The sequence below is a fragment of the Tachyglossus aculeatus genome, chromosome 22 (assembly GCF_015852505.1).
Source record: "Tachyglossus aculeatus isolate mTacAcu1 chromosome 22, mTacAcu1.pri, whole genome shotgun sequence".
Classification (NCBI taxonomy): domain Eukaryota; kingdom Metazoa; phylum Chordata; class Mammalia; order Monotremata; family Tachyglossidae; genus Tachyglossus; species Tachyglossus aculeatus.
In genome coordinates, this window is record NC_052087.1 from 46,559,630 (window position 1) to 46,847,987 (window position 288,358).

General features: G+C 47.3%; 3 protein-coding genes and 5 non-coding genes across 12 annotated transcripts in view; 3 read left to right on the forward strand and 5 right to left on the reverse strand.

Moving 5' to 3' along the window:
* Positions 1-22,997: 22,997 nt before the first annotated feature.
* MYOD1 (myogenic differentiation 1) lies at positions 22,998-27,369 on the forward strand. Its single transcript, XM_038765355.1, has 3 exons — positions 22,998-23,636; positions 25,774-25,852; positions 27,110-27,369. Exons 1-3 carry the CDS (start codon positions 22,998-23,000, stop codon positions 27,367-27,369), a joined length of 978 nt encoding a protein of 325 aa, XP_038621283.1.
* Positions 27,370-57,527: 30,158 nt separating this feature from the next.
* KCNC1 (potassium voltage-gated channel subfamily C member 1) lies at positions 57,528-195,902 on the forward strand. 2 transcript variants are annotated; one of them, XM_038764144.1, is made up of 4 exons: positions 57,528-58,181; positions 178,030-178,963; positions 192,814-193,002; positions 195,621-195,902. In XM_038764144.1, exons 1-4 carry the CDS (start codon positions 57,609-57,611, stop codon positions 195,683-195,685), a joined length of 1,761 nt encoding a protein of 586 aa, XP_038620072.1. In that variant the 5' UTR covers positions 57,528-57,608; the 3' UTR covers positions 195,686-195,902. The 2 variants fall into 2 exon arrangements, with proteins under 2 accessions (XP_038620072.1, XP_038620071.1); XM_038764143.1 differs by lacking the exon at positions 195,621-195,902 and having other exon boundaries at positions 192,814-193,108.
* Positions 85,514-85,651, reverse strand: LOC119944321. Its single transcript, XR_005455812.1, has one exon. It is a non-coding gene; the product is annotated as a small nucleolar RNA SNORA7 (small nucleolar RNA).
* On the reverse strand, positions 92,850-92,952 carry LOC119944420. The gene has a single exon (XR_005455899.1). It is a non-coding gene; the product is annotated as a U6 spliceosomal RNA (small nuclear RNA).
* LOC119944447 lies at positions 102,305-102,442 on the forward strand. The gene has a single exon (XR_005455920.1). It is a non-coding gene; the product is annotated as a small nucleolar RNA SNORA7 (small nucleolar RNA).
* On the reverse strand, positions 166,766-166,903 carry LOC119944215. The gene has a single exon (XR_005455714.1). It is a non-coding gene; the product is annotated as a small nucleolar RNA SNORA7 (small nucleolar RNA).
* Positions 195,903-204,322: 8,420 nt separating the features above from the next.
* The window catches only part of SERGEF (secretion regulating guanine nucleotide exchange factor), a 316,021-nt gene continuing 231,985 nt past the window's right edge, over positions 204,323-288,358 (reverse strand). For 3 of the 4 annotated variants that reach the window (XM_038764503.1, XM_038764502.1, XM_038764500.1), the window contains one exon: positions 204,323-204,631. In XM_038764503.1, the coding sequence (XP_038620431.1) occupies positions 204,395-204,631 (237 nt within the window). In that variant the 3' untranslated portion in view covers positions 204,323-204,394. The remainder of the gene's footprint in view (positions 204,632-288,358) is intronic. The other variant, XM_038764501.1, reaches the window with a different exon arrangement.
* On the reverse strand, positions 205,070-205,207 carry LOC119944201. The gene has a single exon (XR_005455700.1). It is a non-coding gene; the product is annotated as a small nucleolar RNA SNORA7 (small nucleolar RNA).

Sequence of the window (288,358 nt, forward strand, 5' to 3'; positions counted from 1 at the left end):
TTTCAGAGGATCCACGGTGAGAGAGCTGGAGGTGGGACTCTTGGTGTCACCCCTCAGTCTCGTGGGGTTCCTGGGGATCTGCAAATTTGGGGATTTACTAAGAGCGTTCTGGATTGGTGGCCCTCTCGCGCCTTCCCGGAGAAGCTGTGTAATCTCATCAAATGTGCTGGCCTTTTCAGGCACATATTTTCCACCCGCTCTTCTCTGTGGCCTTTATCCCGAGTATATGTGACTTGTAAACTAATCCCCTCTCCTCCCCCCGTGGTAAATATGTCCTGGACCCGTTCCCGCTCTCCGTTCCAGGCATCTGATCTCTGGTCATCCCTTTGGTTACACTGACTTGTTCTTTCCCCTTCCCCTCCCCACCCTTCCTCCCCCCCACCCCCCGGCTAATCTGAATATAAGTCCTACACGGGGCATTTTTTCTTTTCCCATTAATACCATTTTGTGGAATGGCAGGTTTACCTGGCAACTGATCGTCTGTGCTAGGCCTGAATGTGAACCACAGAATCCTTAGATTGAAAACTTCCTGAGGGCAAGGAGCATGACTACTATAAGAGCAGCATGGGCTAATAAAAAGGGCCTAGGACTGGGAGTCAGAAGACTTGGGTTTGAAACCCAGGTCTGCAATCTGCCTGCTGGGAGACCTCGAACAAGCCACTTGACTGTTCTGGGCTTCAGTTCCCTCATTTATAAAATGGGGATTCTAATACCTGTTCTCTCCCCAACCCCCAAACAGGCTGTGAGCCCCATCTGGGACAGAGAATGTACCTTATCTGATTTTATCTTCCCCAACACTTGGCACAGTGTTTGACACATAGTCAACTCAACAGAAACCAAAACAATAATAATAGTAATTAGAAATAATAAGAATTATACTGTATGTATTATTAGCATCTGCTCTCAAGTGCCTTTTACAGTGCTCTACACACAGAAGGTGTTTAATAAATATGAATGAATGATTGAATGAATGGGCTGTGTCCAGGTTAAGGCCAGGCACACCTGGTGGTGTTGCGGGGGAGAGAGGAGGAGGAGGGCAGTGTTTGAACCACAGAAGCTACCACATGATGGGCAGATTAAACTTGAAGTGAAGGGCAGGTGCCAGCCGGATTGAGTGTCAGAGGCTTCTATATATAAAGCCGAAGCTTCAGCAATCAGAGACAGTGGGACCCTCCCTGGAGCCTGAACTCTCCCCAAACCGAAGGCCGAGAGAGTCCGGCCAAGTGGCCCCATCTCGGTCAGACTGAGCCGTGTGACGGTAGCTCGGCCCAAAACCGGGGGGATACTCTTACCCGGATCAGAGCTATTTCTGCAATGGAAACTGTTCTCCCATTTTAGCAACCTGACAAGATCGGGAATGATGAAGATGGAAAGAACTTGGGAAAAACAGCCCCGCCAGGGGCCCGTTGGGCCTGGGCCCTGGAGAGTGTACTAAGTCAACCCACGTACCTGAGGCCGAATGGACCTGGAGGATGACCATTGACCCATCTTACCCGGGGCAACCTCTCCAGCCTTGGGGCGCTCTGGCTCTCAGAGGGGGTGCCAGAAGGGGTGGCGGGAGGAGTGTAGAATTCATTACTAATCCCTGCCTTGGTCCTCTGCCAACCAGGGACCTCAGCCTAGTCTGGCCACCTTCAAACTTCCTCCCTCGCCCCTACCCCACTTTCCTTATTCCGCCCCTCCCCCCATCCAGCGGGTTCACCTCACCAGCCGTGAAAGAACATCACTTAAATTTGATACCTCCCCTAGGAGGGTTGAGCAATGGAAACAGCATTTTGTTTCGCTGTGGGACATCTTTTATTTCCCTGTTTTTCGATCTGGACCCTACCTCTTGGGTTCAAGATAGACACGTGACCATCTCATCCTTTTAGAAAAAAAGACAAGACTTCTCAGTTGGTCGTGTGGCAGAGACATCTAGGACTCACCAAACTGACCTCTAAACCTGGAAAATGTAGAACGCTTCATTGAGGTGATGGTCCTCCAGCAAGCCGAGCTGAGAGAGAGTGCCCCATGTAGCTCCCAATACAAACCTCTCCTGTCACGCCCCAGGCAACAAACAGCATGTGCTCAGCAGCTGTCAGATACACAAGGACTGGCCTTTTCCCTCAGCAGCTGGCCAGATCATCCCCCTCTTCTTCCCGCAGTTCAGAGTCCAAACACCAGAGTCAAGATGTCATCAGGGTGGCTGGGTGGCAGGACTGGACATTTGGAAAGGTAATCATTATGGTATTTGTTGAGATCTTATTTTGTGCCAATCACATTCTAAACGCTGGGTTAGGTACAAGAAAATCAGGCCCAACGCAGTCTCTGTCCCACGTGTAGGCTAAAGGGGAGGGAGAGAAGGTAACAAAACCCCTTTTTACAGATGAGGAAACTGATGCACAGAGAAGTTAAATGACTTGTCCAAGCAGATAAGTGGCGGATCTGGTACTAAAGCCCCAGTCTCCTGAGAGGTGTGTTGTTTTACTGATGTTTTACCTTGCAAAGAAGAACCTAACCACCGGCCTCACAGACTCTATTTCCCAGGAGCTCGACTGCCTGTCTTTCTGTCTACCTGGGAACTGATCATCTTTATGACCTAGTTGCTTGTCTGCATGAGGGATTATTTCCAAAGCAAAGTTTCATTCTCAGCTCAGGCCTCTCTGGGCTGAGAGGAAGGTCAGTAAGTGGGGAAAGGGGATTCAATTTTCTTGACACAGAGGGTTGGGGGAACAATCCAGGATGGGAAAGGAAGGTAGAGACATAGGAGATGGAAGAGGGGAGAGCTCTGAATGTTGTCCCAGAGAATTAGCCATAAACAGCTTAGCCTGGTAGAAAATGTATGGGCCTGGAAGCCAGAGGACCTAGATTCTAATCCCAGCTCCACCCCGTGCTCTCTGTGTGACCTTGGGCAAACCATTTTACTCCTCTGTGCCTCAGTTTCCTCAACTGCAAAGTGGGGATTCAATATGAGCTGTGAGCTGTGAGCCCCATGGGGGACAGGGAAGGTGTCTGACCTGATTATCTTGTACCTACCCCAAGACTTTGAATAGTGCTTGGCATATAGTAAACCCTTAACAAACACCTAAAAAAAATTTTGAGAATCCTTGGGTTGGAATCCCTGAGAAGTCATCTCAACCATCTCCCTGACCTCACCCAAACCTTAATTACCCAAGGCTGGTAAGTCTTTCCCATACTGTCATTCTCCCCCAGGGAAGAGGACCTCACAATCTTCTTTGGTCAGATGTTTCTGTTGGTGGCCAAGAGGCACCCTGGAAATTCTTTCTGATGTCTAATTAAATCCCTCCTGCTGCAGTTCAAAGCCAATCTTGCTGGATATTCAGAGGAGATGGAGACCAGTTGGTCCCCATGCTCTGGAGAAGCAGCATGGACTAGAAGAAAGAGCACAGGCCTGGGAGTCAGAGGACCAGGGTTCTAATTCTGGTTCTGACACTTGTCTGTAGTCACTTAACTTCTTGGTGCCTCAGTTTTCTAATCTGTAAAATGGGGGTTCTATACCTGTTCTCCCTCTGTTTAGAGCCAAATATGGGACCTGATTATCTTGTATCTACCCCAGCACTTAGTACAGTTCCTGGCACGAGCCCATTGTTGGGTAGGGACCGCCTCTATATGTTGCCAATTTGTACTTTGCAAGTGCTTAGTAGAGTGCTCTGCACACAATAAGTGCTCAATAAATATGATTGAATGAATGAATGAATGGCACACAGTAAGCACTTAACAAATACCACAAATATTATAGTATGTAGTTGCTAATCATTCTCCAGGCATAAACAGACATTTGCCCTGCCCACAATGAGCTTACAGTCTAGAGGTGGGGAGACAGGCATGAATACAAATAACTAGAATTACAGATATGTACGTAAGGGTTATCGGGCTGGGAGGAAGGAAGAGCAAAGGGAAAAAGTCAGGGCCATGCAAAGGGAGTGGGAGATGAGGAAAGGTGAGGCTTAGTCTGGAAAGGCCTGTTGGAGGAGTTCTCTTACAGTCTGTAGACTGTAAGCTCATTGTGGACAGGAAATGTGACTGTTTATTGTTGTATTGTACTCCCCCAATGCTCTACACAAACGAGTTATTTTGAATGAATGAGTAATGCCTCACTTACCTCAACTGTAAAATGGGGATTAAAACTGTGAGCCCAGTGTGGGCAGAGAGTGTGTCCAAACCAATTACCTTATATCTACCCCAGTGTGTAGTATCTGGTGAATAATAATAATAATAATAATAATAATGATGGCATTTGTTAAGTGTTAACTATGTGTGAAGCACTGTTCTAAGCACTGGGAGGATACAAGGTGATCAGGTTGTCCCACGTGGAGCTCTCACAGTCTTAATCCTCATTTTACAGATGAGGGAACTGAGGCACAAAGAAATGAAGTGACTTGCCCAAAGTCACACAGCTGACAAGTGGTGGAGCTTGGATTACAACCTATGACCTCTGACTCCTAAACCCAGGCTCTTTCCACTAAGCCACACTGCTTCAGTGCTTAACAAATACCATAATTATTATTGTTATTATTATAGTGCCATGCACATAGTAAGCACTTAACAAATACCATTAAAAACCACGTTTATCCAATGGCTAATGATCTACAGAAGCAGTATACTGTAGTGGAAAGAGAAAGAGCCTGGGAGTCAAAGGACCTGGGTTCTGCTGGCACATGTCTACTGTGTGACCTTGGAAAAATCACTTAAACCTTAATCACTTAATGCTTCAGTTTCCCCATCTGCAAAATGTGAATAAAAATACCTTCCTTTCTCTCCTTCACAATGATTTGGGAGGACAAAAACTGAGATGAGAAATGTGAAAGTGCTTCGGGAATAATGCTATATAAAAATCCAAGCATTATTATGGTAATTCCACCATCTCTTGCAGTCACCCCATCCTGCGTCTCATACTCTTCAGAGTCAAGATGCCTAACTCCATTCCTCGGTTTTTTCATGTTTGGTTCCAGCTGAAGAGGAAGACAGAGAATAAGAGGGGTCTGGACCCAGTGACCCAGCTGCCCAGAAAAAATAGAGTCTACACTAAATCTCAAATGGCTGGAGGGTGTAAACCAGCCTACAACCAGGCCCAACTGACTGAAGAATTACGGATATAAATAATCAGATCAGTCAAAGTCCGTGTCCCATACAGATCTCACAATCTAAGAAGGAGGGGAAACAGATATTGAATCCCATTTTACAGGCAAGAAAACTGAGGCACAGAGAATAATAATAATGTTCATTAAATGCTTATTATGTTCCAAGCACTGTTCTGAGCCCTGGGTAGATTCAAGGTTATCAGATTGGACGCAGTTCCTGTCCCATGTGGGGCTCACAGTCTTAATCCATATTTTACAGATGAGGAAAAAGAGACATAGAGAAATAATAGTAATCATGATATTTGTTAAGCACTTATTATGTGCCAGGCACTGTACTAAGTGCTGGGCTGGATACAAGGAAATTGGGTTGGACACAGTCCCGATCTGGAATGGGGCTCACAGTCTTAATCCCCATTTTACAGATGAGGTCACTGAGGCACAGAGAAGTGAAGTGACTTGTCCAAGGCCACACAGTAAAGTGGCAGGGCTGGGATTAGAACACATGACCTTCAGAGTCCCAGGCCTGCTTCTTTAAATTAAGTGACTTGTCCGAGGTTACTCAGCAGGTTAGTGGGGGTGTTGGAATTAGAACTCAGGTATAATAATTATAATAATAATGGTATTTTTTAAGTGCTTACTATGTGCCAAAGCACAGTTCTAAGTGCTTGGGTAGAGACAAGGTAATCAGGTTGTCCCGCATGGGGCTCACATTATAATCCTATTTTACAGAAGAAGTAACTGAGGCACAGAGAAGTGAAGTGGCTTGCCCAAGGTCACACAGTAGACAAGTGGTGAAGCCGGGATTAGAACCCAGGTCCTCTCACTCCCAGGACCGGGCCACTAAACCACGCTGCTTCTCATCCCTTGACTCCCTGAACTGTGTATTTTCCATCACAGTGTGCTACTTCTACATGTCATGAGTCATAGGGTAAACCTTTCTGTTTCTCATGCTGCTTCTTATGTATGGATGGAATTTTGACCTTTTAATTTTATATACGTATGTATGTATGTATTTCAATTATAGCCCCTCTCTCCTCTCCCTTCTTCCAGATCTTTAATGTTACATTTTAGGGAATCAGTGTGGGCTACTTGTAAAACTCTAATATCGCCTCCACCACTTGTCCACTCTAGGACCTTGGGTAAATCACTGTGGCTCAGTTTCTTCATTGGCAAAACGGGGATGCGATTCGTGTTCTCCCTTCTACTTAGACTGTGATTCCCACGTGGGGGTCCATGATCTTGTATTAATCAATCAATCAATCAATCGTATGTATTGAGCGCTGTGTGCAGAGCACTGTACTAAGCCCTTGGGAAGTATAATCAATCAATCAATCAATCAATCAATCGTATTTATTGAGCGCTTACTATGTGCAGAGCACTGTACTAAGCGCTTGGGAAGTACAAATTGGCATCACATAGAGAATAGAGACAGTCCCTACCCAACAGTGGGCTCACAGTCTAAAAGGGGGAGACAGAGAACAGAACCAAACATACCAACAAAATAAAATAAGTAGGATAGAAATGTACAAGTAAAATAAATAAATAAATAAATAAATAGAGTAATAAATATGTACAACCATATATACATATATACAGGTGCTGTGGGGAAGGGAAGGAGGTAAGACGGGGGGATGGAGAGGGGGACGAGGGGGAGAGGAAAGAAGGGGCTCAGTCTGGGAAGGCCTCCTGGAGGAGGTGAGCTCTCAGCAGGGCCTTGAAGGGAGGAAGAGAGCTAGCTTGGCGGATGGGCAGAGGGAGGGCATTCCAGGCCCGGGGGATGACGTGGGCCGAGGGTCGATGGCGGGACAGGCGAGAGCGAGGTACAGTGAGGAGATTAGTGGTGGAGGAGCGGAGGGTGCGGGCTGGGCAGTAGAAGGAGAGAAGGGAGGTGAGGTAGGAGGGGGGCGAGGTGATGGAGAGCCTTGAAGCCCAGGGTGAGGAGTTTCTGCCTGATGCGCAGATTGATCGGCAACATATAGAGACAGTCCCTACCCAACAGTGGGCTCACAGTCTAGAAATCTAATATCTACCCCCAGGGTTTAGTACAGCGTTTGGCACATAGTAAGCGCTCAACAAATAACACAATTGTCGTTCCGAAATTCCCCTCGCGGTGCTGTGCTACGCTGTGCACCCCCTGCTGGTCACTCGATGAAATGTCCTCGGATTGACCCCCCAGAGCCACTTAGGAGCCGGGGCCCTTGGCTGGTGGGCACTTGGTGGGATTCTTTCCCTCCCCTCTCTTCCTTGCCTATTCCTCCTTGTCCTGATTCCCGTTGCCGCCACGGATCCAAAATTTGCGGGGAGCAAGCGGCAGCCAGCGAAGGGATCGGTGAATCTAGGGCACGGCTTCTAATCTCAGCTCTACCACTTGTCTGCTGTGTGATCTTGGGCAAGACATTTCACTCCTCTGTGCCTCAGTTATCTAATACTAATAATGGCATTTGTTAAGCTCTTACTACGTGCAAAGCACTGTTCTAAGAGCCAGAGTGGATACAAGGTGATCAGGTTGTCCCATGTGGGGACTCACAATCCTAATCCTCATTTTACAGATGAGGTAACTGAGGCACAGAGAAGTTAAGTGACTTGTCCAAAGTCATACAGCTGACAAGTGGTGGAGCTGGGATTAGAATCCTAATAATAATAATGGCATTTGTTAAGCACTTACTATGCGCAAAGCACGGTTCTAAGCCCCAGGTTGGATACAAGGTGATCACGTTGTCCCATGTCGGGCTCAGAGTCTTAATCCCCATTTTACAGATGAGGGAACTGAGGCACAGGGAAGTTAAGTGACTTGCCCAAAGTCATACAGCTGACAAGCGGCGGAGCCTGGGATTCGAACCCATGACCTCTGACTCCCAAGCCCGTGCTCTTTCCACTGAGCCATGCTGCTTCTCTAACGGAAATGGGAAAATGGGGATTACGATTGTGAGCCCCAGATGGGACAGGGACCGTGTCCAACTCAATTTGCTTGTATCCATCCCAATGCTTAGTACAGTTCCTGGCACACAGTAAGCACCTAAAAAAACCATTATTAATATTATTATTATTCTGAAAATCAAGGCATTCATTCATTCATTCATTCTTTCAGTCGTATTTATTGAGCGCTTACTGTGTGCAGAGCACTGTACTAAGCACTTGGGAAGTACAAGTTGGCAACATATAGAGACGGTCCCTACCCAACAGTGGGCTCACATCTCAAGCCCGAACATGTGCTCGCCACCCAGCCACCCCCCAACTCTGTCACAGACTCCTTTCCCCCCGGGGGTCACCCAGGAGCTCCCCACTGGGCTTCCCTTGTTCTTTCAGGGCTCCAGATGGGTTGGAGCTAAATGTCACTGTGGAAGCCAGCAAAGCAGCGAGGCTTAGTGGGCAGAGCATGGGCCTGGGAATCAGAAGGACCCCGGTTTTTAATCCTGACTCTGCCATATGCCTGCTTTGTGTGACCTTGGGTAAGTCAATTCGCTTCTCTGGGCCTCAGTTACCACATCTGTAAAGTGGGGATTAAGAGTGTGAGCCCTGTGTGGGACGGGGAATGTGTCCAACCAGATTAGCTTGTATCCACCCCAGAGTTTAGTTCAGTGCCTGGTACATAGTGAGAGTTTAACAAATACCACAATAATAATTATTATTATTATCTGGGCCTCAGTTACCACATCTGTAAAATGGGGATTAAGAGTGTGAGACCCATGTGGGGCAGAGATTGCGTCCGATTTGATTAATTTGTGTTTACCCCAGTGCTACAAAAAGTGCTTGGCACATAGTAAGTGCTTAATAATAATGATAATGATAATAATGATGGGATTTGTTAAGTGCTTACTATGTGCAAAGCACTGTTCTAAGCACTGGGGAGGTAACAAGGTGATCAGGTTGTCCCACAGGGGGCTCACAGTCTTAATTCCCATTTTACAGATGAGGTAACTGAGGCCCAGAGAAGTGAAGTGACTTGCCCAAAGTCACACAGCTGACAATTGGCAGAGCTGGGATTTGAACCCATAACCTCTGACTCCAAAGCCCGGGCTCTTTCCACTGAGCCACGCTGCTTCTCGCTGCTTAACAAGTACCATAATTACTATTATTGTTATTAAAGGTGGGAAGGGAGACCCCAGGGTCGACCGTGGCTCCCCTTTCCTCGATTATACGTGTTGAGCATTTACAGTGTGCAGAGCATTATCTCATCTGTAAAATGGGGATTAAGATTGTGAGCCCCACGTGGGACAACCTGATTACCTTGTATGTACCCCAGCGCCTAGAATTGTGCTCAAGACATAGTAAGCGCTTGAGAAATACCATCCTCATTATAATCAGTGCTTGGGAGAGGGTGATCCAACAGTCCTAAGACGGTGGCAGGCATTGGGGGGGGTAGGAGAGCATGTTGGCCCAGGGCGAGGGGCAGGCATGGGGCCTCTGGGCAAGGCCAGGTGTGACCAGCCCAGGTGTGGTCAGCCCAGGTATGCCCTGAAGTGGCCACTGTGCTGGGAGATAAAAGAAAAGGTGGTGAGAGCAGGAGGCACGGCGGCTCTCCAGTCCCCCCGTGGCCGATCCCACTGAGCCCCCCACATTGGCTATAGTGCGGTAGCCCGGGCCTTGCCAGTTGCGAGAGATGAGGCATGAGTGACAACCTGCTGGACCTCTCCTACAGCCTGCAGGCACCGGTGAGGGCAAGCACTCCGGGCTGTGGGCCACAGGGCCAGCATGGCCTAGTGGATCAAGATGGGTCTGGCTGTCAGATGGTCATGGTTTCTAATCCTGGCTCTGCCACATGTCCGTTGGGTGACCTTGGGTTAGCCACTTCATTTCTCTGGGCCTCAGATCCCTCATCTGTAAAATGGTGATTAAGACTATGAGCCCAATGTGGGACAGGGACTCTGTCCAACCCTGACTGACTTGAATCCACTCCAGCGCTTAGAACAGTGTTTGGCACATAATAAGTGCTTAACAGGTATCGTAATTATTATTATTATCCTGTCAGGTGGGCCCTGCTGGAGAGGTGCACGCCCTCTATGTGGGTATGGATTTGGGTGTGTGTGTTTGCACCAAATAATAATCATCATAAATAATAATAATAATAATAGCATTTGTTAAGCACTGCTATGTGCCAAGCACTGTTCTAAGCACTGGGGTATCCATTTATTCATTCATTCAGTTGTATTTATTGACTGCTTGCTGCACTAAGCACTTGAAAGATAAAATACAGCAATAAAGACAGCCAATCCCTGCCCACAATGGCCTCACAGTCTAGAGGGTAGATATAAGCTAATCAGGTTGTCCCACATAGGGCTCACAGTCTTAAATCCCCATTTTACAGATGAGGGAACTGAGGCACAGAGAAGTTAAATAGCTTGCCCAAGGTCACACAGCAGACAAGTGGCGGAGCTGGGATTAGAACTGACATCCTCTGACTCCCAAGCCCATGCTTTTTCCACTAGGCCATGCTGTGTATTTGTTACTATGTGCCTGGCTCTGTACTAAGTGCTGGGACGGATCCAAACAAAACTGCTTGGACATGATCCCTGTCCCACGTGGCGCTCACAGCCTCAATCCCCATTTCACAAATGGGGTAACTGAGGCCAAGGGAAGTAAAATGACTTGTCCAAGTTCACACAACAAACAAGTGGCAGAGCCAGGTTTAGATCCCACGACCTACTGATTTCTAGACTGTGAGCCCACTGTTGGCTAGGGACCGTCTCTATATGTTGCCAACTTGTACTTCCCAAGCGCTTAGTACAGTGCTCTGCACACAGTAAGCACTCAATAAATACGATTGAATGAATGAATGAATGAATTCCCAGGCTCGTGTTTTAGCCACTACGTCATGCTGCTTCCATATTCATATTCATTCCTATTCCTATTCATTCATTTTGTATTTATTGAGTTCTTACTTTGGGCAAAGCACTGTTCTAAGCGCTCGGGAGAGCACACTATAACAATAAATAGACACATTCCCTGCCCACAGCGAGCTTGCAGTTTAGAGGGGGAGACAATAATGTAGTTTTTGTTAGGCACTTACAATGTGCCAAGCACTGTACTAAGCCCCGGGGTAGATATAAGATAATAAAAATATTCATTCATTCATTCAATCAATCATATTTATTGAGCATTAACAGTGTGCAGAGAACTGTACTAAGCGCTTGGAGAGTACAATCTGGCAACAGATAGAGACAATCCCTACCCAACAATGAGCTCAGAGTCAAGAAGGGGGAGACCGACAACAAAACAAAACATGTAGAAAAAATGATAATATTTGTTAGTAAGCACTTACTATGTGCCAAGCACCGGATTGGACACAGTCCTCACAGTCTTAATCCCCATTTTACAGATGAGGTACCTGAGACACAGAGAAAGTAAGTGACTTGCCCAGGGTCACACAGCAGACATGTGTCGGAGCTCAGATTAAAACCTACATCCTCTGACTCCCAAGCCCATGCTCTTTCCACTATCTCACCCTGCTCCTCGCACTCCCTTCGCCATCGCCCTTGCCCTTGGATTTGCTCCCTTTATTCACCCCTACCTCAGCCCCGTAGCAATCAATCAATCAATCAATCAATCAATCGTATTTATTTAGTGCTTACTGTGTGCAGAGCACTGTACTAAGCGCTTGAGAAGTACAAGTTGGCAAAATATAGAGACAGTCCCTACCCAACAGTGGGCTCACTTATGTACATATCCATAATTTATTTATTTATTTATATTAATGCCTGTCTCCCCCTCTAGACTCATTGTGGGCAGGGAACGTGTCTGCCAACTCTGTTATATTTACTCTTAGTACATTCATTCATTCAGTCGTATTCATTGAGCGCTTACCATGTGCAGAGCACTGTACTAAGCCCTTGACAATGATGGTATTTGCTAAACGCATACTATGTGCCGAGCACTGTTTTAAGCCCTGGGGTAGGTACAAGGTAACCAGGGTGCCCCACGGGAGGCTCACAGTCTTAATCCCCATTTTACAGATGAGGTAACTGAGGCACAGAGAAGTTAAGTGACTTGCCCAAAGTCACACAGCTGACAAATGGAGCAGGGATTAGAACCCATGACCTCTGACTCCCAAGCCCGTGCTCTTTCCACTAAACCATGCTGCTTCTCCAGTACTCTGCACACAATGACTGTGAGCCCGTTGTTGGGTAGTGACCATCTCTATATGTTGCTGACTTGTACTTCCCAAGTGCTTAGTACAGTGTTCTGCACACAGTAAGCACTCAACCAATACAATTGAATGAATGAATAAATGCTCAATAAATACAATTGGTTGATTATAATAATAATAATAATAATGATGGCATTTATTAAGCACTTACTAGGTGCAAAACACTGGGGAGGATACAAGGTGATCAGGTTGTCCCTCGTGGGGCTCACAATCTTAGTCCCCATTTTACAGGTGAGGTAACTGAGGCCCAGAGAAGTGAAATGACTTGCCCAAAGTCACCCAGCTGACAATTGGCAGAGCCAGGATTTGAACCCATGACCTCTGACTCCACAGCCCGGGCTCTTTCCTACTGAGCCATGCTGCTTCTCCATTGATTGATGGAAGTGTGAGTGTATGTGAGCGGGTGGGTGGGTATGAGCCCGGGTGGATTCCTGAAGGGTTGGGGGTGGCTGACGTGATTTTAGCCCACTTCGCCCCCTTCCCATTGAAATAATTACCATTTATTTTTAATAGCATCTGTTAAGTGCTTTCAAAGCATAAAACTCCGTGGTAAATGCTGAGGTACATTAAAGTTAATTAGGCTGGATACAGTCCCTGTCCCACATGGGGCTCACAGTCTAAGTAGGAGGGAGAACAGGTATTGAATCCCCACTTTACAGATGAGATAACTGAGGCCCAGAGAAGTGAAATGACTTGCCTAAGATCACACAGCAGGTAAGTGGCAGAACCAAAATTAGAACCCAGGCAGGTCCTCTGGCTCCCAGACCCATATTATATCCAGTAGACCAGGCTGCCTTCCTTCCTCTTCCCTTGGGGTACAGATGAAGCAAAGGCAGGTCAGGTCCACTTCCCCAGCGTGACATGGGAGGGGCGAGGCTGGCTCTCTCGGAGACCTGCTGGTTATGGGTTTTAATCCCGACCCTGCCACTTGTCTGCTGTGTGACCTTGAGCAAGTCACTTCACTTCTCTGTGCTTCAGTTACCTCATCTATAAAATGGGGATTGAGATTGTGAGCCTCATGTGGGATGGGACTGTGTCCAATTCAATTTGCTTGTACCCACCCCAGCTCTTAGTACAGTGCCTGGCACATAGTAAGCGTTTAACATACACCATCATCAAAATCATCATCATCAACAGCTACTCTGAGCTGCGGGGCCCCAGAACCTGTGTTGTAGCTGCCGCTCCTTGCGGGAAAGAAACGTGTCTACCAACTCTGTTCTATTGTACTCTCCCAAGCTCTTCATGAAGTGCTCTGCACACAGTAAAGTGCTCCATAAATAGGATTGATCTTCCAAATTCTTAGTACAGTGCTCTTAATACCGTAGGTGCCTGATAAATACCATCATTTGGTAGACTGTACATTCATTGTAGACAAGGAGTGTGTCAACCAACTCTGTTAGGGTGTTCTCTCCCAAGCGCTTAGTACAGTGCATTGCACACAGTAAGTGCTCAATAAATAGGATTGATTGATCTTCCAAGTGCTTAGTACTGTGCTCTCAAAGCAGTAGGCATTTAATAAATAGTATCAGTTGATAGACTGTAAATTCGTTGTCATCAGGGAACGTGTCTACCAACTCTGTACATTGTACTTGCATTCCTACATTCATTCAATTGCATTTATTGAGCGCTTACTGTGTGTAAAGCACTGTACTAGCACTTGGGAGAGTACACTATAACAATAAATGCAGTGTTTTGTACTGTTTCCTGCGCACAGTAAGCGCTCAATAAATACCATTGATTGATTGATCGATTGATTGATTGAGGCAGAGTTTTTCTTTGGCGTATTTATGGCATCGGCCCTAGCCTGTCCGTCCTACCTGGGCTCCGGGCCCGGCTCTACCCTCGATGCTCTGGACGGCCTGAGGTAGATGACCTTTGCTTTCTGATCCACTCTCCACTTCATGACTAGACTGTAAGCCCGTCTTTCTAGACTGCAAGTTCATTGTAGACAGGGAACGTGTCCATTATTATATTGTACTCTCCCAAGCACTCACTACAGTGTTTTACATACAGAAAGTGCTCAATAAATACTACTGAATGAATGAATGATCCTGTTTCCTCAACTGGGAAATGGGGGGAAAAGCCCTAGTAAGGAGGGTGGGCGTGGTGCTGGAGGAGGTGTCTACAGTGTGTGCAGGTAGACGCCTCTTTTCATGGGTCGGGACGGTGCAGGCACCTTGCTCAGCCTTGGGAGAACTCTGCAATGGGACCAGGGGCGGCAGAATATTATTATTATTAGTATTATTATTAGTATTATTATTATTATTATTATTATTATGGCATTTGTTAAGTGTTTAACTATGTGCCAGGCACTGCACTAAGCGCTGGGGTGGATACAAACAAATTGGGTTGGACACAGTGCTGTCCCATGTGGGGCTCACAGTCTCAATCCCCATTTTCCAGAAGAGGTCACTGAGGCCCAGAGAAGTGGAGTAACTTGCCCAAATTCACACAGCAGGCATGTGGCAGAGCTGAGATTAAAGCAGCATGGCGTAGTGGCTAGGGCACGGGCCTGGGACTCAGAAGGTCTTGGGTTCTAATCCCAGCTCTGTCACTGGTCTACTGTGTGACTTTGGGCAAATCACTTCACTTCTCTGGGCCTCAGTTACCTCATCTGGAAAATGGGGATTGAGACTGTGAGCCCCACATGATACAGGGACTGTGTACAACCCAATTTACCTGTATCTACCCCAGGGCTTAGTACAGTGCCTGGCATATAGTAAGTGCTTAACAAAACCTATTATTATTGTTATTACTATTATTATATGACCTTCTGACTCCAAAACCCATGCTTTATCATTCATTCAGTCATATTTACTGAGCACTTACTGTGTGCAGAGCACTGTACTAAGCACTTGGAAAGTACAATTCAGCAACAAAAACAATCCCTACCCAACAACAGGCTCACAGTCTAGAAGGGGGGGGAGATGAACAACAAAACAAAACAAAACAAAACAAAACAAGTAGACCAGCATCCATAGCAACAGTATAAATAAATAGTATTCATTCATTCATTCAATCATATTTATTGAGCACTTACTGTGTGCAGAACACTGTACTAAGTGTTTAATCGGCAACATGTAGAGACAGTCCTTACCCAACAGTGGGCTCACAGTCTAGAAGGGGGAGACAGACAACAAAACAAAACAAGTAGACAGGCTTCAATGCCATCAGAATAAATAGAATTATAGCTATATACACATCATTAATAAAATAAATAGAGTAATAAATATGTACAAATATATACAAGTGCTGTGGGGGGGGGAAGGGCGTAGGGCAGAGGGGGTGCGATGGGGAGGGGAGAAGGAGGAGAGGAAAAGGGGGGCTCATATTAATAAAATAAATAGAATAATAAATATGTACGTATATACACAAGAGCTGTGGGGCAGAGAGGGGGGTAGAGCAGAGGGAGGGAGTCGGGGTGATGGGGAGGGGAGGAGAAGCAGAGGAAAAGGGGGGCTCAGTCTAGGAAGGCCTCCTGGAGGAGGTGAGCTTTCAGTAGGGCTTTGTTGCTGCTTCCCAAGTGTGGACGCGCTCAGACCACGCGCTCCGGTCCCCGAACTCCGTGATCCTGCTCTGGGCCCACTCTCATTCTTTCATTCAATCGTATTTATTGAGCGCTTACTGTGTGCAGAGCACTGGACAAAGCACTTGAAAAGTACAATTCGACAACAAAACTCCTCTGTAATAATAATAATGATAGCATTTATTAAGCGCTTACTATGAGCAAAGCACTGTTCTAAGCGCTGGGGAGGTTACAAGGTGATGAGGCTGTCCCACGGGGGGCTCACAGTCTTAATCCCCATTTTACAGGTGAGGGAACTGAGGCCCAGAGAAGTTGTGACTTGCCCAAAGTCGCACAGCTGACAATTGGCGGAGCCGGGATTTGAACCCAAACCCGGGCTCTTTTCACTGAGCCACGCTGTAGACCCCGGTGCTGTGGCTTCAGCTCCCTCCCCAGGAGCATCCCTTTTAGGCGGTAAACGTAATACCTGCCCCTCAATGGGCTCGGGGCCTGGGAGTGGGTGAGGGGCATCTTCAATCATTCATTCAGTGAAAAGCAGCAGCATGCCTCAGTGGAAAGAGCACGGGTTTGGGAGTTAGAGGTCATGAGTTCTAATCCCGGCTCTGCCACTTGTCGGCTGTGTGACTTTGGGCAAGCCACTCCACTTCTCTATACCTCAGTTCCCTCATCTGTAAAATGGGGGTTAAGACTGTGAGCCCCACGTAGGACAACCTGATTTCCTCAGCGTGGCTTACTGGCAAGAGCACGGGCTTGGGAGTCAGAGGACATGGGTTCTAATCCCAGCTCCGCCATTTGTCTGCTGTGTGACCTTGGGCGAGTCATTTAACTTCTCTGTGCCTCAGTTACCTCATCTGTGAAATGGGGATTGAGATTGTGAGCCCCACGTGAGACCACCTGATTACCCTATGTCTATCCCAGCTCTTAGAACAGTGCTTGGCAGATAGTAAGCGCTTAACAAATACCATTATTATTATTATCATTAATTGAATGCTTACTGTGTACAGAGCACTGTACAAAGTGCTTGGAAAAGGACAATACAGCAATAAAAGAGGGACAATCCCTGCCAACAACGAGTTTGTAGTCTGGGGGTGGGTTTGGGGAGATAGACATCAGTACAAGTAAACAGGTATCAATAGAAATAAATAAAATGGCAGATCTATAAATAAGTGCTGTGGGGCAAGGAGAGGAAGGAAAGAGCAAAGGGAGCGAGTTAGGGTGACATGGAATGGAGTGGGAGATGAGGAAAGTGGGGCTGAGTCTGGGAAGGCCTCCTGGAGGAGATGCACCTTCAACAGGGCTTTGAAACGGAGGAGTATCATTGTCTGGCGGATTTTAGAGGGAGGAAGGCATCCTCTGGAGCGAATTGTTTCTATCCTCCGGACCACTTGGTCAGGCGACGGGAGCAGGGGGCAGGTAGCAATGTCACGGGGACAGAGGTCCCCCTAGGTCTGAGGCTGTTCTGGCCCCCGTCGGACTGACAATTTTACTATACCCATCCAAGCACTCATTACAGCGCTCTGCCCCCAGTAAGTGCTCGATGATAATAATAATAATGGCATCTGTTAAGTGCTTACTATGTGCCAGGTACTGTACTAAGCCCTGGAGTGGATACAAGCATATCGGTTGGACACAATCCCTGTCCCATGCGGGGCTCACAGTCTCAATTCCCATTTTACAGATGAAGTCACTGAGGCCCAGAGAAGCTAAGTGACTTGCCCAAGGTCCTTTAGCAGATAAGTGGTGGATCTGGGATTCAAACCCATGACCTTCTTACCCCATACCCATGCTCTATCACTACGCCATGCTGCCTCTCATGTTAAGCACTTACTATGTGCCAGACACTGTACTAAACGCTGGGGTGGATACAAGCAAATTGGGTTGGACACAGTCCCTGTCCCTTGTCCCATTTTCCAGATAAGGTCACTGAGGCCCAAAGAGCTCTACTCCATTCCCTGCCCCACAGCACTGGTGTATATTTGTACATATTTATTATTCTATTTATTTTATTAATGATGTGTATACACCTATAATTCTATTTATCTATTTTGATGCTGTTGATGTCTATCTACTTGTTTTGTTGTCTGTCTCCCCCTCCTAGACTGTGAGCCCGTTGTTGGGTAGGGATTGTCTCTATCTGTTGCCGAATTGTTCTTTCCAAGCACTTATTACAGTGCTCTGCATACAGTAAGCACTTAATAAATACTTCACTTCTCTGTGCCTCAGTCACCTCATCTGTAAAATGGGGATTAAGACCGTGAACCCCCCGTGGGACAACCTGATCCCCTTGTAACCTCCCCAGCGCTTAGAAGAGTGCTTTGCACATAGTAAGCACTTAATAAATGCCATCATTTTTATTGTTATTATGGGTTCTAATCCGTGCTACGCCACTTTCATTCATTCATGCATTCAATCGTATTTATTGAGCACTTACTGTGTGCAGAGCACTATTCTAAGCACTTGGAAAGTACAATTAGGCAACAGAGACAATCCCTACCCAACAACTGGCTCACAGTCTAGAAGGGGGAGACAGACAACAAAACAAAACAAGTAGACAGGCATCAATAGCATTAAAATAGATAAATAGAATTATAGATATCTACACATCATTGTTAGTAAAATAGAGTAATAAATAAGTACAAATATATACACAAGTGTTGTGGGGCAGAGAAGGGGTAGAGCAGAGAGAGGGAGTAGGGGCGATGGGGAGGGGAGGAGGAGCAGAGGAAGAGGAGGGCTCAGTCTGGGCTCACTCTTTTCAGCTGTGTGACCTTGGGCAAATCACAACTTCTCTGTGCCTCAGTTACCTCATCTGTAAAACGGGGGTAAGACTGTGAGCCTCATGTGGGACAACCTGATTACCCTGTATCTACCCCCCAGCGCTTAGAACAGTGCTCGGCACATAGTAAGTGCTTAATAAATATTATCATTATTATTATTTGCCAAGCACTATTCTAAGCACTAGGGTAGATACCAGCTAATCAGGTTGTCCCATGTGGAGCTCACCGTCTTAATCCCCATTTGACAGATGAGATAACTGAGGCACGGAGAAGTTAAGTGACTTGCCCAAGGTCACACAGCAGATTCGGGGGTGCCCCCTTCCCATTTCAATGGAATTTGCTAAGTGCTTCCTATGTGCCAGACACTGAGGTAGATACGAGATAATCAGGTTGGACATGGTCCCTGTCCCACACGGGGCTCACAGTCTTAATCCCCATTTGACAGATGAGGTAGCTGAGGCATGGAGAACTGAAAGGACTCACCCAAGGTCACACAGCAGACAGTGGCAAAGAATCTTTCTGCCTCCCAGGGTCGTGCTCTATCCACTAGGCCACGCTGCTTCCCCCTGCCCTCTGACCCTCCACAGATGTAGATTGGTGCCCGTGGCTACTGTCTCGGTGGGCAGGAGATAATAATAATAATAATAGTGGTATTTGTTAAGCGCTTCCTATGTTCCAAGCATTCCCCCTTCTAGACTATGAGCCCACTGTTGGGTAGGGACCGTCTCGATATGTTGCCAACTTCTACTTCCCAAGCGCTTAGTACAGTGCTCTGCACAAAGTAAGCGCTCAATAAATACGATTGAATGAATGAATGTTCTAAACGCTGGGGGACACAAGGTAATCAGATTGCCCCACGTGGGGCTCACAGTCTTCATCCCCATTTTACAGATGAGGTAACTGAGGCACAGAGAAGGTAAGAGACTCACCCTAAGTCACACAGCAGACAAGTGGCGGAGGCGGGATTAGAACCCACGACCTCTGACTCTCAAGCCCGGGCTCTTTCCACTGAACCACGCTGCTGTTAGTCTAAAAGGCCCCGCACGTTTCTAACGGATGAACTGCGATTCGGGCTTCTCAACCAGGAGGTGAAACCCATACCGGGAGGTTTTTTTGTATGCGCAGCTCTTTCACCGCAGACACTTTTGCAGACACCTCAAAACCGCTGTCTCAGCAATCGCTCTATACAGAGGGCAACGCCGCCACCTGCTTTCTTCTAAAGTAAGTCTGGTTTCGCCTCGCTCCCTCATGTTATTATTATTATTATTGCGGTATTTGTTAAACGTTTACTATGTTCCAGGCACTGTATTAAGCGACGTGGTGGATACAAGTAAACTGGGTTGGACACAGTCCCTGTCCCATGTAGGGCTCAGGGTCTCAGTCCCCCTTTTACAGATGAGGGAACTGAGGCCCAGAGAGGTGAAGTGACTTGCCTGAGGTCACAGAGCAGACAGGTGGCGGAGACAGGATTAGAACCCACGACCTCTGATTCCCAAGCTTTTGATCTTGCTACTAGGCCATGCTGCTTCCATTGACTGATGGATTGATTGATTGATGATTGACTGATTGATGGAAAGGCCGAAGAGGAGGGGCGAAAGGCCTTTCATGGCCACTAGCAAAGGACCGGTCAGAGATCGCGGCGGGAGGAAAGACCGGGATGGGGTGGGATGCTCGTGTCCCCTTCCTTCCTCTGGGAGGGATCAGAATCAGGCTGACAACTCCCCCTCCCTCCCACCCCATTCCGGGGCCGGGCAGCCACCCGGAGCCTAAAATGCCCCCCACCCCAATACCGAAATTTCAGGAGTCGCCTGAACTCCGTTTGGAAAGGGGTTCGGAGAATCTTCCTTCAACCCCTCCTCGACAGATACCGCTCAATAAATTCCACCTCGAAGCAGCGTGGCTTAGTGGAAAGAGTCCGGGCTTGGGAGTCAGAGGTCGTGGGTTCTAATCTCCCCTCCGCCACTTGTCTGCTGTGTGACTTTGAGCGAGTCCCCTTACCTTCTCTGTGCCTCAGTTACCTCAGCTGTAAAATGGGGATGAAGACTGTGAGCCCAAAATGGGACAACCTGCTTACCTTGTATCTACCCCAGCGCTTAGAACAGTGCTTGGCACATAGTAAGCGCTTAGCAAATGCCATCATTATTATTATAGTGAGCGCTTAACAAATACCATAATAATGATAATTATTAGTATTATTAAATACCGCTCAAATAATACCTTTGATTGTTTGATTGATTAAGGAGAATTCAGCCTTCCTCCACTTCCCTCTCGCCCCCCTCCCCTCTTCTCCCGACTTCCTAGCTCCGTCCTGGGTCCGCTCCGGGGAGCTCTGTCTTTTTTCCTCCTCCTTCCTCCAACCCCCAACAACTCCCTCCCCTAACCCCCCTCCCCAGCTCGGGATGGGGAGGAGCCGGGGAGGGGGTCGAGGGAAGGGCGCGGGAAAAGGTCCCGGCTGGGAAAACCAACTGACACGCCCTTCCCCTCCCCACGCCTCTCAGAGCGCGGGTTGAGGGGGTCCATGGAGGGCGAGAGAGCTGCGAATGACCGTGTTATAACGCGAGAGGGGGGTGTATAAGGAACGTCAGGGTTCAGCCTGGAGCTTTAGGCCAGTCCTCGGCGCGCTCAGTGAGCCGGCTATAGAACAGTGCTTTGCACATAGTAAGCGCTTAATAAATGCCATTATTATTATTATTATTATAGACACGTGTCCCTCCCCGAAGGGGACGTCCAGCGCCCCTTTGGTGGGGAGGGAGTCAGTATCCGGGGGTGGGGGGCTGTCCCGTCCTGAGTGGGGGGTCGTGGATGTGGGGAGGGGCGGGGAGCGGGAGTGGGGGCCCCCCTAGGGACCCCGACTGCCGGACTGTGACCGTGTCTCTCTGTCTCTCCGTTTCTGTCTCTCTCGGTTTCTCCCGCCCGGGACCCCCGCAGAGTGGGAAGGGGGACGAAGGGTAAGGAGACCCTGTCCCATGTATTACTCTACAATATTACTCTATTTATTTATTTATCTTACTTGTACATTTCTATCCTATTTATTTTATTTTGTTGGTATGTTTGGTTCTGTTCTCTGTCTCCCCCTTTTAGACTGTGAGCCCACTGTTGGGTAGGGACTGTCTCTATGTGTTGCCAATTTGTACTTCCCAAGCGCTTAGTACAGTGCTCTGCACATAGTAAGCGCTCAATAAATACGATTGATTGATTGATTGATTGAGACCCCCGGCCCCCGCTTTCACAGCGCTCGCTCTATTAAATCAGTCACACCCGCGGCCTACAGATCCCGGACCCCCTGGCAGTTTTCGGGGAGACTCCAAGGGAGCGGGATTTTCCAGGACAGTCGCCCTCTCCCCATGAGAAGCCAGCGTGGCTCAGTGGAAAGAGCCCGGGCTTTGGAGTCAGAGGTCATGGGTTCAAATCCCGCCTCCACCTCCTGTCAGCTCTGTGACTTTGGGCAAGTCACTTAACTTCTCTGGGTCTCAGTTACCTCACCTGGAAAATGGGGATTAAAACTGTGAGCCCCCCGTGGGACAACCTGATCACGTTGTCCAGTGATCAGTGCTTTGCGCATAGTAAGACTGAGCCCCTTCCTTCCTCTCCCCCTCGTCCCCCTCTCCATCCCCCTCATCTTACCTCCTTCCCTTCAATCAATCAATCAATCCATCGTATTTATTGAGCGCTTACTGTGTGCAGAGCACTGTACTAAGCGCTTGGGAAGTACAAGTTGGCAACATATAGAGACAGTCCCTACCCAACCAACAGTGGGCTCACAGCACCTGTATATACGTAGATATGTTTGTACATATTTATTACTCTATTTATTTAATTGTACATATCTATTCAATTTATTTTATTTTGTTAGTATGTTTGGTTTTGTCCTCCGTCTCCCCCTCCTAGACTGTGAGCCCACTGTTGGGTAGGGACCGTCTCTATATGTTGCCAACTTGGACTTCCCAAGCGCTTAGTGCAGTGCTCCGCACACAGTAAGCGCTCAATGAATACGATTGATTGATTGCTTGATTGATTGATTGATAAGCGCTTAACAAATACCATCCTTATTATATTCCCGACGGGGCGGATCTCGGGGAGAGAGAGGCCACGGAGTCCGGCGGGACCCCGCCCCCTTGGGCAGCAGGGACCCTCCCCTCCTCGCCCCCCGCCCCCCGCAGCTTCCATTGGTCCCCGGACGCCCCCCGAGGCCCGCCCCCCGGGCTCTGCCCGCGGCCCAGCCGGGGGCTCCGGGATAAATAGGCGGGGGGCGGCCGGGGGAGGGAGAGGAGCGGTGCGGGGCGGGCGGGACTCTTGGCTCGACGCCCCCCGGAGCCCCCTCCCGCAATTCCCCAGGGTCCGAGAGCCGGTGCTCCCCTGCCGCCGGGCCTCGGTTTACCCTCCCGGGAGCGGCTTCGGGGCCCGGAGGGCAAGTCGGGGCGGGGGAGTGGGAGCGGCTGGTGAGTCGGGCCCCCCGCCCCGGGCAGCGCATGGAGCTGCTGCCGGCGCCGCTGCGGGACATGGACCTGTCGGGCCCCGACGGGTCCCTCTGCTCCTTCGCGGGGGCGGCCGCGGGCGACGACTTCTACGACGACCCGTGCTTCGACTCCCCGGACCTGCGCTTCTTCGAGGACCTGGACCCGCGGCTGGTGCACGTGGGCGCGCTCCTGAAGGCCGACGAGCCGGCGGCCCCGGCGGCCTTGGGGCCGGCCGCCCCGTCGGGGCGCGAGGACGAGCACGTGCGGGCGCCCAGCGGCCACCACCAGGCCGGCCGCTGCCTCCTGTGGGCCTGCAAGGCTTGCAAGCGCAAGACCACCAACGCCGACCGGCGCAAGGCGGCCACCATGCGCGAGCGGCGCCGGCTCAGCAAGGTCAACGAGGCCTTCGAGACCCTGAAGCGCTGCACGTCCAGCAACCCCAACCAGCGGCTGCCCAAGGTGGAGATCCTGCGCAACGCCATCCGCTACATCGAGGGGCTGCAGGCGCTGCTGCGGGACCAGGACGGCGCCGCCCCGGGCCCCGGCGCCCCCTTCTACCCGGCCGGGGCCGCGCCCGCCGCCCGCCCCGTCGAACATTACAGCGGGGACTCGGACGCCTCGAGCCCGCGCTCCAGCTGCTCCGACGGCATGGTGAGCCGGGGGGCGCGGGGGCGGCGAGGGACGGACCAGGAGAGGGCCCTGGGGACGGCCAGGGGCGGGGAAGGGGACTATAATAATAATAATAATAATAATAACAACGATGGCATTGGCTAAACACTCACCATGTGCACTGTTCTTTGATCAGGTGATCAGGTTGCCCCACGGGGGGCTCACAGTCTTCACCCCCGTTTTACAGATGAGGGACCTGAGGCACAGAGAAGTGAAGTCATAATACTAATAATAATAGTGATGGTATTTGTTGAGCTCTTGCTATGTGCGAAGCACTGTTCTAAGCGCTGGGGCGATACAAGGTAATCAGGTTGTCCCCCATGGGCCTCACAGTCTTAATTCCCATTTTACAGATGAGGTAACTGAGGCCCAGAGAATTCAAGTGACTTGCCCAAAGTCACCCAGCTGACAAGCGGCGGAGCCGGGATTTGAACCCGTGACCTCTGACTCTAAAGCCCGGGCTTTACACTGAGCCACGCTGCTTCTCCTAACCATCATAACAGTGGTATTCGTTAAGCGCTTACCATGTGCCTTGCACCGTCTAAGCGCTGGAGGAGATACAAGGTCTTTAAGATTGTGAGCCCCGCACGGGACAACACGATCACCTTGTATCCTCCCGGGTGCTTAGAACGGTGCTCTGCACATAGTAAGCACTTAGCAAATACCAAAATTAGTATTATTATTATTATTACGCTTAACGGACACCAAAATTATTATTATTTTTATATCCGGTTGTCCCACGTGGGGCTCACAGTCTTCATCCCCGTTTGACAGATGAGGGAACTGAGGCCCGGAGAAGTGAAGTGACTTGCCCAAAGTCACACAGCTGACAAGTGGCTGAGTCGGAATTAGAACCCATGACCTCTGACTCCCAAGCCCGGGATTTTATATGCCACGGCATAAGAGGGGCATCTGCTGGTTCCGTGCCCCCCCCCCCCCACCTTTCTCACCTCTGCCTGGGCCAATAATAATAATAAATAATAATAATAATAGTATTGGTTAAGCCCTTACTATGTGCCAGGCACTCTTCTAAGCGCTGGGGGTAGATACAAGATAATTGGATACAGATAATCTGTAGATACAGATAATCGGGTTGGACACAGTCCCGGCCATTTATTCAATCGTGTTTATTGAATGAATCAATAAATCCCACATATCCCACATAGGGCGCCCAGTCTTAAGACTGTGAGCCCCACGTGGGACAACCTGATTACTTGCTATCTACCCCAGCATTTAGAACACTGCTTGGCACATAGTAAGTGCTTAACTAATAACATCATTATTATTATCATTATCATTATTTTACAGATTAGGCCCAGAGAAGTGAAGTGATTTGCCCCAGGTCACACAGCAGATGTGGCGGAGTTGGCATTAGAACCCATAACCTTCTGACTCCCAAGCGCCCATGCTCTAGCCACAAGGTCTAGCGGAGAGTGCAGAGGGGTCCTAGAGAATCGGAACTCCAGGGGATCCAGGGATTCTGGAGTCCAGCTCACCCCTGGGCCTTCCTAGTCGACCTTCAGTGCTTAGAACAGTGCTCGGCACATAGTAAGGTGCTTCGTGGCTCAGTGGAAAGAGCACGGGCTTGGGAGTCAGAGATCATGGGTTCTAATCCCGACTCTCCCACTTGTCAGCTGTGTGACTTTGGGCAAGTCACTTCACTTCCCTGGGCCTCAGTTATCTCATCTGTAAAATGGGGATTAAGATTGGGAGACCCATGTGGGACAACCTGATCTCCTTGTATAGCCACAGTGCTTGGCACATAGTAAGTGCTTAACAAATACCATCCCCTTATTATTATTACTATTAACAAATACCATCATCATCATCATCGTTTCCCCTCACCCCCCCCCCCGCCCCCGAGCCCCTTTCGTCTCACACTTTAAAGGCAGCTAGACGGAGCCTTCCCCACTGCTCCCCAAAATTCGGTTATGACGGGAGAAACTCTGGGGAAGGGACCTCGGTCGGGGGTGAGAGGTGGTGGTGGTGGTGGGGCAGGGGGTGGGGGAATGTGGCTGGGCTGGGGGCGGGGGCAGAGGTGGACTCGGCCTGATCTCTGGGGTGAGACCTGTCCGGCTGACCTGCCGCGGGCCGGCTCTGTCCTCCTCTTCCTCTCCAGATGGACTACAGCGGCCCCCCCTGCGTCCCCCGGAGGAGGAGCGGCTTCGACAGCAGCTACTACACCGAGACACAGAATGGTAGGTCCGGGCCCAGCCCCTAACCCAGATCCCGGGCCCACCTCGGCCTGCCCTGGCTTCCCACATCCAGTTGTATTAAAAAAAAAATAATAACATCAGCATTTATTAAGCGCTAACTATATGCAAAGCACTGCTCTAAGCGCTGGGGATGTTACAAGGTGATCAGGTTGTCCCACGGGGGGCTCACAGTCTTAATCCCCATTATACAGATGAGGGAACTGAGGCACAGAAAAGTGAAGTGACTTGCCCAAAGTCACACAGCCGACAATTGGCGGAGCCGGGATTTGAACCCTTGACCTCTGACTCCAAAACCCGTGCTCTTTCCACTGAGCCACGCTGCTTCTCTATAATAATAATGATGGCATTTGTGAAGCGCTTACTATGTGCAAAGCACTGTTCTAAGCACTGGGGAGGATGCAAGGTGATCAGGTTGTCCCATGTGGGGCTCGCAATCTTAATCCTCATTTTACAGATGAGGTAACTGAGGCACAGAGAAGTTAAGTGACTTGCTCAAAGTCTGCTGACAATTGGCAAAGCCGGAATTTGAACCCATGACCTCTGACTCCAAAGCCCGTGCTCTTTCCACTGAGCCACGCTGCTTGGACGGGGGCAGTTCTCTAGTTCAGCCCCCCTAAACTTCCAGAGCTGGGACCCGAGCCCGGAGACTCGGACCAAGCGCTTAGCACAGCCCCCTGATCCTCTCCTTCCCAATGCGTTGTGGGGGGCGGGGGGGAACACCAAGTTGGCATGAACGTGGGAACTAGCAAAGACTCCCCCCTCCCCTTATTGACGCTGTCGCCAGCCTCAGTTTCCCCCTCTGGACACGCCGGAAGAAGCGTGGCTCAGTGGAAAGAGCACGGGCTTTGGAGTCAGTGGTCAGGGGTTCAAATCCCGGCTCCACCAATTGTCAGCTGTGTGACTTTGGGCAAGTCACTTCACTTCTCTGGGCCTCAGTTACCTCATCTGCAAAATGGAGATTAAGATTGTGAGCCCCACATGGGACAACCTGATCACCTTGTAACCTCCCCAGTGCTTAGAACAGTGATTTGCACATAGTAAGCACTTAATAAATGCCATTATTATTATTATTATTATTATTATTATTATGATTATTATTATTATTATTATTATTCCCACCTCTCCCTGGGGGTGGGGAGGAAGGTGGGAGGGGAAATGGGGAGGTAGCCGGGAGGGGGCAAGTGCGGTGGGCCCCAAGAGTCCCAGGTCGATCCGGGACCGGTCCTTCTCACCTCGCAGATGCCAAAGTCGGGAAGGTCTCGCTGGTGTCCAGCCTGGACTGCCTCTCCAGCATCGTGGAGCGGATATCGACCGAGAGCTCCAGCTGCCCCGTGCTGCCCCTGGGGGAGGCGGGGGGCGAAGGGGCGCCCTGCTCGCCCCCGGAGGGCACCACCCTGAGCGAGAGCGGCGCCCAGATCCCCTCCCCGACGCCCTGCGGCCAGCTCCCCGGGGCCGGGGGCGGGGGCGGCCTCGGAGACCCCGTCTACCACGTGCTGTGAAGTCCCAGCCCGCGGACACTCACACCCCGGACTCAGCCCTGAAACCTCGAAGGATTCCCGAGGACGCCCCCTCCCCAGATTATTTATTGGCTTGGAAACCAAAGCCCGCCGCCCCGCTCGGTCCCCCCCGCCGCGGACAGGGGGCTACCCCCTCTCCTCCCCGCTTACCATCCCCCTCACCCCCTCGTCAGACCCCCGCGGATGCCCTTCCCCTCTTCTCCTCCCCTTTCCCCAGGTTGCGGACCACTTTTTGTAATACTTTTTGTATAATTGTAAATAAGAGTTGCTTTGCCAAAAAACAAACCCAAAAAACAACCCCAAACCCAGGAAAGCCAGGGGAAACCCAGGCTGAGGATTGAATGTGGCTTGGTGTGTGGTGAGGAACGCTGACTTTATATATTTATACGATTTGGAGGCCGAGGCCTTTTGCTCCCCATTCGGACTAAATAAAGATCCTTATTTATACAGGCCCCGGCTCCGACTGCTGGCTCTGGCCCGATGAAGGGGTGCAGAGGGGTTCCCCAGAGCCCTTCGGATGCTTCCCCAAACTCGGCCCGCTTTCTGCCCGGCTCACTGACCTTACACTGACACCGGGCTCAGACCTCAGGTGCCGGACACTCCTTTTCTTGCCCCCTCCCCACTCTCAGGTTCTTTCTTCGAACAGGCTCTGTACCCCCCGAGGGCCAGAGTGGGCTCAGTAAGGCCGCACCTGGTAGCCCTCCTGGCAAATGTCCCTCAGATCCACTGTCCATCAGCACATCCAGCCCCTCTCCATCCCCTCAGCTCCCTGCAGTGTGAAGGATGGCGCTTCCCGGCGGGACAAGGACCCCCGGATGGGTAGCCCTTCCCTGGAGATCTTCTCTCTCTTTTCTGAGGGATCAGAAGAGCTGGGATTTGGACCAAAAGGGACAGGCCAAGTCAGGCTGGGTATCCTGCCCAGGTAAGAGTGGGGGGGGGGGGGCTGGGCTCCTGCCCAGCCAAAGAGACCCCAGACCCGCCCCTCCCCACCTCCCAGGCCCCGGTGTCTATGGAGGGGACCCCCACTCTTATCCATCCACAGAGAGGCTGGAGGTAAGTCTCGAAGGGCAGGGAATGGGTCTGGCCTAGTAGAGGAGCAGCATGGCCTAATGGCAAAAGCCCGGGCTTGGGAGTCAGAGGTTGAGGTTTCTTACCCTGGTTTCACCACTTGTCTGCTGTGTGACCTTGGGCAAGTTACTTAACTTCTCTGGGCCTCAGTTACCTCATCTGTAAAATGGGGCTTGAGACTGGGAGTCCCACGTGGGACAATCTGACTACCTTGTATTTACCCCAGCGCTTAGAATAATAATAATAATAATAACGTTGGTATTTGTTAAGCACTTACTATGTGCCAAGCACTGTTCGAAGTGCTGGGGTAGATACAAGGTAATCAGGTTGTCCCACATGGGTCTCACAGTCTTCATCCCCATTTTACAGATGAGGGAACTGAGGCCCAGAGAAGTTAAGTGACTTGCCCAAGATCACACAGCTTACAAGTGGCGGAGCTGTGATTTAAACCCATGACCTCTGACTCCAAAGCCCATGCTCTTTCCACTGAGCCACGCTGCTTCCCAGTGCTTAGAACAGTGCTTGGGACATAGTAAGCGCTTAACAAATATCATTATTATTATCATTACCAACTCTGGTGTATTCATTCATTCAATCAAATTATTGAGTGTTTACTGTGTGCAGAGCACTGTACTAAGCGCTTGGAAAGAACAATATAGCAATAGATAATAATAATGATGATGGTATTTGTTAAGCACTTACTATGTACCTAACACTGTTCTAAGCGCTGGAGAGACATTCCCTGCCCACAACGGGCTTACAGTCTAGGGGAGGAGGGATGGGGAGACAGACATCAAAAGAAGGAAACAGGCATTAATATAAATAAATAGAATTATAGATATATACATATGTACAGAAGTACTGTGGGGCGGGGTGGTGGGGGAAGAAAGAAGAACAGGAGCAAGTTGAGGTGATATGGAAGGGAGGGGAGCTGAGGCAAAGGGGGCTTAGTCTAGGAAGGCCTCTTGGAGGAGGTGTGCCTTCAGTAGGGCTTTGAAGGGGTCAGGGTGATTGTCTGGTGGATTTGATGAGGGAGGACATTCCAGGGCAGAGGTAGGATGTGGACCAAGGGTTGGCGTCCTCTCCTCAGTGCTTAATATAGCGCTCTGCAGAGAATAAGTGCTCAATATGTACTGTCGCTTGACTGGGGACAGGCAGCCAGGGACCAACTGGAAGCGAGAATGACCAAGCTGCAGCTTTGTCCTGCCACCCTTTTGGTTTCAGGCCACACAGCTGGACCTGGCTCCGTCTGGACCTCGGGGGCCAGCTTGGCCGCCCGGACCCCGGCTTTGCCCCTCTCCGTTCCCTGAACCTTTCTCGCCCCCGAGGGCAACTCCTGGGAGGGTACTGCGGGCACAGCTGGCATGGGCAAGAACTCTTCCTGACTCGAGCTGGGAGGATGAGGCCCGGGACGATGAAGCTCCAGGGCCTGAGGGTGAGGTGGGGTTGGGGGTGGGGGGATGGGACGAGGGGTGGGGGTGTCTCTCGGGGGCTGCAGGGGCATGGAGAACAGAGTTGAAGGAGGTCCCCCGGGATCACTCCCTGACAGCATCATCTGCCGGGAACCGGGGGAGCGGCAGCCCCAACCCCCTCATCCTCCTCCTACAGATGGCAGCTCCCTCCTAACATTTATTATTATTATTGTTACTATGGTATTTGTTAAGTGCTTACTATATGCCATGCACTGTTCTAAACACTGGGATAGACACAAGGCAATCAGGTTGTCCCACGTGGGACTCCCCATTTTCCAGATGAGGAAACTGAGGCACAGGGAAGTTAAGTGACTTTCCCTAAGTCGCAAAACAGACAAGTGCAGAGCTTGGGTAAATGGTATTTTGGGATGATATTTATTGAGCGCATATTTTGTGCCAGGAACTGTATGAAGCACTGGGGTCGGTCCAAGCTAATCAGGTTGGACACGGTTCCTGATCTGCCCAGGACTCCCGGTCTTCCTTAAGCACTTTAAAGCAGTCCATCACGTTGCCCCCTCTCCTACCTCACCTCACTGCTTTCCTATTACAACCCAATTCTGCACACTTGGCTCTTCTAATACACACCTACTCAATGAACCTCCATCTTATCCATCTTGCTGCCGACCTCTCACCCACATCCTGCTTCTGGCCTGGAACACTCTTTCTCTCTTCATAGCCGAGAGACGATTACTCAGCCCACCTTCAAAGCCTTATTGAAGGCACATCTCCTCCAAGAGGCCTTCCCTGACTAAGCCCTCCTTGCCTCTTCTCTCACTCCCTTCTGTGTCACCCTGACTTGCTCCCTTTATTCACCACCCCCCATGCCCCTCAGTCCCTCAGCACTTATGAACATATCTGTAATTTATTTTTTTATATTGGTGTCTGTCTCCCCCTTTAGGCTGTAAACCCATTGTGGGCAGGGAATGTGTCTGCTATATTGTTCTATTGTATAACAATATAATGCTTAGTATAAGCTCTTAATATAGTGCTCTGCACACAGTGAGCACTCATTTAATAGCACTGACAAACTGACTTACTAGGTGCCAGGAGCTGGGGTAGATATAAGATAATCAGGTTGGACACAGTCCCTGCCTGTCACACGTAGGGCTCACAGTCTTAATCCCCATTTTAAAGATGAGATGACTGAGGCACAGAGAAGTTAAGTGACTTGCCCAACGTCATACAGAAGACATGTAGTGGAGCTGGGCTTAGAAGCCAGGTCCTCTGACTCTCAGGCCTGTGCTCTTTCCACTAGGCTACACTGCTCCTCTCAGATCAGAAGAAGTCTCCCAAGACTGCTATTCATGAATGCTGTTGATGGACCGCAGGAATGTATCAGTTTGTTGTTATATTGTACTCTCCCAACCACTTAGTACAGTGCTCTGCACACAGTAAGGGCTCAATAAATACAATCAAATGAATGAAGACCACTGAGGGCAGGCCAAAGGACCTAAGATTATCAAGCAATCTGTTCGTGAGAGCTTACCGTGTGCAGAGCACTGTACTAAATGCTTGTAAAAATACCATACCACAGAATTGGCTGCCCACAGGGAGCTTACAGAGTACAAAGGCAGGCAGACATCAAAAAATAGATTAAGGATAGAGGAAATAGGAGAGTATAAAAATATTTCCATACATATCGTGGGCTTAGGGTGAATATCAAAGTGCTTAAGGGGTAAACAGCCAAGTTCATAATCAATGCAGAAGGGAGAGCGGATGAGGACATAAAAGAGCTTAATCTTGGAAGTCCTCTTGGAGGAGATGTGTTTATTAGGCGGGTTGTTTTGTTTAGCCTGGAGAAGAGAAAGCTGAGGGGAAGAGGAAGAGGAGGACCTAACATCAGTTTCCAAGTCTCCCAAGGGGTCGTGATCCCCCATCTCCTCTGAGGATGGGGCAAGAGACGTGACTTTGAAACGCAGCAGGAGCGATTTAGTTTAAATATAAGCAGTGTTGCCTAGTGGAAAGAGCACAGGCCTGGAGTCAGAGGACCTGGGTTCTAATCCCAGCTCCGTCAATTGCTTGTTGTGTGACCTTGGACAAGTCATTTAACTTCTCTGTGCCTCAGTTTCTTCAACAGTAAAATGGAGATAAAATGCCTGTTCACCCGTAGATATAGACTGTGAATCACATTTGGGATAGGGACTGTGTCCAACCTGATTAACTTGTATCTACCCCAGCACTTAGAATCGTGCTTGACACGTAGGAAGTGCTTTAAATATAAAAATGAAAATGATAATAATAGTAATGATGACTAGACTGTAAGCTAGATTCTAGACTCACTGTGGGCAACTCTGTTATAGTGTACTCTCCCAAGCGCTTAGTACAGTGCTCTGCAAACAACAAAGGCTTAGTAAATAGCACTGATTGATTGATTGAGGAGAGTTTTTAGAGGGAATGGGGGCAGGGGTGGGAAAAGGCCTCTCTGATCTCTCAGAACAACAATCACCCTCAAGCAGTCCCAGGCAAGGAAGAAGGTGGCATCTGGTCCATGGCAGGGGAAATAGTAATAATAATAATAATAATAATAATAATAATAATAAAAGTATTTTTTAAGTGCTTACTATTTGCCAAGCACTGTTCTAACCACTGGGGTTGATACTAGATAATCAGGGTGGACACGGTCTCCGTCCCACATGGGGCTCACAGTCTCAATCCTCATTTTACAGATGTGATAATTGAGGCCCAGAGAAGTGAAGTGATTTTCCCAAGGTCACACAGCAAGCATGTGGAAGAGCCGGGAGTAGAACCTACATCCTCTGACTACGAGGCCCATGCTCTTTCCACTAGGCTATGCTGCTTCTCAGAAGATCCAGTATTCCAGGAGAGTACCATCAGGTCTGGGATTCAGTCCTTGGGCCCTTGAGCAGGCGAGAACGGCAGCAAAATGATTGTGGGCGAGGAGCCGGGGGAGGCAGGAAAAAGAGACAGAATATGCTCCCATTTTGTTTATAAAACAAAAAGATCAAGTCTGGCAGGGCCTTGAAGTCAGCAGCAAGGAAACTGAAGTCTCTGGGACCACCAACTCAAGAGGCAAGAGAGGCTCTTTTCCTAGCCTACATTAATTCCACCCCTGATTTATGGAATATTGGCCATCAGGAAAAGCTTTATTCTGCCTTTCCTATCATCTGGTTCTCCCTCCTGTGGGAGGGAGGTATCTCAGAGGGTATCTGCCAGCCAGCGGGGCAGGAGGGTGGAAGAGAGCGGAGGATTGAGCTCCTTGTCTTCCCTCCCAAACCTTGTCCTCTCCCTGACTTTCCCATCTCTGTTGACGGCACTACCATCCTTCCCGTCTCACAAGCCCGCAACCTTGGTGTCATCCTCGACTCCGCTCTCTCATTCACCCCTCACATCCAAGCCGTCACCAAAACCTGCCGGTCTCAGCTCCGCAACATTGCCAAGATCCGCCCTTTCCTCTCCATCCAAACCGCTACCCTGCTAATTCAAGCTCTCATCCTATCCCGTCTGGACTACTGCACTAGCCTTCTCTCTGATCTCCCATCCTCGTGTCTCTCTCCACTTCAATCCATACTTCATGCTGCTGCCCGGATTATCTTTGTCCAGAAACGCTCTGGACATATCACTCCCCTCCTCAAAAACCTCCAATGGCTACCGATCAATCTGCGCATCAGGCAGAAACTCCTCACCCTGGGCTTCAAGGCTCTCCATCACCTCGCCCCCTCCTACCTCACCTCCCTTCTCTCCTTCTACTGCCCAGCCCGCACCCTCCGCTCCTCCACCACTAATCTCCTCACTGTACCTCGCTCTCGCCTGTCCCGCCATCGACCCCCGGCCCACGTCATCCCCCGGGCCTGGAATGCCCTCCCTCTGCCCATCCGCCAAGCTAGCTCTCTTCCTCCCTTCAAGGCCCTCCTGAGAGCTCACCTCCTCCAGGAGGCCTTCCCAGATTGAGCCCCTTCTTTCCTCTCCCCCTCGTCCCCCTCTCCCCCCCCCCGCCTTACCGCCTTCCCCCCCCCCACAGCACCTGTATATATGTATATATGGTTGTACATATTTATTACTCTGTTTATTTATTTATTTATTTATTTTACTTGTACATTTCTATCCTACTTATTTTATTTTGTTGGTATGTTTGGTTCTGTTCTCTGTCTCCCCCTTTTAGACTGTGAGCCCACTATCGGGTAGGGACTGTCTCTATGTGATGCCAATTTGTACTTCCCAAGCGCTTAGTACAGTGCTCTGCACATAGTAAGCGCTCAATAAATACGATTGATTGATTGATTGATTGATTGATTGAATAGGGCGGGCCTGGAATGACTATTGATTTTAGGTGTGTGTGTGTGTGTGTGTGTGTGTGTGTGTGTGTGTGTGTGTGCACATGCACATATATGAAGGCCTATGAGACAAAGTTTGAGTAAATGTGCTGTACAAACTCTGTCAATATTAGGGGCTTCCAGGTATATTTACTGTCCATCTTGATAACCAGAGTGTGCACGTGTATTAATAATAATAATAATAATAATAATAATGACAGTATTTGTTAAGCACTTACTATGTGCAAAGCACTGTTCTAAGCACTGGTGAAATACAAGGTGATCCAGTTGTCCCACATGGGGCTCACAGTCTTAATTCCCCATTTTACAGATGAGGGAACTGAGGCACAGAGAAGTTAAGTGACTTGCCCAGAGTCACAAAGCTGACAATTGGCGGACCCGGGATCTGAACCCCTGGCCTCTGACTCCAAAGTCCGTGCTCTTTCCACCGAGCCACGCTGCTTCTCTAGAGTGTTCACTCAGAATACACCGGCTCACAAAATAAATATCCGTACACCACTCACACGGATACACACTCCCTTATTTAGTCATTCATTCAATCGTATTTATTGAGCGCTTACTGTGTGCAAAGCACTGTACAAGTCGGCAACATATGTGGACCCTATCCAACAACGGGCTCACGGACTGTGAACGCTCACAAAAAAAAAAGCTTCCACCCAAAACGTGCTCGTAAACATGTAAGGTGAAGACACCCACTTTCGAGCACACTCTCTGACATACGTAGGCATCAGAGCAAACCAAACTACTGTGTATTATCCGATCTGACACATGAATCTGTGACACTGTAGTTGGTACCCGACCGCTTGTTCCTTGTGCACTTTCCTGTGCGGCCACTAGATGGAGGCAAATACATCACGTCCGAGGGAGTTGAGCCCGCTCTCCTCCAGGAATAATAATGATCATCATCATCAATCGTATTTATTGAGCGCTTACTGTGTGCAGAGTACTGTACTAAGCGCTTGGGAAGTACAAATTAGCAACATATAGAGACAGTCCCTACCCAACAGTGGGCTCACAGTCTAAATGATAATAAAATGGTATTTGTTAAGCCCTTACTATGTGCCAGACACCGTACTAAGCACTGGGTTGGTTGCAAGCAAATCAAGTTGGACACAGTCCCTGTCCCCCGTGGGGCTCACAGTCTCCATCCCCAGTTTCCAGATGAGGTAACTGAGGCTCAGAGAAGTTCATTCATTCATTCATTCATTCAATCGTATTTATTGAGCGCTTCCTGTGTGCAGAGCACCGTACTAAGCGCTTGGGAAGTACAAGTTGGCAACATATCGAGACGGTCCCTACCCAACAGCGGGCTCACAGTCTAGAAGGGGGAGACAGACAACGTAACAAAATATATTAATAAAATAAATAGAATAGTAAATATGTACAAGTAAAATAGAGTAATAAATATGTACAAACATATATACAGGTGCTGTGGGGAGGGGAAGGAGGTAAGGCGGGGGGGATGGGGAGGGGGAGGAGGGGGAGAGGAAGGAGGGGGCTCAGTCTGGGAAGGCCTCCTGGAGGAGGTGAGCTCTCAGTAGGGCTTTGAAGGGCGGAAGAGAGCTAGTTTGGCGGATGTGCGGAGGGAGGGCATTCCGGGCCAGGGGGAGGACGTGGGCGAGGGGTTGACGGCGGGACGGGCGAGAACGAGGCACAGTGAGGAGGTGAGCAGCAGAGGAGCAGAGGGTGCAGGCTGGGCTGTAGAAGGAGAGAAGGGAGGTGAGGTAGGAAGGGGAGAGGTGATGGACAGCCTTGAAGCCGAGCGTGAGGAGTTTCTGCCCTGATGCATAGGTTGATTGGTAGCCACTGGAGATTTTTGAGGAGGGGAGTAACATGCCCAGAGCGTTTCTGCACAAAGACGATCTGGGCAGCAGCATGAAGTACAGATTGAAGTGGGGAGAGACAGGAGGATGGGAGATCGGAGAGGAGGCTGATGCAGTAATCCAGTCGGGATAGGATGAGAGATTGAACCAGCAGGGTAGCGGTTTGGATGGAGAGGAAAGGGCGGATCTTGGTGATGTTGTGGAGGTTAGACCGGCAGGTTTTGGTGACGGCTTGGATGTGAGGGGTGAACGAGAGGGCAGAGTCGAGGATGACACCGAGGTTGTGGGCTTGTGAGACAGGAAGGAGGTAGTGCCGTCAACAGTGATGGGAAAGTCAGGGAGAGGGCAGGGTTTGGGAGGGAAGATAAGGAGTTCAGTCTTGTACATACTGAGTTTTAGATGGCGGGCAGACAACCAGATGGAGATGTCTTGAAGGCAGGAGGAGACACGAGAAGTGAAGTGACTTTCCCAGAGTCACACAGTAGACAAGTGGTGGAGCCTAGATTAGAACCCATGACCTTTTGACTCCCAGGCCTGTGTTCTATCCACTACGCCATGCTGCTTCTCACGAATTACACTCTCACTCGTTCATTCATTCTTTGAGTCATTTTTAATGAGCACTTACTGTGTGCAGAACATTCTACCAAGCGCTTGGGAGAGTACAATGTAGCAATCAGCAGACACATTCCCTGCCTATAAAGAGTTTACAGTCTAGATGGGTGATACAGACATTAATAGAAATAAATAAATGACAGATATGTCCATAAGCAGCGTGGCTCAGTGGAAAAAGCCCAGGCTTGGGAGTCAGAGGTCATGGGTTCTAATCCAGGCTCTGCCACTTGTCAGCTGTGTGACTTTGGACAAGTCACAACTTCTCTGTGCCTCAATTACCTCATCTGTAAAATGGGGATTAAGACTGTGAGCCCCCCGTTGGACAACCTGATCACCTTGTAACCTCCTCAGCACTTAGAACAGTGCTTTGCACATAGTAAGCACTTAATAAATGCCGTTCTTCTTCTTATTATTATTATAAGTGCTGTGGTGCTGGGAGCAGTGGAAGAGCAAAGAGAGTAAGTCAGAGAGATGCAGAAGGGAGTGATAGAAGAGGAAAGGGGGGCTTAGTCAGGAAAGGCCTCTTGGAGGAGATGAGCTTTCAGTAAGGCTTTGAAGGGGTGGGGTTGGGGGAGTGGGTGGGAAGAGTAATTGTCTGTCGGATTTGAGGAGGGAGGGCATTCAAGGCCAGAAGCGGGACATGGGCAAGGGGTTGGCAGCCAAGAATTTGAGATATACGTACAACGTGTAGGTTGGCATTAGAGAAGCGAAGTGTGTGGGATGGGCTCTAATAGGAAATCAATAAGGTAGGATAGTAGGAGGTGAATCAATCAATCAATCAATCGTATTTATTGAGTGCTTACTGTGTGCAGAGCACTGTACTAAGCGTTTGGGAAGTACAAGTAGGCAACACATAGAGACAGTCCCTACCCAACAGCGGGCTCACAGTCTAGAAGGGGGAGACAGAGAACAAAACTAAACATACTGACAAAATAAAATAAATAGAATAGATATGTATAAGTAAGATAAATAAAAGAGTAATAAATATGTACAAACATATATACATATATACAGATGCTGTGGGGAAGGGAAGGAGGTAAGATGTGGGGGATGGAGAGGGGGACGAGGGGGAGAGGAAGGAAGGGGCTCAGTCTGGGAAGGCCTCCTGGAGGAGTTGAGCTCTCAGTAGGGCCTTGAAGGGAGAAAGAGAGCTAGCTTGGCGGATGTTGGGAGGGAGGGCATTCCAGGCCCGGGGGAGGACGTGGGCCGGGGGTCGATGGCGGGACAGGTGAGAACGAGGTACGGTGAGGAGATTAGAGGCAGAGGAGTGAAGGGTGTGGAGTGGGCTGGAGAAGGAGAGAAGGGAGGTGAGGTAGGAGGGGGCAAGGTGATGGAGAGCCTTGAAGCCGAGGGTGAAGAGTTTCTGCCTGATGCGCAGATTGATTGGTAGCCACTGGAGATTTTTGAGGAGGGAAGTAACATGCCCAGAGCGTTTCTGGACAAAGACAATCCGGGCAGCAGCATGAAGTATGGATTGAAGTGGGGAGAGACACGAGGATGGGAGATCAGAAAGAAGGCTGATGCAGTAGTCCAGGTGGGATAGGATGAGAGCTTGAACAAGCAGGGTAGAGATCAGGTGAAGGGATCACATGCTTTAAAGCCGACGGTAAAGAGTTTCTGTTTGCTGTGGAGGTGGATGGGTAACCACTGGAGATTCTTAAGGAGTGGAGAAACATGGACTGAGTGTTCTTGTAGAAAAATGATCCAACCAGCAGAGTGAATTGTGGCCTGGAATCGGGAGAGACAGGAGGCATGGAGGTCAGAAAAGTTGGTTGATGCAGTAATCAAGGCAGGATAGGATGAATGCTTGAATCAATGTGGTAACAGTTTGGAAGGTGAGTAAAGGACAAATTTTAGCAATATTGTGAAGTAAAACCGACAGGATTTAGTGATATTGAATATGTGGGTTGAATGACTGGGGAGATGAAGAATTCTGTTTTGGGCATGTTAATTTTAGGTGACAGTGGGACAACCAGGGAGAAATGCTCTGAAGGCAGGAGGAAATGCGACACTGCAGAGAAGGAGAGAGATCAGAACTGGAGATATAGATTTGGGAATAATCAATCAATCAATCAATCAATCAATCAATCATATTTATTGAGCGCTTACTATGTGCAGAGCACTGTACTAAGCGCTTGGGAAGTACAAATTGGCAACACATAGAGACAGTCCCTACCCAACAGTGGGCTCACAGTCTAAAAGGGGGAGGCAGAGAACAAAACCAAACATACCAAAAAAATAAAATAAATAGGATAGAAATGTACAAGTAAACTAAATAAATAAATAAATAAATAGAGTAATAAATATGTACAACCATATATACATATATACAGGTGCTGTGGGGAAGGGAAGGAGGTAAGATGGGGGATGGAGAGGGGGACGAGGGGGAGAGGAAGGAAGGGGCTCAGTCTGGGAAGGCCTCCTGGAGGAGGTGAGCTCTCAGTAGGGCCTTGAAGGGAGGAAGAGAGCTAGCTTGGCGGAGGGGCAGAGGGAGGGCATTCCAGGCCCGGGGGATGACGTGGGCCGGGGGTCGATGGCGGGACAGGCGAGAACGAGGTACAGTGAGGAGATTAGCGGTGGAGGAGCGGAGGGTGCGGGCTGGGCAGTAGAAGGAGAGAAGGGAGGTGAGGTAGGAGGGGGCGAGGTGATGGACAGCCTTGAAGCCCAGGGTGAGGAGTTTCTGCCTGATGCGCAGATTGATCGGTAGCCATTGGAGGTTTTTGAGGAGGGGAGTAATATGCCCAGAGCGTTTCTGGACAAAGATTATCCGGGCAGCAGCATGAAGTATGGATTGAAGTGGAGAGAGACACGAGGATGGGAGATCAGAGAGAAGGCTGGTGCAGTAGTCCAGACGAGATAGGATGAGAGCTTGAATGAGCAGGGTAGCGGTTTGGATGGAGAGGAAAGGGCGGATCTTGGCAATGTTGCGGAGCTGAGACCGGCAGGTTTTGGTGACGGCTTGGATGTGAGGGGTGAATGAGAGAGCGGAGTCGAGGATGACACCAAGGTTGCGGGCTTGTGAGACGGGAAGGATGGTAGTGCCGTCAGCAGAGATGGGAAAGTCAGGGAGAGGACAAGGTTTGGGAGGGAAGACAAGGAGCTCAATCTTCGACATGTTGAGCTTTAGGTGGCGGGCAGACATCCAGATGGAGATGTCCTGAAGGCAGGAGGAGATGCGAGCCTGGAGAGAGGGGGAGAGAGCAGGGGCAGAGATGTAGATCTGGGTGTCATCAGCGTAGAGATGATAGTTGAAGCCGTGGGAGCAAATGAGGTCACCAAGGGAGTGAGTGTAGATTGAGAACAGAAGGGGACCAAGCACTGAACCTTGGGGAACCCCCACAGTAAGAGGATGGGAGGGGGAGGAGGAGCCTGCAAAACAGACTGAGAAAGAACGACCGGAGAGATAAGAGGAGAACCAGGAGAGGACGGAGTCTGTGAAGCCAAGGTCAGATAACGTGTTGAGGAGAAGGGGGTGGTCCACAGTGTCAAAGGCAGCTGAGAGGTCGAGGAGGATTAGGACAGAATATGAGCCGTTGGATTTGGCAAGCAGGAGGTCATTGGTGACCTTTGAGAGGGCAGTTTCCGTGGAATGAAGGGGACGGAAGCCAGACTGGAGGGGGTCGAGGAGAGAGTTGTTGTTGAGGAATTCTAGGCAGCGCGTGTAGACAACTCGTTCAAGGAGTTTGGAAAGGAATGGTAGGAGGGATATGGGACGATAACTAGAAGGTGAGGTGGGGTCAAGAGAGGGTTTTTTTTAGGATGGGAGAGACATGGGCATGTTTGAAGGCAGAGGGGAAGGAACCAGTGGAGAGTGAGTGGTTGAAGATGGAAGTTAAGGAGGGGAGAAGGGATGGAGCGAGAGATTTCATAAGATGAGAGGGAAAGGGGTCAGAAGCACAGGTGGCTGGAGTAGCACTTGAGAGGAGGGAGGAGAGTTCCTCTGAGGATACCTCTGGGAAGGATGGGAGAGTAGCAGAGAGTGTTGAGAGCCGGGGGGTTGGAGAAAGGGGGCAAGAGACTTTGGGGAGGTCGGACCTGATGGATTTAATTTTGTTAATGAAGTAGGAGGCCAGATGGTTGGGGGTGTGGGAAGGAGGAGGGGGAGGAACCGGGGGCCTGAGAAGGGAGTTGAATGTACGGAAGAGCTGGCGGGGGTGATGGGCATGGGTGTCAATAAGGGAGGAGAAATAGTTTTGTCTGGCAGAAGAGAGGGCTGAGTTAAGGCAGGAAAGGATAAACTTGAAGTGAACGAGGTTGGCATGGTGTTTAGACTTTCGCCAGCAGCGTTCGGCAGCTCGAGCATAAGAGCGAAGAAGGCGGACAGTGGCAGTGATCCAGGGCTGTGGGTTAGTGGTGCGAGAGCGGCGAAGGGAAAGGGGAGCGAGCGAGTCTAGCTGAGTAGAAAGGGTAGAGTTGAGAGCAGTAATCTGATCATCAAGACTGGGTAGAGAGGAGAGGGCGGCGAGGTGCGGTGTGAGGCGCTCCGAAAGATGGGTGGGGTCCAGAGAGCGGAGATCTCTGTGAGGGAGTAATACGGATTTACAGGGGAGAGGAGTGTGAGTGAGGAGGCCAGGCTCTTTCCACTAAGCCATGCATCTTGTAATAACAGTGATGGTATTTGTTAAGCACTTACCATGTGCCAAGCACTGTTCTAAGCACTGGGGTAGATACAAGATTATCAGGTCTTCCCATGTGGGGCTCACAGTCTTCATCCCCAACATACAGAGGAGGTAACTGAGGCATAAAGAAGTTAGGTGACTTGCCCAAAGTCACACAGCTGACAAGTGGCGGAGCTGGGATTAGAACCCAGGTTCTCTGACCCCGAGGTCTTTGCTCTTTTCATCAATCAATCAGTTGTATCGGTCGCAGAAGCATCATCATCATCATCAATCGTATTTATTGAGCGCTTACTATGTGCAGAGCACTGTACTAAGCGCTTGGGAAGTACAAATTGGCAACATATAGAGACAGTCCCTACCCAACAGTGGGCTTACAGTCTAAGAAGCAGCGTGGCTCAGTGGAAAGAGCCCGGGCTTGGGAGTCAGAGGTCACGGGTTCTAATCCCAGCTCCGCCGCTTGTCAGCTGTGTGACTTTGGGCAAGTCACTTCACTTCTCTGTGCCTCAGTTACCTCATCTGTGGTAAAATGGGGATTAAGACTGTGAGCCCTACGTGGGACAACCTGATCACCTTGTATCCACTCCAGCACTTAGAACAGTGCTTTGCTCATAGTAAGTGCTTAACAAATGCCATGATTATTATTATTATTTATTGAATGCTAACTGTGTGTACAGGATTATACTAGGTGCTTGGGAGAGTACAATATAATGGAGTTATTTGGAGAAGGAGTGTGGCCTAGTGGATGGAACCTGGGCCTAGAAGTCAGAAGGACGTAGGTTCCAATCCCAGCTCCACCGCTTGTCTGCTGTGTGACCTTGGGCAAGTCAATTCACTTTTCTGGGCCTCAGTTACCTCACCTGTAAAATGGGGATTAAGACTGTGAGCCCCAGGTGGGACATGGACTGTGTTCAGCCTGATTAACTTGCATATACCCCAGCATTTTATATTGTGCCTGGCACATAGTAAGCGCTTAACAAATACCATTAAAAAAAGGGAGATGATAGACACATTCCCTGCTCACAACAAGCTTACAGTCTAGAGGGGGAGACAGACATTAATATAAGTAAATAGCACTAAACCATGTATTTACTGCAGCCCTGGGTACAGTGCTTGGCCCAGAGTAAAGGCATGAGAAGTACCACAGTTTTTATTATGATGATTATGATTCTTATTATAGGAGGGAGTAATAGAGTATAAAAATATGTTCGTAAGTGCTGTACAGGGGTTATTGGCTGGTGGGGTGGAGTGAGGAGGTTAAGGTAGTTGAGGGGAGTCATTCTTGGCATGTTGCTCCTCTCCTCAAAAATCTCCGGTCGCTGCCTGTCAACCTACGAATCAAGCAAAAACTCCCCACTCTAGGCTTCAAGGCTCTTCATCACCTCGCCCCCTCCTACCTCACCTCTCTTCTCTCCTTCTACAGTCCAGCCTCCGCTCCTCTGCTACTAACCTCCTCACTGTACCTCGCTCTCACCTGTTCCACCGTCAACCCCTGGCCCACGTCCTTCCCTGGCCTGGAATGCCCTCCCTCCGCACAGCCGCCAAACTAGCTCTCCTCCTCCCTTCAAAGCCCTACTGAGAGCTCACCTCCTCCAGGAGGCCTTCCCACTCTGAGGCCACTTTTTCCTCTCCTCCTCCCCATCCCCCCGCCCTACCTCCTTCCCCTCCCCACAACACTTGTATATATTTGTACAGATTTATTACTCTATTTTGCTTGTACATATTTACTATTCTATTTATTTTGTTAATGATATGCATATAGCTTTAATTCTATTTGTTCTGATGATTTTGACACCAGTCTCCGTGTTTTGTTTTGTTGTCTGTCTCCCCCTTCTAGACTGTGAGCCCGTTGTGGGTAGGGACCGTCTCTATATGTTGCCGACTTGTACTTCCCAAGTGCTTAGCACAGTGCTCTGCACACAGTAAGTGCTCAATAAATACGATTGAATGAATGAATTCTGGTCCTCCAAAAGGGGGAGTCTGAGGCAGCTGGCTCCGGGGAGGAAGATGCAGGGAAAAGCTGCCTGGCACTTGTGTCTGGGGAATGGTAATGTTCCAGACTGTGGGGATTGTAGGCGGAGGTGCCCACAGGTGTCTAGATTGAGTGATACCTAGTGGGTTCACTATGAGAGCGAGAGGAGGATCTCGTCTCCTAGATGAGTAACTTGGGGAGCGGCAGGGGTGTTCTAGGGTTTAGAAGAAGAGGTCCATCTAGTCTGCAAACTCCTCATCTGGGACATAAGCGCCTTCTGGGCGGGGGTAAATGGACAGACACTTTTGGCCTGGAAGTCCCAGGGAGGCCGAACTGACCTCTCCTTGTGGGTGCCTCGTGGGTCCCGGATCGAGCCAGCAGGGGGCGCTCGTACTCCACTCTGGAAGCCGGGGCCTGGTGCTAGGAGCCTCGGACTGGGCTGAAAATAATAATGATGGCATTTATTAAGCTCTTACTATGTGCAAAGCACTGTTCTAAGCGCTGGGGAGGTTACAAGGTGATCAGGTTGTCCCACGGGGGGCTCACAGTCTTCATCCCCATTTTACAGATGAGGTAACTGAGGCCCAGAGAAGTGAAGTGATTTGCCCAAAGTCACACAGCTGACAAGTGGCGGAGCCGGGATTTGAACCCATGACCTCTGACTCCCAAACCCGGGCTCTTTCCACTGAGCCACACTGCTTCTGATGCTGCTCAGCTCTCTGCGGGTGGGTGGGGAAGGGGGCGTGGGGAATTTCTCCTCCCCCCTTCCCCGACCCATGCACACAACTGCTTGACAGGGGAAGCCGGAGCTTCTGCCCCAAGCTGGGGTCGCCTGGGCCCCTGGTGGTAAAACCACTCGTCGGCTGTGTGACCTTGGGCAAGTTACTTTACTTCTCTGTGCCTCAGTTTCCTCATCTCTTAAACGGAAATTGAAACCGTTAGCCTCACCTGCGACAGGGACTGTGTTCAATTCAATTTGCTTGCATCCACCCCAGCGCTTAGTAACAATGATAATAATGATGTCTGTTAAGTGCTTACTATGTGCCGGGCACTGTACTGAGCACTGGAGAGGATACAAGCAAATCAAGCTGGACACGGACCCTGTCCCCTGTGGGGTTCACAGTCTCAATCCCCATTATCCAGATGAGGTAACAGACACAGAGAAGTGAAGAAGTGACTTGCCCAAAGTCACACAGCAGACAAGTGGTGGAGCTGAGATTAGAACCCATGACCGTCTGCCTCCCAGTCTCATGCTCTTTCCACTAGACTAGGCTGCTTCTCTAGTACAGGGCCTGGTGCATAGTAAGCACTTTACAAATATCATCATCAATCGTATTTATTGAGCGCTTACTATGTGCAGAGCACTGTACTAAGCGCTTAGCACTGTACTAATATCATTATTAGTACATTATTAGCTACAAATATCATTATTATTAACCCAGTTTTCTGAGTCCAAGCCCCAGGCGTCTGAGTCTTCAGCAGAAATCACTGTGGGCCACTAGAAGGTGGCTCTGGGCTGGGGGCTGCCAGGTGGGGACCTGGGCGCAGACCCTGGAAACAAATTACTGTGCGCCTCGGGTACAACTGCCATGAACTCATGATGACTGACCCGGTCCCAGGATGTCCCAGGGCCCTGAGGGTACTGCCCTGCCTTTCTTGGTCCCCTTCTTCCAGACTAGGCCGAGGCAACCCTTTCAGAGCACTTGCCTGGAAACTGCCCTTTACTTGTTGTCATCCAATCCAATCCTCTGTCTCCAAGACTAGGAGAAACAAAATAACAATAATAATAATAATGGCATTTATTAAGCACTTACTATGTACAAAGCACTGTTCTAAGTGCTGGGGAGATTACAAGGTGATCAGGTTGTCCCACTTGGGGCTCACAATCTTAATCTCCATTTTACAGATGAGGTAACTGAGGCACAGAGAAGTTAAGTGACTTGCCCAAAGTCACACAGCTGACAATTGGCAGAGCTGGGATTTGAACCCATGACCTCTGACTCCAAAGCCTGTGCTCTTTCCATTGAGCCATGCTGCTTCTCTAACAAAACAAAAACTGCAATGGGACTCCTGGCCCCATCCTCAGCAGGGAAGGGGCTCCCCACCAAGGTCCTTTGCATTTCCCCTTCCCCTCTCAGGCTCTGGGGCTACATATTCACTTCCCTGGAGGGGTGTGAGTGAGGGAGAGAGAGACAGATGGACAGACAGAGAGTATGTGTCCATATCCACCTCTCTGTCCACGTGTCTACAATTCTCTGCCTGCCTCAAGCCATCTCAGGCCCATGGCTAATAATAATAATTATTATTATGGTATTTGTTAAACACTTACTGTGTGTCAAGCACTGTTCTAAGCTCTGGGGCAGATACAAGGTAATCAGGTTGGACACAGTCCCTGTCTCTCATAGGGCTCACAGTCTTAATATCCATTTTACCAATGAGGTAACTAGACGTGATCACACAGCAGAGAAGGGGCAGAGCTGGGATTAGAGAAGCAGCATGGCTCAGTGGAAAGAGCACGGGCTTTGGAGTCAGAGGTCATGGGTTCAAATTCTGACTCCACCACTTGTCAGGTGTGTAATTTTGGGCAAGTCACTTAACTTCTCTGGGCCTCAGTTACCTCATCTGTAAAGTGGGGATTAAGATTGTGAGCCCCCCGTGGGACAAACTGATCACCTTGTAACCTCCCCAGTGCTTAGAACAGTGCTTTGCACATAGTAAGCACTTAATAAATGCCATTATTATTGTTATTATTATATGCATGACCTTCTAACTCCCAGGCTCTACCCACTATGCCATGCTGGTTATCAAGCTACCCACTCTTTCGCAGAAACTGAGGCTCTGCTCCTTCCTGGGGGATGAGAGTCATCCCTCATTGTCAAGAAGTTCTTACTGATGTCTAACCTAACCCCCTTCTACCATGGTCTAAATCCGTTCCCTTTCCTTAGGGGCCACAAGGAACAGCTGCTCAATCCTGTCACTTGCCAACGTCCAGGAGATGATGCAACCGACAACAGGGAGAGGGTGGTAGTGACAGCACTGTTCTAGAGAGATTCGTGATTTCCTCTTGATTGAAAATTATGACTTTCCCCAGGCTTTGGTGCAGTGTTGTCATTGCTGCTGAGGTGGGCATGTGAGTCAGTGAGTCAATCAATAAATCTTATTTATTGAGTGCTTACTGTGTGCAGAGCACAGTATTATGTGCTTGGGAGAGTATAACAATGAACACATCCCCTGCCCACAATGAGCTTATGGTCTAGCAGGGAGACAGACTTTAATAGAAACAAAAAAATTACAGATGTGTATATAAATGCTGTGGGGCTGGGAAAGAGGATGAATACAAGGAGCAAGTCAGGGCGTCACCGAAGGTGAGTGGGAGAAGAGGAAAGGCGGGCTTAGTCGGGGAAGGCCTCTTGGAGGTGATGTGCCTTCAGTAAGGCTTTGAAGGGTGGGAGTGTCATTGTCTGTGAGCAAGGGTCAGGGAATCCTGCTGCTGGATGGGTAGTGGGACCACAGGAATGGGGAAGAGGCTTTGGGAGGAAAGGGGACAAAGCCTTTCAAGGATCTGGCATGAACCACAGCTCCAGTCTGAATCACACAGACAGAGAAGAGAAGAATCACAAAAAACTGGGTTAATAATGATAATAATATCTGTTAAGTGCTTACTATGTGCCAGGCCCTGTACTGGAGAAGCAGTGTGGCCTAGTGGAAAGAGCATGGGCCTGGGATAAGGTGGCTCTAGAGGCAGATGACCATCAGTAACTACCATTTTGGGGGCAGGGAGGGGGAAGCTCACAGGTTGGGGAATAAAAGTGGATTCCAGCGGGTTAATCTGTTTCCAGGCTCAGGCCCAGGGTGGAAAGAAGGAGGAGTCCCAGCATCAGTGTTAGGGAGTCACTGTGCCAGGGCCAGCCCCCCTGACACCATCATACTCACTGCAAATGATGAATCAAACAATGGCATTTACTGAGCGCTTACTGTGTACACAGTGCTGTTCCAAGTGCTCAGGAGAGTACAATTCAATTAAGTTGGCAAACACATTCCCTGCTCACAACAAGCTCACCAATGCTACCACTGGCCTGCTGGCTCTGGGTCACTCTCTGCCATCCCAGAGAAAGAGCGTGGCTCAGTGGAAAGAGCAAGGGCTTGGGAGTCAGAGGCCATGGGTTCTAACCCTGGCTCCACCAATTGTCAGCTATGTGACTTTGGGCAAGTCACTTAACTTCTCTGTGCCTCAGTTACCTCATCTGTTAAGTGGAACTGTGAGTCCCAGGCGGGACAACTTGATCACCTTGTATCCCCCCCAGCGCTTAGAACAATGCTTCACACCTAATAAGAACAATACTTCACACAAATACCATCATTATTATCCCTGCTATAAGTCTGGATGAGGAGCAGTCTACCCATTGTTAGTGGCAGATAAGCCAGCCACAGGGTGGAACTAACCAGGGGGACATTTAGACATTTTGCCAGCAGCCTTTGGGGCACTGTGCTTCTTGCTCTTTCCCAGAGAGCTGCAGCCCCCGTGATCTGCCCCTAGCCCATCCCCCAGAGGTATCACACAGGGTGGTTCTGATACTCTCCCACTCCCTTAAACCCCTGGAAGCTCTGTTCTGAGGTCTGGTGCCCCGTGAATTTTCCCAGCCTGCTTGGGGTAGGTAGTCCAATCTTGCCACTCTGGCACCTCAGGGTCACTCTAAGTCTGTGTACCACCTGAGAATGAAGGAGTGGGAACTCAGGGCCTCTTCCTTGGCAGGTCTAGGTGCAAATGTCAACAGATCAGAACTGACTACCAGAGGACAAGCCTTAGCACCCCAGTTTATGGGTCCACCTCCTCCCCTCCTCTGCCCCACCCCCAGCATCAATAATTAATGATTATGGTACTTATTCAATGCTTACTATGTGTCAAGCACTGTTCTAAGTGCTGGGGTAAATACAAGTTAATCAGGTTGGACACAGTCCCTGTCCCAGGTGGGGCTCACAGTCTTAATCCTCATTTTCCATCTGAGGTAACTGAGATACAGAGAAGTGAAATGACTCGCCTAAGGTCACACAGTAGACAAGTGGCAGAGCCGGGGTCAGAACCCAGGTCCTTCTGACTGCCAGGCCCTGGTTCTATCCACTAGGCCATACCACTTGTAGAGATTCCACCTCCCCTCCTCTGCTCCTCAGCATCATCCGACTCAGCTGGTTCCTCTCAGGGGAGGATTACCTGGATCTCAGGGAGGGGGGCAGGGAAGGCGCAGGTTCCCCCAAGAAGGAAGGATCCTATAGGGAGCAGAGGGTTGAAGTGGAGTTTGGAGGATCAGACTAGCACCTGGGGCCCATCTGGTGAGGTCTCTTCAGAGGGACTAAGGATTTACCAACAGGGGAAAGGAGAGAAGCAGAGGAGGGAGAAGAGCCACAGACACTGAAGGATACAATTGACAGAATCGCACCCCTTCGAATCGTGGATTCGAATGGTGGGTTTTGTGTTCGTTCTTGGGTTTTTGTCTGTCTCATGTTACCTACCCTCAGCACAGCTGGAAGGCATCAATATTTAAATAAACACTTTATATATCTTTAATTAAGCTGCCCTCAGCATAATTTGGTTAAGTACCATTCAACTGGGCTGGATTGGAGTCAATAATGCTCTTCATCTGTAGTGCATAGAATGGGGCTGTTCCTACCCCTGGAATCGTTGGGTAAATTGAGTCATGCACCATGGACCACCTGGCCCGATCTGAGGCACAGGAGATGAAATGAACTCTTGATCAGGGCTGATGATAAATGGGTGCCCACCCTGATGCCCAAAAGTTTCAGACCCACAATCCTGTTGCCCCCACAGGGCTGTACTTCAGGGCTCGATCACCCCCCATCCCCAAATCCTTCCAACTGCCCGGATCCTCCTCCTGACTCCTCCCTGAACTCGGTCCATGTTCCCCTCTCAGTCAGAACTCCCTCTCCCACACATGGCTTCGTGGATGGAGCACGGTCCTGGGAATCAACGACTGGGTTCTAATCCCGGTTCCACCGTGTGTCTGCTGTGTTACCTTGGGCAAGTCACTTAACTTCTCTGCGTCTCAGTTAACCTCATCTGTAAAATGGGGATTAATACTGTGTCCAACTTGATTACCCTGTATGTATCCCAGCGCTTAGCACAGTGCGGTGTACAGTAAGTGCTTATCAAGTACCATAATTGTTATTATTACTGCCACCTGCAAGGGTTTCTCCGACCTGTGCTGAGGCCTTGGATTCTGGCTGGAGAGATCAGCTCCCCAAGAATCCCCTGCAGGGCGTGGCCGCCTCGGCTACCCTCGGCCACACTGGTAACCAGCCCCTCTCCTTTCCACCCCAACCAGGGCCCTCTCAGGACTGAAAAATATCCTCTTGGTCACACCCTGGCAGGTAGGGAGGATCAACTGATCCTTGAAGGGCATTAGTGCCACTCTGTTGTCAAGGAGTAGAAGGTAGGGCAGAAAGGAGGGGGGGGGGGGGGATCCCCAAGGTTTTAGTTTCCATCTCACCTCCTTTCCACAGTGGGAATAGAGAAGAATCTAGAAGAGGAAGATGTTGGAAGATTGGGGTGGAGTCAGGGAGGCACTGGGGGTCAGAGAGGAGTTTGTGGGGAGGCCTTTTTTATGGTATTTGTTAAGTGCTTACTATTTGCCAGGAACGGTCCTACGCACTGGGGTGGAAACAAATTAATCAGGCTTGACCCAGTCCATGTCATTCATTCATTCATTCATTCATTCATTCATTCAATCGTATTTATTGAGTGCTTACTGTGCGCAGAGCACTGTACTAAGCGCTTGGGAAGTACAAGCTGGCGACATATAGAGACGGCCCCTACCCAACAACAGGTTCACAGTCTAGAAGGGGGAGACAGACAACAAAACAAAAATATATTAGCAAAATAAAATAAATAGAATAGTAAATATGTACAAGTAAAATAAAGAGAGTAATAAATCTGTACAAACACATATACAGGTGCTGTGGGGAGGGGAAGGAGGTAGGGCGGGGGGATGGGGAGGGGGTGAGGGGGAGAGGAAGGAGGGGGCTCAGTCTGGGAAGGCCTCCTGGAGGAGGTGAACTCTCAGTAGGGCTTTGAAGGGCGGAAGAGAGCTAACTTTGCGGATGTGTGGAGGGAGGGCATTCCGGGCCAGGGGGAGGATGTGGGCCGGGGGTCGATGGCAGGACAGGTGAGAACGAGGCACAGTGAGGAGGTTAGCGGCAGAGGAGCTGAGGGTGCGGGCTGGGCTGTAGAAGGAAAGAAGGGAGGTGAGGTGGTGGGGGGGGGGGGGGGGTGAGTGATGGAGAGCCTTGAAGCCGAGACTGAGGAGTTTTTGCCTGATGCGTAGGTTGACTGGTGGCCACTGGAGATTTTTGAGGAGGGGATTAACATGCCCCGAGCGTTTCTGCACAAAGATGATCCGGGCAGTGGCGTGAAGTATAGACTGAAGTGGGGAGAGACAGGAGGATGGGAGATCAGAGAGGAGGCTGATGCAGTAATCCAGCTGGGATAGGATGAGAGATTGAACCAGCACGGTAGCGGTTTGGGTGGAGAGGAAAGGGCAGACCTTTCCTTTCTTCTAGACTGTGAGCCCACTGTTGGGTAGGGACCGTCTCTATATGTTGACAACTTGTACTTCCCAAGCGCTTAGTACAGTGCTCTGCACACAGTAAGTGCTCAATAAATACGATTGACTGATTGATTGATTGACCTTGGTGATGTTGCGGAGGTAAGACCGGCAGGTTTTGGTGACGGCTTGGATGTGTGGGATGAACAAGACAGCAGAGTTGAGGATGACACAAAGGTTGCGGGCTTGTGAGACAGGAAGGATGGTAGTGCCGTCAACAGTGTTGGGAGAGTCAGGGAGAGGGCAGGGTTTGGAAAGGAAGATAAGAAGTTCAGTCTTGAACATATTGAGTTTTAGATGGCGGGCGGACATCCAGATGGAGATGTCTTGAAGGCAGGAGGAGACACGAGCCTGAAGGGAGGGAGAGTGAGCAGGGGCAGAGATGTAGATTTGGGTGTCATCAGCATAGAGATGATAGTTGAAGCCGCGGGAGTGAATGAGTTCACCAAGGGAGTGAGTGTAGATAGAGAACAGAAGGGGACCAAGGACTGACCCTTGAGGGACCCCTACAGTAAGGGGATGGGAGGGGGAGGAGGAGCCCACAAAGGAGACTGAGAAAGAATGGCCGGAGAAATGAGGAGAACCAGCAGAGGACAGAGTCTGTGAAGCCAAGGTTGGATAGTGTGTTGAGGAGAAGGGGGTGGTCCACAGTGTCGAAGGCAGCTGAGAGGTCGAGGAGGATTAGGATAGAGTAGGAGCCGTTGGATTTGGCAAGCAGGAGGTCATTGGTGACCTTTGAGAGGGCAGTTTCTGTGGATTGTAGGGGATGGAAGCCAGATTGGAGGGGGTCGAGGAGAGAGTTGGCATTGAGGAATTCGAGGCAGCGGGTGTAGACGACTCGTTCAAGGAGTTTGGAAAGGAATGTTAGGAGGGAGGTAGGGCGATAACTAGAAGGAGAGGTGGGGTCGAGAGGGTTTTTTAAGAATGGGGGAGACGTGGGCATGTTTGAAGGCAGAGGGGAAGGAACCAGTGGCGAGTGAGCGGTTGAAGATGAAAGCTAAGGAGGGGAGGAGGGACGGGGCGAGAGATTTCATAAGATGAGAGGGAATGGGGTCAGAAGCACAGGTGGCTGGAGTAGCACTTGAGAGGCGGAAGGAGATCTCATCTGAGGATACTGCTGGGAAGGATGGGAAAGTAGCGGAGATGGTTGAGAGCCAGGGGGTTGGAGAAGGGGGAGGAATGACTTTGGGGAGCTCAGACCTGATGGAGTTAATTTTACTAATGAAGTAGGAGGCCAGATCGTTGGGAGTGAGGGAAGGAGGATGGGGAGGAACAGGGGGCCTGAGAAGGGAGTTAAATGTACGGAACAGCTGATGGGGATGATGGGCATGGGTGTCAATAAGGGAGGAGTAATAGTTTTGTCTGGCAGAGGAGAGGGCAGAGTTAAGGCAGGAAAGGATAAACTTGAAGTGAACGAGGTTGGCTTGGTGTTTAGACTTTCGCCAGTAGTGTTCAGCAGCTCGAGCATAAGAGAGAAGGAGGCGGACAGTGGCAGTGATCCAGGGCTGTGGGTTAGTGGTATGAGAGCAGTGAAGGGAAAGGGGAGTGAGTGAGTCGAGCTGAGTAGAGAGGGTAGAGTTGAGAGCAGTAATTTGATCATCAAGATTGGGTAGAGAGGAAAGGGAGGCGAGGTGGGGTGTGAGGTGCTCAGAAAGATGGATGGGGTTGAGAGAGCGGAGGTCTCTGTGAGGTAGTAATATGGATTTACAGGGGAGAGGAGTGTGAGTGAGGAGGCAGGTGAGAAGGTTATGATCAGAGAGAGAGATTTCAGAGTGGGTTAGGGTGGAGATAGTGCAGCGGTAGGAGATGATCAGGCTCACGGTCTTGACACCCATTTTACAGATGAGTTAACTGAGACCCAGAGAAGTAAAGTGATCTGCCCAAGGTCACACAACACACAAATGGCAGAGCTGGGACTAGAACCCAGGTCTTTCTGATTTCTAGGTTCATGCTCCATCCACTAGGCCATGCTGCCCCTCATTTTGGTTGTGTGTCCAAATGACGGGGCTTACTGCAGCCCAACCCCCATCCAGCGATTGGAGGCCACAGTCCAGCCCAGCTCTGGCCTGAGAAGGCTTTGATGACCTGGCCCAGGCTGGCCTCCTGAGACATCAGCCGGGGTTGAAGTTTCCTCTGCTGCCTTTCCCTCCATCTACATGCTCTGCCCTAGCTACCCCTTGGCTCTGAATCAGCTCCGTAAATTATCAGAGCAAGGAGCAGCTGTGTGCCCTGTCTGAGTGGCCCCTCCTACCCCCCTGACCTCCCCAAGTCCTGGGAGGTAGAACAAGACAAGGCTCTACCTGCTTCGCAAGTGGCAATTTGGGCCCAGAGAGGAGTAGTTACTCTCCTGAGGTCACACAGTGCACTGGCAGAACCCAGAACCCAGAGTCTAGGTCGAGAGAAGTAGAAATTCAATGTCACATTTATTAAGCACTTACTGTGTGCAGAGCACTGTACTAAGTACTTGGGAGAGTGCAATAGAAAGGTACTGGTTCCTTTCCAACCAGAACTGGCCTCCACAGATCCTCAAAGTACTCTTACTTCATTATTTAAATTAGTCTCCCACACACCTTGGGCTCTGTCCTGCCCCAGGAGTGAAGACACGCCCCCCACCCCACTCTTTTAGGGGTTTCTCTGGAGTCCATACCCTTAGGGTAGTAGGAGATGGAGAGAAGGGAGGGTCTTGGGCCAGGCCGTATTGCATTCCTCCTGCTCCTCTCCTTTAGCAGCTCCCCCTACAACCTCCCTGGTGCTCAAGAAGCCCTGTGAGGTAGAGGGAGTCTAAAGAGATATTGTGATTTGCCTCAGGATGAGGCAAATAGAGGATAGAGAAGCAGCATGGCTTAGTGGAAAGAGCCCGGGCTTGGGAGTCAGAGGTCGTGGGTTCTAATCCCAGCTCCGCCACTTATCAGCTGTGTGCCTTTGGGCAAGTCACTTAACTTCTCTGTGCCTCAGTTACCTCATCTGTAAAATGGGGATGAAGACTGTGAGCCCCACCTGGGACAACTTGATTACCTTGTATTTACCCTAGCGCTTAGAACAGTGCTTGGCACATAGTAAGCCCCTATCAAATACCATCATCATCATGAATATCTGAAAGAGGCTAAAGGGAGAAGCAGTGTGGCCTAATGGAAAGAGCACAGGCCTGGGAGTCAGAGAGCCTGAGTTCTAATCCGGGTTCTGCCAATTGGTTGCGTGTGACCTTGGGCAAGTCACTTAACTTCTGCATGCCTCAGTATCAACAACTGTAAAATGGGGATTCAATTCCTGTTCTCCCTCCTACTTAAACTGTAAGCCCCAGGTGGGACAGGGATTGTGTCCAACCTGATTAACTTGTATCTTCCCCAGTGCTTAGAACAACTGCTTGACACATAATATCATCATTATCATCAGTCATATTTATTGATCACTTACTGTGTGCAGAGCACTGTACTAAGCACTTGGGAAGTACAAATTGTCAACATATAGAGACAGTCCCTACCCAACAGTGGGCTCACAGTCTAAAAGGGGGAGACAAAACCAAACATACTAACAAAATAAAATAAATAGAATAGATATGTACAAGTAAAATAAATAAATAGAGTAATAAATATGTACAAACATATATACGTATATACAGGTGCTGTGGGGAAGGGAAGGAGGTAAGATGGGGGGATGGAGAGGGGGACGAGGGGGAGAGGAAGGAAGGGGCTCAGTCTGGGAAGGCCTCCTGGATGAGGTGAGCTCTCAGTAGGGCCTTGAAAGGAGGAAGAGAGCTAGCTTGGCGGATGGGCAGAGGGAGGGCATTCCAGACCCGGGGGATGACGTGGGCCGGGGGTCGATGGCGGGACAGGCGAGAACGAGTGAGCACATAGTGAGTGAGCACTTAACAAAAATTACTACTACTACTACTACTACTAATAACAATAACAACAATAACAACAATAATTATGATAACAGGAGGCTCTGGGTGGCTGTTTGGGTTGTCAGGTCAGGTCGACTCTGGAGGGGAACGAGGGAAAGTTCGGGGAGACTTCATGAGAGGTCAAAGAGCTTAGAACAGTGCTTTGCACATAGTAAGTGCTTAACAGATGCCATCATTATTATTATAGAGCACTGCTGGAGTGAGGACTCCAGACTCTAAGCTTGTTGTGGGCAGGGAACTTGTCCACCCACCCTGTTAAATCGTACTCTCCCGGGCATTTAATACAGTGCTCTGCATACAGTAAGCGCTCAATCAATACGATTGATGGATGGATTGATTGACTGGAAGAGTGAAGGCGGCGGAGCAGCTCCAGGGCGGCCCAGTCTGGAGGGAGCAGGAAACGCGCCTCGGCTTTAGCGATGAGACCCTCGGGAATCGGAGCCAAATTCCCGGGGCTGAGGAACGGGAACATCTCCCTGGAAAGCAGAGGCGGGTCCGGGCCTGTCCTGCTCTGTCCGGTCCGGTCCGAGGGAAAGCAGCTGTCCGGAGCCGGAGCCCGAGCGGTCATCGCCCTGCCTCAGCTCCGGGGGACCCTGAGCCCCCAGACCCCCGACCCCCGGACCCTGAGCCCCCAGACCCCAGCCCTACGACCCCCGGATTCGGGACCCTGAGCCCCCCGGACCCCGGGCTCCCATCCCCAGGCCCCCCGTTCCCGGGACCCTGAGCCCCCAGCCCCCAGCCCTCTGACCCCCGAGCCCCGGACCCTGGGCTCCCAGCTCCCCGCCCCCAGTCCCCCGGATCCGGGACCCTGAGCCCCCAGACCCCAGCCCTCCGACTCCGAACCCCGGGCCCCCAGCCCCCGAGGCCCTGAGCCTCCAGACCCCAGCCCTCTGACCCCCGGGCCCCCAGCCCCCCGCCCTCCGACCCCCGGACACGGGACCCTGAGCCCTCCGACCCGCGAATCCCGGGCCCCCAGCCCCCCCGCCCCCCCCGCCCCCGGGACCCTGAGCCCCCAGACCCCAACTCTACGACCCCCGAACCCGGGACCCTGAGCCCCCCGGCTCCCCCGGACCCCGGGCTCCCAGCCCCCCGCCCCCCGGACCCGGGACCCTGAGCCCCCCGCCCCCCCGCCCCCTAGACCCGGGACCCTGAGCCCCCCGGACCCTGGACCCCGGGCTCCCAGCCCCCCCGCCCCCCGGACCCGGGACCCTGAGCCCCCAGACCCCAGTCCTCCTGCCCCCGCCCCCCCACCCCTCGGACCCCGGGCCCCCCGGCTCCCCCAGACCCCGGGCTCCCAGCCCCCCGTCCCCCGGACCCGGGACCCTGAGCCTCCAGACCCCCGACCCCCGGACCCTGGGCTCCCAGCTGCCCACCCCCAGCCCCCCGGACCCGGGACCCTGAGCCCCCCGGACCCCGGGCTTCCAGCCCCCCGCCCCCCGGACCCCCGTCGCCGTACAGGGAGGGCCGGGGAGAACGGGGAGGGGGCTGGCGGGGCTGAGGGAAGGGAGGGTCCCCGGCTGGGGGCTGAGAGGCTGCATCCCGGGGGGCGGGGGGCGGGGGGCTGGCGGGAGCCTCCGATAGGGGGTTTTAGGACCCAGCGCGGCGGCTCCAAAGGGGGCGACTGCGGCTGCGCGCGCCACCGGGGGACCCCGGCCCGGACCAGCCAGCGGGAGGGCATCCCGGAGGGCACCCCGGAGGGCACCCCGGCGGCGGCGGCGGCTCCTCCCCGGCTCTCCGGCCCCCGGCAGAGGCTCGCCTCGGAGGGGAGCCCGGAGGAGGAGGAGAAGGAGGAGGCGGAGGAGGCGGAGGAGGAGGCGGGGGGGACTGGGAGCGTCCCCGGGCCCGCCCCCCGGGAGCTGTCCCTTCAGCACCGCCCCGCCCCCCGGCCCCGCGCAGCCGGACGGCCCGCAAGCCTGGGCGGCGGAGCGGAGGAGGCGGCGGAGCAGCGGAGAGGCGGCGGCGGCGGCGGCCGAGGCAAGGATCCGGGGCGGCGGGCACAGCGGGCACAGCGGGCGCAGCGGGCACAGCCACCTCCCCCTTGCTTTTTCCCGGCTCTTTTGTCTTCCCCGCTCCCAGCCGCATCCCCGGCTCCCGCTTCCGGGCTCCGCCGCGGGGCGGGGGCTTGGGGGCATTTGGGTGGCCGGAGGCGGGGGGCAGGACCCGAGAAGCCCTCCCCGCCCGCTGCCCCTCTGAGCGGCCCCGGGCCGCCCCTCCAGCCCTCTCCTGCAGGACCTCCGGGCCCTCCCACCGTCTCGGGGACCCACTGGGGTCTTTTTCCTTCTCCCTTATCCATTTTTCTTTTGTTGGTTTGTTTTGGCGCCTCTGCTGAGATGGGCGCTCCGGCTCGGGTGCCACTTGTCCCTGCTCCCCGCTGAGCTCTTTCCTCCTCCTCCTCCTCCTCCCCTCTCCTCCCTCCTCCTCCTCCTCCTCTCTTCCCCGCTGGGCATCTGGACACCCCTGTCCCCCGCAGGCATCTGTCCCCGCGTCCCGCCCCGGCAGCCGGAGAGCTGCCTGGCTTTCTCTCTCCCTCCCTCCCCAGCTGGCAGAGTGGGCTCCGGCGCTTGGCACCGAGTCAGCGCTTCGCAAATACCGGCATCATCCTCACCGGGGAGGGGGGCCCGGATTGGTTGGGGTCACGGTCTTTTGTGGGGGGGGGGGTCTGGGGGCTCCCCGAAGGAGAAGAGGAGCCGGGGGCCCGCAGGGAGTGGGGGGCGGTGGCAGGGGTGCCCGTCCCGGCCGTGCCCCGCGGGTGCCCTCCGGAAGGCCCCCCGGGGTCCGGTGGCCCGGCCCTCCCGGCCGCTCCCATGGGCGCCCCTGGCCCGCGACATGCCTGAGGGGGAGCCGCGATGGGCCAAGGCGACGACAGCGACCGCATCGTGATCAACGTGGGCGGGACGCGGCACCAAACCTACCGCAGCACGCTGCGCACCCTGCCCGGGACCCGGCTGGCCTGGCTGGCCGAGCCCGACGCCCACAGCCACTTCGACTATGACCCGCGGGCGGACGAGTTCTTCTTCGACCGGCACCCGGGGGTGTTCGCCCACATCCTGAACTACTACCGCACGGGCAAGCTGCACTGCCCGGCCGACGTGTGCGGCCCGCTGTACGAGGAGGAGCTGGCCTTCTGGGGCATCGACGAGACCGACGTGGAGCCCTGCTGCTGGATGACCTACCGGCAGCACCGCGACGCCGAGGAGGCCCTCGACAGCTTCGGGGGCGCCCCCCTGGACAACGGCGCCGACGACCCCGACAACGACGGCGGCGCCGGCGACTCCGGGGACGGCGAGGACGAGCTGGAGATGACCAAGCGGCTGGCCCTCAGCGACTCCCCCGACGGACGCCCGGCCGGCTTCTGGAGGCGCTGGCAGCCCCGCGTCTGGGCGCTCTTCGAGGACCCCTACTCTTCGCGCTACGCTCGGGTAAGCCGCCCCCTCCCCCTCCCCCGGGGACCGACGGACGGAGGCTGGGGACGAGGGGCCTCTCCGGACCACGATTTCCCCCCTCCCGCCCCGCGAGCGGCTTCCCGAGCGCTCTGCACACAATACGCGCCCGACAAAGACGATTGAATGAATGAATCAACGAACCCCGAGCCCTCGACGGCCGGGGGGACTCCCCTGGGGGAGAGGGAGGGGTGCGACGGACTAGCAGGGGGTGGTCTCCGCACCCAAACTCCCCCCAAACCCCTCGAAGTCCTGGCCGGCCAGGGGAGCCTTCCCCTTGGGGAGGGGGAGAAGGAGGAGAGCGGGGAGACCAAAACCCGCACCCCCTCTAAGTCCTGGCTGGCCAGTGGGGGGGGTCTCTCCTTGGTGAGGGTCGGGGTGCGGGGGACTAGCAGGGGGTGGTCTCCGCTCCCAAACTCCCCCCAAACCCCTCGAAGTCCTGGCCGGCCAGGGGAGCCTTCCCCTTGGGAAGGGGGAGAAGGAGGAGAGCGGGGGGACCAAAACTCCCACCCCCTCTAAGTCCTGGCTGGCCAGTGGGGGGGTCTCTCCTTGGTGAGGGTCGGGGTGCGGGGGACTAGCAGGGGGTGGTCTCCGCACCAAAACTCCCCCCCCCCCCCCCACTGGCCTTCCTCTTGGGGAGGTGCGGGGGACTAGCAGAGGGTGGTCTCCGGACCAAAACTCTCCCCTCTACCTCCCTGAAGCCCTGGACGGCCAGGGGGGCCACCACGTTCCCCTCGGGGAGGGGTGGGGGCAAAGGGGTGTCGGATCTAGGAATCCCACCGTCCGGGGTAGCCTGGGCTCCGGCCATCCGAGGCTGATGCCTCCCCGGGGTCAGCCAGACACGCACTGGGGAGCCCGCTCTGTCGCAGTTTTATTCTTGCCTCCCAGACGCCCCCTTCTCTTCTGGGTCCGCTCCCCTCGCCCCCTTCTCGCCCACCCTCTCTCCCTTCCAGGGCCGGTTCGAAAGGGGTGGGGGGCAAGGGAATGGAGGTTGGGGGGAACGTCGGGCGATGTCCCGCCCGGGAGGGAATTGGGGGGTGGGAGGAGCTGCTCCAACCCCAAGGCTGCTGGCCGGGCTCAGCCGAATCCGCACAGGCCAGGGAGGGGGGCGGTTAACACCCGTAAAATAATCCATGGGAGAAAACATAAAGGGCTGTAATTCTTGATCGGTAACTAATAGTGAGATGATCGATATGTCCCTTAGCACGGACACAGGAGGGAGGAGGGATTGATCCCAATCTGCAGTCACCGCTCAGTGGGGCTTTGACCCCCTCCCCGTCCTCCAAACCCCTAAACCAGGGGTCGGGGGTCTCCATCCCAAATCGCCCAGGATGGGATCCAGTTCAGAGTAGGGGGACGTTTTGGGATCAGGCTGGGCGCGTGGAGAGACCCCAGAGAGGTGGGGAAGGGGTGGGATGTGGGGCCTGGCACGGCGGCTAGGGGTAAAGACCGGAGATGAGGGGTAGGGAGGGTGGTTGGGCTGCGAGGGAGCCCAGAGAGGGGCCCCACGGCCGGTTCCGGACTGCAGACCTGTGAGGCCGGAGGCTTTGCGGATGGTCAGGTCACCTGGGAGGGGGAAACACAGATGCGCGGGCCTAGAGTCCCTATCCCCCTACCGTGTGTCTCCAGGGCCCTCAGAACTCTGAGTCTGGGCAAGGCCGAGGAGGAGAGAGTGGGTTGCCCCCTCAACCGAAGCCGTGGGGCTAGGCCACGGGAGGAGAGGGTGGAGGGATGGATGCCCCGGGGGTCCGAGAGAAGTCTACGTCTCCGGGGCACTGCCTCCCCCATCTGGGCATAGTTTGGGGTGAGTTAATGCAGGGGTGGCAGGGGCACCCCAGCCTGCGATGACAGTGTGGGAACACCCTCAGCTCTCGTCCCCATTACTTCGGGTGAGCCTGGAGGCCTCTGCGAGCCAGGAGGGAGGCTAGACTAGATCAAGTAGGTGGCGCAGAAAAAGGATGGGGGAGACCAGCAAGCTTTGCTTTTTTTTTTTCGGTTGAGATTCAACCAGGAAGAACCTTCCCTGTGCTGGTGGTGGGGAGGGAGAAGAGGTGGTAAACTCAGAACAGGGAACCAAAACCACATTTCTGGGTGCATTGCTATTTGCGGAGCCCAAGCCTTAGCAGCAAACAGCCTCTTGACCTCAAAGGGCAACCGAAGTTACATAAAGCAGACAAGCAAGTAGATTTCCCGCATCCTTCCTTAGGAAAACAAGCTAGTGGTTTCTCCCGGAGGAACGTGGCAGGGGAACACCACCAGGAGTTCAGACACCACTTGTTCAGAAGGGCTGATCTAGTCCTCCTCTGGCTTCCCCAATCTGTCCCTAATTGCCCCTTGCCAAGTGGGACCTAGTCAGGCTTTATTCCGGGTCCCTTTCCTATTGCTTCCTCCCTCCCTCCCTCAGGGGACAGCCAACTTCTAATGGAATTTCTGCCGTCACCAAGGGCCCGGGCCCGGGTGGCAGGCACTTAGTGAACCAAGATTTTGCTGCTGATATTTCTTTGCCTTTGGGTAGGGGAACTCTCCTGAACATATTTCTTAGGGGAAATACTGGACAGTCGGGCTTTGGAGGCTTCAGAGAGAAGTTAGGTGGAAGGGAGGGAATTCAGGTCTAAGAAAAGTCTTTAAAGACCAGCAAATGGGGGGCCCGGTGCCAGGGTTGACTCTGCCCTGATATGTTGTGCCTGCCCAGTCCTTTCCCAACTTCCCCTCTGCAGCGGGACTAAGATGAGGTCCCGAAGCTGGGAGACTTTTTTTCAAGACCTGGCGTCCTGGCTCTGGGGCCTAGAAGCCAGGGGTCATGCTTCTGCCCGGGTGGGGGGAACCAGAAACCCAGAACCTTCAGCTACGTTCGTTAATGACCACGTCAGAGTGGGCCGGATGCTGTCTTACAGAGAACACTGCCCTCTCCCACATGCTTAATGCCTCTGGATTCCTCCCCTCTCCCCTCACTGTGCCTCCTCTGCCCAACACCACCAGTTGCACAGGACAGGGTCTCACAGGGTTCAGGAAGGTCTCCGAGCTGATCCCCATGACCCGCTGTGTGGAGCGGTTAGTTCTGTCGCTGTGGTTCCCATCTTCTCCAGAAGCTTCCCTGTTGTTCCTCCTTGCTCTCTGTCGTGGTAGAGAAGCCCACAGGTAGCTTGCCTCAGACTTAGTTGATTATGATGTTTGTTAATATTCCAAATACTGTGACAGGCACTGGGGCAGGTACATGAGAATCCGGTCAGGCAGAGACCTAGGGGAGTCTTTCCCCTCTGCAGTAACCTTGGGGGTTAAAGAGAGGCTCAGCTATCCAGCTCCCCTGCTGCCTTCCACTGTCTCCTTTTCCAAGGCGTCTTTCTCTCTTTTCCTGCCCTTTCCATCTTCAAGCTAATTAAGCCCAGTCCCCCCCAAACTAAACCTCAGGCACCCCCATTTCCTCGGCTAGATGGTCTGGTTGGAGATTTGCCGGTGGTGAAGGATCTTTCCTTTTGTCAATCCTGTGTGTGTGTGTGTGTGTGTGTGTGTGGTGTCACCTCAAATCAACTCTCCCTTCTCCATATTCTCTGTGCTAAACACTACCCCCAGCCATCAGTGCTGCCGTCGTCATAAGACCAAGAGGTTTGGGGGAAGACATATCCTGGACCCATTTTGCTTTGTTGATGTTGAGAACCTTTCCGGTTGCCTACAGAGCGCCTTCCTGGATCTCACATCTGGCACCCGAACCTCGGTCCTTGCCAGCTCCCTGTCCCGTGAGGAAGCGGTTGATGCCGCCTTTCCTGGGGAGCACAAGGCAGCCTGTTCCACAGTCACAAAGAAAAAAAACTCCTCCTTATAACCTGGAATGCCTGATCTAGTTGGCACGACGAATTGATCAACTCAGCGTTTCTGCTCGCCGCTCGGCAGGGAGCTGTGCGAGCCAGCGGAGAGAGGGGATGCTCCCCAGGCCATGGGCCAGGGTGCCTTTCCATCTGATTCTGGGCATTTCTGACCCCCGGAAAACACCTAGGGAGTAAAAGCAGCCATCTTGAGGCCTTGCCAGTAGCCGAGATCAGCATTTATTTCAGCTTCACTATTTCCCCCCCCACCCCCCTCACCGCCACATCCCCACTCTGAACCTGAAAGGGCGGGCTGATCCTACAGGGAGTTTACTAAGCAGAGTTTTCCCACCGGGAGTTCCCCAGAGGGATTGAAGTGAAACTAGAAAGAGTGAGATTTGATCGAGGCCACTTCTGGAATCATTTGGAGATTCCTCTCTCCTGCCTCACAAGAATTGATTTTTCTCTCCTTCACTGGTGATTTATAGGGTGCTCTGGAGTGCTGGTGATATAAATCAGGCTATAATAATTATGAATAAATCTAAGTCCAAGGCTCTCTGCCCATGATGTAAGAGCTTTGATGCCAGGCCTCAGAGCTTCAAGGGAATGTCCCGATCTTGTTCATGGGCCTTGAAAATGGCCAGGCAGGGGAGGGGAAACGTGTTTCCCCCAAAGCCCCACGTGGCAGTCGGGGGTCCAGAGAGGCCAAGCAGACACACAGGCAGTCTCACCGGTCACAGGGCCCCGATGCTCTCCATTAAGTTTTGGCCCATGAGCGGTGGTTCTGACAGCACTTTTCAAAAATGGTATTAAGTGCTTATTATGTACCAGGAACTGCACTAAGCACTGGGATAGATATGTGCTAATCGTGTTGGACACAGTCCATGTCTCACATGGGGCTCGCAGTCTTATCCCCATTTTACAAATGAGGTAACTGAGGTACAGAGAAGTTAAGAGACTTGCCCAAGCTTGCACAGCAAACATGCTGTAGAGCCAGGATTAGAACCCAGGTCCTTCTGACTCCCAGGCTTGGCCTCTATCCACTAGGCCATGCTGCTTCATCCGCTTTGGACGAAGTCTAAATGATAAAGTCCTTCCATGTCTTCCTGCGGATGAAGCATGATGTTGTGAGGCCCCTCTGCCTTCTCCCTAGGAGCTGTATTTTTCCCTCCCTGTCCTTCGATCGTCCCTCAGGCGGTGTAAGGCCTCAGGACATTCGGTGGAAGCTTAGTACAGTGCTCTGCACGCAGTAAGCACTCAATAAATACGATTGATTGAATGAATGAATGGAAGTGCTCCTTCCCACCCTTTTTTCTGGGTGGGAAACCATGAGGCACAGCGAGGGTTAGTGATTGGGTCAAGGTCACCCCACGAGGCTGTGGTACCTTCTGGGACCCACCTCCCACGTCCATCTCCCGTCCCATAATAATAATAATTATTATTATTGTGGTATTTTTTCAGTGCTTACTGTATCACTGTACCAAGCACTGGGGTGGATACAAGCCAATCGGGTTGGACACAGTTCCTGTCCCACGTGGGGCTCCCATTCTCGATTCCCGTTTAACATCTGGGGTAACTGAGACCTGGGGTAGATGCAAGGTGTCCCACATGGATCTCACACTCATCCCCATTTCTCCTGCGCTTAGTAGGGTGCCTGGTACATAAGTACTCAACAAATACCATTAAAAAATAATAAAGAGACTTAAAACCCCAAAATCAACCAAATGCAAAAATCCAGTGACAGGACTAGCAGAAGCAAGAAAATTTACATTCTGGAAGTGATATTTTAGGCCTTCCCAGACTGAGCCCCCTTCTTCCTCTCCCTCCTCCCCCTTCCCCCGCCTTACCTCCTTCCCCTCCCCACAGCACCTGTATATATGTATATATGTTTGTACGTATTTATTACTCTATTTTACTTGTACATATTTATTCTATTCATTTTATTTTGTTAATATGTTTTGTTTTGTTGTCTGTCTCCCCCTTCTAGACTGTGAGCCCGCTGTTGGGTAGGGACCGTCTGTATATTTTGCCAATTTGTACTTCCCAAGCGCTTAGTACAGTGCTCTGCACACAGTAAGCGCTCAATAAATACGATTGAACGAATGAATGAGGTCCATAGAAGCCAAGTGATTTGCCCAAGGTCACACAGCAGACAGGTGGCAGAGCCGGGGTCCCCCTCCCCAAGTCTCCAGGGTGCGGAGAGGCGCTGACTGGGAGGATGATCTGGAAGTGGGGGGTCCGATTGCCTTTGGCCCTTGGAATCCTGGCAGGGTCAGGACCACCACCGACGGAGCCTGCCGGGCCTGGGGAGGGCAGGGGGTGGCACAGACCCTTGACCCTTGACCCAGGGGAGCAGAGGGGAGAGCAGGGGTCCCCAGGCGGGGCCCTGGCGGCGAGGTCCGGCCCGGGCTCTTAAGGGTTAAGCCTTTCCGGCGCGCGGGCGCGTGTGTGCGCGCGCCCTATGGAAATGCGGGGCTCGTGCCCGTGCTCGTGCCCGTGCCCAGAGACGCAAACCTCCTTCAGCGGCCACGGGCCCGGTGACATTGCGCCACTCGCCCGCAGCACCAGCAGGAGGGGACCAGCCTGCCCTGAACCAACGGGGTGGGAGCTGCCAGCCTGGGACAGAGGACACCCCCAACCCTCAAATCCTCCTCCCTCCCTCTCTCTCCTTCCCCATTCCTGCTCTCCTGCCTTCTCTTCCTCCCCTACCTCTTTCTCTCTTTCCCTTCCCCATCCCTGTTCCTTTCTCTCTCCCTATCTTCCTCTCCTCCTACCTGTTCCTTTCTCTCCCCTTCCTGTTCCTTCCCTTCATTCATTCATACGGGTTTATTGAGCACTTACTGTGGGCAGAGCACTGTACTAAGCGCTTCGGAAAGTACACTTTTATAACAATAAACAGACACATTCCCTGCCTGTTTCTTCCTCTCCCTCTTACATGTTCCTCTTCCTCTACCTGTTCCTTCCTCTCCCCCACCTGTTCCTTTTTCTACCCAACCTGTTCTTCTTTCCCCCCACCTGTTCCTTCCTCTCCCCTACCTGTTCCTTCCTCTCCCCTACCTGTTCCTTCCTCTCCCCTACCTGTTCCTTCCTCTCCCCCACCTGTTCCTTCCTCTCCCTTACCTGTTCCTTCCTCTCCCTTACCTGTTCCTTCCTCTCCCCTACCTGTTCCTCCCTCTCTCCCATCTGCTCCTCCCTCTTTCCCATCTGCTCCTCCCTCTTCCCCACCCTGTTCCTCCCTCTTCCCCACCCTGTTCCTCCCTCTTCCCCACCTGTTCCTTCCTCTCCCCTACCTGTTCTTTACTCTCCCCTACCTGTTAATTCCTCTTCCCTACCTGTTCCTTCCTCTCCCCTACCTGTTCCTTCCTCTCCCCTACCTGTTCCTTCCTCTCCCCCACCTGTTCCTTCCTCTCCCTTACCTGTTCCTTCCTCTCCCCTACCTGTTCCTCCCTCTCTCCCACCTGCTCCTCCCTCTTCCCCACCTTGTTCCTCCCTCTTCCCCACCCTGTTCCTTCCTCTTCCCCACCCTGTTCCTCCCTCTCCCCTGTTTCTCCCTCTCCCCCGTACCTGTTCCTCCCTCTCCCCCTTACTTTTTTCTCCCTCTCTCCCTTACCTGTTCCTCCTCCTCCTCCCCCTTACCTTTTCCATCTTCTGTTCCCTCCTCTCCCCCTTACGTATTCTTTCCCTCCTGCCACCCACACCCCATCTTCTCCTTACTCTGCTGGTCCCGCAGCCCACTCCATCCCCTCTTTAGGGAGGTAATTGGGAAAACTTGAATAGACAAAACAGAAATGGAGCTGAAATGATGTGGATTGATTCATTTGGTCACAACAACTAAAGGAGAGGAGAGACAAAAAGATGGGATCTGGGTGGGGGGTAGGATATGGGGAGATGGCGGGGGAGGAAGGCAAACTGGACAAGCATAATGAAGGAATGAGAAAAATAGCTCCTGCTGGAGGAAGCAGAAGGGAGGAATGGAGTCAGGAACCAGGAGGGCTCCATCCTGGAGGTCGAATGCATGGCCTAGTGGATAGAGCACAGGCCTCAGAGTCAGAAAGCCATAGGTTCTAATCCCTATTCCATCACTTGTCTTCTGTGTGGCCTTGGGCAAGTCATTTCGCTTCTCCGGGCCTCAGTTACCTCATCTGGAAAATGGGAATTGAGACTGTGTCCAACCTGATTTGCTTGTATCCACCCCAGCACTTAGTACAGTGCCTGGCACATAGTAAGTGCTTAACAAATGCCATTATTATTATTATTATTATTATTATTATTATCTGGTTGGGAGGAAGGCCCATCTCTGCCCACATCAGTCCCAGCCTCCGTTTTGGTTAGGGAGGCAAACAGTGCAGTCATGGTGTCTACACATCCAGTTTAATTGTCATCTGCAGAGGTGGTAATCAAGAGAGAACAGTGGTCAGGGATAGATGACCAGGCAGCTGTCATCACAACCTGATCACCTTTTATCCTCCCCACCTCTTAGAACAGTGTTTTGCACATAGTAAGTGCTTAACAAATGCCATTATTATTATTATTATAATCATCCTCAATGATATTTATTGAATGCTTACTGTGTGCAGAGCACTGTACGAAGCACTTGGGAGAGTGCAGTACAACAGAGTTGGCAGGTACGTTCCGTGTACTGTCAGCAGTGGGTCTGCCAAAGCCTGAGCCCATTGTGGGCAGGGAACGTGCCTGTTGATTGTTATAGTTAACTCTCCCAAGCACTTAGTACAGTGCTCTGCACATGTTAAGTGCTCAGTAAATACAATTGAATGAATGAATGGAGCCAACCGTGTAGTGGCTTTTCTTAAGCACTTAGTATATGCGAAGTACTAGTTAGGTAAGAGGTTAAGAGATCAGGCACTGTCCCTGTCCCACACATCACACACACGCTCCTATACATACACACACAATCCATCTTATCCCCATTTTACAGATTAGGAAACTGTAAGAGACTCTCCCAAGGCTACACAGGAGATCAGTGGCAAAGCTGGCAAAGACTTGAGTCAAAGTCCCCTAACTCCCTGTCCTATGTTCTATTCACTAGGCCAGTCTGCCTCCATGAAACTTCTCTGGAAATGTGAACAACGTTTGCAGCTTAAAAACAGCAACGGCAACAGGCAGGCCCTTTCACCCCAAGGCAGGAATTAGTGCTGTGGTGCTTAAGGGTGGGTGGTATCTGCATTTGCCTTTTGGGGGGCATCCGGAAACAGGATGCTCTGAGCTGCCCAGAGAACAGAGGGCTGCTGCTCGCCCATTTTAAAAATAGGTTCTTAACCGGTTATTAAAAGTACCTAAACTGTGGCCTCAAAAGGGATTGGGGCATGTTTGCATATCGGTTTGCCTATTCTTGGAATGTGGTCAGTGCTTCTTTTATTAAGCCTAGGGTCAATAATGAGGTGATAATTGGGGAGGGACAAATATGTGTGCTGTTTGTCCCTCACAAGGCTAAGGAGTGGGGCGGACACAGGATGGAACAGATCTCTCCTTTTTCCTCCCCCTCGGCCAATCCTGTCTCTATGTGCTACGTTCCAGTAACCTGCCTTATGCCAGGAAAATCCTGCTTGAATGGTTCCCTGTCCCTCCCCAAAGGAGTCCTCTACAGGTGCCAACTTTCCATTTTAAGTATGGAGGTGAAAATAGATGTGAAAACCAGGCAGAGATTTTAGGGGAGATGTGGACTGGGAGGGGAGAGGTTTCCAAGAGCTAGCAGGCCATAAAGCCACCATTTTGGATCTTTTCAGCCCTGACTGTTAATACTCAGGTCTTATCAGAAACCTGAGATGAGGAGGGGTGAGAGCGTTGCTCACCCAGCAGTGGGGAAAGATTAATTTTCCCCAATCCTCCCATGGATTTGGATTTGGGCACCTGTGATCTGTGGTCTGTCCATGTCCTTGGCGTTCCTCTCTGAGGGCTTCATCCCTGCAGAGGCAGGAAACTGTATTCTAGAGTCCAGGGCCTGGAAGTACCATGCCAGAAAATGGGTTCAAAGCTTCCTTGTAGGTGAGGAAGGCAATCTAACCTCCTGTAAGATGTTTTCAGTCTCTCTCCGTACCCCATTGAATGTGCTTAGGGTAGCTGGGAGGCCAGCACCATGGCTAGGGCCCATTTTCCACATTTATTACCATTGTTCCTTGCCCAGGACCTGATTTCATGCACACTCTGAGCCTGTGTATCTTTGGGCTTGGGTTCATCTACCCATCTGATTTGAATCTGATTTATGTGACCTTTGCTCTGGGTTGAAGTATAGGATTTCCTGTGTCCTGTCCTCTAATTTCCCATAAAGGGAGAAATGATCCCCAAAGGCAGGAGATCATAAGATAGGTGCCCTCAGCCATCCCACCCACCTAACCCAACGTGACGCCCATAGCCATCATCCATAATGACTCATAAGTGATGTCCTGTGACTGCCGGCTCTACAAAATCACCTTCCTGGGAACTCACAGGACATATATAGCATTATCCTGAGAGATATCTTGACAGACCAGTGAGAGTGGGACAATGTAGCTCTCTCTCTCTCTCTCTCTCTCTCTCTCTCTCTCTGTGTGTGTGTGTGTGTGTGTGTGTGTGTGTGTGTGTGTGTGGAATGGGGAGCAAAGGAAGGGACAAGGCCTGCTGTTTTGGAATGTCTTACCTCTCTGCTCTCCTACTACAACCCAGCTCGCACTCTCCGCTCCTCTAATACCAACCTACTCACTGTACCTCGATCTCGTCTATCTCGCCACTGACGTCTCACCCATTTTCTGCTTCTGGCTTGGAATGCTCTCTCTCTTCATATCAGATGGACGATATAATGCACATCTCCTCCAAGAGGCCTTCCTTAACTAAGTCCTCATTTCCTCTTCCACTCCCTTCTGCCTCACCCTGATTTTCTTCCTTTATTCACCCCTTACCTAGCCCCACAGCACTTATGTACCTAGCCATAATTTTTTAATTTATATTAACGTCTCTCTCCCCCTCTAGACTGTAAGTTCATTGTGGGCAGGGAACATGCCTACCAATCTGCTTATATTGTACTCTCCCAAGTACTTAATACATTGGTTTGCACCCAGTAAGTGCTAAATAAATACAATTAATTGATTGAGTGAGTGAGCCCATCACACACAAACACAACACACAGGTCGCATCTCCCATGTTTTCTGTTGCCGAGGGCATGGAAGGACATATGTAAAGAGTTTTCTCTGTCTCTCCCTTTCCCATTTTTCAGTCTCTGCTCCCCTTCCTGTTTCTGGTTCTCTTCTCTCTCTGTGTCTCTATCTCTGGATATCCTTCTCTTTTTTTTCTCCTTGTTAAATCGCATTATCTTTATTCTGAGGTAGTGTTGCAGTAAATATTTTTTTTTTCTCCAGGGAACTGATGGAAAAAAATTGGTTGATGGTTAAGATGAGGGGAAGGGAGAAGCTGAGCCTGGGAATGCAGATTTTATTTCTGTTTCTGTCACCGATCAAGTGTTTGACCTTGAACCTGCTATTTCCCCTTCATGCCTTACTTCATCCACCTGTAAATTGGGTGCAATAATAGTTCCTGCAGAGGGACATTGCTGGGTATAATTAAATGTTTGTCTGTGCCTGGGCTGAGGTGAGGGAGACATTTACAGTATCGTTAACGATGACTGCAGCTAATCAGAATATTTCATTTCTGGGAGCAGAGTACCCAGAAATTCTTTCCAGGAGCTAACCCCAACTATGGTTAGAGCTGTTGGGGGACATGAACCACCCCCAAGACTTTGATCATCTGGGGAGATGATCAGTTGGAGCTCAGTAAATATTATTGATTGATTGTTTGAGCCCAGCAACCCCCACTTCTGCCAGCCCTGGTTCAGGAGAGCAAGGGTCTGAGTTGGCAGGAGGAGAGATATTTTAAGAAAGTAATAATTGTGATGTTTGTCAAGCATTTACTAAATGCTAAGCACTGAGGTAAATAAATGATGATTAGGTGGGGCACAGTCTCTGTCCCACATGGGGATCATTGTCTAAGTAGGAGGGAGGTTAGATATTTAATCCCACTTGACAAATGAAGAAACTGAGGCACAGAGATACCCTGTCAGCAGACCTGATGTGTAATCCTACTTTATTGCCAGTACTGTAGACAGGCAACCATTGGCCCGGCTGGCACAGAGTGACGTTTCTGGGAATTCTAAGAGTCTACTGCATGCTTCGTTGAACACTGCGAGTTTAAGAACCGTGGTATGTAAATTCCTCTCTCACCTCCTGGTGTATTGGAATACGAATTCAGCAAGATTTTCCAGGATGTAGGAACACTTGACAGTGATAGTTGAAGTGCCTAAAAAAAAAATTCTGCCTGTGAAGATGAAACCCCCTGAATACCAAACCCTGTGACGAGTCAGCTCTTCCCTTCCCAGTCACCGAGCCCCGCCCCACGTAACTAAAGATTGGGGTGGGGGTGCCTGTGGAGTGGTCAGTGGGGATCTAGTTATTTGGCTTTATCAAGCAGTTCTCAATTATCCATGCCACAGGGAGAGTGGGAGAGAGCCTTGATAATCCAAATCCACAGGTCATCCTCAAATCCCCAGTAGCTGAGCCATCACTTCCCCGAACCTTTCTCTAGAATGGCTTAAAAGGAGCAGAAAGATGAATTTGAATTTCATTTGATCTCCTTCTTTCTGCCCACCTGAAGTCTCTCGGGAGAGCAGCAGGGAATGGATTAGGGCTGAGGTGGAGGCTGGAAAAGCCCTACTTGCTTTTAGTTGACCAGGCAGGGAATGTGTCTGTTTATTGTTCTACTGTATTATCCCAAGTGCTTAGTACAGGGCTCTGCAAACAGTAAGCACTCAATAAATCCGATTGACTGACTGGCTGACTTGCTGGTGTCATAATGACATAAGCAGGGTCATTCCTGGGACAAGCCATGGGCAGGGAATGTGTCTGTTCACTGTTGTATTGCACTCTTCCAAGTGCTTAGTACAGTGATATGTGTACTGTACAGTGTTCAGTGCTCAATAAATACCACTGAATGACTGAAACCACTGTTCTTGTTCTTTCCAGTCCAAGAAACTGCAGCTAACAACGACAACTCTGTTTTGATTATCTTCTGTCTAACCCAGAGCTCTGGACATATTAAGTGCTTAATAAGTTCCTTAATTCAGAGGAAGCTGGGAGGGAGAGTGTGATAGCTGCCCCTGCTGCACTTCCCAGATGATTCTCCTGACCGTAGGAGTCTTCCGGAGGTGGACGTCTCTGTCCCTCTAGGATGACTGATATTTCTCAGGACTGTGACCAGTTCCTCTGTAGAGGGGAGAACCATGCAGAACTCACAATGTTATCACCATTTTACAAATGAGGAAACTGGCCTAGAGAGGACAAGTGACTTGGCCAAGGTCACATAGCAGGAGTGGGTTTAGAACTCAACTCCCAGGTGTGTATCTTTTTCCTCTAGGCTATGCTTCTGGATTATACAGGCCCCTTTGCTTCTGCTCCCTCTCCCTCCTACTGCTATCATTTTGGCCTTTTCTGTCTTCCTTAACTCCTTCACTAGAAGGCAGGAAGGGAAATGAAAGGAGCTTAGAAGTCCAGACCGCCCATTTTGCTGCTTGGAGCCGCTCAGTGGGCAAAAAAATTGAACTCACTCACCAAATGAGGTTTCTGATTCCCAGTGAGTTGCAGAGATCCCTGTTCCCCATCCCCCACTCTCCCAGAATCTTGGACCCCTCTCAGGCTGGTGTTAATCCTTCCCCCAGGAACTGGGGTGAGGACTCTCCTCAGAGTCCCATGACAGCTGGATTTAGCCTTTTATATTTAGAGTTCTGTCTCATGGTTTGGGAAACTTCAGGGAGCTGGGGAGGTGGGTATCTGGCCTAATTCAGGCCTCAGGAAACTCCAGGTCAGAGTGGATTTGGGTCTTCCCCATGGTTCTGCCAAGTCAATATCCCTCTGCCTCAGTCTTTCTTGCAGGGAAAGAGGAGAATGGGATGTCCCAGCCCAGAGGAGTGGGAAACAGCTAGAGAGCCTGGGACAAGCCCTAGGCTGGGACCAACTCTCTCTCTTCAAGGCCGGGACAATATAAACTGCTCAATAAATTCTACTGCATGGCGTAGTGGATAGAGAGAGCACAGGCCTGGGAGCCAGATGGTCATGGGCTCTAATCCCAGCTCTGCCACTTGTCTCCTGTGTGGGCTTGGGCAAGTCACTCCACTTTTCTGTGCCTCAGTTACCTCATCTGTGAAATGGGACTTGAGACTGTGAGCCTCACGTGGGACAGGGACTGTATCCAACCTAATTTTCTTCCTTCCACCCCAGCGCTTAGTACAGTGCCTGGCACATAGTAAGTGCTTAACAAATACCACAATCATCATTATTATTTTTATTACTGTTAGACTGGGGGTTCGCTGTAAACGCTCCGTTTCGGGGAAGGACGGAAGTGTGGACCACCATTTGTTTCTTCCAAAGAGAATGGAGCTTCTTGGAAGACTCTACAACTCTCTCGAAGGAAACTCTTGAGTCTAGCCTGTCTGGATTGAGACGTCGTCTCTGTTTTTAAAGATGTAAAGCCAAATGCAGAGAAGCAGCATGGCCTAGTGGATAGAGCACAGGCTTAGGAGTCAGAAGGACCTGGGTTCTAATCCCAGCTCTGCCATTTGTCTGCCTTGTGACCTTGTACAAGTCACTTCACTTCTCTGTGCCTCAGTTCCCTCATCTGTAAAATGGGGATTGAGAATGTGAGCCCCATGTGGAGCAGGGACGAACCCAATTTGCTTTCATCCATCCCAGCGCTTAGTATAGCACCTGGCACATAGTAAACGCTTAAAAAACTACAGTTATTATTATTAAGTCTAACCATCCTTCTGGGAGACACTCTTCTAGGACCTTATGAGGAAAGCAGACTGCTCTTACTGCCTATTTGTTAACTTCTTTTTAACTCATTCTCTGTGGGTAGTGGAGTAAACAGGCAGAAAGCAGGTGTATAATTGCCAATGACACCAGGGTCTTGGCATGTGATGCCTTTCCTCCCCCCACCCCAGTGCCTGTCTGTCCTCATTCTAACTCTACCAGTGGTATTTTCCACCCTCAATCCCACCGCCTTCCTGCCAAGTTTCCCATTCACTAGAGAAGTAGCGCGGCCTAATGGACAGAGCCCATCCCATCGCTTAGTATAGTGCCTGGAGCATAGTAAGTGCTTAGTAAATACCGCAATTATTATTATCTAAGTTCGGATTTCTGGAAAAAGGAGAACGAAGAGGCCAAAGGATCTTTTCCGTTCAAAAGACAACACTGTTTCTTGGTGTCAGGGAGGAAGTCAGAACCATTGGAAGGAAATTTCCAGAGATCTCCTATAGGGGTCACCTACTACATTCCTCTGCCTGGGTTTTTCCCCTCGCCTTTCTGCAATATGCCAGGCTCTTTGTGCAAGCCAGGGGACTGCAGTTTTTTCTCATGAAAGCAGAAGGAGGAGGATGTGGAGTCACGGCGAGCGAACTGAAGATTAGCGAACGAAAAGCATTTTAGTACCTTCTTCTTGCTCTGCTTCCGAGACACTTGTCCGGCTCCTCCGGTTTAATTCCTAGTCCAAACCGACCCCAAATCCAAAGATTTCCTTCATGCTTATTTTCCCCACTACTTGCTGCTTTGTTTTCTACCAAATTCTCCTTCGCAGCTACTTCAAAGAGCAGACAATGCTTTTATCACTTCTCAGAAATGAGGAGGGTGTGAACCTCAGGGAGAGGCTAGAGATTGTCTTAAGCAAAAGGCCATTTGGTCCATGGATGCTAGTGACTTGTGCAGACTCCTCTGGGACTAGGAAGTCGTCTGTCAGGAGGAGCTTGGGCTGTCCAGAAACCAGTGCTCTGCACAGAGTAAGCACTCAAAAAGTACAATTGATTGACTGTTGACCCAGTGATGGTTGTGCTTGCTGCATCACTGGGTGTATGAGATATCTGGCCCCTCTTAACGAGGGTAATCTGCTTACAGACCTACGTAACATTTTTCCGCAACTACCTCGTTCTTTGGCCCGGATCCCTTTTGCATGGGCATTTTTCATGGTACCCAGAGAAGGACGCTGGCCTTGACTAGGGGAAAGGATTGTGATCAAAAATAGCTGGGCTCACTCAACTAGTCACCACATCACCATGCTCATTTTGTGCTGGACGGAATGTCATTGGTTTTCCAGGGCTTTGAGGCTTTTTCTTGCTTTTAAAAGAACATCTATTGGCATAAAAGCCTGTTGTCCTTCCTCCCAAGTGCATTAAACGCTGCCCTACACATCTGTGCCACAATGGGATTGAAACCCAAAGCCACCAATTCCATCCCAGATGAACAAGATCATTATTCTTTTTCTCTTCTAGGCAACGATGACTCTTTGTTCCTATTCTCAAGCCTGAATTCCCTTACAATGAATTGGATGAGATATAAATAGAAAAATAACAATAGGGGGAAATGTGTTTTGGCAGTGGTTACTCCGACTGTGAAAGAGTCCCCTGCCCGGAGACTCTTCTGAGTTTCTCCATGTAGGACCCTGTGGAGAAGGAAGAGTGACCCTCTGGATAAATAATAATGGTATTTGTTAAGTGCTCACTATGTGCCAAGCACTGTTCTAAACACTGGGGTAGATACAAGGTAGTCAGGTTGTCCCACGTGGGGCTCACAGTCTTAATCTCCATTTTCCAGATGAGGTAACTGAGGCCCAGAGTAGTGAAGTGATTTGCCCAAGGTCACACAGCAGACAAGTGGTGGAGCTGGAATTGGAACCCATGGCCTTCTGACTCACAGGCCCATGCTCTAGATGCTACGCCATGCTGCTTCTCTTGTGTATCCTCTTCTTCTTTTGAACTCAATCAATCAATCAATGGTATTTATTGAGCAGTCACTGTGTGCAGAGCAGTGTATTAAGTCCTTGGGAGAGTACAATATAATAGAGTTGGCCCACTGCCCAGCCCACAAGGAGCTCAAAGAAGTGAGTCCAGCGAGCACGGCATTAGGCATAGACAACATCTGTGAGTGAGTGAGAGTGAGTGAGTGTGTGTGTTTGTGTGTGTGTGTTTTGGTGTGGACAGGGAGAGAGTAGAGAGCCATGCTCACAACTCCACTCACAGCCCACCCTCAATTATCACTGGTCATGGGGAACAGGCCAAGGCAAATCGGGATATCTGAATCTTGTCTTGTCTTATGCTGTCCAGTTGTCTCCAACCCATAGCGACATCATGGACACATCTCTCCCAGAATGCCCCACCTCCAGCTGCAATAGTTCTGGTAGTGTATCCATAGAGTATTCTTGGTAAAATTATGGAAGTGGTTTTCCATTGCCTCCTTCCACGCAGTAAGTTTGAATCTCCACCTTCGACTCTCTCCCCTGCTGCTGCTGCCCAGCACAGGGGAGTTTTGACTTGTAGTAGATTGCTTTCCACTCGCTAGCCAATGCCCAAGCTAGAATGGATATGCCTCTGCTGGACTCTCCCTCATGTAGTCGAGACTGGTAGAGTACTGGGAATTCTCTAGATACAACCCTGAAAGGGAAGGTATCTGAAACCCACAGATAATTCCAAAAAGTCACTTTTGCCAACAGCCTAGCATCCAACCCAACTTGGCCAGATTACAGATCTTAGTGAATCCTAATGATTGAGAGCAAGGACCTCCTCTCTGCATGACCCTGCTGTTGGACATGTTTTCTGTCCCTCAGTCTAGTTAATAAAGCATTCCTACTAGCTGCAGAGACCTGCTCAGGACCCCTGTTGACTGTGTGGAGGAGTAGATGGAAAAACACAGATGTGGTTCAAAGATGATGTTGCTGATGGTAAGATTGTGTGCATGAGTGTGAGCATCACACTGAGGTTACCTTGCACCTTTGTACAGGACATAAAACAACTAACCGAGGCAGAAAGTCCAATCCGTTTGACAGTTTTGAGGCAGTGCTTGTTGCAATGCAGGCAACCAGGGCAGGACAAGCGAGACGAATGACTGATCGACACTCGGAAGCTGCTTGTGAATTCTGCTGGGTGAAATGGGGCACACGCAAGTAGGAAGGGCAGAGAATGCTTTAAAAGATGTATGAAATGGTTTTAAATAATGAGGTAGAGTGGCAGACTCTTGGGAGAAAACAAGGAGAGAAGCTGCTCTTCTACAGCAGCGACCTTGAGAGTATCTGGAGATCACAGGTGGATTAGAAAACAGTGCCGGGCACTGCACATGCTTAGGGGTAATATTAACATTACCCCTGGGTGGTGCAGGCTGTCTTTGGTGGCAAAGGTCTTTTTAGCCCCATTTACACACCTGAGTAGGATCTCACTGTCAATATTGTCAAGGTCAAATCAATCGATCAATCAGTCACATTTATTGAGTGCTTACTGTGTGCAGGGCACTGTGCTAAGCACTTGGGAGAGTACAACACAACAATGTAACAGTCACCTTCCCTGCCCAAATGTGAAGAGTGGCTCCAAATTCATTCTGTGGGTGGCAGAGGCAGTGGTCCCTCGTGACCCCTCTCCGCTCTGCCAGGGAAAAGTCTCAGAGAACAAGGAGGTGGAAAGGGTCTGTCACTTGCCTGTCGTGTGACCTTGAGCAAGTCACTTCACTTCTCTGGTCCTCAGTTACTTCAGCTGTAAAATGGTGATTGAGATGGTGAGCCCCATGTGGGAGAGGGATTGTGTCCAACCCAATTTGTACAGTGCCTGGCACTTAGTGAGAACTTAACAAAAGCAGCGTGGCTCAGTGGAAAGAGCCTGGGCTTGGGAGTCAGAGGTCATGGGTTTGTAATTCCAGCTCTGCCACTTGTGTGCTGTGTGACCTTGGGCAAGTCACTTAACTTCTCTGGGCCTCAGTTACCTCATCTGTAAAATGGGGATTAAGACTTTGAGCCCCATGTGGGACAACCTGATTACCTTGCATCCCACCCAGTGCTTAGAACAGTGCTTGGCACATAGTAAGCGCTTAACAAAGGCCATCATTATTATTATTATTATTATTTCCACAATTATTATTATTATTATTATTGCCTGCTGTGGGACCTCAGGCAAGTCACCTAACTTGGGAGTCAGAGGTCTTGGGTTCTAATTTCGGCTCTATCACTTACCAGCTGTGTGACTTTGGGCAAGTAACTTCACTTCTCTGGGCCTCAGTTACCTCGTCTGTAAAATGGGGATTAAGACTGTGAGCCCAATGTGGGACAACCCGATTACCTTGTATCTACCCCAGCGCTTAGAACAGCGATTGGCACATAGTAAGCACTTAACAAATACCATCATTATTATTCTCAGTACCTTAGTTTCCCCACCTGCAAAATGGGGATTCAATACCCATTCTCCTGCCTACTTAAAATATGAAACCCCTGCAGGATGGAGAATGTGTCTGAAGTAATTATCTTGCTTCCACCCCAGTGCTTAGTATAGTGCCTGACACATAGTAAGTGTTTGAAAAATAGCCCAGTTATTATTGTGGGCAGCCTGCCATTCTACCCAGCGTCTCTTCCACTGCCCCGGGCATCTTCCTTCTTACTGAACGGGACAGACGGGGGCACGATGTATGACCAAGTGGGAAACTAAAGCAGCAGTGGGTGTTTTCTACCCCAGGCTGATTTCCCATTCCCCGAGGAGCACAGCGACTGAACCGTGTTTACAGCACGCCCAGGGCAATGATAAACTGGACAGGAAAATGCGTGTTTCCCATCAGCGACTCTGTTTCTTAATGAAGGTGCTGGGTATCTCAGAGGGAGCATACATAGCCTGTGTGTTCCTGCAGTAGCTATGGTGATGCCTCTGGCAATGGGTAGCTGAGGAAACAGTGGCAGAAAAGCTCTGTAATTTGCTAGCCTACAAGTTAACCCTTGGGCGGGAGAAATGCACCCGGGCTTAGCTGCCTCGCAACGGAAGGGTTCTAGGTGAAAGATGGAAGGGTTTGGGGAGCAAAGGCCTGGGTGGTGAGGGTCCTGGCTCTCATCTCTCCCCTTCCACATGTCCGTGTGGGGTCTCGGGCGGTGGGTGGGGCTGGGGGATCGTCATCTTACCAAGGTTTTTCATTCATTCATTCTTTCAATTGTATTTACTGAGTGCTTACTGTGTGCAGAGCACTATACTAAAGCACTTGGAAAGCACAGTTCAGCAACAGAGACGATCTCTACCCAACAATGGGCTCACAATCTAGAAGGGGGGAGACAGACATCAAAACAAGTAAACAGGCATCAATAGCATCAATATAAATAAATAGAATTATAGATATATACACACCGTTAATAAAATAAAAAGAATAATAAATATGAACATATATACGCAAGTGCTGTGGGGTGTGGAGGGGAGTAGAGCAGAGGGAGCTAGTCGGGGTGATGTGGAGGGGAGGAGGAGCAGCGGAAAAGGGGGGCTTAGTCTGGGAAGGCCTCCCGGAGGAGGTGAGCTTTCAGTAGGGCTTTGAAGGGAGGAAGTGTGCTAGTTTGGCAGATGTGAGGAGGGAGAGCAATCCTGGCCAAAGGTAGGACGTGGACCAAGGGTTATTCATTCATTCATACAATTGTATTTATTGAGTGCTTACTGTGTGCAGAGCACTGTACTAAGCACTTGGAAAGTACAATTCGGCAACAGAGATAAATCCTACCCAACGGGCTCGCCGTCTAGAAGGGGTCAACGGCAGGACAGGCAAGAATGAGGTACAGTGAGATTAGTACCAGAAGAGCGGAGGGTGCGGGCTGGGATAGAGAAGGTGAGAAAGGAGGTGAGGTAGGAGGGGGCAAGGTGATGAACAGCTTTTTCATTCAAGTGGGCTAAACGGGAAAGCTTTGGGGTCCTGGCACTCTTTAAAGCAACCTACCTTTATTTCATCGTGTCTGTTTATTGTTATGTGAGCCCACTGTTGGGTAGTGACCGTCTCTATATGTTTCCAACTTGTACTTCCCAAGCGCTTAGTACAGTGCTCTACACACAGTAAGCACTCAATAAATACGATTGAATGAATGAATGAATGAATATTGTACTCTCCCAAGTGCTTAGTACAGTGCTGTACACATAGTAAGTGTTCAGTAAATATTTTTGAATGAATGAATGACTCCCGGCCCAGGGAGCTTGGGTCTGGAATGAATGAATGAGTGAATGACTTCCGGACCAGCAAGCTTGGGTCTATAATAAATGAATGAATGACTCCTGGTCCAGTGAGCTTGGACCTAGAATGAATGATTCGCCATCCGGTGAGCTGGGGTCTGTTCCCAGTTTGGCGGGTGGGGGAATGACCCACGGCTCTAATCCAGCACTTAGAACAGTGCTTTGCACATAGTAAGCACTTAACAAATGCCATTATTATCATTATTATTATTATTAATGCACGCCTCGTTTTCAGACCCAGGCTTGACTCGTGCTGGATTTTCTTCTGGATCGAAGCTGTCATTTTGCCTTAACCAGGAGAATAGACCCTGTCGTAGGGAAACAGAAGAGCAGAGCAAGGGCCAGAGGGGGGCTGGTCCCAGCAGAGGCCCTCCCTGCCATTAGGAACACATCGCCTACAGAGATTTGAAAGCTGGGGGGGGGAGTCTCTGAACATGTGACTGTGTGGTTTTTTTTGTTGTTTCTTCTTCTTCCCTATTTATAGCCAACTCGTGTGCTCAGCCTGCTTACCAGCATCAGGCGCCCCTGGGATCAGGAGTAGGATGACTGGCAAGATGGTGGAAGGCAGGCTGTATGGGAAGGCCACAGACTTGATGCTCTATCCACCAGGCTGTGGCTGCTTATTGCAGGGTGTCCAGAGTGTCTTTGAAGCCAAACTTGGAAAGCGCTTCAGGACCTTAATAGTATTGCCACCAAATCTGTTTTACAATGTGCCTCGGCATCCACAGGCCGGCCAATGGCCTCTTGTTAAAAAGTGCTGGCACCGAGCCAGATACTTCTAGCATACTTCCCTGATCGATTTCTATGGTTGGGCCTGGCTGTTCTTCCAGACTGCTATGGTTTCGGGGTTATTGATGGGATTGGGTGACTGCTGGAGAAAAGGCTTGAGAAAAGTGGATTTTAGAGAGAGGAATTAACCAGGGCCTGGGACTAAGGGCCGCACATGATGGTTGGGGAGTGGAGATAGGGTCGGGGCGAAGGGGGACTGAGTTCCCACTCTGCTGTAGGGTCTCTGGGTGACCTTGGACCCTCTTGGGTGAGTTTATTTAGGACCCACACCTTCTGGTGCCTCTCTTACAGAACAACTGAATGGAAGGACCACTGGGAGGACCAGACTTGCTCCCTTAGAGAGGCAAGATGTTCATGAGGAATCTTTCATTCATTCAGCCATATTTATTGAGCACTTACTGTGTGCAGAACACTGTACAAAGCTCTTTTGAGAGTGCAATATAACAATAAGCAGATACATTCTCTGCCCATATCAAGCTTACAGTCTATTCAGCATGGCTTGTTAGTCCCTGGATCTTTGAGATTAGCTCTAAACTGACCATAGAAAGGGTAGAATAAACAGAACGGAGAACCAAAACAACATTTAAAGTGCCATAGTGAACTGTCCCCTAGCTCTAATTTATTTTAATGTCAGCCTCCTCCATTGGATTGTAAGCTCCTTGAGGGTACCAACTCTTTCGTATTGTCTTCTCCCAAGCTCCCAACAGAGTGCTCTGCACACAGTGACTACTCGATAAATACCAATAATCAAATGATTGATTGATTCACAGTACTAGGCCTCTTTGGTTAGTGCTTGTCCGTTGAGGAGTTATCAAACAGTTGTAATAATTATGATATTAGTTAGACCGTAAGCTCATTATGAGCAGGAAATGTGTCTAACAACTCTGTTGTTTTGCACTTAGAACAGTGCAATGTATACAGAAAGCACTTGTTATATTGTACTCTCCCAAGGTCTGAGTACACTGCTCTGCACACAGTAAGAGCTCAATAGATACAGTTGAATGAATGAATGATTGATTAGTTAAGTCCTCACTGTGTGTCAAGCACTGGGGTAGACACAAGATAATAAGGAAAGTCACAATTCCTGTCCCACATGGGACTCAGAATCTAAGTGGAAGAAGTGCTACTTCTCCCACTTAGAGAAGCAGCATGGCTCAGTGGAAAGAGCCTGGGCTTTGGAGTCAGAGGTCATGGGTTCAAATCCTGGCTCTGCCACTTGTCAGCTGTGTGACTTTGGGCAAGTCACTTAACTTCTCTGTGCCTCAGTTCACTCATCTGTAAAATGGGGATTAAGACTGTGAGCCCCCGTGGGACAACCTGATCACCTTGTAACCTCCCCAGTGCTTAGAACAGTGCTTTGCACATAGTAAGTGCTTAATAAATGCCATCATTAATAAGTACCCAAGTATCAAATTCCCATCTAACATGAGGAAAATGAGGCCCAGAGAAGTGAAGTGACTTGCCCAAGATCACACAGCAGGCAAGCAGCAGAGCTAGGATTAGAACCCAGATCTTCTGACTACGAGTCCTGTGCCCTTTCTATTGGACCACGCCACTTCTCAAAAGGAAGTTATCAAAAGATTACAAAGTAGGCACAGAGAAGATTGTCATCGTCCCTTAGGAAAGCATTGTCTCCCTAGGGGACTTGGGCCGGATCTCCTTTGTGGTTGAAGGTTCAGCTCCACAAGACTGGGGTCATGGGGGGGATAACTTGGCAGACTTTGTGCTGGACCAGGGAAAAAGCTGGAGAGGTGTAACTACCTTGTGGGTTCTGAATGCAGAGCCCTGAAGTCAGGCTACAGACCCCAGCACCGGGGGGACACTGTCTGAGCCAACCCCACCCTACCTCTGGTGGGAGGCGTGGCGCAAAGTGCTGGGCAGCATTCATGCAGATGCTTCACTCCCAAGAGGCTCTTCAGGTTTGGACTAAGTTCCCTGTCAGCAGGCAGGGCCGGGACTGCCTCTTTGGCAGCGTCCGTGGGGACTCCCATCGCCGGTGTCAGCAGATCAGCTGTGGAGTTATGCAGGCCTCGTGGCTGGCCTGGCCTAGGAAGGACGAGGAGGAGGAGGAGCCTCCCCCGGCCAGAATGCTCAGCCACATGCTCCCTCTGGGGGGTCTGGGTGGCGACAGGCTAATATTATCCAGAGCAACTGGGGAAGCCGACACAGGAGCACCCGATGGGGCTGCCCAAATGTGCCGCCTTTTCAAAGCAGCCGAGGGTAAAGGCCACCGGGACCCCGGAGTCACCCTGGGCAGATCTTCCTGGTCCGCAATTAGAATTGACACATCGGCTTGGAATCAGCCAAGTTAAAAAATAAAGCAAACAAAAAAATCCCTGGCAGTGACCTTTGGGACTTTGTCTCTTGGGCTCCTTCTCTCCTTTCATTTGCTGTTCCTGGCTCCTTCCCCAGCCCTTTCCACTCTCTGTCTGTTTTCCCTTCCTTCTGCATTGGGTTTGGTTGGCCTTTGGGCATTCGGGGGTCTGCCCTAACCCCTAGGACACGAGCCCTGTGGATCTCTCCCCAGAGGCCACTGTGTGGGAAGGGGTGGGTGAAGAGAGGGCTCTCAATCTCATTTCTCTGCTGAAAGCGCTCTCCTGTGACTCACTGATGATGATGATGAGCCGTCAGCTTGGAGGCCTCAGGGGAGGGACCAGGTGCCCACAACTAATAGGACTGGTGGGTTGGTCCAGCCCTGCACTTCCCAGAATGCCCTGGGCCCAGTAATAATAATAATGATGGCATGTATTAAGTGCTTATTATGTGCTTTGTACATAGTACATTGTTATGTACATTGTTCTAAGCGCTGGGGAGGTTGTAAGGTGATCAGGTTGTCCCACAGGGGACTCACAGTCTTAATCCCCATTTTACAGATGAGGTAACTGAGGCCCAGAGAAGATAATTGGCAGAGCTGGGATTTGAACCCATGACCTCTGACTCCAAAGCCCACTTTCTGACTCCACTGAGCCACGTTGCTTCTCTAATACCTTGCCTTTATATGGCGCTTTTGTTTCCTTGAATCGCTTTCACACCATGTGATCTCATTTTATCCTTACAACATCTTGGTGAGTTGGGGAGAGACAGATATTATTACTCCCATTTTACAGGTTAGGAAACCAAGGACTAGGGAGTGGCTTTCCCAAGGTTACCCAGCAGGCCAAGGGACTAGAATCCCAGTCTCCCAGGATCCTGTTCCATCCATTAGACCTTCTAAGTGCTTTGCCGAGCCCAGCAGATAAAATGCTTGATTCTGCTCCTCAAGACTTGGAGCCCTCAAGTCTCAGAGACAAAGGTATATAGTGGTCTAATGAACCTCCTCTGGGAGCTTTTAAGCACTTGATTTTTTTTTTCAAATGGGATTTGTTAAGTGCTTATTATATTGCCTGGCACTGTACTAAGCACTGGGGTAGATACAAGCTACTAAGGTTGGATACAGTCCCTGTCCCACATGGAGCTAACCATCTTCATCCCCATTTTACAGATGAGGTAACTGAGACACAGAGAAATGAAGTGCTTTTCCAGGATCACAGAGAAGACAAGTAGCAGAGCCAGGATAAGAACCTAAGTCCTTTTGATTCCCAGGCCCATGTTCTTTCCACTAACCAACGTGGTTTCCCCCTGCCCGCCTCAGTCCCATAGCACTTGTGTGCATATCCTCATACCCCACCATTTCCTCTATTTTCACGTCTGCCTCCCCCTCTATAATAATAATAATGATGGCATTAATAAGTGCTTACTGTGTGCAAAGCACTGTTCTAAGCACTGGGGAGGTTACAAAGTGATCAGGTTGTCCCACGGGGGGCTCAAGGTCTTCATGCCCATTTTACAGATGAGGTAACTGAGGCACAGAGAAGTTAAGTGATTTGCCCAAAGTCACACAGCAGACAACTGGCAGAGCCGGGATTTGAACCCATGATCTCTGACTCCAAAGCCCATACTCTTTTCACTGAGCCACACTGCTTCTCTGATTGCAAGGTCCTTGTGGACAGGGAACGTATCTACCAACTCTGATGTATCATACTCTCCCAAGTGCTTAGTACAGTGTTCTGCATACAGTAAGCTCTCAGTGAATACCATTGGCTGACTGATTGATTTTTAAGAGTCTCTTTACACGAAGAACACATGCAACTTTCGAAACGACACTCCAGCAGAGTCACCAGACTGCTCTCGATGGTTCTCAGTTTGGATTTGCTGAGTGTTTGAGTCAGGAAACTAACTGCCTTGATGTGGTCCCCCCCTCCACCCCCCCAACACACACACACACACACACTCACACACCAAGCAGCAGCTGCACTGGTACATCAATCACACTTCTGAATACAGCGGAAAACAAAACGAAACTCATGTGATTCATCCTTTTGTAAGGTGCCATCAGCAGTTTTTCTCTCTCCTCACCGCCACCCTGTAAGTTCAGCTTAACTTTTTGAACCAGAAAGCAAGTTAACTGGTGAGTTAAATGTGGAATATAACTGGCAATGGACCTGTACCTATCAGAGGCAGAACAGGAATGTATCCTGGAACATCTAGGGCTTGTCAGATCTTATCAGCCTCCAGGGTCAAGGCAACCCCAGAGCACCCCCTTGGCCCCCAGATAGGTTGAGACCCAGCCCTTGCCTCATTAGAGAGGTCTTTCATTTTTCCCTTTTGCTCCATGGGCAGGGGAGGTGTTTTTTTGTTGGTGGTAGGTTTTTTTAGTGGTATTTGTTATCCTCTTACTGGAGCATGAGTCTGAGAGTGAGAGGGACCTGGGTTCTAATCCCAGCTCCTCCACGTGTCTGCTGTGTGACCATGGGCAAGTCACTTCACTTTTGTGGGCCTCAGTTCCCTCATCTGTAAAATTGGGATGAAGACTGTGAGCCCCATTTGCCTCACTTACCTCATCTGTACAGTTAATATTAAGACTGTGAACCCCATGTAGGACAGGGACTACCTTGCTGATTACCTTGCATCTACCCCAGCATTTAGAACAGTGACTGTACAGTGCTCTGCACAGTAAGCTCTCAATAAATACGATTGAATGAATGAATGAATGAGTGAATGACTGGCATATAGTAAACACTTAACAAATACCATTCAAAAAAAATCTGACAGCCCCTCATCTGTACCTCATCTGTTACCTCATCTGTAAAATGGAGATTATTATTAATAATGATAATAATAATAATAATGACATTTGTTAAGCACTTACTATGTGCAAAGCACTGTTCTAAGCACTGGGGAGGATACAAGGTGATTAAGTTGTCCCACGTGGGGCTCACGGTCTTAATCCCCATTTGACAGATGAGGGAACTGAGGCCCAGAGAAGTTAAGTGACTTGCCCAAAGTCACCCAGCTGACAAGTGGCGGAGCCGAGATTTGAACCCATGACCTCTGACTCCCAAACCCGAGCTCTTTCCACTGAGCCATGCTGACTGTGAGACTTTATATTGGGCAGGGACTGTGTCCAACTCAATTACCTTGTATCTTGTCTTGTCTTATGCCATTGAGTAGTTTCTGACCCATAGTGACACCATGGGCACATCTCTCCCAGAACACTCCACTCTCCATCTGCAATTGTTCTGGTAGTGGAGCCATAGAGTTTTCTTGGTTAAAATATGGAAGTGGTTTCGCATTGCCTCATCCCACGCAGTAAACTTGAGTTTCCACCCTCAACTCTCTCCCATGCTTCTGCTGCCAAGCATGGATGAGTTTTGACTTGTAGTAGATTGCTTTCCACTCACTAGCCACTGGGCAAGCTAAGATTGGAATGGATAGGCCTCTGCTTGACTCTCTCTCCCATAGTCAAGACTGGTAGAGTACTGGAAACTCTCCAGTTGTGACCTTGAGAGGGGGACCTTGTGGCTACCCCAGTTGACTGAGCCCCCTCCTTCCTCTCCCCCTCCCCATCCCCCCTGCCTTACCTCCTTTCCCTCCCCACAGCACCTGTATATATGTATATATGTTTGTACGTATTTATTACTCTATTTTACTGGTACATATTTATTCTATTTATTTTATTTTCTTAATATGTTTTGTTTTGTTCTTTGTCTCCCCCTTCTAGACTGTGAGCCCGCTGTTGGGTAGGGACCATCTCTATATGTTGCCAACTTGTACTTCCCAAGCGCTTAGTACAGTGTTCTGCACACAGTAAGAGCTCAATAAATACGATTGAATGAATGAATGAATGAATATGCAGTACAGTGCCTGACACATTGTGAGTGCTAAACAAATCGTACAGTTATTATTATCATTAGATGTCTCTTGTCTCTGTTAGACCAGCTGGACCATTGGTTTGACTCAGTAATGGTCAAACAGAGCTTGGGCTCTTACAGTGGACACAATTCTGTTTATACTCCTGACCCATAGCAGACAAAGCAGCCCTTTGGAACCAGCCTAAAATTAGTAAGAATTGGGCCAGAACTCATGCTTTTGAGGTCAAAAATCACTAGCCAAATCTCTGAGTAGCAGTAGTAGTAGCGGTAATGATAGTATTCATTGAGTATCTAGGAGGCCTAATATACTGGACTACGTGCCTGGGAAGTATAAAACGTAAAAGAGGCTTACACTCTAATGAGAGAGACAGACATATGACCATTTCCAAATAGAGTAGTCAGAATAAATAATTGAATATACAGTAGAATAAAGAGGTACAAAAATGCTGAAGAAAGATGGGTATATATAAGTTCAGAAGTTCTAGAGAGGAGTCAATGTGTTTCTACAAATTTGGGGTGCCGAGAGTTAATCAGCAAAGTCTTATTGAAGAAGGTGAGATTTTTAGGAGGGTTTTGAATTTGGGGAGAGCGAGCTATGGTCTGTCAAATTTGGGGATGGAGGGAATTCTAATAATAATTAATAATTGTAATATTCATTAAGCACTTGCTATGTCAGGCACTGTACTAAGCACGGGGTGGATACAAGCAAATAAGGTGGACACAGTCCCTGCCCGACATGGAACTCACCATCTTAATCCCCACTTTACTGATGAGGTAACTGAGGCCCAGAAAAATGAAGTGGCTTGCCCACTAATCCTGCCAGACAAGAGGCGGAGCCGGGATTAGAACTCAGGTACTTCTGACCCCAGGCCTGGGCTCTATCCACTAGGCTATGCTGCTTTCTAAGATGAGGGAAGAGCATGAGCAAGGAGGTGGAGGTGGGAGTGAAAACCCTGCTACAGTTAGAGGTTCCAGATGAATCCTGACGTTCGTATGTCTGCCCGATGGACAGATTGTATTCTGGGCTTTTTCACCCCACAGGTCTGCTGGGTGACCTTGGGCAAGTCACTTCTCTAGCCTCAATTACCTTTTCTGTAAAATGAGTATTGAGTATGAGCCCCATGTGGTACAGAGACTGTGTCCAATTTGATTAACTTGTAGCTACCCCAGTGCTAAGAACAGTGCCTGGCACATTGTAAGTGCTTAGCATCCAGCTACCTCCTGGGTGACTTCAGGAGTTCTAGAGGTCAGTCACGGTGGCAGGGGGAGGACAATATAGAGCTGCCAGGTCTTTGGAGGAGCAGATGTCCACCAGGCCAGCCAGGATGTTCATCTGAGCGCATCACCCAGGAAAACCTCAGTGCCCCCTTGGCTTTATCCAAACAAAAAAGTGCGGGGATCAGACCCCACTGCCAACAGCCAACTAAAGTGGGAGATATAGGGAGTGGCAAATTCTTTCAACCTGCTGTCAAATTTGCCCCAGGGTAAAGTCGGAGAAGCAGTGTGGTCTAGTGGTTAGAGCCCAGGCCTTGGCGTCAGAAGGACTTGGGATCTAATCATGGCTCTGCCACATGTCTGCTATATGACCTTGGGCAAGGCACTTCACTTCTCTGAGCTTCAGTTCCCTCATCTGTAAAATAATAATAATGATGGCATTTGTTAAGTGCTTACTATGTGCGACACACTGTTCTAAGCACTGGGGGGATACAAGGTAATCAGGTTGACCCACGGGGGGCTCACAGTCTTAATCCCCATTTTACAGATGAGGTAACTGAGGCCCAGAGAACTGAAGTGACTTGCCCAAAGTCACACAGCTGACAAGTGGCAGAGCCGGGATTAGAACCCATGACCTCTGACTCCCAAGCCCGTGCTCTTTCCACTGAGTCACGCTGCTTCTCTAAAATGGGGATTAGGGCTGGGAGCCCCATGTGCGGCAGGGACTGTGTCCAACCCGAGTACTGGTATCTACCCCAGTACTTAAAACTGTGCCTGGCACATAGTATGCACTTAACAAACACCATTTTTTTTTAAAAAGTATTTTTTGGATTTTTGGGTGTGAGGCCAACGTTCAGGGACTGGAATGAGTGTCATGTGGCTCAATGTGACTGGTTTGGAAGGCAAACCTCTGCCCCATTGGCTTTGTCCAGAATCCAGAACAGCCCTGGGTGTGCTAAAGATGCTTAATAAATGCACTGGTTGATATTAATAAAAATAACAATAATGGTATTTGTTAAGTGCTTACTATGTTTCAAGCACTGTTCTAAGTGCTGGGGTAGATACAAGCTAATGAGATTGGACACAGTCCCTGGCCCACATGGGGCTCACAGTGCTAATCTTCATTTTAGAGATGAGGTAACTGAAACCCAGAGAAGTGAAGTGACTTACCCAAGGCTACATAGCAGATAAGTGGCAGAGATGAGATTACAACGCACGTCCTCTGACTTCCAGTCCTGTGCTCTATCCACTAGACCATCCTGCATTTCTTTTAGACCCTCCTCCTTCAATAAAATAACGATGATGGACTTTATTAAGTGCTTCTTATATACCAAGAACCGGTGCTAAATCGTAGGGTGGATACAGCTGTGTCTATAGGAACAGTTCCTGCCTCTCACAGGGCTGACAGTCTAAAAGGAAGGGAGAATGGGTAACGTTCCCATTTTACAGCTGAAAGAAACCGAGTCCCAGAGAGGTTAAGTGACTTGCTCAAAGTCACACAGCAGATGATGATGATGATGATGGTATTTGTTAAGCGCTTACTATGTGCAAAGCACTGTTCTAAGTGCTGGGGAGGATACAAGGTGATCAGGTTGTCCCACGTGGGGCTCACAGTCTTAATCCCCTTTTTACAGATGAGGCAACCAGATGAGTGGCAGAGTTGGGCTTAGAAGGCAGGTCTCCTGACTCCTAATCATCAGGCCAAGCCGTCTACTTTCACTCATTCATTCAATCATATTTATTGAGCACTTACTGTTGCAGAGCACTGTACTAAGCATTTAATTGATTGATTACTTGATTTCCAGGGCTCTGTGACTCATTTCTTTAAAGGATGGGTGTGTCGGCTTGTGTTCATCTCCAATGCTGGCCCCTTCAGAGGAATTAAACCTGGACTTGAGAGATGCCTCACCGTAAAGAAGTTCCATTGGCATTTTCCCGGTTAGGTTTGCCACCCATCTCTCATCTAAATCCTTCACAGGTTAATGGATAACATCATCTGAACTCTGAGGAAAAAACATTCAGAGGTTTTAACCAAAGTAGGGGAAAATGATGGCCATGGCAGAGTCTCCAATCAGGAACATTGGATGAGCCTCAAGCCTGAGATTCCTGGGCCGAGAACCCGCACGGAGGAATTGATTTGATCAATCGATCCGTGGTATTCACTGAGCACTTACTGTTTTGTCTGCCCTGGCCAAAACTACCGCAACACGGCAGCCTTGGCACTTGAATAATAATAATAATAATAATTGTATTTGTTAAGCACTTACTATGTGCCAAGCACTGCTCTAAGTGCTGGGGGGGATACAAGGTGATCAGGTTGTCCCACCTGGGGCTCACAGTCTAAATCCTCATTTTACAGATGAGAGAGCCGAGGCATAGAGAAGTTAAGTGGCTTGTCCAAGGTCACACAGATGACCAGTGGTAGAGCTGGAATTAGAACCCATGACCACTGACCCTCAAGCCCGTGCTCTTTCTATTGAGCCATGCTGCTTCTCAAGTGCTCTTGAAGTGCTCTTGCCCTGGCCAGATGTAGGGGACAGTGGGCTCCCCCATTCTGGGGACTTGAAACAGGTTTCCACAGCTGCTCTGAAAGTCACCTAAACCAAGTTCTCTTTCTCTGGAAAATTAATCCACCTGGAACAGGTTAGGCCCCAAACCCATTTTGGATTTATGGGGCTTAGCAGAGCTGTGCAGTAAAACCCAACTGAGAAGTCCCTCTTTAAAGCTTTTCCCATATGGCACCTATGGATATTTAAGTCCTATTCCTAAATCCCTAATTTCTCCCTAGGGAAACCTTCCCTGCTAAGAAGTGTGAAATAGTCACTTAGAAATTAGCTTGAGAGTTTACTGAAACCCATTTTTAAAAAATGGTATTTGTTAAGCATTTACTGCCAGGCACTGAACTAAGCACTGGGGTAGATACAAGACAATCAGGTTGGACACAGTCCATGCCCCACATGGGGCTCCCAGTCTTAAACCCCATATTACAGATAAGGTAATTGAATAACAGAGAAGTGAAGTGATTTACCTAAGGTCACACAGCAGACAAGTGGCGGAGCTGGGATTAGAACCTAGGTCCTTCTGATTCTCAGGCCCATGCTCTTTCCACTAGGCCACACTTCTCATTTCAGTCATGCCTGGTCTTTGAGGCTCTCCCGGGGCCAGCGAGTGCCCAGCCGGTGCTTTTATTTAAAGACAACCGCACAATGGCCAGATCAAGGAGCTCTGCCAGAAGGCTGGGGATGAGAAAGGTCATCAATGAAAGAGCAGCTATAGAGGGAGAAATCTATGTCCCCCCCACACAAACTCGGCCTCCTTCCTGGGTCATGGCCTCAGAAGGGCTGATGCAGTAGACCTCACTGCTTACTTCCAGGGAATATAGGCCGCCTGGGGGAACGGAGATGAAGCTGAAGCACGACCTTCTCCCCCCTCCCCGTACCCCGCCAACACCAGGTTTCGCACCTTCCATTCAGACAGGAGACGAATCCAGAGCTGTTATTTATCACCACTCATCAGAGGAAGTGATTAATATTTGATGACAAACAAGTCAATACAGGGAGTGTGTACTCTCTTCATGCTGTGGCTTTTTGAACGTCTGGGAGTTTAGGGGAGGAAGGATGAGGGGCCCCGCTGAGAGCTCGAGGGTACGCTCTCTCCACCGGCAAGGAAAAACCTGGGACAAGCCAACCCCTCACTGGGAGCATCCGTTGAAACCTGGGGCGAGATCAAGGGGTGAGATCAAGGATGCTAGAAAGGCAGAACTTAAAGCTTCCAAGGGCTCTTAGAAATCCAGTCGCTCTTCTAGGTCACCGTGACTCAGACGGTGAAAGTCCTGCATACAGCAGTCAATCAATCCACGATATTTATTAAGTTTACTGTGTGCAGATCACTGTGCTAATTCATCCATTCATTTAGTTGTATTTTTTGAGCGCTTACTGTGTGTACAGCACAGAGAAGCAGCGTGGCTCAATGGAAAGAGCACGGGCTTTGGAGTCAGAGGTCATGGGTTCAAATCCCGGCTCTGCCACTTGTCAGCTATGTGACTTTGGGCAAGTCACTTACCTTCTCTGGGCCTCAGTTACCTCATCTGTAAAATGGGGATTAAGACTGTGAGCCCCGTTGGGACAATTTGTTGCCAATTTGTACTTCCCAAGCGCTTAGTACAGTGCTCTGCACATAGTAAGCGCTCAATAAATACAATTGATGATGATGACAACCTGATCACCTTATAACCTCCCCAGTGCTTAGAACAGTGCTATGCACATAGTAAGCGTTTAATAAATGCCATTATTATTATTATTATTATTATTATTACAGCAGAGTACTAAGTGGAGAAGCTGCGTGGCATAGTGGATAGAGCATGGGCCTGGGAACAGCATTCATTGATTCATTCATTCAATCGTATTTATTCAACACTTACTGTGTGCAGAGCACTGTACTAAGCACTTGGGAAGTACAAGTCGGCAATATATAGAGATGATCCCTACCCAACAATAGGCTTACAGTCTAGAATGGGGAGACAGACAACAAAACAAAACATGTAGACAGATGTCAAAGCTACATGCACATCATTAACAAAATAAATAGAATAGTAAATATGTACATGTAAAATACATAGAGTAATAAGCATGGCTCAGTGCAAAGAGCGTGGGCTTGGGAGGCAGAGGTCATGGGTTCGAATCCCACCTCCCCCACATGTCTGCTGTGTGACCTTGGGCAAGTCACTTCACTTCTCTGTGCCTCAGTTCCCACATCTGTAAAATGGGGATTAAGACTGTGAGCCCCACATGGGACAATCTCATCTCCTTGTGTTCCCCCCAGCGCTTAGAACAGTGCTTTGCACATAGTAAGCACTTAACAAATACCAACATTATTATTATTATTATTATATACAAATGCAGTGGGCAGGGGAAGGAGGTAGGAGAGGGGGATGGGGAGGAGGAGAGGAAAAAGGGGACTCTGTCTGGGAAGGCCTCCTGGAGGAGGTGAGCTCTCAGTATGTCTTTGAAGGGAGGAAGAGAGCTATCTTGGCAGATGTGTGGAGGGAGGGCATTCTGGGCCAGGGGAAGGACATGGGCCGGGGGCCAACTGCAGAACAGGTGAGAACGAGGCACAGTAAGGAGGTTAGTGGCAGAGGAGTGGAGGGTGCAAGCTGGGCTGTAGAAGGAGAGAAGGGAAGGGAAGTCGGAGGGGGCGAGGTGGTGGAGAGCCTTGAAGCTGAGAGAGGAGTTTTTGCTTGATTTGTAGGTTGACAGGCAGCCACTGGAGATTTTTGAGGAGGGGAGTAACATGCCCAGAGCGTTTCTGTACAAAGATAATCCGGGCAGCAGAGTGAAGCATAGACTAAAGTGGGGAGAGACAGGAGGATGGGAGATAAGAGAGGAGGCCGATGCAGTAATCCAGTCGGGATAGTAGGAGAGATTGAACCAGCAAGGTAGTGGTTTGGATGGAGAGGAAAGGGTGGATCTTGGTGATGTTGTGGAGGTGAGACCGGCAGGTTTTGGTGACGGATTGGATGTGTGGGGTGAACGAGAGAGTGGAGTCGAGGATGACACCAAGGTTGCAGGCTTGTGAGAGGAGAAGGATTATAGTGCCTTCTACAGTGACAGGAAAGTCAGGGAGAAAAAATATGGAATGCTTCACGAATTTGTGTGCCATCCTTGCACAGGGGCCATGCTAATTTTCTCTGTATCATTCCAATTTTAGTATATGTGCTGCTGTAACAGGTCATGGGTTCTAATCCCGGCTCCGCCGCTTGTCTGCTGTGTGACCTTGGGCAAGTCACTTCTCTGGACCACAGTTCCCTTATCTGTAAAATAGAGATTAAGACTATGAGCCCCATGTGGGACAGAGACTGTTCAACCTGATTTGCTTGTAGCCTCCCCAGCACTTAGTACAGTGCCAGACAAATAGCAAGTGCTTAACAAATGCCATTATTTTTATTATTATTATTACTTATTGGGAGAGTTCAATATAACAATAAACAGACACACTTCCTGCCTAAATTTAGCTTACAGTATGTTGGGGGGAGAACAGGTGTTAATATAAATCAATGTTACAGATATAGACATAAGTGGTGTGGGACTGGTAGCGGGGATGAATGAAGGGAGCAAGTCAGGGTGACCCAGAAGGGAAAGGGAGAAGAGGAAAGGAAGATCTCTTGGAGAAAATGGGCCTTCAGTGAGGCTTCAAATGTCGGGAGGAAAGTAATTGTCCATTGGATATGAGGAGCACTGGGTAGAGCACAACAAAGTTGGCACTTCCTGCCCTTAGAGACTTACCTCCAGCCACGCTGAGGTGGCATATCAATGGGGGTGTAATTCCATCCCCAGATATCCTTATTCACTCCCTCACCCCCACGCCCCGAAACCATCCCCAAAGCAAGGGTGATCAAGGCAGGCCGGACTCTCCCTTTGAATCCAGTGTGGAATGATGACTCCCCCTTCCCTCGACCCCTCCACCCATCAGATGTGATCTGATTCCCCCATTAGTTCCGAGAGGGGAATCTTTCTTTCCAGACCTGCAAGACCCATGAGTGGCTGCTCTTCCATGACCAACCCCTCACCCGCTGGGAGAGGGGAAGCCAAAGGAGGCCTGAGTTGGGGTCAGTGGTATTTGTTAAGTGCTTACTATGTGTCAAGTACCATTCTAAGTGCTGGGGTAGATACAAGCAAATCAAATTGGACACAGTCCCTGTCCCACATGGCACTCACAGTCTTAAACCCCATTTTACAGATGAGGTGACCGAGGTATAGAGATATGAAGTGACTTGCCCAAGGTCACATGGCAGACAAGTGGCAGAGATGGGATTAGAACCCATGTCTTCTGACTTCCAAGTTCATGCTCTTGCCCCTGGACCATGATGCTCATCTCTCTGGACCTCATTTTCCTCCTCTGAAAAATGGTGATAAGCCCTCCCTGACTTTTAATAATAATGATAATGATAGCATTTATTAAGTGCTTACTATGTGCAAAGCACTGTTCTAAGTGCTGGAGAGGTTACAAGGTAATCAGGTTGTCCCACGTGGGGCTCACAGTCTTCATCTCCATTTTACAGATGAGATAACTGAGGCACAGAGAAGTTAAGTGACTTGCCCAAAGTCACATAGCTGACAATTGGCAGAGCCGGAATTTGAACCCATGACCTCTGACTCCAAAGCCCGTGCCTTTTCCACTGAGCCATGCTTTTAGATTGCTAGTCCTTGATGGGCAGAGTCTGTATCTGATCTGATTATCTTATATCTATTTCCAGGGCTCAACATAGTGTGGCTCAGTGGAAAGAGCCCGGGCTTTGGAGTCAGAGGTCAGGGGTTCAAATCCCGGCTCCGCCAATTGTCAGCTGTATGACTTTGGCCAAGTCCACTTCTCTGTGCCACAGTTACCTCATCTGTAAAATGGGGATTAAGACTGTGAGCCCCCTGTGGGACAACCTGATCACCTTGTAACCCCACAGCGCTTAGAACAGTGCTTTGCACATAGTAAGCGCTTTATAAATGCCATCATCATCATCATCATCACAGTGCTTGGCACAGAGTTAGTACTTAATGAAGTGTTCCCCTCGCCCTTCTGCATCACCTAGGCATTTGAATCTGTGACCTTTGGGCATTTGATATTCACCCCACCCTCAACCCTGCAACTCTAGTGTATGTCTTGAAATTTAATATTATAAATTATTTATTTATATTAATGTCAGGCTCCCCCTCTAGACTGTAAGCTCATTGTGGGCACAGGACATTTATTTTCAATGGTATTTGTTTAGTGCTTATTTTGTGCCAGACACTGTTCTAAGTGCTGGGGTTGGTACAAGGTAATCAGGTTGGACACAGTCCCTGTTCCACATGGGGGCTCACAATCATAATCCCCATTTTACAGATGAGGTAACTGAGGCCCAGAGAAGTGAAGTAACTTGCCCAAGGTCAACAAGTGGCAGAGCCGGGTTTCGAACCTAGGTCCTTCTGATTCCCAGGCCAGACTCTATCCACTAGGCCACACTGCTCCTCTACCATGTCTGCCAACTTTCGTATTCTCCCAAGCGCTTAATACAGTGCTCTGCACACTGTCAGTGCTCGATAAATACTATCAGTTGATGATGATGATGATGTCATATCATAACTACCGAATCTGTGAAGCAGCAATCCTTTCCCCCTGACTGCCTGGTGCCCAGGTTAGCAGAGGGCACCCACTTGTGAAGTGGAATGGCAATCCTTTGCCCTCCTGCCTGATGCCCAGGTCAGCAGCGGGCACCCAGATGGGGGCTGTCCATGGAGTGTGGTGGGGAGAAGTAGGTAGGCACCAGACACAGGAGAAGGGTCCCGGCTTTCCATTCTAAATCTCACTGCACTGGGAGAATGGAGCAATCTGAGACTGCTCACTTCTAGCTCTGGCAGAGATTTTTTTCAGCAGAACTGAAGGCATCTGACGGCAAATTCCTTCCCCCCTCCTCTCAGGGTACGGGCAGCTGGGGGAACACCCAGGGAGACTTCCCTGAGCTTTATTTCTCAGAGAGACAGGGGGACGGGAGGGAGTGGGAGGCGGTTGGTGTTTGCCAAGTACCGTTTCTCTGGAACACTGGGGAGTCTGAGGCCTCTCACCTCCAAGACCCGTTCTTTTACTCATCTTGACGTTGTCTCCTTGGCTTGTTGATTCGATTCTGTGTTGTTGTGGCAATCTGTTTTTACCATTGGCTGCTCCCACTTAGACTGTGAGCTGCTTGTGTTGGTGGGAACCATGCCTGATCTGTTATATTCATATCTCTCCCAGTACTTAGCACAGTGCTTCATTCATTCATTCATTCATTCATTCAATCAATCATATTTATTGAGCGCTTACTGTGTGAAGAGCACTGTACTAAGCACTTGGAAAGTACAAATAGAGACAATCCCCCCCCCCCCTCAAAAAAGGGGCTCACAGTCTAGAAGCGGGGAGAGTTAGGTAGTAAGCACTTAATAAATTCCACAACTAATGAACTAACTTTCGAGGAGCTTATGAAACCCAGAACAGACATCGTTTCTGTTGGGGCTGGTCCTGCCTAGGTTGCTTAATGGGAAGACCAGGATCTAGCCCAGTGAATGTATGATGACTCTGTGATTCCAGAGGGCAATTCCAAGGAGTGGCTCTTGGTAGACAGTGTGGCTTCATGGAAAGGGCACCGGCCTGGCAATTAGGCGAGCCAGATTCTACTCCTAGGTCTGCTCACATTTTAACCACTTACTATGCCAGGGCCTTGGCTTCCTTGTCTGTAAAATGGTGAGCCCACTGTTGGGTAGGGACTGTCTCTATATGTTGCCAACTTGTACTTCTCAAGTGCTTAGTACAGTGCTCTGCACACAGTAAGTGCTCAATAAATACGATTGATTGATTGATTGATAAGATACCTGCCCTCCCTTCTCTACCTCTTAGACTGAAAGCCCTGTGTGAGACAGGACCTGGGGCCGATCTCATCAACTTGTGCCTACCCTAGTGCTTAACGCAGTGCTTGGGCCAGAATAAACACTCAGTAAACATCATAATTACCAAGGGAAGGCTGGGCCTCCTAACAAGGAAGGTTTGGACTGTAGAAACCTATCAGAAAAAAAACCAGGCTCTTTGCCCCCTCCCCCAACTCCTGGGGCAGTGAACATGACAATTTATAATAATTATGGTATCTGTTAAGCACTGTTCTAAGCGCAGGAGTAGCTACAAGACAATAAGGTTGGACACAGTCCGTGTCCTACAAGGGGCCCACAGTCCAAGTAGGAGAGAGGAGAATTCAATCCTCATTTTATAATAATAACTATAATTATGGTATTTGTTAAGCGCTTACAATGGGCCAAGCACTGTTTGGTGCTTGAGGCCCTGAGAAGTTAAGTGGCTTGCTCAAGGTCACACAACAGAGAAGTGGCAGAGCCTAGAATAAAACCCAGGTCCACTCATTCCCAGATCAGTGTTCTTTCCATCAGGCCACAGTGCTCCCCTGGGAGGTTAGAATGACTTACCTCCTAGCCAGGCCCCACTAGATTGTAAGCTCCTTTAAGGGAGGGATTGCATTTACCAATTTTCTTGTATTGTGCCCTCCCAAGCGCTTAGTACAGAGTTCTGCACACAGTAGGTGCTCCATAAATACCATTGATTGAGTGGTTTCAATTGAGGTTGAAGGTAGCAGACCTTCTGCAGGAGAGCCACTGGGGATATGCCGCTCTATGCGAAGATCATTCAGCTCAGAAACATGGAGCGATGTCTTTGATTTGAGCGAATAGCCTCTCTGGTGTCATGGCAATTATAAAGCAGATTTTTTTTTTCTGTGACAGATTTGGGATTCTAACAAGACTTCATCAATAGACAGATGGTATTTAGTTCAGTCTCTCTCTGAGGCTGTGGAATACATTTCTCCCCTTTCTATGCAAAATAAAAAATACCCTAGCTAAGACCAAAGAAAGGACTTTTATGGCATCTGTTCTGAGTTAGCCCCTCATCACCATCAGTGGCATTTACCGAGAGCTTACTCTGTGCAGAGCAGTGCGCTAAACGCTTGGGAGACTATAATACAGTAGTGGATGGAGACTGGGCCTGGGAGTAAGAAGGGCCTGGGTTCTAATACCAGTTTCAGAGGAGATTCTACAAGTCTACAGTCTTGAGCTTACAGTCTAGAGACCCCAACATGAAATTGAGACTTCTGTGGCTTGAAACAGTTCTTAATATACCATTGAGTTCAGGAAACATCTAATAATTGCCTCAAACTATTGGCTCTGGAGGGACAATCACATAGATACTTTGTGCGTCAATCCAATCACAGCTGTGTTTAAAAAAAAAAAAAAAACCTTCCCGGGCGTTCCCCTGTGCCCGCCTACCCTCTGATTGTGCTCCAGACCCCAGCCAGGACACAACTGGCAGAGCGTGAGCGGCAGCACGCAAAACCACTGGCCCGTTAATCAGTTCCTTCACACGGGGTCTCAGTCCTGAAGTCTCAGGGCCGAGCTCAGCTGGCATCCCGACAGGAGGCTCCATCTTCCGCGTCATGGTCATCGTCATCTCCTTAACCAGCATTGGGCTGCCAGCTGGACGATGCCAGAGAGATTTCGCTCTGGTCAATCACTTTCCTTCACGATGTTCAGCAGAGGCAAAGGGCGGGTGCTGGATTTCATCTTTTCAGGGTCTATTTGCACTACCACAAAGGTCAGTGAAGCTGCGCATCTTCAGCCCCCAACCCAGGGTCATTCAATCTCTTAGGGAGCAACAAGCAATGAAATGGTGTCCTGTCCACCTGAGAGGTCCACAGCCCTCTCTCAGACCCCTTTTGACACCGAGTCTAGCATTTGGATTATTTTCCTTTTCCACGCCCAACATTCTTCTCCAACTCTTGAGTCGGGGCATGCTCTAGTGGTTAGAGCCAAAGCCTGGGAGTCAGAAGGACCTGGCTCTGCCACTTGTCTGCTGTATGACCTTGGACAAGTCACTTAGCTTCTCTGTGGCTCAGTTCCCTCACCTGTGAAATGGGGATTAAGATAGTGAGCCCCACATGGGACATGGACTGGGTCCAACCTCATCAGTTTGCAGCTGCTCCAGAGCTTAGTAAAGTGCCTGGCAATCAATCAATCATATTAATTGAGTGCTTACTGTGTGCAGAACCCTGTTCTAAGTGCTTGGGAGAGCATATAACAGAGTTGGTAAACATGTTCCCCTCCCACAACGAGCTTACAGTCTAGAGGGGGAGACAGACATAAATATAAATACATAAGTATATTCATTTAATAAATATAATTTAATTTGATTCAATACATTTAATTAATTTTGTTATGTTATTTTTATTTAGTTTTATTTAATAAGTATAGTAAGCGCTTAACAAATTCCATTAGTGCTCCCCAACCCAATCAGTCAATCCATTGAACTTTTTGAGCACATACTGTGTGCAGAACACTGTATTAAATGCTTGGAAGAATACACCAAATTAGAGTTGATAGACATGTTCCCTTCAATCAATCAATCAGTCAGTTATATTTATTGAGCACTTACCAGGTGGGGAACAATTTACTAAGCACTTGGGAGAGTACAACACTACAATATAGCAGACATATTCCCTGCCCATAATAAGCTTTAAGTCTAGAGGGGGAGATAGGCATTAATGTAAATAAATTAATATAAATAAATGAATTATGGAGATATATATATATATATACATATATATATAATTCATTTATACATATAAATGCTGTGTGGCTAGAGGGCAGTGGTGAATAAAGCAGTGAGAAGCATCAAGGCTCAGTGGAAAGAGCCCTGGCTTGGGAGTCAGAGGTCATGGGTTCTAATCCTGCCTCCGCCACTTGTCAGCTGTGTGACTTTGGGCAAGTCACTTAACTTCTCTGTGCCTCAGTTACCTCATCTGGAAAATGGGGATGAAGACTGTGAGCCCCACGTGGGACAACCTGATTGCCTCGTATCCCCCCTCAAATGCTTAGAACAGTGCTTCGCACATTGTAAGCGCTTAACAAATACCATCATCATTATTATTATAAAGGGAGCAAGTCCGGGCAACTCAGAAGGGAATGGGAAAAGAGGAAATGAGGGCTTAGTTAGGGAAGGCCTCTTGGAGGAGATGTGCCGTCAGTTCATTCATTCATTCCTTCAATTGTATTTATTGAGTGTTTACTGTGTGCAGAGCACTGTACTAAGCACTTGGGAAAGTACAATACAGCAATAAACAGTGACAATCCCTGTTCACAACAAGCTCACAGTCCAGAGCTTTGACGGTGGGGAAAGTAATTGCCAGATACTGTAATTGTCAGTAATTGTCAGAGAAGCAGCATGTCCCAATGGAAAGAGCTCAGGATTGGGAGTCAGAGGATGTGAGATCCCAGTTGAGACGTGGAACTCTCAGGAGCAGGGGGTAATGTTGGGCCAAGCCCTATGAGTGGCCACCTTGGGCCCATCTGTCACTGTTCTTTTCGAGGAAGAAGAGACTGGGGAATAGACGCTGGAAGAGAATCAGGGGAGAGAATTCAAAAAAATGAGGCGGGAGATTATGGGACCAGTAAGCCCTCTGAATTGGGGCTTTCGGTAAATTTAGTAGGCTGGGAACCAGAGCCTGTGTGCAAGGCCATAGAGAGGGACTGTCATATCTCAATCAGTGATACATGTTACAACTTGGCTACTAATCAATCATCAATGATGGTATTTACTGAGTGCTTACTAGGAGCAGAGCACAGTACTACGTGCTTGGGAGAGTTCGATTGCACAGAATTAGCAGATACATTCCCCATTCATAGGGAACAAGTTTGTGCAATTCCCCTTCAAAATCTTGTTGAATGAATTGAAGTATTTATCAAATGCTTAAGCCTTCAGACTTCCCTTCCCCCTCCACTTTGCTTAACCTTTTGTCCAAGACTTCTCCAAACTGCTACCACGTCAATCCAAGCATTTATCCTATCCCACCTTGATTACTGTATCAGCCTTCTTGCTGACTTCACAGCTTCCTGATTCTCCCCAGAAAACAAACAAAAACGTTCAGGCCATGTTTCCCCACTCCTCAAGAACCTCCAAGTGGTTGCCCATTCCCCTCTGCATCAAACAGAAATTTCTCACCATTGAATTTAAAGCACTCAAATCACCTTACCCCCCTCACGCTTCATCTCACTATTCTTCTACCACCCAGCCTACACACTTTGCTCCTCTAAAGCCAATCTTCTCAGGGTACTTCAACCTCCTCTATCTAGCCGCCAACCCCTCACCCACAACCCTCTTCTGGCCTGGAATGCCCTACCTCTTCATATCTGACAATTACTCTCCCCACCTTCAAAGCCTTATTGAAGGTTCATCTCCTCCAAGATACCTTCCCTAAGCCCTCCTTTCCTCTTCTCCCTCTCCCTTCTATGTCACCCTGACCTGCTCCCCTTATTCATCCCTCCTCCCAGCCCCACAACACTTATGTCCGTATCAGTACTCTTATTTATTTATATTAACATCTGCCTTCCCCTTTAGACTGTAAGCTCACTGTGGGCAGGAAAAGTGTCTGTGATATTGTTGTATCATATTCTCCCAGGTGTTTAGTACAGTGTACTGCTTATGGTAAGTGCTCAATAAGTACAATTGAATGACTGACTAGCTCCTGCACCTTACCAGTGCAGGAATCAGCTCCAGGACTGTCCCTTATTAGTAATAATAATAATCATAATTATAATTTGTTAAGTGCTTACTATATGTCAGGCACTGTTCTAAGCACTGGGGTGGATACAAGCAAATTGGGATGGGCACAGTCCCTGTCCCACGTCAGGCACACAATCTTAAACCCCATTTTACAGAGGAGGTAACTGAGGCACAGAGAGTGATGATGGCATTTGTTAAGTGCTTACTTTGTGCGAAGCACTGTTCTAAGTTCTGGGTGGGGGGTACAAAGTGATCAGGTTGTCCCACATGGGGCTCACAGTTTTAATCCCCATTTTACAGATGAGGTAACTGAGGCCCAGTGAATTGAAGTGACTTGCCCAAGGTCATGCAGCAAATGAGTGGTGGAGCCGGGATTAGAACCCATGACCTTCTGACATCCAGGCCCATGCTCTATCCACTATGCCATGCTGCTTCCCAGTCTATGGCTTTGAAATCCTGCTGGGGTTCAGATGAATGAAGCTAAGCAGGCACAGCAGAAGACAAACAGATTAATTTCCATCTCATCATGAAACTTTAAGATTTAATTACTCCCGCCTGATAAATACAGGAGATTGTCTACTTTTGGCCACTTGAACTAGAATATTTAATAAAGAAGATAAGAATCCCCAAATGCTTCGTGGCCAAATAAATAAAGGACTTGGAATTCCTGATGCTCAATTATGCGCTCCAGTACAATACTGAGTATCATTTCTGTTTTTAGCACTGTGGGAGAACTGACTAAGGTACATAGAATGTATATTTAGAATTAAATAGACACAGATACAGAGTTTGAACAGCACAAAACAGTAAAACATAACAAGATATCTACTTCTTGGGATACAAAAAAAAAAATATAAGTCCCTTATCTGTTTGAATTCTGGGTTTATGAGGGGAAGTATCTCCCCCGCAACCCACCCCCATTAATTATAATTGTGGTATTTGTTATGTGCTTACTATATACTGCCCCTCCCAGGATCGCACCTGGAGAGTTTCCGGTACTCTACCAGTCTCGGCTATGGGAGGGAGAGTCAAGCAGAGGCCTACCCATTCCATTCCTTGCTTTTGCAGTGGCTAGTGAGTGGAAGGCAATCTGCTACAAGTCAAAACTCACCCATGCTGGGCAGCAGCAGCATGGGAGAGAGTCAAGGGCTGAGACTCAAATTTACTGCGCAGAAGGCGGTAATGGTAAACCACTTCTGTATTTTTACCAAGAAAACTCTAAGGATACGTCAACACAACGACTGCAGATGGAGAGCGGGACATTCTGGGAGAGATGTGTCTGTGGTGTCGCTATGGGTCGGAAACGACTCGACAGCATAAGACAAGACAATATAATGATCACTATGCCCACCTGCTGATACAAGATCAATCAATCAATCAATCAATGTTATTTATCAAGTGATTATTGTGTGCAGAGTACTGTATTAAGCACTTGGGAGAGTACAATACAATACAGTTGATAGAAACGTTGGTAAACGAAGGATGATCAGACACACAGTCCCTTTCTCACATGGGGAAGGTAAATAGTATTCAATCTCCATTTTACAGATGGGGAATCCGAAGCCCAGAAAAGTTAAGTGGCTTGCCCAAGGTCATCAAGCAGGCAAGTGGTAGATCCAGGATTAGGACCTAAGCCTTCCGACTTCCAGTTCTGTGCTCACTGCAGTAGGCCACAATTAATTCCTGTCACCCCAATTCTAGCTCTTCTGTACTTATGCTCATCCTGAGCCCTTTTGTGTTCAGGCTTATTTAATTCTCCTCACAAGTCTTTATTTTGATGACTACTAGTAAATATTTTCATGTCTGTCTCCCCGGTGGACTGTTAGCTCCCTGTCAGCGGAGAACATATCACATCTAGATTGTGAGCTTGTTGTAGGAAAGAATGTGCCTGTTATAATGTACTCTCCCAAGTGCTTAGTACAGTGGTTTGTGCACAGTAAGTGCTCAATAAATACAATTGAATGAATTAATGAATGAACTTCTTTGTTTTTACTTCCCAAGCACTTAATACAATGCATGGCACCCTGTGGCTGCTCAATAAACTTGATTACTATTGCTAATGAATGGAATCGTAGAGAGGCTTGGCATTTGCTAGACAAGATCTGAGACTCTCTCATGAAACACGCTTTGTCAGAAAGTTGTTCACAGAGGCCTGAGTGAATGGCTAGGGAGGGTCTTTGGTGGGAAGGGGGTTTCCTCTAGAGAAAATGGTTCTGTTAAGAGGGAAAAAAGAGAATCTAATGATATATATAGTCCCTCTGGGATCAACTTTCTGAAAAAGTGTGTAAGTATTTAGTACAGTGCTCTGCACACAGTAAGTGTTCAATAAATATGATTGAATGAATATAGCATTGGGTTCACTTACAGATATAAGTTGGGGTGACATCCATATTCCCTAAAAGTAATAATAATAATAATATGTGTTAAGTGCTTACTATGTGCTAAGCACTGTACTGAGCCCTGGGGTAGTTACAAGATAACCAGGTCCCACATGGGGTTCATAATCCAGGTAATAATAATAATAATAATAATAATAATGATATTTGTTAAGTACTTACTATGTGCCAAGCACTGTTCTAAGCACTAGGGTAGATACAAGGTTATCAGGTTGTCCCTCGAGGGAGCTCACAGTCTTAATCCCCATTTTACAGATGAGGGAACTGAGGTACAGAGAAGTCAAGTGACTTGCCTAAAGTCACACAGTTGACACGTGGTGGAGCTGGGATTAGAACCCATGACCTCTGACTCCCAAGCCCATTCTCTTTCCATTAAGCCACACTGCTTCTCAAGTAGGAGAGACAACAGGTACTGAAGCCTCATTTTGCAGGTGAGGAAACTGAGGCCCAGAGAAGTGAAGTGACTTGCCCACGGTCACACAGTAGGTACGTGGTGAAGCCAGGATTAGAAACCAGGTCCTCTGAGTCCTAGGCCCATGCCCTTTTTGTATTTTTGAGTCTGGGGCAGTGGGCCAAGGTAAAGTTCAGTCTCTTCTGGCAGAGTTACCGACTCTTTAGACCCCAGAGGCATCTGGGAATCACATGACTGTCAGTTCCTGGACGTGGCGTGGGAATCCTGAGGCTCAAAGCCGCATTCCCCCAGCTCTGGAAAACGCCAAAGTTGACAGGCTTGCCATCCTGGCTCACTGGCAATCCACCTGGCACTGGGAAGCCAGGCAGGCATTGCTAACCAGTTTCTTCGTTCATGTCTAGGGCTGCTAGGAAGCCACACCGATCAACAGGGAGGGCCAGGGGCGGGAGCAGTGAAAACGATCACCTCTCAGAAGAAGAAGTCTCGCCGTAACTAATCTCGGGCAGAAATGCGGCAGGCACTAAAGGGGGATGCAGCCTTTTAAGTGTGAGGTTCCTTCGCCGTGAGCTGTCTCTTGGCGGGGTGCCAGGGCAGCATCGCTTGGAAGGATTCTGTGTCAGGGAGAATGACACTCTGCCGTCTCAAGGGGCTTCAGCCCATAGAGCCTGGGGACTGTTAGCAAACTTTGACCCTGGCAGCTCTGGACTGCACCCCTTGGGCTTGTGTTTGAAGACTGCAGAAGTCTCTGCTTCCAGAGGGGGTTAAAAGAGAGGATGCAGAAGGTGAAGGGAACAGGGTCTGGGTGAGGAATGGTGGTGGCAGAGAAATCTTTGCTCCCTCTTGCAGAGATGTTCTCGGGGAAGGGCCGAGCCTGGTGGGCCTAGTGCGCGGTGAGTCTGAGCTCTGAGTTGTCCCCTTACATGGTGAATTGCGAGTCTTCTTCAGGTTGGCTCAGGCCGAAAGCGAAATTTTCACCCCATCCTCGGAGGTCACCTTGGCTAGCACGTGCCATGCCAGATGCCAGCTATTTTTTGCTGGCTGACACCCTGCCCAAGTGCCCTGGGGGCTCAGGGACCCACCGAGGGGAAGATATGACCTCAACAGGGAAAAGCTTGAAGTGCCTGAGTGGAATCTTTGCCACCATTCCGCGCTGCTCCAAGTTATAAATCACCGGTCGTCATGGTAGGCATCAAAGTCTCTGTGTGAGGGTGGGGTGGTCATCCCACTGCTTATTTTAGACACTCCTGGGGCTAAGAATAGCTCAATGAAAACAGAAGGCGAAGTCCCAGAAGTAAATTTGTTTTTAAAATAAAGCACACACTCCCACTGCCAATAGTGTCAGCCTCAGCAGCCGAATCATCCTCATTATTTATTTTTTTGAAATGATAATTGTTAAGTGCTTACTAAGTGCCAGTCGCAGTACTAAGCACTGTAAACTGTAGACTGTCAACTCGTTCTGGACAGGGAATGTATCTGTTTATTGTTATATTGTACTCTCCCAAGTGCTTAGTACAGTGCTCTGAATGCAGTAAGCGCTCAATAATAATAATGACATTTATGAAGCACTTACTATGTGCAAAGCACTGTTCTAAGCGCTGATAAATACGAATGAATGAATGAGTGCTTGAATGAATGAATGAAGCTCTGGGGTAGATACAAGATACTCAGGTTGGACTCAGTCCACACGGGGCTCACAGTCTTAATCCCCACTTTACAGATGAGAGAACTGAGGCACAAAGAAGTGAAGTGATTTGCCCAAGGTGACACAGCAGACAAGCGGTGGCACTGGAATTAGAACCCAGGTCCTCGGACACCCAGGGCAATGCTCTTTCCACTAGGCCACATTGCATTTTTCTTGGGATCATTCTCTAGAAAGAGCTCTATGCAGGGTTACTTTCTGAAGGGTCTGGTTATCCATAGGTAATTCATTGCTTGTCACAGTCCAGATGTTCATTATCATCCCTGTCCGTTATTCGTCGTTGCCCCTAAGAGAGCCACAGCTGGGAGGGAAAGTAGCGGAAAGTTCCCCAGGAGCTTCCTGTCCGGGTCAGGAGCAGAGCCAGGGATTGGGAGGACGAATGGGACGTGATGGTGCCAGTTAACTGTGGCATCAGGATTTAGGGATGGAGCCCAGCGGATCAGCTGGAGTAGTGTTGCTCATACCTTGTCCCTTGCAAGTGGACTATCAATCAATTAATCAATCATATTTATTGAGTGCTTACTGTGTGCAGGGCACTCTACTAATCACTGGGGATAGTACGATACAACAGACTTGGTAGATGTGTTTCCTGCCCACTAGGACCTTACTGTGTAGATGGGGAGGCAGATGTTAAAATATATGTACATAAGGGCTGTGGGGCTGAGGATGAGATGATTATCAAATGCTTCAATCCAAGTAAAAGGGTGATGCAGAAGGGAGAGTTAGAAGGGATTCCCTTTTATAATTCTATTTATTTATATTGATGCCTGTTTACTTGTTTTAATGTCTGTCTCCCCCCCTCCCCAGACCGTAAGCCCATTGTGGGCAGGGATAGTCTCTATTGCTTCTTTATCTCTTTGTCTCTTTATTCCAAGCGCTTAATACAGTGTTCTGCACACAGTAAGTGCTCAGTAAATACAACTGAATGCATGAATGAAGAACTCATTTGCTCCCACAGTTTCAACTACCATCTCTATGCAGATGATACCTCCCTTGATCTCTCTCCCTCTCTCCAGGATCACATCTCCTCCTGCCTACAAGAAATCTCTGCTTGGATGTCCTCCCATCTCCTCAAACTTAACATGTCTGAAACAGAGCTCCTTATCTTCCCACTCAAACCCTGTCCTCTCCCAGACTTTCCTGTCACTGTAAATGGCACCACCATCCTTCCTGTCTCTCAACCAAGTTACCTTGGCATTATCCTTGCCTTCTCTTCCTCTCTCTCTCTCTCTCTCTCTCTCTCATTCAAACCACACATTCAATCAGTCACCAAATCCTGTTGGTCCCACCTTCACAACATCGCTAAAATTCTCCCTATCCTCTCCATTCAAACTGCTACCACATTAATACAACCACTCATCCTATCCCACCTAGATTACTGCATCAGCTTCCTTGCTGATCTCCCAACCTCCTGCCTCTCCCCACTGTAGGCCATACTTCACTCCTCTGCCCGGATCATTTTTCTACAGAAACATTCAGGACATGTCACTGCCCCTCCTCAAAAATATCCAGTGGTTGCCTATCCACTTCCATAGCAAAGAAGAACTCCTCACCATTGGTTTTTAAGCATTCCATCATCTTGTCCCCTCCTACCTCACCTCACTTTTCTTCCACTATCCAGCCTGCACATTTCCCTCCTCTGGTGCTAACCTTCTCAATGTGCCTCCATCTCACCTGTCTCACCACCGACCCTTGGCCCATGTCCTACCTCTGTCCTGGGACACCCTCCCTCCTCAAATCCTCCAGTCAATTACTCTCCCCAGCTTCAAAACCTTACTGAAGGCATAACTCCTCCAAGAGGCCTTCCCAGACTATGCCCCACTTTTTCTTATCTACCACTCCCTTCTGGTTCACCCTGACTTGCTCCATTTGCTCTTCCCCCCATCCCAGTCCCACAACACTTATGTATAGATCTGTAATTTTTTATTTCTACTGATGCCAGTTTATATGTATTGATATCTGTCTCCCCACCCTAATAATAATAATGATGGTATTTGTTAAGTGCTTACTATGTGCCAAGCACTGTTCTAAGCACTGGCTTAGATACAGGGTAATCAGGTTGTCCCACGTAGAGCTCACACTTTTAATTCCCATTTTGCAGATGAGGTAACTGAGGCATAGAGAAGTTAAGTGACTTGCCCAAGGTCATTCATTCATTCATTCATTAAGTCATATTTATTGAGCACTACTCTGTGCAGAGGACTGTACTAAATGCTTGGGAAGTACAAGTTGGCAACAGCAGACACGTGGCAGAGGCAGGATTAGAACCCACATCCTCTGACTCCCAAGCCAATGCTCTTTCCACTAAGCCACGCTGCTTCTCCCTAGACCGTGAGCTCCTTGTTGGCAGGGATTGTCACTCTTTATCGTTGTATTGTATTTTTCCAAGAGCTTAGTACAGTGCTCTGCACACAGTAAGCACTTAATAAATATGATTGAAATGAGGGCCAGGAAAGGCGTCTTAGGGAAGATGTCATTTTAATAAGGCTTCGAATAAGACTTTCCTCTAAACTGTAAGCTCATCTTCCAGACTGTAAGCTCACTGTGTCATGGAACATTTATATCAGCTCTGTTGTACTCTCCCAAGCACTTAGTACAGTGCTCTGTACCTAGTAAGGGGTCAATAAATACTACTGAGTGATCGATTTGAAGGTGGGGAGAATGGTGGTCTGGCATAAAGATTTGGCAGCGAGATAGAAAAGATCGAGGTTCAGAGATCAGGTTGCAATTAAAGTTTATTCACCTAGCTGCCTTCTGGACACCTCTGTCTTTCTGTTTTCAACTCCCACCTCATCCACCTCGAAGGAGGCAGAACTGCCCGGTCCTCTCTTCCATCACGTGACCTAGCTGCTCCACCAGCCAGGATAAAATTCAGGAACCAATGACTACACCCTGCAGGTTGATTTAAGTTTTCAGCTAATATTTAACCACGTTTCCCTCCTAACTGTAAATGATTTTGCGACAGTCTCCCTCCCATTAGATCGCAAACTCCTTGAAGGCATGAATCGCATCTGTTCTGCTGTATTCTACTGAACACTCTATCATACTCTCCCACTTAATACAGCGCCCTGCCCATGGTAGGAACTCAGTAAATGCCGTTGATTGGGGGGACCTTGAGGCCAGGTGGATGAAAATCCATTTTATCGGTGGAGTTTCTGGGGGAGAGTCCCAGTCATCAGAGAACATTCCCAAAATAAAGAACAGAGTTTTGATAAATCTGAAGTGACGGTGGAGAAATCTTCTGAGGAAGCAGGTGTTTTCACTTTGGGCACTTTTGGATGTTCAAAGCAAGAAGAAATCAACCCTCTGTAGATATTTCTGGACCCTATCTGGATTTAGCCCTAGGAGAGGAATGGTAAGGTTTAAGTCCCCTTAGTTTGGGATGCAGGTTGTCTCAGGTCCCTGCTCTCCCCGACCATGAGTTATGAGTTATGAGAAGCAGCGTGGCTTAGTGGAAAAGAGCCCAGGCTTTGGAGTCAGAGGTCATGGGTTCAAATCCAGGCTCTGCCAGTTGTCAGCTGTGTGACTTTGGGCAAGTCACTTAACTTCTCTGGGCCTCAGTTCCCTCATCTGTAAAATGGGGATTAAGACTGTGAGCCCTCCATGGGACAACCTGATCACCTTGTAACCTCCCCAGCGCTTAGTACAGTGCTTTGCACATAGTAAGTGCTTAATAAATGCCATTATTATTATTATTATTGTTATGAGTTAGAGCGAATCAATGAAAGACAGGCAAATCAGGTTCCTTTTTTTCAAATGATATTTGTTAAGTGCTTACTATGTGCCAGGCACTGTACTAAGCATTGGGGTAGATACAAGCCAATCAGATTGGACACAGTCCATGTCCCACCTGGAGCTCATAATCTTAATCCCCATTTGATAAAATAAGGTAACTGAGGCCCAGAGAAGTGAAGCGACTTGCCCAAGGTCACTCAGCAGACAAATGGCAGAGTCGTGATCAGAACCCAAGTCCTTCTGACTTACAAGCCCGTGCTCTAACCACTAGTCTCCTCTTCTCTCTGTGTCTTTTGGAAAGGTCCCGGACTAAAAACAGCAAGAGGAGACTAGTTGAGCCAGAGAAGTTTGGGCCAAGTATGTTGGGTGTAAATCCACCCGCTCCCACTTAGGACAGTTAGTCAGGATGGGAAGCCGTCTGGGTCTTAGGGTTGAGGTGACCATTGATTGATTGATCAATTGGAGAGTGGAGAGGCAGTCTCCAGCAGAAAGGAGTTGATGTGACACCAGGGCAGTTATTTAAGAATCCTCCCGGACCTTATTTCTGGAACGTGGAGGAAAAGTGTTTCTTCTTTTCAACATTTTTTGACAATTTTCCATGACTAATCATTGTGGGAGAGGGAGCAGAGAACTGACACTGCTTTATTGTTTCGTTTGTTTTGTGGTATTTGTTAAGCACTTACTGTGTGCCGAGCACTGTTCTAAACACTAGGGTAGATACAAGGTTATCAGATTGGACATGCTCCCCGTCCCACATGGGGCTCACAGTTTAAGTTGGGGGAGAGGATTTAATCCCCATTTTATGGTTAAAGAAATGGTAGAAGATGCCTTCCTTAACTAAGCCCTCCTTTCCACTCCCTTCTGTGTTGCCCTGACTTGCTTCTTTGTTCATCCCTCCACCCAGCCCCACAGAACTTAGGTACACATCTGTCATTTATTTATTTATATTAATGTCTGTCTCCCCCTCAAGCTTGTTGTGGGCATAGAATATACCTGTTTATTGTTGTATTGTACCCTCCCAAGAGCTTAGTACAGTGTTCTGCACACAGTAAGCCCTCAGTAAATATGATTGAATGAATGAATGGGCAGATTGAAGAGAGCAGGAAAGAGGAGGCAGATATGGGTAAAGAATGGTGTCCTCTTCAGGAGCACAGGGAGAGGGGGAGGCAAGGGGAGCAAGATGAAGAATATGGGCTATAGCAGAAGGGCCCATTGAAGACTGGGTGTCATGACAGGCCTCCAGGGAAAAGGAGATTTCAGTGGTGGGGCCCAGAGGAGAGGTGATGAGGGAAGAACTTGAACTCAGTCCTACAGATGCTCAAAAGAGTCCAAGTTAAATAAATGGAAGGAATGATTTCAGACGATTAAATGAGACAAAACAAGGGCCTTGGCTTGCTGCCCAAGGCAGAAAGCATTTAGGATGTGGCAGACGCGAAGTCCAATCATTCATTCAATTGTTCATTCATTCAGTTGTATTGATTAAGTGCTTACTGTGTGTGGAGCACTGTACTAAGCGCTTGGGAAAGTGTAATGCAACAATACATGGTGACATTCCCTTTCCACAATGAGCTCAGTCTAGAGGGGGGAGACAGATATCAATATAAATACATAAAATTACAGATATATACAAAAGTGCTGTGGGGCTGGGAGGTGGAGGGAGAGCAAAGGGAGGAGAATTGAGTGGGAGATGAGGAAAAGTAGGGCTTAGCCTGGGAAGGCCTCTAGCTTAGATAATGGGCAACATGCTGGCCACCTCCCTATCTTGTCCACCTGGCTGGAGTGTAGGGTGAGGCAGTGAGCTACAGAAACATAATAATAATGATAATAATAATTATGGTATTTGTTAAGCACTTACTTTGTGCCAGGCACTGTACTAAGCGCTGAGGTGGATATAAGCCAATCAGGTTGGACACAGTCCCTGTCGCACATGGGGTTCATGATCTTAATCCCCATTTTAGTGCTTTGCACATAGTAAGCGTTTAATACCATTGTTATTATTATTTTCCTCATGAGGGAACTGAGGCCCAGAGAAGTGAAGTGACTTCCCCAAGGTCACATAGCAGACAAGCAGCTGAGCCAGGATTAGAACTCATGATCTTCTTACTCTCAGGCCCGTGCTCTATCCACTAGGTCATGCTGTTTCTACTCTGCCATGCTGCCATGTGTGTCCAACATGTTTGTGTGTCCAACATGTTGGGGCACACAGGGAAACCTTTTTCTCCCTACCTTCCCTTCCCCTCTGCTTCCCTTTGGGATTTCCAGAGCAGTACTGGCTTCTGAGATATTGACTGGAAAACAGAAATAATACAGAGTCATCTTCCCTAACCTGACCCAGAAGCTTTACCTACAGTTCAAACAGCATGAGAAAACAAGGCTGCAGAGAGTTAGAAAAGTGTAATTCCTAGCAGAGCCCAAGTTCCTTTGGCTAAAGGGAAAAGAACACATCGTGCCTCTCCTCCCCCTTTTTTAAATAGTATTTGTTAAATACTTAATACATGCCGGGCACTGTACTAAGTTCTAGGGCAGATACAAGCCATGAGAAGCAGCATGGCTTAGTGGAAAGAGCATTGGCTTGGGAGTCAGAGGTTGTGGGTTGTAATCCTGGCTCTGTCACTTGTCAGCTCTGTGACTTTGGGCAAGTCATTTAAGTTCTCTGTGCCTCAGTTACCTCATCTGTAAAATGGGGATGAAGACTGTGAGCCCCAAGTGGGACAACCTAATAACCTTGTATCTATCCCAGTGCTTAGAACTGTGCTTGGCAGATAGTAAGTGCTTAACAAATACCAACATTATTATACAAGCTAACAAAAAAAAAATGGTATTTGTTAAGCACTTACTATATGCTAGGCAATGTTCTAAGCTCTGGAGTGGACACAAGCTAATCAGGTTGGGCACAGTCTATGTCCCACATAGGGCTCACAGTCTTAATCCCTATTTTTCAGATGAGGTAACTGAGGCCCAGAGAAGTGAAGTGACTAGCCCAAGGTCACACTGCAGATAAGTGGAGGACCCGAGATTAGAACCCAGGTTCTTCTGACCCATGGACCCATGCTTCACTAAGCCATGCTGCTTCTCTTTTGGTGCAATCACAAGGCCACCTCCTACCTAATAATGGCACTTATTAGTAAAACATTCATTAAGTACTTTTTATGTGCTAAGCATTGGAGCAGATCCAAGGTTATCAGATCGGAGACGGTCCCTGTATTCATTCATGCATTCATTCAAACGTATGTATTGAGCACTTACTGTGTGCACTCAATCAATTGTATTAATTGAGCACTGACTATATGCAGAGCACTGTACTACACACTTGGGAGAGTACACTATAACAACAAACAGACACACTCCTGCTCACAATGAGCTGGCACCTATCTTCTCATTTTACAGAAGAGGAAATGCAGCCCAGACAGCTTAAGTGACTTGTTTGTAGCTCACTGAGGACTGGGACCATGTCTACCAACGCTACTATATTGGGCTTTCCCAAGCGCTTAGTACAGTGCCCTGCATATGGTCAGTGCTCAATTAATACAATTGATTGATTGATTGTCCAAGATGACACAGCTGATCATGGCAAAGGGGGACTTAGAACCCAGGTCTCCTGGCTTCCAGTTCTATGCTCTTTTCATTATTATTATTAATAGTATTCATTAAGCACTTACTATGTCCTAAGCACTGTTCCAAGCACTGGGGTAAATACAAGGTAATCATGTTGTCCCATGTGGGGCTCGCAGTCTTAATCCCCATTTTACAGATGAAGTAACTGAGGCACAGAGAAGTTAAGTGGCTTGCCCAAGGTCATGCAGCAGACAAGTGGCAGAGCTGGGATTAAAACCCACATCTTCTGACCCTCAAAGCCCTTTTGGGGCTCTTTCCATTAAGCCACAAGCTGTCTCCCGCACTGACCAGCTTCTCTCACATTTGCCGAAGAAGCAGCAGCTGAAACATGGCAGGGGGCAGGAGGGGCAGGTTCATTCTTAGTGTCTGCTTTGTGACCTTGGGTAAGTCACTTCAGTTCTCTGTGCTTCCGTTACCTCGTCTATAAAATGGGGATTAAGACTGAGCTCCATGTGAGACAGGGACTGCATCCAATCTGATTTACTTGTATCCTCTCCAGTGCTCAGTACGGTGAGCAATGTACGTTAAGTGCTTAACAAATACCACAATTATTATTACTATTATTATCTTTCCAAGCAGATTTAATAAACAAAGGAACTCACAAAGGGAGAGAATCCATGGAGAAAGCTGCATGTAGCATGTCTTCTGGCCTCAATTCATGAGGGACTATCCTCCCTATCACATTCAGGAAATTTGGAGTTCAGCTACAGATCATGGTGATAACTAAAGCTGATATTCTTTAATAATTGAAGTAATTTGAAGAATAAATTAATAGCAAAAGAGATATCAAGACCTAGGTCAGATGAGCTGCAGCGTGGCTCAGTGGAAAGAGCCCGGGCTTTGGAGTCAGAGGTCATGGGTTTGAATCCCAACTCCACCAGTTGTCAGCTGTGTGACTTTGGGCAAGTCACTTCACTTCTCTGTGCCTCAGTTCCCTCATCTGTAAAATGGGGATTAAGACTGTGAGCCCCCTGTGGGACAACCTGATCACCTTGTAACCTCCGCAGTGCTTAGAACAGTGCTTTGCACATAGTAAGTGCTTAATAAGTGTCATTATTATTATTATTATTATTATGAGCTCTCTGAGGATTCAAGAGATGGATGTTTTTAATAAGTAAAAAAAGGAAGTCAACCAATCACTGGTATTTATTAAGCACCTTCTGAGTGCTAGGCATTGTACTAAGCACTTGAAACGTACAACTGAATCAAAACACACATTCCCTGCACACAAGGAGTTTACAATCTAAAGGTAGAGATGTCAATCAACCAATCATATTTATCAAGCGCTTACTATGTGCAGAGCACTGGACTAAGCGTTTGGGAGAATATAAGGTAATGAAGTTGGTAATAATAATAATGATGGCATTTGTTAAACCCTTACTATGTGCGGGTAGACGCATTCCCTGCCCAAAATGAGCTTACAGTGGAGAGAGGGTAACAGACATTAATATTAATAAATAAATTACAGATATGTACACTAGTGCTGCGGAACTAAGGGAGGGATGAATAAGAAGTGTAAATCCAAATGCAAGGGAGACAGGGAAGGGAGAAGGAGAAGAGGTATAGTGGCATCTTGGAGGAGACGTGCCTTTAATAAGGCTTTGAAGGTGGGGAGAGTAATTGTCTGATAGGAAGAGGGAGGGTATACCAGGCTAGAGGCAGAGTGATTTAAAGCGGATGTTGACGAGTTTCTGTTTGATGGGTATCCACTGGAGGCAGGGAGGTCAGCAAGGAAGCTGTTGCAGTAATTAAGCACAATAGGATAAGTGCTGCGATTAATGTGGTAGCAGTGGAGAGAAAAGGGTGGATTTTAGCACTGTTGTTAAGGTTGAACTGATAGACATATGTACCTAATTTTGCCTATCTGATATCCAAAATTATTTACAAATAGTGGGAACAGGGGAAATACTACTACTAACAATAATGATAGGCTGGGGTGGATACAAGCAAATCGGGTTGAACAGAGCCCCTGTCCTGTGTGGGGCTCCCAGTCTCAATCCCCATTTTATAGAAGAGGTAACTGAGGCACAGAGATGTGAAGTGACTTGCCTAAAGTCACACAACAGACAAGTGGCAGAACCAGGATTTGAACCCATGAACTTCTGATTCCCAGGTCCAGTAAAGAGCCTCAGGAAATGTATCCTCTACTGGGACAAGGGTTTGGGGAGCAAAAATTCTTTCATGTCCCAGCTTGAGGCCTGATAGCTCTTTGCAGTCAGCATAGTTCAGCCCTCTATGAATTTATTAGATTGTGAGCCTCCTTAAAGTTAGCAGAGAATGTGTGTCTGTCTTCTGTTGGACTCCCCCAAGTTTTCAGTGCAATGCTTTGCCCTCATTAGGCACTCAATAAATACCCTCGATGAATTGACGATTATCAGGACACAGACCTAACACTGTCCTCACAGAGCATCCAGGCTGGTACCTGTTGTGCGTTGGGGAGACTGAGGCACAGAGTTGATAGTCTGTTGAACTCAGGTCCCTACTCTAAAGAGCAGGCCAAAGAGCACTGTGGGGTGGCTAGCCCACAGTGTCTTCTATTAAGCCAATGCACAGGGGACCTAGAACTATGCTGGGCAAGAGGACTGAGCTGGGACAACCAATCCATCAATCAATCTATTTATTAAGCACTTACTATGTGCAGAACAGTGCACTAAACACTTGGGACAGTAAAGTACAACAGAGATGGTAAACACGTACCCTGCTGTCCAGGAATTTACAGACTAGAGGACACAAAGCTCTCTGTGAGCTCTCAGGCCCAGCCCTATTGCAACAACTTTTTTGAGGTTTATTTGGCTGCAAATCATGTATTTGCAAAACACATCCCTTCCCCTCACTTACAATCTGGAGGGAGATAAAGGTGAAGAAAAAGGGGAGGAGAAAGGGGAAGAGAAAGTAGGAGAGAAAGAGAGATAAATTTTAAAGTATGTTAGCAGACCTAGGACCAGACAAAGAAGCGATTTCTGAATCTGAGTCTGACTTTTTGAACTGGATTCTCCCACATGTAGTTAATAATAATAATAATGGCATTTATTAAGCACTTACTATGTGCAAGGCACTGCTCTAAGCGCTGGGGAGGTTACAAGGTGATCAGGTTGTCCTACGGGGGGCTCACAGTCTTCATCCCCATTTTACAGATGAGGGAACTGAGGCCTAGAGAAGTGAAGTGACTTGCCCAAAGTCACACAGCTGACAATTGGCAGAGCCGGGATTTGAACCCATGACCTCTGACTCCAAAGCCCGTGCTCTCTCCACTGAGCCACGCTGCTTCTCTGATCATAGTTGATCTCCTATGATCTCTTTAGGGTCCTTAGGAACCTCATTACCTTAAACAACCCCCTCGTGTCCTGAAAAAAGTGACGTCAGCTTCTAAAACACCCAACCCACAACCAGGGAGACATGGGATGAAAAAAAAAGTGTTCTACTTTAAATGATAATCTGGAAAATGACCTCAAATAATTCAGCTTTGGTCCCCACATCTGTGAGCAATAATAAACAGCCGACTAAAGGGATCCCCGACTCCCTTCCTCCCCACCCACTTCAAGTGTGGTACTTTGGATAGTCTCCATTGCAGCCTCGGAAATGCGAAGCTGGTCCCGAGCTACGGAACTCCCCAGGGGTGGATGTGAGGATAAGGTGCACCCTGGCTTATTATAGACAGGGCCCGGAGTTTATGGCACGATAAGAGTTCATGAGAAAAGAAACATGGCCTAGTGGAAAGAACTCGGGCCTGGGAGCCAGAAGACCAGGGTTCTAATCCTGGATCCACCACTTTGCAGCTCTGTGGGATGCTTTGCTTGTCTGTGCCTCAGTTTTCTCACCTGTAAAAGGGGGATTGAATTATATGATCTCTTACCTAGAGCGTGAGCCGCATGTGGGATCGGGATTATGTCCCCTAACCCAGTACTTTCCATTCATTCAGTTGTATTCAGCCACAAAGCAGCATGGCTCAGTGGAAAGAGCACAGGCTTTGGAGTCAGAGGTCATGGGTTCAAATCCTGGCTCCGCCACTTGTCAGCTGTTTGACTTTGGGCCAGTCACTTAACTTCTCTGGGCCTCAGTTACCTCATCTGCAAAATGGGGATTAAGACTGTGAGCCCACTTGGGACAACCTGATCACCTTGTAAACTCCCCAGAGCTTAGAACAGTGGTTTGCACATAGTAAGTGCTTAATAAATGCCATGATTATTATTATTATTATTATTGTATTTATTGAGCACTTACTGTGTGCAGAGCACTGTACTAAGCACTTGGGAAAGAACAATACACAGTGACATTCCCTGCCCACAATTATCGCACGGTTTAGAGGTGGGGAGACAGACATCAATACAAATAAATAAAATTACAGATATAAACATAAGGGCTGGGAGGGGAGGGGGAAGAGACCTGGTTTAGGAATAAAACACAGCTTTCCTCTTCTGTCCTGTAAGACTCTCCCTCTTCAAATCTGGTAGACAATTACTCTCCCCAAAGCCTTATTCATTCAACTGTATTTATTGAATGCTTACTGTGTACAAAGCACTTGGGAGAGTATTCATTCATTCATACATTCAATCGTATTTATTGAGCACTTACTGTGTGCAGAGCATTGTACTAAGCACTTGGGAAGTACAAGTTGGCAACATACAGAGACGGTCCCTGACCAATAGTGGGCTCACAGTCTAGAAGGGGGAGACAGACAACAAGACAAAACATATTAACAAAATAAAATAAATAGAATAAATATGTACAAATAAAATAAATAAATAGAGTAATAAATACATACATTAATGTACATTTATTGAAGGCACATCCCCTCCAAGAGGCCTTCCCGGACTAAGCTCTCATTTCCTTTTCTCCCACTTCCTTCTGAATTGCACTTGGATCAGTACTCTTTAATAATAATAACTTTAATCACCCCTGCCAGCCCCAAAACACTTTTGTACATATCTGTAATATACATTGTACTTGTACAACTTGTTCAACTTGTACTTACCAAGCACTTAGTACAGTGCTCTGCACACAGTAAGGGCTCAATAAATACTATTGAATGAATATTAATGTCTCTCTACCCCTCTAGACTATAAGCTCATTGTGGGCAGGGAATGTATCTGTTATATCATACTCTCCGAAGCACTTAGTACAGTGCTCTGCATGCAGCAAGTGTTCAATAAATGTGACTGGCTCTGTGAAGAAAGTGATATCTGTGGGGGTTTTTTAATAATGTCAGTCTCCCCCTCTAGAATGTAAGCTCACTGTGGGCAGGGAATTCATTCATTCATTCAGTGGTATTTATTGAACACTTATTGTGTGCAGAGCACTGTACTAAGCTCTTGGGAAGTACAAATCGGCAACATATAGAGATGGTCCCTACCCAACAACAGGCTCACAGTCTAGAAGGGGGAGACAGACAACAAAACAAAACACATACACAGGTGTCAAAATCGTCAGAACAAATAGAATTAAAGCTATATGAACACCATTATGTTGCCAACTTGTACTTCCCAAGCACTTAGTACAGTGCTCTGCACACAGTAAGTGCTCAATAAATACGATTGAATGAATGAATGAATTAACAAAATAAATAGAATAGTAAATATGTACAGGTAATAGAGTAATAAATCTGTACAAATATATTCAAGTGCTGTGGGGAGGGGAAGGAGGTAAGGCGAGAGGCGGGCAATGGGGTGGAAGAGAGGAAAAAGGGGGCTCAGTCTGGGAAGGCCTGCCCATTTATTCAATCAATCAATCAATCAATCTAATTTATTGAGCGCTTACTGTGTGCAGAGCACTGTACTAAGCGCTTGGGAAGTACAAGTTGGCAACATATAGAGACAGTCCCTATCCAACAGTGGGCTCACAGTCTAGAAGGGGAGACAGAGAACAAAACCAAACATACTAACAAAATAAAATAGATAGAATAGATATGTACAAGTAAGATAAATAAATAAATAAATACTACTAAATATGTACAAACATATATACATAAATACAGGTGCTGTGGGGAAGGGAAGGAGGTAAGATGGGGGGATGGAGAGGGTGACGAGGGGGAGAGGAAGAAAGGGGCTCAGTCTGGGAAGGCCTTCTGGAGGAGGTGAGCTCTCAGTAGGGCCTTGAAGGGATGAAGAGAGCTATTGTTAGCTATAGCTAATGCTATAGCATTAATTGTTACTGTGCTCTCCCAAGCACTTAGTACAGTGCTCTGCGCACAGTAAGCGCTCAATAAATACAATTGAATGAAAGAATGAATAAATGCGATTGACCGACTGACTGCCCATGTTGGCAGCAGAGAAGGCTGGTCATCTCATAACAGAGATTTCCAGGTCTGAGTCTGCAGAGGAAAACCTTCGCAGAAATCCTTGAAATTCGGTCAGCAAGTGTGATTATTTTTGTGTGTATGTGTGTTTATGTGCAAATGCAGTCATTCCCCAGTAGGCTGGTCCAGGTCTTGGCTGTGTTCCCAGAGAGAGAGAGAGAGAGAGAGGTCTGGAGAAGGAGAGTTGGCCTGACCAGCCGAACTGGTGGGGTGGGAGGGAGCCGCGGCTGCACTTTGGCTACGGGCAGGTTCACCGAAGGTCAGTCAGGTCACCTGCTCAGGTCAACCGTGTCAAAAGGCAGGAGGAAAAGGAGTGTAGTCTAGGGATGATGGAAGGCTATTTAGGGAAAGCAGCATGGCCTAGTGGATAGAGCACTCGCCTGGGAGCCAGAAGGTCATGGGTTCTCATCCAGGCTCTGCCACTTGTCTGCTGCGTGACCTTAGGTGAGTCACTTCTCTGGGCCTCAGTTACCTCATCTGTATAATGGGGATTAAAACTGTTAGCCCTATGAGGGACAGGAACCGTATCCAACCCCATTTGCTTGTAATAATAATAACAATAATAATAGCATTTATTAAGTGCTTACTATGTGCAAAGCACTGTTCTAAGTGCTTGGGGGATACAAGGTGATCAGGTTGTCCCACGTGGGGTTCACAGTCTTAATCTCCATTTTACAGATGAGGTAACTGAGGCTCAGAGAAGTTAAGTGACTTGCCAAAGGTCACACATGTATCCACCTCGGCTCTTAACACAGTGCCTGGCACACAGTAAGCACTAAACAAATATCATTATTATTCTTCTTCTAGACTGTGAGCACGTCTTCTAGGCTGTGAGCCCATCTTTTAGACTGTATGCCCCTTGTTGGGTAGGCCCTACTGAGAGCTCACCTCCTCCAGGAGGCCTTCCCAGACTGAGCCTCTTCCTTCCTCTCCCCCTCGTCCCCCTCTCCAACCCCCCATCTTACCTCCTTCCCTTCCCCACAGAACCTGTATATATGTATATATGTTTGTACATATTTATTACTCTATTTATTTATCTTACTTGTACATATCTATTCTATTTATTTTATTTTGTTAGTATGTTTGGTTTTGTTCTCTGTCTCCCCCATCTAGACTGTGAGCCCGCTGTTGGGTAGGGACTGTATCTATGTGTTGCCGACTTGTACTTCCCAAGCGCTTCGTACAGTGCTCTGCACACAGTAAGCGCTCAATAAATATGATTGATTGATTGATTGACTGTATATGTTGCCGACTTGTACTTCCCAAGCGCTTAGTACAGTGCTGTGCACACAGTAAGTGCTTGATAAATACGATTGAATGAATGTCCAACTGAAAGAAGGCTGGTGTCAGGAGGTGGTTGGAACAGGTTTTCATCAGTAACTTCCCTGTCCTTCAGTTACCGCATCTGTAAAATGAGGATTAACACTGTGAGCCCCATGTGGGACATGGACTGTGTCTAACCTGGTTAGATACTCCAGCGCTTAGTAAAGTGCCTGGCACATGAGCTTAACAAATACCATCTTGAAAAAAAAAACTAGTTCTGGAAGTTCTCCCACTTCCTTCTGTGCCATCCCCCATAATTTCTTTTAATATCTGCCTCCCCCTCTAGACTGTAAGCTCCTTGTTGGCAGAGATCACGTCTACCAACTCTATTGTATTGTCCTTTCCCAAGCAGTAAGTACAGTGCTCTGCACACACAGAAAGTGCTCAATAAAATCCATTGATTGATTGATATTTGCACTTGGATTTGTACCCTTTATCCACCCCACAGCACTTACATACATATCTGTAATTTATATGAATGTCTGTCTCGCCCTTTACATTGTAAGCTCATTTTGGGCAAGTCACTTCACTTCTCTGTGCCTCGGTGACCTCATCTGTAAAATGGGGATTAAGACTGTGAGCCCCATGTGGGACGACCTGATCACCTTGTATCCCCCCCAGCGCTTAAAACAGTGCTTTGCACATAGTAAGTGCTTAACAAATGCCATCATTATTATTATTATTCTCTGTGCTTCAGTTACCTGTTCTGTAAAATGTGGATTAAGACTATGAGCCCAATGTGAGACAAGGGACTGAGTCCAACCCAGCACTTAGTACAGTGCCAGGCACTTAAGTACTGAATAAATATTATTATTATTATTATTACTCATAGCTACTACTGCCGTGCCTGTGGCTCTCTTAGAAGGAGTTGTTCATTTGTGTTTCTCTGCGAGTTTCCCTCTCTTTCCTGTTGCCTACATAAGTGTTCTTCTGGCAGTGAGTTGACCTTTCCTGAACTCTGCCAGCTGTTTTTGCTGGTCTTCTTTCAAAGACCTCATTGACACATGTCCCAAATGTCAGCTCCCCTGGAATGAGAGGAAAAATGAACCCCACAGCAGTATAAACTGTATTCCCAAACTCCTTCATCCCACGTCTCTAACAGGACCAGGCGCTTCCAGTGGGGAGCAAAGAGAACACAAATGGTGACTTCTTTTTCCCCATACCTAATGATAATAATGATTATGGTATTTCATTCATTCAATCATATTTATTGAGTGCTTACTGTGTGCAGAGCACTGTACTAAGCTCTCGGGAAGTACAAGTTGGCAACATATAGAGATGGTCCCTACCCAACAGTGGGCTCACAGTCTATAAGGGGGAGACAGAGATCAAAACAAAACTTATTAACAAAATAAAATAAATGGAATAAATATGTACAAATAAAATAAATAAATAGAGTAATAAATACATACAAACACATATACATATATACAGGTACTTGTATATTTATTACACACTTACTATGTGCCAGACACTGTACTAAGCACCGGGGTGGATGCAAGAAAATTGGGTTGGACACTTCTTAAAGACTGACCTTTCCCCCATTCCCTCCCCACCCCTATAAATCCTTGCCCCCTGCCACCCTCTCACTTACAATGGAAAACTGGTACCCCTAATGCAGACTGTTAGTTCAAGTCTCCCAGAAGGTGGCCAATGGGTAGAGAAGAAGCATGGCTTAGTGGAAAGAGGATGTGAGTTCTAATCTCCACTCCACCACTTGTCTGCTGTGTGACCTCGGGAAAGTCACTTAACTTCTCTGGGCCTCAATTCCCTCATCTGTAAAATGGGGATTAAGACTGTGAGTCCCGCATGGGACAACCTGATTACCTTGTATCTACCCCAGTGCTTGGCCCATAGTAAGCACTTAAATCTATTTTTTATTATTATTATTCAGAAGTGAGATTGAAAGATTAGTCATACCTGTGAATATTGAATGCCGAGTACCACCTTCCTGTCTGCCCACCTGCCCCAAGACTGCTCCTTTTTTCCCCCTTTTTCTTACTTCTTATAGTATTTGTTAATAATAATAATAATGATATTTGTTAAGCACTAACTATGTGTCAGGCACTGTATTAAGCTCTCGGGCAAACATGAGGTAAAAGGGTTGGTAACAGCCCATGTCCCACGTATGGTTTACAGTCTTAATCCCCATTTTACAGATAAGGTAACTGGGACACAGAGAAATAAAGTGAGTTGCCCAAGGTCACTCAGCAGACAAGTGGCAGAGTCAGGATTAAAACCCAGGTCCTTCTGACTCCCAGGCTCTATCCTCTAGTTCACACTGTTGCTCCTGGAGACTTAGGGGAGAAATCACCCCTGTTGCCCCCTGTAAACCTCTGGATTGATGTGGATTCATCCATTCATTCAATCGTATTTATTGAGGCCTACTGAGCACTGTACTGAGCACTTGGGAGAGTACAATGCAACAATAAACAGACACATTCCCTGCCCACAATGAGCATACAGTCTAAAGGGGATGAGACAGACATCAATACAAGTAAATAAATTACAGATGTGGATGATAAATAACCAGATTGGACAAATTTAAGTATGGGTGATGTTACAAAGCAGAGCAAATATGGAAAAAGAAGCAGTGTGGTCTAGTGGATTAAGTATAAGCCCAGGAGTCAGAGGACCTGGGTTCTAATCCGGGGTCTGCCACTTCTTTGCTGTGTGACCTTAGGCAAGTCACTTAACTTCTTTAAACCTCAGTTACCTCGTCTTTAAAATTGGGATTAAGACCAAGCCCTATGTGTGACAAGGACTGTGTTATTCATTCATTCAGTCAGTCATATTTATTGAATGCTTACTGTGTGCAGAGCACTGTACTAAGCACTTGGAAAGTACAATTCAGAAATAGAGACAATCTCTGCCCACACGGGGCTTACAGTCTAAAGGTGGAGAGACAGCAAAACAAGTAGGCATCAATATAAATAAATGGCATTAGAGGTATATGCATAAGTGCTGTGGGGCGGAGAAGGGGGGAAGAGCAAAAGGAGCCAGTTGAGGTGACACAGAAGGGAGGGGGAGCTGAGGAAAAGGGGGGCTTAGTCTGGGTAGGTATCTTGGGGAAGGTGAATATTCTGTAGGACTTTGAAGGGGGGAAGAGTGATTGTTTGGTGGATTTGAGGAGGGAGGGCTTTCCAGGACAGAGGTAGGATGTGGGCCAGGGGTCGACGGTGGGACAGGCGAGATGGAGGCCCAGTGAGAGGGTTAGCACTGGAAGACCAGAATGTGCGGACTAGGGTGTAGAAGGAGAGAAGGGAGGTGAGGTAAGAAGGGGCAAGGTGATTGCTTTGAAGATAATAGTGAGGAATTTTGTCCAACCTGATTATCTTGTATCTAGTGGCATAAGGGAAAGAGCATGGGCCTGGGTTCTAGTCCTGACTCTGCCATTTGCTGTGTGACCTTGCGCAAGTCACTTCTCTCCTCTGGGCCTCAGTTTTCTCAACTGTAAAATGGGGATTAAATCTCCACTCCCCCTCCTACTAGGACTGTGAGGGACTTGTGGGAGATGGACTGCGTCTGATCTGATTCACTTGTATTTACCCCAGTGCTTGACATATAGTAGATGCTTAGCAAGTACTATAATAACAATACCCCCTGGCTTAGTATAGTACCTAGCACAGAGTAAGTCCTTAGCAGTATAATTTTTTTTAATAAAAAGGATCTCTTCTCTTGAGTAACAGCATGGGACCATCTCTATATGTTGCTAACTTGTACTTCCCAAGTGTTTAGTATCAAGTGCTTAGTACAGTGCTCTGCACACAGTAAGCACTCAATAAATATGATTGAATGAATTCCAGTGTCACCTGGATTAACCTCATTGCCTAAATGAGGGGGAGGGTCAGAGGACATAGAATACAAAAATCAGAGATTGAGAATGAATCTGTACATTCTCAATGTATAGATTCATTACATTCCTACATTACATTATCTTACAAACCCTCATTAGTTGCTGGAGTGCTTGGAGATCCTCCAGGAAGACAAAAAGCCAAGTTGCTCCACCCCTCACAATGCATTATCAATCCAGAACTGCTGGAGATCATTCTTCCCCTGAACCTAAGCAACCGAAACTTCCTCCACCATTCTGGTAGTGTCTCCCTTCCAAACTGTCACATTTAAGAGGACTATGAAGAACTGGAGGTTAAAAATGCAGGTGCACTTCATTTCCTCTTAGGGCATCTTGTCTCCTTAACCACTCCTTGAGGGCAGGGAGCAGAGCCTAAGGAAACTCAGCAGAGGCTGGGAAGTCATTAATCAGGACTTGGCACAGATGTTGCTAACTCCTACACTTCCCTCCCAAATTAACAATTCCATGAGAAAATGCTCTGCTCTCAAAGTATCGCCTGAAACAAAGCAGATGATCCTTCCTCTCTGAAGTTCCCTGGAAAATGAATCCCTACCTCTCAATGTTCTGAGATCGGGGACCAGCAAGAATCACGCCCTGGGCTTGTGCCTGTAACCACTGATGTTGCCCCATCCTGACCTAGTGGAATGACCACAAGTCTGGGAGTCAGAGAACCTGGGTTCTAATTCCAACTCTGCCATTCGTCGGCTGTGTGACCTTGAGAAGGTCACTTCACTTCTCTATGCCTCAGTTACCTCATCTTGTACTCTCCCAAGCACTAAGTACAGTGCTCTTCACACAGTAAGCTCTCAATAAATACAATTTATCGACTGACTGTTAAGGCTGTGAACACCATGTGGGACAGGGACTGTGTCCAAACTGAATATTTTGTAACTACCCCAGCGCTTTGTACAGTGCCCAACACATAGAGAGCACTTAACAAATGCTATTATTATTATTATTTATTATTATTAACCTCTGGGCCTTTGTCTCCTGTGAGCTTTCCCCTGCAGCGAGTAAGTGCTCAGTGAATAGTTTTGCTGGATTTCTGTACAGGACGAGTTCGTGGAAAGAATCAATTGTTCCTACCCTGATCTCGTCAGAGAGACTCCAGCCTCAGCCTTGGGCTTGCCATGGGCAGGTGGCTTATCATTTCTTCTTCATTCATTCACTGATTCAATCATATTTATTGAGCTTTTATTGTTTGCAGAGCACTGTACTAAGTGCCTGGGAGAATACAATGCGACAATAAACAGACACATTCCCTGCCACAACAAGCTTACAGTGTAGGTGAGACAAGACATTACTGTAAATAAATTACAGGTATGTACATAAGTGCTGTGGGGCTGGGAGGGGGGATTAATTCATTCAGTGGTATTTCTGAGCACTTAATATGTGCAGAGCTACACATTAAGTTCTTGGGAGAGTACAATATAACAATAAGAAGACACATTCCCTGCCCACAACAAGTTTACAATCTAGAGGGGGAGACAGACAACTATAAATAATTAAATTACAGGTATGGACATAAGTGCTGTGGGGCTGGGAAGGGCAGGAACTCATAGGATTCCATGAGTTTTCCATGTGGTTCCCTTGGGCTAAGACCTGGCCTAGTGGGAAGGGAAGGACAGAGAGAAGTGAACTGACTTGCCCAAGGTCACACAGCAGACAAGCGTCAGAGCCAGGATTAGAATTCAAGTCTTCCTCACTTCCAGGCCTGTGCTCTATCCACTAGGCCACCCTGCTTCTCACTTCTTTGCGCTCAGTTTCCTCATCTGTAAAATAGGGATATGATACCTTCTCTCCCTCCATCATAGATCGTGACCCCTGAACCAGATGCGGACTGGTTCTGATCCGATTGGCTCTAACCTACCCCAGGACTCAACAAATACAGTCAATAAATAAATCGACTGAGGGGTGTTCTGCCATTCAGCAGTATTTCTGGAGAGGTGTGGGGAGAGGAATGAGAGAGTTCTTCCTGCAGGAAGCAGCCCCAACCAAACTTTGATTTCAGACAGCGGGCGGACTTGATCCCGCATCGGATGTGTCAGGAAGTTTTCAGAGCCCGACTTGGTTTTCAGAAGGCTGTCAGAGCCCACTGAGGCGAGCGCAGCAATTATGGCCCTTTCCATGCTGAAAGTTGCCAGAAAATTCTGCTGACATGGTAGAGGCCTCGCAGGCAGATGTTCAGAGAGATGTGGCTGTGTGTATTTACAAACAAATGGTGCAAATGAAGAAACACAGATTGGGTTTTCTGAAATCCGAAGAAAAATACATTTTATTAAACGGAAAGTGATTTAAGGCAAAATATGCATACCAGTCAGATGGCAGCCTTATCTGAGCTTATTCCAGCCGCCTCTTAAAGATGCCATTTTGGAAAGGAATTGGAATTAAACGGTCTGGAATTTGCTCTGTGGTTCCTTGGGTTTCATAAAAAGAATCCTAGCTGTCCGCTTTCTCTTGCCATGGTCAATCAGTGGTATCTTTTGAACACTTACTATATGCAGGACACTGTACTAAGTGCTTGGGAGAATAATGATAATGGTATTTGTTAAGTGCTTACTAGGTGTCAAACACTGTTCTAAGCTCTGGTATAGATACTGGGTAGGGACCGTCTCTATATGTTGCCAACTTGTACTTCCCAAGCGCTTAGTACAGTGCTCTTCATACAGTAAGTGCTCAATAAATATGATTGAATGAATACAAGCTAACCAGGTCGACACAGTCTCTGTCCCCCATGGGGCTCAATGTCTTCATCCCCATTTTACAGATGAGGTAACTAGGGCACAGAGAAGTGAAGTGACTTGCCTAAAGTAACACAGCAGACAAGTGGCCGAGCTGGGATTAGAACCATGCTCTATCCACTAGGCCAAATTCAACTGAGTTAGCAGACATGTTCATTCATCATCATCAATCGTATTTATTGAGCGCTTACTATGTGCAGAGCACTGTACTAAGCGCTTGGGAAGTACAAATTAGCGCTTGGGAAGTACAAATTAGTGCATTCGTTCATTCAATCGTATTTATTGAGCGCTTACTGTGTTCCCTGACCACAACAAGCTAACTTCTCCCCAAAAGGTGCTGGGTAATTTTTGTTCCCTTTCTGCTTCAGCTGTCGCTCTGGAGCCCCAGGCTGACAAGAGGGGAGCTGGGCCTCCGAGGCAAGAGGGAGGCAGGAAGTTTTGTGAAATCCTGTGGCTCTGCTTCCGTTTGCGCCTCTTTTCTGCTTTAAGGAAAGGAACAAGGGCTACTCTGCCCCCTTCTCTTACACAGCCCCTTCACCTGCTCTCTGTCCCCTGATCCACAGGTGGAAACCAAATGTATACGCATGACCTCCACTCCTCCTTTACCCACACAGCCCCTCCACCTCCTCTCTGACCCCTGGAGGAACAGGAGTCCCAGGGCCAGTGGATTTGGAGCCCCTTCAGAGCTGGTGGCAAGACAGCCATGGTTGATGATTCAAAAGCTCCCAGCCTCCCCATGCCCAAGTCGAACACATCACCCATTTTAAGAGGGTCATGGCTCTGGAGTAAGGTGGGGTGATTGACAGATCCTTCTGGAGAAATACTCCAGGTTTGGGGAGGCTCAAATGATCTTCTAAATGAGACAGATCCTTCTGGAGAAATACTCCAGGTTTGCGGAGGCTCAAATGGTCTTCTAAATGGTTCTGTTGGGCTGGGCACCAGGTCCTCATGGGCTGCGGAACGGGCACTGAAGTTCGGCTGATTTCACACTTGGTCTCGTGGCCCAGAGAAACTGGGAGAGAGAGAATCCAGTCAGCTGGGCAAGCTGCTGTCATATGTCCTGCTTCCCTTGGACTCTTCCAAGAGCTTAGAACAGTGCTTCACAGTCAGGTGGTACTCAGTAAATAACACTGGTGATGAGGATAATCCTTTTTTTATGGTATTTAATTTCTTCCTATGGGCTGGGCATTGTACTAAGCGCTGGGGTGGATACAAGCAAACTAGGATGAACACAGCCCTTGTCCTACATGGGGCTCACAGTCTTAATCCCCATTTGACCCATGAGGTAACTGAGGCACAGAGAAGTGAGTGACTTGCCCAAGGTCACACAGCAGACAAGTGGTGGAGCTGGACTTAGAATTCAGGTCCTTCTGTTCTAACCACTAGACTACGCTGCTTCACATGCTACTCCTTTCCTAGGCCCAAAACCCATCCCCTTCCTTGTTGCTTCATTAAATCAATCAATCAATCATATTCATTAAGCACTTACTGTGTGCTGAGCACTGTACTAAGCACTTGGAAGAGTACAAATATAACAATATAACAGAATTGGTAGACACGTTCCCTGTCCAAAATGAGCTTACAGTCTAGAGGGGGAGACAGATATTAATATAAATAAAAATAAATTACAAATTTGAACATAAGTTCTGGGGGAGGGGTGAATAAAGGGAGCAAATCAGGAGAGGCAGAAGAGGGTGGGAGATAGAAAATGAGGCCTTAGTCAGGGAAGGCCTCTTGGAGGAGATGTGCCTTCAATAAGGCTTTGAAGGTGAGGAGAGTAATTATCTGAAGAATATGAGGAGGGAGGGCATTCCAGGCCAGAGGCAGGATTTGGGAGAGAGGTTGGAAGTGAGATAGGAGAGATTGAGGTACAGTGAGTACCTCACTGAGTGCTTGATTGAGTGCTTTAGAGTCAATGTTGAGGAATTTCTGTTTGACACGGAGGTGGATGAATAATCACTGGAGGTTCTTGGGGAGTGGGGAAACCTGGACTGAATATTTCTGTAGAAAAATGATCCAGGCAGAGTGAAGCAGAGTGAAGTATGGACTGGAGTGGGGAGAGGTAGAAGAGGAGGTCAACAAGGAGGTTGTTGCAGTAATCATGGTGGGATAGGAGAAGCACTCAGATTAATGTCATTGCAGTTTGGATGGAGAGGAAAGGGTGGATTTTAGCAATGTTTTGAAGGTTGAACCGAGGGGATTTAGTGACAGATTGAGTATGTGCACTGAATGGAGAGATGAGTCAAGAATAACACCAGGTTAACGGCTTGTGAGACAGGAAAGACGGTGGTGCCGTCTACAGTGATGGGAAAATCAGGGGGAGGATAGGGTTTGGGTGGGAAGTTCTGTTTTGAACATGTTAAGTTTGAGGTGTTGGTGGGATATTCAAATAGAGCTGTCCTGAAGGCAGGAGGAAATGTGAGACTGCAGAGCTGGAGTGAGATCAGGGCTGGAGATGTAGATTTGGGAATCATCTCCATAGAGGTTATTTCCATCCAACCAGAGTCTAAGATGGGAGGCAAAGTGGATTTTGAATGGTAATGCCGTTCAGCCTGAATTCATCTCCTCATGAGGAGAAGTTCATTCATTCATTCATTTATTCCTTATTGAAAAACAGCGTGGCTCAGTGGAAAGAGCCCGGGCTTTGGAGTCAGAGGTCATGGGTTCAAATTCTGGCTCTGCCAGTTGTCAGCTGTGTGACTTTGGGCAAGTCACTTCACTTCTCTGTGCCTCAGTTACCTCATCTGTAAAATGGGGATTAAGATTATGAGCCCCACGTGGGACAAATTGATCACCTTGTATCCCCCCAGCGCTTAGAACAGTGCTTTGCACATAGTAAGCGCTTAACAAATACCATCATTATTATTTATTCAACCGTATTTATTGAGCACTATTTATTGTACTAAGCGCTTGGGAGAATACAGTATAACAATAAATAGACATGTTCCCTGCCCACAACGAGCTTATAGTCTAGAGGATAAACTTTGAACTAGATCTCAGTCACTTAAGCTTCTCTGTAAGGCAATGCCTCTTCCTCTTGTAACCCCTAGGCCTGAAAGCGTGTTCCGTACACACAACATGCCTTGAAATTTGTCTCTGGAGAGTTCTGGACATTCCTAGAGAAGGGTGGAACTAACAGAGAGTTGTTGGCATAGCTGTAGGGCCTCTGCATCTCAGTCTCCTCTGAGGAGCCCCGACTCTATCAATCAGTGGGAAGCAGCATGGTATAGTGGATACACATACCTGGGAGTCAGAAGGTCACAGGTTCCAAACCCAGCTCCTCCATCTGTCCGCTGTGGGTGATCTTGGGCAAGTCACTGCTCTTCTCTGTGCCTCAGTTACCTCATACGTAAAATGGGGATTAACAGTGTGAGCCCCATGTGAGAAAGGGACTGTGTCCAGATTGATAGGCTTGTCTGTACCTCAGAGCTTAGAACAGTGCCTGGCACATAATAAGTGCTTAACAAATACCATAAAAAAATACCATTAAAAAGGTTAATCAGGCTGGATAGAGTCTCTAACCCTCACAGGGCTCACTGCCTAAATAGGTGGGAGAACAGGTATTGAATCCCCATTTTGCAATTGAGGAAACAGAGGCACAGAGAAATTACGTGACTTGCCCAAGGTTGCATAGTAAAATGGGGATTGAGACTGTGAGCCCTACGTGGGACAGGGACTGTGTCCAACCTGATTTGCTTGTAATAATAATAATAATAATGGCATTTGTTAAGTGCTTACTATGTACAAAGCACTGTTCTAAGCGCTGGGGGGATACAAGGTGATCAGGTTGCCCCGTGTGGGGCTCACAGTCATCATCCCCATTTTACAGATGAGGTAACTGAGGCTCCGAGAAGTTAAGTGACTTGCCCAAGGTCACACAGCAGACATGTGGTGGAGGCGGAATTCGAACCCACGACCTCTGACTCCAAAGCCCGTGCTCTTTCCACTGAGCCACACTGACTTGCTGGGGTATCCACCCCAGGGCTTAATACAGTGCCTGGCCCACAGTAAGCACTTAACAGATACCAGAATTATTATTATTATTAGGCAAGTGGCAGAGTTGGAATCAGAATCTAGGACCTCTGGTCCCCAGGCCTGTGCTCTTTCCACTAGGCCACGCTGCTTCCCTAAGCTTGGGTCCAGACACTGCATACTGATGGTGAGAATCTGCCCATCCTCGCTGATGGAGTGTTTTCATTTCAGTGGTTAGATCAGTGCTTGGCACATAGTAACAAATACCATCATTATTATTATCATTATTATTATTTTCCAGTTGAGGCTCACTAGTCTTCAAAGCCCTCCTAAAATCCCTCCTCCTCCAGGAAGCCTTCCCCGAGCAGTTCACAATATCCTAATCACATCAGCCCAAGTCACCCTTAGCCCTTATGTCTTTTATTCCTACCCTCAGTACTCAGATCCTTAATTAGACATTTATTTGGATTTTTATTTGTACATCTATCAATCATATTTATTGAGCACTTACTACGTGCAGAGCACCATACTAACCACTCAAGAGAGTACAACACAACACAATTACTCTCCTGAGCAGTTACAGTACAGTACAGTAAAACTGTTGCCAACTTGTACTTCCCAAGCACTTAGTACAGTGCTCTGCACACAGTAAGCGCTCAGTAAATACGATTGAATGAATGCATGAATGAATTAGCAGATATGCCCCCTACCCATAAGGATCTTACAGCCTAGAGGGAGAAACAGACATTAATACGATATGAGTACTTATTCTACTATCTCATCCTCATATTTTGAACTTCTCTGCTTATTCCTTCTGCTCACACTACTTGTAAATGATTCTTGTCTGTCTCCTAGAGGGTAGAGACTGCGTGTCTTGCTTCTTTGATAATCCCAAATGCTTCTGAAGGCCCTCAATAAATACCATCAATTGACCGATCGATTGGTAATGAGGTAATGAGGTAATGAGGGCTCCTGCCCTGCTCTGCCTAGTGAGCGCTCAGTCTGGGTCCGGCCGGATGAGGGTTTTAATCAGGGCATGACTCACGGATTGGGGACTGGTCTCAGCACTTCATAGGCATTTATTCCAGGAGGAGTTATTGAGGTAACCAACAGCAAGGCCTAGTGAAAAGAGCTTGGGCCCTGGAGTCAGAGGGACCTGGGTTCTAATCCCAGCTCCGCCACTTGTCCGCTGCTGTGTGATCTTGGGCAAGTCACTTCACTTCTCTGTGCCTCAGTTACCTTCATCTGTAAAATGAGGGTTAAGGCCATGCGCCTCCTGTGGGACAGGGACTGTGTCCAACCTGATCCAACCTGATTTGGGAAGCAGCGTGGCTCAGTGGAAAGAGCCCGGGCTTTGGAGTCAGAGGTCATGGGTTCAAATTCCGGCTCCGCCAATTGTCAGCTGTGTGACTTTGGGCAAGTCACTTCACTTCTCTGGGGCTCAGTTACCTCAACTGTAAAATGGGGATTAAGACTGTGAGCCCCATGTGGGACAACCTGATCACCTTGTAACCTCCCCAGCGCTTAGAACAGTGCTCTGCACATAGTAAGCACTTAATAAATGCCATTATTATTATTATTACCTTGTACCTACCCCAGTGCTTAGAACAGTGCTTGATACAGAATAAGCATTTAATGAATACCATTATTATTATTATTAATAATAATAATAATAACCATAGCCATCCACCCTACAGTTTATTTCCAGATGCCACCTCTTAAATCAATGATCGATTTATTTCTACTTTTTTTTTAATCTATGGCTCCCTGCTTGACACCCCTCCTCCATCCCTAAGGGAGGATAGATATTGTCCAATATTTGCAAAATTGAAATTGATCTACGTAACATGAACAGGAAAAATCCCCACTCCTGGAGCATTCAGTAATACCTACTGAAAGGGAAAGGTCCTGGTTGAGAAAGGTATAGCCGAAGGCTGGCCTGGTTGATGTGTCCAGTCTGTTCTTCTCTTCCTGCTCCTGGAACATTATGGGTGGTACTTTCCTAAAGGGAACGTTCTGGTGGGAAGGAGTGTGGCTGAAAGCTGGCCTTGCTGGAATGCCCCACTATTTCATTTTCTCCTAACTCTTGGAGGATTCTGGATAAAACTTTCATAAAGGAAAATTTTTATTGTAGGGAAAGGTATAGCTGAAGGCTTATGCATCCACCGTTTCCATCTCTCCCGACTCTCGTCTGTCTCCCGTCGGAGCTATGGCCAGCTTCCTTCTCAGGTAAACTCTTTCCTGCTGAGCTAGGAAGCCAAGTCATCTGGAGAGATGACAGCTGTCTGCGCTCCCAGCAGCCGGGAGAAGGAGGATCTGACCCTCTACCTCCCGTCAGAAGGATATTGGCAACTGGAAAAGTTTCAAACCTCAGGACGTCTGGAGGGAAAAGAGAGAGGAGCGGCGCAGTTTGCTAAAAGCTCTGATTGCTGGAAAACTTTCTGTTGTGCCAAGGAGAAATAGAGACAAACGCAGAGAGGAGGCTGAGGAGACATGGAGGAAGTATGGAGGAAATTTCATTTCGTTATTAAAGAGAACCACAAACAGGCTGGGTACTAGAAGCAAAGATATGCACAAGGCCCATGGTGGAATCTGGTCTTCTCCCCTGAAGTTGGGTTTAAGGCCTTTCTCAGCTGGGCTAGCAGGGAATCATGGCTTTCTCTTTCTGGAGATGGAAGGGAAAATCCAGAATGGCCTGTGATTTCTGAACTCACCCTGGTATGGGGTGGTCAAGTCTTTCTAGACCATAAGCTCCTTATAGACAGCAAACATGTCTACCAACTCTTTAGCATTGTACTCTTCCAAGCGCTTAGTTCAGTACTCTGCACATGGTAAGTCCTCAATAAATTCCATTGACTGATTGATTGACAATGCCTCTGGAGAGCCTGCCTGAGCCATGCTTTGCCCAGTTAAGCGTGAATCCAAGAATCTCTGGGAGCTGCTCAGAGCACAAAAGGAAAAAGGCAGCCGTGATGTATCTGGGCTCAATGGCCTCAGAGTTCCTCAAAATGGCATACATGACTTTAGGACGTTACCGGCAGTAGCTGACACGAGGGTCATCAGGGACAACCCTGCTGGGTGATCCTGAACCAGACTCTAAAATCATTCCTGGGAATGCAGGATTGGGAAGCAGCATAGCTTAGTGGGTAGAGAAAGGGCCTGAGAGTCAGAGGACCTGGATTCTAATCACGGCTCTGCCATTTGTACCTTGGGCAAGATTCTTAACTTTCCTGTGCCTCAGTTACCTCATCTGTAAAATGGGGATGAATACTGTGAGGTCCATGTGGGACATGGACTGTGTCCAACCTGATTTGCTTGTATCTACCCTAGTGCTTAGTACAGTGCCTGGCACATAGTAAGCATTTAACAAATACCAAAATTATTATTATTATATTATTATTCCTGGTTTATAGTTTCCTCGTTGGAGAAGAAGGATGAGGGCCACCTCCAAGAGGTAAACCTGAGGTTTCCAGCTACTAAAAAAAGAAATAGGGAGGCCTGAGACCTAGCTACTTGATCAGAATGGCTTAACCTTGATGTACCCAGGAGCTCTGCGCTTCCTTCCCTGACCCCCTCTTTTTTTTTGAGTCCCCCCCCAAGGCAGGGCCACCCCCGCCAGCACACGAGGGAGTTTGTACCTGCAAAGTGGGAATGGCACACACAGACGCAAGCTTAGCCAGTTCACATGTGGGGGCGGTTTCTGTGCACATTTTAGTAGGTGTAAATTAGACCGCCTGTTTGAAAAGCCGACTAAAAATAAACGAATCTGCTGCATTGGTTATGACTGCTGAGGGAATGTTTTATGAGGCCACGTCTTAGCCACCCAAGGTGAGAAAGTTGACTTGGAAAAATCAATGCACCCGGACTCTTTCCAGAGCAGATTCCTGGATTGAGAGTCACTGTCAAATCCCAGCCCCCAAACTGGGCTTAATGAAATCAATCGATCGATGGTATTTATTGAGTGCTCACTGTGTGCAGAGCAGTGTACTAAGTGTTTAATTTACTCATGACAAGCTGATATCTGGTTAGCTTATTAATACTGATGGTATTTGTTAAGTGCTTACTATGTGTCAAAGTCTCTTCAAAGCCCTACTGAGAGCTCACCTCCTCCAGAAGGCCTTCCCAGACTGAGCCACCTCCTTCGTCTCCCCCTCCTCCCCCTTCCCACCTCCCCGCCCTACCTCCTTCCCCTCCCCACCGCACCTGTATATATGTTTGTACATATTTATTACTCTATTTATTTTACTTGTACATATTGACTATTCTATTTATTTTATTTTGTTAATATGTTTTGTTTTGTTGTCCGTCTCCCCCTTCTAGACTGTGAGCCTGCTGTTGGGTAGGGACCATCTCTATATGTGGCCAACTTGTACTTCCCAAGTTCTTCGTACAGTGCTCTGCACACAGTAAGCTCTCACTAGATATGACTGAATGAATGAATGAATGTGACAAGCACTGTTCCAAACACTGGGGTAGATACAACCTAATCAAGTTGGACACAGTCCCTGTCCCACATGGGACTCACAGTCTCAATTTTCATTTTACAGATGAGTTAACTGAGGCACAGAGAAATTGAGTGACTTGCCCAAGGTCACACAGCAGACAGATGGAGGATCCAGGATTAAAACCCAGGTCCTCTCACTTCCAGACCCGAGCTCTATCTATTAGGCCGCGTGTGGGCAGGGAATATGTCTGCTAACTCTGTTGTATTCTACTATCCCGAGTGCTTAGTACAGTGCTCTGCACACCTTGATTGATTGATTGATTATCAGGGACTTGAAACTCTAAATTAGGGGTGCAATACAGGGGTATTGAGATAAAAACGACTAGAAGCAGAACCTAAACAGACAGCTATCTTTGTGGACTCCTTCCTTCAGGCTCTAGAGCTGAAGTTGCTTACTTGTTTTAGACAACGTCCTAGGTCCTGATGGTTTGTGGGTACCGTCCAGATAAGAAAGGAGGCCTCCTTTACTTCCCTTGCCATTCTTTTCTTTGTCACTCACTCTTTTGCACCGGGAAAAGTTAAAAACAATATCTGTCGCCACTCGTTGTGCCCGAACCGGTTATGTTCCAGAGTGGGAGTTGTGGTAAAATCATAAGGCGGGAAAGGAAGCGTTCTACCCGGTGTTAGCGAGACCTGGAAGATGGAAAATCAGATGTCAGATCCCTGAAGGCTAGCTGTGAAAATTAGCATGGTCCTCCAAATTCGGGCCAGAGAGAAGCCAAGCGACTGGAAAGAAAAAATCCTATCTCGGGAAAAATCTCTGACCTGCACTCCAAGGACTGTTTATTTGTGCTTGTGCCTTTCTTCTCCTTTTGCTATCGATTCTGGAATATAAGTGCTCCCATTGTCTGTGCCTGGTCTATAATTTATTTCTTTTCTAAGTGTCTTTCCGGCCCCACCTATGTTGCAAACCCCCTGTGGGACTGGGTCTGAATTTCGTTTGTATTCTCTCAGCACTTAGTATAGGACTTGGAACAAAGCAAGTGTTCAATAAATATCATCACCAATACCAGTTGCCATTAGAGTGGATCAATCAGTCAATGAGTTTTATTTATTGAGTGCTTACTAAAGCTCCTTGTTGGCAGGGAATTTGTCTTGTGTATCTGTTCTACTTTCTTACACACTTAATACAGTGCATTAGTACCCAAGGGGCTCTTAATTATTATTAAAATTACTTTACTATTACCACTACTAGTTGGTGTTGCATTTTGCCTGTATCCACCCCAGTGCTTAGTACAGTGCCTGGCACATAGTAAGCGCTTAACAAATACTGTCATCGTCATCATCATCATCATTGCTGGGGGTTGAGACTGTGAGCCCCATATGGGACAGGGACTGTGTCCAACTTGACTTGCATGTATCCACCCCAGCACTTAGTGCAGTGCCTGCAACAAATGCCAAAATTATTATTATTATTATTAATTGTACCTATCCCATTGCTTAGAACAGTGCTTGACATATAGTAAGTGCTTAATAAATGCCATTAAAAGAAAAAGAAGAAGGCTTCTCTGAGCCATCACTGCCTTCCCCATCACTGCCTTCCCTTCAGAGGACTCTCCCCTGTTTCTCTAAGGGCAGTGAGGATAGAAGGATTTTTATTACTATTATCATTATTGTTGCTACTGACATATTATTGAAGGCTCATCTAAAATGTACACAGCAGTGTCTGAGGTGGTTGGGGATTAAAAAGAAGATCTGCATTGCATGCATCCTCTGCCCACAAGGAGCTTACAATCTGGGAAGAGAGCAGGGAACACAAAAACCACAAACAATTCAACCTCAAGGATCACACACCAACATTTGAGCAAATGCTGCTCATCAAAACTCCTTCCAGACTCTCCCTTCTCCCTCTCCACCCCCAATCACAGCCTGGTGGGCAGAAAAATTAGGGAAGCAGTATCCACTAGTGGAAAGAGCGTGGGCATGGGAGTCAGAAGGACCCACATTCTAATCCCGGCTCTGCCACTAATTCGTTCATTCGGTCGTATTTATTAAGCGCTTACTGTGTGCTTGGGAAAGTACAATACAACAATAAACAGTGACATTCCCTGCCCACAGTGATCTCACAGTTTAGGTGGGGGGAGACAGACATCAATACAAATAAAAAAATTACAGATAAATACATAAGTGTTCTGGGGCTGGGGGGGAAGGGAGAGAAAAGGGAGCAAGTCAGGGTGATGCAGAAGGGAGTGAAGGAAGAGGAAAAGTGCTGTATGACAATGGGCACACCCCTTAACTTCTCTGTGCCTCAGTTACCTCATCTGGAAAATGAGGGTTTAGGCTGTGAGTCCCATGTGGGACAGGGATTGTGTCCCACCTGAATAGCTTGTAATAGCTAGTGCTGAATAGCTAGTGATTAGTACAGTGCATGACACATAGTAATGCTTAACAAACACCTTTTAAAAAAATCCCAACATGGCAACATTTCTAGAGAGCTGGCTTCCTTCACCTTCTGCTACTGCACTGACATCCTCTTCTTCTCCCTCTTCCTCCTCCTCACCGTTAGGATTTACTGAGCACATACTGGATAGGTGCTGAGCATTTCATTAGGCACTTGGGACTATATCATTCTGCGAAGCAACATGGCGTAATGGATAGAGCAAGGGCCTGGGAGTTAGAAGGTGATGGGTTCTGATCCTAGCTCCACCACTTGTCTGCTGTGTGACCTTGGACAAGTCCTTTCACTTCTTTGGGCCTTAGTTACCTCACCTGTAAAATGGGGATCGGGACCGTGAGCCCCAAGTGGGACAGGGACCGTGTCCAACCCGATTTGCTTGTATCCACCCCAGCACTTAGTACTGGTTAAATAATATTAATGATGATGGCGTTTATTAAGCACTTACTATGTGCAAATCACTGTTCTAAGTGCTAGGGAGGTTACAAGGTGATCAGGTTGTTCCACGGGGGGCTCACAGTCTTAATCCCCATTTACAGATGAGGTAACTGAGGCCTAGACTTGCCCAAAATCACAGAACTGACAATTGGCGGAGCCGGGATTTGAACCTCTGACCTCTGACTCCAAAGCCTGGGCTTTTTCCACTAAGCCACGCTGCTCCTCCACAATTATTAAAAAAACACCACAATTATTATTATTATCATCAATAGCAGTGAAAGTCATGACCTCTGCCCCTCAAGGAGTTTACAGTCTAGTGGAGGGAAGCAAGCAGACGCACCTTGCCAGATATACATAGGTAAAAGAATAAGAGCACAGACCTCAATGATAGAAGCAAAAGCAAACAACTAAATAATTAAGTAGGTACTAAATAAATGAGCAGCTGTAAAGAGGAGTACTAGGTGGTTGATAAGGTGGCATGACTGGGAAGGTTGGGAAATAATTGGATGATATTTTATGGGTGATATGGCTTTTGATAAGGGCTTTGAATGTGCAAAGGGACACAGGGAGTTTGGAATAGGGAAGTCTTCCGAGGTATTGAGGGATGGCAGGAGCATTGTGTGGGAGATGGGGCAACTGGTGGGGCAGGGGAGCAGAGAGGAGAAAGGGAAGTGGCATGGCCTAGCGGGTACAACACAGGTTCTAATCTGTTACAAGATCTGGGTTCTAATCACGGCTCCGCCACTTGTCAATTGTGTGATCTTGGGCAAGTCACCTTACTTCTTGGTGCGTTAGCTACTTTGTCTGCAAAATGAGTTTTAAGACTATGAACCTATGCGGGACAGGGACTGTGTCCAATCGGATTACCTCGTATCTAACCCTGTGCTTAGAACAGTGCCCGGCACATAGTAAGTGCTTCACAAATACCATAATACCGTATTGCTGAGGCGGAAGAGCAAGTCAAACCAGAAGGGTGTAGAAAGAGGATTCACCCAAAAAGGAGTCACCAGAAGTTATTTCAGCATACTCTGTTTCTGCCAGCTGCTTAGGGAAAATACCCGTGGTCCAGATTCAGCAGATTTTCAACCCTTGGGCAGGGCTTGCTGTGTGACCTTGGGCAAATCACTTCACTTCTCTGTGTCTCAGTTTCCTCATATGTAAAATGAGGATTGAGACTGTGAGCCCCACGTGGGACAGGGACTGTGTCCAACCGATTTGCTTATATCATTCATTCATTCATTCCTTCAATCATATTTATTGAGTGCTTACTGTGTGCAGAGCACTGTACTAAGCACTTGGGAAGCACAAGTTGGCAACATATAGAGATGGTCCCTACCCAACAGTGGGCTCACAGTCTAGAAGGGGGAGAAAGACAGCAAAACAAAACATATTAAGAAAATAAAATAAATAGAATAAATATGTACAAGTAAAATAAATAGAATAATAAATATGTACAAACATATATACATAAATATATATCCACCCCAGTGCTTAGTACAGTGCCTGGCACAGAGTAAGCACTGTACCAAATACCATAATTATTCTTAATCAAAACATCCTGCACGGGAAACACTACAGGAAAACCATGAGGAAGCCGGCCACGTTAACTTGCAGCTGGATGGGTTTGAGAAGCAGCGTTCCCTAGTGAAAAGAGCACAAGCTTGGGAGTCATAGGAACTGAGTTCTAATTCCTACCCCACCGCATACATGCTGTGTGACCTTGGGCAAGTCACTGAACCCTGGGCCTCCCTTCCCTCATCTGTAAAATGGGGATTCGATATCTGTTCTTCCTCTTATTTAATAATAACAATAATGATGGCATTTATTAAGCGCTTACTATGTGCAAAGCACTGTTCTAAGCTCTGGGGAGGTTACAAGGTGATCGGGTTGTCCCACGGGGGGCTCACAGTCAACCCCCATTTTACAGATGAGGTAACTGAGGCACAGAGAAGTTAAGTATATATGTATATATGTTTGTACATATTTATTATTCTATTTATTTATTTATTTATTTTACTTGTACATATTTATTCTATTTATTTTATTTTGTTAGTATGCTTGGTTTTGTTCTCTGTCTCCCCCTTTTAGACTGTGAGCCCACTGTTGGGTAGGGACTGTCTCTATATGTTGCCAACTTGTACTTCCCAAGCACTGTACTAAGTGCTCTGCACACAGTAAGCACTCAATAAACACGATTGATTGATTAATTGGTTGATTAAGTGACTTGCCAAAGTCACACAGCTGACAATTGGTGGAGCCAGGATTTGAACCCAAGAACTCCGACTCCAAAGCCCATGCTCTTTCAGTGAGCCATGCTGCTTAGACTGTGAGCCCACAAAGGACCTGATTATCTTGCATCTACCCCAGTGCTTAATACACACTAAGTGTTTAAGAAATACCACAATTATTATTATTATGGATTTAGGACGGAGTCAAGGTAAAATTTACCACTAAGAAGAGAGGCCATAGGAACTCTTTCCTTGGAGACTAAGGAGGAGAAGGAGGAGGAAGAGAAGGAGAAAGAAGAAGTGGAGGAGGAGGAGCATGATTATATTAGGATTATCTTCTCCTCCTGGAGGCCGGGCAATGAACACAATGGGACTGTTTACCTAAATAGCTTGTATGAACAGCTTCTGATCACTGGTTTGTTTTGAGCACTTTACTGTGTGCAGAGCACCAAACTAAAGGATAGGGAGAGTACAGTACAACAGTTAGTAGACACATTTCCTGCCCACGACAAGCTTACAGTCTAGAATGGGAGACAGGCATGAATAGGAATAAATAATTTATATGACACAAATGATCCTTAATTAACGATTGCCCCATTTTCCATCTCGAGAGGCTGAGGCTCGGAGTGGCTCAGTGACTCACCCAGGCTTTCCTTCCTTGCATCAATCAATCAATCGTATTTATTGAGTGCTTACTTTGTGCAGAGTACTGTACTAAGCGCTTGGGAGAGTACAATATAATAACTTAACAGACACATTCCCTGCCCACAGTGAGCTTATAGTCTAGAGATCCGGTCTGTGACTCGGGTTCTTCCGTGTCCTCCATGCATCCACCACGACTTCATCCGGGTGATCCTCTCTCCCAGCCACCATCCGGACCTCACATCCAAACCCTGATGGAAAAAGAGCCCCGGCTTCAGGATGCTTCTCAGCCTCTCTCTGGCCCACCCAGCCCCGGTCGCACTTTAAAAAGCAACACAAAAGCCGCAGGCCCCCTTGGGCCCTCGATTCCCTTCCCTGCGGCCTCCGGTTTGCTCCGAGTAATGCAGCGGGGTGCGTGCCCCCTTTCCAGGATGCTTCCCTCCCACTGCCAAGCAGGCCCCTCTGGGAACCGACGCTCCTGCTGGGCTTATTGCGGTTCTCAAGTCGAAAGCAATTAAGGCGGCGGGCTCATCGGCCGCTTTGGGATGGAAACGGGCTGGAAGCCTCAGGATGCCTGAGAAGTGGGACTCTCCACGAGTGAGATCCACGGAACATTCTGGCTGGGCTCCCGAGCTCTTCCCAGGGTGGAAGGACCCAATTGGCAGGGCCGGGATCTAGGGCAAGCAGGGAACAGATTAGCCTGTGCAAGTCACGCCTGAGGAGGCTCAGGGGCCTGGCCCATCCCCACTCCGTCCCCACCCCTGATCTTCATTCATTCACTCATTCATTCTTTCAGTCGTATTTATTGAGTGCTTAGTGTATGCACAGCACTGTACTCAGTGCTTGGGAGACTACTATACAACAATAAAGATACATTCCCTGCCCACAAGGAGTTTACAGTCTAGAGGGGAGAAGACAGACATTAAGAGAAATAAATAAATGACGGATATGTACATAACTGCTGGGAAGGGGGTGTGAAGGAAGGGAGCAAGTCAGGGTGATGCAGAAGGGAGTGGGAAATGAGGGAAGGGGGGCTTAGTCAGGAAAGGCCTCTTGGAGGAGACTCGCCTTCAGTAAGGCCTTGAAAGCCGAGAGAGTAAATGTCTGTCAGATTTGAGGAGGAAAGGCGTTGCAGGCCAGAGGCAGGATGTGGATGAGGGGTTGGTGGAGATATAGATGAGATTGCCCCTGGCACCATGCTCCTAGGTCAGAGCCCATTGGAAGTAGTCCTGCTGGCTACGTCTGGGAGCCCCTTTGACCTCCCAACATGGATCACTGGGTTAGGGGTTACTCAAAATAATAATAATGATGGTATTTGTTAAGCACTTGCCATGTGTAAGCCACTGTTCTAAGCACTGGGGTAGATACAAGCTAATCACACTGGACAAAGTCCATGTCCCACACAGGGCTCACAGTCTTAATCCCCATTTTACTGAGGAGGTCACTGAGGCCCAGAGAAATAAAATAATAATAATAACAATGGCATTTGTTAAGCGCTTACTATGTGCCAAGCACTATTCTAAAATGACTTGCCCAAGGTCACACAACAGATAAGTACCAGAGCCAGAATTAGAACCCAGGCCCTTCTGACTCCCCAGCCTGTGCTCTAGCCATTAGAGAAGCAGTGTGGCTCAGTGGAAAGAGCACAGGCTTTGGAGTCTGAGGTCATGGGTTCAAATCCCAACTCTACCAACTGTCAGCTGTATGACTTTGGGCAAGTCACTTAACTTCTCTGTGCCTCAGTTATCTCATCTGTAAAATGGGGGTGAAGACTGTGAACCCCCCGTGGGACAACCTGATTGCCTTGTAACCTCCCCAGTGCTTAGAACTGTGCTTTGCACATAGTAAGTGCTTAATAATCAATCAATCAATCAATCGTATTTATTGAGCGCTTACTGTGTGCAGAGCACTGTACTAAGCGCTTGGGAAGTACAAGTTGGCAACGTATAGAGACAGTCCCTAACCCAACAGTGGGCTCACAGTCTAGAAAGTGGGCTCACAGTCTAGAAGTAGGCTCACAGTCTAGAATAATAAATGCCATTATTATTATTATTATTCTCCCTAGGCTTCCTCACCCATGCAGTCTTTCTCCCAGATCTACTTGCTTTTTCCTCTGTTGATTAGTTGGTTTTAATCAATCAATCAATCAATCGTATTTATTGAGCGCTTACTGTGTGCAGAGCACTGTACTAAGCGCGTGGGAAATACAAGTTGGCAACATATAGAGACAGTCCCTACTCAACAGTGGGCTCACAGTCAAGCAATCCATCAGTCCTAGACAGCCCACTGTTTCTGTGGTATTTGTTAAGCACTTTCTATGGGCCATGCACTGTTCTAAGCGCTGGGGTAGATACAAGGTAATCAGGTTGTCCCACATGGGGCTCCTAGTCTTAATCCCCATTTTACAGATGAGAGAACTGAGGCACAGAGAAGTGAAGTGACATACCCAAGGTTACACAACAGACAAATAGTGGAGCCACATTACTAGCCTCCAGGGTAGATGGCCAGTTGTTGTTATTCCTTGTGAAGGTTCAGAGAGGCTCAGTTGGCTTTGCCTAAGTCTCCTAGCCCGTCCACGTTGTGGGGGAGGCAGGACTGGAATCAGTCAATTGACCAATTAGTAGTATTTAGTGAGCACTTACTAGAAGCAGCATGGCTCAGTGGAAAGAGCCCGGGCTTGGGAGTCAGAGGGCATGGGTTCAAATCCCGGCTCTGCCACTTGTCAGCTGTGTGACTTTGGGCAAGTCACTTCACTTCTCTGGGCCTCAGTTCCCTCATCTGTAAAATGAGGATGAAGACTGTGAGCCCTCCTCCCCAGCGCTTAGAACAATGCTTTGCACATAGTAAGTGCTTAACAAATGCCATTATTATTATTATTATTATTATTATTATTATTATTTGCAGAGCACTGTCCCAGTGCTTGGGAAAGTATATTACAATGGAGTTGGCAGATGCATTCCCTGCCCACAAGACGTTTATAGTCTAGAGGGGGAGACAGACATTAAATGATGGATTTGTGCAAAAGTGCTGTGGGGCTGAGGGTGAAGTGAATATCAAGTTCTTAAAGAGTGCAAATCCAAGTGCAAGGGTGAGGCTGAAGGGAGAGGAAGTAGTGGAAATGAGGGCTTAGTGGAGGAAGGCCTCTTGGCGAAGATGTGATTTTAATAAGGCTTTGAAAGTAGGGAGAGTGGTTGTCTTTCATATATGTAGGGGTGTAGGGGGAGTTTCAGATCAGAGGGAGGACAGAGACAGGGGGTGGACAGCGAGATGGCTGAGATTGAGGTACAGCGAATAGGTTAGCCTTAAAGGAGCCAAGTGGGCAGGATGGGTTGTAGGAAATCAGTGAGATATGATAGGAGGGGGCAAACTGATTGAGTACCTTGTAGCCGACAGTAAGGAGTTTCTGTTTGATGCAGAGTGGGGTGGGCAACCACGGAAGGTTCTTGGGGAGTGGGGAGACACAGAGGTCAGTGAGGAGGTGATGCGATACTCAAGGTGGGGCACGAGAAGCACCGTGGCTCAGTGGAACGAGCGCAGGCTTTGGTCATGGGTCCAAATCCCGGCTCTGCCAATTGTCAGCTGTGTCCCTTTGGACAAGTCACTTAACTTCTCTGTACCTCAGTTACCTCCTCTGTAAAAATGGGGATAAAGACCGTGAGCCCCCTGTGGGGCAACCTGATCACTTTGTAACCTCCCCAGCGCTTAGAACAGGGCTTGGCACATAGTAAGCGCTTAATAAATGCCATTATTATTATTATTATAAGTGGTTGAGCCAGCATAGTAGCAGCTTGCATGGAAAGGAAAGGACGAAATTTGGCAGCGTGGTGAAGGTAGAACCAGCAGGATTTGGTGATAGATAGACTGAATATGTGGGCTGAATGAGAGAAATGAGTCGAGGATAATGCCAAGGTTGCAGGTTGGTGAGACAGGGAGGATAGTGGTGTTGTCTATAGTGATGAGAAAGACACAAGGAGGACAGAGTTTGGGTGCAAAGATGAGGAGTTCTGTTTTGAACCTGATAAGTGTGAGGATTCCAGATCCTGGTCTGGGGTGAGGGGAAATCCAGCCCCCAAGCGTAGAGTAAGGCTCAGCAATGTAAAAGAATAATAATCATAGAATATGTTAAGTGCATACTATGTGCCAAGCACTGTCCGAAGTTTCGGGGAAGATACAAGACAATCAGGCCAGACCGTAGCTGTCCCACATGGGGTGCAACAGTCTACACAGGAGGGAAAAGAGGTATCAAATTCCCATTTGACAGATAAGGAAACGGAGGCCCAGAGAAGTGGAAGTGACTTGCCTAAGGTCACACAGCAGTCAAGTGTTACAGCCAGCATTAGAACCCAGTTCCCCTGGCCCATAGGCTTTTGCGCTTTCTATGCTGCTTCCCAGAGCAGCGTGGCTCAATGGAAAGAGCATGGGCTTCGGAGTCAGAGGTCACGGGTCCAAATCCCGGCTCTGCCAATTGACAGCTGTGTGACTTTGGGCAAGTCACTTAACTTCTCTGTGCCTCAGTTACCTCGTCTGTAAAATGGGGATGAAGACTGTGAGCCCCAGGTTCACTTGTATACCTTGTATACTCCCCAGTACTTAGAACAGTGCTTTACACATAGTAAGCACTTAACAAATGCCATCATTTTTATAGTAATAATGATGACACGTCATCCCCATATCGGTATTATCCAGGAGAAACCCCAAGGACCTTTAGCTGTTGTTTCCAGTGGAGTCTTCAACAATATTTTTTTAAAAAAACCCGCAGTCAGCTGACCCTGAGGAGGGGAGGGGGTGAGTCTGGAGAAGCTCACAGCTAAGATCAAGAAAATGGCTAACAGCATCCACAACAAGCTGAAGAGTAAAAATGAGGTCAACATCAAGGACTCTTTCTATTCTGGAGTTGAACCTGATTGACCATTGCCTGTATTCTTCCCCCTCCTGTCGTGGCTCACTTATTCTCTGCTCTCCCACTTATTTTTCTCTGCTGTCACGTAGTTGCCTTTTCCCAGACTGGGGCTTCTTTCTTCTCCTGAACTCTTGGCTTTGGAAGCGACCCTTTCCTTCCCAGTGAATCATACCTCCCTGCTTCCCTTCCTGGTGAAAATTCCCCAAGTTCTCTGTGGCCCATACCAGCCCCTGATTAGTGAACTTCATCTGGCATGGAGGGAGATAGGTAGTTTCCTAGTGGATACAGCACGGGCCTCAGAGTCAGAAGCCTTCTAATCCTGGCTCTGCCACTGGTCTGCCGGGTGACCTTGGGCAAGTCACTTCACTTCTTTGTGCCTCAGTTACCTCATCTGTAAAACGGGGATGAAGACTGTGAGCCCTATGTGGCTCAGGGACAGTGTCAAACCTGATTAGCTTGTATCTACCCCAGTGCTTAGTACAGAACCTGGCACATAGTAAGCGTTTAACAAATACCATTAAAAAATGCCATGGATGGGCCTAAATAAACACAGAAAGGCAAGATACTGATAGGAATGGCCTTTGGAAAACAGTGGAATTTTAGGAGTATTTGGAAGTGGAGGAGGGATGGAGGGATGGACTTTGGGGGAAGAGGTAAAGAAGATCTTGACCCAGGGCCAATGTGAATAAAGGGACTGAGATGATATGAATGAATATCTTTTCTTCATATTCAAGCTCTCAATCCCTTTTATTCTGGCTCTGGGGTTTTCTTATGGAAAAGCAGCAGGTGGCCTAGTACTTAGAGCACAGGCCAGGGAGTTAGAGGACCTGGGCTCTCATCCCAACTCCACCACTTTTCTGCTGTGTGATCATGGGCAAGTCACTTCACTTCTCCGTGTCTCAGTCACCTGATAACAATAATAATAGTGATGATGATGGCATTTGTTAAGCGTTTATTATGTGCTGAGCACTGTTCTAAGCACTGGGGTAGATACAAGTTAATCAGGTTGTCCCGGGTGGGGCTCACAGTCTTAATCCCCATTTTATGGATGAGGGAACTGAGGCACAGAGAAGTCAAGCGACTTGCCCAAAGTCACACAGCTGGTCAGTGGAGGAGCCGGGATTAGAAAACCCTACCTCTGATTTGTAATATGGGGATGAAGGCTAGGAGCCCCATGTGGGGCACTGATTAGCTTGTATCTACCCCAGCACTTAGAACAGTGCCTGGCAAGGCTTCAAGGCTGTCCATCCCCTCCCCGCCTCCTACCTCACCTCCAGTCTCTCCTTCTCCAGCCCAGCCCGCACCCTCCGCTCCTCTGCCGCTAATCTCCTCACCGGGCCTCGTTCTCGCCTGTCCCGCCATCGACCCCCAGCCCACGTCCTCCCCCTGGCCTGGAATGCCCTCCTTCCCCACATCCGCCAAGCTAACTCCCTTCCTCCCTTCAAGGCCCTACTGAGGGCTCACCTCCTCCAGGAGGCCTTCCCAGACTGAGCCCCTCCTTCCTCTCCCCCTCGTCCCCCTCTCCATCCCCCCATCTTCCCTTCCCCACTGCACCTGTATATATGTATATGTTTGTACATATTTATTACTCTATTTATTTATTTTACTTGTACATATCTGTTCTATTTATTTTATTTTGTTAGTATGTTTGGTTTTGTTCTCTGTCTCCCCCTTTTAGACTGTGAGCCCACTGTTGGGTAGGGACTGTCTCTATATGTTGCCAACTTGTACTTCCCAAGCGCTTAGTACAGTGCTCTGCACACAGTAAGCGCTCAATAAATACGATTGATTGATTGATTGATTGATTAGCTTGTATCTACCCCAGCACTTAGAATAGTGCCTGGCAAATAGTAAGTACTTAAATACCATAAGTTACCTCCATCTTACCTCCTTCCCTTCCCCACACCAACTGTATATATGTATATATGTTTGTACATATTTATTACTCTATTTATTTATTTATTTTACTTGTACATATCTATTCTATTTATTTTATTTTGTTAGTATGTTTGGTTTTGTTCTCTGTCTCCCCCTTTTAGACTGTGAGCCCACTGTTGCGTAGGGACTGTCTCTATGTGTTGCCAACTTGTACTTCCCAAGCGCTTAGTACGGTGCTCTGCACACAGTAAGCGCTCAATAAATACGATTGATTGATTGATTGATTGACTGATTAGCTTGTATCTACCCCATCACTTAGAACAGTGCCTGGCAAATAGTAAGCACTTAAATACCATAAGTTAAAAAAATACCCCACAAAAACAAGTCCAGTGCAATTGGCTTTTTCTTTATTTTAGGCCTCACTGAATATTTCTGTGCCCTTTCTTTTTCCTTGGCTTCTTCCCTCCATAATTTCCCCTCAGGCTCCTTCCCAGAGCAGCTGTTCCCAGTTGGAGAATCCCCGGGCTAGAGTGTCCCATCCCTCAACCCTCAAGTGTTTGTGACTATCGCCCTCTAGTGGCTGACCCCTGCACACTCCTGCTGCTGGAATAAAGACATCCAGCCGCTGCCCCCAGTTGATTAATAATAATAATAATAATAACAATAATAATAATAATATCATTTGTTAAGCGCTTACCATGTGCAAAGCGCTGTTCCAAGCTCTGGGGAGGCTACAAGGTGATCAAGTTGTCCCACGTGGGGCTCACAGTCTTAATCCCCATTTTATAGAAGAGGGAACTGAGGCACAGAGAAGTGAAGTGACTTGCCCAAAGGCGCACAGCTGACAAGTGGAGGAGCCGGGATTCGAACCCATGACCTCTGATTCCCAAGCCCATGCTCTTTCCACTGAGCCGCTCTGTTTACCTCAGGTACCCCACAGATGGGAAGAAATAGGATCCACTGGGGCCTTTTGAGGGAAAGCAAATCTGCTTTTTGTCCTTTGTAAATGGCAGTTTGTCCTTTGTAAATGGCAGTCATTATGGGTCAACTGAGTACAACACGAATACCGGGTCCGCCTGAATGCTTTGTCCCCAGCAGGCATTTTCAAGATGGTTCTTCTACTTTGACAGCCAGTCTTCGTATCCCACCCACCGCTCCCTCTTTCCTCCCCCTTCTGGGTGTTTCACTAGAGGAGGAAAATGCTCTTGAAACAGGGACACTGTCAATTTTCTCCTTTAACTTCGGGGAAGTGTCCAGTGGGCGAAGAGCAGTGAGCCGGTACTTAGGACAAGAGTGGGGAAGGCAGGGTGGCTGCGTGAAAAGATGGAGCCGACGTTTCCCAGCCTTGCGGAGGAGAAAGGAGTTGGACAGGGCCCGGGGAAAGGCAAGTGTCTGTCTTCCCATCTAGGGACACCCAATAAACGGGACCAGTTGTTCAGCCGCTCCTGATTACAGGAACTGGGGGACCGGCGGGAACTCGCAGACCCTGGAACGAGGCCCCACATGTGGCTATTTATAATCTTCTGAGAAGGAACACTGCCCGGGCCCCTGGACTGGCTTCTTGGGCTGCTTCTTGATGCCCTGGACTTGGTCCATCTTGCGAGGTTCTTGGCTTGTGTCCTATCTAGAGCCCCGGGCCCAGGAAAAGACAAAGACCACTCAGTCCAGACTCCCCATGGCCCAAGGGTCAGAGGGACTATATGTTACCCCCGTGCACTGCCCGTCTCCTTCATCTCTTCCAATATTCTAGTCCCGGCTCCGCCACTTGTCTACTGTGTGATCTTGGGCAAGTAATTTCTCTGGGCATCAGTTACCTTATCCATAAAGCCTTAATAAAGGCACAACTCCTGCCAGAGGTCTTCCCTACGCCTTCTTTTCCTTCTCTTTCACTTCCATTTGCATCGCCCTGTCTTGATCCCTTTATTCATCCCCCCTGCTCCCAGCCCCACAGCATTCATGTACATAGCTGTAATTTTATTTATATTAATGTCTATCTTCCCCTCTGGACTGTAAGCTTGTTGTAGGCAGGGAATGTGCCTGTTATATTGTACTCTCTGAGGAACTTAGTAAAGTGCTCTGGACACATTAAGTGCTCAATAAATATGATCAACTGACTCCTGTAAAATAGGGATTAAGACTGTGAGCTCCATGTGGAACAGGGACTGTGTCCAACCTGATTAGCTTGCGCCTACCCCAGACTTTAGTATAATGCCTGGAAACTAGCACTTAACAAATACCATTAAAAAAAAACCCAAAATACCCTGCTCTTTCTCACAGATAGAAGTGCAGAACAGGTCAAGCCTTCCAATTCATTCACATTTCCTCTTTTGCGTTATTTTTTACACTCCCCCACCCCCATCTTGCTCCCAGCTTTCTTTCTTCTCGCCTTCACCCAGCTGAAGAAGCCCTAATCACTCTCTCAGACCATCACACCTTTTTCTTTCCAAGGTGCTAAATTTGAGCTGGTACTTCCACCTGTGAGACACATACTGGCCTGGGTTTAGCACACTGTGGAGCAATACAAAATAGGTGGGAATTCTGAAATAATATCTGTGGAGGGTTCAGGATTCTCTGCTCTGTTCTTTGGGTCTAAATGGCTCTGCTGTTATCTACAGCTGCATTAATAGCAGAAGCAAAAATGTGTGCGCTAATCAATCAGTGGTATTTATTGAGCACTCACTGAGTTCCAAGCCCTGTACTAAGCACTTGGGAGAGCAAAACGCTCTGTCTGGCCAGGCAAAATCAGAAGAGCTGTCAGTCTGCCTGGGAGAGGGAAAAAACTTAGGTAAGGACACCCAGTCAGTGCTCTGCACACAGTAAGTGCCCAAAAAATATGACTGAATGAATGAAACATACTTATTGAGTACTTACTGTGTGCAGAGCACTGTACTAAGCACTTGGGAGAGTACAATATAACAGATACATTCCCTGCCAACCATGAGTTTACAGTCTAGAGGGGGAGACAGACATTAATATAAATCAATAAAATTACAGATATGTACATAGGTGCTGTGGGGCTGGGAGGGGGGATAAATAAAGGGAGCATGTCAGGGTGATGCAGAAGGGAGTGGAAGAAAAGGAAAGAAGGGTTTAGTCTGAGACATCTCTTGGAGGAGATATGCCTTCAATAAAGCTTTGAAGGCTGGGGGAGTAATTGTTTATCAGATATGAGGAAGGAGGGTGTTCCTGGCCAGGGGGCAGGTTGTGGGCGAGAGTCAGTGTCAAGATAGACAGGATTGAAGTACAGTGAGAAGGTTAGCATTAGAGAGTGAAATGTGTGGGCTGGGTTATAATAGGAAAGTGGCAAGGTAAGGTAAAAGAGGGCAAGGTGACTGAGTGCTTTAAAGCCGATGGTAAGGAGGTGGATGGGTAACCACTGGAGGTTTTTGAGGAGTGGGGAAACATGGTCTGAACATTTCTGTAGAAAAATGATGCAAGCAGCAAAGTGAAGCAAAGTAGCAAGGAGGCTGATACAGTAATCAAGGCGAGATAGGATACGTGCTGGGATTAATGAGGTAGCAATTTGGATGAAGAGGAAAGGATGGATTTTAGTGATATTGTGAAGGTCAAACCGACCCCCATCTTGCTCACAGGTGAAATCAATTCATATATAGTTAACTGTATACTCAGTTATGTATTCAGCTAATTTCTTAGAGAAGCAGCGTGGTTTAGTGCCTAGAGCCTGGGCTTGGGAGTCGGAGCTCATGGGTTCTAATCCCAGCTCTGCCACTTGTCAGTTGTGTGACCTTGGGCAAGTCACTTAACTTCTCTGGGCCTCAGTTACCTCATCTGTAAAATGGGGATGAAGACTGTGAGCCCCATGTAGGACAACCCGATTATCTTGTATCTCCCCCAGCACTTAGAACAGCACTTGGCACATAGTAAGTGCTAACAAATACCAACATTATTATTATTCATCAAAACATTCAAACTATGAACCATTTTACCTACGTCCTTCCCCTGCTAGTTCCTCGAGGGCAGGAATTGTTCTTACTCCACTGCAATCTCCCAAACACATAGGACAGTGTTCTGTACACAATAAGTGCTCAGTAAAGTCCACTGATGGCTTGATTTGACTTCTGTATGTCTCAATTACCTCATCTGTAAAATGGGGATTAAGACCGTGATCCCCATGTGGGACATGTGTCTGTTATATTATTATACTGTACTCTGCCAAGCGCTTAGTACAGTGCTCTGCACACAGGAAGTGCTCAATAAATACGACTGACTGACATGGACTGTGTCCAACCTGATTAGATTGTGTCTATCCTAGCACTTAGTATAGTGCCTGGCACATAGTACGTGCTTAAAAAGTACCATTAAAAAAAGGATGTGACAAGGACAGGATAACGAGATAATTAAGTGCTTTGAAAAAATGAAAGCACCATTTAAAACACAAGGTGGTATTATTCATTCATTCGTCCAATCATATTTATTAAGCGCTTACTGTGCTTAACACTAACACTTAACACTCCCCACAGCTTGGGAAAGTAAAATACAACAACAAAGAGTGACACCCCCTGCCCACAACAAGTTCATAGTCTAGAGGAAGGGACACAGGCATCAGTACAAATAAACAGACATCAATACAATAAATTAAATTACAGATATGTACCTAAGTGCCATGGGATGGGGAGGAGGGGAAGAGCAAAGGGAGCAAGTCAAGGTGATGCAGAAGGGAGTGGGAGATGAGGAAAGTGGGGCTGAGTCTGGGAAGGCCTCTTGGAGGAGACATTCCTTCAGCAAGGCTTTGAAGTAGGGGAGAGTCATTGTCTGGCGATTTGAGGAGGGAGGGCTTTCCAAGAGTCAGTGATGAGACAAGCAAGATAAGGGCACAGTGAGAAGGTGAGGAGCAGATTGTGCAGTTTGGGTTGTAGAAGAAGAGAAGCAAGTTGAGGTAGGAGGGGGCAAGGTGATGGACTGCTTTAAAGCCAATAATGAGGAGTTTTTGTTTGATATGGAGATGGATGGGCGACCACTGGAGATTTTTGAAGAGGGGCGTGACATGTCCTGAACATTTCAGGAGAAAGATGATTCTCTCCACCTTCCTTCTCTCCTTCCACAGCCCACCCCGCACCCTCCGCTCCTCCGCCGCTAATCTCCTCACCGTACCTCGTTCTCGCCTGTCCTGCCATCGACCCCCGGCCCACGTCACCCCCCGGGCCTGGAATGCCCTCCCTCTGCCCATCCGCCAAGCTCGCTCTCTTCCTCCCTTCAAGGCCCTATTGAGAGCTCACCTCCTCCAGGAGGCCTTCCCAGACTGAGCCCCTTCCTTCCTCTCCCCCATCCCCCTCTCCATCCCCCACTTCTTACCTCCTTCCCTTCCCCACAGCACCTGTATATATGTATATATGTTTGTACATATTTATTACTCTATTTATTTATTTATTTATTTTACTTGTACATATCTATTCTATTTATTTTATTTTGTTAGTATGTTTGGTTTTGTTCTCTGTCTCCCCCTTTTAGACTGTGAGCCCACTGTTGGGTAGGGACTGTCTCTATATGTTGCCAATTTGTACTTCCCAAGCGCTTAGTACAGTGCTCTGCACATAGTAAGCGCTCAATAAATACGATTGATGATGATGATGATGATGACTGGAGTGGGGAGAGGCAGGGGGCTGGGAGATCAGCAAGGAGGCTGATGCAGTAATCTGGGCAGGATAGGATGAGTTCTTGTATTAACGTGGTAGCGGTTTGGATGGAGAAGAAAGGGCGGATTTTAGTGATGCTGTGAATTAGTAGTAGTAGTATTGTTACTGGCCTTGGGATCTAGGCTGTAAACTCTAGACTATAAGCTCATTGTGAGTAGGGAATGTGTCTGTTTATTATCATATCGTACTCTCCCAAGCGCTTAGTACAGTGCTCTGCATAAAGTAAGAGCTCAGTAAAGATGATGGAACGAATGAATAGGCTGGACCTCAGTGATGGACGCTTTTCTTTCTGTGCTGAGCCTGGCCAGATCCTTGAGTGGATCATCAGGTTTACCTCACCGGGAGCTGCACAATGTTCAGTCATTTCATAATAATAACAATGGCATTTGTTAAGCACTTACTATGTGCAAAGCACTGTTCTAAGCCCTGGGGAGGATACGAGGTGATCACATTGTCCCATGTGGGGCTCACCGTCTTAATCTCCATTTTGCAGATGAGGTAACTGAGGCTCAGAGAAGTTAAGTGACTTGCCCAAGGTCACACAGCAGACATGTGGGGGAGCCGGAATTAGAACCCATGACTTCTGTCTCCCAAGCCTGGGTTCTTTCCACTGAGCCACGCTGCTTCTCTATTTCACCTGCGGCGTCCGTGTCTACCAACTCTGTTATATTAGACTCTCACATGCACTCAGTACAGTGCTCTGCACACAGTGAGCGCTCAATACATAGCACTGATTGATTCAAGCACTTAGTACAGTGCTCTGCACACAGTAAGCGCTCAATAAATACGATTGATGATCAGGATCTGGCCATCACGCTCCTCCGCGTCTTTCTCTTCCGGCTGTCATCCCAGCCCAGCCGCCGCAGTGTTTTCCAGATTTCCTGCTCTCCCATTTGCTGTGTCATCTCTTCAGGCTCTCTTGGAAAATGCTGTTGCCAAGAGCCATAATACATTGTAAATACACGAGGCAGTAAAACATCTGCGATATAGTCTACTATGAAAGTTGTTTCCAGTCCAAGTTTCACAGCAGCTCTTGAGGTATTATAGACCATTTGATGTGTTGGCAAGGCTTTTTGGTGTAACCAGCAATCTCTTTGGGCTTTGTTCAGGAAACGATGGGGTGAAGCCCAGCCGCCACCCCCTTCCTCACGTGTTATCATTATTCATTCATTCCGTGGTATTTATCGAGTGCCTACTGTGTGCAGACCACTGTACTAAGCGCTAGGGAGAGTAGAATATAACGACAGCCACATTCCCTACCCACAATGAGCTGTTATGATTTATGATGATCCTTATAATTATTATTATTTAGTATATAATCATAATTTTGATATTCATTAAGTTCTTACTATGTGCCAAGCACTGTACTAAGCGCTGGGATAGATGCCCTTTTCAGTTCCAGTTTGGGTCAGGGCAGTGGAAAGGCCCTGGAGGAGGCTTCTACTTACTGTGGGCTGAGTGGAGGTTTTATCACGCACTTGTTTATTGAGACTTATAGTTCAAATCAATCGATTAATCAAGCAATGGTACTGATTGAGTGCCTATTGTGTGCAGAACACTGTACTAGGTACTGGAGAAGAACAGTGCTTGGCTCATAGTAAGCGCTTAACAAATACCATCATTATTATTATTTATTATTACAATAGAATGATAGACCCGATCCCTGCTCTTTTAGACTGTGAGCCCACTGTTGGGAAGGGACTGTCTCTATATGTTGCCAACTTGTACTTCCCAAGCGCTTAGTACAGTGCTTTGCACACAGTAAGCGCTCAATAAATACGATTGATTGATTGATTGCTCTCTGGGGGTATACAGTTAAGTCATTGAGCCTTGTACCTAGTAATGATCATTGTGGTAATAATAATAATAGTAATTGTGAAGTGCTTACTATGTGCCAAGAACTGTTCTAAGTGCTGGGGTAGATACAAGGTAATCAGGCTGTCCCATGTGGGGTTCACTGTCTTAATTCCCATTTTACAGATGAGGTAACTGAGGCACAGAGAAGTTAAGTGATTTGCCCAAAGTCACACAGCTGACAAGTGGCAGAGACAGGTTTAGAACTCTCAACCTCTGACTCCAAGCCCGTGCTCTTTCCACTAAGCCAAGCTGCCAAGCGCTTACTATGTGCAAAGCACTGTGTGAAAGGTTGGGGGAGATACACTACAACCAGAGCAGATAAAGTCTCTGTCCCACCTGGGGCTCGTAGTCTAAGTGGGAGGGAGAATAGACAACGAACCTCCATTTTGCTGGTGAGGAAACTGAGGCCCAGAGGTGGTCATTGACTTGCTCTAGGTCACACAGCCTTTTATTCCCCAGGTATCTAGCACAGTGGTCTCCTCCCAGCAATTGTTCGGTGTCATTGAGGATGATGCTGGTAGGGCGGTATTAAAATTCAGTCATCTTAGAGGAGCACATCATGGAATTCTCCAGACTGGGGCCAAAGCTCCAGATTGACGGAATTTGGTGGCGATGGGGCAGAAGGCTTCATACTAGATTGAAGAGCCTCCAAGCTGCAGTCGCAACCACCTGTTTCTGTAGCGATGGAACCCAAACTGCCCCAGAAGTCACATCCTAATCCTTTTGTACACTACGTATCATAATAGTTATAACAATAATGCTGGGCTGTAGGGTGTACAGAAACAGGATAGCTGCCGGCAGGGAGAGCGTAACAAACATTTTAAATCTATATATGTTCTGTACATAAAATATTGTACTATATATTACACACACACACACACACACACACACACACACACACACACACACACACACTGTCTCCCCCTCTAGACTGTAAGCGCACTGTGGGCAGGGAATGTGACTGTTTATTGTTATATTGTACTCTCCCAAGCACTTAGTACAGTGCTCAGCATATAGTAAGCACTTGATATATATGATTGAATGAATGCACATACATATTGTATTATTTAATAGAGAGAAAGAGAGAAAAAAAGAGAGACTATGTATAGACTTAAAATGTTTGCTCTGCTCCGGGGTTGATATAAGATGATCAGGTTGGATGCATCCATATGTATGCATGTGTTCTATATGTATGTGTCCAACCTGAATATCTTGTATCCACCCCAGTTCCTGGCACATAGTAGACACTTAACAAGCTCCATAATTATTGCACATAATATATGATTCTTAGGTGACAGTGATGATGAAACAGTTGAGATTAAAAATGTGACTTCTGTGGTAGATCTCTACCTCACAGCCCTGTAAAAGGTTGCACTGCCCACAGATTTACAGGTCTTCAATTTGATATGAAACAATGTCCCCCATCAATCCATCAATGGTATTTATTGAGTGCTTACTATGTGCAGAGCACTGTATTAAGTACTTGGGACAGTACAATACAACTGAGTTGGCAGACACATGCCCTGCTCACAGACAGCTTATATTATAGAGTGAGAGGCAGACATTAATGCAAATAAATCATATATATATATATATATATAATTATATATATATAATTATATATATATAATTATATATATATAATCAATTATATATACATATATATATATAATTAAAAGCGATGTATTTAAGTGCTGTGTGGTGGAGGGTGGGGTGACTATCACATGCCCAAAGGTCACAGATCCAAATGCAAAGATGATCAGAAGGGAGAGCAAGCCAGGAAAAAGAGAGCTTAATCGGGGAAGGCTTCCTGAAAAAGGTGTGACCTTAGTAATGCTTTGAAGATGGGAAGAGTGATAGTCTGGCATATATGGACTTTGCTCCCAAATTTTGCCAGATAAAACCCCATGGATTTGATTTGATATATTTCAGTCTTATATTTAAAATCGAATAGCGGGACATGAACGTGAACTCAGTCCCTCAGCACTGAGGCATTGCATTATAGCAGGATACCAAACAATTGCTCAGTGATGAACTGAAAGCAGGCAAATACAAGCAGGGAGGGCAGAAAAAACACTTAAGACCTACACTGAAGCACAGGAGAAGTGTATGACACTTTCCCAGCCCTTGAGGAGCTTACGTTATAAGGAGGAACGAGGTAGTTATCGTTAGTAGATTTGTCTTGGAATATAAATATGTAAGACTCTGTGTGTGTGTGGTGTGTGTTTGTGTACATGTGTACATGTGTGTATCCACATCAGGGACGGAAAGATAATTAAACAGCCTTCCTTATAGATTTAGCAAACTCCTAGCCATGTTCAACCTCCTCTGGATTCCCTTTTGTCCAAGGTTAAGAGCAAGTAATTGTTTTTCAGCATCATACACTCTCACTTTGTTTCCAGAGCCTGGGTGTATAAATTCTCCCAGATATTGAGAAAGATTTCAACATCCGAGGAGATGTTTCCACAGCTTGGTTGGGCATCTGGATGGCCTAATTAACTAGGTGTGACAATCAGTTCCAAGGGCCCCCACACTTAAGAGAGGGAGGATCAATCCAGGAGAGTCACTCCTTTGTTTCTCCTCCCTGAAGGGTAAACCAAAGCAATCAGAGATGGGGACTGGGGAGGAAGTAAAGGGGCAGCTTGGGAGAAAGAAGGAGAACCTCAGCCATCCTGCGGTGAGGAGAAGCAGGCTGGTGTTCCTGGGAGAGGAGGACATCAGATGAGCTTACACTGTGGACCCTGGATGGACACAGGGCATAGGGAGGGATCAGAGAGGATCCATGGAAATTCGGAGTCCAGAGGCCTGGACTCCATAGGAGCAAGCCTCCTGCCCCTGAGAGGGAGAAGAAAATGAATTCTAGGATGCCTACAGAGAAGAAGAGGGTCCTATCTCCCCCTTTAGACGGTAAGATCACTGTGGGCTGGGAATGTGTCTGTTTACAGTTGTATTGTACTCCCCCAAGTGCTTAGTACAGTGCTCAATAAATATGATTGATTAAGGCCTTCCCAGACTAAGCCCCATCTTTCCTCATCTCCCACTCCCTTCTGCGTCACCCTGCTCTTCCCCCCTCCCAGCCCCACAGCACTTATGTCCACATATGTAATTTTATTTATTTATATTGATGTCCGTCTCCCCATCTCTAGACTGTAAGCTCATTGTGGGCAGGGAATGTAACTGTTTATTGTTACAGTTACAGTTGATCCCAAGCACTTAGTACAGTGCTCTGCACACAGTAAGCACTCAATCAATACGATTGAATGAATGAATGAATTGACTGATCCAGGGAAAGATGGTTTAGTCTGGATTTACTTTGGTTATTACCTTATTAAGACTGTGTTAAATGGAGTAGAGATTCTAGGTCTTGGTGTCTGCCTGCAGTAGGGGCTGGGGGAGAAGGTCTGACTGTGAGCCCACTGTTGGGTAGGGACCATCTCTATATGTTGCCAACTTGTACTACTTCAAGCGCTTAGTACAGTGCTCTGCACACAGTAAGTGCTCAATAAATACGATTGAGTGAATGAATGGGTGCCAGGGAAGTGGTGACCTTGCTGGTCTGGGCCTAGGGATTCCAACATCCTGGATCCTTGTGGTTAGCTGGGCCTAGCCCAATAATCCTAACATCCCAGAGTCCTGTGGCACAATCATATTTACTGAGTGCTTACTAGGCTCCCGGCTCCCGGCTCCACCGCACATCTGCTGTGTGACCTTAGGCAAGTCACTTCACTTCTCTGAGCTTCAGTTACCTCATCTGTAAAATGGGGATTAAGACTGTGAGCCCCCCGTGGGACAACCTGATCACCCTGTAACCTCCCCAGCGCTTAGAACAGTGCTTTGCACATAGTAAGCACTTAACAAATGCCATTATTATTATTATTATTATTACTAAGCACTTGGGGAGAGTATAATAATACTAATAATTATGGTATTTGCTAAGCGCTTGCTATGTGCCAGGCACTTTACTAAACGCCAGGGTAGCTATAAACGAATTGGGTTGGACACTGTCCCTGTCCCACGCGGGGCTCACAGTCTCAGTCCCCATTTTACAGATGAGGTAGCTGAGGCCCAGAGAAGTGAAGTGACTTGCCTGAGGCCACACAGCAGACAAGTGATGGAACCAGGATTAGAACCCGTGTCCTTCTGATTCCCAGTCCCATGATCTATCCACTAAATCATGCTGGTTCTCTATAAGAAGCTTCTGTATGAGAGGCAGCATGGCTTATTGGAAAGAGCCCAGGCTTGGGACTCAAAGGGTGTGGATTCTAATCCTGCCTCTCCCACTTGTTTGCTGTGTGACCTTGGGCAAACCACTTCTCTGTGCCTCAGTTACTTCATCCATAAATGGAGATTATGACTGTGAGTACCATGTGGGATAACCTGATTATTTTGTATCTACCCCAGTGCTCAGAACAGTGCTTGGCACACAGTAAACGCTTAACAAATATCATCATTATTATTATTATAACAGAGTTGGTAGATGCGTTCTCTGCCCACAACGAGCTTCCAGACTAGAGGGGCACAACTAAATGAGCTGGACCAGACCCAGGAATCCCAATATCCCAAGACACGGTAGCACAGGCAACAAACCCTTTAGTAAAAGTGACCAAACTATAATTAACGATGGCTGATATGTGGCTGGTGAAAGCGAAACAAAATGGTTGTTTGTTTAGCTCACAACCGATCTTCAGGAAAACTATAAAATGCTGTAATTCAGTTTCCCAGCACAAAATCAATTGTAAATTTATTTAGATCAATTTGCCAGCTTGCCTGGTATATATCACTGCCATATTGATTGTTTCAGATACAGCCCATTTCAAGTTGTATGAATTTAATTAGTCAGGAAAACTTTACCGAACTAGCCAGTGGCCGGGAGTTCAGACCACCAAATGTCATGCTACCCCTTTGTCCCCAGCTCTGCAGAAACCTTTCCCATCCAAGATTCCTGATTCCAGACTTCCTCCCCCCTCCACCTCCTCAAAATACAGTGAGACTGACGCTTCAACTAGAGCAATTGATTTAAAAAAAATACTAATGGGGAAAGCTGAGAAATCCTGAAATAAAAACACATTTTCTGAAGATGAGTGTGGCATAAATAATTCATAAGTGAAAGGCTTCTAGAACATTGGTCATTTTAATAGATAGTAAATTGCTTTTCTGATTTATGGTTTTGTGATAAAAATAACTTGGCAATTTATAAAGCATCTTCTAAAATCAACAGATCATTAGTAGGTTCGTCTACGACTTTACAGCAAACAGTAATACTGCTGTGGTTACCATGGGAACGGAATGAACCCATCGTTACCAGGGTGACTGCTTTTTTCAAAAGGCAGTTGGTGAATTTTTTCACATTGGTGACTTTCTTATGAAGGGGAAAAAAAAATCAAATATCTTAGTGCTCCACTGCGTTTGTAGATAGGTAGGATTGTTTGTCAAGTTCAAATGAAAAAGCAGAGAAATCTCTGTGGATATCTAATCAGATTCAGATTGCTTTCCTCTCCAGAGTCGGAAGATTTTTATAAAGTTCAAGAGATAAAACAGTTCCCACTGGCGCAGGGAGGCTTAGACAGGAACCCTGAATCAGGCGTATAATTATAATAATAATAATGTTAACCACTTACTATGTGTCAAGAACTGTTCTAAGTGCTGGCGTAGAGACAAGCTAATCAGGTTGGACACAGTCCCTGCCTCATTTGGGGCTCACAGTCTTCATTCCCATTTTACAAATGAGGTAACTGAGGCACAGGGGAATTGAGTGATTTGCCTAAGGTCACAAGTGGCACACCGGGATTAGAACCCAGGTCCTTCCAACTCCCAGGCCCGGGCTCTATCCTTCATCCTTCATACTCTCTGACTGGTGTTTTCATTTTTTAGCACCCAGTCTCAGTCAACCAATCGTGTTAATTGAGCACTCACTGTGTGCAGAGCACTGTATTAAGCGCTTGGGAGAGGACAATACAACGATAAAAAGACGCACGCCCTCCCTCAACAAACTTACAGTCTAGTGGGGGAACAGACATTAATCAGTCAGTCAATTGTATTTATTCATTCATTCATTCAATCGTATTTATTGAGCGCTTACTGCATGCAGAGTGCTGTACTAAGTGCTGGGGAAAGTACAATGCACCAATAAAAAGTCATGCACTTCTCACAACGAGTTTACAGTCTAGAGAAGGAGACAGACATTAGTCAAGACAGTCAATTGTGTTAATTGAGTGCTTACTGTGTGCAGAGCACTGAACTAAGTACGGGGAGAGAACGATACAAAAATAAACAGGAGACACATGTATGAAGGAGACACACTTGAAAATTTGGTTTTCTGAGAAAGCCTCGTTCCAAATGGACTCCAGCTGATTTGGAGGCCACTGGGAGAACTGGGAACCGCAGAAAAGGGGAAGCAAATGACACAAATTGGGGAGCCTAATAATATTGATAATAATTGTGATATTTGTTAAGTGCTTACTATGTGTCAGGCACTGTACTAAGGTTTGGGGTGGGTGCGAGTAAGTCTTATTGGTGCAGTCCCTGTCCCACGTGGAGCTCTCAATCTTAATCCCCATTTTCCAGATGAGGGAACTGAGAGAAATTAAGTGACGTTTGCAAAATCACACAGCAGGCATGTGGCAGAGCTGGAATTAATACCCAGACCCTTCTGACTCCCAAGCCCTTGCTCTATGGCCATGCTACTTCTCTGCCTACTAATGAGAGTCCACCATTTCTGCTCTGGGATGCAGTTATACTCCTTGACTTGCTCCATTTGCTCTTCCCCGCTCCCGGCCCTATAGCACTTACATACATAGCTGTCTTTTTAATTAGTTGTATTGATATCTGTCTCCCTGTCTCTAGACTGTAAGCTCGTTGTGGGAAGGGAATGCCACTTTATTGTTGTGCTGTACTCTCCCAAGCACTTCGTACAGTGATCTGCGTGCAGTAAGCGCTCAATAAATAAGATGAAATGAATGAGTGAATATACAAATTGGATGCATTCAGTGAAAGCCCGCCAGGCGCCAGAAAATTGAGGGTGATGTTTGTTGAGGCAGGACAAGCCTATAGGAGCTTATAATGACTGTAACTTGGCCTCAGAACTGTTCATGCATTTCAGTTTTGAAAATGAAAGACTTTAATGGTTTTGCTAAGTCCTGCAAATCATCTAAACCTCTTAGAACATGCTCTAGAGTGTAAGCTCACTGTGACCAGGGAATGTGTCTACCAACTATAGTGTACTCTCCCAAGCACTTAGCACAGTGCTCTGCCTACAGTAAGTGCTCAATAAATATGACTGATTGATTGATTGATTGATTTTCCTTGTTGCCTGGCAGAGGCAGTCAGGTACTATGCAGAACTATTCAACTGATCAGACCGAGTTTTTTATTATTATTATTATTAAATGGTATTTGTTACCGTTGTTGGGTAGGGACCATCTCTATATGTTGCCAACTTGTACTTCTCAAGCACTTAGTACAGTGCTCTGCACACAGTAAGCACTCAATATATGCAATTGAATGAATGAATGAATACTATGTGCCAGGCTCTGCACTAAGCGCTGGGGTAGATACAAAGTAATCAGGTTGTGCCCAGTCTCTGTCCCACCTAGGGCTCACAGTCCTAATCTTCATTCTCCAGATAAGGTAAGTGAGGCACAGAGAAGTGAAGTGACTAGCCCAAGGTCACACAGCAGACAAGTGGCAGAGCCAGGATTAGAAAACAGGTCCTCAAACGCCCAGGCCCAGGCTCTTTCTTTGAGTTGGTAATGAATCATAAAAAGCACCTCGAGGATAGGCCGAGACAGTGACCACAATTTTTGGCTCACAATTCCTGGAAAGGGCCATTTGGCCAAAGCAGTGACTGCCAAAGAAGGAGCTTCCTAAGGACACGGAGGCTTTGGCTGACATTGCTGATTCCTGGCAGCGAGTAGGCTGAAGAAACAGTAACTTCAGCACCTTTGTTGCAGCTTTGGGGTACATATCTATTCTATTTATTTTATTTTGTTAGCATGTTTGGTTTTGTTCTCTGTCTCCCCCTTCTAGACTGTGAGCCTGCTGTTGGGTAGAGACTGTCACTATGTGTTGCCGACTTGTACTTCCCAAGGGTTTAGTACAGTGCTCTGCACAGAGTAAGTGCTCAATAAATACGATTGATTGATTGATTGATTGATTGATTGAAGGGGCCATCTGCCACATCGGGATCCTTGGGTCTAGGTCTCCTGGAGCCTTTTGTGGCTAGATGGCCTGCTGTTCTACCAGTTAGTTCACTTTCCAGCCGGTCACCACCTCAACAGTTCAGACAACTCTCTGACTGGTGTTTTCATTTTTTAGCACCCAGTCTCAGTCAGCTAATCATGTTAATTGAGCACTTACTGTGTGCAGAGCACTGTACTAAGTGCTTGGGAGAGGACAATGCAACGATAAAAAGACGCACACCCTCCCTCAACAAACTTACGGTCTAGTGGGGGAACAGACATTAATCAGTCAGTCAATCGTATTTATTTATTCATTCATTCAATTGTATTTATTGAGCGCTTACTGCATGCAGACCACTGTACTAAGTGCTGGGGAAAGTACAATGCACCAATAAAAAGTCATGCACTTCTCACAACGAGTTTACAGTCTAGAGGGGGAGACAGACATTAGTCAAGACAGTCAATTGTGTTAATTGAGCACTTACTGCGTGTAGAGCACTGAACTAAGTACAGAGGAGAGAACGATACAAAAATAAACAGACACATTCCTGGCCCACAACGGGTTTACAGTCTAGAAGGGGAGACAGACATGAGTCAGTCAGTCAGTTTATCATATTTATTGAGCTCCTACTGGGGAAAGTACAGAAGAAAAATAAACAGACACATTCTCTGCCCATGACAAGCTTACAGTGTAGAGGACTGTAAGCTCCTCTGCTGTGTTTCCTGCAGGCCGCCAAGTCCCACAACTTTGGGAGGGGTATGTGAAGGCCCTGGAGAAAATGTTGAGGCAACGCCTCAGCTTATTCATTCATTCATTCAATTGTATTTATTAAACACTTACTAGGTGCAGAGCACTGTACTAAGCACTTGAGAGAGCACAGTATAACAATCAACAGACACATTCCCTGCCCACAACAAGCTTACAGTCTAGAGTGTAGGGCTTCTTGGATGATGATGATGATGATGATCGCGTTTATTAAGCACTTACTATGTGCAAAGCACTGTTCTAAGCGCTAGGGAGGTTAAAAGGTGATCAGGTTGTCCAACGTGGGGTTCACAGTCTTAATCCCCATTTTACAGATGAGGTAACTGAGGCACAGAGAAGTTGTGACTTGCCCAAGGTCACACAGCAGACATATGGGGGAGCTGGGATTTGAACCCATGACCTATGACTCCAAAGCCCGTGCTCTTTTCACTGAGCCACGCTGCTTAGCCACTGCTTGGATGGGCATGAGACTGACACTTCAACAAGAGCAGTTGATTTAAAAAAAAATACTAATGGGGAAAGTGGAAAAATCCTGAAATAAAAACACATTTTCTTAAGACGAGTGTGGCATAAGTGTGGCATGAGCGTGGATCTGCCAAGCTTTCTGTGGCCCTGGCAGGGATCTGTCCTCCCGGCTGGGGTACCACCAGACCTCCGACTGCGGGATGAGGCAGTTCGTGTTTGAGTGGGGCTCTCCATTCTAGAAAGACAAAGGCAGAGCATTTCCAAATTCATGAAAGCCTTGGACAGGTTGAACAGGAAAGAGTAGGAAGCAGCCGGGCCTAGTGGAAAGAGCCCGGACCTGGGAATCAGAGGACCTGGGTTCTAATGCCCGCTCTGCCGCTTGTCTGCTGTTTGATCCTGGGCAAGTCGCTTCACTTCTCTGGGCTTCGGTTTCCTCATCTGCAGAATAGGGATTAAGATTGTGAGTCCCACGTGGGTCATGGACTGTGTCCAACCTGATTAACTTGTGTCTACCCCAATGTTTAGTACAAGTACCACAAAAAATGAAAAATAAAAAATCCCCAGAGAGCCATTGTTCACCAAGCCCCACAAAACCAAGACTGGACTGTGAGCCCATTGTTGGGTAGGGATTGTCTCTATATGTTGCCAAATTGTACTTTCCCTTCAAGGCCCTACTGAGAGCTCACCTCCTCCAGGAGGCCTTCCCAGACTGAGCCCCTTCCTTCGTCTCCCCCTCGTCCCCCTCTCCATCCCCTTCATCTTACCTCCTTCCCTTCCCCACAGCACCTGTATATATGTATATATGTTTGTACAAATTTATTACTCTATTTATTTTATTTGTACATATCTATTCTATTTATTTTATTTTGTCAGTATGTTTGGTTTTGTTCTCTGTCTCCCCCTTTTAGACTGTGAGCCCACTGTTGGGTAGGGACTGTCTCTATATGTTGCCAACTTGTACTTCCCAAGCGCTTAGTACAGTGCTCTGCACACAGTAAGTGCTCAATAAATACGATTGATTGATTGATTGTACTTTCCAAGAGCTTAGTATAGTGCTCAGCACACAGTAAGCACTCCATAAATACGATTGAATGAATGAATGAAAGACTAGGGGTCACCCTGAGAAGCTTGAAGGTGGCAGGTTCCAAACCAACCAGAGGAAACCCTTCTCCACTCCACCCATTGACTTTATCATCAGTGGTATTTATGGAGTGCTTATGGTGTGCAGAGCACTGTGCTAAGCGCTTGGGAGAGTTGTGTCTTGTCTTCTGCTGTTGAGTCGTCTCTGACCCATAGCAACATAATGGACACATCTCTTCCAGAACGCCCCACCACTATCTGCGGTTGTTCCGGTAGTGTATCACAGAGTTTTCTTGTTAAAAATCCCTAAGTGGTTTACCACTGCCTCCTTCCACACGGTAAACTTGAGTGTCCACCCTTGAATCTGTCCCATGCTGTGGCTGCCCAACATAGGTGAGTTTTGACTTGTAGCAGATTGCCTTCCACTCGTTAGCCACTGTCCAAGCTAGGAATGGAATGGATAGACCTCTGCTTGACTCTCCCTCCCGTAGTCGAGACTGGTAGAGTTCTGGAAACTCACCAGATGCAACCCTGAGAGGGGAGCTTGGGAGAATACAGTACAATAATACACATTCCCTGTCCGCAACAAGAGGATGAGAAGCCTGGGGAGTTTGTTTCCACAGGAAGTTGGGCAGGCAGAAAATGTCAACAGCTTCAAGAGGTGTTTGAACCTGTTCCTAGATAAGCGTCAATCATTCAATCAATGGTATTTTTGAGCACTTACTGAGTGCAGAACAACGTACTAAGTGCTAGAGAGCTCACCTCCTCCAGGAGGCCTTTCCAGACTGAGCCCCTTCCTTCCTCTCCCCCTCGTCCCCCTCTCCATCTCCCCCATCTTTCCTCCTTCCCTTCCCCACAGCACCTGCATATATGTATATATGTTTGTACAGATTTATTACTCTATCTATTTATTTATTTATTTATTTATTTATTTATTTATCTTGCTTGTACATATCTATTCTATTTATTTTATTTTGTTAATATGTTTGGTTTTGTTCTCTGTCTCTCCCTTCTAGACTGTGAGCCCGCTATTGGGTAGGGACTGTCTCTATGTGTTGCCGACTTGTACTTCCCAAGCGCTTAGTACAGTGCTCTGCACACAGTAAGCGCTCAATAAATACGATTGATTGATTGATTGACAGTGTAAAACAGTTGGTAGACATATTCCCTGCCCAAAGTGAGCTTACAGTCTAGGGAGCCACAAGGGGTAGCTAGGAGGAAGGAATGCTGGGTATCGACGACAGCATATACCAGACCCCGAGGGTATGTGTACGCAGTAATAATCATAATAATAATTGTAGTATTTGTTAAGCGCTTACTATGTGCCAGGCATTGTACTAAGCACTGAGGTAGATTCATTCACTCATTCAATCGTATTTATTGAGCGCTTACTGTGTGCAGAGCACTGTACTAAGCTCTTGGGAATGGGGATTAAGACTGTGAGCCCCATGTGGGACAACCTGATCACCTTGTAATCTCCCCAGCGCTTAGAACAGTGCTTTGCACATAGTAAGCGCTTAATAAATGCCATTATTATTATTATTATTGGGAAGTCCAAGTTGGCAACATATAGAGACGGTCCCTACCCAACAGTGGGCTCACAGTCTAGAAGGGGTAATTAGAGTGGACACAGTCCCTGTCCCACATAGAGCTCACAGTCTTAACCCCCATTTTCCAGATGAGGTAACTGAGGCACAGAAAAGTGAAGTAATAATAATTAATAACACTTATGGTACTTAATAAGCGCTTACTATGTGCCAAACACTGTTCTAACTGCCTAGACACAAGTTAATCAGATTGGACACAGTTCTTGTCCCACATGGGGCTCACACTCTTAATCCCCATTGCCTAGATGAGGTAACTGAGGCCCAGAGAAGCAAAGTGACCTGCCCAAGGTCACACAGCGGACAAGTGGCGGAGTCAGGATTAGAACCCAGGTCCTTCAGACTCCCAGGAATGTGCTCTATCCACTAAGCCATGCTGCTTCTGTAGCCCTCACCCTGTTCCTCCAAACCCCTGTCGCAGCCACCGAGGGGGTGGCGGCATTCTGGAAAAGGGCAGACCATAGGCCTGACTCAGCGTGGCATTTCTTATGCTCCCATGACCACAGTTTCTGAGCCCAGGCGCCGCTACAGGCGAAGGTCACGGGGCTCCAGTTACTGCTCCACAGAGAAAAGGGCAGATCGAGAGCTCACTGTCTATTTTGGGGAGCAGGCAGTGGCTGTAGTAGGTACTCGGGTGCCCAATAATAATAATAATAATAATAATAATAACGGCATTTGTTAAGCACTTACTCTGTGCAGAGCACTGTTCTAAGCGCTGGGGTTGGGGGGGGGAATACAAGGTGATCAAGTTGTCCCACATGGGGTCCACTGTTGGGTAGGGACCGTCTCTATATGTTGCCAACTTGTTCTTCCCAAGCGCTTAGTACAGTGCTCTGCACACAGTAAGCGCTCAATAAATATGATTGATTAACAGTCTTAATCCACATTTTACAGATGAGGGAACTGAGCCACAGAGAAGTTAAGTGACTTGCCCAAGGTCACACAGCAGACATGTGGGGAGTCAGGATTCAAACCCATGACCTCTGACTCCAGAGCCCGTGCTCTTTCCACTGAGCCACGCTGCTTCTCAACCGCCCACTTGACGGTTTAAGCCAGAGAATATTCGCAGGGGCCTGGCCAATTATCCACTCAATCAATCAATCAATCAATCGTATTTATTGAGCGCTTACTGTGTGCAGAGCACAGTACTAAGTGCTTGGGAAGTACAAGTTGGCAACATATAGAGACAGTCCCTACCCAACAGTGGGCTCACAGTCTAGAAGGGGGAGACAGAGAACAAAACCAAACATATTAACAAAATAAAATCAATAGAGTAAACATGTACAAGTAAAATAAATAAATAAATAGAGTAATAAATATGTACAAACAAATATGCATATATACAGGTGCTGTGGGGAAGGGAAGGAGGTAAGACGGGGGAGATGGAGAGGGGAACGAAGGGGAGAGGAATGAGGGGGTTCAGTCTGGGAAGGCCTCCTGGAGGAGGTGAGTTCTCAGTAGGGCCTTGAAGGGAAACGCTTCTGAAACGCTCGGGTCCCAGTGCGGAATGAAGTACATAACTGTATTTTATTTACTTACATTCATTTCTACTGATGTCTGTCTCTCCCTCTAGACTGTAAGCTCGTTGTCTCGTTGTAGGCAGGGAATGTGTCTGTTCTATTGTTCTATGGTACTCTCCCAAGAGCTTAGTACAGTGCTCTGCACACAGTAACAGCTCAATAAATACCACTGACCGATGTACTGACTGACTGATTGATGCTGACCCCCAAGTCTCTGGGCGGCTGTGGGCCGAGCAGACCACTGTCAGTAAGAGACCAGAAATTCCTTTAGGGAAAGGTGTGAACCCCTGGGCCCCAAACAGGTTGTTTGCTTTGTTTTTTTGTTTGCTTTTATGGCATTTGTTAAGCGCTTACTTTGTGCCAGACACTGCACTAAGTGCTGGTGTAGATAAAAGCTAATCAGGGACCATCTCTATATGTTACCGGCTTGTACTTCCCAAGCACTTAGTACAGTGCTCTGCACACAGGAAGTGCTCAATAAAGACCATTGAATGAATGAATGAATGTCCCACATAGGGTTCACAGTCTTATCTCCATTTTACAGAGGAGCTAACTAAGGTATAGAGAAATGAAGTGACTTGCCTGAGGTCACACAGCAGATAAGTGGCAGTGTCAGGATTAGAACCCAATTCCTTCTGACTACCAAGTCCGTGCTCTATCCAGTAGGCCATGCTGCTTCTCCCAGATCAAGAGGTCTTGATCTTCAACAGGGCAGGGTTGCAAAAAGGGGAACAGAGGCAAGATAGACCTGCCTGGGAAATGCCCAGTTCCTTTGACTTTGCCTGGATAACACACTCTCTGCCCCCTCCTCCGTCCCTGCCCCTCAAGGTCAAGGGTAACTCGAACTCAAGGGCATCTGTTACTTGTTCAATTCCCACATTATTCCTTTGACAATCATTCTGTATTTATCTTCTGGCCTTGGAGAGGCAGTTCTATACCAATGCGAATCAATCAATCCATCAATCATAAGAGCTTACTGTGTGCAGAGCTCTGTACTAAGCACTTGAAATAGTATGCAAATAATACATTCGTTCATTCAATTCAGTCACGTTTATTGAGCTCTTACTGTGTGCAGAGCACTGTACTAAGCGCTTGGGAAAGTACAATACAGGAATAAAGAAAGACAATCTCTTCCCGCAGTGAGCTCACAGACTAGGGGGCCAGGAGAGAGAGGCATCAATACAAATAAAGAAAATTACAGATCTATTCATTCATTCAATCATATTTATTGAGTGCTTACTGCGTGCACAGCACTGTACTAAGAACTTGGAAAGTACAATTCGGCAACAGATTGAGACAATCCCTACTCAACAGCGGGCTCACGGTCTAGAACGGGGAGACAGACAATAAAGCAAAACAAGTAGACAGGCATCAATACCATCAGCATAGGTAAATAGAATTATAGATATATACACATCATTAATAAAATAGAGTAATAAATATGTACAAATATACACAATTTCTGTGGGGAGGGGAAGGGGGTAGAGCAGAGGGAGGGAGGAGGATGGGGAGGGAAGGAGGAGCAGAGGAAAAGGGGGGGCTCAGTCTGGGAAGGCCTCCTGGAGGAGGTGAGCTCTCAGTAGGGCTTTGAAGAGGGCAAGAGAGCTAGTTTGGCGGATGTGAGGAGGGAGGGCATTCCAGGCCAAGGGTAAGACATGGGCCAGGGGTCAACAGCAGGACAGGCGAGAATGAAGCGATAATAATTATGGTATTTCTTAAGCGCTTACTGTGTACCAAGCACTGTTCTAAGCACTGGGGTAGATACAAGGCTATCAAGTTGTCCCATGTGGGGCTCACAGTTTTAATCCACACTTTACAGATGAGGTAACTGAGGCACAGAAAAGTTAAGTGACTTGCCCAGAGTGACACAGCTGACACGTGGCAGAGTAGGGATTAGAACCCATGACCTCTGACTCCCAAGCCCGGGCTCTTTCTGCTAAGCCACACTGCTTCTCATCTACCTAAATGTTATACATTATGCTATACATAAGTGCTGTAGGGCAGGGAGATGGGGGAAGAGCAAAGGGAGAGAGTCAGTGTAACACAGAAGGGAGTGAGAGATGAGGAAAAGCGAGGCTTAGTCCAGTTACACTAGAAACAGTGTGGCCTAGTGGAAAGAGCATGGGCCTGGGACTCGGAGGACCTGGATTCTAATCCTGGCTCTGCCACTTGCCTCCTGTGTGAGCTTGGACAAGTAGTTTAACTTCTCTGTGCCTCAGTCTCCTCATTTGTGAAATGGGGATGCAATACCTGTCCTCCCTCCCACTTCGATTGTGAGCCCCAGGTGGGACGGTGACTTTGTGTGATTAATTTGTATGTACCCCAGAGCTTAGAAGAGTGCTTGATACATAGTAAACACTTCACAAATAAAACAATGATAATAATAATAATGGTATTTAAATAATAATAATTATAACAAGTAACCCCTGTCATTCAGGGAACAGAAGCAGCCTGATCTAATGGATAGAGTCCGGGCCTGAGAGTCAGAAAGACCTGGGTTGATGATGATGATGATGATGATATTTGTTAAGCACTTACTATGTGCCAAGCACTAAGTGCAGTGGTAGATACAAGGTATCAGGTTGTCCCACATGGGGCTCACAGTCTTAATCACCATTTAACACATGAGATAACTGAGGCACAGAGAAGTTAAGTGACTTGCCCAAGGTCACACAGCTGAGAAGTGGCGGAGGCAGGATTAGAATCCACGACCTCTGACTCCCATTCATTCATTCATTCATTCAATCGTATTTATTGAGCACTTACTGTGTGAAGAGCACTGTACTAAGCACCTGGAAAGTACAAGTTGGCAACATATAGAGATGGTCCCTACCCAACAACGGACTCACAGTCTAGAAGGGGGAGACAGAAAACAAAACAAAACATGTGGACAGGTGTCAAGTCATCAGACTAAATAGAAATAAAGCTAGGTGCACATCATTAACAAAATAAATAGAATAGTAAAGATGTACAAGTCAAATAAATGGAGTAATAAATCTGTCCTAACATATATACCAGTGCTGTGGGGAGGGAGGGGAAGGAGGTAGGGCAGGGGGGATGGGGAGGAGGAGAGGAAAAAGGGGGCTCAGTCTGGGAAGGCTCCCTGGAGGAGGTGAGCTCTCAGTAGGGCTTTGAAGGGCGGAAGAGAGCTAGCTTGGCGGATGTGCGGAGGGAGGGCATTCCAGGCCAGGGGGAGGACATGGGCCGGAGGGCGGGACAGGCAAGAGCGAGGTACAGTGAGGAGGTTAGTGGCAGAGGAGACCGGGCTCTTTCCACTAAGCCATTCTGCTTCTCTACTAATCCCAGCTCCAACACTGGTCTGCTGTGTGACCTTGGACAAGTCACTTCACTTCTCTGTGCCTCAGTTACCTCATCTGTAAAATGGGGATGAAGACTGTTATCCCCATGTGGGACATGGACTGTTTCCAACCTAATCAGCTTGTATCTACCCCACTGCTTCATACAGTCCGTAGCACATACTAAGAGCTTAACAAATACCATAAAAATGATAATAATAATAATGGTATTTGTTAAGTGCTTATTATGTGCAAGGCACTGTTCTAAGTGCTGGGAGGATACAGGGTGATCAGGTTGTCCCACGGGGGGCTCACAGTCTTAATTCCCATTTTGCAGATGAGGGAACTGAGGCACATAGAAGTGAAGTGACTTGCCCAAAGTCACACAGCTGACAATTGGCAGAGCCGGGATTTGGACCCATGACCTCTGACTCCAAAACTCGCGCTCTTTCCACTGAGCCACGCCGAAATGATGTTCTATTAACTGGTAGAGCAGCAGAGTGGAGAGTGCTTTGATTTCCAAGCCTCAGTGGCTTGAATGGCAGGGCTGTGCTCACCGAATTCTACTGATCAGGGTTTCATAGGAACCCTGACATGGAAAGGATTGTGAGAAGTCATCAGGTCAACCCCCTCCCAGATTATCAATATTCTGTTCTGTTCTTCCAGTTCTCCAGAGAAAGCATTTCCACTGACTCTCAGGAGTCCATTCCAGATCTAAGGCTTCCTGCTGGCTTCTCCTCAGGTTCAACATCCCTCCTGCCAGTGGCAGCCAAATACCCTTTCTCCCAAGGCAGCCACTTTCTTGGAAGGGGAGACTCTGGCCCTTTTCCTTCAGAAATGTTGCTTCTCATTTCTGTAACCAACAGAAAGCAGTGTGACCTAGTGGAAAGAGTACAGACCTCAGAGTCAGAAGACCCAGCTCTACCAATTGCTGCAGTGTGACCCTGGACAAGTCACTTTATTTATTTATTTATTTATTTATTTTACTTGTCCATAGCTATTCTATTTATTTTATTTTGTTAGTATGTTAGGTTTTGTTCTCTGTCTCCCCCTTTTAGACTGTGAGCCCACTGTTGGGTAGGGACTGTCTCTATATGTTGCCAATTTGTACTTCCCAAGCGCTTAGTACAGTGCTCTGCACATAGTAAGCGCTCAATAAATACGATTGATGATGATGATGATGACTTTATTTCTCTGGGCCTCAGATTCCTCATCAGTAAAACGGGGATTCAACAGTTGGTCTTCCTCCCCCTTAGACTATGAGCCCATGTAGGGCAGGGACTGGATCTGACCTGATTAAGTTGCATCCACCCTAGCACTTACTACAGTGCTTGGTACGTAGCAAGCACTTAACAAATACCACAATTAAAATTACTATTACCGGTGGCTTTTGAAAGAAGCAATGTGGCAGCTCCCCTACCTTTGAGAAGGTCAAAGGGAAAATGGAAGAGGTGGTGTTCTTTCTCTGAGCACCTCTCTTCATAACAGTTTACCTCAGTGGTTGCCCCAGTTGGACCCAAACTGCTCTTGGAGGAAACCAGGATGGAAACGAACAGCTGAAGTGAAACAAATGACCCCTGCTGAGCCTCTCTGGTGAGAGGATCATGATTCTTGATGGATTATTTGTGCAACTTCTTGGTCTCTCCTTGTCCTTCCTGCTACTCCCACTATTGGTAAAGACTTTTGATCCGTCTCTCCCGTTAGATCGTAAACTCCTGGAGGGCAGGGAAGGTGCACTGTGCTTCTGTCGAGGAGAAGCAGGGTGGCCTAAAGGAAAGAGGATCCGGGTTCTAATCTCAGCTCTGCCACTTGTCTGCTGTGTGACCTTAGGCAAGTCACTTCACTTCCCAGTGCCTCAGTCCCTCATCGACAAAATGGGGATTCAATACCTGTTCTCCCTCCTATTTGGGCTGTGAGCCCCCTAAGGAACCTGATTATTTTTTATCTACCCCAGTGCTGAGTACAGTGCTTAGGATATATTATTATTATTATTGTTATAATCAATCATTTGTACTTATTGAGCACTCACTGTACTACGCACTTGGGAGAGCACAATATAAACAGAGGTGGTGGATACGTTCTCTGCCTATGGTGAGCTTACAGGCGAGAGGAAACAAAACAAAAATCACAGATCAAGATCACTTTTAATGGGGGCTTTCAGCTTCATAAGTGCTGTGGGGCTGAGGGAGGGGAGTATGACAGGAGCAAATCCAAGTGCAAGGGTGACACAGAAGGGAGTGGGAGAGAGGAAATGAGGACTTAGTTGGGGAAGACCTCTTGGAGAAGATGTGCTGAAAGCAAATGTGTCTTCCATATGTGCCTCAAAAACAATTAAGCCTGCTTTCAAAAGAATTTCCCACTGGAATGGACTGCATCTTGAATGGCTGGTACTCTAATGAGATTTCAGTCCTGCTCAGCCAGTAATGCGGTCCATTTGAATTGATTTACATTTTGAAAAGAGAACTTGGTTGAAACCTTTTTTTTTTTCAGTCCCGGCCCTCTCAACTGGACAGTCCTCTGAAAATAGGCGGTGTTTTCTTGACTAAAAGAAGGGTTTGGAAATGTAAACCAGCTTTTCTGGCATTTTCAAGAGCCTATTTTAAAGTAGAGAAATTATTTGGAGAAGCAGAGTTTCCTAACTTAAGGATGTTCTAAAAATAGCAAACGAGTCCATTTTAAGAGTGGGCATGCTTTCTGGCAGGCTTGAATCTATTTCTGGTTATGTGGGTATCTTGAGCAAATTGCCAAGCCTCTCCCTACCTCCACTTTTCCACTTTTAGAGATGTGACTAAGCAGGCTCAGGTGAAAAGAACTGGCGTGAAAGGCCAGGTCTGCAGCACCCAGAATGGATTATTTGGATAATCAGGGTGGTCCGGGCATAAAACCCAATTTTCCCTCAATAATTCTGGTCATTCAGACAATATCTGCCACCTTCTACCTCTGTCGTACCCTCCCGAGCACGTAGCTCAGCCCACAGAAGTCATTTAATAGATACTACTTACTGCTAGAACAGCCCGTGTTTGAGGAGCATTTCATAGAAGTGAAAGACAAGGTCCCTGCCCTTGGAGAGCTTTCAGTAATAATAATAATAATTATGAATGATTGTGGTACTTGTTAAACACTTACTATATGGCAAGCACTGGGATAATTACAAGTTAATCAGGTCGGTCACAGTCCCTGTCCTTCATTGGGCTCACACTCTTAATTCCCATTTTACAGATGAGGTAACTAAGGCCCAGAGAATAATAGTAATAATGATAGCATTTATTAAGCGCTTACTATGTGTAAAGCACTGTTCTAAGCACTGGGGAGGTTACAAGGTGATCAGGTTGTCCCACGGGGGGCTCACAGTCTTAATCCCCGTTTTACAGATGAGGTAACTGAGGCCCAGAGAAGAGAAATGATTTGCCCTAGGTCACACAGCAGACATGTGGGGGAGCCAGGATTAGGACCCAAGTCCTTCTCACTCCCAGGCCCGTGCTCTATCCACTAAGCCACACTGCTTCTCATGTGGTAGTAACTTGTACTACTCCAGCGCTTAGAACAGTGTTTGACACATAGTGCTGCTTCTTGGGCTGCTTTCAGTCTTTGCGGACTGCCATCCGGACACGTTACGCGGAGAATAGTGAGTGACAGGGTCAGCTTCAGTTGAGCGTCGATTTCTGTGTATGGTAACTTCAAATAATAATAATAACAATTATTATTATGGTATTTATTAAGCGCTTACTAAGTGCTGGGGTGGATACAAGCAAATCGGGTTGGACACAGGCCCTGTCCCACGTAGGGCTCAAAGTCTCAATCCCCATTTTACAGATGAGGTAGCTGAGGCACAGAGAAGTGAAGTAACTTGCCCAGAATCAGACAGCAGGCAAGTGGCTGAGCCAGGATTAGAACCCCTGACCTTCTGAGAGAAGCAGTATGGCTCAGTGGAAAGAGCACAGGCTTTGGAGTCAGAGGTCATGAGTTCAAATTCCGGCTCCACCAACTGTCAGCTGTGTGACTTTGGGCAAGTCACTTCACTTCTCTGTGCCTCAGTTCCCTCATTTGTAAAATGGGGATTAAGACTGTGAGCCCCCCGTGGGACAATCTAATCACCTTGTAACCTCTCCAGCACTTAGAACAGTGCTTTGCACATAGTAAGCACTTAATAAATGCCATTATTATTATTATTATTATTCTGCTTCCCAGGCTCATGCTCTATCCCCTACACCATGCTGCTTCTCCAGGGGGTCACATTTTCCACCTGGTCCATCTGGGCCCAAAGAGGAATGGTTTACCAACCTCACGGTCAATGTCATTTAGTACCTATGCCCCAGGACACGGCTCAGCTCATTGCGGGCAAAGAATGTGTCTGTTTATCCTTACATTGTGCTCTCCCAAGACCTTAGTACAGCGCTTAGAACAGTGCTTTGCACGTAGTAAGTGCTTAATAAATGCTATCATTATTATTGTTATTACTCTGCACACAGTAATCACTCAAGAAATACAATTGAATGAACAAATGAAGGGAAATTCTGACCGTGGGGGGAGGGTGACTGTTGAGGTTTGGCCAATCTAATGATAAATAATAATGATATTTGTTAAGCGCTTATTATGGACATGAGACTAGATGGGGAGGTCTGGGTATCCTCCTTTAGAGGGGCACCATCCTGGCCATAGATTAGCTTACCCCAGTGCTTAGAACACTGCCCGGCACAGAGTAAGCGCTTAACAAATACTGTAAGAAAAAAAAGCATCCCATAGATCGGAAGGTGAGATGATGATCATAAAGGTGGTGCTCGTGAATCGCTTACCGCATGATGAGCCCCGTAGTAAACTCTGGTCTAGGAATGGTCCAATCACAGGCCGAGAGAGCGAGGGAGGGGAGATGCAAGTGTGGCGATCGTCCCAGGGGTGCCTGTTGTCTCCATAATCCTGGCTCGGGTGGCCTCCGACGGGCCTCCGAAGGCCCCCTGCCTTTCCCACCTCAGTCCCCATCTCTGGCAGGGATATGCGGGCGACTTCCAAGGGTCCGGCCGCAAGTGAGGCGGGCGTGGGCGAATGGGAGCGGTCCCGGGGAGGCCTGGCCGAAGCGTCTGAGGGCCCTTCCGGCGTCCTCTGCCCTCTCATCACCCCTCCCGGGCTGCCGAGCCACCTCAACTCACCCACGAGGTGTGAGGACCCAGGCCGTTGGGGTTTCTCAGAAGAGGTCGCCACGGTGGGGGATCCTCCGGAGTTAACGCTTCTTCTCTATTTCTCTCTATGCAGTATGTGGCTTTTGCCTCCCTCTTCTTCATTCTGGTCTCCATCACCACCTTCTGCCTGGAGACCCACGAGCGCTTTAACCCTATTGTGAACAAAACGGAGATTGAGATCATTAGAAACGGGACCCAGGTGCGCCACTACCGGGAAGCAGAGACAGAGGCCTTCCTGACTTATATCGAAGGGGTCTGCGTGGTCTGGTTTACGTTCGAGTTCCTGATGCGCATCGTTTTCTGCCCCAACAAGGTGGAGTTTATCAAGAACTCTCTGAACATCATCGACTTTGTGGCCATTCTGCCTTTCTACCTGGAGGTGGGACTCAGTGGCCTGTCTTCCAAAGCCGCTAAAGACGTCCTGGGCTTCCTGAGAGTCGTCCGGTTCGTGCGAATCCTGCGCATTTTCAAGCTGACCCGCCATTTTGTAGGCTTGCGGGTCCTGGGACATACCCTCCGGGCCAGCACGAATGAATTCTTGCTGCTCATCATTTTCTTGGCCCTGGGGGTCTTAATCTTCGCCACAATGATCTACTATGCCGAGAGGATAGGTGCTAAACCCAATGACCCCAGTGCCAGCGAACACACTCACTTTAAAAACATCCCCATCGGCTTCTGGTGGGCCGTGGTCACCATGACCACCCTGGGCTACGGAGACATGTACCCTCAGACGTGGTCGGGGATGCTGGTGGGGGCCCTCTGTGCTCTGGCCGGGGTGCTGACCATCGCCATGCCTGTCCCCGTCATTGTGAACAATTTCGGGATGTATTACTCCTTAGCCATGGCTAAGCAGAAGCTACCAAAGAAAAAAAAGAAGCACATCCCAAGACCTCCGCAGCTGGGATCCCCCAATTACTGTAAATCGGTCCTAAACTCTCCGCACCACAGTACTCAGAGTGACACATGCCCGCTCGCCCAGGAAGAGATTTTAGAAATGAACAGAGCAGGTAGGAAACCTCTTAGAGGAATGTCCATCTGACCCTTGACCTCCACCCCTAGGAGCGATTCCGGATGCGGTCCGACTGCTTTCTCAGGGCAGTGGGTGGCACAATGATCCATTCGAGACCCCTCCCCACCCCCCCGCCCCTCCACCGCTACACACGGCCCGCCACGTGTGAAGCCTGGCTCGCAAGGGGCCATTGCAGCAGGGCAGGCTAGCAGCCAAAATTGAGGACGAGAGCCCGCTCTAGGAGCCCTCGTTTTATGCCCCAGCTAAGGGGAGGGCGCACCTCGAAAGGTTCGGAAGAGAAATGACACCTAGCCGGGGCGGGGCGGTCGGGGGTTGGGGGGCCCCGACTCGGAGCCGCTGCAGCCGGGCGGTTGCTGCCCGGTGGACTGTTGCCGCATCCCGGAGGGCTCCGGGAGGAGGTGGCTTGCTGGCCGGGGTGGAACCCGGGGAGCCTCTGTGACCCAGGTTATTGACAAAATGGGGTCGGCCCCCAGAACGTCCGGGGCTTGTTTGGTGTTTTTCATTTCCTTTTGCCGTTGTTCTCCGGGCGCTTCCGGCCGGGGCTCCCAGCAGTTTCAATGGGCAGGAACCGGGTGTGCGCTCAGAGGATGGTTGTGGGGGGTGGACCCCCAGTCTCCCACGTTGGCCGCCCGGCCACCCGCATCGTGCAGGCGAGCCTCGGCCCGTAGAATTAGCGCTCCGATTCCCGAAGCCACAGCACAAACTACACACTAGGAGATCATTCTAGATATAAGGCGTTTGACTCCAGAGCATGCAAGCCAAACCATTCTATACTACTACTACTACTACTACTACTACTACTACTACTACTACTACTACTCCACTAGAGTTTAACGTTTATAGTGATGAGCATTTCTAGACTACAGTAGCTTAAGTGTATCTGCTTCTTCGAGAGGGCTGAGTTGATGGTCTAGAGTCCTTATGACCTGCGCGTAGTTAAGGCGGACCGGGGAGAAGACCAAATGGGGCCCACAGTCGCGGGTAGATGGTTCCCCTTCCCCCACCCCTCCGTCCCCCAACCCCGAACCCCGAACGGCTCCGAAGGCCGACCTCGCGCCCGGTGACGCTCACATCAGCTATTGGGTGCAAAGCCCGACCCTGGGGAAAATCGATTTCCTGCGAATTCTGTTTGTGGGGGCATGAATACTAGTCACCGTGGAATATATTCTCATATCCCATGGCTAGTGGTTAGTTATGGGACTATCTCAGTTTTATGAGATTCCACAAATAGCACATAAAGTTACGGGGCTCTGATCCGAAGATGGAAACCCCATAATCTACCTCTACCCATGGAACGCTATCCATTCATTCTATGGAAATAGTCATTTCCAAGCCAAGAACCACGCTGAAGCTGATCGATGATGAGAATGGGGAAGGATGAGGGGGCCGCCATTGGTTTGAGCAGGTGGACTCCGGCTGCAGGGAAGTGGCTCGGTGTGCGGTTTCTCTTAGGAAAAATCCCCCAACAAACTCCCCCTTCCCACCCCCCCCCACCTCCAGCCCTGGCCCCATGTCCTTCCCACTGTATCAGCATGTCACCGGGCGTGGGGGGCGGCTAGCGTTTAGATGGGGGAGATCCTTCAGAATGAGTCGCTTCCGCCTCTGACAGCCATGTGTGTCCATCCTCTTTCCTCCCGACGCTTTCTCCTCTCAGCTGGAGGTCCGCTCGCTCGTTCGCTCCATTCCACAGTCATGCATGTCGCTGCCTCGGAAAGATGCCCCGGGGTTGGGAAGGATCCCTTCCTTTTCCTGTCTGGAACCAAGATCAGGGGCCAGGGCCCGAAGCCAGGGCCCGGGGCCGGTTGGGTGGAGGTATCTAGGAAGTCACAGTTGTTCCGGAAGCGGTGGTTTTAAATCCCCATCTCAGCTTAAGGTCCTCGGGTGGCTGCAGATTCAGCTCCCCCAGGGGAGTGGGAAGAGGGGGTTGCTCCCTGAGTAAGGGAAGGGAAGGGCCTGTTCCTCTCGGAACCCTGTCTGTACCGAGGACTGAAGTGGGTGAGAAGAGAACGGGGAAAGCAATCCTTTCCCAGTTGGGCCAGAGACCAGAGGAGGAGCCCTCAGATGGAACCCAGTGCCTCGAGTCTCCTTCCGCTCCAGAAAGGGAAGACTACTAAACCTCCAACCTCATCAGCAGTCCTAGAGAATCGCTTTTACAGTTCCACAATAAGCGATTTGAAACCTCTCGTTTCGATTCATGACCGGCCTCAAACTGTAATTGCTGGTAGTGTAGCAGCCTCCCGGCCAGGGGGTTATACAGACAGCCCAAAGAAGCCCTTTGGGGAAAGCTGGAAGGCTGAGGCTGGGACCAGAAGGAAAGGAACCCCAGTGCCCTGGGGCCCCACAGGGGTCACTTAGCTATGTGCCACCTGAGGCTGAGATGGCAACTTAGCTGGGCAGGTGAGGCCGCAGGCTCCCCAGCCCTGTCACCGTCAGACTGGACATTGCTGCTCTCTCTGACCACCAGCCCTTTAGGAGGTGTCTCTCCTTGCTTTTTCAGCCTTCAAGCCACAGCGTTAATTCTGGCACTAGCTACGTGAGAGCCCTCACTGAGTGTTCACCTCGTTCATCACTCTTTTAGTTATTCCGAGTGAATGTCCCAAATGACCTGTCAATGGTCATTGGCTGAGGGGGCACAGAGGGTCTAGGAAATGGGGAGCCTGGGGCCGGCTGGGTTTTGCCAAGGCCTGGGTTTCCTTCCCCCACAACCTGTTACTGGTCACACAGCTGGAACAGAGGGGCTGAGGGTCAGCAGCAGCTGCCAGGGTGTGTGTGTGTGTGTGTGTGTGTGTGTGTGTGTGTGTGTGTGTGTGTGTGTGTGTGTGTGTGTGTGTGTGTGTGTGTGTGTCGTGGGAAGTTCCCCACTGAGGCAGTGTCTCTGACTTGGAAAGTCCCCAAGGTTCTGGACTGTGTACAGGCCCTGCTCAGGCTGGGAGCCCCCTTCAGCCTCCCCTTACTGCCCCTTGCCAATGAAGGTTTCAGTAGCAGCCCCTCAGGTGGCTTCAGCTGGAGGTGGGGAGCCCATGAAGAGCGAGGATTTGTGGTGCTGTCATCAAACCTCCCTGGTTGGGATCTGTCGACCTCGAGAAAACATCGGTCCCTCTGTGCACCAGGGCCGGGGGCTGCATCAGGTTATTGGAAGCGATATTTGCTATCGGCATTGCTATCGGCGAGCACATAGAGACCCAGACCCTGTTCCCGACTTCACCATGGTGGCTTTGCGCATCCACCCAAGCAAACACCCCCGTGACCGGGGCCTAGTCACTCCCCGCTTCCTGAGACACATAAGATTCTGAGCCCACCCCGGATGGACGAGGCCACTCTGAGCCCAAGTGCGAGCTGGCCGAAGAGGTCCTGGCCCAGCTTTGGGGGAGGCCACAGAATCAGCCATCCCATGGGCTGGACCAGAACAGGGGCCGGCCTCTAAGCCAGAGACTGAGGGGGAAGAAGGCCATTCTTCCCCCAACAGGGCCTTCCCCCTCAAGGAGGCCAGATGGCAGAGGCACCACCTGCCTTTGTGGAACACCCTGGGGTGCCACCCCTCAGCTTTACTGCTTCTCATCTGCTTGGTGCTTCCCTCTATTTTCTGACATGGGAGAGGGAGATTTGGGAAGGTGAGAGAGGGACAGAGGCAGCGACAGCGAGAGACCTAAGGGCCACTGCAGGCCTTCTGTGGAAATAAAGGAGGAGAGGGCGATCCTGGAGCCCAGCCGCAACTAAGGATTGGGGGAGAGAGGACCCTCAGGAGGGGAGATGGGGTCTGACTCTGACCGCTTCTTCCCTTCCCCAAACCCCAGCCCCAGTGGCACCAGGAAGCTGCTGAATCTGTAGCTCTCTAGCACCTTCAGCGTTGCAGTGCCTGGGGAGGAAGGGAAGGAAGGGATTAATTAATAGAGGAAGGACAACCCGGAGGAGAAGAGAGGTGGAAGTTGAAAACGGGCCAAAGCGGGAGGGTCAGACTGGAGGCTAAGTGGGAGCTCTGACGCTGGGATGCGCAGAAGGGGTCGGCATCCATCGCTCTGCCCCTCCAACCTCACCCCCCACCCAGTCTCCCTGGGGGCCTCCTGCTGTTGGGCACAGCAAGGAAGGAAGGAAGTTAGAAAAGCAACAGCTTAGCAGAAGCACAAGCAGCGTTCTCTTCAAAAACACCAGCAGCCTTGCATTAAGACAAGCACAGACTTTTCTGACCCAGATGTTTTCAGAAGAGGGAAACTCTTTCCCCCAAGGTGTGTTGACATTGCTGAGAAAAGGTATTTTATAGATCTGGTTGAAAAGGAGAAGTGTGGCCAAGTATGTGTTCACGGTATTGCAGTCAAGGGAAGTTCTCCCATTAGTATTTTTCAAGGCCATGTCAGGCGTTGAGGGGGCCGCTTTTTTGCCTTCATTTTGAAAAGTGCCAAACACAGCTGCACTCCCCCTTCCATTTGTTCTCCCCCTCAGCCCCCTCTGGGTCATGTTCCCCTAGAGACTGGACACCAGGGCAGCAGTCCAGGCTCAGCTACCTGAATTCACCCAATGGGGAAGAATCCTAGACTGTTAGCAGACAAAATACCCATCTTTCAAACCTCCAAATCGATCCTCCCACCCTGGAGTCCCACTGAGTTTCAGAACACCCTCATCTGCAGGCAACCACGCAGTGAATGAGAAAGCCCGTGAGAGTGGAGCAATTTGTGGGGGCTGTGGATGGGGGTGTCAGTGCCCAGGGTGAACGCCAACCCCCACGGGCCCCCACCCTGGTCCCGTGAGCAGAATAGAAGGGCAGGAGAGCTGGAAAACATGGGTAGCCTTGGCCTTTTTCTGGTGGCATTGGCCCTCAAGCCCTAGGGCAGATTTTTGGGTCCCCACCCTCTCCATTGAGTATCCATGGGCGCACAAGTTCCCCGGGCAGAACCACAATGGGCAAGCCCCCGCTCTGGGTAGTGTGCTGGTGATCTCAGAAAGGGGGAATGAGTGACCACAGTGTACCCGTTTCTAGCCACAAAACTAGCCTCAGCTGTTAGATAACGTTCTAACCCCAATTGGCGCTCTTGGCAATGGGTGCATCAAGGGGTCAAGGATACTCCCATCGGCCTCCAAGCTGCCCCATGGATGCTTCTCTGGAGCATCAGCGCTTTACAGTGCCCGGCACTTAGTACGGTGTCTGGCCCGTAGTAAGCGCTTAACAAAGTCCATCATTATCATTTGGCCATTTCCACCTAGTTGTCGGTGAGAACACGGGGAGTTTGTCTTAGCTCCAGGAGACCTGTGGCCCTCAGTAATAAGAGTCATAATAATAATGGTATATGTTAAGTGCTTACTATGCATCAAGCACTGTTCTAAGCACTGGGGTAGCTACAACCTCCTCAGGTTGGACACAGTCCCCATCCCACATGGGGCTCGCAATCTTAATCCCCATTTTACAGATGAGGTAACTGAGGCCCAGAGAGGTTAAGTGACTTGGGCAAGTCACTTGGCCAAGACAAGTGGCAGAGCTGAGATTAGAACACACGACCTTCTGACTCCCAGGCAGAGCTCTATCTACTACGCTAAGCTGCTACAGCGGGGGTGTGGTGGGATCTCCAGCACGGCAAGTCGGAGGTCTATAGAGCTGCCTGGCTCTCCTTGGAGAGGGACTCTGGCCGATTTCTTTTTTATCAATGGTATCTGATAAGCACTTACTGTGCGCCAGCCACTGTTTTAAGCAGTGGGGTAGAGACAAGCTAATCAGGTTGGACACAGTCCAATTCCCACACGGGGCTCACAGTCTTAATCCTCATTTTACAGATGAGGGAACTGAGGCCCAGAGAAGCGACGTGACTTGCGCATGGTCACACCGCTGACACGTGGCAGAGCCGGGATTAGAACTCAGGTCCTCCTGGTTCCCAGGCCCGGGCTCTCTCCACTAGGCCACACTGCTTCTTTAGGCCAAGCTGCTTCTCAGACCCCAGAAGCAACATCTCTGGCTCCCAGAGGCACCCTACCCCGACAGTCACTCTCCCGATGGGTCGGTCATCCCTCACAGGGGCCGTGGAATCCTCCTGAAAGCAAACCCTGCCCGCCAGTCCGAGGGATCTGACCATCCGCTCCCGGGTCCCAGCCGATCTCTGTTTCCGGCAGTGAGGAGCTCCGGCTTCCCTCTGAGAGTAGATCCCAACCAGCTCTTTCTGGTTGGTGGAGCTTAAAAATGGGCCGCCGGGGAGAAGAAACCAAACACAAGCAAGAGCTCTGCCATTAGCCCAGGCCCACTCCTTTCGTCCTCTTCATCTGTCTGTGTCAGTGCTCACGAGTCCTGTGTGTTCTTTCTGCCTCCCGTGAGTGTCGATGTTATGCTCTTTAGACTCATATCAGAGAAAAGCATCGACAAGTGGCAGTCGCATGGGAAGGAGGGGGGCCGCTGAGCAGTGTTAGTGCCAGCCCCCTCCCCATTGCTCGTGGGCTGGGGGACTCCACCCCTTAACCCCTCAAAGGGGCAGCAAGTACCTCAGAAGTGGGGGGAAGCATATACCCAAGGCGCTCCCTGCTCCCCAGGTTCCCTCGATCTGGGAGACCGTTCTGGTCAACCCATCCCTGGGCAGTCGGGCAGGCGGGCCTCCATGGATCCATGCCTTCATGGAGGGGTGGGAAGGGGCCAGCCAACTGTCGCTCTCGGTTGCCACGGAGTTCCTTTTTGGGGGAGCTGGCACTTTCTGGAGGGAGCCGGCCCCCCCGTACGGTGGTGAGTATAGGTTAAGAGGTAGGTTGGGTCCTCAGGCAACGGCACATTCTCAGTGCCAAAGTGTCCGCGGTTCAAAGCCAAGGAGGAGACCGTTGCTAGTTCGCAGTCTATTGATGCTCTGGAGATCAGTCAGTATTCTGTGCCCAGTAGAAAATTCACCTCTCCAAGAAACCTTAATTTGAGAGAACTACACGATGGTAATCAGATTTTGCAAAGCTCTTTAACCTGCAAAAAGTAATCCAGCCCCAAGGTACTCCAAAAGATTGGCTTTGAGGACTAGAAATGAATGTTCTTTTATATGTTGTTCACATTCTCTTTTTCTTTTCTTTCCCTCTAATCGTCTCTCTCTTTCTATCTCTCTCTGGCTTCCCTTCTGTTTTGTTTTCATTGACTTGTGATGAACGTATGTTGCTTGCAACTTGTATATGTTACAGACTATCTCATTTTATTCTGTGAAGTTTTTCCCTCTAACCCCATCAGCCTGAACTCCCCATTGGGGCAGCAGAGGAGGTCACAATACAAATCTTAAAATGCCAAACAGCAAGGAAATTCCCAGACAAAAGAACTAAGTGTAACTTCATTGAGGTTGTGACACTAACCTGATGCAAGGTATTAAATCAACGAGTAAGTACCCACGCGGCCAATCAAGCCACCCGACTTCCGGCTGTTTGTTGCGATCATCTGCATGGTTAGCGATTAATTCTCGCCGCTCCCAGGAGGACACTTTGACTGGATTCTACCTCTCAACCCTTTCCATTGCTCTAAAGTTTTTTTTTAAAAAAAATGATGAGTCCCATGCAGTTTCATCCCAGCCCATTTCCAAAGTCTGGAATCCATCCTCTTAAGACTCACCTTTTTTTTTGTCATTTCACCATCTTTGGTCACTATTTTCTCAATGCTCTTCTGTATCCCCCACCGCGCATCCCATCGGGTGTGCTCTGGGTAGCCCAGGAAGACTGCCACCGAACCCCGGCCCTGACTTCCTCGGCCCAATCTGGGATGCTAATGTAGGATTGATTCCTGGGTTCTGGGATGGGTCAGGTTAGCAACTGCCAGTGTTGATTGCTCTGGCCCTTTAAGGGCCTTCTTGCCAACTCTCAACCTGATGCGGGTTTGGGGACCGAAGTGGGCAAACAGTATTGCTCAGGAATTGAAGAGTCACGTAGCAGCAGCATCGGGCAGTAGTAGCAGATCTGAGGTCTTACTCGGATCCATCTGTCACTGGTTCCCTCTGCCCACTTCCCAAGAGGCCTGTGGATAAAACAGCCGTGTCCAGCTGACCGTCCTAGGCCTGTCAGTGGCACAAAAGATCCCAGACAGATCACCCAAGAGGACCAGGATTCCCAGGGCGTGGTGTGCCAGGGAGGGAGCCAACATGCCATTGGTTTGAAAGAACCATCCAAGAAGCAAACAGGAAGTGTATAAAGGGAAACACAGAGGCCAGAGAAAAGGGGAGGCATGCAGGCAGGCCCTGGGCAGAAAATCGGAGCCTTGGCAAACATTTTTTAAAAAGCCCTGCAGGACTGGGAATCCACTAGTCTTCCTCTTGGGGGGCACTCCCCACCCCTGGAGCTGGGCCTGTATTTGGAAACAATGTGAAGGATTCATATGCCCATTCCCACCCTTTCTGGGAAGGCAAGGCAAATGATTGAAGGGGACAAATCTGCTACTGGCCAGAGAAGTGGAGTAGAAATTCCAGTTGTGACAGGATGTGAGGGTGAAGGGGAGAGGGGAGAGGGGTTCCTGCTCATTTGGCCTGACTTGCATCTGAGTAGCAGGAAGATTGAAAACAGAAACCAACAGAATCTGGAAAATCACAAGGTCCCCCCCTCCCACCCCTCTAATCTTTACGTTTTTCTGGAAAAGAAGAACTTGGTTTTCTGTCTAGCACTTTTTTAGATTTCCCAAAGCCCTTTCACATCATTTATCACATTGTATCCTCATGACCCCTCCTGAGGCATAGGGAGAAGAAAACAGTATTATCCCCACTTTATGAATGAGGAAACTAAGGTACTGATGGGCAAAGTAGAAATAATAATAACGTACTATGCTTTGTAGAACATTTTTATTCTTCCAAAGCACTTTCCCATCAATTTTCACATTTTATCCTCTCAACATCCCTGGGAAATGGGGAGAGGCAGGTGTCAATATCCCCGTTTTAAAGATGAGGAAACTGGGGCCAGAGAGGTGAAGTGACTTACCTGAAGTCATCCAGCGGGCCAGAGGCCGAGCTGGGATCAGAATCGGGGCTAGAAAGAAGGTCTTTGCTGGAGTGAGTAAAAGGTACAGGTCCTCACGAGGAGGCAAACTGGGAGTCCCTGCCCAATAACCCATTCCCATTCCAGGCCAAGCTAAAGGAGTTCAGCAGAACAAGGTTCCAGGCCACAACAGATACCTGATGTGTACCTCCAACCCTCGGCTGTGTCACCCCCTCTGAAATGCTATTTGGTCGCTGGTGTTTTCTTCCTGGGCATGAAATTTTTCTACCAGACATAATAATAATGCATATCTGCCACGAAATATTGTAGCACATGAGCACTTTCCCTGGGAAACCTACTCTAAGCAGGCCCTTTGGGGAGCAACACTTGAAGCCTGAGGATACCAAACCACATTCAGCACACGCTGTCGTCCAAGCTGGACGTGTGCCGGCGTGAGTGTCTGATGGCCCAATCCCCTTTCCAGCATCCCAGCAGCTCCCGTGCTGTAGGACCAGTCTGGAACGTCACTGGGCTTCAGTTCCCAGAAGCCTCCGCTGTGGACTGGGGCAGCCCCTGGTTCAGCGTGGTCTCCCTGGCCTGCTGCTCTTCCTGTCAGGTGGGCATTTGGAGACTAGAAAGAAAACAGTGCATTTGTACCAGATCCTCGAGGCTCCAGAGGCCTAAATGAAGGAAGCCGGCAAGGTCAGTCAGCATTCAGGTAGTCCCTTTAGGGAATGGCTGAATGGCTAAAATGGTTCCCTTTGGGCCATTACAAGGGGGCACGGGGGGCATTCAGTGTTGAATGCCTGAGTGACCAGCATTAAGGAGCCTGTCTGGAGAGGCTGGTGGCCCCTGGGCTGGGTGATGAGAGAGGGGTGGAAGGAAGGAGGGCTAGGGCCACCGGCCAGCAGGGCATGGAAGCTGTTGGCAGGCCCTGGGGCAGGGCAGGTGGTGCCACCCCAGTGTCTGTGGACTGATAACCATCATTGAAATTAGCATGAGATTCTGGCCAGTGCCTCATCCCCAGCCTTTCCCGTGGGCAGTACCCAGCTTCAGTGGCAGCAAAACGGCTATCAGAGGATGATCTGGCATCTATGGATCCCACCCAGCCCAAGCCTCCTGGGGAGAGACCCCAGCTGCTTTGGCTTGAGATGCCCTTGAGGCCATGGGCCTCATTGGGTGGGTGGCATTTAACACCCCGTCCTTCCTGCATCCTGAGACCCATCTCTTCAGAGAAGTCTTGAAGGGTTGACTGATCCTCCAGACCTTACCTGAGGAGTTGAGGTGACTGGAGGTCTTAATTAATCGATCAATCGGTGGCATTTGTTGAGCACTTACTATGTGCAGAGCACTGTACTGAGCACTTGGGAGAGTACAGTACAATAGAATGAGCCAACGCATTCCTGGCCCACGCTGAGCTTGCGGTGTAGAGGGGGAGACAGACATTAATATAAATAAGTTATTTATAATATATAATTTAAAGATACATGCATAATTGCTGTGGGGCCAAGGGTTGGAAGGATAGTAAATGCCCAAAGGTCATGGGTCCAAGTTTTAGCAGGGAGGAGGGGACACGGCAGGGGATTTTGGCAGTACATCAAGCGACGAGTCCCTCACTAAAAAGTGTGAGAAAGCCATTGCTTCCACCCCTTCCCGCCTTGTAGGCAACTCGAAGTCTCATCCAGCCGAGGGGGCTTAGACCCGTCATCTGGACTCTCTTCCTTCCACCTGCCCACCAGTGGTCACCCATCCCCACACTGCCCACCCGCAACTGGCCAAGGGCTTAGCTTTCCCCCCTATTAACTGAGAGACTGACAGGCTTGGGAAGTTAACCTCAAGGGGCCCCATTTGCTCTCAACCTAGAGATCTTTAAATAACCTCTCACCCTAGCATAGGCCAAGCCCCGGGAGTCGAGATGTGAATGCATATAATTGCCAGTTGAGTATCATCGGTAATAATAATGATAGTAATAATAATACTAATAGTAACGAATGCTCATTATGTGCCAAGCACTGAGCCAAGCACTGGGGTAGCTTAGGATAATCAGATTGGTCCCGGTCCCTACCTGATCCCGGGCTCCCAATCTAAGAGGTAGCCACAGCCTATGGAGTAGGGCCTGGGCGGAGGCTGTTGTCCCATTTCAGGATAGCCCCTTCCTCCGGTAGCAGAAGTGAGGGGAGGGCCCCTCTCCAGGAATCCTCCCTTTCCATCCCTTCCAGCCATCTTCTCAGCAGCAGAACCTCTCCTGGCTGGATGTTCCCCGGCCTTATGACTGCCTCTGAGACGACCCAGGGCCCTAGGAGGACTCCTGGATTTGGGGAGTGGAGGGAACCCAGGGGCAGAGTCCCCTGTAGAGATCACCACTCACCATGCCCTTGCATTCACTCTTTCACCTAACTTCTTGTGGCAGTGGAAGCAACTTCTTGGTTGTGGCATGTGAGCAGTCCCTGCCACATTTCGGGAGATTCTTCTGCCGGAGACCCCTTAGAGCTGGAGAAGGGCCTCACCTGCCCAGATGATGGAGCACCCTTAGGCAGGGGAGACAGGAGAGGGACACAGGCCTGGGAGGGAGAAGCCCCTCAGTATATTCACACACACACACACAAACACACACACCATGGATATTGAGTATTTTTGACCCCTGGAAGGAATTCAGCTTGCCAGCAGTTCTGACCCAAGTGATGGAGTGGGGAAAAAGGCAGCCTGGCTTCTCCTTTTTCCTTCTCCCTCCATCCTCACAACAGTCTCTTTTGCCCTTTCGGCCCACGAGAGGTGCCAACCACTCAGGGCCGTGCGGGTGGATCCCCCCGAAAGGCAATGGGGGCAGGTAGACTGGCAGGCAGGCCAGGACTCGGCCTCCCCAATGGTCTCTTTTCTAAGGAAGCTTGGAAAGCAAGGAAGAGCTCAGTCTCCAGGGCAGCAACGGAAATAGCCGAAGAGTATTGCGCGATCCTGCGTGTGTGAATGTGTACGCACGTGTGTGTGCATGTGTTTGTGTAGATACGTGTGTGTGCTTGCACCATGCTAGAAGGAGTTACTCTGTTTCTCAGAGACCCTAAGCACAGTACCACGTGATGTCACAGTTACCTTGGTAACTAGGTCTTACTTGTTCAGAGTAAATAGGGGTGAAACCCACATGAATTGTCGAGAAACACATTGTAAGTGAAAGCTTTAAGATCTTGTACAATAGATTTTTTTTTAAATATCCAAAATTATCTGGGATTTTTTGGATTTGCTTTATTAATAAACCTGATTGGTCCATTTCTGTTTCGACTGCCTCTGCCTCTTTGTAGTTATATCATGTGTTCATTGGAAGAGATCCTTTCTCCAGGAAAAATGGGGGGAGGGTGGATTTCAAAAGACAGTCCATTATGAGGGGAAAATTTTATCCACCACTTCCCCCAGTCCACCCCCAATTCTTGAAAGAAGAAAAAAAAGGAGGAAATGTAATTACCAATTTTTTTTTCCGTGAAAGGAGTCTTTGATTAAAATTTACAACCTGGAATGAAACGCTTCAATATTCTCTTGTCCAACATGCTATGATTCTGCTGATACTAAAGCAGCAAATGGTTTCTCTGACCAGTTGGCTCATCCTTATCCAATAATGCACCCCAGTTTGTTCTGATTCTTAACTGTGCAGGGGCAGGTTGGGATACACGAGGAGGAGGAAGAGAAGAATGGGATTCCGGGAATGCCGGTGGGCCAGCCCGTACCATGTGAGATAACCTATCCAGGGAGTGGGGGGAGTGGGGGAAGATGGTAGAATCCAGGCAGGCCAGGGCTGGAGGAAAGAGACTTGAGTTGGCTTTGGGGGTTTTCCCTTCCAGATAAAGACCCACCTGGTCCTGGTCCTGGTACTAGGCCCTTGTAAACCAGAACCCTACCACACGAAAGAAATGTGTACCCTAAGGATTTTCCTCAGATAGTGACTCGGTACGTAAATTATCCCTTCTGGAATTCACCATCATACTCTGGTAGGATTCCCAAGATTTCCCCTGCCCCCCTCCAAACACACCCATATGCCTTCTGGGAAGTGAAAACTCATGTTTCCCCTTGAAGGTGAGCGAGGAGAGCAGAGACCCTCTGTGCTCTCTCACTGTGCTCACGGGAAGGGGGCGGCCAGGAACAGAACGGTCAGAAGTAATGTGGTTTTCATGACTTGTTACTTGAGGGTCCCAATGTCGTTCTTCCTCCCAATTCCTAGGCTGCTGTTCCGCTTTCTCCATGTACCATTCTGTGCTGGCATCGCGAAAGTGACATCCACCGCAGGAGACACCAGAAAATGAAATTTTTCCCAATTCATATTCTGCTGTCACACCCTCATCCATACATTATCCTGTGCCTGTCAAAAATGTCTGCCATCCCTTGCAACAGGAATAGAATCAGATCTCAATGGCGGTTTCTGAGGCGGACGGACAGCGTAAGTTCTCATGACGACCCCAGAGCCCCGCGGGATCCCCCACCCGCCCCTCGGGCAGAGCGTTGTCGATACCCGAAACCATCCGCCGTCTGCTTCCTCTCTAAAGATCCCACCCGCTGCCGGGAGGTCTGTCGGCGGCCCGCCATCCATGTGCCATTTACTGTCACGATCAGAGCATCTCGGTTCGGCCTCGGCCTGCGGCGAGCAAACCGCCGAACCCGGTTCATCTTTTTGAAAACTTTGAGCAAACCAAACGGCCCCAACTTCCTCCAAGTAACAGTAGGTGGCTATGGTCTATCTAATCCGAGAACATTTGGTTTTCCCTTTGATTCACGTCTCTTGTTTTCGTTTCTGAGGGCGCGGCGGGGGACCCGCGGCGCCTCGGCTAGACGCGCCGCCTCCGAAGCATCACCTCCCAGCCGGACCTCCCCTCCCCCGGTCCCCAGCCCCCCCAACCCCGACTCCTCCAACTAAACGGTTTTCAGTGTTTCAGTAGCCTTCTGCTTCTATGTTTGAAGATTCGAAACTGAATGGTGAGGTGGCCAAGGCGGCGCTAGCCAACGAAGACTGTCCACACATAGACCAGGCCCTAACGCCCGATGAGGGCCTTCCCTTTACCCGCTCGGGCACCCGGGAGAGATACGGACCCTGCTTCCTCTTATCAACCGGGGAATATCCATGCCCGCCTGATGGAGGAATAAGAAAGGGTACGTTCATGAGGTCCTATATTGGCCAGCTAGAGACCCAGAGCTCGGGGGCTGGGGTGGAGGGAATGCGCTCTGTCTAAGCCTCGGGGCCGGTCAGGTTGCGGGGAGGGCTGCCATAGCAGGGGTGGGCTGTGGGGAGGGCTGGGGGTGGTGGGTAGGTTGGGCATCGCTCGGTGAGTCCCTGTTGAGTTTCTCCCTTACTTTATTCTGAATGGGAAGCCAGACAGACTTGCATAATTCAGGCACACCAGCAGTTCGGTCTTCCGATTCAGCATTTTAAAAAAACAAAACCCAGCCCAACGAAGGATTTTGGCCACCTTCCAAAGGGGAGTCAATTCTCATCAACCCTAGCGGAGTTTACTTTTGTCTGCTGGGAAGGTGATGGGTTACCAACCCCACTCTGACAGACAGGGTCCAGCCTGGAAGATGTGATTCTTCGCTCTGTTTGACTCCCGGTAGAGCCCAGAGGGATTTTTCAAAAGAATGAGGATTTGGTCTCTTCCACAATGGGAGAAGCACCGAGATCAAAGATCTTTTACAACTGAGACAATATCATGTCTGCTGCTTCCGAGGATCCCGATGTAGCTTGGAGACTCTGGGGTTCCAGGAAGAAGTGAGGCCATGTTCAGTGTTGCTGAGCTTTTTAAGAACAAAAGGAAAGAGAAAAAGGAAGGGGGGAAGAGTGAGGAGGTGTTGGGGAGGAGATGGAAGGGAGAGAAGGAAGAGAGAGAAAAAAGCAGGCCGGGTATTTTCGTCCGGAGGTTTGAATGGGAGATAGGCCCATGGAGCAGAAATGCGGATATCTTTATGCCCGGCACTGTGAATGGCCCCTGTAGATTCAGCTAAGAAACGCATCACTCTCTTGGGTCTTCCATGAGTTTCCGCGCACATACTTCATTCAGTAGGAAACCCACGTGAAGAGTTTACAGCAGGAATCCCCTCAGGAGGGACGATTTTAGAATGCTCCTGAATTGCTAGAGTGAGAGGTTCCACTATCTAAGCTCCTTCCTTCAAAGCTAGTCGGACCGCAGCATTTTTGTGTGAAAGTATCTCTGCAAAAGTTCTGCCCACCTAACACAAGTATTACTGAGCTCCGTATTAGAAGTGCACGGGATATTTTCATGTGGGTTGAGCATGGCGAAGGCGCCCCGGGGGAATCACGAGGGGCCCTTAGTGACGAGCTGGGCAGGGAGAAGGGAATGCCAGCTCCTTAGTTACACCGTTAGCAGAAGCATGATCCCTGGAGAGAATGCAACACAGTCCTTCCAATTCGAGAGCGACACACGGCAGAGTACTGTTGACCCACCAGCCGACGCTGAGAGACGCTTTCTTGTCGTTTGGCATTCCATCCCTAGTTTGTGCGACGGAACCATCTCACCGGGCTGCTTCCGTGCATGTCTGAAGCGGATGCATGCTTTTTCTTCCAAAAGTGCCGGCGGCAAACTTGTAGTATCTCTAGAGCAACGCCTTTTGGCCGTCCCCAGATTCCCCCTGTGGTTCAAAGTGCAAAATGCCCTGTTTAAAATGATAAAAAAAGGAAGATGGTAAGCCACCCTCACTCGAAAGAGGTAGAACATTCCGAGAGCCATTTGACACCTGTCGATGGGCTCTGCAACCGGGTGGCTCCTGCGGAGCCTGGTCTGCCCAGGGGAAAGGTGGCTCCTTCCCTTTCTCGTTTCCCCGGTTTTAAGGTCCTCTGGAACTGCGTTGCAAGTGATACTACCTTCAGAAAGCATGTCCATGCATGCCGATGCCGCTGACCTGGCTTCAGAGCGGATCTCATCCTTAGCCCATTCTGTTGCCGATCCAATGCCGAGCTCTGAATTTTTCCTCCCAGACGGAGGCTATGAAAATTCAAGGGACCAAAACAGTATCCCCGAGGAAGGAGGGGAAGTGCTCAGAGCATAAGATCAGAGCATAGCTTCAGAGTCTATGGATTGGGAGCAGAGAATGGTCTAAAAATATTTTATTCTTAATCCGCCTGTGCTATGTTACGTGCAACCCTGGTGTCCAAGTCTGAAGATGTTTCGTGTCTCGGTAGCAGCCTGGTGTTGCTGATGTCATTGGGCATCCTTAAATAAGCCCGAGATGGCACCGAAATGGGAGGGCCAGGGAGGGTGTGTATGCTTGCATGGTATCGATTTAGGGGAGTCAAGGCAGGGCATCAGGGTGTGGAGGTGTCCTTTCCGTGGGGCCCCTTCCCCGGGTGGACACTTACCTTAGGCTAGCAGGGGACTTCCCCAGGCTATTGACGGGATGGGCTAGCATCGAGTCGATGCAGAGACTTGCCGACGACCGAAGACTCGCTTTTCTTAGGATACTTTTGAGCCATAGGACACCTGCAGAAGTTTGGGCAGACAGAGTAAGATAAAATTTTGCATGGGCACCAACCGGTTAGAGGTTGAAAGCAAAGCTCAGATACCCAGTAGAGAGTATGGGACTCTGAGTCTGGCTGTGACTGCATGGAAAAAAAAAATAATAACCCCATTGAAGAAGCATATGGCTGCCTCTGCATGTAGCTAGTCTACTTTTTTCTCCTCCCTGTGAAACTAAATACCAAGAGTGATATGCAAGAGCAGGAAAGAAGTTCAAGTGTTGATTGTATTCTTTACATGCAGATCTTTGCAAAGAAAGCCCTGTCATTGCTAAGTATATGCCAACAGAGGCAGTCAGAGTGACTTGACAAGGCGAGATGGCACTGGACATTGATGGCTAATAAACACCGGGGTGGAACTGTGCCAGGCTTAGAAGATCTCCTCATTTGGACAAAGTAAACTCGCTCCATTCAGATTTTCAGGATGATTCAACGTGGTTTCGGAGTTGTACTAGGATGCAGGCTTTTTCTACGGCCAAAACGGAACAAACTGTAGATGATTTCTTTTTTCTTTTCTTTTTTGGGCAGGGGGGAGGGGGGCGGAGGGGCAAGGGGTCTGTAGCATGACTTGCATGAAGTAAACAGAAAAAAATAAACCCTGCGATTGTAATGATTAACTTGAAAAAAAGCAAAAGTTATATATTTTCTTTCAAAGCTCTTTACTTTTACATAACGTTGTTGTAGCCGAAATGTAAAGCATTATAAATCTGTACAATTTCTTTGCTATGGATTGCTTCTCTTTTGTATACGAAATAGAGAGTGATGGTTTTCAAAAGTGCAGTCAGATAGTCAGTGGTCATATTGACCATGCTTTCATAACTCATCACACAAGGAAATCCAGAACTTGGGCCCAAGTAGAATTGTGTAAATTTACTCCCCCTTTCTGTTCCTCTCTGTTTTTGTTGGCATGTTTGTAACACCCGTTCTTCTCCCTCTGGGCTCTTGACAAGAGCTGGTCTAGGCTTACTTCCCAGCTCAAGTTCTGCTGTATTTTATCGGTGTATAGGTCTAACGTGAACACCCTTCATCGCAAAGTATTCAATACTCGATATGGATTTTTAAAGTGTTCTTTTAAAACTGGGACTTATAGGACAAAAAAAAAATCAGGAGAATATTCAATTATAAACTTGTCTCAAAGTTTAAGCAACAACAGCATTGTATGCAATTTAGAACTTCGGAGTAAAATGCATGCACAATGTTATGCAAAGCAATTCAAGCATGAAATAAATTTTGTAACATGGTTTCAGTGCCTGCTGAATAGTCTAAAGCAGATTTCTTCCCCCCACCCCCCGGAAACAATCAGGGGTTTTCCCGAGACATGTTTCTGAATCTTGAATAAATGAAGTATTCCCAACAGAAATGGAGGACAGTAGCTTGGCATTGGTCTAATTCTATAGAATTCCCGAGGGAGGAATGAGACTTCCCACACCCATGTTCTGCTTAACAGGAGGAAACCCAACAGCTAGAACTTCCCTGATGGTGCCCGACCTTTCCTGGAAAGGTCAAAACAATCCCTTCTCTTCTTCCCTTGACCTCCAGAATAAAAGTTGGAATTTTTAGTGGATTGGTTGAATGTAGTTTTTCTTACCGTGTAAAGTCTTCCGCTCTCTCTTTGGGCTTTCTGCTAGACCAGCAGTGTTCTGCAACTTTCAGACTCGCTCCTGATTGGGGGTGGGAGGCCTCCGATCCAGATGGGACAATGCCAAGTGGGACTGATAACAGGCAAGGCTTAGATTTTTCACATTCGGTCCAAGGAAAGTGTCACCGGGCTTTCCCGAGGACTCCGAGAATCAGTCATATTCTAATCAGGGAGCACTGGGGAAGGAAGAGGGGTCATTGTTGAGGACTTACTACATGCCCAACACTGTACTAAGCCCAGGGATAGATTCAAGACAATCAGGCTGAACATATTTCCTGTCCCACATGGGGCTCACAGTAGAAGTAGGAGGGAGTAGGATTTAATCTCCCTTTTACAGATGAGGAAATACTGGCACACAGAAGTTGCCCAAGTGACTTGCCCAAGGTCACCCCATCAATCAATCATATTTATTGAGTGCTTGCTGTGTGCAGAGCACTGAACTAAACGCTTGGGTGGGAACAATAGGAGAAGGAGAAGCAGTGTGTCTCAGTGGAAAGAGCCCAGGCTTTGGAATCAGAGGTCATGGGTTCAAATCCTGGATCTGCCAATTGTCAGCTGTGTGACTTTGGGCAAGTCACTTCACTTCTCCAGACTTCAGTTCCCTCGTTTGTAAAATGAGGATGAAGCCTCTGAGCCCCCCATGGGACAACCTGATTACCTTGTACCCCCCGCCCCCCGTGCTTAGAACAGTGCTTTGCACAAAGTAAGTGCTTAATAAATGCCGTTATTATTATTATTGTTGTTAAAATATAACAGAGTTGGTAGACATGTTCGCTGCCCATAATGAGTTTACAGCCTTGATGGGGAGACAGTCTTGTACTTGAAGTCTTTTTCACTCCTAGCAAGGAGTTTTTATGAACACCTTTCCCCAGTTGGTTCTCTGGAGCTTTATGAAAGCATTGTCAGGTTTGCTATTTGCATCTGAATGAAGATAAGGGGCTCTTACACAACAGGCGGGCTCTTACACAACAGGCCAGCTTTGTCCAGGAGCTATGACTGGCATGGTAAAACATTACATTACAACATAACATTACAACAGTCTTGCTTTGGTCCTGAGTCACAGAGAAGCATTGTGCCTTAGTGGAGCAAGCACGAGCCACGAGGACCTGGGTTCTAATCATGGCTCTGCCCCATGTCTAGGTTGTGACCTTAAGCAAGTCACTTCATTTCTCCAGGCCTCAGTTACCTCATCAGTAAAATGGGGATTAAGAGTGCCCCATGCGGGACAGGGACTATGTCCAACCTGATTAACTTGTATCTTCCTCAGAGCTTAGAACAGGGCTTGCCACAAAGTGCTTAACAGGTATTTGTACATCATCGATCAATCAGTCAATCAATATCACCAGGAGGTCTGCTGATCTTCTCAGGTCCACCCAGGAGTGGGTTTTTTGGGGATGAATGGTTGGGAGAGCAAATAGCTTGATTCTATTCCCAACACTTCTCATCATCCCCCAGGAGAGAAAACTAGGGTAAGTCACCTCATCCCTCTGGCTTTAGTCGGTCCTTTACTAAGAAAGAAGGGACAGCGAGGTTAGTTTCTAGCCCACAAGTAAAAAAGTAAGGATCTTCCCTAATAAAAAAAATACAAGTGTGTGAGCCCGCTGTTGGGTAGGGACCGTCTCTATATGTTGCCAACTTGTGCTTCCCAAGCGCTTAGTACAGTACTCTGCACACAGTAAGCACTCAATAAATATGATTGAATGAATGAATGAATGCATTTGTTAAGTGCTCACTGTGTGCTAAGAATTAAGCTAGATACAAGATAAACATGTCAGACACTTGGGGCTCACAGCCTAAGGGAGGACAGTTATTGTATCATCATTTTCCAGATGAGATTACTGAGGTACAGAGAAGTTAAGTGGACTAGCTCAAGGTCACACAGGAGGTGAGTGGAAGAGCCATAATTAGAACCCAGGTCTTCTGACTCCCAGGCTCTTTCCACTAGGCCACATGGCTTCCTTAAGGTCTGATTATGGCTACTGCTCTACTTGATCACCTAGACCCCGAGCCTTCTTGACTAGAAGTGCTCCATTATCTGATGTTTTACCTTCATGCTTTCCCTGATCAAAATAGAGTATTTGCTATTTGAAGAACAAGTGTCACCTTGTGACTAACACAAAATAATGCCATCCTTGTGTAGAGCAAGGCACACATTAACCTCTCTGAAAGAGGCTCAGCAGAGCGGGTGAAAAACATATACACAGACCTCTGCTTTCTGAAGAGTCCTCCTCCTTCCCAGAACTGAACCACTGAACCGCAATCATTCAGACTGCTTTGTGTCATGGAAAATTTTGATTCATTTTCATAAACAATGGGTTTGGGAGAAGTCTACCATTGGGTTTTGGGGCTCAACCTAAATTCCGGTCTTCATTTTTTCAGCCCCATTTTTCTCCAGGAGTCCCAGATTGACAGTTCTCTCTCTCTATCTCTATCTCTCTCTCTCTCTCTCTCTCTCTCACACACACACACACACACACCCTCGCTCACTCAATTCTCAGTTTTTCATGCCAACAGGGACAAGCATACTATGAATCAATTATGCCTCTAGATAATCTAAAAACCAAAGATTTCAATCTCCTTTTCCATCAAACGCTTTTCACCAGAGATGCCAATGGGAAACAAAAACAGACTGACTTGAGTTTTTTCTCACTCCCTTGTTTATCCTTTGGTGCAGTTGCTAATGTACAGTAATAATAATGATAATTGTATTTGTTAAGCGCTTACTAAGGGTCAGGCACTGTACTAAGCATGGGGTTGATACAAGCAAATCAGGTTGGCACAGTCCCAGTCCCACACGAGGCTCAGTCTCAACCCCCATTTTACAGATGAGGTAACTGAAGCCCAGAGAAGTAAAGTGGTTTACCCGAGGTAGCACAGCAGACAATTGGTGGTCAGGATTAGAACCCATGACCTTCTGACTCCTAGGTGCGGGCTCTATCCACTGTGCCATGCTGCTTCTCCTGGAAAAGAGGCAGCGAGGAGGAGGAGGAGAAGAAGGAGGAAAAGGAAGAGGAGGAGGAGGAGAATCAAAAAGCCTGGATAAGCCCCAAACTGAATAATCAGGCAACACAGAATGGAGACAACCCCTGGAGACAACCCCACCCACCAAGGCCCGTCAGCCCAGCTCACTGGGTCAGTCAGTCAGTCAGTCGTACTTATTGAGCACTTACTATGCGCAGAGCACAGGGTTAAGTGCTTGGGACCGTAAAATACAACAACGGACACATTACACATTGCCCACAATGAGTGTAAAGTCTAGAGGATGAGCTTACAGTCAAGAGGCCAATCAGTCAATGTATTTATTGAGTGCTTACTATGTGTAGAGCACTGGACTAAGTGCTTGGAAGAGTACAATGCAACAGAATTAGCAGACACTTCCCTGCCCATAATGAGCTTTCAGTTTAGAGGGGGAGACTGCCAATACCCAGGAGCACACCAAACGGATTTGGCGGAAAATTAGAGAGACAAGGCCTCTCCTGGGGATAGGCCCTCTCTCCCATTGCCCAGAGTGGACACCAGTGTTGCTTAGTGGAGAGAGAAGAGGCCTTGGAGTCAGAGGACCTGGGTTCTAATCCCAGCCCTACCAATTGCCTGCTGGGTGACCTGGGACAAGTCACTTAATTTCCCTGTGCTTCATTTATCTCAACTGTACAATTGGGATTAAATGCCTCTTCTCCCTCTCCTCCTCGCTCTGAGATCCGTGTGGGACAGGGACCGTGTCCGACCTGATTAACTTGTATCTACTCCAGCGCTTAGTACAGTGCTGTACCCTTAGTATAATTATTATACTTCCTGAAAGCACACACTGCCTGTTCTCAGTAACCACAGAACTGGATGTCATAAGGAAGCCTCAAATTCTCCTCCACCTCTAGAGCTCTAAGAGAAGGCCATGTTTTTGCCATTTAGATTCTTTGAGCCTCTGGCCTCTCCAGGGCAATCAGCTAGGTCTCAGAGAACCAACCCATGGCTCTGTTTTTTGTGGGGATTGCCTCTGAGATGGACCCATTCTCTAGAACTTGGGCCTTTCCTGCATTTTTAAAAATATGTTTTGTTAAGTGCCTACTCTGTCACCGGTGCAAAAAACATAAAGGCTTCTTTTCAAGTTGACAACCACACTTGGCATGGCATTCTAGACTGTAAGCTTGTTGTGGGCAGGAAACGTGTCTGCTAACTCTGTTGTACTGCATTCATTCATTCATTCGATCATATTTATTGAGCACTTACTGTGTGCAGGGCACTGTACTAAACACTTGGAAGAGTACACTATCACAATAAGCAGGCACATTCTCTGCCCACAAAGAGCTTACTTTCCAAGCGTTTGGAACAGTTCTCTGCTCATACTAAGCACTCCATAAATACCACTGTTGGATTGATTGATTCAGGAGCAGGTCGTTTGTGAAAAACTTCAGGGCAGAAATGTTGCCCTCCTTCCTGCTCCATGACTGCAGGCCACAGCAGACTGCTACATTCAGGTTCTCTTCTACAGAGCCTAAGGCAGCCGCTAGACCTAGAGGGGACAAGGAGAAGCAGTGTGGCCTAGTGGATAGAGCCTTTTAGACTGTGAGCCCACTGTTGGGTAGGGACTGTCTCTATATGTTGCCAATTTGTACTTCCCAAGCGCTTAGTACAGTGCTCTGCACACAGTAAGCGCTCAATAAATATGATTGATGGTGATGATGATGATAGAGCCCGGGTCTGGCAGTAAGAAGGGCCTAGTACCTTGCTAAGAGCTTAGTACAGTGCCAAGTGCTTAGTACAGGGCTTTGCAAATAGTAAGCACTCAGTAAATACGATTGAATGAATGAATGACCTGGGTTCTCATCCCAGCTCCGCTACTCGCCTGCTGTGTGATTTGGGCAAATCACTTCACTTCTCTGGTCCTCATCTATAAAATGGGCCTTAAGACTGTGAACCCCATGTGGGGCATGGACAGTGTTCAACCTGATTATCCTGTATCTACCCCAGCACTTAGTACAGTGCCTGGAACATAGTAAACACTTAACAAATACCATTAAAAAATGTAAAAAATAATAAGGGTCCGAGTTTTGGAAAATAAGTCCATTTCAGAGGCACCGTGAGGCAATCGCCGTGATTAACAGAGTTTCAAGCGGGCTCTCTGAGCCCTAGCTGTCCCTTAATAATAATAATAATAATAATAATAATAATAATAACAGTAATGTTAGTATTTGTTATACACTTACTATGTGCCAAGCACTGTTCTAAGCACTGAGGTAGATACAAGCTACTCAGGTTCTCCCATACAGGGCTCACAGTCTTCATCCCCATTTTACAGATGAGGTAAGTGAGGCACAGAGAAGTTAAGTGACTCACCCAAGGTCACACAGCAGACAAGCGGTGGAGCCAGGATTAGAACCCATGACTTCCGACTCCCAAGCCCGTGCTCTTTCCACTAAGCCATGCTGCTTCTGCTTCCTACACAGAGGCCAAAATATTGAAGAATCTCAGTGCCGAAGAACATGTCCTCCTAGACTCCAAAAGTCTGATGGGGAAAATTTTAAGAGGGAACCTGGTTCAACTTCTGGCCCCGACTCACACCCCTGGAGCAGACGAATGGCTAAATTGTAGGGAAAGATGATCAGTTCTTCTGCTTTCAATCAATCGATCATACTTTTAAGTGTGTACTGTGTGCAGAGCACCGAATTACATGGTTGGGAGTGTACAATGCAACAGAGCGTGGTATAGCGGCTAGATCCCAGGCCTTGGAGTCAACAGGCCATGGGTTCTAATCCCAGTTCCACCATTGTCTGGTATGTGACCTTGGACAAGTCACTTCACTCCTCTGGGCCTCAGTTACCCTTTCTGTAAAATGGGGATTGAGACTGTGAGCCCCACGTGGGACAGGGACTGGGTCCAACCCTATTTAGTTTTATCTACCCCATTGCTTGGTAGTGTGCTTGGCACATAGTAAGTGTTTAACAAATACCACATTATTATGATTATTATTGTTAACAGAGTTGGTAGACAGATTCCTTGCCCACAACGGAGGTTTATAGAACTCCCCTTTGTAGTTCATTCATTCAATCGTATTTATTGAGCGCTTACAGTGTGCAGAGCATTGTACTAATCGCTTGGGAAGTACAAGTTGGCAACATATAGAGACAGTTCCTACCCAACAACGGGTTCACAGACTAGAAGGGGGAGACAGACAACAAAACAAAACATGTAGACAGGTGTCAAAATCGTCAGAACAAATGGAAGCAGCATGGCTCAGTGGAAAGAGCATGGGGTTTGGAGTCAGAGGTCGTGGGTTCAAATCCCGACTACGCCACTTGTCCGCTGTGTGACTTTGGGCAAGTCACTTCACTTCTCTGGGCCTCAGTTCCCTCATCTGTAAAATGGGGATGAAGACTGTGAGCCCCCCGTGGGGCAACCTGATCACCTTGTAACCTCCCCAGCGCTTAGAACAGTGCTTTGCACATAGTAAGCACTTAATAGATGTTATTATTATTAATTAAAGCTGTAGTAAAGCTAAAGTTCTTCCTCGCTCTTAGAGTTGAGACGTTTTTCCTTCTGTCCAGACAAACTCTTCCAGCAATTCAAGTCTATTTCCCCTCACTCAGCCCTGGTGGAGGTTTTAGCTGTTGTTGCTTCTTTTGGGGTTTGGGGCCGGGGCAGGGAAGTTCCAGAGACACTGGTTGGAGAAGACCCGTTCTGCTTGAGACCCCTTCTCTGGGGGGAACCTATCTACCAGGATACCTGCTTTGAAATGGTAAAGCTGGTGAAAGAGAGTCCGAGAATAAAGGAGCCCCGGGCTCTTGGGGGAACAGGACCCCAAAATAATAATAATTAGGGTCTTTGTTAAATGCTTACTATGTTCCAGGCACTATTCTAAGCACTGGAGTAGATACAAGCAAATCGGGTTGAACACAGTCCCTGTCCCACATAAAGACCACAATCTTAATCCTCGTTTTACAGATGAAAGAATTGAAGCTCAGAGAAGTGAAATGATTTGCAGGAGGTCACCCAACAGACAAGTGGCAGAGCCAGGATTAGAACACAGGTCCTTCTGACTCAGAGGCTCATGTCCTCTAGACCACACTGCTAGGCCGAAAGAGAACTTCCCTGCACCCCGCTTCAGTGGGTTGCTGTTTGATGTCCTCGAAAGGTGTTCCCCAGCTCCTTTATTTCCATACTATGAATAGTAAAAATATTTCTTTGATAGTACAAACGTTTGGAAAGAACCCTGAACCTTTCTTTCTTCCCGGCTAAAAGTCTTCGATGTATTCACCTCACCTCTGGGGAAACACGAGGCTTGTTTGCTATAAAGAACTTCCAGGCAGAGAGCAAGACCAACCGTCTTTATTAAGCAGCGTATTTCGCCTCAGATCCATGGCCTGGGGCGAAGTTGGGGATTGGTATTAGGTCAAGAGGCCCGGGCTTGGGAATTCCGGGAGGGATCTAGTGAGGCTCACGCTCCAACTTGGTGGTACCACCTGGAAGCCGGCAGAGAGCCAGAGAGTGTCCCGCCCCACATCCCACACGGATCGGCTCTGCGGGCCCCAGAGCCCCCACGGGCCGAGGGGCCCAGACGCTCTCCTCGCTTCCATCTCCGCACATGCCGTGTTCGTTCCAGCCCCACGAGAAACACTGGCCACCTAAAGGAATCGAGAAATAGAGACGCATGAGTCCCAGTTGCCAACATGACTTAACGACCAACAGGTACGTTGCAATTGCAAACTTGTCTTTTGTTGTCGAGTCGTCTCCGACCCATTGCGACGTCATGCACGCATCTCTACACTGTGAGCCCACTGTTGGGTAGGGACTGTCTCTATATGTTGCCAACTTCCCAAGTGCTTAGTACAGTGCTCTGCACACAGTAAGCGCTCAATAAATACGATTGATTGATTGATTGATTGATTGATCTCTCCCAGAACGCCCCACCTCCATCTGCAATTGTTCCGGTAGTATATGCACAGACTTTTCCTGGTAAGAATATGGAAGTGGTTTACCACTGTCTCCTTCCGCGCAGTAAACTCGAGTCTCCACCCTTGATTCTCTCCCGTGCCACTGCTGCCCAGCACGGGTGAGTTTTGACTTGTAGCAGATTGCCTTCCACTTGCTAGCCACTGCCCAAGCTAAGAATGGAATGGGTGGGCCTCTGCTTGACTCTCCCTCCCATAGTCAAGGCTGGTAGAGTACTGGAAACTCTCCAGGTGTGACCCTGAGAGGGGAATTGCAAACTACCGCTCCCTAAATGGAGTCAATCCTGGAGCTTTCTGTGGGATGGAGAAGAATGAAGGTAGTCCGACAAGGGGCCTCCTTGACTTGGCAGCAGCAGAAGTTCCTGGCAGGCTACAGGAGGTTCTCAAAAGCCCAGGGTTGTTTGTTAATCTGAAGCCCATCACAACAGAAGATGGTGGTGGTGGTGGTGGTGAGGAAATGTGACTGTTTGTTATTATACTGTACTCTCCCAAGCGCTTAGTACTGTGCTTTGCACACAGTAATCACCCAATAAATACAGTTAAATGAATGAATGGTGGTGGTGGTGGTAGTATTATTCATTCAATCGTATTTATTGAGTGCTTACTGTGTGCAGAACACTGTATTGAGCTCTTGGGAAGTACAAGTTGGCCACATATAGAGACGGTCCCTACCCAACAACGGGCTCACGGTCTAGATGGGGGAGACAGACAACAAAACAAAACACATGGACAGGTGTCAAGTCATCAGAATAAATAGAAATAAAGCTAGATACACATCATTAACAAAATACATAGAATAGTAAATATGTACAAGTAAAATAAATATGGTAATAAATCTGTACAAACATATATACAGGTGCTGTGGGGAGGGGAAGGAGGTAGGGCAGGGGGGATGGGGAGGAGGAGAGGATAAAGGGGGCTCAGTGTGGGAAAGCCTCCTGGAGGAGGTGAGCTCTCAGTAGGGCTTTGAAGGGAGGAAGAGAGCTAACTTTGCGGATGTGTGGAGGGAGGGCATTCTGGGCCAGGGGGAGGATGTGGGCCGGGAGTTGATGGTGGGACAGGCGAGAACAAGGTAGTGGGAGCCCGCTGTTGGGCAGGGACCGTCTCTATATGTTGCCAACTTGTACTTCCCAAGCGCTTAGTACAGTGCTCTGCACACAGTAAACGCTCAATAAATGTGATTGAATGAATGAATGAAAAGGAGGTTAGCAGCAGAGGAGCGGAGGGTGCGGGCTGGGCTGTAGAAGGAGAGAAGGGAGGTGTGGTAGGAGGGGGCGAGGGGATGGACAGTCTTGAAGTTGAGTGAGTATTAGGAGTACTAGTACAACTAGTACTAGTACTAGTATTAGTATTGAAGCAGCGTGACTCAGTGGAAAGAGCATGGGCTTGGGAGTCAGAGGTCATGTGTTCTAATCCTGGCTCCACCACATGTCTCCTGTGTGACCTTGGGCAAGTCACTAAACTTCTCTGAACCTCAGTTACCTCATCTGTAAAATGGGGATTAAGACTGTGAGCCCCAGGTGGGACAACCTGATCACCTTGTATCCCTCCCAGTGCTTAGAACAGTGCATCACACATAGTAAGCAGTTAACAAATGCCATCATTATTATTTTTAGTAGTAGTAGCAGCAGCAGCATTTAGTGAGTGTTCATGCACAAAGTAGTGTACTGAACACTCGGGATGCCCAAAATAATAATAATAATAATATTTATTAATTGTTGACTACATGCCAAGCACTCTAATAAGCACTGAGGTGAATACAAGCCATTCACAGGCCCTGTCCCACATGGGACTCACAGTCTTAATCCACATTTTCCAGATGAGGTAACTAAGGCCCAGAGTAGCGGTGGAGCTGGAATTAGAACCCAGTTCCTTCTGACTCCCAAACCAGTGCTTTATCCACTGAGCCATACCGCGAGCGACCCATCCCCCGCCCCGTAATTAATCAATCAAAGGTATTTATTGAGTGCTTATTGTGTGCAGAGCACTGTGCTACACCCTTAGGAGTGTACAATCCGATGGAGTTGTAGAAACAATCCCTGCCTACAAGGAAATTCCACCCTAACAGGGAAGTTGTAAAGAGCTGGGCTGGGTTATGGTGCATCCCCTGGGCCACCATAATGGCCACTGAGTTAGTTGCCCAATGGCCCAAGAGAGGAACCCACTGCTTTTCCATTGGGTTGGGGAAGACTCCAGGGATTTGGGGAACTGCCCTGCCCCCCTCCTCACTCCCATACATATCTGTGGGACTCACTGAGAGGTACAAAATGGATTCAACGAAGACTGGAAGCGAGAACCCTTGAGTTCCTCCTTCAGTTCTCCCTCAAGGGTTTTGCAGTGTAACATCAGTCTCCCACTCTTTAAATCAGAGGTAATGATGGCGACCTCTGAAGTGCAGGAAAGATTGTTATTTTAGTTTCATATTAGCTTTCATCCCGAAGGGCTTGGAGTGCTTAACGCATGGCACATACACAATAACTTCACTAGGAAAATGGTCCCGTGAATGGGATATCAAGCCGGCTAATTAATAGACTTAATGGAACTGTTCACATTTCACTGTGCTTGGAGGGACCTTCCTGAGAGCCAGTTCTTTATTTACACCATTACCGTTTAAGAAAGTTTTTACGCTTCGGTAGAATGTGGCATATGCAGGCCAGGGTTCAGTCGAGCTGGGCCCCAGGAAACGTGACCACTAGGATGAGGTGGTCTGGTGCCTCTCCCTTCCCTCCGAACCCCTTCAGTTCTCTCTCTCCCCTTTTCCCACCCCTCATTTCCCCCACCATTTTGGGAGCCATGGTAATTCATTCATTCAATCGTATTTATTGAGCGCTTACTGTGTGCAGAGCTCTGTACTAAGCGCTTGGGAAGTACAAGTTGGCAACATATAGAGATGGTCCCTACCCAACAGTGGGCTCACAGTCTAGAAATGGCAGGGCCCTGCTCAGTCATACATGCAAGTGGAAGCCCCAGAAGCCCCTGAGACAAGCTTGTGGAGGCCAAACAGACTTTATTCATCTGCCCCTGTCTCCCTCCTCCAAGCCCGATGGCACACATCTGTAATTTATTTATTCATATTAATCTCAGTCTCCCACTCTAGACTGTAAAGCTCATTGTGGGCAGGGAATGGGTCTGTAATATTGTTCTATTGTACTCTCCCAAGCGCTTAATACAGTGCTCCGTACACAGTGAGCACTCAATAAATACAATTGACTGACACAGCAGGTTCCTGGCAGAGTCGGGATTAGAATCCAGGTCTTCTGATTCCCAATCCTGTGCGCCAGCTACTAGGCCACATTGCTTCTCAGGTAACACTAGGCCTGACCAAAAAAATGGTGCAGTCTCTGCTTATTTGAATTCTCCTAGGAAAAAAATAAAATAAAATAAAGGACCCAGGCCTGTGTTTACTACTGGGGCTGAGGAGGTGAGGAAGGCAAGTAAGAAGGCAAGTAACTACAGGACGGCTTTGTCAAGAGAATGATAGAGAGGGTGTGAGAAGACGGAAAACACATGAGGCCCAGGAGAAGATGCCAGACGGAGGCTGGAAAAGGGAATCACGGGAGGTGGGGGTGGGGGCAGCAGCCAGAAAGTCAGAGGATGGAAAAAGAGGGCCAAGGGAGGAAGAAAAATTTGGAATGACAGATAAGAAGAAGAGAACACAAAAAAATGATAGGAGAAGGGACAGATTGGGGGTTGGGAGGAATACACCTTGCCTGAGAGTGGCTGTCTCTTTTTTAAACAAGGCTGCAAGATGCTAAGTTGTGAGAGGAGGCTACGGAAGACCAATCGATCAATCGGTAGTATTTACTCAGCGCTTACTGTGTGCAGAGCACTGGGCTAAGTGTTCGGGAGAGTACCAAATAACAATATAACAGGCACATTCACTGCCTCCATCGAGCAGCCTGGGAGCCAGTTTCAGGGGAAGAAATAGGCTGCAGTCCTAGTGTGTCAGGGAGGAGAGAAGCAATTCAGCAGGAAGCAGCATGGCCTGCTGGATAAGCCCCCGGGACTGGGATTCAGAAAGATGTGGGTTCTAATCCTTGCTCTGTCACTTGTCTGCTGTATGACCTTGGGTACGTCACTTTACTTCTCTGGGCCTCAGTTACCTCACCTAGAAAATGGGGATTAAGACCGTGAGCCCCATTTGGGACAAGGACTGTGTCCAACCTGATGATCTCAAATCTACCCCAGCGCTCAGAACAGTGCTTGACACATAATAAGCGCTTAATGAATACTATCATTTTTTTTTTTATCTGCAAGGAGTTCATGTTTTAGGACCTACTTGGTGGTGTGACTCACCTCGTCGTTTTAGTGCTGCCCCCTGAGAGTTAACGGGAAGGGCTGTGAGAATGACGAGGACATGTGGTCCAAATTCCATTTAATCCCAACTCTGACACTTGTCTGTTTTGTGACCTTGGGCAATCCACTTAACTTCTCTGGGCCTCAGTTACCTCATCTGTAAAATGGGAATTTAGACTGTGAGCCCCGTGTGGGACTTGGAAGTGTGTCCAACCCGACTAGCTTTTGTAATTTGTTTATTTCTATTAATATCTGTCTCCCCACCCCCACCAGACTGTAAGCTTGTTGTGGACAGGAAATGTGTCCGTTTATTGATATATTGTATTCTCCCAGGCGCTTAGTATACTGCTCTGCACACAGTAAGCACTCAAAAAATGTGATTCACTATCTACCTCAGGGGTTAGAACGGTGCCTGGCACATAGTAAACCCTTAACAAAGACTATAAAAAAATGACTCTCAAATTTACAGAAAATCTTCTTTCAAGAAGCTGTTTTTAAAATCCTTCACGGGGGGGTTGCAGGGGGGGTGTCACGCTCCCAAATGATTTTTCTTTTTCTTTTTTTTTGCTGCATATCCTCTGGTCCTACCGTTACTCTTGTTGCTATGGGGTTTGTGTATCTCATTATGGATTTGGTTAGTCCAACGGGTCAGGCGATTGGTTGGGTTGGTTTCTATGGTGAGTCACAAATTCTTCTTTGATTGTTAGACCTTAGTTGTTATAGAAGGAGGGAATTATTTAGCCAGGTGAGATGAGAACACCAGGCGGATTTATTCATGACAGAAAGCACAGGAGATGACACCACATCCTTTCATAAACTAAGCAGGTGTTTTAAAAACAGCTGCCTAGGTGTTTTTAATGTGAGGGGAAAGGAGTTGGGAAAAGGAGACTGATAGAGGGAAAGATAGGCTAGAGAATGGTGTGGGGCAAGAAGAAGGAGTCGGGAAGAGCGGGGAGGGGGAGGAAATTGAGAAAGCATGAATGAAACTATGAAAAGGTCATTAGAAAAACTTGAAGCTGATATCAGTAGCTTCAGGTTTCGCTAATGACCTTTGTGGACAAGGTCGATAAAAATAGACTCTAATGAAGCTCCATAAAAGCAGTGCCTAGATGAAAGGAATAAAAACACTGTGGCTTTCTTTCTGCGCAGTGTTTTTGAATGACTGGGCATGTAGGCGCTCTGAAGCAAGACAAGCAGACCCATTAAGAGCCCACTGTTGGGTAGGAACCGTCTCTATATGTTGCCAACTTGTACTTCCCAAGCGCTTAGTACAGTGCTCTGCACACAGTAAGCGCTCAATAAATACGAATGAATGAATGAATTAAGGGACTTCCTGTTACAAGATGGAATCCATTTTGAGTTTCAGACTCCATGTTGCATTTAAAGACCATGAAGACTGAAGGGAGCACAGACATAGAAAACAAACAGAATACAAACACCTAAACCCAGTAAGAGACTCAGTGAAGTTATCTGGGCTTTTTTTTTAACGATACTTGTTCAGCAATTACTGTGAGCCTGTTGTTGGGTAGGGACCGTCTCTATATGTTGCCAACTTGTACTTCCCAAGCGCTTAGTCCACTGCTGTACACACAGTAAGTGCTCAATAAATACGATTGAATGAATGAATGAAGGGGACAGGCACTGTACTAAGCATTAGGCAAGCTAATCAGATTGGACACAGTCCATGTTCAAACATGGGGCTCACAATCTTAACCTCCATTTTACAAATGAGAAGCCTGAAGCCCAGAGAAGTGAAGTGAGTTCCCCAAGGTCACACAGCAGACAAGTGACAGAGCTGGGATTAGAACTCAGGTCTGAGTGCTTAGTACAGTGCTCTGCACACAGTATTCTCCTGACAGAATTTACTGACTGATGGATTGATAAATTTTTGGTGGCCCAAGTCTGGGTATGTTGCCTTGAGCTGGGAGTTGGGTTTTCCCCAGTCTGTGCGCTGTCCATCTCCAGAAGAGATGGAGTCAGAACTGATACAATAATAAGAATAATAGCTGTGGTATTTGTTAAACACTTACTATGTGCCAGGCACTGTACTGAGAGGTGGGGTAGAGACAAAGTTATCAGTTTGGACACAGTCCCTGACCCTCATGAGGCTCACAGTCTTACTTCCCATTTTTTACAGTTGAGGTAACAGGCCCAGGGAAGTGAAGTCGCTTGCCCAAGGTCACCCAGAAGAAAGTCACGGAGCCAGGATTAGAACCCACGTCTTTCTGACTCCCATGCCCCTGTGCTATTCACTAGACCAAACTGCTGCTTCTCCTGTCACATTAGTGCAATACCAAAAGCTCAATGAGAGAAAATCTAGGAGCTTCTTCCTGCTTTCTTCATGTTGGTGATGGGTTAGCCACCTTGGGAGAATGGAAGGGAAGATATTTACTTCAGTTATGCACCCACAGACTGAGCTTGCTGAGAAAATATTCTAGCAAAATTTTATGAGACACTCCATTAAACTCAGGATTTTGGCTAGGGACACATACCTCTCTCTCCCTCTCTCTCTCTCTCTCTCATTCCAAGTTCCTAACAAATCCGAAGCCTCCTCTCATGCTCCAAGGTGGAAATCTAATTTTTTAAGAACATGACGATTCGCAACAAGGTTTCCTTCCAGATCTCTCTGGGAGGAAATACCATTACCATGCTCCGTATTAATATGGCAACAAATTGTCTTTAGCTGTACTTAAACTGGAATTGCACCATGTGCTAAATCAAATGATCTGTGGTTGCCGGCGGGAATGCCAGATAGAAGATTTGCTCCATGTTAGGGGATTTTATGGCTTTTTCTCTTCACAACCAAGACACAGCTGCTCTATCCCCTCCCATCAAAAAGAGAAAACTGTATTTCCCAGAACCAACGATGATTTTCTCTAAAGTTTGGGCAGACTGAAAAAATTACGTTTGCACATACCGTTAGAAATTGTAGGGCCATCTCACTGACCCCAAACCCAAATATTAAACGATTTTATATACACCCCACGTTGGAGGCAGGTCATGTTAGCAATAAGAGCCAGCCACCGGGGCCGAGTCTGAACTTCAGTCTGAAGAAGAGAGATTCTGCCACTCACAAAAATTTACCTCCTTCCGGAGGGGTTAAGAACCTGTTTATTCCCAGAATGCTTTCACAAAACCCCATTTTGAATCACGGGACATTGGCTGATGTCTTGGCCTACGATTCCCCTCAAGATTTGGACATTCTCCCTGTGAGAATGATTTTTCCTTTTCCCGAGTCAGGGCTGCAATCCCAGTATCAGAAGGGAAGGGAACACCCCAGGCTGCTCCACAGATGAGCTCCAGAGATAAAGCAAAACCAAAGGACTTGGAATGCATTTGGAGTTCATGACCTCCTTTTCAATCAGGGCCAGTTCCATTGGCTGGCCACGGAAGATGTCCCTAAAGCCACCATTCAGATCTCAGACCTTTTCTGCTTAAATGGCTCGTTTTTTATTTGTTTGGTTTTTTATGGGGGGTAGGGGAGGATCAGTATCACTATTATAGAATCACTGAGTTCTGAAGAGCCTTTCAGCACAGCGATGCTCACTAATGAGTTCTAGGAAGGCAATGTGGCCTAGTGGATAGAACACAGGCCTGGGAGACAGTAGGACCTGGGTTCTAATTCTGTTCTCTGCTACCAATCTGCTGTGTGACGTTGAGCAAGTTACTTTTCTGTGCCAGGTACTGTATTAAACACTGGAGAAGATACAAAGTTGGACAAGGTTCATGTCTCACATGGGGCTGAGGGTCTTAATCCTCATCTTACAGATGAGGTAACTGAGGGTTGGAGAAGTTAAATAATAATAATAATAATAATAATGGCATTTATTAAGTGCTTACTATGTGCAAAGCACCCTTTTAAGCACTGGGGGATACAAGGTAATCAGGTTGTCCCATGGGGGGCTCACAGTCTTCATCCCCATTTTACAGATGAGGGAACTGAGGCCCGGAGAAGTGAAGTGACTTGCCCAAAGTCACACAGCTGACAGTTGGCGGAGCTGGGATTTGAACCTGTGACCTCTGACTCCAAAGCCCAGGCTCTATCCACTGAGCCATGCTGCTTCTCCGTATGACTCACCCAAGGTCACACAGCAGACAAATGGATGAGCTGGGATTTGAACTCAGGTCCTTAGAACCCCATGTTCTTGCCACTAGGCCACACTGCTTGATCTTTCCAATCAATCAACCCCCTCAACGATGTTTACTGACTGTTTACTGTGTGCAGAACACTGTACTAAGGGCTTGGGGGAATATATTCTAACAGAGTTCCCTGCCCATACGAGCTTAGTCTAAAGTCCAACCAGAGCCTTGAGCATGAAAAAAAAAAAAGTATTTTTCTCAGATCTATTAGGGTAAAAGAAAAAGTTTCAGGATTTCCTTCCCTTCACCTATTGGTGGCAGTTATGGGGGGGGGGGGAGGTTTCTGGTTAATCAATCAATCAATCAGTCATACATATTTGTTGAACATTTACTGTGTGCAAACCACTGTACTAAGCACTTGGGAGAGTACAATATAACAATAAACAGACCACAGTCCCTGTCCACAAAGTGCTTGCAGTCTAGAGGGGGAGATAGATATTAATATTAATTAATGAATTAATTAAGTACAGATAAATGAATAAATAAATTGCAGATAAATCCTTTCTCCCTCTGCTTCCCTGAAGTATTCATTCATTCAATCGTATTTATTGAGCACTTACTGCATGCAGAGCACTGTACTAAGCACTTGGGAAGTACAAGTCGGCAACATATAGAGACAGTCCCTACCCAACAACAGGTTCACAGTCTAGAAGGGGGAGACAGACAACAAAACAAAATATGTGGACAGGTGTCAAGTTGTCAGAACAAATAGAATTAAAGCTAAGTCAATCGTATTTACTGAGCGCTTACCATGTGCAGAGCACTGTACTAAGCTAAATGCACAAGTAGGCCCAGGAGAGGAATTCCCTGTTGAGGATCCTCGCCCCGCCGACCCTTGTATATAAACCATGGTTTTCCAATCCTCAGAAAGCTGGTTGTGAACCTCGTCCCCCCAAGCACCAAAACAGAAAGGCCACTAGCCATTTCCGAAACACACTTGAGTCACCCGTGTCGGCGACACCTACATTCACGGGGTTGTTCGGTTTTCTACCGTCTCCAGCTGACGAACAAAACTTGCACAGAGGGTTCCAAATACACTTAGTCCTTGACATGATAAGACTCTGTTCCCATAACAAAGTGCTCCATGACTTGACCCAGCGATTACTTTCCAGGCTACGGCTCTTTGGTTTGAGGAAAAAAAAATGCTGCAAAATCCCCAAGCTGTGGAGTTTCCCGGACGGATTCTTGACCCGTTTATCCACCATTTGCTTATGTTCAATCGGCTTGTTTCCACTCAAACTGGAGTCCTTGCCTTCGTCTAAAGCACCTCATCTTCAGTCAATCAATCAATCGATAGTATTTATTGAGCACTTCCTGCATGCAGATCATGGTACTAAGCGCTCAAGAAAGTACAAAATTACAATAAACAGACACATTCCCTGCCCACAGTGAGCTTACAGTGTAGAGGGGGAGACAGACCGTTGTTGGGTAGGGATTTGGAGTCAGAGGTCATGGGTTCGAATCCTGCTTCATCAATTGTCAGCTGTGTGACTTTGGGCAAGTCACTTAACTTCTCTGTGCCTCAGTTACCTCATCTGTAAAATGGGGATTAAGACCGTGAGCCCCCCCCATGGGACAACCTGATTACCTTGTAACCTCCCCAGCACTTAGAACAGTGCTTTGCACATAGTAAGTGCTTAATAAATGTCATTATTATTATTATTGTCTCTATTCATTGCCAAACTGTACTTTCCAAGCCCTTAGTACAGTGTTCACACACAGTAAGCCCTCAATAAATACAATTGAATGAATAAATGAATTTACAGAAATAAATTGCCATATGATGATATAAAAGCGTTGGAAGACACATTCCCTATCCTCAATGAGTTTATAGTCTAAAGGGGGAGGCAGACATCAATATTAATCTATACATTATGGATATGGACATAAGTGCTGTAGGGCTGAAGATGGGGGTGGGGGTTGAATAAAGGAAGCAAAGCAGGGCGACGCAGAAGGGAGTCGGAGAAGAGGAAACGAGGGCTTAGTCATTAATAAATGGTAATAGCCGTTTACTAATTGGACACTGCCTGTGTCCCTCCTACTTATTGTTGCAGAGATCTGTTGTTCTTTGAAATAATGGTTTCCCCTATCTGCAATTGATTTTAATGTCTGTCTCTCCTTCTAATAATAATAATGATAATAATGGTATTTGTTAAGCGCCTACTATGTGCCAAGCACCGTTCTAAGCGCTGGAGTAGATACAAGGTAATCAGGTGTCCCACGGGGGGCTCACCGTCTTAATCCTCATTTTCCAGATGAGCTAACTGAGGTACAGAGAAGTGAAGTGACTTGCCCAAGGTCACACAGCAGACAAGTGGTGGAGCCGGGATGAGAACCCATCCAACTTGTACTTCCCAAGTGCTTAGTTCAGTGCTCTGCACACAGTAAGCGCTCAATAAATACGATTGAATGAATGAATGACCTCTCACTCCAAAACCCAGGCTCTTTCCACTAAGCCACGCTACTTCTCTAGACTGTAAACTTTGTGGGCGGAGGTCACTTCTACCAACTCCATCGTACTGTACTCTCCTAAGCGCTTAATTCAGCACGCTGCACATTGTAGGTGCTCAGTAAATACCACTAATTTATTTCTGATCTTTGTGCTCATTCCTAAATTTTGGCACAAAGTGTCCACCAAGTAGAAGAGGGATTAACACTGCACTTCACCCATCTCTCCACCAAGAAACACTCAAGTTGAAAAAAATAATGCTAATCACCATTATTGTGATTAATTACAATGATCATTCTGAAGATGACATTTATTAAACTCTTAGAATGTTCTAAGTGCTGGAGGATAGGGAGAAGCAGCTGTGGCTCAGTGGATAGAGCATGAGCCTGGGAATCAGAAAGACCTGAGTTCTAATCCCGCCTCTGCCACACATAATAATAATAATAATAATAATAATGATGATGGCATTTATTAAGTGCTTACTATGTGCAAAGCACTGTTCTAAGCACTGTGGGGGGGAATACAAGGTGATCAGGTTGTCCCACGTGGGGCTCACAGTCTTAATCTCCATTTTACAGATGAGGTAACTGAGGCTCAGAGGAGTTAAGTGACTTGCCCAACGTCACACAGCAGACATGTGGTAGAGCAAGGATTCGAACCCATGACCGCTGACTCCAAAGCCCGGGCTCTTTCCAGTGAGCCATGCTGTTTCTCTCTGCTGTGTGACCTTGAGCAAAGTGTGGCTCAGTAGAGAAGCAGCGTGGCTCAATGGAAAGAGCCCGGGCTTTGGTGTCAGAGGTCATGGGTTCGAATCCCAGCTCTGCCAATTGTCAGCTGTGTGACTTTGGGCAAATATCTTAATTTCTCTGTGCCTCAGTTCCCTCATCTGTAAAATGGGGATTAAGACTGTGAGCCCCCTGTGGGACAACCTGATCACCTTGTAACATCCCCAGTGCTTTGCACATAGTAAGTGCTTAACAAATGCCATTATTATTATTAAGTCACTTAACTTCCCGGTGCCTCAGTTACCTGTTCTGGAAAATGGGGATTAAGACTGTGAGTCCCACATGGGACAACCTGATCACCTTGTACCTACCCCAGCACTTAGAACAGTGCATGGCAAATAGTAAGCGCTTAACAAATACCATTATTATTATTATTATTATTATCCTACTTTGCCATACTGAGCCACAAGATTCCCATTCAACTACCAAAAGGCAGCTCAAAGGCTCAAAGGACAGGTGCCCTGCAGCTAGAACCCCTTCATTCATTCATTCATTCATTCATTCATTCATTCAATCGTATTTATTGAGCACTTACTGCGTGCAGAGCACTGTACTAAGCGCTTGGGAAGTACAAGTTGGCAACATCTAGAGACGGTCCCTACCCAACAGTGGGCTCACAGTCTAGAAGGGGGAGACAGACAACAAAACAAAACATATTAACAAAATAAAATAAATAGAATAAATATGTACAAGTAAAATAAATAAATAAATAGAGTAATAAATATGTACAAACATATATACATATATAGAGATGCTGTGGGGAGGGGAAGGAGGTAAGGTGGGGGGGATGGCGAGGGGGAGGAGAGGGAGATGAAGGAGGGGGCTGAGTCTGGGAAGACCTCCTGGAGGAGGTGAGCTCTCAGAAGGGCTTTGAAGGGAGGAAGAGAGCTAGCTTGGCGGATGTGAGGAAGGAGGGCATTCCAGGCCAGGGGGTGGACGTGGGCTGGGGATCGACGGCAGGATGGGCGAGAACGAGGCACAGTGAGGAGATTAGCACCAGAGGAGCTGGGCTGGAGAAGGAGAGAAGGGAGGTGGGGTAGGAGGGGGCATCTCCGACCTCTTCTTGTTACCCCCTCTTTGGTTATCTCACCACCATGCGACCCTTCTCACCATGCTTCCATCTCGCCTATCTCGCCACCGACCCCTTAACCACGTTCTGCCTCTGGCCTCAAACATCCTCCCTCCTCAAATCCGACAGACAATGACTCTCCCCTGCTGCTTCAAAGCCTTACTGAGGGCACATCACCTCCAAGAGGCTTTCCCTGAATAAGCTCCCCTATTCCTCTTCCACTCCCTTCTGCGTCGCCCTGACTTGCTCCCTTCATTCATCTCCCTCCTCCCAGCCCCACGACATTTATGTCCATATCTTTAGCTTATTTATTTCTATTAATATCCGTCTCCCCGCCAAGAACGCATACTCACTGTGGGCAGGGAATATATCTGTTTATTGTTATATTTTACTCTCACAAGGGCTTAGTACAGTGCTCTGCACACAGTAATTGCTCAATAAATATGATCGAATGAATGAATGAATAATAATAACAATAATAATTGTGGTATTTGTTAAGCACTTACTCTGTGCCAGGCACTGAACTAAGTGCTGGGATGGATAAAAGCTAACGGGTTGGATACAGACCCCGTCCCATGTTGGGCTTCCAGCTTCAATCCCCACTTTACAGATGAGCTAACTGAGGCACGGATAAGTGAAGTGAGTTTCACAAGAGACCCACCTACCACTCAAATGAAATACAGAGGACTCTGACATTGGCTTGATTGGGGGACTTATAATAATAATAATGATGGCATTTGATAAGCACTTACTATTTGCAAAGCACTGTTCTAAGTGCTGGTGGTGGGGGGATACAAAGTGATCAGGTTGTCCCATGTGGGGCTCGCAGTCTTAATCCCCATTTTACAGATGATGTAACTGAGGCTCAGAGAAGTTAAGTGACTTGCCCAAGGTCACAAAGCAGACATGTGGCGGAGCCGGGATTAGAACCCATGACCTCTGACTCCCAAGCCCGAGCTCTTTCCACTGAGCCAGGCTGCTTCTCATGGCCTTCTCATGACTTATGGCCTAAGTGCGGGGGGGGCTGAAACCGAGCTCACGGGTGACATTTTGAAAGCCGCCACCCAGGGCCTCTTGATGCCGGGATCCCTTTTTCCGGCTCACTGTTCCTCCCACTGTAGCGTCCCACCTTTTCTTCTCCTGGCACAGATCCCAGATAATTCTGGGAACTGGGATTGCCACAGGTACTGTGCCATCTGTGTCCTTTTCCGACAATCTGCCCCGGTCTCCAGAGAACAGAACTAGGTCTGCAGTATCCTTGACAGTGTCCTCCAGGCACTGAAACAAAAATGGTCAGAGCATCCTCATCTTTCACCTGGCACTTCTCTTTTCCAAAATAACCGATGTAAGGGTTCTCCTGTATCATTTCTTCGGATTAACCACATTGATCCAGGCACTTAGCTTATCCCACCTTGATTACTGTGTCAGTCACCTTGCTGACCTCCTTGTCCTTCTGTCTCTTCCCATTCCAGTCCATACTTCCCTCTGCTGCCTGGATCATTTTTCTACAAAAACGTTCAGTCCATCTTTCCCCACTCCTGAAGAACATCCAGTGGTTGCCCGGCCACCTCCGTATCAAACAGAAACTCCTCACTGTTCTAAGCGCTGGGGAGGTTACAAGGTGATCAGGTTGTCCCACGGGGGGCTCACAATTTTAATCCCCATTTAACAGATGAGGTAACTGAGGCACAGGAAAGTTAAGTGACTTGCCTAAAGTCACACAGCTGACAGTTGGCAGAGCCGGGATTTGAACCCATGACCTCTGACTCCAAAACCCGTGTAGAACGAGTTGTCTACACGCGCTGCCTAGAATTCCTCAACAACAACTCTCTCCTCGACCCCCTCCAGTCTGGCTTCCGTCCCCTTCATTCCACAGAAACTGCACTCTCAAAGGTCACCAATGACCTCCTGCTTGCCAAATCCAACGGCTCATACTCTGTCCTAATCCTCCTCGACCTCTCAGCTGCCTTTGACACTGTGGACCACCCCCTTCTCCTCAACACGTTATCTGACCTTGGCTTCACAGACTCCGTCCTCTCCTGGTTCTCCTCTTATCTCTCCGGTCGTTCTTTCTCAGTCTCTTTTGCAGGCTCCTCCTCCCCCTCCCATCCTCTTACTGTGGGGGTTCCCCAAGGTTCAGTGCTTGGTCCCCTTCTGTTCTCAATATACACTCACTCCCTTGGTGACCTCATTCGCTCCCACGGCTTCAACTATCATCTCTACGCTGATGACACCCAGATCTACATCTCTGCCCCTGCTCTCTCCCCCTCCCTCCAGGCTCGCATCTCCTCCTGCCTTCAGGACATCTCCATCTGGATGTCCGCCCGCCACCTAAAGCTCAACATGTCGAAGACTGAGCTCCTTGTCTTCCCTCCCAAACCTTGTCCTCTCCCTGACTTTCCCATCTCTGTTGACGGCACTACCATCCTTCCCGTCTCACAAGCCCGCAACCTTGGTGTCATCCTCGACTCCGTTCTCTCATTCACCCCTCACATCCAAGCCGTCACCAAAACCTGCCGGTCTCAGCTCCGCAACATTGCCAAGATCCGCCCTTTCCTCTCCATCCAAACCGCTACCCTGCTAATTCAAGCTCTCATCCTATCCCGTCTGGACTACTGCACTAGCCTTCTCTCTGATCTCCCATCCTCGTGTCTCTCTCCACTTCAATCCATACTTCATGCTGCTGCCCGGATTATCTTTGTCCAGAAACGCTCTGGACATATTACTCCCCTCCTCAAAAACCTCCAATGGCTACCGATCAATCTGCGCATCAAGCAGAAACTCCTCACCCTGGGCTTCAAGGCTGTCCATCACCTCGCCCCCTCCTACCTCACCTCCCTTCTCTCCTTCTACTGCCCAGCCCGCACCCTCCGCTCCTCCACCACTAATCTCCTCACTGTACCTCGCTCTCGCCTGTCCCGCCATCGACCCCCGGCCCACGTCATCCCCCGGGCCTGGAATGCCCTCCCTCTGCCCATCCGCCAAGCTAGCTCTCTTCCTCCCTTCAAGGCCCTGCTGAGAGCTCACCTCCTCCAGGAGGCCTTCCCAGACTGAGCCCCTTCTTTCCTCTCCCCCTCGTCCCCCTCTCCATCCTCCCGTCTTACCTCCTTCCCTTCCCCACAGCACCTGTATATATGTATATATGGTTGTACATATTTATTACTCTATTTATCTATTTATTTATTTATTTTACTTGTACATTTCTATCCTACTTATTTTATTTTGTTGGTATGTTTGGTTCTGTTCTCTGTCTCCCCCTTTTAGACTGTGAGCCCACTGTTGGGTAGGGACTGTCTCTATGTGATGCCAATTTGTACTTCCCAAGCGCTTAGTACAGTGCTCTGCACATAGTAAGCGCTCAATAAATACGATTGATTGATTGATTGATTGATTTCCACTGAGCCACGCTGCTTCTCCGTGGGACTCTCCCAAGCACTTAGAACAGTGCTCTGCACACAGTAAGTGCTCAATAAATATAATTGATTGATTGATTGAGTGATCAAAAGGAAAAGATCAGGTGGGCATTGGGCACTCCTAGCTTCCCCATTGTTTTTTGACAATCATCTGTTCTAGAGAGCATGATTCGATAATTCAAAGGTACTTATTGAACACTTGCTCTGGCCACAGCACTATACTAATGCAGCGTGACCTAATGGAAAGAGCCCGGGCCTAAGAGTTGGAGGACCTGGCTTCTAATCCCGGTTCCACCACTTGTTTGCTGTGTGACCTTGGGCAAGTCACTTCGCTTCTCTGTGCCTCAATTGCCACACCTGTATTTAAACTGTGAACCCCATGTGGGACAGGATTATCCTCTATCTACCCAAGTGTTTAGTTAAGTAAGCCCTTAACAAGTACGATAAAAAAGCCCTTGGAAGAGTACAAAGGAGTTAGTAGACACAATCCCTAGGTCAAAGAGCTTATCATCTAATCCTTTTGTTCCAGGACTCCTCATAGACGGAAATAAAATAAGAATTCATTGTTAAAGGCTGCATATGGGAACACAATCTTTAGACCCCCATATGCTAACCTAAGGCGAGAATCAAAGGTATTATTTCCTTCCGGATTCCCGCAGTTAGGATTACTGTTTTTCTGCCCCTGTAGCTGCGAAAATAAATGTAACTGCTACAATTATGGGTACACTACAATATGCAGAGCTCGGCAAGCAAAGAAAATATGCAAGGTAAACATAATGAGAGCCACTTAGGAACAGCTAAGTAGGCAGGGACTGATATGTTGGTTGCATTTAAGGTCTAGCCTCAGTGGCCAGGAAGAGAGAGAGGAGGTGGGTACTGAGAGAGGATTGCTTTGTCTCTCTCTCTCTCTCTGTCTCCCCTCCCTTCCCCTGTTCTCCTAGAATGTCAGGATTGTGTTAAGATAAAATCTTATTGTAGTACTCCCTTGGGCAAGTCATTTAACCTCTCTGTGCCTCACTTCCCTCTTCTGTAAAATGGGAATTAATAATAATAATAATAATAGTATTTGTTAAGCTCTTACTATGTGGGGAAGCAGCGAGGCTTAGTGGAAAGAGCACAGGCTTGGGAGTCAGAGGTCATGGGTTTTAATCCTGGCTCTGCCACTTGTCGGCTGTGTGACCTTGGGCAAGTCATTTAACTTCTCTGTGCCTCAGTTCCCTCATCTGTAAAATGGGGATTAAGACTGTGAGCCCCACATGGGACAACTTGATTACCTTGCCTCAGCGCTGCCAACATGTGTGTTTTCAGGGCTCATTTGGGCCAGTAGAGTTTGGGAGCATTCACCCCAGATTATATGTTGTCAGGATTAGTCCCACAGGGAGTCAGAATCGATTGATTAGCTGTATTTCTTGAGCAATCATTCTGTGTGGAGACCTGTATCAAATGCTTGGCAGAGTCAAGCCCAGCGCTAAGAACAGTGCTTGGCACAGAGTAAGTGCTTAACAAATACCACTATCATTATTACTATTAGTAGTATTATGTGCCAAGCACTGTACTAAATTCTGGGGTGGGTACAATTAAAGCAGGTTGGAAACAGTCCCTGTGCCACTTGGGGATCACAGTCTTAATTCCCATTTTACAGATGAAGGAACTGAGGACCAGAGAAGTGAAGTGACTTGCCCAAAGTCACACAGCTGACAAGTGGTGGAGCCGGGATTAGAACCCATGACCTCTGACTCCCAAGGCCGTGTTCTTTCCACTGTGCCACGCTGTAATCTCTTCCAGAGCAGGGATCACATCTGCTGATTCAAATAGACTCTGCCAAGCATTTGATACAGGTCTCCACACAGAATGATTGCTCAAGAAATACAGGTAATCAATCGATTCTGACACCCCTGTGGGACTAATCCTGACAACATATAATCTGGGGTGAATGCTCCCAAACTACTGATACATCCTGGCCCAAATGAGCCCTGAAAACACACATGTTGGCAGCGCTGAGGGAACTGGAAAGTGTGGGGAGAGGCACGGCAGGAAACTGACATGGTTTAGAAGGAAACTAATGGTACAGAAAGGGATCGTATCCCTGGGAGAGAAATGTCTGGGAGCTTCTGGAGGCCTTTAGGTAGAAGTCTTTTAACAACAGAAAAGAAAAAATGAAGTGGTGGACAAAGTTTTCGTCATATTCTCTCTGGACTCTGCTATCACATTTCCAGTTTGTCGTGATAATCAATCGATTGTATTTATTGAACACTTACTGTGGGCAGAGCACTGTAATTAACGATGGCATTTATTAAGCACTTACTATGTGCAAAGCACTGTTCTAAGCGCTGGGGAGGTTACAAAGTGATCAGGTTGCCCCACTGGGGGCTCACAGTTTTCATCCCCATTTTACAGATGAGGGAACTGAGGCCCAGAGAAGTTAAGTGACTTGCCCAAAGTCACACAGCTGACAAATGGCAGAGCCGGGATTTGAACCCATGACCTCTGACTCCAAAGCCCAGGCTCTTTTCCACTGAGCCGTGCTGCTTACTACGTGCCAGGCACTGTGCTAAGCACTGTACTGAGAGTTTGAGAGAGTACACTATAATAATACAACGGAGTTGGTAGACACATTCCCTGCCCCCAAAAACTCCTAACCCCTCACGATAATAATAATAATTATGGTATTTGTTAAGCACTTACTACGTACCAGGCACTGTACTAAGCCTTAGGGTGGATACAAGCAAAACAGGTTGGACACAGTCCCCATCCAATGTGGGGCTCATAGTCTCAATCCTCATTTTACAGACGCGGTAACTGAAGCCCAGAGAAGTAAAGTGACTTGCCCAAGGTCGTACAGCAGACAACTGGCAGAGCTGGGATTAGAACTCATGACCATCTGAATCCCAGGCCTGTGCTCTATCCACTATGCCATGCTGCTTAGCAACCCAACTGTGACACTATTAATGCAGAGTTCAAATGCCAACTATTCCTAAGGATACATAGGCTACATCCCTGACTAGTTTTAATTCAATATTTTCTTATCAATTATTAACTGCATTCAGCACCTACGGGGAGAGCTCTGTACTAAGTGCTTGCGAGAGCAGTAGCATTTATTGAGAGTCCTCTGAGCACAGAGAACTGTACCAAGAGCTTAAAGGAAAAGATAAGGGCCTCAGAATCTATGTTTTTAAAGTGAGATTGGTGGTGACTGGACATATGCCTAGAACAGGTAGATAACATACTTCATTTTCTGTATAGTGGTTTTTATTTTTCCAAAGAGTTTCACATCAGTGATCTCCCTTTGTCCTCACAAAGTCTCTGTGAATTAGGTAGAGGCAGGTATTCATTCATTCATTCATTCATTCAGTTAGTCAGTCAGTCATATTTATTGAGCACTTACTGTGTGCAGAGCACTGTACTAAGCACTTGGGAAGTACAAGTTGGCAACATATAGAAATGGTCCCTACCCAACAACGGGCTCACAATCTAGAGGGGGGGACTCCCATTTTACAGATGAAAAACTGAGGCCTAGAAAAGTGTTTTACTCAACTCACATTTTTTTAATAGTATTCATTAAGCATTTAGAATGTGCCAGTCACTTTACTAAGTGCTGGGTTAGACATAATCAGGTGGGACACAGTCCCTGTCCCTCAGGGGGCTCACCCATCTCAAAGATGAGGTAATTGAGGCCCAGAAAAATGAAGCGATTTGCTCAAGGGAGCCAGGATTAAAACCCAGGTCCTCTGATTCCCAGGCCCATGCTCTTTCCACTAATAATAATAATAATAATAGTAATAATGGCATTTATTAAGCACTTACTATGTGCAAAGCACTGTTCTAAGCACTGGGGAGGTTACAAAGTGATCAGGTTGTCCCATGGGGGGCTCACAGTCTTCATCCCCATTTTACAGATGAGGGAACTGAGGCATAGAGTTCACTAGGCCACAGTGCTTTGAACTTGGTAGAAAGTTCACCAATGCAGAGCCCTAAGGAACAACGAGAAACGATATTCATTCATTCATTCATTCAATCGTATTTATTGAGCACCTACTGTGTGCAGAGCACCGTACTAAGCACTTGGGAAGTACAAGTTGGCAACATCTAGAGACGGTCCCTACCCAACAGTGGGCTCACAGTCTAGAAGGGAGAGACAGACAACAAAACAAAACATGTTAACAAAGCCGGGTTCAAATCCTGGCTCCGCCACTTGTCAGCTGTGTGACTTTAGGCTAATCACTTTACTGCTATGGGCCTCAATTACCTCATCTGTAAAATGGGGATGAAACCCCCCAAGTCTCTTTGTGTCTCTATAGGTGAAACAAAGTCTTCACTCACTTTTATTCCCATTTCTCTTGGGAAGATGAAATGAAATTGGTATTTCACAGACCTTGAAAGATGTTTTGCCCATTCCTAAATGGAAGAAGTGAAGCAGCACGGTTTAGTGGATAGAGAACAGGCTTGGGAGTCAGAAGGTCATGGGTTCTAAACCCGACCCTGCCATTAGTCTGCTGTCTGACCTTGGGCAAGTCACTTCACTTCTCTTGGCCTCAGTTACCTCATCTGTAAAATGAGGATTGAGACTACTGAGGGCTCACCTCCTCCAAGAGGCCACCCCAGACTGAGCCCCCTTTTTCCTCTCCTCCTCCCCATCCCCCCTGCCCTACCTCCTTCCCCTCCCCACAGCATCTGTATATATGTTTGTACAGATTTATTACTCTATTTATTTTACTTCTACATATTTACTATTCATTTTGTTAATGATGTACATTTAGCTTTAATTCTATTTGTTCTGATGACTTGACACCTGTCCACACATTTTGTTTTGTTGTCTGTCTCCCCCTTCTAGACTGTGAGCCCATTGTTGGGTAGGGACCGTTTCTACATGTTGCTGCTTCTCTATAGAGAAGCAGCATGGCTCAGTGGAAAGAGCACGGGCTTTGGAGTCAGAGGTCATGGGTTCAAATCCCGGCTCTGCCAATTGTCAGCTGTGTGACTTTGGGCAAGTCACTTTACTTCTCTGTGCCTCAGTTCCCTCATCTGCAAAATGGGGATTAAGTGAGCCCCCCGATCACCTTTTAATCTCCCCAGTGCTTAGAACAGTGCTTTGCCCATAGTAAGTGCTTAATAAATGCCATCATTATTATTTTACGAGCACTTAGTACAATGCTCTGCACTTAGTAAGCGTTCAATAAATACGATTGAATGAATGTTGCCGACTTGTACTTCCCAAGCACTTAGTACAGTGCTCTGCACACAGTAAGCGCTCAATAAATAGGACTGAATGAATGAATGAATGAATGAGATTGTGAGCCCCATGTGGGACAGGGAATGTGTCCAACTCGATTTGCTCATATCCACCCCAGTGCTCAGTCCAGTGCCTGGCACATAGTAAGTGCTTAACAAATACCACTATTATTAGTAGTAGTAGGAAATGGGAAGTGTTTCAGAAATGAGTGTGGTCCATTGTTCTGTAAGGCCAGAGGCAATGCACTAATCTACTAGCCAGATTCTTTTGAGGACTCTGCCATCTTCTAAACAGAGTTTCGGATTTTAAACATGACTGGATGTATCTGTTTCAAGTGCTGCATAAGACAATTTTTCTAACCAAGGGAGAGGTGACATGCTTGTTGGCCTCAAATCAGGAAAGCCTGATTTCTCAAAATGTTTGCTGGCTAAAGGAAAACTCCAAGAAGAGAAGTTTGGGTTCTGACACTTCTTCAGGGGGCAGGAGGTTGAAGATAGCAGATTATGTCAAGAGGGCTGAAATAGGTGAAAGTTACATAATGATAATAATTATAATAGTGGTATTTGTTAAGGTCTTACTATGGACCAGGCACTGTACTAAGCAAGGGGGTAGATACAAGTTAATCAGGTTGGACACAGTTCCTCCTCGTTATATTGCAAAACAGCATAGCCTAGTTGAAAGAGCCCAGGCCTTGGAGTCAGAGGACCTGGGTTCTAAACCCAGTAATGGTGTTACCTTGGGGAAGTCACTTAACTCTCTGGACCTCAGTTTCCTCAACTGTAAAATGGGATTTAAATATCTGTTCTCTGTCCTTCTTATACTGGGGGTCAGGGACTGTGCCTGACCTGATTAACTCGTATCTACCCTAACGCTTAGAACACTACCTGATACATAGTAAGCGCTTAACAAATACCATCCTAATAATAATTCAGGGCTTCTTTCGGGGGACTTCTCTATCTCCTGCTGCTACAGTGGTTGACAGGGAAATGGGATAGGAGATGACAAAAATGGACACTTTAAAGTTCTTAAATCAGGCAACTAGGATTTCAGTCAGAGTGTCAGGAAGGTTAAAACTGCAAGACCAGCAGTTTCAGAAGACCGTCCTCTGTTTCAGAATCCGACAAAACAACTTCACGCTGAATGCAAAGAGGTCAAAAGGAACGGATTTCAAGCTGGCTCCATTTCCTTTTCTAAAGAGGGAAGAGAGGGCTGGAAGCATCTGACACGAAGCATCAGATGGGGCAAAATCAATCAATCAACAGTTGGGAAAATCCAATCATACGGTCTGACTATCCCAGCCGCATGAGCTGCTCAACTAACCTGGTCCAATCCTGACCTGATGTCAGCCTCCGATAACCTTTTCTGATTCCCAAGTCCCTTTATATTATGTGTGAAAATAAACGAGCTGGAAAATGGAGCCATTCGAGTGTTTATTTATTTCAGACATCCTCATTTCTGCACAGAAGTGGGGAATGTAGCCCATCTGAACAGCTGAGGGAGGGCTGGGGGGGGGCTCTGGATGGGCCCGCAGATTCCCAGGTGTTTTGCAGCTTCTTAATCGACTGCAGGTAAGTGCCCGGCTTCCAGTGGGAAGGTGCAAATGGGGTGAGTCGGGGGAAGGTGGGCAAGGACCATGAGAGACAGGGACTCTTTTAGACTGTGAGCCCACTGTTGGGTAGGGACTGTCTCTATATGTTGCCAACTTGTACTTCCCAAGTGCTTAGTACAGTGCTCTGCACACAGTAAGTGCTCAATAAATACGATTGATGATGATGATGATGAGAGAACAGGCAAATAAGACTGTAAACAGGAAGCTCCTTGTGGGCAGGATACATATCTACCAACTCTGTTTTATTGTACTCTCCCAAGCCCTAAATGCAGTGCTCGGCATACACAGAAAGCAGCACCGTGATCTAGTGGATAGAGCAAGGGCTTGGAAGTCAAAAGAATCTGAACCCGGGATCTAATCCTGCCTCTGCCACTTGACTGCAGTAGGATCTTTATTCATTCATTCAATCGTATTTATTGAGCACTTACTGTGTGCAGAGCACTGTACTAAGCGCTTGGGAAGGACAAGTTGGCAACATATAGAGACGGTCCCTACCCATCAGAGGGCTCACAGTCTCAGTTCCCTCAACTGTAACACAGGAATTAAGACTGTGAGTCTCATGTGAGACAGGGACTGTGTCCAACGTGATTCATTTGTATCTATCCCAGTGCCTAGTACAGTGCCTGGCACAGAGTAAGCACTTAACAGATACCAAAAATAATAATAATAATAATAATGATAATGATGGCATTTGTTAAGTGCTTACTATGTGCAAAGTAATAATAATAATAATGGTATTTATTAAGCACTTACTATGTGCAAAGCACTGTTCTAAGTGCTGGGGATGTTAGAAAGTGATGAGGTTGTCCCAGGGGGGCTCACAGTCTTAATCCCTGTTTTACAGGCGAGGTAACTGAGGCCCAGAGAAGTGAAGTGACTTGCCCAAAGTCACACAGCTGACAAGTGGCAGAGTTGGGATTCGAACCCATGACCTCTGACTCCAAAGCCCGGGCTCTTTCCACTGCGCCACGCTGCTTCTGTTCTAAGTGCTGGGGAGTTTACAAGGTGATCAGGTTGTCCCACGTGGGGCTCACAGTCTTAATCCCCATTTTACAGATGAGGTCACCGAGGCACAGAGAAGTTACGTGACTTGCCCAAAGTCACACAGCTGACAAGTGGTGGAGCCGGGATTAGAACCCAAGACCTCTGACTCCCAAGCCCACACTCTTTCCATTGAGCCACGCTGCCTAGAAACAGCATAAGGAAGAAAGGAAGCACCAAAGAAATGGTGGATTGGTACAAGATGAGAGAAAAAGGCATCACAACCATGCCTTTTCCCTGTATGTAGCTTCAGCCCAATTCCTCACCAAAGGACACCTGTGCTAATCGCCATCATCTTCAGTGGTATTTATTGAGTGCTTACTATGTGCAGAGCACTGTACTAAGTGCTTGGGAGGGGACAATTCAACAGAGTGGGTAGGCAGGGTCCACTCCCACAAGGAGCTCTGCTCCCATGGAGCAGTTTCTATAACGTCACTCAGTCAGGACAAATGGCATGTTAGAGAATAAATTTCACCCACAATCAATCACTCCATCAATCAATCGTGGTAGTGCTAGCCAAGCGCTTAGTACACTGCTCAAGCGCTTAGTACAGTGCTCTGCACACAGTAAGCGCTCAATAAATACGATTGATGATGATGATGATGAGCCCAACTGGAGAACCTCCCACAGCTCCTTGAGGGAAGAGCTCCTATCTGCCAATGGTATTATACTCTCCCAAGAGCTTAATACAGTGCTCTACATAGAGTAGGTACTCAATAAATACCATTGACTGATTCTAAGGAAAAATGTCTCTGGGAGAAAAATGTGTTCAGATGACAATTCGAAAGGAATCAACTGGAGAAAATATTTACAATGGAGTGTGGGAATGCAGAATCATTTATAGAACACATGACTGTATTAGTCACTGGACAAGCAATGTCCCTGCAAAAATTAAAACGATGAGGTCACGGTGAAAAATGAAATGTCTACTCTCCCATGGCCTACTGGAAAGAGCATGGGAATGGGAGTCAGAGGACCTGGGTCCTAATCCCAGCTCTGCCATGTGTCTGCTGTGGGTCCCTGGGCAAGTCACTTCCCTTCTCTGTGCTCAGTACAATCATCTGTAAAATGGGGATTTAAACCTCCTCCCTCCGACTGAGACTGTGATCCCCAGGTGGTACAAGGACTGTGTCCGACCTGATTAACTTGTAACTACCCCAGCACTTAGAACAGGGCTTGGCACATAGTGAGCGCTCAGCAAGTACCATAACTAAATAATTCATTCATTCATTCATTCAATCGTATTTATTGAGCGCTTACTGTGTGCAGAGCACTGTACTAAGCGCTTGGGAAGTACAAGTTGGCAACATATACAGACGGTCCCTACCCAACAACGGGCTCACAGTCTAGAAGGGGGAGACAGACAACAAAACAAAATATATTAACAAAATAAATAGAATAGTAAATATGTACAAGTAAAATAGAGTAATAAATATGTACAAACATATATACAGGTGCTGTGGGGAGGGGAAGGAGGTAAGGCAGGGGGACGGGGAGGGGGAAGAGGAGGAGAGGAAGGAGGGGGCTAATTAAAAATTAAAGAAGTCCAAGGATTAGTTCTGTTTCTCCAAACATTAACTGGAAATCACTATGTGATGGGAGAGTGAAGTCTTGAGGAATTCCCTGTTCTTCCTTTCTTCTCAATGGTATTTCATTCAATCACACTTATTGAGTGCTTACAGTGTGCAAAGCACTATACTAAGCATTTGGGAGAGTACAATGCAACAATAAGAGGACACATTCCCTGCCCACAATGAGCTTACGGTCTAGAAGGGGAGACAGATATTAATGGATATAAATAAACTACAAATCTGTACATAAGTGTTGTGGAGCTGGGGGAGGGGAGATGAATGAGGGAGCTAGTCAGGGTGATGCAGAAGGGAGTGGGAGAAGAATAAAGGAGGGTTTAGTCAGGGAAGGCCTCTTGGAGGAGATGTGCCTTCAAGAAGGCTTTGAAGGGGAAGAAACTTTTGTTGAGTACTTATACTTATGTGCCAGGCACTGTACTAAGCGCTGGAGTGTATAGAAGTAAATCAGGTTGGACTCAGTCCCTGTACTACATGGTGTTCACAGTCTTAGCCCTCATTTTGCAGATGAGGTAACTGAGGCTTCAGACTTCAGAGAAGTGAAGTGACTTACCCAAGGTCAATAAGCGCTGGGGTGGATAGAAGTAAATCAGGTTGGACTCAGTCCCTGTACTACATGGTGTTCACAGTCTTAGCCCCCAATTTGCAGATGAGGTAACTGAGGCTTCAGACCTCAGAGAAGTGAAGTGACTTGCCCAAGGTCACACAGCAGAAAAGTGGTGGAGCCGGAATTAGAACCCAGTTCATTCTGACTCCCAGGCTCTGACCCCTAGGCCACGCGGCTTCCCACCCTGCTCACTGTTGACAATAAGTGAAGGAGGACTTCCTCCAGCAACATTTGGGAGGAGCTGCTTTCTTCTCTGCTAGCTCATCGTGTCTATGAGCTGCTTTGTTGCCAGACAATTGTTTCACTTTTACTGCAATGTTCACTGTGGTAAAATGGCAAAATCTGCCATGAGTCAGGGCATAGGGATGCCAACCGTGAGGCTGGATTCTTAGTCACAGAAACCCAAACGGAGCATCGTGAGCTTGCGCTGGATTTACTATGCTGATTCAAACACCCTATCCTGCCTTGATTACTGCAACAGGTTTCTCGCTGACCTCCTTGCTTCCTGTCTCGCCCTACTCCAGGCCTTACTTCATTCTGCTGACCGGATCATTTTTCTAAAAAAAAAAATCCGGTTCACTCCTCCACTTTCCTCAGGAACCTCCACTGGTGGCCGGTCCACCTGTGCTTCCAAAAAAAACTCTTTACTATCGGCTTTAAAGCACTCGATCAGCTTCCCCTCTCCTACCTTTTAGACTGTGAGCCCACTGTTGGGTAGGGACTGTCTCTATATGTTGCCAACTTGTACTTCCCAAGCGCTCAGTACAGTGCTCTGCACACAGTAAGCGCTTAATAAATACGATTGATTGATTGATTGAGTACCTCACCTCCCTGGTTTCATTCAATTGCATTTATTGAGAGCTTACTGTGTGCAGAGCGCTGTACTAAGCGCTTAACTAATTATGAATAACTAATTACTAACTAACTTAACTAAGTGCTTAATCAAGATAACTAATTACTAATAGCTAATTACTAATTAACTTAAATAAGCGCTTAATCAGGAAACCCTGATTTCCCACTACAGCCAACTACAATTCTAGACCGTAAGCTTGTTGTGGGCAGGGAATGTGTCTACCAACTCTGTTGCTTTGGACTCACAAAGCACTTAGCATAGTGCTCTGCACACAGTAAGGGCTCGATGAATATCATTGCTTGAGTACAACCTAGCCTATATACTTCACTACTCTAATCGCCAACCTATTCACTGAACCTCCAACTTGTCTATCTTGTCACTGATCCTTGGCCTGGAATTCCCACTCCCTTTATATATGACAGACCATCACTTCCCAGGCATGGAACGAGTCCGCTGTATTGTTGTGTTGTAGTCTCACAAGTGCTTAGTACAGTGCTCTGTAAGCACTCAATAAATATGACCGATTGATTCAAGGCCTTCTTCAAATCACACCTCCTTCAAGAAGCCTTCCCCAACTAAGTCCTCATTTCCCTACTCCCTCTCTCTTTTGCATCACTTATGCTCTTGGATCTGTGCCCTATAATTACCTGATATTCATCACATCTTCAGCCCCACACGTATTCACATAAATATTAATGTCTTTCTCTCCCTCTAGACTGTAAACTCCATGTAGACAGGGAATGCGTCTACCAACTCCTGCAACCTCCTGCCCCAAGCATTTAGGACGGTGATCGGCACACAGTAAGCACTCAATAAATGCGACCGATTGATTGATTGATTGATTGAAGAGCTGCAGAACATGGGTGGAAGAAATGGTGGTCAGGCCCTGCCCCAAAAGGCAGCCTTCAGCTTAGCTTTCACAAATTACTCCCATATAATAATAATAATAATAATGATGATGGCATTTATTAAGCGTTTACTATGTGCAAAGCACTGTTCTAAGTGCTGGGGAGGTTACAAGGTGATCAGGTTGTCCCACGGGGGGCTCACAGTCTTAATCCCCCATTTTATAGATGAGGTAACTGAGGCACAGAGAAGTTAAGTGACTTACCCAAAGTCACACAGCCCCATATCTTTCCCATCTTCCTACTGAGAAGCAGCATGGCCTACTGGCAAGAACCTGGGCCTAGGACAGAAAGACCTGGGCTCTAATCCCAGCTCCACCACTTAATAGTAATAATAATGGTATTTGTTAAGCACTTACTATGTGCCAAGCACTGTTCTAAGCACTGGGGTAGATAGGAGGTGATCAGGTTGTCCCACGTGGGGCTTACAGTCTTTATCCCCATTTTACAGCTGAGGTAGCTGAGGCACAGAGAAGTGAAGTGACTTGCCCAAAGTCACAGAGCGGACAAGTGGCGGAGCTAGGATTAGAACCCACGACCTCTGACTCCCAAGCCTGTGCTCTTTCCACTAAGCCACGCTGCCACTTGTCTTCTGTGTGACCTTGGGCAAGTCACTTCTCTGGGCCTCAGTTCCCTCACCTGTAAAATGGTGATTAAGACTGTGAGCCCCACGGGGGACAGGGGCTATGTCCAACCTGATTAGCTTGTATCTACCCAAATGCTTAGTACAGTGCTTGCATATAATAAGCACTTAACAAATACCACAATTGTTATTACTATTATTATTATTATTGAATCACTTGTCTTCTCTGTGCCTCTCAGTCACCTCATCTGTAAAATGCGGTATAAGACCGTGAGCCCCATGTGTGTCCTGATTCACTTATATCTACCTCAGTGTTTAAAACACTGCCTAGCACATAGTAAGTGGTGAACAAATACCTCAAAAATCAAAAAATAAAAAGAGGGAAGGTTACTGGGACACTACTAAGAAACAGCTTGGAGGCCATTAATAATTTTTCAGCAGCCCTGCCTAACTTCCAATCTGTTTTCAGACCTTGGTTGTTGATGAGATTCACAGGGCAATAAACAGCCAAATAACCTTGTTTGTATTTATGACTTTGACAGCATGGGCTTAGCCATTAGGAGCTTGAATTCTCTGAAAAGAAGAGGGGAATTACATGCTCTGCACACAGTAAGCGCTCGGTAAATGTGATCGAATGAATGAATGAATTGCAGAGAATCAGTTCCCCTTTTTTCCAGAAAGCTCATCTGTACCAATCAAAGACTAGGAGGAGATAGATTGAAGGGGAAGGGACAGATTGTGGATAATAATAATAATGATGGCATTTATTAAGCGCTTAAAATGTGCCAAGCACTGTTCTAAGTGCTGGGGAGGTTACAAGGTGATCAGGTTGTCCCACGGGGGGCTCACAGTCTTAATCCCCATTTTCCAGATGAGGTAACTGAGGCCCAGAGAAGTGAAGTGACTTGCCCAAAGTCACACAGCTGACAATTGGCAGAGCTGGGGTTTGATCCCGTGACCTCTGACTCCAAAGCCCAGGCTTTATCCACGGAGCCAAGCTGTTTCTCTGGACGGTAAACCTAGTCAACGTTCAGAGCTGCACTAAACAAGGCACACAGGTAACACAGGCAAGGGGAAAACTGGGGTGAGATGGGAGGATCTTGGTTCACTGGATCTCCTGTGGCTGCAATTCCAGTTATTCTATCTGTTAATCACTTACTACGTGTCAAACACTGTCCTGAGTGCCAAGGCAGATACACGTTCTTCAGGTTGGACACAGTCCCTGTCCCACATGGGGCTCACAGTCAAAGCAGGAGGGAGAACAGGAACTGAAACCCCATTTTGCAGATGAGGGAACTGAGGTCCAGAGAAGTGAAGTGACTTGCCCAAGGTCACAACGCACGTGAGAACCCGGATTCTCCAACTTCCAGGCCCAGGCTCTTTCCACTAGGCCATGCTGCTTCCCAGTTTCTAGTTCTGTGGGAATTCAAGTGAGCCGTGTCTCCGACCCAGACACTTCTACAGCACTACCCACCGCCTGCACCCCTTTTGTGAGAAGCACCGGCAGCAAAAGAGGCAGAAAAATCACCGGGAGGTACAATCTATCAGTAGATGGTGTTTATTGAGCACTTATTGTACGCCGGGCACTGTACTAAGCGGTTGGGAGAGTACAATAGAACAGAGTTGGTAGAAATGTCCCCTGCCCACAGGAAGCTGACAATCTATAGGTACACAGGAGTGTGGAACTTCAGAGCTCTCATGAGGCCAAAGAGGTGACTAAGGGGGTGCCACAGAAGATGTGGCCAAAGGAGATCGTTGGGAAATAGCCAGTCTCCTCTTAATAATTGCAATAATAATTGTAGCAATTGTTAAGCACTTATCATGTGCCAGACACTGTATGAAACGCTGAGGCGGATACAGGCAAATGGGGTTGAACGCAGTCCCTCTCCCAGTGGGGGCTCAGAGTCTTAATCCCCATTTCACATATGAGGTGACTAAGGCTCAGAGAAATGAAGGTCCTTGTGCCCAAGGTCGCACAGCAGACAAGCGGCAGAGCCGGGATTAGAACCCAGGTCCTTCTGACTCCCAGTCCCGTGCTCTCTCCACTTCGTCCTGCTGCGGTTCAACTGTGGGGAAAGAGAGAAGGCCTGAAACACACTGTTCGTCCTCTCCTCTCCATCCAAACTGCTACCGCATTAATACAATCACTCATCCTATCCCACCTAGATTACTGCATCAGCCTCCTTGCTGATCTTCCAGCCTCCTGCCTCTCCCCATTCCAATCCATACTTCACTTCACTGCTTGGATTATCCTTCTACAGAAACATTCAGGACATGTCACCCCCCTCCTCAAAAATCTCCAGTGGTTGCCTATCCACCTCCACATCAAACAAAAACTCCTCACCATTGGCTTTAAAGCTCTCCATCACTTCGCCCCCTCCTATCTCCCCGCGTTTCTCTCCTTCTACAACCCAGCCCACACATTTCACTCCTCTGGTGCTAACCTTCTCACTTTGCCTCCATCTCGCCTGTCTCACCGCCGACCCCTGGCCCACGTCCCGCCTCTGGCCTGGAATGCCCTTCCTCCTCAAATCCACCAGACAATTACTCACCCCCAGCTTCAAAGCCTTACTGATGGCCCATCTCCTCCAAGAGGCCTTCCCAGACCAAGCCCTACTTTTCCTCATCTCCCACTCCCTTCTGCATTGTCTTGACTTGCTCCCTGTGCTCTTAATAATAATAATAATAATAATAATGGTATTTAAGCACTTACTATATGCCAAGCACTGTTCTAAGCACTGTAGTAGATACAAGGTAATCAGGTTATCCCACGTGGGGCTCACAGTCTTAATCCCCATTTTACAGATGAGGTAACTGAGGCACAGAGAAGATAAGTGGCTTACCCAAGGTCATACAACAGACAACTGGCGGAGACGGGATCAGAACCCTGATCCTCTGACTCCCAAGCCCAGGCTCTTTCCACTAAATCACACTGCTTCCCCCCTCTCCCAGCCCCACAGCATTTATGTATATGTCTGTAATTTTATTTATTTCTATTGATGTCTATTGTTGAGTACACTGCAACACAGTTGGTAGACACATTCCCTTCCCAAAAGGAGCTTACCGTCTAGAGAGGGAGACAGGCATTAATATAAATCAAAAATTACAAATAAGGATATAAGTGTTCTATGGTTGAGGGAGGGGGGAATAAAGGGAGCAAATCGAAGGGCAAGGGTGATGCACAAGGGGGTGGGTGGCAGCAACAGAAAACATCAAAAAGCATCTTTCATTCATTCATTCATTCATATTTATTGAGCACTTACTGTGTGCAGAGCACTGTACTAAGCACTTGGAAAGTACAATTCAGCAACAGAGAGAGGCAATCCCTGCCCAACAACGGGCTCACAGTCTAGAAGGGGGAGACAGGCAACAAAACAAAACAAGTAGACAGGCATCAATAGCATCAAACCCCGTCCCACTCTCCATAAGTTTTATTTTAGGAAAGGGTTCAGGTGTTCAGTTGTTTCAAATTAACAACGGTTGAAGGAGAATTTCCCCTTGCCTGTGTCATCCCCTTGGAAGCAGCATTACCTCATTCAAGGGTCTAGAGGGTCCTAAGAGCGTGAAAGAGTTAAGGCAGTTCTGGGGGGAAATGGAGAATCTGGCTGCTGAAGCCCCCTCAGTGTGCCAAATTCTGGGCAGAACCCTCCCCCTGCCCCCAATCTTGTTTCCATTTCAGAAACGTTAAAGCACAGGGAAAGAGTAGGATGCAGAGTCAAGGAAATTGGATGCGGGACCCCTCATTTAGAAAACAAGATGAGCGCTTCTCCAGTCTTCCTGGAGATTATCTATTTGGATTATGCTAATTGCTCTGGCATAGAAATTCGTTTCTAAATATGAAACCATTCACCAGCAATTTTGCAACTGTCAGTCTCCAGACGTACTTTCATCAAAATGTGACTAACTCCCTTACAGCATCTCTGTTTCTTAAGTTCCCACGGCCCCCATAGCACTCATGAATATATTTTATGTATTTTTCTACTTCCCCTAGCTGTAGTTCATTTAAGAGTCTATATCCCAATCAGTCAATCAATCAGTCTCCCCAAAACCTATTGGATAGAGAATCAGCCTGGGAGTCAGAAGGGCCTGAGTTCTAATCCCGGCTCCACCACGCATCTGCTGGGTGACCTTGGGAAAGTGACTTCATTTCTCTGTGCCTCAGTTACCTCATCTGTAAAAGAGGGATTATTATTATTATTATTAGTAATAATAATAATAATAAAGGTATTTGTTAAGCATTTACTATGTGCCAAGCACTGTTCTAAGCATTGAAGTGTGTGAGGCCCATGTGGGACAGGAACTGTGACCAACCTGTTTAGCTTGCATCTACCCCAGCGCTTAGATCAGTTCTTGACATATAGTAAACGCTTAACACGGGAAACAGCATGGGCGAATGGCAAGAACACAGACTTGGGAGTCAGAAGTTGTGGGTTCTAATCCTGATGCCACCATTTGCTGTGTGACCTTGGTCAAGTCGGCTCACTTCTCTGTCTATCAGTTACCTCATCTGTAAAATGGGGATTGAGACTGTTAGCTCCATTTGGGACAGGGACTGTGTCCCACCTGATTATCTTGTAGCTACCCCAGTGCTTAGAACAGTGTTTGGCACATAGGAAGTGCTTAATAAATACCATAAGTATAATTATAATCATAATTATAATTATTTAGACTGTAGGCTCCTTTAGGACATGGATTATATCATCTACCTCTGTTGTATGCTCCCAAACACTTAATACAATGCTCAGCATCCTGTAAGTAATCAATCAAAGCTACCGATGGATCAATCAATCAATCATATTTATTGAGTGCTTACTGTGTGCAGAGCACTGTACTAAGCGCTTGGGAAGTACAAGCTGGCAACATATAGAGACGGTCCCTACCCAACAGTGGGCTCACAGTCTAGAAGGGGGAGACAGAGAACAAAACCAAACATATTAACAAAATAAAATAAATAGAATAGATATGTACAAGTACAATAGAGTAATAAATATGTACAAAAATATATACATATATACAGGTGCTGTGGGGAAGGGAAGGAGGTAAGGCGGAGGGATGGAGAGAGGGGGTGAGGGGGAGAGGAAGGAGGGGGCTCAGTCTGGGAAGGCCTCCTGGAGGAGGTGAGCTCTCAGTGGGGCCTTGAAGGGAGGAAGAGAGCTAGCTTGGCGGATGGGCAGAGGGAGGGCATTCCAGGCCTGGGGGATGACGTGGGCTGGGGGTCGATGGCGGGACAGGCGAGAACGAGGCACGGTGAGGAGATTAGCGGCAGAGGAGTGGAGGGTGCGGGCTGGGCTGGAGAAGGAGAGAAGGGAGGTGAGGTAGGAGGGGGCGAGGGGATGGGCAGCCTTGAAGCCCAGGGTGAGGAGTTTCTGCCTGATGCGCAGGTTGATCGGTAGCCACTGGAGATTTTTGAGGATGGATAATGACGTCAGTGTACAAATCAGGCACATTTTAATGGTACAGAATAATAATAATGGCACCAAACCATCTCTGCCACAGGTAAATTAGGGACAGTTCCTCCTTTCCAATCAATTCTTCCAGGCCATTCCCAGAAGGACTAATGTGAACCTATCTCTTTATCAGAAACAGGGCTTCAGAGGAAACAGAGTGTGCGGAGAGATGGTGGGGACCATCTCTTTCTTGCTGGAGATCAAAATTGGTGCTGTTCCACCTCTGCGATCTGACTCGGGTAGCAGTCCCGTAGTGTCTGGAGAACACAGAGCAGGCTCCAAGGTGGGAGAGAGAGCGCAAAGGTTGGGGATGCCTACAATAAGGAGCCATGAGCCTGCACTGCTCCTGGTCCTTTCCCAACTGGGCAGGAAGTTCACCAGGCCTGTTGTCTCCATTTACCTCAGCAGGATCTGTTATTTATCTATCTATCTATCTATCTATCTATCTATCTATCTATCTATCTATCTACCTGTCTGTCTGTCTGTCTGTCTGTCTGTCTATCTGTCTATCCATCTATGTACTTATTTATCTGTCTACTTATTTATTTATTTATATTAATGTCTGCCTCCCCCCTCTAGACTGTGAGCTCATTGCGGGTGGGAATGTGTCGGTTTTTTGTTCTATTTTACTCTCCCAGGAGCTCAGTACAGTGCTCTACACACAATAAGCACTCAAATAAAATTGAATGAAAGGATCTTGGGGCTCAATGAGGACCTTCGCCGGACGACTGTCATTTAATGTCTTTCTCCAAAGCTGACTCACCTCAGTGGGGACTGTGGTGACAAGCCGTTACTCTGCCCAGCTCTTTTTTGTGGGACTTGTTAATAATAATAATGTTATGCATAATAATATTAGTATTTGTTAAGCCCTTTGTCTAGCACTGGAAAAAGCACTGGGAAGGATACAAGATAATCAGGTTGGACACAGTCCCTGTCCCACATCCAATCCTGGCTTTTCTTGGCTTACACTTGCATGTAGATAATAATAACGATAATAATTATGGTATTTTGTTAAGCTCTTTACTATGTGCCAGGCACTGTATTAAACGCTGGGGTGGATATAAGCAAATTGGGTTAGACACAGTTTCTGACCCAAGTAGAGCTCACAGTCTCAATCCCCATTTTACAGATGAGGTAACTGAGGCCCAGAGAAGTGAAGTGACTTGCCCAAGGTCACACAGCAGAGAAGTGGCAGAGCCAGGATTAGGATGCAGGTCCTTCTGACTCCCAGGCATATCTACTAGGCCATGATGATGATGATGATGATGATGATGATGATGATGGTATTTGTTAAGCTCTCACTATGTGCCAAGCACTGTTCTAAGCGCTGGGTGGGATACAAGGTAATCAGGTTGTCCCACGTGGGGCTCACAGTCTTAATCCCCATTGTACAGATGAAGGACCTGAGGCACAAATAAGTTAAGTGACTTCCCCAAAGTCACACAGCTGACAAGTGAAGCAGCGTGGCTCAGTGGAAAAGAGCACGGGCTTTGGAGTCAGAGGTCATGGGTTCAAATCCCAGCTCTGCCACTTGTCAGCTGTGTGGCTTTGGGCAAGTCACTTAACTTCTCTGTGCCTCATTCCCTCATCTGTAAAATGGGGATGAAGACTGTGAGCCCCTCGTGGGACAACCTGATCACCTTGTATCCCCCCCAGCGCTTTGCACATGGTAAGTGCTTAACAAATGCCATCATTATTATTATTATTAAGTGGCGGAGCCAGGATTAGAACCCATGCACTGTACTAAGCCTTGTGGGAGCTATAAGACAATTGGGTTGGACACAGACCCTGTTCCATTTGGGGCTAACAGTCTAAGTAGGAAGATGTAGGATTCACACCCCATTTCACAGATGAGAAAACCGAGGCACAGAGAAGTGAAATGACTTATCTGACTTCACAAGCAGAAAACTGACAGAGTTGAGATTAGAACCCAGGTCCTCTGACTCCCAGCCCTGAGTTCTTTCCACTAGGCCACAGCACTTTTAGGTCGTGCTGTTCAACAAACAGCGCTTAACAAGGACCATTATAGAAAACACACAGCAGCAATGCACAAGGGGAGTCAAGAGATCCGGGTTCAAGTCCCAAATTTGCCACAATATAATATAAGCAGACTTGCCTGCTGTGTGATTTGGAGCAAATAGCTTCACTTCTCTGTGCCTCAGTTCTCTCAACGGTCAAGTGGAGAGAAGGCACCTTTTCTCCCTCCCTCTTAACACCACGACCTCCACAGAGGCCAGGGACAGTGTCCGGTCTGATTATCTTGCATCGACCCCAGGGCTTAGCTCAGCACTCCACACTGAGTAACCGCCAAATAAATACCACCCTTCTTTTGTGCCAGACGTTTTCCACCGAGGGAGACGATCTCATTGTGCTCTGCGGATCATATGCAGCCCACGTCTGGCATAATTTAACAAACATCTTCCCATCTAGGAAAAAAAGTGACTGGATTTAATTATAGCTGTCCTGTTGTCTCCCAGCTGCTGGGAGCTGGTTAGTGTGCAGCTAAGGCTTAATGCCAAAAGCACTTTGCCCCTGACCTTGAAACCATTCTAGAGCAGCACCTCGGGGGGGGTCAAAGCCTGGCTGTCATCACGTCCAAAAACCTCACTAGACAATATTCTCCCATTTAGCATCTGCCAGCTGAGTTTAACGAGAAAACAGTCATTTCCACTGAAGTCCGGGTTCGTTCGGGGATTATTTTTTACCTGGAGCTGAAGACAGTAGAATTTGTCTGCTAAAATGTACATGCAAGCATTCATTCCTTCATTCAATGGTATTTATTGAGTGCTTACTGTGTGCAGAGCACTGTACTAAGCATTTAGGAGAGGACAGTACAATAATAAACAGAAAAATTCCCTGCCCACAGTGAGCTCACAGTCTAGAACACTGTCAGTAAGTCTTCAATCAGTCAATCGTATTTAGTTCATTCATTCATTCATTCATTCAATCGGTCTTATTTAGTGAGTGCTTACTGTGTGAAGAGCACTGTACTAAGCTCTTGGGAGAGTAATAATAATAATAATAATGACGTTTATTAAGTGCTTACTATGTGCAAAGCACTGTTCTAAGTGCTGGGGAGGTTACAAGGTGATCAGGTTGTCCCATGGGGTGCTCACAGTCTTAATCCCCATTTTACAGATGAGGTAACTGAGGCCCAGAGTGAGCCCACTGTTGGGTAGGGACTGTCTCTATATGTTGCCAATTTGTACTTCCCAAGCGCTCAGTACAGTGCTCTGCACACAGTAAGCACTCAATAAATACGATTGATGATGATGATGAAGTGACTTGCCCAAAGTCACACAGCTGACAATTGGCGGAGCCAGGATTTGAACCCATGACCTCTGACTCCAAAGCCGTCTTCTTTCCACTGAGCCTCGCTGCTTCCCTGCCCACAAAGAGCCCAGAGTACAATAGAACAATATATCAGACACCTTCCCTGCCCACAAAGACCTTACAGTCTAGTACACTGTCAATCAGTCATTCAGTCAGTCAATCATTTTTAGTGAGCACTTACTGTGTCCAGAGCACCATACAGAGCTCTTGGGAGAGTACAATAGAACAATATATCAGACACATTCCCTGCTCACAATGAGCTCACAGTCCGGAGGGGGAGACAGGCCTTAATATAAATAAATAAAATTACAGACATGCACATAAGCGCTGAGGGTTGGGAGAGGAGATCAATCAATCAATCAATCGTATTTATTGAGTGCTTACTGTGTGCAGAGCACTGTACTAAGCGCTTGGGAAGTACAAGTTGGCAACATAAATAAAGGATAAATAAATAAATAAAGGAGATAAATAAAGGATTGCACGTCAAGGCAACACAGAAGGGAGTTAAGCGCTAGCTATATGCCACTGTACTTTGCCCTCGGGGAAAAACAAAATAATCAGGTTGTGCATAGTCCCTGTCCCACATGGGGCTCACAGTCTAAGTAAGAGGGTAAAACTCTGTATTGGAAGTAATGGAGTAAAATTATCCATTTTACAGGTAAGGTAACTGAAGCAGAGAGAAGTGAAGTGACTTGCCCAAGGTCCCATTGAGGACAAGTGGCACCTCAGGATTAGAACTCAGGCCCTCCCAACTCCTAGGCCTGAACTCTATCAATAAGCCACACTAGAGCAACGGTTTTGGGAGTCAAAAGGACCTGGATTCTAATCCTGGCTCCATCACATGTTTGCTCTGTAACCTTGGGCAAGTCATTTCTCCGTGCCTCACTTACCTCACCTGTAAATTGGGGATAAGAGTGTGAGCCCCATGTGGGACAGGAACTGATTACCTGATTACCAGAGAAGCAGCGTGGCTCAGGGACAGAGCCCGGGCTTGGGAGCCAGAGGCCATGGGTTCTAATCCCAGCTCCGCCACATGTCTGCTGTGTGACCTTGGGCAAGTCACTTAATAATAATAATAATAATAATAATAATAATGTTGGCATTTGTTAAGCGCTTACTATGTGCAAAGCACTGTTCTAAGCGCTGGGGGAGATACAAGGTAATCGGGTTGTCCCACGTGGGGCTCACAGTCTTCATCCCCATTTTACAGATGAGGGAACTGAGGCCCAGAGAAGTGAAGTGACTTGCCCAAAGTCACACAGCTGACAAGTGGCGGAGCCGGGATTTGAACCCACGACCGCTTGACTCCAAAGCCCGGGCTCTTTCCACTGAGCCACGCTGCATCTCCTTAACTTAACTTCTCTGAGCCTCAGTTACCTCATCTGTAAAATGGGGATAAAGACTGTGAGCTCCACGTGGGACAACCTGATCACCTTGTATTCCCCCCCAGCACTTAGAACAGTGTTTTGCACATAGTAAGTGCTTAACAAATGCCATCATTATTATTATTACCGCAGCATTTAGAACAGTGCTTGGCACACAGTAAGCACTAAACAAGTACCACAATTATTATTATTATTAGTTGGGTGAATTGGACAGATGGGTGGGAGAGAATCAATCAATCAGTGGTATTTATTGGTGGCATAAAGCGCTCAATAAATATGGTTGATTGAGAATTGACAGTATGCCGAGCGCTCAGGAAATTTCAGTACAGTACAATTGGTAGACAAGAATCCTGCCCATGAGGAGCTTACAAAGGATAGGGGGAAACAGACATTCAAATACATCAAGATTAGTGAAAACTTAGAAAGTAGGCTTTGTTTATTCATTCATTCTTTCAATTGTATTAATTGAGCACTGTACTAAGACCTTGGAAGAGTATGATATATCAATAAACAGACACATCCCCTGCCCACAACGAGCTTACAGTCTGCTCTCTTCTCAGACCTGCATTTCCATTTTCATAAACTACTGAGGGGTACCCCAAAAGAGCTGCCAGAGGCAGTGGAGGTGCCACAAACCTCTTTATTCCTGTCTGTTTATTGCTATATTATACTCTCCCAAGTGCTTAGTACAGTGCTCTGCACTCAGTCAGTGCTCATTAAATATGAGCATTTAATTTATTATTAAATAATAAATGAGAGAAGCAGCGTGGCTCAGTGGAAAAGAGCCCGGGCTTTGGAATCAGAGGTCCTGGGTTCAAATCCCGGCTCCGCCACTTGTCAGCTGTGTGACTTTGAGCAAGTCACTTCACTTCTCTGGGCCTCAGTTACCTCATCTGTCAAATGGGGATGAAGACTGTGAGCCCCCTGTGGGACAACCTGATCACCTTGTAACCTCCCCAGCGCTTAGAACAGTGCTTTGCACATAGTAAGCGCTTAATAAATGCCATCATCATTATTATTATTATTAAATATGACTGAATGAATGAATCCCTTTTAACAGGCTGAGTGGAAAGACAACCAGGGAACGCACTTGTCTGCTGTGTGACCTTGGATAGGTCACTTCACTTGTCTGTGCCACAGTTACCCCATCTGTAAAATGGGGATTAAGACTGTGAGGACACGGCCTGCGTCCAACATGGTAACCTTGTACCTTCCCTAACGCTGTATACAGTGCCCAGCGCATAGAAAGCACATCACAGATACCATTGAAAAATTAAAAAACGAATGAAGCTGTGTTCCCAGATTTTGTGAATGAATGCCTTGAATTCTTACTTCCTGGTCTGCCTGGGCCAAACAGAGTCAGAGAGACAGGCTCCTCTTGCATTGAGAAGCAGACCGTAATGTCAAGGCAACAAAATGCTCTGAACTTCAGCCAAGGAGGAGTTCGTGTTTCACAGGGATCAATCAATCAATCAATCAATCGTATTTATTGAGCGCTTACTGTGTGCAGAGCACTGCACTAAGCGCTTGGGAAGTACAAGTTGGCAACACACAGAGACGGTCCCTACCCAACAGTGGGCTCACAGTCTAGAAGGGGGAGACAGAGAACAAAATAAAACATATTAACCAAATAAAATAAATAGAATAGATATGTACAAGTAAAATAAACAGATAGAGTAATAGAGTAAATAGAGTAATTGTTCCCCACTGTCCCTCACAAATCCCTAAAATTAAAATTATTTTGATTCGTGGTAGATTAATAAGCAGGGTATTTCACAAACTCATTAAGGAATACAGGCAGTCCTTGACTTAAGACATTTATTATTTATTATTATTTATGGCATTTGTTAAGCACTTACTTGGTCCCAGGCACTATACTGTACTAAGCGCTGGGGCATATACAGGCTAATTAAGTTGGACACAGTCCATGTCCCAAGAGGGGCTTGCAGGTTTAATCCCTCGTTTTACAGATGAGGGAACTAAGGCACATAGAAGATAAGTAACTTGCCCAAGGTCACAAAGCAGACATGTGGTGGAACTGGGATTAGATGCCGTAACTGGCTTCATCTATTTTCTTTATAAACGGACTCCGTACTGACTGCATCCCTCTGCAAATGCAGAGAACGTCTCCAAGGCACAGGATTAGGATCGTAATGGATGAGAATATCCGGAGGACGAAGAAGGGGTGTGTGGGGCGGAATGCTTCTTCTCACAGCCAATGGAAGTAGCTAGAGCATCACAAGTAATAAAGAGCTGTCGTGTTTACTAGAAACTTTGGGCTTCCATGGTGGATTCCTACATAGTCTTGCTGAGGGCTTGTTTAGCCCTGTGTCACCATAGCAACAACTCGGAGGGCAGGTCTGTCTGCTGCCTAAGACCTCCGAAGGTCTTTGAAACGGTTCATAAAGAAGCTTATAAAAGTGGAGGGAGCTGGCATTCATACATTCAATCATATTTATTGAGTGCTTAGTGTGTGTGGAGCACTGTACTAAGCGCTTGGGAAGTCCAAGTCGGCAACATATAGAGATGGTCCCTACCCAACAACGGGCTCACAGTCTAGAAGGGGGAGACAGACAGCAAAACAAAACACGTGGACAGGTGTCATCAGAATAAATAGAAATAAAGCTAGATGCACATCATTAATGAAATAGAATAGAAAATATGTACAAGTAAAATAAATAGAGTAATAAATCTGTACAAACATATATACAGGTGTTGCGGAGAGGGGAAGGAGGTAGGGCAGGGGGATGGGGAGGAGGAGAGGAAAAAGGGGGCTCAGTCTGGGAAGGCCTCCTGGTATGTGAATGTCATCCTTTGTGCCAGGTGTCTGAATGCCAAAGTTTCAAATGGAGTGGAAACTGGATTTTTCCCAACATTTCAACACGGAATTGCTATTTGGCTTCAGTTTATCATCAGGAGGCATTTGAAAAATCATAAACCAATATTTTTGTTCATTAATAACCAGAGGGAGCCTATATGCCTTAGTCTTATGACTACCTAAAATTTACTCATTCAGTCACATTTATTGAGTGCTGACTGTGTGCACAGCACTGTACTAAGTGCTGGGAGAGTACAACACAACAATAAACAGACACATTCCCTTCCCACAACAAGCTTACAGCCAGGGGGTGGGGGCACGGAGGGACGGATGTTAAAATAAGTATAATTAAATAAATTACAGATACCTACACAGGTGTTCTGGGGCTGGGAGGGGGGAAAACCGTGGGAGCAAGGCAGGGTGACCCAAAAGGTAGTGAGAGAAGAGGAAAGTGAAGGAAAGAAGAGGAAAAGCCTCTTGGAGTTGTGTCTTCACTTATTCATTCGATCATATTTATTGAGCGCTTACTGTGTGCAGTGCACTGTACTAACTGCTTGGAAAATACAATTTGACAACTGATAGAGACAATCCCTACCCAACAACGGGCTCATAGTCTAGAAGAGGGGAGACAGACAACAAAACAAAACAAGTAGACTAGTCAGTAGCTTCACTGCCACTTAAAGGAGCCCAATTCCCCAAGGAAAGTCTAATCCTAGTGCTTAAAACAGCACTTGGAACACAGTACGTAATTAACAAATAGCACAATTATTATTATTATTATTATTATTATTATTATCCCATTGGGATTCATTCCATTCCATAATTCCATAATTCCCTAAAGTCCAGTTAGGAATAGATTCACTGGAATCTAACAGTCTGGAGAAATTCTTCATGATAGTGACCTTTGGGGGAAGTCACATCTTGGCATCGTTTTTATAATCAAAGAGTCATAATTTTCTAGGGCTAAATTTGTCTTGATGTCAAAACAGACGGTGGACCGTAAGCCCCCTCTAGCCTGTAAGCTCACTGTGGTCAGGGAGTGTGTCTGTTTATTTTTATATTGTACTCTCCCAAGTGCTTAGTACAGTGCTCTGCACACAGTAAGCACTCAATAAATACAATTGAATGAATGAATGAATGAATGAATGAATGAATGAATGAATGAAAGGAGGGTGGTCAGTTGAAAATAGGAAGAGATTGGGTGGACTGAAACATTTTGATTACTAAAATTGCAGTACGAACTGAAAAAGGGCCCAAAGAGTGTGATTCTCAATTCTCTAAACTTCTGGCTTCAATTAAACCCCCGAAAAAGGCTGTATTAATGTTGATAATAATAATTGTAGTATTTTTAAGTGCTTATTCTGTGCCATGCACTGTACTAAGCGCTGGGGTAGATGCAGGCAAATTGGGTTGGACGCAGTCCCTGTCCCACATGAGGCTCACAGTCTCAATCCCCATTTTACAGTTGAGGTGACTGAGGCCCAGAGAAGTGAAGTGACTTGCCCAAAGTTTACATAGTTTACATAGTTTACAGGTGGCGGAGCCGGGATTAGAACCCACGACCTCTGACTCCCAAGCCCGGGCTCTTTCCACTAAGCCACGCTGCTTCCCTTTGCTTGACTTTGGGCAAGTCACTTAACTTCTATGGGCCTCAGTTCCCTCATCTGTAAAATGGGGATGAAGACTGTGAGCCCCCCGGGGACAACCTGATCACCTTGTAACCTCCCCAGCACTTAAAACAGTGCTATGCACATTGTAAGTGCTTACTAAATGCCATTATTATTATTATTCCCTTCTTGAAAGGCATGATGTTAGGGATGCATGTCTATTGCCTATGTTAATAAACTCTAATTTCCTTGGTTCTTTCTCCAATTATTTTTGTAAAAATAACAGCTTTTAAAAGGAAAATCAGCATTTCTGATCATTACATTCTACCTATCGACGTTCCCCCGTAGTTCCGGCGGGAAGCCCCATTCTTTTCTTCTCTCCTGTAACTGCTGTGTGGCCCAGGGTTTCCAGGCCCAGTTAAAACAGATGCTGTGCTTCATTACCAGGGTGGCTATGTTTCACCGCTGAGAGATGGGGTTTCCCGCCTATTACTGTGTTCACGTTAGCGAATGTTATAGTTAGGGTTGAAAAGAAGCACCTTTGGTTACCACCTCCGATCACCAGGTATTTCCAAACTATATGGCTGCTCAGGAACAATCAGAAGCTGTAGTGTTGGTGTTTTGTGCAGGGAAACCCAAAGGGGTTTTATCATGGCATGCAGGAAAACACACATACACTTCAACGTGATTGTGAAGTGCCCTGTGATCAGGTTGTCCCGCGGGGGGGGCTCACAGCCTTAATCCCCATTTTACAGATGAGGTAACTGAGGCCCAGAGAAGTTAAGTGACTTGCCCAAAGTCAAGTAAAGGGAAGCAGTGTGGGTTCTAATTCTGACTGCCACTTTCATTCATTCAATCATATTTACTGAGCACTTACTGTGTGCACAGCACTGTACTAAGCGCTTAGGAAGTACAAGTTGGCAACATATAGAGACGGTCCCTACCCAACAGCGGGCTCACAGTCTAGAAGGGACTTGCCCACTCTGTGACCTTGGGCAAGTCACTTCACTTCTCTGTGCCTCAATTATCTCATTTGTAAAATGGGGATGAAGACTGTGAGCCCCACGTGGGACAACCCGGTTACCTTGTATCTACCCCAGTGCTTAGAACAGTGCTTGGAACATAGTAAGCGCTTAACAAATACCAACATTATTATTATTATTATTACCATGTGGATCCAAGCATTTATCAGATCCCACCTTAACTGAAAGGAAGGAGCATGGGAGTAACATGGCCTAGTGGATTGATTCTGTGCCTGAGGGTCAGAAGAATCTGCATTCTGATCTTGGCTCTGCTGCTCATCTGCCGTGTGACCTTGGACAAGTCACTTCACTTCTCTGTGCTGCAGTTGCCTCATCTTTAAAATGGAGATTAAGACTATGAGCTCCATGTGGGACAGTTAGGGTGTCCGACCCGATTGCTTGTACCTATTTCAGCTCTTGGAAACAGTGCTGGGCACATAGTAAGCACTTAACAAATACCATGATTATCATTATTGTTAGACTAGACTATTTTCCCTACCTGTAATTTATTTTAATGTCTGCCTCCTCTTGGAATAATAATAATGATGGTATTTGTTAAGCGCTTACTCCGTGGCAAGCACTGTTCTAAGCACTGGGGGAGATACAAGGTAACCAGGTTGTCCCACGTGGGCTCAGTCTCAATCCCCATTTTACAGACAAAGTACTGAGGCACAGAGAAGTGAAGTGACTTGCTCAAGGCCACACAGCAGACAAGCAGTGGAGCTGGGATTAGAACCCATGGCCTTCTGACTCGCAGGCCCGTTCTCTATCCACTATGCCATTTATTGAGCACTTACTGTATGTGGAGCACTGTACTAAGCACTGAAGACTGTGAGCCCCCTTCTAGACTGTGAGCCCATTGTTTGGTAGGGATTGTCTCTATTTGTTGCTAAATTGTACTTTCTAAGCGCTTAGTACAGTTCTCTGCACACAGTAAGTTCTCAATAAATACGCTTGAATGAAATGAATGAATGCTTTCCTTGCTTGTAGACTGTAAGCCTCTTATGGGTAGGGATCGTGTCTACCAACCTTGTGGTATTGTACTTTCCCAAGTGCTTAATACAGAGCTCTGAACATAGTAAGCGCTCAATAAATATCATTGATTGATTACTTTTCAAGTACAAGTTTTAGCTGGCCTGAAAATATTGATCTGGGCTGTCAATCAATCAAAGCAGCAACTGCTCTCCCCCACTATCTGCTTAAAGAAGGAATTTCTTACAACTTGCCTATTATAATAATAATAATAATGATGGCGTTTATTAAGTGCTTACTATGTGCCAAGCACTGTTCTAAATGCTGGGGAGGTTACAAGGTGATCAGGTTGTCCCACGGGGGGCTCAAAGCCCTAATCCCCAGAGAAGTTAAGTGACTTGCCCAAAGTTACACAGCTGACAAGTGGCAGAGCTGGGATTTGAACCCATGACCTCTGACTCCAAAGCCCGTGCTCTTTTCCACTGAGCCTTATGGAAAAGTTTTCCATTTTTCTCGTGGTACGTCAACGTTAACTTGAAGTATTTTAGTAGTCATGAGAATTCAGAAGACTCTAATAGCATGCTCACCACATCCAGAAGATCTGTGTTGTATAACTGCGTTACGTGCTCCAATCTGGAGAATCACAAATAAGCTATAGCCAGTGCGTTCCTATTTCGGGCTATTCAATGATTTCTGGTTAGAAGTAGCAAATTTTCTGTCAATTACACTGCTTCTGTCCTTTGAAAAGTAAGATAAAAGTTGGATATTTTTGAAGGGAGCTGATAAAAGTTTTTGCAGAAATTCCAAATAATGATTTGAAAGTCTGGGCACCAAAAAGGAGTTCCAATTCCTCTCTTAATGGAGAGAGGTAAAAAAAATTAAAATAACCAACTCTTTCTAGGTGTTCAACAGATACCAAGAATCAGCAACAAAAGGGCAATCTCCTAGGCTAGGAGAAGATAAATGGAAAAGGTTTCGTTTCCTTTTTTAAAGATCTTCTACCATCATCAAACAGCTTTATTCAAGAACCATTCTACCTTCTACCCCAAGTTTCATCAACAACAATGGTATTTATCAAGCACCTACTGAGGACTCTGGATCCAAGAAAATTAGGAAAGATAAGAAAAAAAGCACCAAAGCTGTTGAATTTCTGTTTCCCTACTGGATATGCTGAGTCTACAGTTGTCTAACGCAGATCGATAGGCACTACAGTATATTGATTTTTTTATAACAGGCTCAGATAGATGGCTACTGTACTAGCAATACTAAAAGAGGAGGCCAAGCTGACTTTTTTGGTAGCCTTTTCCAACCTGTTGACTTGAAATTTGCTATAACCAAGGCTATACCCTATACCAAGCAACTTAGTACATTGCCCTGCATAGAGTTAGCACTGAATACGGCAACTGAGTTGTTGCCGACTTGTACTTCCCAAGCACTTAATACAGTGCTCTGCACACAGTAAGTGCTCAATAAATACAATTGAATGAATGAATGAATGAATAAAGTGCTTAAGAAGCAGCATGGCCTAATGGATACAACACAGCCAGGAGGACCTGGATTCTAATCTCGACTCTGTCACTTTATAATAACAATATTTGTGGTATTCGTTAAGCGCTTACTATGCGTCAAGCACTGTTCTAAGCGCTGGAGGAGATACAAAGTAATCAGGTTGGACACAGTCCTTGTCCCTCATGGGGCTCACAATCTTGATCCCCATTTTACAGATGAGGTAACTGAGGCACCGAGAAGTTAAGTGACTTGCCCAAGGTCACAGCGCAGACATGTGGCAGAGCCTGGATTAGAATCCATGACCTCTGATTCCCAGGCCTGTGCTCTTTTCCACTAGGCCATGCTGCTTCACTTGTCTGCCATGTGACCTTGGGGGGGATATATGAGTGCTATGGAGAGTATAAATGAGCTCATAGGTGCTACAGTTAGGTGAAAAGATAATAATAATAATAATGATGGTATTTGTTAAGCGCTTACTATGTGCAAAGCACTGTTCTAAGTGCTGGGGGGATACAAGGTGATCAGGTTGTCCCACGTGGGACTCATAGTCTTAATCCCCATTTTAAAGATGAGGTAACTGAGGCTCAGAGAAGTAGAAGTTAAGTGACTTGCCCAAGGTCACACAACAGACATGTGGCAGAGCCGGGATTCACACCCATGACCTCTGACTCCAAAGCCCATGCTCTTTCCACTGAGCCATGCTGCTTCAAGGATGAAATGGCTCAGGACGTTAGGAAATGATCGGGGAAAATACTGAGAAGCAGCGTGGCTCAGTGGAAAGAGCCCGGGCTTGGGAGTCAGAGGTCATGGGTTCTAATCCTGACTCCACCACTTGTCAGCTGTGACTTTGGGCAAGTCACTTGACTTCTCTGTGCCTCAGTGACCTCTTTGTAAAATGGGGATGAAGACTGTGAGCCCCACGTGGGACAACCTGATGACCTTGTATCTCACCCTGCGCTTAGAACAGTGCTTGGCACATAGTAAGTGCTTAACAAATACCATCATTATCATGTTACAGAAGTTGGGACTTTAAGGAGGATCTGATTGTGGGGAGAGCAACAGACCATTTGATTGGGAAGCAGCCTAGCCTAGTGGATACAGCCCGGGCCTGAGAGTCAGAAGGACCTGGATTCTTATCCCAACTCCGCCACTTGTCTTTTGGGTAACCCTGGGCAAGTCACTTCTCTTCTCTGTGCCTCAGTTACCGCATCTGTAAAATGGGGATTAGGTCTGTGAGCCCCGTGTGGGACAGGGATGATGTCCAAACCGATTAGCTTGCATCTACCCTGGAGCTTAAAACAGTGCTTGACACATAGTAAGGACTTTATAAATACCATGATCATCATCGTGTTCTATGCCAGAAGTTTACAGAGAACGCATACGCTGAATGAATTTTAGTCAGCCACCATACAATTACTGGGCCCACTTTCAGAGACCAATTTACTAAACAGGCAAAAAAAGTATAATATCCAGATTACCCAATCCCCCACAGAATGTTTTCATTTTAAGACTGAAAATGCAAGAGCCAGAAGCCTCTGATTTTAGCAAATCAGGACTCTCCCAGCAAGAAATCCTGACTGGGGAAAGACACAGGCAATTCTAACATCTCCACGGCCAAGCATTAAAAGGTCTAACTAAATAAACCGATTTCTAGTCAGTTAACCTCATGACTTCGTGAGACCAAATTGTAGTTAGTGTTAGAAAACAGGGACTGTGCAACCAACTCTACTACGTTGTACTCTCCCAAGTGCTTAGTAGCCAATGGATCGTATTTTGTGAGCGCTCACTGTGTGCGGAGGACTGTACTAAGTGCTTGGGAGAGTATAATATAACAATACAATAGGGACAGTCCCTGCCCACAATGGGCCTCCGGTCTAGAGGACAGGCTTCCAATTTACATTCCAGGACAGTGTTCTGCACACAAGAAGCGCTCAATAAATACGACTGAAACGGATAGAAGCTTCCATCCCCCCCATCTTACCTCCTTCCCTTCCCCACAGCACCTGTATATATGTATATATGTTTGTACATATTTATTACTCTATTTATTTATTTATTTATTTTACCTGTACATATCTATTCTATTTATTTTATTTTGTTAGTATGTTTGGTTTTGTTCTCTGTCTCCCCCTTTTAGACTGTGAGCCCACTGTTGGGTAGGGACTGTCTCTATATGTTGCCACCTTGTACTTCCCAAGCGCTTAGTACAGTGCTCTGCACACAGTAAGCACTCAATAAATACGATTGATGATGACGATGATGATGAAACAAGTCACATCTCTGGTAAGAATGTAGTCCTTTAGAGGAATTTGGCTTCTTTTTAGTCTGGTTTGCTCATTAAGGCTTACCCGTTCAGGCCTTAGGCTGAGCCCCTGAGTCATTAGAGATGTTCTTCGCCCTTCCACATCTAAAAACTTGCGGGAGATGAAGCGAGCTAGGTCGCTCTGAGAGGATGGAAATACTGTGTTGCTATGGAAATAGGCAGGCGAGCTTTGAGATTCCTCATCCTTGAAGAGCGGTCCTGCCGGCGTCGTTAACCTGCTGGTAAAATTTTAATCGGCAATGAAAATAAAATGGATTTTCGCTTGCTCCTTGACACCAGAACCCTCGCTCAGATCCAGTTGGCTCTCCACGCCTCCGCGATAGCCAGGAATGGCCAAAGGCCTGACAAATGTCCTGGCACATTCACGCTTGCCACTCAACCGTCCCAAGGGTGATGATTATTCTGCTCAACCCCAGGTCCTGGCTCTCTAATCTCAAGCCCCCATGGGGTGGGTAATACAGTCCTTAATTGACTCAGATGCCAAGTAGCCCTGGCAAACCCCAAATTAGGACAGTCCTGGTTTGTTTCCATCCGCCAGTGATATGGCAGCATGGACCGTGGCAATTAGCTCAGTGCCTGCATTTGTTTAGAAATTAAGCGAACCGCTGATTAGCCTAATTTTCCAGCGTTTATGAAAGCGAGCGGTAGTCTGAAACTGGTTTTTCCCCCAAATGGTGGTCTGAATGGGGGATAATAATAATAATGATGATGATGGCATTTGTTAAGCACTTTCAATGTGTCAGGCACTGTTCTAAGTACTGGGGTAGATGATAATAATATTAATAATAAGAAGAATAATAATATTTGTTAAGTGCTTACTATGTGCCAGGCACTGTTCTAAGCACTGGGGTAGACATAAGCTAATCGGATTGGACATAGTCCCTGTTCCCCATGGGGCTCACGGTCTTAATATCCATTTTCCAGATGAGGGAACTGAGGCCCAGAGAAGTAAAGTGATTTGCCCAAGGTCACTCAGCAGACAAGTGGAGGAGCCGGGACTAGAACCCGGGTCCTTCTGAGTCCCAGGCCCGTGCTCTACCCACTGGACCTCCCTTCTTTGATGTGATGTTCAAGGAGCAACGACTCTTTCAATCCATCAGCGGTATTTATTGAGCACATTTGGCGTGCAGAGCACTGGACTAAGCACTTGGGAGAGTCTAATATGACAGAGTTGGTACGACCGAGTTGGTAATAATAATAATAATAATAATGTTGGTATTTGTTAAGCGCTTACTATGTGCCAAGCACTGTTCAAAGCGCTGGGGTAGATACAAGGTGATCAGGTTGTCCCACGTGGGGCTCCCAGTCTTCATCCCCATTTTACAGATGAGAGAACTGAGGTCCAGAGATGTGAAGTGACTTGCCCAAGGTCACGCAGCTGACAATCAGCAGAGCCGGGACTCGAACCCATGACCTCTGACTCCAAAGCCCGTGCTCTTTCCACTGAGCCACGCTGCTTCTCCCTCCCCACGTCCCCTGCCCACCCGAAGCCAAGAAATGTCCATGCCGTCGGTGAGCCGTTCCTCTACAATGGGGGTTAACTGTTCTGTACAACTAAGTGAGCCGTTGCCCCGAAAGTCTAGTGCCCACTCCGGAAGGGGCATTGGAGCCGGGAGGGCGATCTTCCCCTCGGCTTTCTGAGCTGAACTCCTAGACTTGCTCATCCCAAGCCTCTGGAGAAGACCCGAGAACTTCCAGTCAGGACTCTACATATTCCAAATGGCGGCATCCACACTTCTTAGCTCTGTGAAGTCTTTTCCAACCCAATCATCATCATCATCATCATCAATAGTATTTACTGAGCACTTACTGTGTGCAGAGCACTGTACTAAGCGCTTGGGAAGTACAAGTTGGCAACATATACAGACAGTCCCTACCCAACAGTGGGCTCACAGTCTGCAACCCATTTTGTGCCTCCATGCTCATGACACCTCCATTGTCCCCCGCAATAGATAGTAGATAATTGCTCTCCCCCACTCAAAATCTTACTGAAGGCCCGTCTCCTCCAAGAAGCTTTCCCTGACTAAGCCCTCCTCTCCTCTTCTCCCACTCCCTTCTGCACTGCTCTTACTTGCTCCTTCATTCATCCTCCCTCCCATCCCCACAGGACATACGTATATATCTATATATAACTAATTCATTTATTTATTCATATTAATGTCTGTCTTCCCCTCTAGACTGTGAGCTTGTTGTGGGCAGGAACGTGCCTATTTGTAGTTATATTGTACTCTGCGAAGCATACACAGTACATAGAACAGTGCTTTGCACACAGTAAGCACTCAATAAATATGATTGAATGAATGAATGGTCTCAGGACTTTCTTGGAAGGACACTTTTCGACTGCTCTCCGCCCACTGACTAAGCTTTTAGTACAGGGCTCTCCACAGAGTAAGCGCTCAAGGGATACTGCTGATTGATTTATTAGTTATTTAGTCTGAAAAAAATGTGAGAAGAAGAGAAGAATCAGATGCTCAGGAAAGAAAAAAAGCCCAGTCTGGGTTCAGCAAATCCATCAAAAGGCTGGAATAAATAAACCCTGAAACAGCATGGCCTAGAGGATAGAGCCTGGGCCTGGGAGTGATAAAGTCATGGGTTCTAATCCCTGCACCGCCTCTTGTCTGCTGTGTGACTTTGGGCAAATAATTTCACTTCTCTGGGCCTTGGTTCCCTCATCTGGAAAATGGGGATTAAGACTGTGAGCTCCCTGTGGAACAGGGACTGTGTCCAACTCGATTTAACATTTTCTACCCCAGCACTTAGTACAGTGCCTGGCACATATAAGTACTTAACAAATACCTCAATTATTGTTATTAACCCTCTCAATTGCAAAAATCACCTAAAGAGTACATCTAGGAGGAAAAAGTCATTGGGAAGAATTCATATGTCCCATAAATAAATAAGATTTCTTCTTCACCTACATCCCACGGTCATAGCATCAGGATTTCTGATCATGGGCAAAATACAATCTCAGAATGACTATGTGCTCAGAAAAATGTACAAGAAAAATGGGGGAGCATAAACACTTCAGGGCAAGGAGTAAGATGATACTGAAATCTGTCTTGTCTTGCTTCTTTTAACCATCCTTGCAAAGGCCTGATGGGGAAGAAATTGAAGACAGTGGCTCAAATGAGGTTTGAGAATTATCTGCAGATTTCACTTCTCCAACTGGCTGGGAAAACACAGCTGGGTCTAGTATTGCAATGCCTATTTCTACTAAGAGGTTGAACCATTTCAATCAACAGCAATCAATAATTCACTTTAACAACTTATAATGCGCAAAGCACTGTACCAAATAGCAGAAAGTATATACAGACACAAATTCTTGTTTCTCTTACAATCCCCATTTTACAGATGAGGTAATAATAATAATAACGATAACAACGATGGCATTTGTTTAGCGCTATGTACCAAGCACTCTTCTAAATGCTGGGGGGCGGGTACAAAGTAATCAGGTTGTCCCACATGGGGCTCACAGTCTTTAGCCCCATTTTACAGATGAGGAAACTGAGGCATAGAGAAGTGAAGTGACTTGCCCAAAGTCACACAGTTGACAAGTGGTGGGAGCCGGGATTAGAATCCATGACCTCTGACTCCCAAGCCTGTGCTGTTTCCACTGAGCCAGGCTGCTTCCCCTAACTGAGGGATAATAATAATAATAATAATAATAATAATAATAATAATAATGGCATTTGTTAAGCATTTACTATGTGCCAAGCCCTGTTCTAAGCACTGGGGGGTACAAGGTAATCAGGTTGTCCCACGTGGGGCTCACACTTTTAATCCCCATTTTACAGATGAGAAACTGAGGTACAGAGAAGTGAAGTGATTTACCCAAGGGCACACAGCAGACCAGTGGCAGAGCTGGGATTAGAACTCTGTGACTACACAGTTTCTGGCTGACGAGGGCTCACAATCCAAGACTGGGGAGGGCAGATCCAAGGGAGATAAATAGATTATTACAGCTAGATAGACAGACAGAAGAGATTCATTTAATTGTATTTATTGAGTGCTTTACTGCGTGCAGAACACTGTACTAAGTGCTTGGGAGAGTGTACTTTCCAAGCGCTTAGTACAGTGCTGTGCACACAGTAAGCGCTCAATAAATGATTGAATGAATGAATGAATACAATAAAACAATAAACAGACATATTCCCTCCCCACAATGAGTTTACAGTATACAGGCAGTGAGACGGACATTTATATAAATAAATGTCAGGTCAGTCAGGTCAGTTTACAGACATACTACAGTATAAGTTCCTTGAAGGAAGGGATCAGGTATATATATGTATACATATATATACATACATATGTATATGTATGTATATATATGTATACATATATATATAATGATATTTGTTAAGCACTTTCTATGTGCCAAGCACTATTCTAAGATACAAGAAGCAGCATGGCTCAGTGGAAAGAGCCCGGGCTTGGGAGTCAGAGCTCATGGGTTCAAATCCCGGCTCTGCCACCTGTCAGCTGTGTGACTTTGGGCAAGTCACTTCACTTCTCTGGGCCCCAGTTACCTCATCTGGAAAATGGGGATTAAGACTGTGAGCCCCCCATGGGACAACCTGATCACCTTGTAACCTCCCCAGCACTTAGAACAGTGCTTTGCACATAGTAAGCGTTTAATAAATGCCATTATTATTATTATACAAGGTAATCGGGTTGTCCCACGTGGGGTTCACAATCTTAATCCCCATTTTACAGCTGAGGCAACTGAGGCCCAGAGAAGTGAAGTGACTTGCCCCAAGTCACACAGCTGACAAGTGGCAGAGCCAGTATTAGAACCCATGACCTCTGACTCCCAAGCCCAGGCTCTTTCCACTAAGTCACGCTGCTTCTCCTCTCCCAAGCCCTTAGTTCAGTGCCCTGGCCACAATAAGCACTCAATAAATTCCATGGATTGATTGATGGGATTACAATGGCATAATGGGAAGGTGACCAGAGAACTTGATTTAGGGTGGCTCATCTCGATTTTGGCAGATCGATCAATAGTATTTATCGAGTGGCTTACTTTGAGCACTGTCCCAAGTGTTTGGGAGAGTATAAGACGCTTCCGATCTAACTGGGGAGACAGGCACTAAAATAATTTACAGATAGGAAGAAGAAGGAAGATGGGATTCGTAGATGAGATAGTGTTCAAGAGCACTGGCCTGGGGGTCAGAAGGTCGTGAGTTCCAAAACTGGCTCCACCACATAATAATAATAATAATAATAATAATAATAATAATAATAATAATAATGGCATTTATTAAGCGCTTACTACATGCAAAGCACTGTTCTAAGTGCTGGGGAGGTTGCAAGGTGATTGGTTGCCCCATGGGGGGCTCACAGTCTTCATCCCCATTTTACAGATGAGGTAACTGAGGCCCAGAGAAGTTAAGTGACTTGCCCAGAGTCACACAGCTGACAATTGGCGGAGTGGAATTTGAACCCATGATCTCCGACTCCAAAGTCCGTGCTCTTTTCCACTGAGCCACGCTGCTTCTCTAAGCAGCACACATATCTGCTGTGTGACCTTGGGCAAGTCACAACTTCTCTGGACCTCAGTTACCACGTCTGTAAAATGGGGATTAAGAGTGTGAGCCCCGTGTGGGACAGGGACTGTATCTAAACTGATTGACTTGTATCTACGCCAGTGCTTAGAACAGTGCTTGGCACATAGTAAGGGCTTAACAAGTACCATGGTCATAATTATCATTCTTATTATGATATGTGCAGAAGGACTATGGATGGCGGTGAATACACACGTGAGCGATTAGCCTAAATCAATCAATTTATCAATTCATGGTATTTACTGGGTGTTTAATATGTGAAGGGCACTGAATTAAGTGCTTGACACAGGACAGTACAACAGAGTTGGTAGGCACATTCCCTGCCAGAAAGACCACAGGCCCGGCAGTCAGAGGTCGTGGGTTCTAATCCCAGCTCTGCCACAAGTTTGCTGTGTGATCTTGCGCAAGTCACTTCACTTCTCTGGGCCTCAATTGCCTCATCTTGAAAATGGGGATCAAGATTGTAGGCCCCTGCCAGAAAGACCACAGGCCTGGCAGTCAGAGGTCGTGGGTTCTAATCCCAGCTCTGCCACAAGTTTGCTGTGTGATCTTGCGCAAGTCACTTCACTTCTCTGGGCCTCAGTTGCCTCATCTTGAAAATGGGGATCAAGATTGTAAGCCCCATGAGGAACCTGGATTATGTCCAATCGGATTAAATTGTATCTACCCCAGAGCTTAGAACAGTGGTTGACACATAGTAAGCACTTAACAAATACCACAATTATTATTATTATTATTATTAATAGAGATGAGCTTACAGTCTAGAGATAAGACAGTTGTGGCCTATAAGCAGTTCACAACTTCTCAGCTGAACCACCCCAGCGCCCAGTTCAGTGTCTGGCACACAGTAAGAGCTTAACAAATATCATAATTATTGTTACTCAGAAAAACAGCGGGGCCTAACAGGAGGAGGCTCAGGCCTGAGATTCAGAGGACCTTGGTTCTAATCCCCGATCTGCTACTTGCTTGCTGCATGACCCTGGACAAGTCATTTTACTTCATTGTGCCTCAGTGTCTGTGTCTGCAAAACTAGGGATTCAATGTTTGTTCTCCCTCCCCCTTGGACTGTGATCCTTGTGTGGGACAGGGACTGGGTCTGACCTGATTATCTTGCATCTTCACCGCACTTATTGGAGTGCTTGTCACATAGTCAGCGCTGAACAAGTAGTTCAATTACAGTAGTACAATTATTTTCTTTTACTCACTTTTCTGAATCAGTAAGGGGAGTTTCCAGCACAGTCAGGGAAAAGTCTTGTTTCTTTGCCAGAATCCCTTTGCTGGCCTGGGGAAGTGGCAGCAATCACCACCATCTTAGCCCTAATTATGACGGTATTTGTTAAGCACTTACTATATGCCAAGCACGGTTCTAAGGGCTGGGGTAGATACAAGGTAATCAGGTTGTCCCACATGGGGCTCACAGTCTTAATCCCCATTGTACAGATGAGAGAACTGAGGCCCAAAGAAGTTAAGTGGCTCGCCCAAGGTCACACAGCAGACAAGTTGGCAGAACCGGAATTAGAACCCACGTCCTCTGATGCCTAAGCCCATGCTCTTTCCACTAAGCCATGCTCCTCCTCTAAAGTAATAATAATAATGGTATTTGTTAAGTGCTTACTATGTGCCAACCAGTGTTTTCAGTGCTGAGGTAATCAGGTTGTCCCACTTGGGGCTCACAGTTTTAATCCCCATTTTCCAGATGAGGTAACTGAGGCACAGAGAAGCTAAGTGACTTACCCAAAGTCACACAGCTGACAAGTTGAGGAGCAGGGATTTACATCCATGACCTCTGATTCCCCAGCCCATGCTCTTTCCACTAAGCCACGCTGCTTCTCATATTATTCATATCGATGAGCGTGATTCAAAGAATCTCCAGCTTTGACTTCTCTGTCTAAGGTCTTCAAGGCCAGGATAAAGAACGTTTGAGGTGAAAGGGAGAAATTTGCTTCATGCAAAGAATCTCCAGGTTTGACTTCTCTCCCTGAGATCTTCAGCAGTGTGACTCAATGGAAAGAGCCCGGGCTTTGGAGTCAGAGGTCATGGGTTCTAATCCCGGCTCTGCCACTTGTCAGCTATGTGACTTTGGGCAAGTCACTTCACTTCTCTGGGCCTCAGTTCCCTCATCTGTAAAATGGGGATTAAGACTGTGAGCCTCCCATGGGACAACCTGATCACCTTGTAACCTCCCCAGTGCTTAGAACACTGCTTTGCACATAGTAAGTGCTTAATAAATGCCATTATTATTATTATTATTATTATTATTATTATTACGTCTTTCTCCCCCTCTAGATTGTAAGCTCATTATGGGCAGGGAATGCTAATTTTGCTAATTCTACTCATTTTGTTGTGCTGTACTCTCCCAAGCACTCAGTAGAGTGCTCTGCACATAATGGGCACTTAATAAATACCATCAATCAATTGAGGGATAGACGGGGAGACAGCCAGTAAAATAAATCACAGATGTGAACACAAATTCTTGTTTCTGCGCAAGACTTGTGCCTTTAAGTGCACACAATGAGGCTGGTAGGATTGATGGTGCATTGGTCTTTCTTTTCATTCATTTATTCAATCATTCATATTTATTGAGCGCTTACTGTGTGCAAAGCACTAAACTAAGCATTGGTGAGTACATTATAACAATAAACCAATATATTCCCTGCCCACAATGAGCTTCCAGACTAGTCTACGCACTCGTACACGTGGATAGGATCTCACCATCAATCGCATCAAACTTTTAGATTCAGACTGTAGCTGCTGAATCCACAGAGGGCCTGTGAAGAGCCACTGAACTTGTCTTTCTCCCTTCTCCTTTCCACTTCCCCACTGACACCCCTCTGCTTTGTTCGCCCCTGTTCTCCCCCTGCTTGCTTCCCGCCTCCTCGCTGCATTGCTCTGGGAGAAGCTCTCTTGCAGATCACTTTCCCAAGAGACCCCGAGCTCTGGTTTGAAAAGGCCCGGGGCCCAGCTAACCGTCTCCCCCATCCACTCCCCTAAGCTCAGAGTATGCTCCTTTCAGGGCCAACAAAAAATTCCCTCGGCTTTCAGATCCTCAGATCCTCAGAGACTGGAGGAACGGGCTAGATTGCAGAAACGCTACATCTGCATTTCTCCATCTTTGGCAGGCAGCTGTACACAGAAACATTTTCTATTACTGCAAACCTTGATGATTTATTTCAGCCATGAAAATTAACATAAGTCCATGTTCCGGGGAGCTAAAGGAGCTTTAATAAATTCTGCCTCTCCTCAACCAGCTGGCTCTCTGCTCCTCTAGCCTTTATTTCTCAACTGCTTCTCTCCCTCTCCCTTTTCCCCTCTGCAGTGTAGAACAGAACGCCATTTTAGAGCACACTTGGTTATTATTCTATCTGGTCGTTCTCTCCTACAGCTGCTCGTGCTTTCTTTGGGTTAAATTTGGGGTACAGGGTTGGGGAGAATCAGAGAGTTTGTGATGGTCTCATTCTAGTCTGGGTCCAGACAATAGTTTGAGGGGGTCTTGTATCACCCTAAGGGTGATAGTGCTTATCTGAGGACAGGGGCCTTTTTATTGAGCCTGCAGATTTTTCCACCTGCTTGCAGTGCTGATTTACTTCATCTGGGCTCTTCAGAAGCTAGTCTGACCCAGACTCTAACTTGGTTTCTTTTACGCACAGCTCTCTGCTCAGTGGATAGCAGCTCAGAACCGTGCTGGATCCATTAGTTTGGAAAGAAAGTCTCTCATGCGGGCTAGCATCAGTGTGGACAAATCACAAACTGTGTAAAAGGGATCGGAGGAGGGGTTTGCACACGGACGCAAACCCATTCTTTTGTAGAGTCAAGACTAATAATAATAATAATAATAATTGTGGTGTTTGTTAAGTTCACTACTACGTGCCAGGCATTGTGCTAAGCGTGAGGGTGGATACAAGCAAATCTGGTTTGGACACAGTTCCTATCATTCATTCATTTGATCGTATTTATTGAGCGCAACTGTGTGCAGAGCACTATACTAAGTGCTTGGGGAAGTACAATATAGTAATAAACAGACACATTCCCTGCCCACAAAGAGTTTACAGTTTAGAAGAGGAGAGACAGGTATCAATATAAATAAATAAAATTACAGATATGTACATAAGTAATATGGGACTGGGGGTGGGGGTGAGCAAAGGGAGTGAGTCAGGGTATCACAGTAGGGGGTAGGAGATGAGGAAAAGTGGGGCTTAGTCTGGGAAGGCTTCTTGGAAGAGATGTGCCTTCAATAAGGCTTTGAAAGAGGGGAGAGTAATTGTCTGTCGGACTTGAGGAGGGAGGGCATTCCAGGCCAGAGGTAGGATATGAGCTAGGATGTGTCGGTGACGAGACAGGCAAGATGGAGGCATAGTGAGGAGGTTGGCACTAGAGGAACAAAGAGTGTGGGCTGGCTTGTAGAAAGAGAGAAGGGGGGTGAGGTAGGAGGCAGCAAGGTGATCACTCTTGGCTTCAAGGCTGTCCATCCCCTCACCCCATCCTACCTCACCTCCCTTCTCCAGGCCAGCCCGCACCCTCTGCTCCTCTGCCGCCACTAACCTCCTCACTGCGCCTCATTCTCGCCTGTCCCGCCGTCGACCCCCGGCCCACGTCCTCCCCCTGGCCTGGAATGCCCTCCCTCCATACAGCCGCCAAGCTAGCTCTCTTCCTCCCTTCAAAGCCCTACTGAGAGCTCACCTCCTCCAGGAGGCCTTCCCAGACCGAGCCCCCTTTTTCCTCTCCTCCTCCCCATCCCCCCTGCCCTACCTCCTTCCCCTCCCCACAGCACCTGTATATATGTTTGTACAGATTTGTTACTCTATTTATTTTACTTGTACAGATCTACTATTCTATTTATTTTGTTAATGATGTGTACCTAGCTTCATTTCTATTTATTCTGATGACTTGACACCAGTCCACATGGTTTGTTTTGTTGTCTGTCTCCCCCTTCTAGACTGTGAGCCCGTTGTTGGGTAGGGACCGTCTCTACATGTTGCCAACTTGTACTTCCCAAGCACTTAGTCCAGTGCTCTGCACACAGTAAGCACTCAATAAATACGATTGAATGAATAAATGAAAATGGTTTACAGCCAATGATGAGGAGTTTTTGCTTAATACAGAGGTGCCTGGGCAACCACTGGAGTTTTTTGAGGAGCGGGGTGACAGGTCCTGAATGTTTTTGTAGAACAATAATCCTGGCAGCAGATTGAAGTATGGACTGGAGTGGGAAGAGACAGGAGGCTGGGAGGTCAGGAGGGAGGCTGATGCAGTAATCCAGGCGGGATATGATGAGTGATTGTATTAACATAGTAGCAGTTTGGATGGAGAGGAAAGGGCAGATTTTAGCAATGCTGCAAAGGTGGGAATGACGGGATTTAGTGACGGATTGAATATGTGGGTTGAATGAGAGAGAGGAGTCAAGGATAACACCAAGATTACAGGGTTGTGAGACAGGAAGGATGGTGGTGCCATCTTCAGTGATGGAAAAGTCAAGGGGAGGACAGGGTTTGGATGGGAAGATAAGGAGCTCTGTTTCGGACATGTTTAGCTTGAGGTGACGGGAGGACATCCAAGTAGTGATGTCTTGAAGGCAGGAGCATATGCGAGATTGGAGAGAGGGAAAGAGATCAGGGCTGGAGACGCAGATGTAGATCAGATCTGTCCCACAAGGGACTCACAGTCTCAATCCCCATTTTACAGATGAGACAACTGAGGCACAGAGAATCAAAGTGACTTGCCCAAGGCCACAGAGCAGACAAGTGGCAGACCTGGGATTAGAACTCATGATCTTCTGACTCCCAAGACCATGCTCTCTCACTATGCCATGCTGCTTCCCTATAACAATAATAATAATAATAATGATAGCATTTATTAAGCACTTACTATGTGCAAAGCACTGTTCTAAGCACTGGGTGATGAGGTTGTCCCACAGGGAGCTCACAGTCTTCATCCCCATTTTACAGATGAGGGAACTAAGGCCCAGAGAAGTTAAGTGACTTGCCCAAAGTCACACAGCAGATAAGTGGCCGAGCCAGGATTTGAACCCATGACCTCTGACTCCAAAGCCAGGGCTCTTTTAGACTGTGAGCCCACTGTTGGGTAGGGACTGTCTCTATATGTTGCCAAGTTGTACTTCCCAAATGCTTAGTACAGTGCTCTGCACACAGTAAGCGCTCAATAAATACGATTCATTTCCACTGAGTCACGACATGCACACACCATTCTCACGATTGGACAGACGGAAGGTGAAGCCTTGGAAGTAAATGAGAACACCCCAGGGTGGGATAGTGTGAGAGACACTATCCCCGCTTTAGACTGTCAGTTCGTTGTGGGCAAGGAACCTGTCTCCCATCTTTTCTAGACTCTGAGCCCACTGTTGGGTAGAGACCGTCTCTATATGTTGCCAACTTGTACTTCCCAAGCGCTTAGTACAGTGCTCTGCACACAGTAAGTGCTCAATAAATATGATTGAGTATATATCCATAATTCTATTTATATTGATGCTATTGATACCTGTCTACTTGTTTTGTTTTGTTTTTTTGGCTGTCTTCCCCTTTCTAGACCGTGAACCCATTGTTGGACAGGGATTGTCTCTGTCGCTGAATTGCACTTTCCAAGCGCTTAGTATAGTGCTCTGCACACAGTAAGTGCTCAATAAATACAATTGAATGAATGAATGAATCTGATGACCTTCGACCCTCCCTATCTCTCCTAAATGTTACCATATCCGGCATAATTAGCTATTATTAGCTGGGGACAGAGGCCGTGGGACGTGCTTTGAAAGACTACAGATTAATCTCTGCGCCCTAGGAAAGAGGGGAGCAATTCAGAAAGGAAGCTCTCAGGCGTCAGCAGGGTGAGGCTGGAATTTAAAAAATATAAAGACTTATTTTTGAAAAAGGAATCCCCCAAATGAGAGAGTGAAGAAGAACAGGAAGAAAAAAAAGATCCCTCAGACATCACAGACCCGCAAGATTCCAAGAACTGAGTAGCAAACGGACTCTGAAGCAGCAGAGCAAGGCTGCTGCTTACCAGAGGCAAATAGATCCTTTTTAATATACTATTATTACAAAATAGAGCAGCTTGTTCAGAAAAAATTCATCACAGTTATCGCGGGAGATTTTCACATATGGAACATATCGTTCCAAATCCCAGTCGCAGAATGAGGGCTAGCACCGAGAAAGGGGGGAAAACAGGCAAGAAATAGGAATTAGAGACCAAATCGAGAACTGCAGATCCGCAGAGCAAAAACTGCAGATGGCAGAGAGGAACTCACCAACACCACATGAGCAATAGTGAACCCCGTGGACTGCAGTGTCTACTTCGCTATGGCAACAAGCTGTTATAAAACCGAACGGGAGATTGAGCGGGCTGTAAAATCATACTCTCCCTCCAGCGCAACGACTCTTCCCCTTGCGTCCCTTGGGATATTAATTTAAAAGACATTTTGAAAAGCCCTTTCTTTTTCACAGACATACTTATGATACCGTGGAATTCTTTGCTTCATCTGTCCAATTTCAAATTACGGGAGTAAAGCCAGTCAACAGCCTTCATCGTCAGCAAGAAAGACTGGCTGCCTGCCCTAATATTGGGGCTGCTTAGACAGGCAGGGACTGATTTTTAGTGATGTCCGGCAAGAATAAGCTCCTTGTGGGCAGGGATCATAATAATAATAATAATGGCATTTATTAAGCGCTTACTATGTGCAAAGCATTGTTCTAAACGCTGGGGAGGCTACAAGGTGATCAGGTTGTCCCACAGGGGGCTCACAGTCTTCATCCCCATTGTTTATAGATGAGGTAACTGAGACACAGAGAAGTTAAGTGACCTGCCCAAAGTCACACAGCTGACTAGTGGCAGAGTAGGTATTTGAACCCATGACCTCCGACTCCAAAGCCCGGGCTCTTTCCACTGAGCCACGCTTCTTCTCATGTCTACCGGCTCTAATGAATTGTACTCTGCAAGTGTTTAGTCCAGTGTTCTGCACACAGTAAGCTCTCAATACCATTGATTGATTGACTGGTTGGTTGAATATTAATAATAATAATAATAATGGCATTTATTAAGCACTTACTATGTGCAAAGCACTGTTCTAAGCGCTGGGGAGATTACAAGGTGATCAGGTTGGCCCACGGGGGGCTCATAGTCTTCATCCCCATTTTTACAGATGAGGGAACTGAGGCCCAGAGAAGTGAAGTGACTTGCCCAAAGTCACACAGCTGACAAGTGGGGGAGCCGGGATTTGAACCCATGACCTCTGACTCCAAAGCCCGGGCTCTTTCCACTGAGCAACGCTGCTTCTCTGTTGAAGCACATTGTGGGCAGGGAACTCTGCCAACTAATAATAATAACAATGATGATGGTATTTGTTAAGCACTTACTAGGTGCCAAGCACTCTTCCAAGCGCTGGGGTGGATACAAGGTAATCAGGTTGTCCCATGTGAGGCTCGCAGTCTTCATCTCCATTTTACAGATGAGGTAACTGAAGTGCAGAGAAATGAAGCGGCTTGCCCAAGGTCACACGGCAGATGAGTGGCAGAGCTGGGATTAGAACCCACATCCTCTGCCTCCCAAGTCTGTGCTCTTTCCACTAAGCCACGCTGTTCTCCCTAGTGAACACCTGTCCACATAGTTTTGTTTTGTTGTCTGTCTCCCCCTTCTAGACTCTGAGCCCGTTGTTGGGTAGGGACCATCTCTATATGTTACCAACTTTAATAATAATAATAATAATGGCATTTATTAAGCGCTTACTATGTGCAAAGCACTGTTCTAAGCACTGGGGAGGTTACAAGGTGATCAGGTTGTCCCACAGGGGGGCTCACAGTTTTTATCCCCATTTTACAGATGGGGGAACTGAGGCCCAGAGAAGCGAAGCGACTTGCCCAAAGTCACACAGCTGACAGTTGGCGGAACTGGGATTTGAACCCATGACCTCCGACTCCAAAGCCCGGGCTCTTTCCAGTGAGCCATGCTGCTTCTACTTCCCTACTTTCTACTTTCTACTTCTACTTCCCAAGCGCTTAGTCCGGTGCTCTGCACACAGGAAGCACTCTACACGATTGAATGAATGAATGAACGAAAGTGCTTTGTACAGTGCTCTGCAGATAGTAAGTACTCAATAAATACCTTTGATGAGGAGGATTCAAGATGGTTCACGGTGGAGCTACAACGAGAATAGGGGGAGCACGGACAATACTAGGGAATTGCAGGCAGTCATCCCATTCATTCATTCATTCATTCCATCGTATTTATTGAGTGCTCACTGTACTAAGCGCTTGGGAAGTACAAGTTGGCAACATATAGAGACGGTCCCTACCCAACAGTGGGCTCACATCCCAGATCGCCATAAAGCGGTCCATCACCTTGCTGCTTTCCTACTAGAATCCAGTACGCACAGTCCGCTCCTCTAATCCTACCTTTCTCACTTTACCTCAATCTTGTCTATCTCACAGCAGAACTCTGGCCCCCATCCTGCCTCTGGCCTGGAACACTCTGCCTCTTCATATCCCCTTTTCCTCTGCTCCTCCTCCCCTCCCCAACGCCCCGACTCCCTCCATCTGTTTATTCCCCCTCCCCGCCCCACAACACTGGGTATATATGTAAATATTTATTATTCTATTCATTTTATTAATGATGTACAAATAGCTATAATTCTATTTATTTTTGTTGATGCTATTGATGCCTATTTGTTTTGTTTAGATATATGGTCTGTCTCCCCCCTTCTAGAGTGTGAGCCCGTTGTTGGGACAATCCCTATCCAACGTTTCTACCCTTTCCAAGCACGTAGTACAGTGCTCTGTACACAGTAAGCGCTCAATAAATATGACTGAGTGAATGAATGAATGACAGAAAGTTATTCTCCCCACCTTCAAAGCCTTATTGAAGGCAAATCTCCTCCAAGAGGTCTTCCCGACTAGGCCCTCATTTTCTCTCCTCCCACTCCCTCAGCTGTTGGATTTGTATCCTTCCTTCACCCCACCCAAAGCCCCACAGCACTTATGTCCATATCCATAATTTATTTCTTTATATTTGTGTCTGTTTCTCCCTCTAGATGGAAAGCTTGTTGTGGGCAGGCAATGTGTCTACCAACTCTGTTGCACTGCACTCTCCCAAGTGCTTAATACAGCACTCTGTACAAACGCTCAGTAAATACCACTGATCGATTGATTGCGTATATAATAATTATGGTATTTGTTAAGCGCTTACTAGAGAAGCAGCGTGGCTCAGGGGAAAGAGCCCAGGCTTGGGAGTCAGAGATTGTGCGTTCAAATCCCTCCTCCACACTTGTCAGCTGTGTGACTTTGGGCAAGTCACTTCACTTCTCTGGGCCTCAGTTATCTCATCTGTAAAATGGGGATTAAGATTGTGAGCCCCACATGGGACAACTTGATCACCTTGTAACCTCCCCAGCGCTTAGAACAGTGCTTTGCACACAGTAAGCGCTTATCAAATACCATTATTATAATTATTATTATGTGCCAAGCTCTGGGGCAGATACAAGGTCATCAGGTTTTAGACTGTGAGCCCACTGTTGGGTAGGGACTGTCTCTATATGTTGCCAAGTTGTACTTCCCAAGAGCCTAGTACAGTGCTCTGCACATAGTAAGCGCTCAATAAATACGATTGATTGATGATCAGGTTGTCCCACGTGGGGCTCACAGTCTTTATCTCCATTTTACAGATGAGGTAACTGAGGCACAGAGACGTTTAGCGACTTGCCCAAAGTCGCACAGCTGACAAGTGGTGGAGCCGGGATTAGAACCCATGACCTCTGACTCCCAAGCCCGTGTCCTGTCCACTAAGCCACGCTGCTCATATGGGAGAGAGGGAGAGTGAGCTGGAATTTCACTCCTTTGGGAACCTCACCCTTTGCAAAGGTTGGAACTTTCCAGGAATACGGGCCCCAACCAAGTAGCAAATGAACCTTACTAAACCTACCGATGACACCGGCAATCAATCGATCAATCGATGGTATTTATTGAGTACTACCATGAGCAGAGCACTGTACTAAGTGCTTAGGGACTGTCTCTATATGTTGCCAACTTGTACTTCCCAAGCGCTTAGTACAGTGCTCTGCACACAGTAAGCGCTCAATAAATACGATTGATTGATTGATTGATTGATTGATTAGGAGAGTACAAGCCAACAGAATTAGCAGATGTGTTCTCTGCCCGTAAATAATTTGGGTGCCGTAACAGGGCAGAGTCCATTTCTGGTGCCATGACCTTGGCTGCTTTGGGTAGCATTCCCCTGTGAGCACCTCAGCGTGGCTCAGTGGAAAGAGTCCGGGCTTGGGAGTCAGACGTCATGGGTTCGAATCCCGGCTCCACCACTTGTCAGCTGTGTGAGCTTGGGCAAGCCACTTAACATCTCTGTGCCTCAGTTCCCCCACCTGTAAAATGGGGATTAAGACTGTGAGCCCCACGTAGGACAACTTGATCACCTTGTATCCCCCCAGTGCTTAGAACAGTGCTTTGCACATAGTAAGCGCTTAGCAAATGTTATCATCATCATCACCTCTCACCCTTGTTTAGAGACAAAGGATGAAGGATCCTCCCCACCCCGCCTCTCCCAGCCGCACAGCTCTTATGTCCATAACTTTAATTTATTTATTTGTATTGATGTCTGTCTCCCCCACCCTAGACTGCAAGCTCACTGTGGGCAGGGAATGTGTTTTTTTTATTGTTGTACTGGAGAAGCAGCGTGGCTTAGTGGCAAGATCGTGGGCTTGGGAGTCAGAGGCCATGGGTTCTAATCCCACCTCTGCCACATGCCAGCTGGGTGACTTTGGGCAAGTCACTTAACTTCTCTGTGTCTCAGTTACCTCATCTGTAAAATAGGGATGAAGCCTGTGATCCCCACGTGGGACAACCTGATGACCTTGTATCTACCCCAGCACTTAGAACAGTGCTTGGCATATAGTAAGTGCTTAACAAATGTCATCATCATTATTGTTATTATTATTATTGCCCTCTCCCAAGTGTTTAGTCATGCCAGGCATTGTACTAACCCCCTCCTTCCTTTCCCCCTCTTCCCGCTCCCCATCCCTCACGCCTTACCTCCTTCCCCTCCCCACAGCACCTGTATATATGTATATATGTTTGTACGAATTTATTACTCTATTTATTTATTTTATTTGTACATATTCTATTTATTTTATTTTGTTAATATGTTTTGTTTTGTTCTCTGTCTCCCCCTTCTAGACTGTGAGCCCGCTGTTGGGTAGGGACTGTCTCTATATGTTGCCAACTTGTACTTCCCAAGCGCTTAGTACAGTGTTCTGCACACAGTAAGCGCTCAATAAATACAATTGAATGAATGAATGTTCTGCACACTGTAAGCACTCAATAAGTATGACTGAGTGAATGAACGAATGAATGAATCCCTTCCTTCCTTCATTCATTCAATCATATTTATTGAGCGCTTACTGTGTGCAGATCACTGTACTAAGCGCTTGGGAAGTGCAAGTCGGCAACATATAGAGGCGGTCCCTACCCAACAACGGGCTCACAATCTAGAAGGGGAAGACGGACAACAAAACAAAACATGTAGACGTGTCAAAATCATCAGAACAAATAGAATCAAAGCTATATGCACATAATTAACAAAATAAATAGAATAGTACTGTCTCTATTCTATTGTCTTCCTTGTCTCTGTGTCAGTTGCTTTCAACTCTCATTGTAGATGTGTTTCTTCTTTCCTTATCCCTAGTTTCTCATGGCTGCCAACCTTCCAAATTATCTCCTTTTCCTCCTTTGGTTCCGTTATTCCCCACCAACCCATCTTATGTTCTTTATCTTTTTACCTTCTCCTTTTCTCCTCTTTTCTTAAAGAATCACTCCAAAATTTTCATCCAAACATACAACCATAATCAATCCATCCATCGATCATATTTACTGAGGGCTTACTGTGTGCAGAGCACTGTACTAAGGGCTTGGGAGAGTACCATATAGCAGAGTCAAATCAATGATCACTCACCCCACCTTCATTACTAAAGGTGGGGTTTTTTGGTTGGTCTTTTTTTATGGTAATAATAATAATGGAATTTATTAAGTGCTTACTATGTGCAAAGCACTGTTCTAAGCGCTGGGGAGGTTACAAGGTGATCAGGTTGTCCCACGGGGGGCTCACAGTCTTAATCCCCATTTTACAGATGTGGAAACCGAGGCCCAGAGAAGTTAAGTGACTTGCCCAAAGTCACACAGCTGACAAGTGGTGGAGCCGGGATTTGAACCCTTGACCTCTGACTCCAAAGCCCGGGCTCTTTCCACTGAGCCACGCTGCTTCTCTAACAGTATCTATTAAGTGCTACTATATTCATTCATTCAATTGTATTTATTGAGCGCTTACTGTGTGCAGAGCACTGTACTAAGCGCTTGGGAAGTACAAGTTGGCAACATATAGAGACGGTCCCTACCCAACAGTGGGCTCACAGTCTAGTCTAGTATAGTATAGTATACTATAGTATAGTATAGCATAGTATAGTCTACTATATGCCAGGCATTGTACTAAGCTCTGGGGTAATACGAGCTAATCAGTTTGGATACAGTCCATATTCCATGTGGGACTCCCAGTTTTAATCCCCAGTTTACAGGTGAGGGAACTGAGGCCCAGAGAGGTGAAGCGACTTCCCCAAGGTCACACAGCAGACAGGCGGTGGAGCCAGGTTTAGAACCCAGGTCCTTCTGATTTCCAGGCCCGGGCTCTCTCCAGTAGGCCACTCTGCACTGTCTTCTGATACTCCCTAATCTCTCTTTTCCTTGCTGTGCTCTTAGAGAAGGCTCTTCCAACCTAAGCATGCTCTATGCAGTCTGAAAATCAATCAGTTGTATTTATTGAGTGCTTACTGTGTGCAGAGCACTGTACTAATCTCTAGGAAGAGTACAATGTAACAGAGTTGGTAGATATGTTCCCCTCCATCAGTTAGCTTTCAGTTTAGAGGGAGAGCCGGACATTAATATTAATAAATAAATTACAGATAAAATGATGATATACGTCAGGCACTGTATTAAGCACTGCGGTGAATACAAGATAATCAGGTTGGACACAGTCCCTGTCCCACTTGGGGCTCACAGTCTATATAATTAAGAAATGAAGATGAGTCTTTCAGGGAACCACAAAGAAGATCCTTTGGGAGGTATTTGGAAGGAAAAACCTCCTATTTCCTATGTGTCTGATTGAAATGGTTAATTTTTTGAAAGCAGTGACAGACATTTCTGAAACATTACATACTGCCCCTCAATCCTCTAAATGTATTTATACCTGATCCATAAACATCTACAGCTTTGAATTTTATATATTTATACAAGGGCATTGTTGGTCAGCTCATGAAGGTTAAATACTTTCCACCGGAATGTAAATTTCCTTGAATTAGCTCAAAACTTTAAGGAGGAAGAACCCATGATTAAATCTCAGCCTTATAAGGACTGGACAGGGCCTTAAAATGATGTTATGTCTATGCCTCTTCTTTCCTTCAGTCAGCACCTAAACGACTCCAGCTAGGTAGTTGTTTATCCTACTTTGAAAGTCTGAGGGAGGAGAGTCCACAGTAAACTCCCTCAGTTACTTGTTTCAAGATTTGATAACTTTTAGGGCCAGATTAGTCTACCCTCAGGAGGACTAATTCTCTGGAGAAGACCCTAATTCTAGGAAAAGTCCAAGGAAAACGTGGACGAGGCAGACCAGCAGCGAGTTGGATAATAATAATAATAATAATAATGGCATTTGTAAAGCGCTTACTATGTGCAAAGCACTGTTCTAAGCGCTGGGGAGGATACAAGGTGATCAGTTTGTCCCACGTGGGGCTCACAGTCTTAATCCCCATTTTACAGATGAGGTAACTGAGGCACAGAGAAGTGAAGTGACTTGCCCAAAGTCACACAGCTGACAACTGGTGGAGCTGGGATTCGAACCCATGACCTCTGACTCCCAACTCCATGCTCTTTCCACAGAGCCACGCTGCTTCTGGATAAGAAACCATAACAATGATAATGGAAGAACCATTAGCGAGATTATGGATTATGGCAGAAGACAGGATGCTGTGGAGAAAATATACCCATAGAGTGGTTAAACGACTCACTGGCACTCCATAATGAAGTCTACCCATCTAAGGAAAATTCCTCCGGTGGGTTTTAATCCCAATGTCCCTTTTTTCAACTATGTAAAAAGGAAAAACAAGACCTGAAGACACAAAACATCAACAGAGTTGTGGAAACTGGTAAAGAAGAAAGCAAAACATAAGACGTTCCCTGAAAAACTAGTGTATTTTGGAGATGCGGTGTCAGGGATTGGAAACTGTGAAGATGAAGTAGTTGAACTCTATACTAGCAGTCAGTCAGTCAATGGTGCTGATGGAGCGCTTTGCGCAGAGCACTTTACTAAAAACTCGGGACGGTACGATACAATCTACGAATCACGATCCTTGCTCTCAGGGAGCTTACAATCGAATGGGTAGCAGCATGGCCAAGTGGAAGGAGCACGGGCCTGAGAGTCGGAAGACCTGAGTTCTTATCCTGACTGTATCAGATGCTTGCTGTGTGACCTTGGGCAAGTCACTTAACTTTCCTCAACTGTAAAATGGGGAGAAGCAGTGTGGCTCAGTGGAAAGAGCATGTGCTTTGGAGCCAGAGGTCAATCCATCAATCAATCAATTAATCAATCAACTGTATTTATTGAGCGCTTACTGTGTGCAGAGCACTGTACTAAGCGCTTGGGAAGTACAAGTTGGACATGGGTTCAAATCCCAGCTCCGCCAATTGTCAGCTGTGTGACTTTGGGCAAGTCATTTAACTTCTCTGTACCTCAGTAACCTCATCTGTTAAATGGGGATTAAGACTGAGAGCCCCTTGTGGGACAACCTGATCACCTTGTAACCTCCCCAGTGTTTAGAACAGTGCTTTGCACATAGTAAGTGCTTAATAAATGCCATCATTATTATCATTATTATTATTACTTAGACTGTGAGCCCCCTGTGGGACTGGGTCTGTGTCCCACCGGATTATCTTGGATCTACTCCAGTGTTTACAATAGTGCTTGGCACATAGTAAACCCTTAACCAATACCATAAAAAAAACCTCAGGGGAAACAGACATTAAGATAAATCAAAAGTTAGGAAAGCAACTGAGTATAAGAGCTGGTGGGGGAGAGAAAGAGAACCTAAGTTCCTAGGGGATGAAAATAAGTGCATGACAGAAGCAGTATGGAGGCTACCTGGAGGAGATGTGATTTCAGTAGGGCTTTGAAGCACTGGGAAAGAATACAAAAGAAGGGACTGAACTTCATACTGCTAACTCAATAAATAACTCAATAAATACGATTGAATGAATGAATAACTCAGTCAGCAGAGAAAACAAATCTGCCCCTGGAGATAGCTCGTCAGTTAAATCTACCAAGAGGCCAATTTGGGGGCACCTATCTACTTTAGGTAATAATAATAATAATAATGGCATTTATTAAGCGCTTACTACATGCAAAGCACTGTTCTAAGCACTGGGGAGGTTACAAGGTGATCAGGTTGTCCCACGGGGGGCTCACAGTCTTCATCCCCATTTTACAGATGAGATAACTGAGACACAGAGAAGTGAAGTGACTTGCCCAAAGTCACACAGCTGACAATTGGCGGAGCCGGGATTTGAACCCATGATCTCTGACTCCAAAGCTCGCGTTCTTTCCACTGAGCCACGCTGCTTCTCTGTACAGTTCGATGAACCAATACTCCCACCCTGCGACGTAGAAGGTTCCCTTGTTATGAGTTTAAAGATTTAGATCAGCTTCTTTTTCATGTGGTACTTGTAAAGCGCTTACTATGTGTCAAGCACTGTTCTAAGTGTCGGGATATTCATTCATTCAATTGTATTTATTGAGCACTTACTGTGTGCAGAGCACTGTACTAAGCGCTTGGGAAGTAAAAGCTGGCAACATATAGAGATGGTCCCTACCCAACAGCGGGCTCACAGTCTAGAAGGGGGAAACAGACAACAAAACAAAACATATTAACAAAATAAAATAAATAGAATAAATATGTACAAATAAAATAAATAGAGTAATAAATACGTACAAACATATATACATATATACAGGTGCTGTGGGGAGGGGAAGGAGGTAATGGGGGGATGAGGAGGGGGAGGAACCTTTCCAAGGGACATCTAATTGTCTTCTTTTGTTTTTTTTTATTTTTTTTAGGTTTTCTTTTATTCACGTCAGTGCCAGGAGTGGTTTTAAATTTTGAAAAAAAATTTGCCTCCTCTCTAAATCTACCTTCTCTACCCCCTAACCCCTCAAAGCATTATTAAGATCTTCCGAGAGGCCTCCCCTGATTTAGGCCTATCTTCCCCAAAACAGTTAAAAAGGTGGGACATGATCCCTTTCCCACATGGGACTCATAGTCAAGTAAATGGGAGAACAGGTACTGAATCCTCTCTTTATGGTTCAGGAAACTGACACGCAGAGAAGGGAAGTGACTTGCTCAAGGCCACACAGCAGTTAAGGGGCAGAGCCGGGATTAGAATCCAGGTCCTCTGGCCCCCAGGCCCGTGTTTTATCCCCTAGGCGATGCTGCTGCTTCATTCATTCATTCAATCCTGTTTATTGAGTGCTTCCTGTGTGCAGAGCACTGTACTAAGCGCTTGGAAAGTTCAATTCGGCAACAAATAGAGACAATCCTTACCCAACAACGGGCTCACAGTCTACTGCTTCTTCAATAAAACATCCAGTATCTCATTTGAGGGGGAGAAAGCCAGTATGGGGAGGAGACTATCACCCTATCTTTCACAAAAGGGCAAAATGAATGAAATGGATGTATCATCTGAATCCATTTGATCTTTAAACCGATCGAACACTGAATCCTTTCTGATTGGCTGGTGTGGTGAAATGTCAAGCTGAAGTCGAGAAGCAGCATGGCATACTGTGAGCCTGTTGTTGAGTAGCGACTGTCTCTATAGGTTGCCCATTTGTACTTCCCAAGCACTTAGTACAGTGCTCTGCACACAGTATGTGCTCAATAAATACGATTGAATGAATGACTGAACCTTAGCTCACCAATACCCAGGAGGCCTAACAACTGAGCCCCCTCCTTCTTCTCCCCCTTCTCTCCCTCCCCATCCCCCCCGCTTTACCTCCTTCCCCTCTCCAATCAATCAATCAATCAATCGTATTTATTGAGTGCTTACTGTGTGCAGAGCACTGTACTAAGCGCTTGGGAAGTACAAGTTGGCAACATATAGAGACAGTCCCTACCCAACAGTGGGCTCACAGTCTAAAAGACAGCACCTGTATATATGTATATATGTTTGTGCATATTGATTACGCTATTTATTTTACTTGTACATATTTATTCTATTTATTGTGTTAATATGTTTTGTTTTGTTGTCTGTCTCCCCCTTCTAGACTGTGAGCCCGCTGTTGGGTAGGGACCGTCTCTACATGTTGCCAACCTGGACTTCCCAAGCGCTTAGTACAGTGCTCTGCACACAGTAAGCGCTCAATAAATACGATTGAATGAGTGAATGAACTTTCAAAAATTGCCAATTAGAGGTTATTTCATTAGGTTTGGGGTCGCTATTGTTGCTGAAGATCAAATTGGTGAAAACGACAATAGAGAAGCAGCGCGGGCCAATGGATAGGGCACAGGCCTGGTTTCCAACCCAGACTCTGCCACATGCCTGCTGTTTGACGTCGGGCAACTCGCTTAACTTCTCCGTGCCTCAGTTACCTCAGCTGGAAAGTGGAGATTAAATCAATCAATCAATCAATCATATTTATTGAGCGCTTACTGTGTGCAGAGCACTGTACTAAGCGCTTAAATTAAATCCTTAGATTAAATCCTCGCCCCACTTAGACTGCAAACCCCAAATGGGTCATGGACCATGCCCGGCCTGATTACCTAGCCCAGCGTTTAGTATAGTCCTGAGCATATAGTAAGTGCTTAACAAATACCATAATAACTATTAATTATCTTTCATTAATATACAATGAGCACTTACTGGATGCAAAGTACTGTGTGTGCCCCCAAGTGCCTAAGCATTCATTCATTCAGTACAGTGCTAAGCGCTTAGTACAGTGCTCTGCACACAGTAAGCGCTCAATAAATACGATTGATGATGATTCATTCAATCGTATTTATTGAGCGCTTACTGTGTACGGAGCACTAAACATAATACTCGGCACACAGTAAGCACTCAATAAGAAGCAGCACAGCTTAGAGGATGGAGCACAGGCCTGGCCTGGGAGTAAGAAGGACTTGGGTTCTAATCCCGGCTCCACCACGTGTCTGCTGTGTGACCTTGGACAAGTTGCTTCACTTCTCTGGGTCTCAGTTACCTCATCTGTAAAATGGGGATGAAGAGTGTGAGCCCCCCGTGGGTCAGGGACTACGTCCGACCTGCTTAGGTTGTGTCTACCCCAGTGCTCAGAACAGTGCTTGGCACATAGCGAGCATTTAACAAGCACCATAATAATTATTATTAGTAGTAGTAAACATTGCCATCACCAGTAGGTGTTCAATAACCTATTATGGATTGATAAACTCCAGCACAGTCTTAGAATTTATTTATTTCTATTAATGTCTGTCTCGTCCTCTAGACTGTAAGCACATTGTGGGCAGGGAATGTGTCTGCTTATTGTTGCATCGTACTCTCCCAAGCGCTCAGTCCAGTGCTCTGCACAGAGTAACAATAATAATAATAATAATAACAGTATTTGTTAAGTGCTTACTACGTGCCAGGTTCTGGGGGAATACAAGGTCATCAAAGTCGTCCCATGTAATAATAATAAAATAATGATGGTATTTGTTAAGCACTTACTATGTGCAAAAGCACTGTTCTAAGCACTGGGGAGGTTACAAGGTGATCAGGTTGTCCCACGGGGGGCTCACAGTTTTAATCCCCATTTTACAGATGAGGTAACCGAGGCACAGAGAAGTTGAGTGACTCACCCAAAGTCACACAGCTGACAGTTGGCGGAGCCGGGATTTGAACCCATGACCTCTGACTCCAAAGCCCAGAATAAGCGTTCAGTAAATACCACTGAAGGAACGAGAGCTCTCGACTACTTTTAGCGCTTTAAGAGCGAGAAAACCTGAGGTTTCCAGCAACTAACTCTCTCAAGTGAGTAGGAAAGTAACTTTCCCAAGGTCAGACACTGAGTCAGAGGCAGAGCTGGTGAGCCCAGGCGTTTAAGGAAATACCTCAATGAGTCACGCAGTTTGATGCCTTACCAGCCTCCGCTTGACACCGATCCAGTTCACGGACGTCGCGAAGGTTTAAATAGGTCCAGCCTGGCCAACCCAAGGGGAGGGGTTCCTCAGGGCTTCTTCCACAGAGCTCAAAAAAGCGTTGGACACAGAGGAAGTGTTTAACAAATACCGTACTTATTATTATAATTATTCTTCCTTGAAAGCCGTCGGCCTGGACGTTTTGGCGGTTCTAAGCACGCTTAGAGAAGACCAGATGTGACACAGTAAAGTTCCTTCTTTCATTTCCCCCCCTCCACCCTGTGCAAAAACACACATACACAAAAAAAAAAAAAAAGAAGAAGAAGAAAGTCACCCACACACCCACACACTCTTTGGGGATTTTTCATACCACAAGTACCTACCGAGGCTTCCTAAAGAAGAGGTGGGGATAAAAGGGGAAGGAGTCATCGAAATGGTGACATTCCCGAAAGCCCCCACATGCTCTTCGGGGAGAGGAACACGGTGACGACAATCAGAAACGGGGACAAACGCGTTCCCCTAGCGACTCGGTTACAGCCAGCTCGGGCTGAGATCTGAGAGACAGAAGGAAAGTGTCTTTCCATTCATCTTCCTTGGAGGACAAATAAAATCAGTCAGTCAATCCATGGCATTTACTGAGCACTTACTGTGTGCAGAGCACTGTACTAGGGGCTTGGGAGAGTACAAAGCAACAGAGTTGGTAAGCACGTTCCCTGCCTATAAGGACTCGTTGTGGGCAGGGAATGTGTCTGTTTGTTGTTGTATTGGACTCTCCAAAGCATTTAGTACAGTGCTTTGCACACAGTAAGTGCTCAATAAATACGATTGATTGATTGGTTTAGTACAGTGTTTTGCACACAGTAAGCACTCAATAAATACTATTGAATGAAGGAGCTTACAGTCTAAGGGGGAGACAGACATCAATGTAAATAAATAATGAGAAGCAGCATGACCCAGTGGACAGAGCACAGGCCTGACAGTCAGAAGGATGTGGGTTCTACTCCTGGCTCCGCCGTTTGTCTGTTGTGTGACCTTGGGCAAGTCAGCTCACTTCTCTGCGCCTCAGTTACCTCATCTGTAAAGTGGGGATTAAGACTATGAGCCTGAAATGGGACAGGGACTGCATCCAACCTGATTAGCTTATATCTATCCCAGCGCTTAGTACTGGGCCTGCCACTAATAAGCGCTTAACAAATATCATAATAAAGATAAATTACGGATATGGACAAAAGTGCTGTTGGGTTGAGAGTGAGGTGAATACCAAGTGCCCAAAGGGTATAGAAGCAGCGTGGCTCAGTGGGAAAGAGCCCGGGCTTTGGGGTCAGAGGTCACGGTTTCTAATTCCGCTCCGCCACTTGTCAGCTGTGTGACTTTGGGCAAGTCACTTCACTTCTCTGGGCCTCAGTTCCCTCATCTGTAAAATGGGGATGAAGACTGTGAGCCCCACGTGGGACAACCTCATCACCTTGTATCCCCCCAGCGCTTAGAACAGTGCTTTGCACACAGTAAGCGCTTAATAAATGCCATCATTATTATTATCATTATTATTATAGGCCCAATGCATAGATGAAGAGGAAGGAGGAGACAAAGAAATAAGCAGCTTTTGGTAAACATGGCCATTGTCTAATGGGGAAGGCATTAAGTGATAAAGATTCAGCTCACTGACAACCCCTGGGAGTCAAGAGATGCATCTGGCCTCGAATGCCCTCCCCCTCACATCTGCCAAACTCGCACTCTTTCCCTCTTCAAAGCCCTATTGAGAGCTCACCTCCTTCAGGAGGCCTTCCCAAACTGAGCCCCCCGTTTCCTTCTCTCCTCCTCCCCTCCCCAGCACCCCGACTCCCTCCCTCTGCTCTACCCCCTTCCCCGCCCCACAGCACTTGTGTATATTTGTATATATTTATCATTCTACTTATTTTATGAATGATGTGTACATATCTATAATTCTATTTATCTATTTTGATGCTATTGACGCCTGTCTACTTGTTTCGTTTTGTTGTCTGTCTCCCCCTTCTAGACTGTGAACCCGTTGTTGGGTAGGGCCGTCTCTATCTGTTGCCAAATTATACTTTCCAAATGCTTAGTCCAGTACTCTGCACACAGTAAATGCTCAATAAATATGACTGAATGAATGAATAATAATAATAATGGCATTTGTTAAGCGCTTACTATGTGCAAAGCACTGTTCTAAGCGCTGGGGGGGGATGCAAGGCGATCAGGTTGTCCCGCGTGGGGCTCACAGTCATCATCCCCATTTTACAGATGAGGGAACTGAGGCTCCGAGAAGTTAAGTGACTTGCCCAAGGTCACACAGCAGACATGTGGCAGAGCCAGGATTTGAACCCACGACCTCTGACTCCAAAGCCCGGGCTCTTTCCACTGAGCCATGCTGCTTCTCATCAATGAATGAATGGTTCAATTTCTTAACATGATTACTGGTGATTCTGGAGCAGCAGCACTTTAAAAATTATGATATTTAATTAAGCGCTTACTCAGTGACAAGCATTCTGTTACACCCTGGGGTAAATCCAAGATCATCAAATTGGTGTCCCAATGCCTGGTCCACATAATAATGATGGTAATAGTTAATCGCTTACTCTATGCCAAGCACTGTTCTAAGCGCTAGGGTAGATACAAGTAATCAGGTTAGACACCATTCCTGTCTCCCCACTTCTAGACTGCCAGCTCTCTGTGGGCAGGGAATGTCACTGTTTGCTGTTGTACCGTACTTCCCCGAGCACTTGGTACAGTGCTCTGCACACAGTAAGTGCTTAATAAATACGATTGAATGAATGAATGAATGACTATTCTACATGGGGCTCATGGTTTTAAACCCCATTTTACAGATGAGGTAACTGAGGCACAGAGAAGTCAAGTGATTTGCCCAAGATCCGGCAGAGCCGGGATTAAAACCCACATCCTCTGACTCCCAAGCCTGTGCTCTCGCCACTAAGCCACGCTGCTTCTCTGGGTTGTGAGGCGTATGAAGTTCACAATCCAAGAGATCTTATCCCGTTTTACAGATGAGTAAACTGGGGCACAGAGAGGTGAAGTGACTTAGCCAAGGCCACACAGAAGATCAGTGGCAGAGCTGGGATAAGAAACTGGATCTATTGACCTCTTTTGAGGCAGTTCTCCACCGACAAGAAAATTCCAGAAAACCACAATGGGACACTCTCTTCCAGCAATACAGGAAAAAAAAAAAAGACTAACTCTTAGGGGTATGCCATACCCTCCAAAGCAATTGTAATTATCCTAGAGATGGTAGGGTTTAATTAAGTAGAAATGTCTATTAATCTTTCAGACTACTATCCCTGGGACATGTTTTAATCTATATTTTAACACTGGAGGGAGATGACAGACCCTTTTCTGAAAGATCCGAGGAAGTTGCTAAGGTTTCTGGGTGTGGATAAATAAAACTATTATTTCTAAATACATACTCTATATCACCAGCAGTACTAAATTTAGAACTGGCAGATTGAGTCATATGCTTATTCCTGAAGAGAAAAAATTGCATTCAAGGGAAAAAAAATGAAAGTGAAGCTTAGAAGTCAAATTGAGACTCTACCCAAAAGAATAAGTTGTCAAAGAAGAGTTCAGCAGGCAGGGCCTTCCCTGCCCCCCAAAGAAGGTGTTTATGGATACAATCCTGGAACTCTTTACATTTAAGATTCCCAGGGATGGATTTGTCAGAATCTTACAGCAGAAATGAGCTCGATTTTCCGGTATTCTGAAGGATGTATAAAACCAGCTCTGCAGAACGGCATGAGTCAAATGTGTTGTAAATACACAGAAAGAAGTACTATATTTTAATCTTCTATATCTTTGCTGTCTACCACCCATATCTGATCTTTCATGCCCATCAAAATACGGAAGGACGGAACTCGTTAGAAGCATCGGTTCTGGAACTCACTATGGGACAGACCATCAAAGGAAGGTTATAAATTCCAGGAAAACTGCTCTCTTTAAGATCGCCTTCTTGCCAAAACTAACGGCCTCTACTCAATCAATCAATCAATCAATCAATCAATCGTATTTATTGAGCGCTTACTGTGTGCAGAGCACTGTACTAAGCGCTTGGGAAGTACAAGTTGGCAACATATAGAGACGGTCCCTACCCAACAGTGGGCTCACAGTCTAAAAGGGGGAGACAGAGAACAAAACCAAACATACTAACAAAATAAAATAAATAGAATAGATATGTACAAGTAAAATAAATAAATAAATAAATAAATAGAGTAATAAATCTGTACAAACATATATACATATATACAGGTGCTGTGGGGAAGGGAAGGAGGTAAGATGGGGGGATGGAGGGGGGACGAGGGGGAGAGGAAGGAAGGGGCTCAGTATGGGAAGGCCTCCTGGAGGAGGTGAGCTCTCAATCAATCAATCAATCATATTTATTGAGCGCTTACTCCTCAACCTCTCAGCTGCCTTTGACATTGTGGACCAGCCCCTTCTCCTGGAAACATTATCCAACCTTGGCTTCGCTGACGCTGGTTCTCGGTTCTCCTCTCATCTCTCTGGCTGTTAATTCTCGGGCTCCTTCCCGGACTCCCCCTCCGCCTTCCACCCCTCTCTGTGGGGGTCCCTCAAGGTTGAGCTCTGAGTCCCCTTCTAGTTTCCATTTCTACACCCACTCCCTTGGAGAACTCCCTCCCTCCGATAGCTTCAACTACCATCTCTACACGATGCTTCCGCGCAAAGAGCTAACGGTCTAATGGGGGAGACAAACATTAAGATAAATTAGATAAAGGAAGTGGGAGAGTATAAGGATATGTACATAAGTACCGTGGGGCTGAGGGTTGGGTGATTATCAAGAATTTAAGGGGCATAAATCCGAGTGCATAAGTGACACAGAAAGAAGAGTGAATAGGGGAAATGTGGGCTTAGACCGGGAGGGCTTCTTAATAATTACAATAATAGCAATGGTATTTGTTGAGTGCTTCCTGTGTGCCAGGCACTGTACTAAGCGCCGGGGTGGATAGCAGCCAATTGGGTTGGATGTGGTCCCTGTCCCACATTGAAGGAGGTGTGTAAGGATGACACACAAATTTGTGAAGAGTTCCATATTTTTCTGTAATTTTCTTTATTTGTATTGATGTGTCTCTCCCCCTCTAGACTGTGTGTTCGTTGTGGGCAAGGGATGTCGCTGTTTGCTGTTGTACTGTACTTTCCCAAGCACTTAGTAATAATGATAATAATAATAATAATGTGGTCCCTGTCCCACATTGAAGGAGGTGTGTAAGGATGACACAAATTTGTGAAGAGTCCCATATTTTTCTGTAATTTTCTTTATTTGTATTGATGTGTCTCTCCCCCTCTTGACTGTGTGCTCGCTGTGGGCAAGGGATGTTGCTGTTTGCTGTTGTACTGTACTTTCCCAAGCACTTAGTAATAATGATAATAATAATAATGGTATTTGTTAAGTGCTTACTACGTGCGATGCACTGTTCTAAGCACTGGGGGGGATACGAGGCGATCAGGATGTCCCACGGGGGGGCTCACAGTCTTAATCCCCATTTTACAGATGAGGTAACTGAGGCCCAGAGAAGTTAAGTGGCTTGCCAAGATCACACAGCTGACAAGTGGCAGAGTCGGCATTTGAACCCATGACCTCTGACTCTCAAGCCCGCGCTCTTTCCACTGAGCCACGGTACAGTGCTCTGCACACAGTAAGCGCCTTAATAAATACGATTGAATGAATGAATGTGATTTTATGAAGGTTTTGAAGGTGGGGAGAGTGGTGGTCTGACACATATGTTATTATTATTATTATCTCCTTATACTCTTCCATTTCCTCAATCTGTCCTTTATCTTAATGTCTGTCTCCCGCTTTAGACTGTCAGCTCCTTGGGTTTAGAGATCGTGTCTACCCACACCACTGTACCAGCCTCTCCCAAGTGCTTAGTACAGTGCTCAGCACAAGGTGAGCAATTGACAAATGCCACTGAATGATTAACTGAACCTCTCAGCAAAGCAGTTCATTCATTCATTCAATCGTATTTATTGAGCCCTTACTGTGTGCAGAGCACTGCGCTAAGCGCTTGGGAAGTACAAGTTGGCAACGGAGACGGTCCCTACCCAACAACGGGCTCACAGTCTAGAAGCGGGAGACAGACAACAAAACAAAACATGGGGACAGGTGTCGAGTCATCAGAACAAATAGAATAAAGCTAGATGCACATCATTAACAAAATAAATAGAATAGTAAATATGTACAAGTAAAATAAATAGAGTAATAAATCTGTACAAACATATATATGGGTGCTGCGGGGAGGGGAAGGAGGATGTGGAGGAGGAGAGGAAAAAGGGGGCTCAGTGTATGAAGGCCTCCTGGAGGAGGTGAGCTCTCAGTAGGGCTTTGAAGGGAGGAAGAGAGCTAGCTTGGCGGATGTGCCAGTTACTAATGACAGCTGGGAGTGAATGAGAAACTGATGTCATTAATCTACTGCAGTAATTTTTACAAACTGCCCTGAAAGAAACCTTCCCAGGGCGAAGTCACTTAATCAATTTTTAAAATTAGAATAACTTCACATAATAAGCTCCTGGGGTTGGTGGCGGGGGTGGCGAGAGCAAGAACCAGCCTCCAATCTGACTGGCCTTCTCTCCTACCTGGGTTCATGCCAGCCACGGTCGGCTGCTTTGGACGAAATTCTCCATCAGGAATAACAGAAGAGCAATCTCCGACTGAGATGGATATAAAACCACCTCAAAGGGGGGACTGTGGATCTCAACAATTTTTTCGTTTGTTTATTTTTTGTTTTTACTGGTACTTGTTAAGCGCTTAGTACGTGCCAGGCACTGTGCTCAACACTGGTGAAGAAACAGGTTAATCAGGTTGTACACAGTCCCTGTCCCACACAGTTTTAATCCCCATTTTACAGAGGGGGTAACGGAGGCCCAGAGAATAATAATAATGGCATTTGTTAAGTGCTTACTATGTTCTAAGCGCTGGGGAGGTTACAAGGTGATCAGGTTGTCCTATGGGGGGCTCACAGTCTTAATCCCCATTTTACTGATGAGGTAACCGAGGCACAGAGAAGTGAAATGACTTCACCAAGATCACGCAGCAGACAAGTGGTGGAGTGGGGACTAGAACCCAGATCTTTCCTGAGAAGAAGCATGGCTCAGTGGAAAGAGCACGGGCTCTGGAGTCAGAGATCATAGGTTCGAATCCCGGCTCCGCCACATGTCTGCTGTGTGACCTTGGGTAAGTCACTTAACTTCTCTGAGCCTCAGTTACCTCATCTGTAAAATGGGGATTAAGACTGTGAGCCCCACAAGGGACAACCTCATTACCTTGTTTCCCCTCCCCAGCGCTTAGGACAGTGCTTTGCACATAGTAAGCGCTTAACAAATGCCATTATTATTATTTTTCCTCTATCCATTAGGCTATGCTGATTCTCAGTTCTGGTTACCTGCTCGGGGGTTCTCTTAGACTGTGAGCCCCAACAAGGATCAGGGATTTGATGTGAATATATATATCTAAAATTCTATTTATTTATACTGATGCTATTGATGCATGTTTACTTATTTTGATGTCTGTCTCCCCTCTTCTAGACTGTGAGCCCGTTATGGGTAGGGATTGTCTCCCTTTGTTGCTGAACTGTACTTTCCAAGTGCTTAGTACACTGTTCTGCACACAGTAAGCTCTCAATAAATACGACTGAATGAATGAATGTCTAATTCTAATTAGAATGAATGTCTAATTAAGAAGCAGCATGGCTCAGTAGAAAGAGCACGGGCTTGGGAGTAAGAGGTCAAGCGTTCTAATTCCGGCTCTGCCACTTGTCAGCTGTGTGACCTTGGGCAAGCCATTTAACTTCTCTGTGCCTCAGTTACCTCATCTGTAAAATGGGGACTAAGACTGTGAGCTCCACGTGGGACAACCTGATCACCTTGTATCCCCCCCAGCGCTTAGTACAGTGCTTTGCACATAATAAGCGCTTAACATATACCATTATTATTATTATTATTATTATTAATTTCACCTGTACATCCTCTCCCACCATTGAGAAATGCCCTGTGCACACAGTAAGCACTTAATACATTCCATTACTACTACTTACTACTCTGAGATCTGAAGTTTACTATGATAACAATAGTAAGAATTATTACTATAATAGTTGGGGTTTGGGTTTTTTTTTTAATGGCATTTGTTAGGCACTTACTATGTGCCAGGCACTGGTCTATGCACTGGGGTAGATTCAAGCTAATCAGGTTGAACAGAGTCCCTGTCCCACATGGGGCTCAATCAATCAATCAATCGTATTTATTGAGCGCTTACTGTGTGCAGAGCAGTGTACTAAGTGCTGGGGAAGTACAAGATGGCAACATATAGAGACAGTCCCTACCCAACAGTGGGCTCACAGTCTAAAAGGGGCTCACAATCTTAAATACATTTTATAGATGAGGGAACCGAAAGCCCAAAGAAGTGAAGTGACTTACTCAAGATCACATAATAATAATGATGATGATGATGGTATTTGTTAAGCGCTTACTATGTGCCAAGCACTGTTCTAAACACTGGGATAGATACAAGGTGAGCAGGTTGTCCCACGTGGGGCTCACAGTCTTAATCCCCATCTTACAGATGGTGACTGAGGCACAGAGAAGTTAAGTGGCTTGCCCCAAATTACCCAGCAGACAAGTGACGGAGTGGA

Excerpts from the sequence above, each read along its gene's own strand:
- MYOD1 (XM_038765355.1), top strand. The coding sequence starts at position 22,998 with ATGGAGCTGCTGCCGGCGCCGCTGCGGGACATGGACCTGTCGGGCCCC. Across the intron at positions 23,637-25,773 it reads CCAGCTGCTCCGACGGCATG|ATGGACTACAGCGGCCCCCC; the intron begins GTGAGCCGGGGG and ends CTTCCTCTCCAG. Across the intron at positions 25,853-27,109 it reads CTACACCGAGACACAGAATG|ATGCCAAAGTCGGGAAGGTC; the intron begins GTAGGTCCGGGC and ends CTCACCTCGCAG.
- KCNC1 (XM_038764143.1), top strand. The coding sequence starts at position 57,609 with ATGGGCCAAGGCGACGACAGCGACCGCATCGTGATCAACGTGGGCGGG. Across the intron at positions 58,182-178,029 it reads ACTCTTCGCGCTACGCTCGG|TATGTGGCTTTTGCCTCCCT; the intron begins GTAAGCCGCCCC and ends CTCTCTATGCAG. Across the intron at positions 178,964-192,813 it reads TTTAGAAATGAACAGAGCAG|ATTCGAAACTGAATGGTGAG; the intron begins GTAGGAAACCTC and ends CTATGTTTGAAG.